The sequence below is a fragment of the Acartia tonsa genome, chromosome 6 (genome assembly GCF_053477335.1).
Source record: "Acartia tonsa isolate MP-2025a chromosome 6, ASM5347733v1, whole genome shotgun sequence".
NCBI lineage: Eukaryota > Metazoa > Arthropoda > Copepoda > Calanoida > Acartiidae > Acartia > Acartia tonsa.
In genome coordinates, this window is record NC_137265.1 from 42,115,951 (window position 1) to 42,369,316 (window position 253,366).

The window sequence follows — 253,366 nt, forward strand, 5'->3', positions numbered from 1 at the left end:
ATTAGGCAGGAGGTTGATGATTATAATGATCTGAAAAATAGGAGAGACATTTTCTGCTCTTGTAATAAAATGTTGTTCTGATGATTCTATGTGTGAAATTGAAGACACCTTACAAATTGTAAAAAAGAATTGCTGAGCATTTTGAAATGATTGATATGTATGTTGCAGGGTCGAGGAGTGCGAGCACTGCTGCACCAATCCAGCCTGTGATCTCCACAATAACCTCTGCCTACAACTACCCACAACCTGCCACTGCCACTCATACATCCACAACAAACCAACAGCAACAACAACATTCATCGCTTGCCACAACAACTATGACAACATCAGCCGCCGCCGCGGCTGCCAGCAGTAGTAATAGCAACAAAAGTAGCAGTTTCAGCAGCCAGACCAGTGTAGCTTCCACAGCTTTGACAACTAAAAAGAGTATCTTGAAGAAAGTTGAAGGAGTGCGTCTTCCACGGGATCCAGAATCAGAATTCCTTCTGGAGCCAGAGGATCTTATGCAACAAACATCTCCCCGCGTCCTCTCACCCCAGTCAGAGCCAGAATACGGCTATGCAGCCACAGCTTCAGCCGCTGCTGTGCTGGTCAGAACTCGGTCGTGTTCACCAGCCGGTGAGTGTTTAGCCCTTGCGGCGGCAGCTACGGATAGTCAGCTGTTGTTGGCTGCCGGCGGCGGACCAGGAGCGGATCCTAGCAAGGTTAAGAGACATCCCACGAAAGTTTACAGAAGTTTGATGTCAACACCGATTGTTTCTAAAAAGTTACTCAAGATTGTCCGTACAAGCAGCCAAGGTAACAAAGTTATTTATAACACACAAACAATGTTTGTCTGTCAGACCGACCTTTCTTTGTCCTTTCCTTTGTTTATTTTTATTTTCATTCTTCAAAAGGACAAAAACGAAAAGCCGTAAGGAAATACGAATATCCTTAAATTACAGGATCTTAACTGTTTATGATTAAATTCTGTGTAATTTGCAATGTAAAATAGCAAGGGTTTCTTAATTTTGAATCATTCTTGTTGTTTTGATAGAAATAAACTTTTGTGCACTTTATTATGAAGGTTTCTTACACCTAGCAAATCCACTTGAGGTTAGGGACGCATCCAGCAGTATGTTAATATTTATTTTATCCCCAGGTCCACTAATAACACCAGCAGTTGACTATGGCAAAGAATCTTCCAGAGAATCATTAAGAACGGACAAAATCCAGATGTCCCGCAAGTTCTCAATTCAATTTGACAAAGTCGCTGCACCCCATCCCCCAGTGGGACCCGGCCACCTGCGGCTGACAGAGCTGAAACCTGTTGGTATGTTGGTTGGTCGGGCAAGGCTGGCGGAGACTGAAGATATTAGCACACCAGATACACCAGATGACTCGGGACTGGGATGCGATCAGGACTGTCAAATTATTTCAGGTATTAATCTAAGATTTAAACATATGCTGGTGCTTTGTCCCAAAGTGCCTATAGAGCCTCGGGGGGTGAGTGGGTAGTTTTTTCTTCTCTACCTAACCACAGCGGGACCTGTATCCGCGGTACCCTGACACTGCTTGGCCAATTTAACCTAACTTAATCTGACATAAAGTAATAAACAAACAAACAGAAAACTATTCATCAACTTCTTATTCTAATTTTTAATACTGGGTTTCTGTGCTCGACTAAGTACTTTAAGGGACACTTTTTATAGTAACAATTAGACAACTTATCTTTATTGATTTGATTTTAAATGAAAGATTAATATTTCAGGTTCTGGGCAAAACCTAAATTCTCTGGTTGAGAGTGTCCAACAAACAACAGAACTGGATACAGACATGAGTACTGCCAGTATCAACACATCAAACACATTAGCTTCTGAAAAATATCATGCTGATTCACCTGCTAATAAAGATACTACAAAATAGAAGCGTTTGGTCAACTTATATTTCCAATGTTTTATGTCAACCATGTCTAACTCATAACACTAATCGAATAAAAATCGAAGTTGATATAATACCAGCGCAAAGTTTAACACTTTTATTGTTACTGCTACTAACCAAATAACAAGATCAAGTCTATGCAAGAGTGGTGTCGTTGTTGTGCAACTATTATGTGGAGTTGGAATGGGGGATAGATAATTTTAGCCATCTTTTACTTTTTTCAGGTAAAATATCTTTAAATTTTAATATCTTCATGATAAAATAACAAGGATCATAACATTCATAAGTAGCGAAGCACAAAAAATTATGTCCTGGTAGCCAATTATAACAGAGAATATTCACAAAAAAATCAGCTCTCTATCTTTAATTGTTACAGATAAAATCACATTTTCCTCAAATCGTTACTGACGGACGGACACGATGGTAAATTATAGAGTAGCTTCGAAGAAGCAAAGCATGCCCTCGTCCCAAATCTCTATTTTTAGGAAGCTTTTTTTGGTGGTTTGACTTTGTAATAACATTTGACACCATTAAAAAAAAAACATGCATATATTTCTAACCACCCCTTATAATAAGATATATTTTAGTTTTTTAAACAAATGTAAATGTTGGAGGCCAAATTTCTACTGAGCTAATCCTAAACAATGCTCTGTTTATTACACTAGTCCCCAAAGTTTTATAATAAAGTTTTCATATTATGGGACACATTAACTTTTGGGACTTTTAATACGTTTTGATTGGTTGGGTGTCCAAACGTTTCAGCCAATAATTGTAATTTACAGAAGGGGTAATTTTGAATATCATCATCGGTAATGTATCAATAAATAAATTATGTTTCAGATTTCTGCTCTATCGCTGCTGCTTTGATCTTTTTCAACACAAGTTATTTCAAAAATTTGATACGGATTCAATAAAAATAATTGTTAACAAAGTTCTTGTTCTTAATAACAATTGAAAGAAAAATAATCACGCTACCTCTTATTACAAGAGGAATAATTCTTTTTTGGTGTAGAAAAAATTATACATGTGAAAAGTGACAATCTAGTTTAAAAAGTGACAGATTATAAGTGATTTTTATTAAAATACAATGATAGCTTCAGTCTTAAGCACTTGTATTCGTATGAAACAATCTATTTAAGTGATTTTCTCTAGGGGAATAGATACATCAATTCTGAAACACATTTTTAGAAAAATTTGTCTCTGTTCAAATATGAATTTTTGATTTATACTAAATTATAAATGATTGTGTATTAATGTGATTCATCCCGGTGGTTATAAAGTGTACTAAAAGTACATTACAGACAGCCGCCAGGCCAAGACATTCCTCCTTTACCCTACAATTCCACCATACACCCTTGCCCCAACACTATTATTTTGCTCTGGCGACTAAAAAATGAACTATTATAACATGAGCTTACCAAGAAAAGGCTCTTAGATAAATTTTCTATGCTTTATTTAGAATCTTCAATGGACCAAAATAAATTTAATCATCTCCTAATTTTATTTTCCCTTGCAAAGGATATATTTTTAATCTATAAAATAAATGTTCCCATATTGATTCTATTTTGATGTTATGTACAAAAAATTTTATCATTAGTTATTCATTCATAGGTTATCATTACAGATATTTTAATATAATTTAATTATTCTCATTTATTTATTATGAAAAATGTGATTTGAAAAAATTGGTTTATTGTACCTACTACTTTAGAGAAACAGAATTATTTCAATAGTTTTTATTTTGTATAACTTTGTGTGTAAATCGAATCACATTTAATAATTTCACTGTGTACTTCTGGATAAATAAAGTTGAACGAGGTGCCTACACACAAAATAAATCACAGTACTATTGTATTTTTGATCTGTTCAAACAAAAAAAGTCTGCTTCCTTTGCAAGTAATTTGTAGTAGATATGAAAAGTTTTTCAATTCTAATCAAAACAAAGTTGTTGATGGAAATACAATAAAAAATTCTAAACATTTAGGGCAGGAGTCTAAAATCAAAGACAATAGGATCGTGGTATATTTTTCATATTTACATCAGCCTTGAACTTTATATGTTTAGGAGCACATTGTGTTTTTTGAAACCTTGTGCTCAATATCAATTTCTAAAAACAAATCATAACTTTTGCGTTATGATAAATGCATTGATATATTTAAGTTAAAATAATTTTTAAAATTTAAAAAGTTTATTTTTGCTGTAATGATGGTTTTAAATTTATATCAAAACTCGTCAATTGAAACAGCAATATTCAAAAATTTAGATTGTTTAATAAAAAATGTAATAGGTAAAATCTTGGATGCATAAGAAACCATAATTTCAGCAAAAAAGCCTAAAATTTTGTAAGGTTCTGAAAGGATAGGATTAATAATTGTAGCATTTTTAAAAGAAAGAAAAAAACTCTGATAGAAATTTTCTATATTATCACATATTTTTGAAAACCATACTGTCTTAAAATTCATTATTTTAAGTATCTTTTTAATACTAATTGAACTTAGAAAAAAAATTTATTTATTCTTGATTTATAATTGACTTTAGAATAATGAATTTTACGGATGTATCGCAAGCTTTAGACTGTTTAATACAAAGTTTATGCCACTGTTGCACAGAATATACACAAGTACACATACACATACACACACACACACACATACATACACACACAATTACATTTTATAGTTATTAGGTACTGAACAGCTAGTTTTTATATGACAGATAAAATAATTTATATTTAGCTTTACACTATTTTGTGTTTTTAAATTATTCATAAAGTTAGATTTTTAAATTTTAGGAAAGTAAAAAAGAATCTAGCCATTTATATGGTATATAATTTCATTTTGAAGAAGACAATTTGATCTAACAGAAATGTCTTTAATTCAATTTATAAAAATATTTCCTTTATTTTTATAAAGTAAGCAATGAAAAAAGAAATGTAACATGGCAAAAATTAATTTTTGATCAAGAAAGAATTGTTCGCCAAAATTATTCTCCTTAAAATATTTTGTTAAATTTATTGTTATAAAAAGATTACCTAGTGGTTTTTAGTAGAAATACTGTTAAACATATTGTTTATATTAAATCATAAATGTAAATGAAAAATATTGTTTAAACCCAAATAATTTATTTATTACAATCTAATGAGCTCAAAAAAGTATATTAAATGGTTGTAATTACTCAAAATATTTTGTAAAAACAAATCCCAAAAATGCTGTAGATAAAAAAAGCTTCATTTTGTAAAAAAATTGTTATTTTACCTCTGATATTATTTGCCTTAAAATGCACCTAAAGACAGTTGTTAAAAAAAACTATTTTGCCTCAACAGAAGTTTTAAAATGTTCATATCATTGAGTTTTGTGTGACCTCAGTTCTAAAAACCTGTATAGCAATATTGTTGTGGCAAATATCAATCAATGATTCCCCCAGATTTATAGAAGGAATGTTTAAACAAATTGGCACAATTTTTAAAATTACTAACTATTAAAATATTTTCTTGGTTGAGATTTTTAAAAAAAATTAAACCTAATATTAGAGTCATGTTACATATAGGTATACCTATTTCAACACAGGTTAACCTACCTACACTTAGGTTACCCTATCTTAGTGAATAGTTATACCTACCTTACATGTGTTTCTTTTTAATTTCTCTAGCAATCCTGTGTCGGCCATTTTGTTTAAGCAACCATATAGATAGATTTTATTATTATTTTTATAAAATTATCTCTTGTAAATTTTAATGTTGTTTTAGTACTGGTGTTTGGCCCCCACTACCTGGACCTTGTCACTGGTTACCTCGGTCAGTGGGCAAGAATGCAGATAGACAATCAATCGATCAATTAGTACAGATGCTTGATTTTTATATTTTATGTTGCACTGCAATAGTATTCAAGGAAATTAGTTCTATTTTTTGGTAACAAATTTAAAATTTTTTCATTTTTAAGAACATTTTAAAGGGGATTGGCACAAAAAAAATATATCAGAGCCTACAACAAAAATTTGTATGAGAGAAAAAGTCAATAAAAGAAATATTCCAATATATATTCCATTCTATTTTGGTGCACATTCCCTTTAACCAAATAATATTATATTTGTATTGAATATTATTGCAGTGGTTTTTAACTGTACATAGTTATCATTAAGTTTATCAACCTTGTAGATAACTATTATTTATATTTTTCTAATTATCATTAATATAAAAATACATAATTTGATTATTACAGTGAAGCAAAGCTCCAAAAGTCCATCATATTGAAGGGCTTTTTGCTTATAAACAAACTAAAGAAAATATTTTCATAATCCAACTTTTTTTCTTGAAAAAAACTAAACATGAACCTGGTTCGATGAGCGATCATGATTAAGCAAAATTATGAAAATACTTTCCTTATTTAGTCATAGTAGAAAAGTGGAATAATTTTGGCGAATTTTTAAATAATATTAGTTAAAAGTAAAAAGGAGAAGCTAAATATAAGAAAAACTTACACTGACTATAAAAAAAAAAATTTTATTTATGATTATAATAGTACATATGTTGATTTCTTAATATTTGGGTGATATTTAATTGATTTATCTGTATTATTACTATATTATTATTATTATTATTATTACCATTATCATTGTCAAAAAAAATCATAATGAAATTGTTTTTATGGACTGCTCAAAGTTTATAATCCAAGGATTAACGTCATGGAGATGGTAGCTATAGAGTAGTTGCGCTACTAATTATGATGACTTTCTTTTAGTTTAGTTTTATTCTAGCACAATGTAAAGTAAAAAAAAACATATTTTTTTGGATAAACTTTTATGTTGATATTTTTGAGAAAATTTTTCGTGTTGATTCCCTTGGATTTAAAACTGTGTTGCTACGCCATAGAAGAAGAAGTGCTCAACGCGATGTTTAAATATGTAATTCAATAAAGTCTTCGAAAAGACAATGCTTTATGTATTTAAAAGTTGTAAGGAACAGGGACAAAAAATTCTATTAGTAGCGAAGTGTTCTTAAGGAATATTTGTAGAAGGTTTCCCAGTCGATCACAGAATCCATCCCCCCTATATATCCTATAATTTGAAGATAAAAATGAAATAAAAGGGGGTTAGTTTTTCGAGTGTTTGTTTTATACTTTAAATCAAATTCGGCTAGGTTAAATTTGATTCCGAGTAGCCAGGTAGGGTTAGGGCACGGTAGGTATTGGTCCCGCAAGGTTAGAAAATCCCCGCAGAAGTTAGGCATATTATATCCAAAATGGTCATAGAATGTTTTTAGGCTATTTTTCTCTCTCCTTTCTCCCTTTTCGAAAGTAGATCCCCTAGATGATCTGTATTATTAATCAAAAATCAACCAAAGTCTCCCCTCCCCCCTTTGGCACTTTGTTATCATAGAAAATTAGCCTGGAAAACATGGTAGAAAATAGAAAAATACCAAATGGCCCTTACGTATTAAGGTATATTCCCTGAAAAGAACAACCTAATCGGTTCAACGGTTACCGAGATTTTTGTATTATAGAAAAAGTCAATAATTATATCAGTTTTGACGTGCACTGCACAATCACATGACACCCAAAATTATTCAATTATACATATATTTTAACAAGGATGCCAATATCCATAAGTAGCGAAGACCCATAGACTGGCAGACAAAGTAAGTTGTGTGCTGGATACTCATTGAAAAATGGAGGTGGGGGGAATCAGGAACCTATCTTCCAGTTGCAGAAAATATGTGAAAATCAAAAAACCTATTTGTTTGTTTGTCAAATATTCTTATTATTTTAGATCTTCGATTTTATGGATGTTGTAATCCTTGTTATTTCGTGTAATTAGGGTCAGTCCGTCTGTCTTGTTTTACAAATATACTTATATGGGTAAGGTCATCATTGTTTTTTTATGAATGCTTTATACTTATATGAACTTTGAGCTCTTGTAAATAAGTCTTCCAAAATCAAGTTCTTATATAATTCCCAACTTTTGTTCAGTCATTGTTAAAAGATGGCAACATTCATTAAAGCGAAGATATAAAATTACACGGCAAGACAAACGAACGTAAATAATTGTATATTGTCAGAACTTAAGAAGCTGAATATTTTTTTTAAAGTCTAGACAAAATTGTAAAAACTACGAAAATAAAAGATACTGTTTAAGAACATACTTGCATTTTAGGACTTTATTCATAGACGTCCAAGCTTTTTTTTTTTTTGGGGGGGGGGTAATCGCCCCATTACCCCTCTCCCCCCCCCTTGGACGTCTATGACTTTATTACAGAGATGTTTCTCTCAAAGTATGAGACAAAAAGTAACATGCTACAACTTTTTTATATACTACAGTGGGAGGAGGGGGTTCTGTGCTTTCTAAGACTTTGAGGAGAAAAACTAGATGAGTGTACAAAATTACAGTTGATTTATATTCGTGTATTTTTTCTTATCATGTGATTTAGTATTAAATATAAACTTTTAATAGTTATAAATCTATCTCAACTATAACAATTAAATTAGTAATTGCTGCTGCTTCATAATGAAATATATTTCATAGATAAAAATCTTCGTTGTCAATAGCATCTCTTTTAGAAGTGACAGGTTATAATAATAGTTCATTTTACATATAATTTTTTAAAAGTACTTACGTACTAATTAAAGGTCAAATGATGTTGTTACGTACCAGTACATTTGAAGAAGTGTGATTGCTGATATCAATTGCAATCGGTGCAGTAAGAAAAAATATTTTTAAATAACGTTCTTTCTTTTCTACTTAAAAATAAGAATATTGATTAAAAAATTACTTAACAGATACAATTAATTCATTATTTTTTAGATTTTAATAAAAAACACATTTTTTTTATTTTTTACTTTTAATATTATCACTAACATAAAGATAAATCTTACAATTAAATTGAGACACATCGGGGGTTAGATTTGCACTACATAATTTAAACATTTAATAATAATATGCTAAATAATCTCTCAAGCTTGACAGATTGCAATAATTTTGTCTGATCAATCATTTGCAAAAAAAAATATTTTATATGTAAAACGACATTTAATTTTTGCTTTCATTTTCCTTGTATAGATGTAGATTCCTTCTTTTTTTAAACCAAATCATATAAAATGTTCTAGGCTAACCTTATAGTTAGACCTTCCTTAGGATAAAATAATTTTAATTGTATTCTATATATTGTTTTTTTTTATTTTATGACTATGATTAATTTTTAAGCCCAAATAAATATGTTTATATATCGAAATATGGCCAAGTATGAAAAATTCTACACTTGAAGTATCAGGATATCTATTTGTATGTAACGAAGGATCTCGTTAACCACCAAACTAATATTGTTATCATTTACTGGTTGGCTTATCATTGGTCCTGGGAAGGATTATAGATGTTTCGGGGAAGGACATCACCAACCTTCCAAGAGAAATCTCCCCTAAAAAAATAAACTCCCCCCACCCGCCCAAAAACTAGAATCAAAAATTTTTCTTTTTAAAACTAAAATTCAAAACCTCAAGTGCACCTAGAGGCCTCTAGGGGCATAGCCGCTAGAAATACGTCTCATCTGTCTGTCTTTATAATAATATACCCTATTGTTATAGTAAACAGCTGTTCCAATTTCAGAGAATTTATAGATTCCAGAGGTGGATTCTTAAAAAGAATTTGTCCTACTAATCGCTTAGTGGAGCAAAATTGTTTTCTTGAAAAATCCAACAAAAGCACATTAAAAATCTACAAAAATTAAACAAAATCATAGAAGGGTTAAGAACATAAGATTTTACTTAATTTTTGTAGATTTTTTATGTGATTTTGGAGGATTTTTCACGAAAACAATTTTGTCCCACTAAGCGATTAGTGGGGCAAATTTTTTAAAGAATCCACCTCAGATCTTAGAATGGGGGAATAATCTATATATAAAAATGACAGTATCTGTGTAGGTCTGTTTGTTTGTCTTTGTGTGTACCGAAAGATCTCAAAACCGCTAAACCGATTAGGGTCTCCTTAACAGTGAAGCTTATCATAGGTCCTTGAAGGTTTATATCTATTTTGGGGGAAGGTATCACCACCCTCCCCAAAAAATCATCCCTAGAAATATAATGACCTCCTAACTAAATTTTTCCTTTTTCTTTTGAAAACTAAAATTGAAAATAGAGAGGAGGGATCCACCACAACCAACCTTAAGTTCCCCTAATGGCCTCTAGGGGCGTAGCCGCTATTTACTAAGAAAAACTAATATAATATAGACATCGAACATAGCTTCATGTGTAGTATTTCAAATCCATTTCAACTTGAGCAGTATAATAATACCTCAAAAAAAAAGAAGTTCTTATAGAAAATGGAGCTGATATCAATGCAATTGAACATAGAAGGTATTTTTATTATTTGTATTTTATCATAAAATATCTTTCTCTGAAAATCAATACATATAAAAATTTTCTTAAGATACACAAGTAAAATCTTTTTTAAAATGTTTTTTTTTTAAACACTTATAGTCTCTTGTTTTTCATGCAAAGGACATAAGACTTGAAATTAATCATTCAACTGAGACACCTCGCGGTAAAAATCTGCACTACATACAATAAAACATTAGGGAAAAATCGGTCATATATATATGCAAATGTTCTCAAATAAATAATCTCCAAAGATACTTTTTTTATTTATAGGCAAAGAAAATAATTAAGGTGAATAATCAGTTAGTTGATTTTTACGGGCTTTACAAATTGCAATATTTCATTTATGCAATTCTAAGGTAGGGAGTTTAGAAAGCATTCCCTTGAAGACGACATTTAAGCAAATATTCCTTTTCTATGTAAGAAACAGTAGTTTCATTCTAATATCCTATTTATTAAAGTAACAGGATGTCTCTCTGTACATTATAAATAGCTGCACCGAGATCATATTAACACTTTTAGTTAAGTTTTAGATTGGAGGTTAACTCCTACGCAGAATATATTGGTCACGAAAACACCTCCCCCCCCCCCACCCCTCCTAATAAAAATAAAGTGGAGGGTGAGATAATTTCAAGGTGAAAGCAGCAAATATTTATTTCCCCTTTCTGACCACCGCCCCCTCCCCTCACATGAATTAAAGGTTTTTATTATCACAACACAATAAACCTTAGGAGGGGGGGGGGGGGGGGTGCGGTAATAACACCCTTTCTTTGGTGAATTCACCCCCCACTTGCCTTAGGCAAAGCCACTGGATGTATATATCAAATCTACATGAAGTTGTATGCGTCTAATAACATCTCGTATACTGCTCGACACATTACTCCTCAAATTTAACTTTTTAAGAATAGCTTATTTTGGCTAACCTAGCTTTCCCATCTAATTTCTTACAAAAAATGCTTTTTCTATTACTAAGTGACGTAAGAACAAACTCTAATTATAAAGCATCTGCGCCACTATAACAACAGTCCTATGAATTTAATTATTTTATTTTAGTTTTAAAAACGCGACCTCGTCACTTTAGAGGTTTGATAGTAAACATTTCTTCACATAATTGTCTTAATAAATGCAAATATTTGTTGTATTATAATTTTAAATTCAAATAGAATTTGAAAAATTTAAGATAATAAAAATTATCTCTTTAAATAATCCTTTTTTACTCTGAAATAATCTTTTTAATCAATCTTATTTTAATGATTTTACCAAAGAGCGTGTCTACAAACCTACAAAGGCCTGCCTTCTTCTTTTTTCACACTTCAAGGATGACACCCCCCTTTGGTAAATCATAACCATAACATAATTATAAAAATTCATAAATGAATTTACTAATAAATGCTGAATATTTTTTACAACACGGTTCCAATTCTAATTTGTTTTTAAATCGGTTTTGGTCCATGCTGAAAACACATTTATCGTATGGTATTATAGATAATTTCTGCTGTAAAGAGAAAAGTATTATAGCATTTTAGTCACTAATTTAGTCCCTTAGGGCCAACAAAAAAAAGAATTTTTTCGATCAATTTTCGGTCTATAATACCCTACGATAAACATGCATTATAATCATAAGTTACATTATACACATAAAAATATCTGGAAGTTATCAAAAGTTGAATCAGATAAGTTCATTGTGATCATACTTATAGCTTTAATTTCAGTTCGTCATTGTTTCACTTTTAATATAATGTTGTATTGAACAGAAAAAATATTTTGATTTTTAATTAAAACTTTACTTTTTTTGGAAAGAAGTAGGGTAGAGACGTTTTGTGTATTTTTTTAGTTCAAAAGTTGCTCCATTATTTTTTTTAATTCACTTTAAATTACAGCATGAATTTCATTTTTAAAAATAAAATGAAATCTCAATAAAATGTTTTATTTTTAAGAAGGGGTAATTTTATATTTATGTAAGCTTTTGAATTTTGTTTTATATATTTAAATATCAACTTTAATTTTAACATGATATGAAACGTTGAACAGTGTGTATAGTTTTTTTTATGTTAGGTATAATATCTTTATTTTGATTATTAATTTTATGTTAGAATATCTTTATTACCAAGAAAGAACTTTGTTTTTAGTTTTACTTTTCTGAATAGAAATGTTAGATTTTAGATTTAAAATTATACCTAACTCAAATTGATGAAATATTAGTAGGCCAAATCTTATAAAATTTATTAGGCTAACCTAGGAGTTAGGGTATCCTAAACCTTTTATAGTCTTTTGGAATTATATGTAAGACTTAGGAAAACCTATAACTTCTATGCTAGCTACAGAAGTTTCATAGGATTTGCCCTTATGTCTCACCTCACAGCCTTAAAAACTGTTTAAGCTGTGAGATAAAAATAATTACCAAATTGTTTTATGCTGATTTAGCTGCAAACTGAATTCTTAATGGGTCTGTCCGCAGCTAAATTACCAAAAACGTAACAAAATGTCTGCATTAAAATTAAATTTTAATTATTAGATTTCATAAGCTGCATGTAGCCGTTGACAAATTCTGTGATGGTGATGTCTCCATCTCCGTCCGTATCTAGTGACCCCAGAAGGTCTTGAGCCCTGAAAATTAATATTGCAATGTTAAATTTTTCATGCTGTTCTTATATTAACATAAAACTAATTTCATAGTATCAATTTAAAATAGTTTAGCATTGGTAATAGTACACTCAACTTTGAATTTTAGTTTTGAATTAAAAAAGTTTTTAAAAAATTAGCGGCATGGAACCTTTAATGTAAAGGAGGGAGAACTATATCGGTTCAGGGTTTAGCGAAATTCTTCGCATCAGACACACAAACAGACATCCTGTTACTTTGTTATAATGCGAGGACTTTTAGTATTGGTAATAATGTCGAGGTATAAATCAGTAAAACTATCACAGTCAGAAATAAATAAATTACTGATAAGAGACACATTACAAACTTTCCCGATTTTGTATTACTTTTGAGGAACATGATTCCAGTTACGTCATATTTTTCTTTCCCGAAAAAGGGAAGAGGGGAAGAAAATCTCTTCAAAAGAGATGGGGAAAACCCCCTTTTCTCCCATCTCTTTTTTCTTCCCCCCTTCCCTTTTTTTTCTTTCCCCCTTCCCTTTTTCGGGAAAGAAAAATATGACGTAACTGGAATCATGTTCCTCAAAAGTAATACAAAATCGGGAAAGTTTGTAATGTGTCCTGATAAGATTCATATTTAAAAATCCCAAATCGTATGTAAAAAGCATTGCTACAATTAAAATTCTAAGATGATGTAAAAAAATGCAAATTTCTTGCAAATAACAGTGTTTGCAATAATTTTATTATCCATCAAAATATCTTATTCTTTGCAGAAAACTTTCTTGATTTTCATCAGTTTTAAAAGTTGCTTATTATTGTTATTCTTAGATGTTTTATTAGCGAAACCTTTCTATAATTATGGCATGTTCATCTGTCCGTACGTCCGAAGCAATTAGCCCTTTTCGATAATTTAGAAATGTCACAATTGTCCTATCCATTTCAAACTTTGCATGAAGATTCCTATACCAGTTAGGTACAATTTAGAAAGCGTAGCAACTCTATAATCGTTAACAGTAAGTCTATGCGTCCATAAAACATGTATATTTTAACCTTTGTATTTTAACATCGAATCGAATGGACTATAAACGGATAGTAGCCAAATGCCGTTGCTTTTTTTGTCAGTTATTATTTGGAATTAATTAAAAGCATGTTCTTGACATATGTCAGCATGACTATAAAAAACCTTTTTATCGTTAAATCAAATTTAGAAATAATTAATATTTCTTGTTAAAATTAATGTGAAATTGCGCAAAATACATTAATTTTGCAGGATTACTTGTAACTTGTAATTGTATGCATTTATTCTAATTTTAGATTTTAATTGTTTTTTTTGGTACTTTGCATGTATTAAAAATACTCAAAATAATTATAATTTTTGTCAGAAATATCAATTAACTTTTTATGGTTTACAAAAAAACATAACTTTTTGTAAAAAAAAAAATTATGCTCTTTTTAGGTTAAGTTATTTATGGTAAGGAAACGTTTAATTTTGATAGAACTATTTCCAAATTGCATATGATTTTTATACAGATAAATATACATCCTACTAGTACTTTGACAGATATACATACAATTTTTTCACAGAATTATTTTTTGATAAACAGAAAAACATACTGTAACCGTGAAAACATTAGAAATTCTGTAAATCCTTTATTAAACAACAGAAACACTAATTATCAATTAGTGTTATATGGTAGTTATTGGTATCCAGTAGTAATATATTTTTACCTTGTTTCAGCAGATTCTGATCCTGTTTTGACATCTCCCTCCAGTTCATCCATAGTCATGATAATATTCTTCATTTCTTCTAAACTTATACTTCCACTCCCGTCCACATCATACATTCTAAATTATTCACAGTTAGACTTTGATCAGAGAGAGAGGGGACAATGGGTGGGCTGTTAATTACTATTGTCCCCAAAGTTATATAATAAGGGTTTTTTCATTCATCTACAATTTTGGGGACTATAGTGAATTTTAATTTGTTGTTTCATTGAGCTTAGTATTCAAACGTTTCAATCACTGATTTTAATCTACGTAAGGAGTAATTTTGTGTATCATCATTAGGGATGTAAATCAATTATCGGCCATTGTCTTATACCTTTAGATCCCTGAACTTTGAACCTGTTTTTATATCAACACATAAAGGAAGATTTTATTTTAGACATTCATGTCGACTATATGTTAATCAAAAACTCAAATTTTATATATAAAAGCTAATTTTCATGATATTTTAACAAAAATTTTGTTTAGCTATCCCTTCAAAACTGTTGGAATTTTATCGATATGCAATTTCAAGTGTTTATATCGACTTAATGGCTTTGATAAACATGACCATGGCTGACATAATATTGACATACTATGATACTTCTGGTATATTAAATTTAATACATACATATGTTAACAGAATACCCACTTAATAATAGAACTATTTATGTATACCCAATAATAGAGTAAAACACTACAGGGGAAAGGGGTTAAATAACTATATCTCCTCATCGCAACGTCCTTGTGCCGACTCTCAATTAGGTCATTGAAAATCAACCAATGGCGTGGAGAATATTAACACAGTCAAGTAGCAGAAAACAATTTGCTAGCAAACGAAAAAGGTCATTGAAAAAGGAAGGAAGGGAGGGAGTATGAACATCTATACTATAGATCTGTTTACCCAATGATAATCTTACTCCTAAATTCTTATTTTGATAATAACTTATCAAAGAACTTCATACAAGCTTTTGATAGTATGTCAACTTTTGCCACTTGATTGCCATCATCGAAGATATGATCTGCCTTGAATGAAGAAATATGAAGTCATTTAAATAAAAATTCGACGTATTTGTTTGCAATAAAAACCTAAAACGAACAAAAAATGATGCAATGTTGGTATCGGAAATTAAAATCCTATTGACAAATTGCAGTCAATCGATTTAAAATACAAATTTTTTAGTTTTGTTCTACGTCAGATTCAATTTTTTTTGCATATTGTAGACTTATTGCATATAAAGTATAAAATATTAGATCATTCTTCTAAAACATATTAAATTTTATTTTGACTTTATTTCCAAAACTTTAATATTATAAATATATCTAGCATTTAACTAAGATATTAATAAAAAAAGATAGGTATGAACTAATCTTTTTTGAAGCTAAGGCATTGTACCATCCAGCTCATGATATCAAAATTTACCTAAATGCCCATTCTAATTTTTCTCGTTGATCTGTGCATTGTGAGATATCAATAGCCATTAAAAACTCCTAAAATAGAAACTAGTTTTATAATCAAAAACATTTAAAAGCGTCTTTATAAATGTCAAAATAACCAAATATTGAAAATGGATCTTGCTTTAGATTAGAAAGTATTAGAATAAACCTTTAACAAAATTTTCTGCCAGTCGAAAAGTTCATAAGAATGTATTTAACTAAAGAAAATATTACACTAATATGAAGGAACTGTTAGTTTGAGTGGCGGAAAAGTTGTAGGCAAAATTATTTTATTCTGATATGTTGGCAAGGCATTAAAATTCTATTTTTTATAGGCTGCAATTGTATATAATTGTCTGTATGCTGCCAGTTTACTATGAAACGAGAAAATGACAATTTTTTTTTTTTTATAAAATCCTACCTTAAAATCCAGATAACTGTTGCCATCTGCATCGAAAATTCTAAAGATATGTGTACAGAAAGTTCCGGCGTTGCCTCCAGGAAATTTTTTCCTGAACAGCTGGAACAGGTGCGCCTTAGACAGCTTACCGTTCGGACATTCCTGGTACGACAATCATAAACTCAACTTTCGATTTAAAATGAACATGCATAAAATTTATATATTATCCTAGATAGGTTGTCTTTCACAATAATCAATCCATCTTAAAAAGGAATTTCGGGTACAGTCAACGTTTCATCGTATTTTTACGGTAGCTTTTGATATATTATTTTAGGTTAGGTTAGGTGATTGATCTAGCAGAGTTAGGGCCTCCCGCATGGGCTAGAAATAAGAGAAAAGCTACTATGAAAATATGACGAAACGCCCCTTAAGAGGCGATGTCACGGAAGGGGCTATACTCTGAATTTCTAGCAGACCAACAAATTCTTTTATGCTTAGTCACAAATGATACATTGCTATGATACGAAAGACAAAATTCCTGGAAGATAAAATTTCTCAAAAGCTAGGTTTATCCTTAGAATCTCCTGTAATAGAGGTTTTTTATTAGGTATAGAAATGACCTAATACAAAGGATAATAATGCAACCAGAACTATGTAAAAACCAATATTTACAAAATGCACAATAATAACTGCCACCCGTTTTTTGTTTATTTTGATGATCAAATATCTGATTTTCTAGGTCATATGTTTAGGCTTTTTTTCAATTTCCTGATACATATTTATTGGTGTTGCATTTCTACTAAACAGTTATATTTTTTCCTTGTTCACTTGCATTTTAGGTCCATAAGTAGCTCGGTTATTCAATACAATACATTTCCAATGATGGTACACAAAATAATCCCAATCAAAAGCTTAACATATTTGTTGAAATGGTGTTTTATCCTACCAATGAAAATTAAATTACCCAAAGTTTTTAAGCGAATGTTTTTTTTTAAACCAAGCTTTTGACGTTTTAGACAAAAAGAACAGTAAAGTTTAATATCATAAAATATTATTTTTATATGTTTTTATCATTAAATTTTAATTCTTTTTTCATTTTAAACGTTTTTAAATTTTTTTAAAATCACCAATAATAACTTTTTATGTTATTTGCTAAATATGATACACGGATGGCCTTACATCACTTACTTATAGAGTAGCTTTGTTACTTTAAACCAATACAGGAAGTATAAGTGAAGCCAATATTTTAAAACTAATTATAATTGGAACTTGTTAATGATGACAATGATAAATAAAAGTTGAGTTTTTATAATTTCCTTTCTAAACGCTTTGAACCACCATTCTATAGTCTAAACAACAAAATTATACATGAAAATTATCCTGCAATCATTTTAAATTTAAAAGAAAATGCGAAATGTTATTCAAAATTATGACCTAATATTTGTGAACAAATTGTTTCAAAAATAAAATCCTGTTAAAACTAGAATTTACAATTGTATTTTTTTTCTCACTTCTAAAAATAAAATTAATCAAATTTTGATTTTTATACGTTTTATTATAATTGTATGTATAATTTCCTGGTCGTCAAATCTTGTGTGTTTTCTACAAAATTCCATGTCAGCCTTCTTTAAAACTTTGCCTGTTGGGTCTGCGTTGGTTATTGCATCTGGAAGCTAAAAACGAAAAAAGGTGTGTAAAAAAATATCTTAGCTTTTGTAACCATTTGTTTAAAATCATTCTATTTTACTAAAGATCTCGAAAATTGCTCTTCCGAATGGAATCTATTTTTCAAGGAAAATAGATAAAGGTTTTGTGGTGGTTTTAGGCTATTATCTTGATCTCCCCAGCCCTCCCCTAGGTGCTAGGGACTAAGCAATTAGTATATTAAAAAATATAATATAGAATATGTTTCTTAGATTTTTGTACCCATATTCTTTTATGGTGTTAAACCCCCAATAGGCTGCTTAATATGATAACCAAAAAGCCTCAATTACAACAAAATAACAATAAAACTTTCAAAACTGAATATTAAATTTAAAAATCTTAATTGGATTACCTTATGCTTTTTTGGAACAGGTTTAGGCGTTCTCATCTTACCACCCTGAAGTTTCACTGAAATATTCGAATTTTCCGTCATCACTTTTAATAACAAAAATCCTCCAAAGTTTTTAAAAATAAAATTTGCCCTATTGTCAACATTACTTCACTGCTTGGTGACTTTTTTATACTGCAACGATTCAATTAAAATATGAGCTTAGCTTTTCTTCTTTCGTGATTGCCTTTTTTATTAGTATTGTCAGAATTGGGGATAGGAATGGATATTATGAAAAATTAATCTAACAAAAAAAACAGGTTTTTATATCCAGGCTGTAATGCTTAACCGAAATGGGAGATTCCGAAAGTGTCATGTGCGACGTCATAAAAATACGGCTAAAAAGGAAGGATGAGAGGAGAAGTGGGAAAGGAAAGCCCTAATAAAAAAGATGGATTTAGACGCATTTTTATTACGTCACACTTGACACTTTGTCCACCTAAATGTTTTCTACAAGATAAAAAATCAGTTTCTTTCAAATAAATTTCTGGGAGATTTTTAAAACAAATTCAGTATTTATAAGAAAATTTCTTCCATAAATAAACATGGTCATTTTTCTTTTAACTTTAATGCCATTCAAAAATTCATTATCGAGACAACCTAATCATTTTTTACTTATATTGTTGGCGTAAAATAATAGGCTATTTTTATTATCAACTTAAAATATTGCTGGCTTTACTTAAAATCAAATATTCCGTTCTACTTTGTGCCTCAGTCAATTTTTTCTTGAGAATAAATTTCCCTGACTGGTCAAAATTTGAAGTGAGGACAGAAGTAGTTTAAAATAGAAAGGGGAAATAAATATAGTTTGGTGCATGTTAGGAAATAAACTTAAAATCTAGGGATTCAGGGATAGAACAATAACACATGAATTAATCTTCTTCCCATTGATTGGATTTTACTTCTACTTCTCTGACATTAAATGAGGCATTGATGATTAATTTATCTGGTATTGTCCTATCCCGAATCTTCCAAAAGATCAAAACAAGATTGGTTCCAGCAAGAATTTTCAGTCTGAATTAACGATTTAATCGATTTTTTTAAGGGGTTTAGATGGTTTACCTCAAAGTGCCTCTTTGAGCACAAAATTCCACCTGATTTTGAAATAAAATTAAAGTAATGGAGGGGAGAGGGTAGTTTTTTCCGTGTGGCCGGTTGTATTTTACTTTTAGCTGGGTTAGCAGGTTTTATTGGGTACTTCGTAGCCATGCTGCATAGTTAAGATTAAGATTAAATTGATGCTGCGCAAAATGGTACAAAAAAATTGACGTCATATGATAAAATAACCAATGAGAGGCGAGTATATATTTTACCATTGGTCAATTACAATGTATACTGGCCTCTCATTGGACAACTTTATAGTATGACGTCATTTTTTGTACCATTTTGCGCAGCATCATTAAATCTTTCTTGCATCTACAAATTTCTTTCACTTTTAACTTAAAATGGTTAAAAACGATTAAATAATGAAAGATAAATAAATCTTTCTCCAAATGAACAATAATTGCCTTTACTCAAAAAAAAACGCCTTTCCCAGAAAGCTCCTATCTCAAAAACCTACGAAGTCGGCATTTTCTTTAGTTAGTTGTTATTTAGGATAAGCGCTTTTTGAGATGAACCAAATGATAATGATTACCTGGTGTGTTACTGCTTGAAATGGTGGTTTGACTTTCTGTTGAAAAATATCATAAATAGTTCATTCAAAAATTATAACTTTGTTATACTTCACATTTTTTCTTCAAATAAATATTAGTTTTTTTTTGCTGTGTTACTTATTAATATGATAAATAAACATAATGGACCGGTATTAAAATTAACGTTTTGTCAAATAAATAATAGAAAAGACAAAAGCTAAAAAACCTTCTGTTAAGAGAATTGAAATATTGAATGGCTTATTGGTCTTTCATGGAAATAATTGCACTTTTTATGAATACAAAACAAGACAGTCAGATCAATTTCAAGGAGTATTTACAAAAAGTTTAATCATCAAATGACTCTAGAATAATACTGCTGAGCTATAAGCAGGGTTCCTAATCGATAAGACAATGGACGAAAAATTGATATAATTCCCCATGATGATAAACGAAACCACTCTTACTGTACACTGAAATTATTGGTTAAAAAGTTTGAGCCAAATAACCAATCAGAATTCAATAAAAGTACCCAAAGTTTTGAGCCCTCGAATAAGATGACGTTTTTGATTTACAGTCAAGTATCCAATCCCTCCTTAACTACTTGTATATAAACATATAATCATTTGTTAAAAGGATATTGTTGTGCGAATTTTCGGCCGTTATGAAAGTTATCCTTGGCTAAAAGGTGATTTTCAACAAAATTTTGCGTTTTTCTTATTTTTGAGGAAAATTTGTTTGATTGCAATAAAAATTAGGATTTTATTTTTGGAACAAAAATCATTGAATATTATTTCTCGTATTCATTCGAATCCAGTGGATAGGAACCGGTTCTCATCCATACGAAAAAACTATGTCTAGCATCGTATTATATCCAGCTTTCTACGAATATAAAAATGTACAATCATAAGATTAAAACCAGTTTTTTTAGCCCGTGCCTATGGCACCCAGGGGCTAAAAAACTGGTTTTAATCTTATAATTGTACATTCTATATCCGCGGAAAGCTGTTTATAATACGATGCGAGAAATAACTATTACGTGTTTTTGTATTTTATCTTTTATATGATTAAAAACATTTTATTTTAAATGCGGCATATTTTTTATGATCTTAGGGAAATGATTTGATTTGGTTGAAATTGAACCATCAAAATAATCTATGTGATAAGGATAATAAAAACTTAAGAAACAAAGTTTTTTTTTGCTGAATTATGCAACGAAATGTTATCGTTGTAATAAGCCCTGATTCAGCTCACAGGTATTCTTGTTTAAGTTTTCCTAATAAATGGCAACCTTAAGGACTAAAGAGCAAGTATGATTACAGTTCCTTGATATGTAGAGTTCTAATTTTCTAAAAATCTCCCCCTGCCCTTAAAAGAGAAGGTTGCGTGATAGTATTTTGGCAAATTGCAAATTAGTTTTTTAAACAAGTTTAATGTTCAAGAGAGAATTTAAATGCAATATTCTCAAAATAGCTTATTTCATTAACAACTACGTCATGGAAACTGTCCTCTAAATATTTATTACTGTCTCTCAATTTTCTTCAGGTTAAAAATCATCGTAATTGAATATAAGTGTACAATATTACTTTGTAGATCAAACCAACAAAAAAATAATAATTATAATAATTTAATAACAAATACTGATCTAGGATTTTATTTCTGTAAAACATTATTTTAATGTAATTGTTTGAAAATTTTTCTTTGGGTTTCATTCCGATTCCAAATTATTGGTTGTATTCCATGACTCATTGTTACAATATTGACAAGTATCCTATATAAGAATTTTGGATTAAACATTTTTTTCTTTTTTCTTCAAGAAATGATCTAATTTTTGACACAGTATAATTTGCCCTGTCGAAAATGGAAGCATTATATTGACATACAAATATGATAGCTTTAGTATATTGAATAGGTCATTTAGTTTTATCATAACACTGCGTGATAAGTTGTGCAGCTTGATATTTGCATCAAACTTGAGATTTACACTATTTTTAAAGTAATATTGTTTAATGATAATATGATTTAAGTTTAAAAATGATTATCTTATTTGTAATATAATTTAAAATTTATCTTGTATATGAATGAAACCTCTAGTTTTATGAATAATTCGTCAGTTATTTTCACCAGACGTTATTTTGACTTTTGACAAGTTGAAATCCAACATCAACCATTCAGTGCAAAAACAAAGTAAAGAAAAAATGAATGGCAATATCCCATTCCCTTGTTTAACAACTGGACCCCTTGAGATAACATACACCTTAATCTAAATCTTTAAAAATTTAGTTAGGTAAGATTAAAATATCAAAGTTAAACTTTTAATTGTTTCTGTTGATGCTGCATTCTAATTTTAATGACTATATTCTTATGTTGATATGATAAATGCGCAAAACTTTAATAAGGCGGCTTAAAACAAAGGATTATTTTGGTTATTTGGCATTTGTGAAAAATAGGATTTTACCAAATGAATGGATGAATGAAATATTGTTTATTTTAAAATATAAATTAGAGTCTGATATCGAATTAAAAGTACAGCTTATAAAAACAACACCGGAAGAGATAAACTTGCAATTCTGTCATGCATTGATTATTTGTATGCCTAACAATAAGATAACTATATTTAAAACTGTTTGAAATATGCACTATTCATATATACTATTTTGTTAAAAAATTAGTGCAGTGTATGATGACAAAACTCACAATTTTGTGAGATCTAAGATTTAAAAAAATAATTGAAAACCGTGACTTGAAAGTAAGTCTGGGTTTTTCCAGTATGGCTTCAAAACAAATTAATATCCGCTGGATTAGAACCGGTTCTCGGCCATACTGTAAAGTTATGTATAGTATTATATTTCAGACAACTTTCCACGAATATTAAAACAAAAATCCTAAATTTAATACCAGTCTTGCTAGCCCAGGCCTTTAGCCCTTTGGAGCTAATAAAACTGGTTTTAATCTTATAATTTTTCCTTTTAATATCCGCGGAAAGCTGTCTATGTGCTAAATAACTCTTATGATATATTCCTTGTTCTGACTGAATTTTGTTGAAGTCTGGTTCATCCTCGTCGCTACCTGGCACTGGGATGCCTAAAATATTTATTTATCAACATAATTTTGGGAGGGTGGTAGTCTATTATATATAAATATATATCACCCGGAATAGGATTATATGTAAATTTTATTCCGTTCAAATTTATTAGGAAATTTTATCAAGTAAGTAATGATACAATTACATACTATTGTAAAATAATTACCTACACTACATATGTGAAATTTATGCAACATATCAAATGTGTTATACTAATACATAATATTATTTCTATCTACTTTATTCTATAATTAAGTTTTACAAAAAAGGATAGTTAAAAAAAGAAAATATCACAAAGTTGCTTAAACCAACAAATTCGATTCTTTTTTTTTTCTATGGAGCTACCCTTTTGAGTTGCTATTATTATATATATCTAAATATAAAAATAAAACTAATCTTAAACTTTTCTTTCATATACCTACTTCTTTTATTATTGGAGGTTAACTGACAAACAAAATATAACTTCAGATGTCAATGTAAAACTAAAGTTAAAATCAAAATTAAATTTTAAGGATTTTTTACAAATATTTTGGAAGATTTTTTTATATATCTCACCTATGCCGGGAGTAATTTTGAGTTTGGAAAACTTAAAGTGTCCCATTATGATTATCAGTTATAATTTCAGAAAGATCAAGAAAATTCCAGAACAATGAAGTGCAGAAGGAAAGCCTTTGGGTTATATTAATTATTCAATTTCACTTTTGTTTTGTTTTGTTGGTTGTCTGTTGTTTGTTATTGTTAGCTCATGTTTTGTTGAGAATGTGTGAGCAACTGTGAAATTTTCTGGGTATTCAAACCATTTTTATAATGCAGCCCCAAGCTGAATAGAAAAAAAAAACTGCAAAACTTGATGTCATTTTTTGTATAAGTAATTGCATTTCCTCACTTTAGTTCAGGGAAATAAAGGAAATGGCATCTGATGATAATTAAGTATTTTGCTGAACAAAAAAAAGGATTTTTATGAGCATGCAACATGTGTTATGTCGACATTTGTGACACCAACATGCTTATTTGTTAAATATTTACATCAATATTCTACCCAATACTAACTAAACGTATGTTTGTTATATGTAACAATATTCTAATAATGTCCAACATTGAACCATCAATAGCTAATCCGTTTTACCATATTGTACAATGAATCCCTTCAGATATCATTAATAGCAAAAATATTGCATAAAAATTTACATATGCAAATTTCAAACTTAAGTTAAATTTTTGAATGGCATATCCTTTATATTTGTGAAATAAAACCCTTTATAAACATGGAAAACATACCCTTTAATAATATAAAACTTACAAAAGGGGGAGGGGTTGAAAAAAAAGTAATAGGAGGGCAGAGGGTAAAGGTGCATAAACTAAATAAAAAAAATCTGCATTTACTTGTTTGTTGAAAAGCAAGAGATGGTGGCGGAACTTGAAGTGTACAAAAAGTAATTTGTTTATTATTAGGCCTCTTTTATATTATGTAATACTTGGAGTGTTATTCAGGGATCTTAAGGGATAAGACAATAATGATAAGAAACAAAATTATACCTTCTCTATATTTAAATTATTAGTTGAAATTTTTTGGCACCATAGTTTGTAACCAACAAATCATAAAAGTACCCAAAGTTTTAGAGTCAACCTAATAATATGGCTTGGGGAGGGGGACCAGTTTTATATACAGTCAAATCTTCGATCCCTCTAAAAGTGTTATTTCATACTGAACGGATTTGTCTATTACAAATGCGCCAGTCAAAAATAATCGTTGTTGGAATAATATGTTTTAATGTAGGTGTTTACTATTAAATTAAATATTGTGTCGTAGATGTGAACAAATAGAATAAGTTTGAAGAATTTTTTAACTTGTGTTAAACGTTGGGTTCAGCAGTCTGTATTAGTTTTTGAAATCTTAAGTTTTATTTAAAAAAGAATCGGGAATAGTCCCTACTAATCTATAATACAAAGTAGAACGAAGTCTGTCTGTTTGTTTGTCTGTCTGTCTGTTTGTTTGTAGCGAAGGATCTCGCTAACTGCTGAAATGGTCGGGTTCTCCTTTACAGGGTTAGCTTCTCATAGGTCCCGGGAAGGTTTATAACTATTTTCTAAAAAATGAAAAATACCCCCCCACAAAAAAAAAAAAATTCTTTTTAAAACTAAAATTAAAATAGTGGGTTTGACTACCCCCCCCCCCCCCACAAAAAAAAAAATTCCCCCCACCAAAGAAATTTTTTTTACATTCTTATTTTCAATCTAAAATACGAAAATTTGGTTTTATCAAACCTCTTGGGCCCAAGCCCCTAGAGGCTAGGGGCGAAGCTGCTAGTTTATAGAATAGGACTATTTCCTTTGTAGGGCGTAGAAAGAAAATAATTAATACATTACAATTATTCCCTAATATGATGTCTATATGGAGATATGCGATATATAAAAAATATTAAATATTTGATTTTAAAATGACTAAAAGATATGTTATAATCTGGATAGAAAATGGCAGCAAGGAAGTTTTGTTTTATATCTTGGCTGGGAATCACAACTTATGTATTAGTATTTGAAGAATCTACAAATGATGGCGGAAGTTTTTTTTTAGGTATCCTTTCGTAACATCGCACCTTATGGGGCGATTCTTCGTGTTTTTAACAATAGCTTTCCTCCTATTTCTAGCCCCTGCGGGGGGCTCTAACCCTGTGGGGAAATCACCTAACCCAATATAACCTAACCTAACCTATAAAAAGCCATTTTAAAAATACGACGAATCGCCACTTATGGGGCGATGTTACGAAAGGGACTATTCCCGAAGTTTTTTTTAAGGTATCCTTTCGCTGTTATTCGGAAATTGGGTAAATGCAGCCGTATTTTGACAATTTATAGTAACGTAGGTTAGGTTTGCCGATATTTTCTTTCAGTGATTGACAATATCGCAGATTGTCCCAAAAAATTATAGTTATTGCCGCAGTAACAAGACACAGCTGCGGCTGCTGACACTTAAATCCATTGTAAAAAAATAACCACTTACTAAGAAGACTATCATATCTTTGGAAGACTTAGTATTTGAAAAAGATTATGAAATTTAGCACCTTTAAAGCAACTAAGCTGTTACTATAACCGAGGGAGAGATTAGACATTGGGTTGTTTATTACACTAGTCCCCAAAGTTTGAAAATAACAACAGTATCTTATTCGTTGTCTTAACAGCTTTTGGAACTTTTATTAAATTTTGATTTGTTTGTTCATTAAGTTAAGTATCCAAACGTTTCAACCACTAATTTTAATATACAGAATGGGAAATTTTGTGAATTATCATTTGGAATGTACATCAATTTATTGGCTATTGTCTTATTCCTTTATATCCCTTACTAAAGACACCTTTTCCACCTTGTAAGAAGCAACACATTCTTTATATCGATGTTAGGCTGGAGCCGAAGTGGTCATCTTTTATTTGTAATAGCTGGAGCCGAAAGCGTAGCCGTTCTTGAAAAAACGGCGGCTCCACATCGCCATGAAAGTACATTATAATGTCTAACGTACAGCAGACTATGAATAGCATTTCAATTAATTAATTTACCACAGATTGTCTGTAAAATAAATTATATAGCTCTGCAATATAAAAATTTGTATTTGGCTATTTGTCTGTTCGTCTGAAGCATAAGGCCAAAAAAGTTATGATTTTAAAAGGTACTTTTTCTCGTGTGGTTTTAAGCTATTTTGAGAAAAGGTCCAACTCTTTAGTAAGATACCTTATCAAATAATGTAAATCATTAAATTGGATGAAAGTTATTTTTTATGAAGCAAAACTTTTTCATCATGCTTTTCATTTCCTTAAATTTAGTAAAGCAGAAACATGAAGTAAACAAACATTGCAAAAACGTTTTACCAGAAAATTCAATTATAGCAAAATCTTTAAATGCAAGGCAAGTTTAAAATTTCAATTTATTTTCTTTTTACCCGGAATCTAAATGACTCAACCCTGCAAGGACCATGTGACTTCCTTCTAACCCTCTTTAATCGACCTCAATCAAAAAATAAAACTTATCCCAGGTATTTTTTTCGAATAATTCTTAAAAGTTAAAAAAGTTAAAAATAGCATAAAACCAGACTTAGATATAAACTAATGAATAGCCTAAAACCATCCAGAGACCTATAAGAAGACTTCATAAAATGGAGAGCTCATTCGGTCATTCAGAACGATGTCTATCTGTCTGTCTGTCTGTCCGTCTGAAGATTAAGACTTGGTAACCAGTGAACCGATTGGGCTCTACTCTTCAGGGAATATACCTACTGGTCCTGTGATGGTTTAAAGCTATTTTCAAATTTTCCAAATGGAAAAAAATATTTCTAAGAGAATAATACCGGGCAAAGCCCCTAGAGGCTAGGGGCGAAACCGCTAGTTACTACTTTATATAGTAGGATATTATAAGGTTATTAGTTAGGCTAAAGTAAACTTTTTCTATGTATAATCTACTTTATAATCTAGTTTTTAGAGAGAAAGGTACACTTTTTAAAACTTTTTATACATAGTCTCCCTTTAAGACGTCATAATAGAAAAAAGTTTTAAAGGATAACTTGTTTATTGTTCAGTAATAATTCTTTTCTTCCTTTCTTAGCCTTCAAAATTGTGGTAGGCAAAGTAATTAAATACCGAGTGTACTAGTCAGGGAGGGAGGAGACAATGGCCTGTTTATTACACTTGTCCCCAAAGTTTTCTCATAATGGTTTTTTTGTTCGTTAAGTATTAACAACTCTAGGGCCTTTTATTGAATATTGATTGGTTTGTTTATTAAGTTTAGTGTCCAAACGTTTTAACCACTAATTTTAATTTACAGAAGTGGAAATTTTCTGAAGGATTTACATCAATTTATTGATCATTGTCTCATCTCTTTAGATCCATTGGTTGAAGTATCGTAGCTTCTGTACAACCTTTTAACTAGATTTTGATGACTCCATTGGCCACAAATATAAATAGATTCTTAACAATTATATTTCCATATAATTTGCATATTTATGCTATTTAAAATTAAGAACAATTTTAAATCAAAGATGCATTACAACTCAGAATCCTAGTCTTATACTACTACACAATATGGCAAAAATTATAATTACAAATTAGTTTTAGATATATTTTGTATTTTTTTTGGCCAAGAAGGCTCTTTTCAAAGAAGGTGTCTTAACTTTTATTTTTATAGCTAGTCGGTGTTTTTAGTAAGTAGTATATGTAAAATTTTCCATAGAATTTAGATATGCAATCGGTTTTTTTTGTAGACTTCTTATTTTCAAAGTAATTTAAGTTTTTTTTAATTAAGTCGGTTTTAAGGTACTAAAACGCAACAAAAAAAAAAGAAAAAAAATTGCTATTGTGAACAAAAATAGTAAGATCTTTAATTTGACACCTTACTTTTTAAATTCTGTTGAGTAATTATTGAAAAAATAAATTTTTTTGAACCCATGAGAATAAAAACTTTGAACTAAAATATATCATTACACAGGCATAAGAAATAGGTGTTTATATAGACTTTTAGAATGAGAAAAATATTACAAATCGATTCTAAGCAAAATTGAAATAAAAAGTTTACAAAATAGTAAATAAACTACAATAAAAGAAATTATATGAAAATATTATATTAAATTATACAGGCAACCATCTTAAATATCGTTTTGTGAGTAAAAATGGGAAGGGGGTAAAGAGGAGGTTAAATAAGTGTTGCTTGTACATTATAATAAGTTATGCCATTTTTATTTTTTTACTTTTTTCAATTTTGGTTACAATGGATTCGTAATATTTTTCTGATTCTAAAAGTATATATGAACCCATATTTTTTATGCCTGTGTTAGAATATATCTATGTTCTGATGTTTAAAAAATCGATTTTTTCAATAATTACCTGACAGAATTCAAAAAGTAAGGTGTCAAATTAAAGATCTTACTATTTTTGTTCATAATGGCAATTTTCTTCTTTTTTTTGTTGCGTTTTAGTACCTTAAAACCGACTTAATTTTTTAAAAAAACTTAACCCATTAGTGACGAACTGGCTTTTATCAACCGGTTACAAAAAATCCCCAAAAAAACTGGTTCCCAGTTTCTTAATTGCATCATTCTCAGTATGAATCCCCCCTCTACTACCCTGGTTTTCATTTCCCCCTGGAGCAGGCAGTTTTGCTTACTTCCGTTTGGCGGTATAGCTCAACAAAATTTGAAAACCAAGAAAAACGAGGTGATTTCAAAATACCCCTCCTAACTTTTTTGTTTATGTAGTAAAGTTGCTGATTTTTTTCGTGAAATTTAAAGTTTATTGGCAACTACATCCATTTGTGAATTGTTTTTATTCAAATTATTATTTTTTATTGTTTTTTTACGTGCTATATAGGTCCGCCTCGGCGCGAGTAAAGACACCCGCCAGTTTTATCGCCCGGCTCGGCGCGAGTAAAGATACCCATCAACATATAGATATCAAAGTTTTAAAACTCCTAGAAACAGGCTTTTTTACACAAAAATATAGCTAAAACACTAAATGTGATATAAATCATTTCGTATCTTACTTGTAGCTCTATAAATTACATGAGGTTATGTAGTTTTCAAATATGTATCACATCGTAGTATTAGTTACTCTACAACTCACTTTGGACGTTCAAAAATTACATTTTTAATTTTTTGGGCCAAATAACCGGGTATTTAAAAAAACCGGGTTGTAATACCGGGGGAAACCGCCAAAAACGGTTACCTATGCCTGGCGGATTTCTTTACTCGCACCGAACTGGGCCTATTTGCAACTTTCCTGTGGACGCCACTAGAGCAAAAAAAAATTGGAATTCCGTTTTTACCATGATAAAGCTTCCCTGAAATTTTCAGCTTGATACGTCCATAAAAGTGGCGCTCGGCACGAATGGGTTAAATTACTTTAAAAATAAGAGGTCTACAAAAAAAAACGATTGCATATCTAAATTCTATGGATAACTTTACATCTACTACTTACTAAAAACATCAACTAGCTATAAAAATAAAAGTTAAAACACCTTCTTTCAAAAACTTTAAAATTTTTTTTTCTTTAAATTGAAAAGTGATGTTTTAGTAAATTTAGCCTTAAAAATTCATTTCAAATTGGCATCATTAAATAATTATAAAGGGCTTAACTCATTTTATGTTGAAAAAAAAAAAATTGATAGTTTATTTTACCTCCACCTTCTCCCTCATCGAAAAAAGCCACTTTCCAGTCTTCAATAGGAACTTTCAGCATTGTGAAGAAATATATATTTCTAGTATAACTATTATTATCTGTATAGACTGGAATTCCAGGTGGACCCGTGTGTTGGCTGTACCTGTCCAGTCAGACTTGGGTGATTGGTGGTTGCAAGTACAATAACAACTATTCCACAAGAGACTGTCATCAAAAATTCTTTAAAGCACCGAAGTTTACACAAAATAACAAATTCTAGATATTATTATAGCGAAACATAATATAGAGGCAAAGAATAGGGTATTTATAAAAAGAAAATCGCCTTAGAAGAGGTCCTTAACAATATTTTAAAAAATACATTATGCCGAAAAATGAAAAATTATGAGATTAAAATGTTTTTCTAAGGTGAAATATACATTCCCTGCATTTAGAAAATTCTTATCATATTAAAGGAAAATTTTGTTATTAAAAATAAAATATTACATCTTTTTTACTTCTCATATTATGTTTTATATCTGAATATGCTTATAATTATCTTAATTCTGCTTTAGATATAAAAAAATAATTTAAAATTAATGCAAAAACACCAAAATATATAAAAATTCCCCCACTCAATTGTGTTTCTCCACAGACTAGAATATAATAATTTACTCTTCTTCTCAAGCTAAAGTCTCTTAGACCTACAATAATTTTCTTAACCATTTGTACATTCAGATTCTTATATCAAAGTAACAGGATAACTTTCTGTGTGTCTGTCTGTATGTAGCGTAGGATCTTAATGAATGGAGCTTCTTATAGGTCCAGTTTCATGTATATTTTAAAGGGGAGTAATTACACTTCCAAAAGAAATCATCTCTAGAAAAAAATATCTCCCCTGAAAATAGTTATCTTGAAAGTGGAGGGTCGAAGGGGTAAATTTGTTCATCATAATTGAAATCAAATTATTCCCCTTGTTGTTTTCCTATCAGAAAGCAAACATTACTGATATTTTGGTACAAAACACAAAATGTACAAACCGTAAATAAGACCTTGTTTGTCTCTTTGTGTTGAAATAGAGGTGGGATAAAAACATTTGTAATTCCAAATAGACTGACCAATACCAAGAGGCCAAGGATTTTTAGTGGAATCGCTTATTTTACCAGAAAAAATACCTAACATTTAAAATAGATTCAAATCGCCTCATGGAAGCCAAAACAAATTGGAGCCCTTTATCAAATAAAATGTTGTTGGTTGGGGGGAAGGGGTTGTTTTTCTAGGGGTGGCGAAGTTTCATTTTCATTAATAAAGGATTTTGCCGATACATTTTATGAATGAAATCAGAAGCGGAGACAAGCCTAACATTTGATTTTCTGCACTTTGATCCAGTTGAAAATGAAGTCATTTCTAATAATGAATAAAAGAATTTTAAAACAAACAGCAGAACATTGAATTTAAAGATTAATTTAAGTATTCTTTTGAGTAAAAGTTTCTAAACATCTAAATTGCTGATCTTTTTAAATATCTTAAAAATTCTTGCTCCTGAGCAAAATTCTAAAAAAAACAAAGGAAAATTCAAATAATGGTCAACAATACTAATCCTTCTGTAAATTAAGATAATTTGTTACCAATCAATCAAAATTTTGTTAAAATGCCCTCTCTGCTACACCCCCCTACCACACGCCCCTGAGATGGGTTTTTGAAAGATGAATGCCGCGTTTTTTCGACATTTTTTAGACATTGATTGATTGAACGAAGACGATAGGATTTCAATAGAGTTTACAACTTAGGAATTCAAAATTTTAAAATTATTATTTTAGCAATTTGTAGGTGTATTATGTCTAATAAAGCTCTAAAAAGATGCATTAATCTCATAATTGTACATTCTATATCCGCGGAAAGCCGTTTATAATACGATGCGAGAAATAACTATTATCGATATTCTTATGTTAACTTTACCCTTTCTTATATTTAGATGATTTTATGTACAAGGACGCTTACGTCCAAAAGCAAAAAAGATACTTGAAAAAATTAGCTAAAACAATTGTCACTGAATCTGTTATGGTTAACAAAATCACCAGAAAATAAATCTTCCAAAATCACATTAAAAATCGTCAAACTATTGGAAATATCCTCTGCTAAAGACTCTTCTATTATTTTAATACATTTTTAAAAATGTATCATAAATTTGTATACAATAAATAAATTAATGAGTAGAAGAAAAATATGAGATTACAGAGAAAAAAGGTGAAATTAAAGCAAAATAGCGAGAAAGAATAGAAAATAGCGAGACACGCCGATAGCGAAAGAGTATGATGGCGAAAGAAAATTTTCAATCATAGCACAAGTCGCATTGCCACTAAAAATAAACATCGAAAACCAAGTAGATATCTTACGGGAAAGGTCAATAGAACATGACTACATGTAGATAAATTAAAACATCATCCCCAGTTCTGAAGGTTAAAATAATTGGTATAAAAGTTCCCTTAAGTTAAGTTTCTTTTATTTGTGACAGATTGACTACAATAAAACATTTGATAGAAAATTTAACTTAATTTTTTTTATCAAATTAATATTCGACCAATACTTGTATTTCTGTTTATTATTTTATAGAACTGATAAGAATGGAAAACTTTTATTGGTTTTAAAAATCTTAAAACAAGTTATATTATATAAATGTATACAATAAAAGCATTATGCCACACTAAAAACTAAAAGTTTATCCTTAATGACCCTATAAATCATATTATATTAACTTTTATCATTGGCTTGTCAAGTACTGTATAAAGGCAAAACAATTTAGTCGCATTGATAGTTTTTTTTTTTGTTGCATAGTTGTTTGCAGCGAAGGTTCTCTATTAGTTTTGTTGTCTGTGCATTAAAGGCAAACTTATAAGATATTAGTTGTAATTTAGTTGGAAGTTATACAAGTAATTTGCTTTTCTAATGTTCAAAAAATAATTGAAAAGTAATTTTGATGTTTTCTAAAGAAATTTTTCCTTAAAATAAAAAAACTTCGCAACATGTAAAAAATTATTCTTGTTTATAAAGAAAAACAATTAAGCAGAATATTTCTTTATTGGTTGTCTTTTTATTATTAGAAACTTTATTCATATTATCGCTTCTTTTAATTATTTTGAGCCGCCTTAAACTACACTGAATAATGATAAAATTCAAAGTGGAATGTTTTTGTCTTTCTGCCAAGAACTCGCTAACGGTTGAATCGATTGAGATCTTCATTTAATGGAACTATAAATAGGTCCTGGTGAGGTCTTTTGTTATTTTTGCGAAATACTTAGAAGGTCCCTAGAGGCTAGAGTCGTAGCCGCTTGTTAAAAATAACATTTTTCATATTTTTTTAAAAATACATTATGATTTAAGCTTTATTTCTTCTGTTAATAATTTATTTTGCAATATGTAAAAAATAATTTATGAAAAAATGTTTTTCTTGTTTGTATGTTTAAGCATTAAATGTAGTTTTCAAAAATAAATATATGTACAACCAAAAGGAAAATAACTATGTATACAGAGCTGGATCTTTAAATCATTTTAGTGGTGAGCCAGATCGGGATGAGCCAACTTTCCACCAATGAGAGCACAGCATTTTATGAAATGCCGCGCTGTGATTGGCTGAAATTCGGCTCACCCCGATCTTGCTCACCACTAAAATAATTTAAAGATCCAGCTCAGAAGTAAAAATGTTTTAATACTATTAATTTAATTATATATACTACTATCAGTGTCGTGCACAGCGCTTCACCATGGGGTTAAAAATCATTAGAGGTGGAAAAAAAGAGCGGGCAGGACTTTTAATTCTAAGGGGGGTATTTATTAGGGTGGGTCGATTTACAAGCTTTTTGGGATTTTCACATTACTACACATTGGCAAGGGTTACTGGGCCAATATAAAACCCTGAGAAACTTGAATGGGGTTTTGTAATCTAGAAACAACGGGCGCGCGGGGGGTATAAAATGTGCCCTCCCCCTTATAAAACCAAAGATTGAAATTCCTTTAAACACAGGCATGTTGCATATCAAAATGACCGCGTTTTTAAAAATATTGATTCAGTCTGAACTGATCTTCAAATAACATACCAAAATAAACAGTTTTGACTAAATCAGCTGTTTTAGGTACTTAATTCGATCTTATTTGAACTAGGATCAATATTTTTAGATTCGTAATCCGCATTTCAATGCGATCATTTTGATAAGCAACATGCCTGTGTTTGAAGGAATTATAATTTTTGGTTTTATAAGGGGGCGGGCAAATTTTATACCCCCCGCGCGCCCGTTGTTATTAGATTACAAAACCCCTTTAAAGTTTCACAGGGCTTTATATTGGCCCAGTAACCCTTGCCAATGTGTAGTAATATGAAATTCCAAAATCGACCCACCCTAGTATTTACATCAATCTACACCCCTGGCCCTACTGCAAGTAACTTACTACTATTTAAAAAAACATTATTTTTATTGTACAGTAGGAAATTTATTTTATCTAAGGTATATCCAAAAAATTGGCAAAATATTTTTGAGGGGAGAGGCTTATTAACTATTACTTGAGTATAGCTAAAATACTATAAAATACAATATACAATAGTTTATTGTATAAATACCTAACATCAAATCGTTTTCGTCTAAAATAAGGAAAAATTTAACTTTAAATTTACGTTCACAAAAAACATTTTGTTTTGATACCTACTTTAGTTGATTTACAGATAAAATTTGTTTTTGATAATTTGAAATTTTAGTAGCGAAGCTACTTTACTGCAAGTTAGAAAATAAAAGTACCCAAAGTTTTAAAGCCAATAAATGAGAGAGCAAATTGATAAAACTTTGGGTACCAGTATAATTTACATTCCAACGTCCCCTGGAGTCTGGAAATATTTCAGAATATCTCTAATGTAAGGCTTGCGTGGCTGTCTATAGTGCCCTAGAAAAATGTGGATAGATTTTGGCCTAGCTATTCTTTGACTTCAGGAAATACCATACACCCTATCTTTTTTCTAAGGGGTTTCTGTCGCCCTTCAATTTCTCTTTCTTTCTACTATAACGTCAATAGAATAGATAGGCCAAAAGCGGTGACATCTATCCCCATTTTTCTAAGGCACTAAACACAGCTACAAGGTTTGCTTACCCCAAATTTCTCTGGCCGCATCCCCCTTGCTAAGCATGGTGCCCAGCTTGACAACTCTTTCCTGCTCCACCACCACACTGTCCATCCTCTTGGAACCTTCCTGCAACAATGATTCAATATTTAAAACAAGGACAACATCCATAAAGCTCTGATCAATAAAAAGTCTAGATTGATAAATATTAATTAACAATTCATTTAATACTAATAAAAATCAAAACAAAGATATTATTAAATTTTTATAAATAAATTGAAAGTAAAGTGGTGAAATAGTTTTTCGTTTGTTTGTTTTGTTACTTCAGGTCAGGTTAGGTTAGGTTATATAAAGTAACGGATAGTCCCAAAGGGTTAGGTATTGCAGGTATAGGCCACGAAGAACCCCACAGGAAAACAACGACCCCTTCCCAATTTTAAGTTATGAGAAATAGGTGTTGAGGGGGGTGGGGGTTCATAATTGTATTACCTTTTTATTAAACGAATCCATACGAGTAAAATGACTTCTCCTATTGGAAATAGTAGTTTTCTTAGTAGTCTCACTCTTGCTACTCTGCCGTCCGGCTTCGCTAGATACGTCGGGGAAGGATGAGCTTGCGCTGAAATCAGCCTAAAACAATAATATAGAACTTTATATAGAACTATAAAACTATAAATAGAAATCTAAAAAGAATTGGATTCAATACAATAAAATAAAACCAAATATGTATTTTTTTACTTTCTTCCATAGATATAAGTTGAATTATATTTTGCATATTCTTAAAGCCCATTATACCAAATTTTATAAATTCAATTAGTCAATAAAAGCCATTCAAATAACGTGTAAACAAAATGCTTTTAGATTTAATCGAAAATAATACTTAAGTCTTTTTCAAGGATGCGTTTTTGTAAAAATAATGTTCATAATCAGCCTAAAGTATATTTAAGGAAATCAGGAATTTATAAAGTAGGGATGTATATGATAAACATAATTATAAACTTTGGCATTATCTCTCCAACTTTTTTTGGAGCCACACGATTTACCATTCCTAAGTTTATATTTATTTTCTTAGGTTTGGTTAGGTAAATTATGATGAAGCTGAAATATTAAAAAATGATGCAAAATGTAAAATCAATTAAGGAGCGGTCTGGATTCCAATGCTTTTTAGTGATTAAGAATGTCCTATAGAGGAATCTGTATATGAAAAATCAGACATCTGTCTTTCATAACCTCTGAGTAAATTAAATTTTTTGTAAACTTATTATGTCAGACGTACGGACGGATCAGCCCTCATTGTAGGGTAGCTTGCTGCAGTAAAAAGTTGAAGATGCAATGAGGTTTTGAGGGGTCCAATAATTGATCAGAAGGTTTTAACAAAAAAAACTTTCTAAAAAGTAAAAAGTACAGTTCAACTAACTGTATCATTTTGACAAGTTTAATAGTTTTAAATCATAAAAATGCAACTTAATATATGCAAGTACAAATTTTACGGCAAAGTTACTCAACAAGTAACGGAATTGGTCAGGCTATTCGTACTGCAAATGTAAAGTGATTGTAATATGATTTTATATTGTTGATTAAAAGATGAGAATATTTTCATATTTAATATTTTGTGGAAAAACTCAGAGAAGAAAGACAAACATAATATCATACTTGTACCCAAAGTTTTATAAACACAATCTCACATTCGTTGGTTTAAAAACTTTGGATTCTTTAAATCAATTCTTGTGGGTTTGTAGACATTTTTAGTGTCTTAACTTTTCAGTCTGCAACTTTTACCTACAGAAGGGATTTTGTTTTTCATCATCGGTGTTGAACATGAATTTATAATCCATTGTCTTATCCCTTAAGGTCCCTGAGTTAAATACAATCAAAGAGTTGGTTGTCTGCAGGACATATTGCATAATAATACCTGAGATGGAACTCGTGCCAAAGAGTCCTGGGATTTCCAGTCTCGACCACTAAATAATTAGTTTTAATGAATTTTTATGTAACTTAGTTTATTTATTAGAGTAAAACAATAGATGTAAAATAACTGTATGTCGCCCTCTGTGCTGGCTCTCAGTTGGATCTTTGAAAAACAACCAATAGTGCGGTGAATATTAACACAACCAAGTCGCTACAAAAGAGCAGGAAGCAAATTGCTAGCAGAAAAATAAGAGAAGAGGGAATCTAATCCACCAAAATTTTAAAATTTATTTAAAACCCTAGGGTTGGTTACCATCATTATTTTGGAATGATAGAAAATATCTTTAGATAATATAATATGATGTTGATTTAATGACAATACCTGTTATCTGTCTCTGCATCACTGTTGGACAAAGTGCTCATCATTTCATGCGACTTGGACCTACACCAAATAAACGAACATGCAGTAAGAAACAGGCAGAAAATTTTAATAGGCATAACAACTTATAATTCAAATTAGAAGCTGTTTCAAGTGCCTATGAAAAATGACGTCATACAAATGACCAATGACAGGCCAATAAACAGACTAAATTACCAATGGAAGCCAGTATAAATTTTAGTTGACTAATGGTAGGTCATTATGCCGTCATTTTTATAGGCACCATAAAAAGCTTCTTAAAATTGGTCATAAACATGTTAAACAAATTCAAAATCTAATATGTAATAAATTGTAGAAAAATATTATTTATAATTATCAATCAAGTCTCATTTGATAATAATTAATTAAGATTGGAGATGCCACATCCAAATTTCAAAATTCTTTGAACGTACAGACAAGATTCTTATAGAAATGCTTCGCATCTAGTTCACTTTATTTATACCCTCTATAAATTTAACACAACATAAGACTTTGATCTAAATATTAATTGACATTTCATAGTAATTATCGCGCACACTTCAGGCATAAGACACAGATACTCTGGTCAGCCCTCAGGCAGTTTTAATATATTTTTATGCATTTTCAAGTCTATTATTACATTGTCAGGAAAGGTAGGCAAAGAGGCTGGATAGGAGAGGACGAAGCAAAGTGGCTAGTCCCCGACCATTTCAGCCCAGGGAGGCTATATGGACTTGTAAAAGACCACGTGGACCCAGCTAAATGGCCAGCTGGAGGAAAAATCCCCCCCCTACGCCCTGTTGAATCAGCATCAGGTACAACCTTTGAAAATTCAAGTCATTTTGTTGATTATCATAGTAACCATTTAGTTAAGGATATACCCAGCTTCATTGAAGACACACCAGATCTTCTCAGATTCATAGAATCTGAAAACCAGAAAGGTCCACAACCTGCAGGTTGTGTGCCAGTCACTCTGGATGTTACAGCTCTATACACAAACATACCCATAGATGAGGGAATGCATTATTTTCAGGAGTTTTTAGATAAGAGAGAAGATAAAACAGTTCCAACTGCATTTTTAATAACTCTCTTAGGTATGGTGCTCAGTTGTAATATCCTAACTTTTGACAACAAATTTTATTGGCAGGAAGTAGGAGTGGCAATGGGAACCAGGGTTGCCCCCACATTTGCTAATATTTTTATGTCTGTTATAGAAGGTAGAATGCTTAGAACTTGGAGAGGCCAAGCCCCAGCATGGTACAGACGGTTCATAGATGACTGCATTATGCTGTGGACTGGATCTGAAGTAGAACTTTTAAATTTTTTAGAACATATAAACAACATACATCCCCTGATTAAATTTAAAGCCTCTTATGATTTTCAGAGTAAAAAAGTTGAATTTTTGGATACTGTAATTTCCATAACTGAACAAGGATTTATTAGGACATCCCTTTTTACAAAACCTGGCAAGAAATGTACATATCTCTTGCCATCAAGCTGTCACCCTGGTCACATCACCCAAAACATTCCCTACTCTTTAGCTCTAAGACTCAAACGAATCTGCTCTGACAATTTAGACTTTTTAGCACACCTGGACATATTACAAGAAAAACTGTTAGGAAGAGGTTACAAACAAAACTTCATAGTTAAAGCTTTTGAAAAGGTCAGTAATCTACCCAGAGCAACAGCATTGATAAAAACCGAAAAAAATCCGGTAAAGAGAGTTGTACTCTCACTTCAATTTGATCCCAGACTACCCAATATTTCTAATATCTTGTTTAGGTTTTGGAAAGTCATGATACAGAATCCACACCTCAAAAGAACCTTTCCAGATCCTCCAATGATTTGCTGGTCCAGACCAAAAAATCTACGGGATTTTTTAATTAAGGCACAACTCCCACCAGTAATTACAGAGAGAAGGTCAAGCAGGGTTAAAAATGGATTTTCCCACTGTGGTAGAAATTGTAAAATGTGTCACAATTCCCCCCGGTTTTGTAAAAGTGTCATAAACACTAAAACCAATGAAATCTTCCCTATTTTAAGCACTCTAGACTGTACTAGTAAAAACGTTATATATCTTATTACTTGTAGGAAAAACAGTGGATCCTGTGCAGTTAGGAGACCTCAGTATGTGGGCCAAACAAGTAGAATGATCTCCAGCCGTTTTAACGAGCACAGCCACTCAATCAGCACTGGATCAACTACAGTTGGAAGTCATTTCAAGGCCCAAGGACACAATCTACAGGACTTGGAAATTGTCCCAATAGAGAAAATACGAAGCACAGACCCCTGGATACGCCTAGCTAGGGAAAAACTTTTGATTAGGTCTTTTGATTCTGCTCTCAATAAAATTGTGTAATTTGCTTCACCCAACAAACATTTAATCATCAATCAAACAAAAAAATCCTTTCTCAAACAAGACCCATCTTTCCAACAAATTTCTTTTTCAACACATAACATTTGTTTGCATTTTCAGAGATCTACTAAAAAACCCTCATCATTTAGTTTGTAAAAATATTTTATTTCTGAACATTTCTTTAAACTCAAATTAACTGTGTGCATTTGCAAAATTTTTATATAAAAAAAACTTTTAAAACACAGTTAACATTTCAAAGGATTAAGCTTCTTTGATATTCAGGTTATCTTTTAACTCAAATCAATTGTTTGCATCATCAAATTATACTTCCAAAATTCTCAAATAAGTCAACATTTTATACCATGTAGTTTTCATTTCATGTTTCATCAAAAAAATGTACACATTTTTTCACTTTTTTGGTTAATTCAAAAGAACACCAATTCTTCCTCTATCCTAAAACCTAAACAAAGCAGGATATCATAAAGATTAAAAATTTTTCCCATCTCAGGAACAACTCCACCCATTTTTTTAACAGATTTCAAAATCCAAATCTCCGCCCATAAACAACCAAGGACAAAGATAAATTCACAACCTTTTCATAACCCCCCCACTCCTCCCACTTTTTTGTCTCCTCCCAGTTTTTTTTTTTCTGTCTCCGCCTTCAACCAAACTCACCATCCAAAACTCCGCCTATTTCCTAACCATCAAAAAAATTCCTTTAATTAAAACTATGCCCCGCCCCATAACTCAAACAAGGCCAAGAATTATTCCCTACTCCTCCTTTTTAAAAAACTAATGTTTTAATCCTGTATTTCAAACTTTTTCAGTAGTCATCTGTATTCTATGGTGATACCTAAGATTCAAAATAATTTGTGACATTGTTCTATATAAATGTATGTTTAATATCTTTGATCATATTTGCTGTTATCTAATGTCTCATGCCTATATTTTTTTAGACAAAATGAATTGAAAATGATTGCTAAAATCGAAATATATCTTCATGTCTTAGAATAGTGTATTTTTTTTAAAATAGGTTGAAAAACATACTAACTTTAAAAAATACCAATATAATACCATATATGGGTAATACTAGCCTAATCATGGTAATCTATATGTGATTGAATATTGTTATATGCTTATATAAAACATTATACCTATTGTTGAAGTAATCATGTAACCATTATGTAAAACTAAGTATACCTATAGCCATAGCTACATTTACGTCACAAGTTTAACATACAAACACCTTATTAAACAGACAAGGACTAGATCCTGGTAAATAGTTGTTGTTATAACTTGCACTTCTTAAAATCACTCAGTTATTCATTGACTCTTGAACTATTAAGTTCTTCTCCTGGCTTAAAGGTAATGATCTTAGTTAATTTAGCATGCATTGTAGTTTAAATTTAGGTTCCTTAGTACTTAGCATGAATTGTGCCTAGGTCTTATGTTAGAGGTCTAACACTATGCACAATTAGATGCTTTGGACTTAAGGCACTTTCCTGTCCTACACTACTTATGTTTATTATCTCCTATCCTGTATATTTCATACTTAACTGATTCACTTGTAATATAAATACACTTTATAAAACCATCTTCCTTCTTAAGTGCTTAATATACTTATATGATATAGATCGAACATCATAACCAGCCATTTATTCTTGATTTAAAGCAATATAATACCGTGCATGGGTATTTGTTGAACTGCCACGGGTTCAACCAAATTCGTATTATACTTGTGGGAATAAAAGGAAAAAGTATTGCAGTAAAAGTAGGATTTAAGTAGTACTCATAGAAGAGCGATCTCCATACCGTAAATTTTGGACAAACGCCCCATTCGCACTACCAAGATCATACATTCATTTTTTAAAATAGGTTTAGATTCATGTCTTGCAAATATAAGAAAAATTTTAGACATTAATATCTTAAATGGTTTCGATATCAGCATAATTCTTCCAACCAAGACATCAAAAAAGCATCAAAAATACACCTTTTTCTCGTAAAAGAATAGTTTGATGTCTGCTTTTAGTTTAAGTACAATGGGAAAAATGTTTGATTTTCAAAATCATTTGGTTTTTCTTTTACATGCTTTGTCATGTCAATTTAAATTTGATAATTAAAGATAAAAATATGTTGACAGATAATCAGTAGTCCGAAATTGTACACAAGTTCAAAAAGTACAAGGGAAATTATATCCAGTAAGTTATAGTTTCTATTAAATGTTTTAGATTTTAAAACTTTTCCAAATACTTATTAAAATCAAGGTAAATACAATTGTACGGATTAAGTACAGTACAAAATCGGATCCTAAATTCATCTGACATCATAGACACTTAATTAAACAATTTGAATCTTTTAATACAAACTTTTTTAACAACAAAAATATTTTCCTTTCGTGCAAAAAAATGACTGTCTTGTATTTTCTTTTAAAGGGTGATACATATAAGTGTTTGTGTTTTTTACCTTACAACTCCTTCTGCAGTTTCATGGTTTATTTTCTTGCTCTTTCCAGAATGTCGTCGTTTTACACCTGTCAAATACATTTTCATTCAAATATAATCAAGAAAAAGATGCAATGAACTTGATTATACATTTTTCGCACCAATCTGCTTAAACATCGTAGTCACAAGCACGCTGAAAGGGTGTGATAACACCCCTCTTGCTCTTGGAAACCCTCAAGCATAGACGTCCAAGGGGGGGGGCGTGTGGTGTGATTACCCCCCCCCCCAAAAAAAAATAAAAAGCTTGGACGCCCCTGCCCTCAAGGTTTTAGTTCTTATACAGGTTTTTGTTGTTGTTAAGTTAAGAGCTCCCATTTTAAGACGTTGACACTTAATCAAAAAATCTTAATCTATAATTGGGATTTATAATCATATCTGTCCTGAATACTTTTAAAAAGGAGAAATACAATTAGAAAACATCTTTTAGATAATCTTAATTCTTCGCATCATATTTTGTTGTATGTTTGCAATTTAAACATAAATTCACTTTACATGCTTTTTGCTTTGAAAAGTATAACACACCTAAAACGATGTATGTAAAAACATGCATTTTTTATATTTTTAATGAACGAAGGCAGCAAATTGCTCACTTTATATTCTTGTCCTAATTTTTGCCTTTTATAGTATTTTATTGTTTTCTGGTGCTAAAGATCTTGGAAACTGCTGATCCGAATTGTACTTTTCAGGGTATCTTTGGGTGGTTTTGGGCTATTTTCATGACCTCATACGCCCTCCCCTTTTTGGGCAGGCAACAGGTATATTGTTAAAATAATCATTACACACTACACAGAAAGGAAAAATTTTCTATCAAGAGGCATTGGTTAAATTATCAAATGTTTTGATACAGTCAAAAAGACACAAATTTGAAAAATTATACAATAGGAAAATTACAATAAATATTAAATATATATTTGTTACCATGCGTTAAAATATTTGAAACTTAAAAAGTATAAGAAAATGATTTGTAATTATGTCAATTTAAATTAAAGTTCATGCAAAAGTGTATAAGATTTGTATATATCCCCCCCCCCCTCTCTCCCGATTACTCATACTCAAGTGCCCTTAGAGTAGCCACTAGTAGACATACAATTAAAAGAATTTAAATTGACATTCGTTTGTAATTAGAGTTCCAAATAGTGTAAAATTAAAATAAATAAAAAATATTAGTATCAAATAATTGTGTTATAAAAATGTGTTCAAAAAAATAATATTTTTCCGTTGAATGAATTTCCTGGACTGTCTAAACGTGTCGGAGATTCAGACGGACTGTTGCTATAGCTACCTCCGCGGGAGTCAGTACCCTTGGCAGCTGTCGAGCCCCGCCGCCGTGGCCTTGGTGAATCTGAAGATTTTCCACCGGTGCTGTTAGTTTGTCCACGTCTTTTTGTGGATGGCGATTCTGGGCCACGGCTTGGCCCGCTATTGCCGCCGCCACGTTTTGATGGCGAATCTATTGTTCTGCGGGCGGCAGATGGACTACCACTAGAGCGTTGTTGTCGGGAAGGAGATTCGGTGGATTTGCAGCTGGGACTGCTGGCTCGGCGCCCTGGCGAATCTGAACCAGAACCACCGCGGCTTATACGGCGGGATGGGGAATCGGATGAGCGGCGATTGGCGGAAGGATCGTTTGATCTTGTGGCGCGGCGAGACGGAGAGTCAGATGCTCGCCGGGTTGAGCTGGAATCGGCGGCAGCTTTCTTGTTCTTGCGCTTGAGAGTGTCGGATTGACTATCCTCGCTTCTGAAAGAAATAAAATTAATTTATACAGCCAACAGGGTTAATAATATCCAAAAATGGTGTAAAAACTCCCTCTGGTAAAAAAAATGAAGTACTTTGTTATTGAAAACCTTTCTTCCCCCCTTATACAAAAAGGCTTTTAGGCTCTTGACATGCCTTTAATTTAAAAATCACAAAATTTTTAATTAACAAAAATAAAATCTACACCCTGTATGTTAAATGTAAAGTATAATTTGTGAAATGGCTCTGCTGCAAGCGTATTTAAACATTTTATTTATGGTTTACAGAAATGAAACGTAAAAGGGTTTCTGAAATTTACATGGGACACAGAGAAACACTGTAGACTGCATAGTTAGCCTTCAGACGTTCAGATCTTAGAATTTATATAAAAGAACATCCGGCGTTCTCCTCTTTTTTTTCAATTTTAAAAATTTGAGTAATAACACCCCCCCCCCCCCCCGCCAGACAACGAACAACTATTTTAGGTTAGGTTAGGTTATAGGCTAGGGAGCCGAGCGCTGCGGCTAGGCAGGCTAGGGAGCCGAGCGCTGCGGCCAGAGTTGTTCGTTGTCGGGGGGGAGAGGGGGGGGGGGGGTGTTAGTACTCAAATTTTCAAAATTGAAAAAAAAATTCTAAGAGGATATTACCGAACATCCTAAATGAATGTAAGTAGATTCGAAAATACGTGGATATTAAGACAGTGAAAATGTCATATATTGGTCAGTTCTTCCGTCCAGTAGGAGGAGAGGAAAAGGGATGGGATGAGGGAGCTCGTTAGAAAACATGAAAATCTAGTGTAAGATCCAAGTAATAATAAATCTATTGCTAAATGTAAGAAAAGCAAAGCCTTAACAAAAATAATTTAATAGATCACAAAATAACACAATAATAATACAAATTGAATATTAACCTCTTGTCAAAGGTAGAAAATAACTCGTAAACCAACAAGTAACTTTTTGTATTTATTACTCTATAGTCTTTTTGAAGACGAATAATCAGGAATGAAAGATGGATTCTTGATTTTTGGAAGAAAAATTATGTCAATTAACCTCCAACAAATAAGCTTGTTTTATCAATCTCTTGATTGCTCGTTTTTTCTTTAATATCTCACAAACGTCGGGTAGTTTTTCGTTTGTTTTGTTTAAAGTAGGATAATAAGAAAAACTACTCCTCGTTAACTTTTTATTTAAATTTAGATTAGACTAAGTTAGGGATTTCAGGGTTTTTTGAGGGAAAGTACTAAATATTTTGAACCTTAAAATAATTTAAGCCTTACTCCCTTCTATTTGTGTTAAAAATATAGACCACAAAGTTATAATCTGGTTATTTCTACGTCTACAAAGACACACACATTTATTCAAAAAAAAAGTGGCACTTTCCTCCAATGTGCCCAACGAGTACTAAGATCACCTTATAAAAATTAAGAGTGTGGGTTAGTTTTTACCCCAACTATATTAACCCCTACCCAGAGTCCTAAAATTGTGCATTGAAAAAAGAAAAAAGTCCCCACACCCCCAAAAAATTCAATTTATTTATTTCCAAAATATAAAATGGTTTCTGTGTTCGACTAAAGCACCTATAATTTAGTGTTATTTTATTTAGCTTAATGTTCCTAATCTATGCCCTACCTGAAGACGTTAAAAAAATGCATTTTAAACGTAGTTGGGTTAGCTTTTTTATCTTAGAAGAAGACCTTGGCCAATAAAGAATAATAGTTAAAAAGTCCTGATTTCCTGTAAAGGATTGGTTGTCTGTTAGCTGAATTTTTGAATATATATTCCTATCCATACCAAAAAGTTGTTGTTATAGTTTGTGAAACAATGATTAACCTTCGTTGATATACGTCAGTGGAAAAACACACAGGAATCGAAAAACAAATATAGAAAAACAAGGATGACAACATCCATAAAAGCGAACATACTTACATATTTAGGACTTGATTATAGAGTTGCTTCGCGTATAACATTATACTTTAATGTCCCAGGAATCAATATACCAAAACTAAGATCAATCGGATGATTAGATCTTATAAAAATTTGTTGTTAAAAAAGTAAAAAAATCAACATGTTTAAAATGGACGTACTGACATTTTGGTAATGATTATAGAGTTGCTACGCTTTCTAAATCGTACCTAATTACTAAAGGAATCACCATGCAAAATTTGAAATAGATAGTACAATTCTAACATGCATAAATTAACGAAAAAAGCTATCCGGTACGGACGGACCGACCCTAATTATGGAAAAGCTTCGCTTTTAAAAATCAGGGTTTAAAAAGTATATTTGGGCAGGATCCCTCAAAGTGTCAAGTACCAAAAGCCCACCTTATATTGAGATGACTTAAAAATAAGGGGTTGGGGGCAGTAAGACTAGTTACGCTTACATCTATAATACAAAGTAGAATGATGTCTATCAATCTGTCCGTCCGTCTGTCTGAAGCTTAGTATCTCGGTAACCACTGAACCGATTGGATTCTACTCTTCAGGGTATATACCTATTGGTTCTGTGGTGGTTTTAAGCTTTTTTCTTGGGGGGGTGGGACACCACCAATCACTTTTTTATATTTTCAATTCTTTTTTTTCTTTTTAAATTTCTTTTCTTCTTTTGAACTTTGTTTTATCAAATTTAAAAAGATTGTAAAACCTTCCTTCTCCTGTAGGGGCGAAGCCCCAAAAAGGCTAATGGCAAAGAAATGGCAAAGAGTTATAAAATGTTATAAAATACAGAAAATATAAAAAATGTAAACAAAATTTTTAAAATTCTTCCCTAAACCTTCAGGGATAAAAAAAGCCCCTAGAGGCTAGGGGTGCAGCCGCTAGTACACTAAAAATGGACAGACAAGAACTTTCGTTTATTATGTATTACTAGCGGTAACATCCCTAGATGCCAATAAGGGCACTTGAGGTCGGATGTAGTTGGAAGTCAACCATCTCCTTATCCCTTTATTTTAAATTTTTTTTCTTTCTAGGAGTGATTTATCTTTGGAGGGTGGTGGTACCTACCCTCAAAATAGTTATAAATCTTCTCAAGGCTTGTGAAAAGATACATTGAAAAGGAGAACAATATCGGTTCTGTGGTTAGCGAGATCCTTCGATAGAGACAGATATTAATTCTTCATTAACATTGTTCTATAGATAATGCTCAGTTTCACAATTCTTTTTAAATACAATTTAAAATATATCTTTGACCTAAGGACGTACAGACTGTAATTATAGAAAAGTTTTGCTTTAAATAAGCAGGCAATAATTATAGAACTAAAATCTAGGTAAAACAAGTAATTAATACAAATGTATCTTTGGAGTTTTTTATTCCAGAGAAAAAAATATAAAAAAATAAGTTGCGGAGCACTTCCCACAATAATGAAGACCCATGCATCTATTTCAAAAATATTTTAATACCTTCGATTTTACATATTACTTATTATAAACGTTTAATAGTTACTCTTGTTTATGACACCTAAAAAAGTTTTGAAAACTTTTGAACAAAATCAATTAACTTTATTTCTATACAAGGCATAACAAAAACAACGCACATTTCTAAAAACAAAATGCGTCTTTTTGTTAATGGCAAAAATAAAGACTGAAGACGTATTTTTATCAAACTGGCAGAGTATAATTTTAATCTACGATGGGGGTAATTTTATTTATCATGATTGGATGTCCATCTTTGTATCGTTAATTGTCTTATTCATTAAGAAACCTGATATTAACAAACTTTTTTAGAACAATCCTAGGATCCGCCACTATAATAATATAAGCAAGGTTTCTGAAAGAATTTGGGAACAAAAAAGACGACATCCTAAATTAGAACTAAAATTAAAAAAACTTCTACAGAGAGATTCTGCTGAAACGACCAAACATTTTTTTTTGCATATTTTCTATCATTTAATCTATATCTATATGTTATAAAAATTGAAACCATACCTAAATAATAAATTCTTAAATAATTGTCTAAGACACCAATGCAATGTCTAAATTATATTTTACTTTGTAAATGAAGATAATTCAAAGGTCGTCTTAATATAAATTGTTTTTCCAAATCTATTTATATTATTGTTACTCAAGTTTTGCACTTTTATCAAAGTTTGACACGAAATAAGCTCATTTCTTCTATTTTTAGAATTCAAGGTTTGCAAATTTGGGGTTTAGTATTAGAAACAATAAAACAAACTTAACCATGAAAGCATTTTAAGGGTGGAAAAATACCATTTATTGTTTTGATTTTTGTTATTTTTGAGCAAGCAGTATTTGCTGTAGGGTTGACAATTAGATAATCCCATTTACGGCAAAATATCCGGCTAGGAATATTTCTTTGAACGTTGTATAAAATGTTGCCAGTTTTAAATAAGGGACTTGGCCATTAATGCACCATTAGTTTGAAGTTTTTTTTTTTTTCTTCTCGTGTTTGCTTTAAGATATAAAAGACAGCATTATTTTATCTCAACCCAATAAAGGTTTATGTATTCCAGGACGGACATTTGACTGTAAAAGATTCTGGTACCAGAAGTTTAATAAACTTATTATATGGCTCAAAAACTTTAGGTTCTTCAATTTTTATCGGTTGTTTTAAATAAAAATATTCCCAGAAAAATAAATTTAATTGAGTTCCTTAAGTTTAACTTACAAAAACTTGAATTCAAACGTATTGCTATTCTCTACTAGCATTGTTAAAATAAGAAATTACAATAAAGCGTCGATAAAATAAAGAAAGTGTTGCGAACAGACTTTTATTTGAACCTTGATTCTATCAACCTTGACTAAACTGTCCAAATAACAGCATTAGATAATTTGGTGGTTATTTAGATCAGGACACTTTAGTAATTCAATTCCATTTGAATAATTATTATTTTTATATAGAAAATGTACCCTTTCTGCACATTTATAAAAAGCTCTTAAAGCGATTGAATTCTTTATTAACATTAGGCATGAAAATAAAAGTTAGATTTTTTAATTTTTTTTACTTTAGGGTAGGAATTTGTCAACTGGAGAATCAACTATTTTATAGTAAAAAAGAATTCCCATTTTGAGTGTTATTTATTACGTATAATAATCATAATACACCTTGATGTAAAATAAAGTGCAATTTGACCTCTACAAGTTTTGAGAAAAAATCAATATAATTCTTACTTTTAAATTAATGTTTTCCATGAGCATAAAAGTCAAGTCAGTTTAACATCTATGAGGGGTGGGACATTTGAAAGTAAAATTGGTACCCAAAGTTTTATAAACAGGCTTTCTCATTGGTTTGTCTAAAACTTTGGTTAAGTTTATAGAATCTTGATTGTTTAATCCAAACTAAAAGTGTCCAGACTTTTCAACCAATAATTTTAATTCACAATTTTGTTATTTTTTCAATTGGGGATCTCTATCAACTCGTCAAGATCCCATGGTTGACTTAGACAAACTTACCGATATGACTTGGAAGCTACTATACAAACAAGATGTACCTGTTGCTCGTCTTTTCTGTATTTCTCGACGTTTCATTCCTCTCGGAGGATTGAGCATTGGAAGAACTTTTCTTATTAGCATCACTTTTCTTCTAGAAAGAGAATATTAGATATATTAATATCATTAGAGCATTTTTTCGAATCTTTAATTTTTTCACGAGTTGCTCGGTCCGAAGAATAAATTGGGATGACTTTCCCTTTTAATATTTTTAAAGGCGAAGCTTTTCTATAATTAGGGTCGGTCCGTCCGTACGTCCGTAACGGATAGCTTTTTCCGTTAATTTAGGCATGTTAGAATTGTCCTATCGATTTCAAATTTTGCATGGTGATTCCTTTAGTAGTTAGGTACGATTTAGAAAGCGTAGCAACTCTATAATCATTACCAAAATGTCCGTACGTCCATTTTAAACATGTTGATTTTTTTACTTTTTTAACAACAAATTTTTATGTGATCAAATCATCGGATTGATCTGATTTTTGGTATATTGATTCCTGGGACAACAAAGTATAATGTAATAAGCGAAGCAACTCTATAATCAAGCCCTAAAAATGTAAGTATGTCCATAAAAATTATCCTGTATCAAGCAGTTTTACAACAAATTTACTTACAATTTTGCTTTGACTCTTATAAATTTATATTATGATAATTAAGTTCTAACACTATACAAGTGCTAATGTCCGTTTGTCCTCCCGTTTCAGTGCTTCGCTTTTATGGATGTTGTCATCCTTGTTTTATTGCAATTTAAAAAAATCAAAAGAATAATCGGCCACAAATGGAAAGGGACAGTCGGACGGACGGATAACATAATGGGTGTATTGTAACCTTTATTAAAAAAGGGACAGTCGGACGGACGGATAGCATAATGGGTGTATTGTAACCTTTATTAAAAAAGGGACAGTCGGACGAACGGATAGCATAATGGGTGTATTGTAACCTTTATTAAAAAAGGGACAGTCGGACGGACGGATAGCATAATGGGTGTATTGTAACCTTTATTAAAAAAGGGACAGTCGGACGGACGGATAGCATAATGGGTGTATTGTAACCTTTATTAAAAAAGGGACAGTCGGACGGACGGATAGCATAATGGGTGTATTGTAACCTTTATTAAAAAAGGGACAGTCGGACGAACGGATAGCATAATGGGTGTATTGTAACCTTTATTAAAAAAGGGACAGTCGGACGGACGGATAGCATAATGGGTGTATTGTAACCTTTATTAAAAAAGGGACAGTCGGACGGACGGATAGCATAATGGGTGTATTGTAACCTTTATTAAAAAAGGGACAGTCGGACGGACGGATAGCATAATGGGTGTATTGTAACCTTTATTAAAAAAGGGACAGTCGGACGGACGGATAGCATAATGGGTGTATTGTAACCTTTATTAAAAAAGGGACAGTCGGACGGACGGATAGCATAATGGGTGTATTGTAACCTTTATTAAAAAAGGGACAGTCGGACGGTCGGATAGTATAATGGGTGTATTGTAAATTTTATTAAAATACACACAAAAAAATTAGCTTATGTTAAAACCGTTCATTGTTTTTAGTAGCGAAGCTACTCTATAATTCACTTTGTCTGTCCGTCAGTCCGTCCGTCCGTAACGATATGGGGGAAATGGGATTTACTCAGCTCCTATAAAAGATAGAATGCTAAAAAAAATTGACAACATTCCCATCACAATTAATTATAAAAAATCAATGCCGGTCGGACGGCTTTTTAGCAGGTTTTAGGCTAATTTTTTTATTTTCCACATTTTTCCTCATATCTTTGGTGTTAATGGTCCGATTTTCAAATTTTTTTCAGTTAAAGATATCAAAATTAAATTTTCCGACGTTTGAAGAAAACAACAATGACGGTCAGACGGCCTTTTGCAGGTTTTTGGCTATTTTTATATTTTTCACATTTTCCCCCATATCTTTGGTGTTTATGGTCCGATTTAGATATCAAAATTAAATTTCCTGTAGTTTGAAGAAAACAACTATGAAGTTTAGACTGCCTTTTTGCAGCTTTTTGGCTATTTTATTTGTTTTACATTTCCACCCATATCTTTGGTGTTTTTAGTCCGATTTTCAAAAATTTTTCAGTTAAAGATATCAAAATAAATTTTCCCGTCGTTTGAAGAAAACAACAATGACAATCCACGAATTTTTGTGCTTCGCTACTTATGGATGTTGTCGTCCTTGTTTCTTTTATGAATTTGTTTTTTGGTAATTTTTATTTTGAGTATTATTGTTATATTCCTAATTACTATCATTAATATAATTAAGTAATCAATAATATTATTGTCCTAATAAAGAAATTAATTTTTATTCTAAAAAAAAACAATGTCCCAATAAAAGTTTAGCATTAATTATCTTTGTTATTTATTGCTACTACTTTGTTTTTAGTTAAAAATAGGTAGGAAAATAAAAGGCTTTAGGTTAATGTATTTAAGATTGAATACTATTTAGAGGGTATTCTTCAAAACGGAATAAATTTATTGGTTATGATATGGGGGTAGTAGTTATTTCCCCTCAACAATAGCTTAAAACCAGCATTTGACTCACAAGTAGCATTACAAAAACAAAAATGGCCCAGCGATTGTTATGAACTTTGGCAATTGTACTCTAAAACAAACCTTTAAAAAAGATGTTTTTGATGCTTATTTTAGTTTATGTTTGAAATTATGGTTAAGTTAGGAAAGAGAATAGGGGGGGGGGGATTCTACGGTCTACTTGTTGTTTCAGGGAATTATTAATCTTTTTTATAACTTTGCTTACAGACATTGTCCTTGTTTTTTCAAAACAATTTATCTATGGAAAGTTACTAATTGGTTTATAACTTGTTATTTTTGTAAATATTTTTATTATCAAATATACTCTATAGCTCACTTTGACTGTCTATCTGTCCATCTGTCAATCTGTAACACTTATTGGTAAATTTGATTTTTCTGTTGATATTAAAGATAGACTACTGATTTTGTGAAAATACAAAAAAATTACAATATACAACTCAATTTTGCCGTAATGAAACCCCTTCTCTTTTTACGACAACTGAATATATGCTCTACAACTTATTTTGTCTATTTATAATTTTTTTGTGATTTGCTGCTAATAGAATGAATCTTTTTTTCAACGATATATTGGTTGGTCAATAGTCAGAATTGCATTACTTGGTTAGGTAATTCAATTGCTTTCCTGAAAAGAACAAACATAAACTGTGCTATTTAAAAAATACACAAAACTTTGTTTTGTACATAAAAGACTGTTAATTTTAGCAGCTAAACTTGGGATAAAAATCAGAGCTCGGCAGTGACGAAGCCCAATCTGTACCACTTTTCTGTGACGACATAAAACAAGGAAGATGAGAGGAGAATTGGGAAAGAAAACCTATAAAAAAGAGAAGGTGACTTTAATTATTGCATCACCTAGTGTCCAATTTTAGTAGTTATTTTTTTTAGCTAATGTTATTGCTCTTTTAGTTATACCTGTATAAGGCTGTTTAAATCATAAAAAAAAACTTCTTTTAATATTTTTAACTTAATACAAGGGCCTGTACGTCCAATTGTATAGAGTAGCTTCGCTACTAATAAAGCTTTAAAAAACCATGATTTCGTAATAAATTTATATAAAGAAAAGTATTGCACATTTTTTAATGCACAACATCAGCATCTGCGGGTTAGGGAATTAGTAATTAGCTCCTATGAAAAAATCTAAAGTAAAGCCGTTTAAAGGCCCTTTAATTTTTTTTATTCAAAAGTCTTACAATCACATATTAATTAAGATTATGTATGTATACTTAAAACTTACAAGTTTCTCAGAATTATCAAAACCACACACTCCTCCCTGACCAATTAAAAAAAGTTTATTTACATTGTCTGTGTTGAAATATTTTAAATCACTTAAACTTTTTAAAAAAACTTGGACGTCCTTAATTGACACCTCGAGAATGAATGCAAGTTCTATTACTTATCCTTTAATTCCTTGAGGAATAACAAAGTTTTGAAATTGATGCATCTAACAACAATTCTAAGTTGTAATTCGCACATTTTTATATAACATATTTATAATAGATTAGAATTCTAAATAATAATAATTTTTCATTAATATTTTGTTATACTTTTAAAACATGTACAATTGTTCATAAGTAGCGGAGCATAAGACAGCATTAATATTCTAGGAAACTCTAAAGATACTGTAGATATATAAAAAATTGGAGACAGCATAATTATGTAGATTTAAAATACAGTAGCTGGGCTACTAAACTATTAAAAATTATTTATTTTTAAAACAACCTTTTCAAGAACTAACCATTATATTTCAAATTGGCGCAATATAAAATATGCAAATTTAGAAATTAGTATGTGTTTTTTTGTAAGATCTTACAAACGGCCAAACCAATAATTTCACAATTCTATTGGAAGTTCATTATTTGTCCATGTAAAGTATTAGGCTATTTTTTAGTGGGGGGGGATGGGTACGAGATATTAGAAAAGAAAGAAAATTAGATTAAGTTGCGCTATCATAAACCATCTTTTGAAATCTAAAATTATCTTAAAACATTTTTAAATTCTCCCTAAATAATATTAACTAATAAATCAAGTTGTTTTCTACCCCAAAAAAAGTTTTGTTTATTAATGAAGATAATTCATGTCAGAATAATTCCAACTCACTGCATATAATTACAAGTTACAAGTATCATTTTTTAGTTATATAACTAACAAATTTTCAAACGAGAAAAAGAAAGCAAAGTTCATAAATTAACAAATTAGTAATTAGAATAGGTGTGCAGACATTTTGCACAGAACACAAATTTTAGAAAGGCTACATTTATTAATGATCGAATTATTGTTAATTAATATAACTTTACAAACACAAATACAATAAAAATCTATGTTTTTATTTTGGTACTTTTATGCAGTTTGAATTTAACAGGGCGTTTAACAGAGAAACTAACATTTTTATTAGGTATATTTAAACTGAAGAACTATCCTTATAAAAAAGTAACAGGATGTTTGTCTGTGTGTCTGTGTGTTTGTCTGTTTGTGTGTACCGAAGGATCTCGCTAACCACTGAACCAATCGGGTTCTCCTTTTCAGGGTAGCTTCTCATAGGTCCCGGGAAGGTTTTTAACTATTTTCTTGGAGGTGGGACACCCCCAACCCCCCAAAAAATAAAAAATCCCACGCCCCCCCCCCAAAAAAAAAAAATTTCATTTTTTTTAACTAAAATTAAAAATGAGGGGGGTGCGGCGTGCCCCCCCAAAATATTTTTTACTTTTTCTTTTAAAATCTAAAATAAGAAATTGGGTTATTAAATTCGACTCTCTCCTCCTCAAGTGCCCCTAGAGGCCTCTAGGGGTGTAGCCGCTAGTACCTAATAATGGACAATGTTGTCTTCAACTTTAAGCAAATCAAATCTATACCTTACACAAATTGTAATTTTTATGTTATTTCTGATTTACTATATTTAAAAGCGAAGCACTGAAAAGGTAGGACAAACGGATATTAGCACTTGTATAGTGTCAGAACTGAGTGATCAGAATAGAAAAGTATAAGAGTCGAAGCAAAATTGTAAGTAAATTTGTTGGAAAAATGCTTGATAGAGGAAAATGTTTATGTACGCACTTACATTTTTAGGACTTGATTATAGAGTTGCTTCGCTTTGTTGTCCTAGGAATCAAATACCAAAAACCAGATCAATCGGATAATTAGATCCCATAAAAATTTGTTGTTCAAAAAGTAGAAAAATCAACATGTTTAAAATGGAAGTGCGGACATTCTGGTAATGATTATAGAGTTGCTACGCTTTCCAAATCGTACCATACTACTAAAGGAATCACTACGCAAAGTTTGAAATCGATAGGACAATTAACGAAAAAAGCTATCTGTCTCGGACGGACGGACGGACGGACGGACGAACCGACCATAATTATAGAAAAGCTTCGCTTTAAAAAAATAAATGGTCGTGTAACCTATTCAACAATCATAATTTTAACAATGACAGACATTGTCTAATATGCACTGTCAGACAACATTGTCTTAGAGACATGATAACTTATAGAGTAACTCTGCTGCTCAACCTACTAGCATACCTGATATTTACTAATCTTATCCTCTGGTTCAAACTGGCTGGTCACTTGGAAGAAAGAGGAGAAATCTTCTATGGAGTCGAGTTTTGTCCTGGCTAGCCTCTTCTTCCGCTCTGTCTCTGGGTCTGGTGGCTTGTACAGAGTTATCTGGGTTCTAAAACAAGGAGAGTAAACTGTAATACAGTAAAAACTAAAAAATCTACATTCAAAAAGACAATAAGATAATAATGTCATAGGCGGTTTCCCTCAAAATGCCGAGTCGAGCACAGAAACACGGAACATCCTCTTCCTTCATTTAAAATAGATTTAAAATGAGAGGAGATTTTCTTGTGTTTTTGCGATAGTTTAGGATAAAGAAAAAACTACTAACCCTTTTTAATTTGTTTTTAATAAGCGGATGGGTTTTATATTCGCTGGGAAAGTACCAAGACAACTGAAAACTATTTGAAAAATTGAAGTCCATAGGACGATTCTTAAAAAAACTATCAAAGCTATCCTTTACAGACGGACCGACCCTAAATGTAGAAAGGTTCAACTAATATAAAAATAAAAATATAAAATGATCCCTGAAATACGTTTGAGTAACCGTCTTGCGAAATTTGTTGTTTTGGTGAAATTTGCAAATTTTTACTTGCAGCCCTTTCCGATTTAGTGGCGTAACAAGGAAAGACAAAACAAGAATTTTTTAGTTCTTAAGCTGTGCAGCTTTTCTGTTACAGTAATTCAACATATACCAGTGGCTAGAGGCTTCGTATTAAAACAAAAAATAATTTATTGAGGTTTTTTGAAGTCGCTATATTTATTTTTATATAAGTAATATAAACTATTGAACAAACAGTTGTATATAGAGAGATATTTATCAAATTAAGATGATGTTTTTCTGTCTGTTAAGGGTTTTACCTATTTTGGGGAAGGGTAGCTACACTAGAAACCCCCCCCCCCCCCCCCTAAAACTCCTAGTTTGTTATAGTAAGAGAGAATATAGACAATAAAGTTTAAATTTCTGAGTACGCCCTACATAAATCTTATTATTTACTTTTGACCATGACGTCAAATACTAGTCACATTAACCAATAACAAGGACGAAATTCTCCAGATATAAAGACAGATGGTCTCCAGATATATCATTTCTATTAAGTTATGGGTGTTTTAAAAGTATTACTTCCTTTTTATGTAGCTCAGCTACTCCATAACTTGGGCTTGTTCGGATAACAATTTAAGGGGCTATATATATAGCACTTACACATCTAGCAAATTTACAGTAAACTCCAATAAGACAAGGAAGCAATGTTTTTTTTCAGATGTAATATCTCTCATTGGTTAGTGATTATTTATTTGATATTAGCGATCAAACGCTTTGTTAAAGTCAAAGTACATTAAACTACCAAATTTTAATTATCATTGCGAAGCAAAGCTCTCAAATCATAGGTTAAGAATTATGAATTGAGTGTCAGAAATAAATAAGCAGAATATCAATCTATAGGTCTACTCTGAAGTTTCTTCGCTTAAAATAGTGTACCTTGTTGTCTTAGGAATTACAAAAATCAAATAATTATATATTTAACATAAAAAACATAAAACATAAAAAACATTTATTCAGTGACAGATTACGCCCCGTCTTACGAAGCAGTACATACAATAGTACACCAAGCTACTGCTTAGTACCAGGTGTACTTTACAATTTTTCATAATATTTATAAATTTAAATTGCATGACTAACACTAGATGTTATGTGTGGCACTGATTAGGCTTCCCTAAAAGTAGGAATATGCGTATCCGAGATGTTTGCATTGCCTTTTTTAGGTTGGCATTAAAATAATAAGAAAAATAAGAAATAATAATGTCAAAATAAATGTAGGTAAAATTAAATGGACAGGGGAAAGAGAGAAGGAAAGAAGGGTTACAACAAATTTTAAGGCTAGTTTTTCTTAAATTTTAAAACCATTTCTGTAATTAATAATGTAAGGTTTTTAATAAATCCAGGCAAATCAATATATTTTAAGTACATTCATTACATTCTTCAATATTACATATAGATTTAAAAAGTTCATCTTGAAGATTTAATGCAAATGTTTTTTTAGGAATATTCTCATTTAAAAGATCTTTTTCATGACAAAAATTATTCCATAGTCTTTGAAATGAAAATAATGGAAACCTTTCAATTTTTTTAAATTTGGCTATTGGAATATAAAACTCACTAGAATTTCTTAGTTGTCTCTGATTTCTTAGATTATTTCTAATCCATACACCATCAAAAGAATTTGGTAGCCTCCAGCGAATAAAATCATAAAAAAATAGTAGTTTTGTATAAATAGATAGCTCCTTAATAGGCAAAACATTAATTTTCCTAAACAAAGGTGGCGTATGGCTGTTATAAGCGGATTTGTGTATAATTCTAATAGCTTTTTTTTGTAGAACTACTAAAGGCTTAATAGATGATTCTAAGCCACAGCTCCATGCTGGCAAGCAATACAATAAATGGCTATTTATAAAAGAGTGGAATAGTGTTACTAAGGATTTTTCACATAATATATGCTTAACTCTATTGATTAAAAACAAACTTCTAGATATTTTTTTCCTTAAATATTCAATATGGTATTTAAAGTTAAGTTGAGAATCAATAAAATATTATCAATCAATGTACATGAAGCATGTGTAACTCTAGTTGGTTTAGTAATTAAAGGCAAAAACCCGTTAGATAAAGTGTTCTCTATAAAATCATTTGTTTTTAAATGAGATTCAAATTTAAGGAGATCTAAATTCAAGTCAGACATGATGTAAGAGTCACCTTTATAAGATGACATTGCTGCTTGTAAATTTGATATTTTATCAATAAAATATTCCATCTGATCATTAGAACTCATGCCTTGTATTGGAGAATTAGGACGATAGACACAACTAATTATATTGCTTTTTTTCTGTTCAGTAATAACTTTCAATGTTAAAGATTCAAAAAGATTTTCTTCAAAATATGATAAATCATCAATTACAGTAAATCTATGTTTTTTATGAATATAGATTCCAACTCCCCCTCCCTTCCCCTTTTTTCTAGATGAAAATACAAAATTATAATTTTCAAGTTTATATAGATCTTGATCAATAATTGAAAATATTTCTTTAATACAAATTATGTCAAAATAAATGTTGTTTTGTAGAAGAAAATTGATATATTCTTTAAATTCATCAAATTTCGAGGGTAAGGAACCAAGATTCCATCACTTGCTTGTGGTCGGAAATATTTAAAATAATTGTTGTTAAAAAGGTTAAATCAACTTTTTTTAGTTATGGACTTACTCTAGAGGCGTAGCCGCTAGTTTTAAGTAAAGAATTAAATTTAGATGTGTTCAACTAAACATTACTGTTTAATTTTAGAAACTGAACTTTTGTGTTACAAAATTAGAACAGGTATACTAATTGGTAAAATTAGATAATTGAATAGAACCATAGTTTTCTATATTTTTATATTCCGAGGAAATTAAGGGTGATTAACCCTATCATAAAATAGATAAAACTAAACCTTTTCAGGACCCATAGGGAGCTTGTCTATTAAGAATATATAATTTGATCCTACGGTAAGCTAAATATAAAGCTACATACAAACAAACAGACATTTACATAGACCTTTGTACAAGGGGTTAAATAGTATTGTGATGCAGGGAACTAAATGGAGGGGACGTCCAAGGGGAAGCTGGTAAAGGGGTGATTAACCCCCAAATTTTTTTTTACCCCCAGCCCCACAAAAAAAATTAGAAAAAAACTTGGATGTCATTGCCTCTATGATATAAAGATTACCCCCCCCCCCCCTCAAAAAAATTTAATTTTCGATTACCCCCCCCCCCCTTCTAAATAAAAAAGCTTGGAAGTCCATGGATATTAATACACAAATTACTGTTTTGTATAATACATTTAATGGTTAGTTAGGTCAACTCAACTGAATGAACCAACCAATCAAAATTAATTTAAAGTTCCCAAAGTTTTTAAGCCGACGAAAAAAAAACGTAGTTCTAAAAATCTGAGAACTAGTGTGATAAACAGTCCAATGTCCCCTCCCTCCCTTTTATGTTAGAATATTTATCACTTTTCCGTGAAGAAAACTGTTTACTTTTAAAAGATCAATATTCTATTTATAGCATTTCAATCAGCTGCTATAGGTCATTCATTATTTTCATTCACTATCTTTTTATCTAGTCCGTTTCTCTGTCAGTCTGTAAAGTATGAAAATATTTGTTAGACAGTTTTGATTCAGAATTAATGATTGACATGTCGAGAAATTGTTATGGACAGTCTATTCTACATGTCTGTCTTTTAAGTAATCATGTTTTGAGCTAATTCATGAAAAACTTTTCTGAGGCATTACCCTGACAGGGGGTGGGTTTTTTTGGCTTTGAAAACAGAGATTTTCTTTCTATTGGACAATACAATTATTTCCTTAAAGACTATTAATGCAGCCGTTTGCTAGTTTTAAGCGAACACACACATATAACTTAATACTATATTATATTCTCAATTTAATATAAAATGTTTTCTTTCTAAAATCATTAACAAATAAATTGAAAACATTATAAATATAATTGTATGAAGTATTTTAGGAAATTAAAAGAATAAAACATGATAATAAAATAAAAGTATAAAAATGAAACATTGAGAAAAATACCAAATTAGATAGTTGAACTAAACAGAAGTCAATTACCTCCAAAACTTTATAAAAATAAAAGTTAAATCATAAAGATATCCTACTTATAATAAAGTAACAGAATGTCTCTCTGTATGTTTGTCTGTACCGAAAGATCTTGCTAACATATATAAGCTTTGAGATAGTTTAAGCTGTAATGCAAAATACTAAGTAGCATATAATTTTGTTTCATTATTAAGATCTCGTTAACTATTGAACTGGTTGAGTTCAAAATTTTTAAGAAGCTACACATAGGTCCCGTTATGGTTTTATGCTATTTTTTTGGAGAAAATATTACCGTAACAAAACATTAAGCATTAATACATTAAACCAAACACCTATGACAAGTTGTAGAGTAGCTCCACTACTATGAAAGTGTTTTCATTAAATATAAAAAGTGTAGTGAGTATTTTTAGAACGCAATAAAAATTCCAATGCAACTAAAAGTGGATATTTATTTCTGACTTTATAAGCATGATAGAATAAACGTGGAGAAATGGAGAAAAAAAGGCACTTTGTCAACTTTTAACGGCTAGATTTTTTTTTCATTGCAAAAGAGAAGCCTCTATATTTAAAGTAAGTCCGTTCGTCGAAACGGTAAGCTCTTTAATTTAGGCATGTTATAATTGATTTATCGAAATCGAACTTAACATGGGGATTCCTGTAAAAGATATGGAAAAATATGGAAAGTGTAGTTACTCTACAGTCTCTAACAAACGTCCTTTTGTCTTATTCAATCAGATTTTTTTGTTTATGTGCTGTACAGTTTTTTGTTGTCCTATCAATGTAATTTACACTGATTTATCATTTAGAGGATAGGACTTCTAGATAAAGGACGTGTTATCAAGTAATTTATGTTTTTTAATATATAATTCTTTTTTTCTCGTATTCATTCGAATCCGGTGGATAGGAACCGGAAGTCATCCATACGAAAAAACTATGTCTAGCATCGTATTATATCCATCCTTCGGCACTTTGGGGCTAAAAAAACTAGTTTTAATCTTATAATTGTACATTCTATAACCGCAGAAAGCCGTTTATAATACGATGAAAGAAATAACTATTACTTAATCTGTATCAATAAAGTCTATGATATTTCAGAGATATCAAATTGTTTATTTTCAGTGTCTTATCCCTGTATTAAGAATGAATAGGATTGGTTGTCTGCAATTATTTTTGTTACCTAATCTGGGCTTCTGGAGGATGATCGTATTTCAATACTATATCTTTTATTGTCCTATCACTAAAATTTACCTTATTTGAAGGATAAGGCTTCTGAACAAAGGTCGTTTTTATCAAGTAATAGGTTGTATGGATGCTATAAAGTTTTCTTGTTACCTAATCTGGCCTTATAGATGACTATATAAGTAAAAAAACTTAAAGAGACAGCAAATTTGTTTTCAGTTTACTGTACCTGTACCTAATCTGGTCTTTTGGTTGTTTATCTGAATCTATAAAATTTAAAAGATAGAAACATCTTTATTTCCATGGTCCTATTAAGGATAAAAAGGATTGGTTGTTTGTAGTTAATATTTGTTACCTAATCTGGTCTTCTGGTGGTTTATCTGAGTCTACAACAATAATTGATGGAATAGCAAACACGGTACACATTTTTATACATTTACATATATCTGAAACTATATTAGAGACTATTACTTTTTAAGTTTGAAAGCCTTTAAATACGACTAAATGAACCAACGATTTTTTATGAAATGATTGCCCCCAATTAAACAATATACTATCAATTATTTTGGTTTGGAATTAGGGTTTCCTTAGCCTTACAGACTAAAGGAATATGTAGACTTAGGATATATTAACTTATAGGCTATCCTTAATAATTTCATAGGATTTGGCCAATTATCTCTTATAAATGGATGTAGAATATACATGGATTTTATGACAGGGGAAAATTGTCTTCAATCTAGCTTGCTAATATGGAACTCGTTCATTGAGTATGATGGGATGGGGTAAAGGGGCGGATGGGGATATCGTTTTTTTAACCCGCTGAGAGTTTAACTTTATTAGAGAACATAAAAATATGGTGTAAGATTTAAATGAAATAATTATCCGGTCTCTTTTGTATCCAAAACTCTTGATCAAAAATAAAACTAATTAATTCATGGAAAAGTTAAAAGTTATTACCTATACTGTTAACTTTTATTTTCTGTAATAACATTATTTGAAAAAGTTTTGTTGTCTGTTTGAAGTACAAACTATAATATGTAGAAGTCAACCGCAATAATTTTTATTTTAAGTTTTAGAAAAAAGTTTTAAAATATCTTATTTTGGAGGGGGTAATTTTTTTGGAGGGTGGTGGTCCCACCCCCCCCCCCCCTCCCCTACCGTTATAAACCTTCCGAAGACCTATGACAAGTTACATTGTACAGGAAAACCCAGTCAGTTCTGTGCTTAGAAAGATCCTTTGGTACTGACAGAAACACACACACACACATCCTGTTATATAAGGATGGAACAGATACATTGTACATCATTCCCTCAGAGAAACATCCTATCTTGTTGATGAGAAATGCAAAGATCTTAGGATATAAGACAATGGACCATAAATTGTTATACATCCTCAATGATGATAAAATATTATCCTTCCTTTAGATTAAAATCATTGGTTGTAATTACTGGACACTGCGAGTTTTAACCACCCAAAGATGAAATAAAAGTTCATAAAGCAGTCGATCCAACAAAGGAGATAATGTGATTGTAAAACTCTAGAAACCAGCATAATTTACAGTCAACTGTCCTCTCCATCCCTGAGAAAATAAAATTCTCCCTGACTTTAGCTCAGGGGCGTCCAAGCTTTTTTTTTGGGGGGGGGTAAAAAATTTTAGGGGGGGGGGGTAATTCGTGTTTGGGGGGGGTAAAATGGCGCGCGAAGCGCGCCGAAATTTTTTTTTACCCCCCCCAAAATTTTTACCCCGGGGGTAAAATTTAATTGGGGGGGGTAATTACCCCCCCTAAAGTCTGTTGGGGGGGGTAAATACTCCCCCCAAATCTGTTGGGGGGGGTAATTACCCCCCCCCAAACTAATTTACCCCGGGGGTAAAATTTTTGGGGGGGGTAATTTAATTATGTAAAAAAAGCACCTACCTAATCTATTAAGTTAATAAGTACTATCCTATAACATAAAGTAGTAAGTAAGGTTTATTTGACTATAGCTTCAGATTTCATTACTTTTAATACTGAGTTCTCCTTTTTAGGAAAGCTTCACATAGATCCCATGATGGTTCCACACTATTATAGGTCAATCCTTTGAGTGGTTTTAGGCTATTTTTCTCCTCCCTTTTTACCCTTTAGAAAACACGAGTTCTTAGATGCTAAGGGCGCCACTACTATTCAAATATATAGTAGTATCTCATTCTTTAGAACATAAAAATACAATAATTAACTCACTAACCAATGAACCAATTTGATTATACTTTAAAGTGAAGCGTCTTATAGGTCCTGGTAAGTTTTATAACTAGTTTTGAGACACCCTGACATCCTCCCAAAAGAAATCGCCTATAGAAATTCTTTTTCATTATTTAATGAAATATTTAATTTAGTTAGGTATCTATTTTATGGAATCTTCAGTGCTTTACAATTACATCATAGATCCCCGGGATGGTTTTAGCCCTTATAAAGGCCCAAGCAAATAAAACATGATCAAACTATTAAATTTTTTGTTATCATGGTCTTCAAGATCTGATTTAATTGAAACATTAGGATATACTTTTCATTAACTATTAGGAGACCAAACGAGGAACATAAAATATATTACACCTCAAGGCTCGAGTCACACTATGACTTTTTTTAGGGGGGGGGGGGCGGGGATTACTCCCTCCCCCCCCAAAAAAAAAATTTTCAGTAAAATTTTTTTTAAGAACATTCAATTTGGGGGGGGGGGTAAATACCCCCCCTAAAAAAAATTTTTTAAAGAACATTTATTTTGGGGGGGGGATAATTACCCCCCCCAAAATCGTTGGGGGTGCCTACGGCACCCCCAAGGTAGGGGTAATTTTTTTTTGGAGGGGGTATTGTTCAAAAAATTTTGGGGGTGCCAAATGGCCCATTACCCCCCCCCCCTTAGACTCCTATGCTTAGCTTCACACGTCTGACTTAGTAGTAATTCAGCAGTTAGATATAATCGATTAAGATATCTACTCAGTAACAGCTAATTTTGATACACTTTACTCTAAAGCTGCTTTCTTTCAACTTAAACTAAAATTTATTTTCATTTATTTTGATAAATACTATAAAAAAAAAACTGAAAAGCCTTGGTGTGTATTTTTCCAGAGATCTAAAGGGATAAGACTATGGCCGATAAATTAATGTACATCCTCAATGATTATACACAAAATTACACTTTCTGTAGAATACAATTGGTGGTTTTAACGTTTGAATACTCGTTCTAATAAACTGCGCCACCCAATCAAAATTCATCAAAAGTTCCCAAAGTTCGTAAGCCAATGAATAAGAAAACGTTATCATAAAACATTGAGGACCAGTGTAATGAACAGTCAAATGTCCCCTCCCTCCCTGGTATTTTTCCCTTCAGTTTAATATTTCGGGGTCAAACAGAGAGACAAGAATAAAATTTTGCAATGTAAGTCTGCGAGGGGTGGTGGACATTTAACTAAAAATTATATTCTTAATCAAAGTTTTATAAACTCGTCTTTTGATTCGTTTCATTAGAAACTTTTAGTAATTTTTGATTGGTTGGTCCAAACTACACTGTAATTTTTTTCTACTGAAGGTTATTTTGTTTTTAATTATCAGGGTAAAGTACTAGAAAAGTATGAACTGTTCACTTTTACACTGTCTGGTTTTAGGCTATTAATCTCAAATGAAAATGAACCCAACTTTCAATTTTTTTATATTTTTTTTTTATTTTCTTGTGTACGATTTCTCTTGGTAGGATGGTGGTACCCTCCCCCAAAATAGTACCTACGAGGACCTATGAGAATCTACATTGTAAAGAAGAAAATATCGTTTCAGTGGTTAGCGAGATCCTTCGGTACAAACAAACATCAGACCAAGATCCTTTTACTTTATAATAAGGATGCATGTTACTAAGGCCAATCTGCTACTTCTTATTAAAATTATGAAACACCAAATACATTTGTATATACAAAAAAGTGTATATTATAAAGAAGCTACGCTGAAAACAAAGCTGAATTACGTCACCAGGGAGAGAATAATTGTATAACTTGTATTTTGACTTCTATTTCTCCAAGAAAGTGGTCACTTTATAGTTGAATAACAACACAATTTCAGTCTAGCCAAGGTAAACTTTATACTGTGATATAATACCATTATGTAACTAGAGAGCCTAAATAATAGAGGGGAAGTTTAAGCCTATTATTTGTTTTTAGTTTATTTATATAAATGAAACTATTTAAAGGTATATTTAACTCTCATTATTACGAGTGGATACGCCCCTGGAGACATCTAGGGACACTTTACATTTGATTATTAGTAGCGAAGCTACTCTATAATTTGAAATGTCAGTCTGTATGTATGTATGTCTGAAACGTTTTGGGGGAAACGTGATTTTCTCAGCTCCTACAAAAGATAGAAGGCTGAAATTTTTTGTCAACATTCCCATCAATAAGGAGCATAATTAAGTATGAAACATTGTCAGCGGTTGGACTGCTTTTAAGCAGCTTTTTAGCCGCTTTTAATTTTCAAAACTGATTTTCTTGGCTCCTGTAAATGAGAAAAGGCTGAAACTTCTTGTCAACATTTCCATCAACATGGAGCATAATTATGTATAAAACATCAATAGCGGTTGGACTGCTTTTAAGCAGCTTTTTGGCCGCTTTTATTTTTCAAAACTGATTTGGTCGGCATTTGTAAAAGAGAGAAGGCTGAAACTTCTTGTAAACAATCTTATTGATATGAAGCATTATTAAGTATAAAACATCAATAGCGGTCAGACTGCTTTTCAGCAGCTTTTTAGCCGCTTTTATTTTTCATAACTGATTTGCTCGGCTCCTGTAAAAGATAAAATGCTGAAACTTTTTGTCAACATTCCTATTAATATGGAGCATAATTAAGTATGAAACATCAATAGCGGTCGGACTGCTTTTAAGCAGCTTAGAGCCGCTTTTATTTTTAAAAACTGATTTTCTCGGCTTCTGTAAAGATAGAAGGCTGAAACTTCTTGTCAACATTCCCAACAATATGAACCATAATTAAGTATTCCTCATCAATAGCGGCCAGACTGCTTCTAAACAGCTCTTTAACTGCTTTTACTTTTTGCAACAGATTTTCTCGGCTCCTATCTTTGGTAGTCTGATTGCTTTTAAGCTGCTTTTTGTTTTTAAAACTTTCAGATATAAACCCTAAGTTTCATGATTTTAAGTTTTTGCATATTTATCTCCTTCTTTTCTTTGTTATGATAACAGTTAATCAGCTCTATAAATTACTTTGTCTGTTTGTCTATTTTATTATAGATTTTGTGCTTCGCTACTTATGGATGTTGTCATCCTTGTTTTATTATATAAAGTAGTAAGCTTTTTTGAAGGATTTCAAACGATATAGTTCTTCTTTACAGTGAAGCTTATAGGTCCAAAGAAGGTTTATAACTATTTTTTTGGGAGGGTATCTCCACTCTCCCTAGAAAAAAATCCACCTAAATATTATTTACTTTTTCTTTTTAAAACTTAAATTGAAAATTGGCGGATGGGGTCACCTTCCCATTCCACCTAGAGGCTTCTAGGGGCGTAGCTGATTGCTGATACTCTATATTTTACCAAGTTCGTTCTCCTACTGTTTGATTTGTTAAGCTGCGATATTGTGGATGCTGTCATCTATTTCCAAATATTAAAGTCAAGACATTAATTAAGCGGATTTTAATTACTAAAAAAATGAATTTCAATAAATGGTTCGGATACTATTTAATTTCGATTTGTCTGAGAAAAAATGCAAATTTTCAGACTTTTTTTTTAGATATCTATAGAATAGTATTGTACAAGCAAAAAATATTATGCAGGGCTCGGCACGAGTAGCCACAGGGAAATCGACGTTATACATAGGGTACCCCACGTAAACTGTTTAAACTGTATAAACCTTTCCTAATACATAAACCTATTCTTGCTCTTCAGCTAAATAACTACTGGTCTTGGATGGTTTTAAGCTATTTTTATTGAACCCCAACTCCCCTCCTCAAAAATTTCTTTTCTAGTGCACTCATTTTGCAATAACATAAATGAAATAGATGTTTTTTGCAATAGCAAATTAAAAAAAAACTTTGGCGTTTTCCTCTTCAATTATAGGACAGGCAGGCAAGGGGGCCGAGCGCTGCGGCTAGGCAGGCAAGGGTGTCGAGTGCCGCGGCCAGAGTTCATACTTCTGTCAGGGGGGGGGGGGGGGGTTATACAAATTTTCAATATTGAAAAAAATATTACCAAAACTTTTTACCCCTTATTTTTGCTACTAGTTTAAAAGGAATCATAATTTTTGAGAATATATGGTTATATGTTCCATCTACGTATCATCAAAAAGAAACAAAAACAATCTTAAGATTGCAGAAAAGTTGGAACTAAAACCATTTTTCTCGAGGCACTAAATCCCTAGTAACTAAATTGAATTAAAAATATGCAATGTTGATAAAAATAGTTACTTTTCAAACGTCAAACAAATTAATTTTACACTAACATTTTTTGTTGCAACTTTATAAAGTACAGAATACAGTAAAGAATTTGAATTAGTTATCACTTTGTAAGGCAGTAATTCTTTTTCTTCTTTGGCTGAAGTTCAGATGGATATTCATAGGCGGGGTGGGTGATCTTGGCATTAGTGGCGCAATAGACAACCCTAATCTTGAATGACTCCCCTCCCTAAAAAAAATTTCGTAGGTACAAAAAACCTGTGGTTAAATTCTACTATAATTAGGCCAAAATTAAAGGGGGTGGATCATCCCCCATCCACTAAAAGTACCATAAAAAGGAGATGTAAATCTAGGGGGATTAACCGCCCCCTCCCCCCACAAAAAAAATAACATCCCTCTTGTTGTCTGTATTACACTTTACTCACAACCCCTCTAGATTTTTCTTTAAGTTAGGTGTCAAACTTTTCAGATGCACTTCGCGCACTCCTCTTGCAAACCCCTGTTCACGCCAATGAGATGATAATAATTTAATGTAAACGTATACACTGATCCACTGAAACTCCCCACTGCACTTGCATAGATGTTGTAATGGTTTTATTAGCACAGCAACACAGATGGCGATTTAATAATGGATTTATTATTACTTGGATCTTATACCAGATTATTATGTAGTCTAATAAAGTGAATCTTGTAGCTGGATAAAATAACTATCCTCCCTGTAACCCAACCCTTCGCCTCCTACTGGATGAACGAACTGTCCAATAAGTGATGTCAATGTTAGCAACCAAAATTTACTACTATTTTTCCTCAGTCATAATATCCACGCATATTCTACATCCATTGATTAAACACTTACATAAGCTAAACAAACAGTAATACAAATCGGTTTTCTTTTCCATTTAATTACTTGTCTAATATTTATTTCACTTTCAATAAAGTCCTATTAAATTCTTTAGATATTTTAACTTCAGTTATTGATGGGCAATTTTGGACATGTCTAGTTTGTAGTACCATCCAATCAAGATTTAATAGAAATATAAAAAAAAAGTAACAGGCCGTTTTCACTCCACTGCACAGGGAGAGCATAGGCCGCTGACAATTTGTCAGTGTTTATGTAACAATGTGGCTCTATTTATGGATATGGGATAGGGTTGTCAGCCCTAAGCCTTATGATTGGGGTGTAAAGCGTCCATTTGCCCACCAGACAACCGACCCTTTAATTGCACGACCTTTTTCTGAGAAGTCCTTACTGTGCATGGTAGTGAGTTGCGCCTGTTTTTGGGCCAATTAATTCCCCCTACTTTAACTATTTATGTCGCGAACCTGACATAGCAGCAGAAGGAACCATTTCTAACGTCTTTAGTTATGACGCGGTGTCGGACCGAGATTCGAACCTATCACCTTCCCGACGACAAGCAGATGCGCCACGTGTTGAGCCACGGTCGCAGGTATTAATAGAAGTATACTGAACAAATGAGAGAATGGCACTGCTGTTTGAATCAACATAAGAAAATTTGAAAGCCCAAAGTTTTTGAGGTAACCAATGAGAAAACATGTTAATTGAACTTTAGGTACTAATATAATTTCCAGTCCAATATCCCCTCCCTTCCCACAGCTCACCCAGAAAAATTGGGCGTCACTGTCAATTTGTAAACGCAAATGATGATAATAATGCACACCCCAGCTTGTCTTATTAATAAACTTAAATTGTCACAGAGCTAAGAACTTAAATTTGTTCACAACTTTTACTATGCTGTCCCCAAAGTTTTGTTGTCATTTTCTCTCATTCAATATGAAATTGATCTCAGGTATAATGTATAACCAACAAGCGAAATAAATACAAAATAATATTTGAGGGGCAATTTTACGATGTGTTGCCCCCCAACGCCAGCTGAAAACACGTATAGGTTTCGTGATTTTTTTCCGAATTAATTTCATTGTTGGTATAAGCTGGTTTGATCTATCTCTTTGCATTGTTTGTGTTTGAATTTCAAAAGTCCGATAATTGGTTGTTATTTTTTTTATAAATATTATCCAGGATTTTGGAGTGGAAAAAATATAAGAGTTTATTTTGTCATTTATAAAATAAACAAGGATGACAACATCCATAAGTAGCGAGGCTCAAAAATTCTGAATGTAAATCGGAAAAAAATTACTTTAGAGCAATGTCATACAATGAACATTAATCAAACACGAAAACTTAAAAATTTAAGAATCGATCTAGCACCGCAATTAATAGACAAATCTTAATGTAACTGGATTGAAATAAGTAGAACAAGATCATATTCAATCCCTGATAATTTCAGCCTTCAATAATAGAAAAAAATCACGAAAACCTAAAACTCGATCCAGCACCCCAATAAATAGACAAATCTTAATAAAAATTCGTGGAATTATGTAAAATGTAAAATTAAATATTCTTTTATCTTGAAAAGGAGTTGAGAAAATCGCGAAAACATGAAAATCTAAGAATCGATGTAGCACCCTAAATAACAGACAGACGGACGATCAGACTGACGGAATTATAGAGTAGCTTCGGTACTAAAAAAATATTAACATACCCTTTATTTTATTTACATCATTAGGGACAATTTAAATAAGTTTAAAACACATTTAGCTTGTAATTAAGAGCTTCGGCGGATTCTTGACATTTTTCTCCTTGTTTCACTATTTTTTAACTAAAAATTTCATTGAAAATACGTGAATTTGTTATCACAAAGAAAAAACAATAATACACATCTTTAATCTTTGACCTTGTAAAAGTTGAAGAACTTGAAGTTGAGAATAAAAAAGGTATAATAACAATTGTACACAAACTGAAGAACAAAGTTTTCAATGATAAAATATTGTTCTCTGTGCAGAGCGCTGCCCGAGTTCTCAACTGAAAAGTTGGCGCTTATAGGCTTCTCTGTTTTTATAATTGTCAGGGAGAAAGTGATAACAAGAAAATTAATTACAATTTTTTAATAGGACGGACAATAACGTCCATAATGTGTAGCTAGTAGCTCAGTGGTAACATTAATTTACCAGGGGGTGTAAACTATTCGGGGTTTGTAAACTATTAGGGGGTAAAAAGGAAAAGGCAGGCCTTTAAAATTTTAATTTTTAAGATGGGGCTGGAGGGGAGTGGTGGCTGACTCCCCGAGTACAGCATGCCACTGGTGGCAACATATTGAATTTTAGTGGTGAGAGTTTATAACCCACGAAATTCTCAGTTGCAATACTTCACAATTTATCCTCCTGGTTATGTAAGAAGGGAAATTATTGAAAAGTTTGGAATTATGTTCAAAAAAATCAGAACAACCCTTATCTAACTCCTTTTCAGAAGATAGCTTCATTCATTACAGTTACTGTCTTTAGGACACATACCATGTTAAGCAAGTGTGAGAAATAAAGACCTGGACATATTGACTTTTCAAATCTGTCTCTTCCTAATTCTTTTGAATCGTTAACCTACCCATATTAAGTCTATAAAAATGATGGAGCTAAAAGGCATTCAAGCATTTTATTTATGGGTTGAAAGTTCAAATCTCAAAATGTCAAAAATTTACATGATTTGTAAAAGTCAGGGTCCTTTAACCAAGTATAGAGCATAGCGCAAAAAAGAATAATCAAGGGATTTCAAATGTTTCAGGTGTGGCTGATTATGTTCTTGTTTTCTTCTCAAAAAAACTTTGAATTTTGTCTAAGTGAAAATGCATCAATTTTCTTAAGTTTTTTTGTTTTGTATGTGTGAATTTGGAAAGTAGAGAAGAAAAAAATGATAAATAGGAGGATAAAGGGCTGTTTGGATATGGATGTTACAAATTAGCAAATGAAACATTATAAAAACTATTTATTTTATGCAATCCAATCGTAAACTTAACTATCCTATATTTCTGGTAGCAATTGATTTTCTATTCTCTAGTCTACCTACACTCTGTAGTACAAAGTATAAAACCCAGAGAATAGAATCCAACTTTAACATGGATAAAGAGGTTGCAATGGAGATTCATAACTGAAAAAAGTTCCATTCTTCAAAACTTTTATTGACTTTTTTCCACAATTAATAGGCAGGATTTGTATCTTATTGTTAAACATTATCAAAAAAGAAACTTTTCTAAACAAACGTCTTTAAATCTTTATGTCAGTACTTTAAAGTTTAACAGATATTATTGCTTTTAATTTTACTAGGTTTAAAAATAACTATATCATATTTTACATCCAGACTAAAAGATTTGTATAACAATAGGGTTATATATTTAGAAATATCTCCATAATCATTATCATTATTAGTTTATTCATTTAAAAACCTATTGTTTAATCTAACACGTCATCCTATAGCCAAAATAATTGCATCATGTAGAATTTCATGTAAAATATAAAAAATATCTGCTTTTTAATTATCATTTGTTTCTTTTTTCTGTTTTCATAAGCTTTTCTTAACATCCATGTTTGAAAGAAATTACCAAGATTCCTTGTAAAACCTCTAGTCTAATTTATTAGGTTAGGTTGTATTGGGTACCCATGGAGGGTTAAGGCACCACTTGTATAGGCTCTGTATTTCAATCTTTCCTTTCAGTGCTTGACATGCACTTTTTGGGAAAGCACTACCATAACTTTTAGATTATACCTGTTCCCTGAAAAATCATTAATCAAACCATCTATTTTCCTTATATCTTTATAGCCCTGCAGACTTCTGACTTAAGTTTTCCTCCATATCAACATATGTATCTGTTTATCCCTGAAGTTTTATTTTAACTATAGAAGTAAGGCAAATTCCCCCCCTTTTATTTGTCCACTTATCATTCTTTCTATACAATTTTGTACAAGATACCTCTTTTCCCACCAGAGTGGAATAAAATCAAACTTTTGGAAATTTAATTCTCAAAGTAACTTGTATTTAATAATTTAGCAGTCGGGCGAGAATATAAAGCTTTGAATCATCAATTAACCATGTCAAGTATTTCTAGTTTCTATGAACATTCTATATCAATTGTAATTTTAAATTTCCACTTTTAGGGTGTATTATTCCACTGTTCGTACTCAGATGTTAAAGGACTTCTTACCAAGTCTGTTTATTTGGTGATACGTAACTTCTCTATAAATAAAACTCTTGGCTTTGTCCCTAGCCTGCTTGCACATCCATAAGAAGGAGAATTTCTTCAAACTAAATTTTAAAGAAGCTATGGGCGTTCGAAATAAATTTTCTTCCTTGAAGCATTATGCCTCATTATTTGCAATCTAAATTATTAGACACCACAAGACTTTTAAGTAAAAAAGACATGTGACGAAAGTGCTTAAGTTTCTAATTGCTCAAATAAATTCATGTAAAGCTATACAATATATCATAACTATTTGTTTTTATATTAGTTGGGTAGTTTATGTGCCAATTTTGCTTGATATAATTAAAACTGTCCTGGTTCTCTGGAAATACCGTCTTAAGAATGGATGTAGAATATACGTGGATATTATGAAACTTGAAAATTGTCTTCAATTTACCGTGTTAACGCGGAACTCATTTATTGGTCAGTTGGTTCATCCAGTAGGAGGGTGGGGAAGAGGTGAAGGGGGTAATTATTATTTCAGCTTTTTGCATGTTTCACTTTATCAGAAAACATGAAAATCTGGTGTTAGATCCAAGTAATAATATATCCATTGTCTTAAGTTGCAATTTTGCAAATATTTCTTCTGTTGTTTAGAAATAAGTTTTTAGGAAAATAAGTACGAAATTTCACGTATTTTTAATCCTTGTTTTGGCAAGTTTGTAGAGGTAAAAAGTATCCTAAATCTTTTTTATTTGGTGCGAAATTTAAGTAAAATTAAAACCATAATAGTTATTTCTCGTATCGTATTATAAACGGCTTTCCGCGGATATAGAATGTACAATTATAAGATTAAAACTAGTTTTTTTAGCCCCGTGGTGCCGAAGGCACCGGCTAAAAAAACTAGTTTTAATCTTATGATTGTACATTTCTATATTCGTAGAAAACTGGATATAATACGATGCTAGACATAGTTTTTTCGTATGGATGAGAACCGGTTCCTATCCACCGGATTCGAATGAATACGAGAAAAGTTCTTAAAAGATTAGTTGTTTTGTCTAATTCATCGAAATAGTTCAAATATTTTAAAACTGATTACTCCTTTCATTCAATTTGCTTATCCTTATACTAGATGATGCGTCCCTAGCATCTAGGTGCTCTGTGTTAAAGATTGAAAAAAAGCATAAGGCTATCCCAAGACTTAACAAAAAATAGTCAAAAACCATCCCAGGTCCTATGTGAAGTTTCCCTATAATAGAGAACTCAAGCGGTTTAGTAGTTATCGAAATCATAAGTTTCAGACAAAAGTCGTTACAACTTTATAAAACAGAATTTCTAAAAATAATCTTCAAATATAAATGAGGTCCTTATTCCTAGTGCATGGTAAAAGTACAACTGGTGTACTAATGTTATTTTGGATTTTAAGGCTGTCTTTGTAATTTTAAGATTCATAAATGTAAAAAGGTGGATGTCATATATGTAAGGTTTATATATACAGATTATTTATATTTCTTTACATTACGTATATTTTGATGCATCGAATGCCACCTGGCAAAGCTCTTTATAGTGCCAATAAAAAAGTGGATAGTTTTTAAAACTTTTGGCCGATGTATCACGAATGACGTCATATTAGGATTCCCATCTGGCTTCAGCTCTACATCACTGCCCTTTATCCCTGTAATTGATAATATAGTGAATTATACATAAATTACAGACATTATTTTCTGAATAAAAAATGTAAATTGAAAAAACCAACAATTTACTGTAAATTTTTTGGTTAAGGGGAATTTTTACTATTAAATATAATTTTTGAGGTAGCCACTTAAATATTATACAATGTCCATGCTAAATTTTTATAAAATTTAAATATAAGTAGCATTTACAAGCTTTTGAAAAGAGAGTTTACATTGGCTGTGCTTTTAAATTAATACCTGGGCTTAGCAGCCGCGCGTCATCCGCGACTAAGCCTTAAATTTGAACCTGTTTGTATGCTTTATAATTTTTTTTGTTTAAAAGAGGTATTATAATATTTGGGTCAGGTTTAGATAACCAGATTATTTTAAAACTGTAAAAGGTCGATTTCGATCTTTGAGGCTTACAGGTAGCTGACGCGGTAGCTAACAATATTTGAATAAATCTGCTGTGGTTGCAGATTGTTGATATCTGTTGAAAAGGATCAAGCTGCAACATTTCCTTCAATTGAATTATATTTATTAACACTATAGAGTTTATTTACTTTTTTAATATAATTTTCCTTGAAAATAAAATATTTTTGCATAATTTGTTTTGCAATTTTACATATTTTGTTTTTATTTTTAAACCAATGTTGTTGGTGTTTCAAAAATAAATATATAAATGAATAAATTTGTTGCATTATACATTTTCTTATTCTCTTGTTTTAATCAAAGAATCTAATACTTTTTGTTAAACTAGCAGATTTGCCCCAAGAGGTAATGCACTGGATTAGATAAACCAATTTTTTTGTATTTTATAATTTTTTAAAAAAATAAATTAGTGGTGGGGGGGAGGGTTGGGGGTGTCTCAACCCCAAGAAAATAGCACAAACCATCACAGGACCAGTAGGTATTATTCCTGAAGAGTAGAGCCCAAAAGCGAGAGTGGTTACTGAGATCTTAAGCTTCAGACAGACGTACAGACAGACATTATATAACTTTTATACTGTACATATAGAAAGGAAGAAGTTCTAGGTGATTTTATAATAAAAAAGTGTTTTAAAAAGAGCAGCTTGTAATTTCTATTGGCAAATTAGGTAATATTTTTTTAAACGACACCTTTTTTTTATTTTATAGTTATCATATCTGTGCGTCAAATAACATGCAGTATGACTTTATGCATATTTTTCCAAGGAAAAATTTGTGCATTTCTTGCCGAATTAAAATTAAATACTTGTTATTTTTCCTCCAAGAAATACAATTTTTCAAATTTTAAATCATTTTAAGCTGCTCTATAACTGGAGCATGTCTAAGTTTTTTTTTTCAAATCAATGATTTATTTATGATATAAAGTATAATAATTTTTGTCCATTTAAATTTTTTCTCGTAGTTTAAAATTGGTAGGAAAATTATGATTTACATAATTAACTGACGAACACACCCCATATAAAAGCTTCACTTGTAAATTATGATAATATTTCAAAAATAATCTTTATCTTTTTAGTACGCACAAATAAGAAATAAAAGAAATAAAAATTCCCTGGACCTATGAGAAGCTTCACTATAAAGGAGAACCATATCTGTTTAGCAGTTAGAGAGATCCTTCAGTACCAGGAATAAGTCTGACAACAGATTGAACAGGATATTTTGTTGTATTTCTAGTTTTCTAATTATAATTTCATTATTAAGAAATTATAAAATTTTAAATAAAATCTATTATTTCAAAAGGTTATTATTATGTAAATAAAACATTAACAAAGAATATTAACATATAAAATATAACAAATTTATAAAACAAAGAAATAATAAAATAGAACTAAAGGACATCACAAAAAAAAATTAAATATGAATTAATTTGATACTTAAACACAGTTTATAATACACTGTAAAAAGTAATCCATTAATCAAAACTTTAATTGCAAAAAATAACAATCTAAAATCATCTATTAGAGGATTCCAGAACTATTTATGCAAAAACCATAATTCTCTTAAAAGTTATTTTAAGAGGACTTAGTTCTTAACTCCTCTATAAAACAAATATTATTAAAAATAGAATTGACACTAATAACAAAGTCCAGCATAGTTGAGAGAACATCTGGAGTAGAATGGACACCTGGAACAGGAGTTGCCAATGTTGTACATGGAGGATCCAGGTATGTTTCCAGCAGGACCATAGTTACACACATATAACCTTAAATTAAAAAAAGCCAAAGCCATTAGTGGTCTATAAACAGTTAAAATGTAGTAAGAGGTATGTAAAATAAATAAAACTTGTGTTAACAAAGTTCTCAAAAAGTGGATAAAAATATCTCATATGTACTTTCCTAGGCTAGTCTAGGAGCTAGAAGTTATTGTTTTCCCAGCCTTACATGTACATAACGGAATATGTAAGACTTAGGAAACCCTAATTCTTAGGCTAGCAAAAGAAATTTTATAGGATTTGGCCTAATGTCAATTAACAAAGTTGAGTTTTTTCAACAACATTATATGTTCCAAAAATTTATGTTTTGAAGATTTTAGCTGTTTTAATAAATTTTTGTTAATATTTCGAATTGCCTATTTTATGTTATCAGATAGGTATTTCTTTTATAGAATAAACATATATCAAAAGTAAAAACATATGGTATATGATTGCATCGCATTAGAATTCATTAAAAGAAAAAAAAATGTGTAAAACATTGTTTTAGATTTGAATTTTAAATATGTAATTATATGAATTTTAATTTATATTTCAGTCTATCCATTTCTCCCACCATTATATACAAGTCCCTAACCTAGATTATATTATCAGGATTCAAATGGGATAAGACAATGGTCGATAAATTGATGTGTATCCCCATTGATACACAAAATTACCCTTTCTAAAGATTACAATTAGTCGTTGAAATATATGAATACTAAACTTAATAATCCAACCCATCAAAATTTAATAATAGTCCCCAAAGTTGTTGACCCAACGAATCATAAAACGATATCATAAAACTTTATGGTCGGGTATAGTCCTTTCCACGACATCCCTCCATAAGGAGCGATTCTTCGTATTTTTCACAGTAGCTTTTCTCCTATTTCTAGCCCCTGCGGGGGGCTTTAACCCTGCGGGGCCAATTACCTAACCCTGTGGGGCAATCACCTAACACAATATAACCTAACCTAACCTAAAATAACCTATAAAAAGCCATTTTAAAAATACGAAGAATCGCTCCCTGGAAGGATGTCGTGGAAAGGACTACACCCGTTTTTTCTTATAAAGCATTTATATTGGGTCAAAAATATGTTTGAAGTACTTTTCTTCTTGGGGTTAACAAAACTCCATTTAAAATAAAATTTTAGATATCTTAAACTGACACACACACACCACACCATAGATATCCTATTATATAAAGTAGTAAGGGTTTTTTGTCTGTCCCGAAGGATCTCGCTAACCGCTGAACTGATATTGTTCTCCTTTACAGTGAAGCTTCTTATAAGTCCTGGGAAGGTTCTAAACTATTTTTCGAGAGGGTGTCTTAACCCCCCTCTCCCCCAAAAAAATAATTTTTATAACTCTTTGGAAACTCAAATTTAAAATAGGATGAGGTCGACTTTTCCTTCTCCTACCAGTGCAGTGCCCCTATAGGCTTCTAGGGGCGTAGCCGCTAGTATTAAAAAAAAGTGTGTTCGCATTTCTTAAGATCTTTTTTATTGTAGAATCCTGACCAAGGAGCTAATCTTGGCAGCAGCTGTTACCTGCCAATTCTTCCTTGATGATTGTAGGTAGTTACTCCACATCCAATTTTGTTTGTATCTGCCCAAACCATTTGAGAATAGTGACCGGTCTTTTGCCTTGATAAAAAAGTTATGAATAATTTTGCTAATGGAAAGAAGTAAATTATATCTAAAGAAATACTATAAAATTCTATGTTTACATCATTTTTATTTGAATTACATCAATATTCATACAACTTTTTAAAAAGTACCTGTAAACAAAAGGGCTGACATTATTGTAAGGAAATATTCCAATTTCATCATGAAACCAGGCTTGGATGGCTCGATCCCATTTGGTAGAGTCAAATCTAAATAATTAAAGATTAAAAAAAGATATTATATTCATGAATAGGATAGCATTGACAAAATGACAGACTTGAAAGCAGCCATTAAAAGGGCCAAAATGTACTAAACCCGGATTCTGTAGTGATAATCATAGTTTATGGCACGTCTTGTACCAGGTACCCAATAAAAAATATTTACCTGGATTTTATTGTGGAAAAAACTTTCTTTCCCACCTGGATACCCAATTGTTCTAAGAAATGTTTACCTGGATTTAATGGTGAGGAAAACATTTTTGTCCAACCTGGAACCTGGATACCTGACAGCACTAAGAAATTTTACCTGGATTCTATTAAGGAAAACACATCTGTCCCACGTATAACTGGATACCTAAAGGTTCTAAGAAATGTTTACCTGGATTCAATGGTAAGGAAAACATTCTGACCAACCTGGAACCTGGAAACCTTGCGGCACTGACCACAATCATGTCCATACTAAAGTAAAATGATCTTGAGATTATGTAAAAGACAAAATAATAAAGAAGAAAAAAAATAAATACATTTGTGAGTTGTTGTTTTTTAAAAACAAAAACAGCAATTACAAGTCCCTGAATAGCAGAGCTCGTAAGATTGTGGATGTACCAACGGCCATAGTGGGTTATAGACAGATATTCAGTGTCTTTTGTAGCATGACCAACAGACCAAGTAATTAATTACTGGATGCTTATTGGTATAGGGAATCTTCATCAAAAGTTTCAGACGTCTATCTTAAAGAGCAACAAAGAAATTTATTTCCCCCCATACGATTTCATACTTAGAATTTAAATTATAGAGTAGCTTCTCTACAAAAAATAAAGGGGAAAGTGAGCTTACATTTAAGATATTAAGATAGAGGACGAAAAATAATTTCTTACAAAAAAGAAAGTCCATGTGAAGGGTGAAACAAACCAAAAGAATATTATGGATGAATTTTTGTGTTTCACGGACAGATAACCAACACATTTACATTGTAGCTAAGCTTATATCCAATTGACCAGGATAACCTCTAGAGGACAAAAAAGATTATTAGGTCTTTTTTGGTGTATCTCTTGACCAAATTTTCCCAGATAACTAACTCTTTGATTGAACGACCTATTAATGGAAATCCTAACTGTGTATAATAATGAGTGTGTCTGTTTTTGGAACAAGGAATTTTCCACACTCTAAATATGCGAGGCCACCTGGCACACAGTCATGGGTTTTATGTACAATTAGTCTGCCTGTACTTAATCCTGACCTGACACTGATCAGCCCATCTTTGTGCAATCATGGCAAGTTCGTCGTCCCATTGCATTTGTCTCATATTGGACGCCGGCAACTGTTGGGTCCGCCCAGTGGCTACTTGACTACGCAACCTTGAAAAAACATACTGTGATGAATAACTGGTGGTAATAGAAATGATATCATCCTCACCCCTTTGCAAATACATAATCAACCTCCCCACCCAAATTTTACAATCCATCATTTAAGTCCTTTGTATTTTTATGAGATTAAAGTTTATTTGAAATATACAAGTTAAGTGTTTTTAAAATAATTAAATACCTATTCAAGAAAAGCTCTTCAAATTAAAAAGTTTCAAACCCTTCACTTTTTATAAACAAAAGTTTATTTATACTTAAGATAAAGATATCTTTAGTAATGATGCTAAATAAAAAAAAACATAAATCTAGTTAAGCAAAGAAAGGGAAAACTAGCGTTATAGAACATATTCTACGTGCTTAAATAAAAAACGGAATTACCTGTTATGTGTATCTACAATGTAGTTCTTATCCTAAAATAAGAAATTAATAATAGTTATTTTTTTCATCGTATTTTAAACCGCTTTCCGCGGATATAATAGGATGCTAGACATAGTTTTTTCATATTGAAGAGAACCGGCTCCTGTCCACCGGATTCGAATGAATACGAGAATAGTTATTTCTCGTATCGTATTATAAACGGCTTTCCGCGGATATAGAATGTACAATTATAAGATTAAAACTAGTTTTTTTTAGCCCCGAGGTGCCGGATGCTAGACATAGTTTTTTCGTATTCATGAGAACCGGTTCCTATCCACCGGATTCAAATGAATACGAGAAAAGAAATTATTTATCTCCCAAATATGTAAATCCACATATAAAAGTAACAGGGTGTCTATGAGTCTGACTGTCTGTTTACACCGAAGGATCTTGCTAACTGCTGGACCAATATACGTTTTTTTGGGAAGGTGTCTCCACCCTTCCAAGAGATATCACTCCTGTAAAAAATAACCCCCCTCCCCCAAAAAAGTGCCTGACGAGTTTATAGCACTTTATTTGTTAATAAATTGGAAATATTTTTGATTGATTTCAATATCCAAAAATTCAATGTTGAATTAGCTTACCTGCGTTGTTATACCATTATAATAAACTGTACCACACCTTGAGGAAGGTCCAGAATACCTGAAGTTAAAACAAGGATGACACCATCAACAAGTAACAAATCATAAAAAACTGTAGATGGACCAACGGAAACAATGAGTTATAGAGAAAAATATAACTAGAAAACAAAATATCACGAAATTACGTTTCAGAGCTTCGCTTTTATGGATGTTGTTATCCTTGTTTTACGGTTAGATTAGGTTTAGTATTTCGATTTGTAACTTTTGCTTATGATTACTTACCTACACATAGTGTGATAGTTAGAGATACCACAGTAGTAGTTAGCCCTCACACTTTCTGTCAGTAACACACCAAGTAATCCATAGAGTAGCTGCGCTCCCATCTTCATTTTTGTTTATGGATAATTCAGTTTCTTTTTTGATTTAATCTAGAAAATTAAAAGTAAAATAATATTGAGCCTCTTTACCCGCAACCCCCCCTTCTAAAAATATTTCTCGTATCAAGGGTTGGAGGTCATTGACCTAAAGCTTTCTCCAAATTTATTAGGGTGGAGGGGATTCACCCGAATCTTAAAACCTGCAATATATCTAGGAATTTTTTTATCACCGTTACATGTATAAGGATCAAACAAAGCTTCCCTAAAGAGCATAAATTAATCAATACAAGCATTCTAGATATCATTTTTGACAACATATTGTGCTTTCCCTCAAAGTGCCTTTCGAACACCAACTGCCCCCCCCCCCCCGTTTTAAATGAAAATGAAAATAAAGGAAGGTTTTGGTATTTTTTATCATGGGGTGGGCACTAACCCTGCAGGTTTACCCTGTATGATATTAAATGATTTATTTTAAAATTAATTGGAAGTAAAGAGAGTTTAACTTCAAAATAAATTTAAACCTTTTCAGGATCAATATAAGGCTTCCCAAAAAGAAGAACCCAATAATTCCAGCTAAGTTTAGTAGGTCAAAAAATCATATATACCACTTTATATTTGTACTTTTACATATAAAGACAAGGATGATAAGATACAAAGGTAAAAGTAAGCAATATACACAATTGATATAGATCCTTATAACAAAAAAATTTCTTCTGTAAATTAAAATTATTGGTGGAAAAGTGTGGACACTGCAATTATTTTTTATAAACCAATGAATATTTTGAAAATGTTCCTACTGTGATTTTGTAAAATATAAAAATAAAATCATGGGTTGCTTTTTTTAATGTTTTATAAAACCTGAAAATATTGTGAAACAATTTTAATGGTTTATTCTGTCTATATTTCAATTAATAAGAAGTGGTTATGACTGACATATCATCGACGTTTATATTCATAATAAAAATCAACAAAATAAATTAAACCGTAGAATAAAACTCGGTAGGTGCATATGCGGGTTAAAAGTGACAGCTTATTCGCAGCCGACTGATGCACATACATACCAACAGAATGGCTTGTAGGGTATCTTTGCATGTAAAACAATGAAACAATATAAATACCAACATGAACAATGCACGCACAGTCATATATCAAAACAACAATCATCATACGAAGTCGTACTTTCAATAGTACTTGTGCCTCAGCCCCTAGCATCTAGGGTCTTTATAATCTATTAGTGGCTACGCCTCCTTGAGGCATCTAGGGGCACTATAGAAAGGGAGAGGGGAAGTTGACCCTATACTTTAAGAATGTATGTCTGTGGCTTAGGATCTCGCAAACCGATAATCCTATATAACTCTCCTTTACAGTGATGCTTCTTATAGGTAAATATTTTTGAGGGATGGTGTCTCCTAGTCAAACTTACTTCCCCCCAACCCCCTTCTCTCAAGTGGCTCTGGAGGCCGCTATCATAGATGATATAAGACCTTAGCTGCTAGAGGTTACTGGGAGCGTAGATGCTAGTGGATATAAAAGGAGGAATATATGTATAATCACTACATTCTGCTACTTTAAGGCCATTTCAAATGATAGTGATAAAAATTTTTACATTAACTTAAAAGCGCAACCTAACTAACTTTGAATAAATATCGAAACCATTCAACTAATAATAAATAGAAATTAGATAATGGAAAACAAAATATCATTTCCTTAATTTTATTGTTATTATAAATTCTTCAAAGCAGACATAAACACGTGTAGAGTAGCTTCTCTACGTATAAAGTATGTAATCTATAATACAAAGTAGAACGATGTCTGTCTGTCTGTTTGTTTGTAGCGAAGGATCTCGCTTACTGCTGAACCGATCGGGTTCTCCTTAACAGGGTAGCTTCTCATAAGTCCCGGGAAGGTTTATAACTATTTTGGGGGAGGGTACCACCACCCTATCAGGAGAAATCGCCCCTGGAAAAAAAATTACCCCTCCCGAAAAAGAGACTCCAACGAAACATAAACCAATTATTTCTTTAATTAGATATTTTAAATAAAAAAAAACATTCAAAGTGCCACTAGAGGCCTCTAGGGGCGTAGCCGCTAGTAACTAGATAAACTAGATGTACTTTCAGTTTAAAAGTACAACCTATAAATTTGATAAAATCATTCCAAAACACTTAACAATCATTTCCTATATAGATTATTTTCATTATTAATATTTTGGATATATTAACCTAAATATTAGCCACCGCTATTAAGCCGTTGTGTCTTTGCAGCTTTGTAAATAGAGTTAGGTTCAAAGCTATTAGACAATTAATTATCTAACAAAAAGTTATAAGTAATCTTTACAAGTGCATTGACATGTGGCCAGCATTGAGCAACATCCTTCAGACAACCAACTTTATTACTGCACTGCCTTTGTTTCGAATTATCCCATTTATTATCTTTGTCAGGCATCTGACATAACAGCAGTAGGGACAATTTTTAACGTCTTTATTATATACTTATGACACCGATTGAGTTAAGACTCGAACTCATAGTTTATTGACAACGAGCGTAAACGCTACAATATAAACTTATAAAAAGCCATTAAAGAAAATAAGATATTAGTGTTAATGGTAAGTGGGTTAAATAAAGCGATACTTTTGTTCCTTTAGATAAAAACACACTGTTTATACACTTGATGGTGTTACTCACAGAAGAAATACTTTCCAACTATCCTTTGTGGTACCCTTAAAAAAACTAAATGGTGTAGTTTTACCCTTAGAAACTAAAAGGTTTTTACAACTCCTTATTTTATTCTAGTACTGTCCCTAGCATGGCAACAGACAAATTAGAATTAGAAATACCATAATATTTTGGCAATACAGAATGTATAGGTCTAAGTTAAGTCTAATGGTAATGATTACTCACACTTTTACATCTTATGTGATATAGGTTGTAATAGATCAGATTGTGTTGGTTTAAGTCTAATAGTTTAACTTATTCTCCCTGTTATATTTAATTGTATAGGCTTAATTTAATTTAGTTGCTCGGTTTTTAGTTGTTTAAACTCTTATATCTAATGTGATACTGACTGCAAAAGATTACATTGTATAGGTCTAAGTTAACTCAATTGGTTTTACTCACTCACCCTGTTACATTTAATGTTATACCGGCTGTGACAAATCAGATTGTCCCAGTAAAATTAATCTGAAATCAAGTTTCTTCTTAGAAGATTTATTTTGGCCTGCACTTACTTAAAATTGGTAATTTTACCTTTTATTCGTCATTACATCTTCAATGTCAGGACAAGAACCTAGTAAAAGTGTCTGACTCTGATTATGACGGAAAAAATAACCATTGAGAGAGGCCACTATAAATTTTACCATTGGTCAATTACAGTGTATACTGGCCTCTCATTGGCTATTTTTTTTACGTCATAATCAGAGTCAGACACTTTTACTAGGTTCCAGGGCAACAACCAAGAACTAAAGGCAGCCATCATCTCCTTTACTGTACAAACCACCGAGTAGTAGGTCAAGTAACACCCAATAGACAAACAACTCTATGATGGCACAACCTTAGTCTGGAAGTTATAACTATATGCATGGTGATGAGTTGCGCTTGTTTTGGACAAATTATTGACATCGTGAATCTGGCATAGCAGCAGTAGGAACCATTTTTAATGTTATGATGCAGTGTTGAGCTGAGATTCGAACTCATCGCCTCCCAATGAAGGCGGGTTTATAAATATTTGAATAATTTTTGTTTGTGGATGACCAATCTTATCCATGACACTGGGGTTACCACGGCCCAAGATTTATGGTTACTTGTCAAAAATAGATGAACTGAAATTAGTTTCCGAATGTGAACACATTTTCCTAGGTGTTTCCCAATCCTATCTCAATATTTGCTACTAGCTAAAAAACCTTCAAACTTCAAAAAAAATCAAAATTTGAATGTATTAACGATTTATACATTATACATTCAAAGTTTTAATTTTTCAAATTTAGATTTTTTTTTGAAGTTTGAAGGTTTTTTAGCTAGTAGCAAATATTGAGATAGGATTGGGAAACACCTAGGAAAATGTGTTCACATTCGGAAACTAATTTCAGTTCACCCAAAAATAGGTAAAACTAAAGGTTGCCAGACAAAACAGCACAATTATATGTTGGCGAAACTACTCTAAACGTCTTTTATTGAGTGATATCTGCTTGTCTGTTGTTGATGGAGTAGTAACAATCTACATTGTTTTCTTTTAAAGGAACAGATATTTTAAATACACCATAAATTTTTTTACGCTTAAAATATTTTAATTATTTTTGTATGTACAAACAAAAAACCGCTTATGTCAAAATTAGAAATAATTGATATTATATTATATATGATATTTTATTATTGTATTCCTATATTTTTGTAAGCTTAACCAGGTTGAAAGTAAACTTTATTCTATAAGTGTGCACACCATTAAGCAAAAAAGTTACAAGCTTAATTATACAATGAAAAATATTTGAAGTTAAATGTTAATTGTTTAAATTAACATTGTTTGATCAAAATATAAAAAGAAATAAATCAATGCTACCTGAAAGTTTAAAGTCTGTGATTATTTTTTATCTGTTGCTATTTTATAATATTGGCTAATTTGTGGTCACGCTTATGTATATGTCACCAAGAGTAAAGGGAAAGCCATTGAGTATTTTTAGTAGCGAAGATACTCTGCGGCTTCCTGTTCGTCTTGTTTACTCTTGTCACAGATCATACAACCGACGAAATTTGAGGACGATACAATTTCCCAAGCAACGCATTATCCTACACCCCCCAACCAATAATGTGGTCGGATTGTGTCCTCCAATCCAGTGATTGAGTATATTTTTTTCCCCAACTTATTAGTGCCAATACCTATCCCTGTGTGCCTGTAATGTTCTGTCTCAGATGAAATCTCAAGTTTATCAAGATCGTAACCTGGGATAAACAAGATTAATTTTACCACAGTTAACCTAGGAATGCTTCAGGGTTTCAACAAATTCATACGATTCCACCAAATTATCGGAAATAGCGATTGTTATTCCAGTGTCTGCTATTGGAAGAATTATTAAGAGACAAGACAATGAACGATAAATTGATAATCACTCCTCTTGATGAATTACCTCATTTTTAGATTTTAATCATTGGTTTAATAGTTTGGACCAACTTTGAGCACAAATGTAATTTACAGTCCAATGTCCCCGCCCCCCTCCCTGGATATTATCCATAGCTTAAAAACAGTGTCAATGATATAGACATTTTTAAAAAGCCATAATAATGCATTACAAAATGTTAGGTCTACAAGTATATTATAGTATATTATATATAACTAGCGGCTTCGCCCCTAGCCTCTAGGGGCTGTGCCCCAAGAGGTTTGATCAACCTAATTTTTCGTATTTTAGATTTTAAAAGAAAAAGTAAAAAAAAATTTTTTTGGGGGGGTCGTTTTTCATTTTTTGAGGGGGTTGGGGGTGTCCCACTCCCCAAGAAAATAGCTTAAAACCATCACAGGACCAGTAGGTATATTCCCTGAAGAGTAGAGCCCAATCGGTTCAGTGGTTACTGAGATCTTAAGCTTCAGACGAACAGACAGACGGACAGACGGACAGACGGACAGACAGACAGACAGACAGACAGACATCGTTCTACTTTGTATTATAGATTATAGTTGGATTTAGAAAAAAGTTGCAGTCTTTCTCACCTATCTAATAGTATCCCAAAGTAATCGAATAAGATTTTCTAAATCTTACTTTATTACTAATTTTGTTTTTTAGTTTTATATATAATTAAATGAACACCTTTGAATTTACTTCCTAGAGACAAAAAGGAAAATCTGTACAAAATTCAAAGAAACTTTATATGACTCTCTGGTAGAATGAGAGGTTCGAATCCCTACTTGGCGGCATAAATTCTGATAGATCCCGCTGGCGGAAAAGTTGGCGGCCGGAATGAAACTGCAACTATTGCTTGTACCACAACTCCCTATGACTAATTAATTCAACTTATTACTGAACTAGTAACTTTGTCCCTAGCCTCAAGGGGACTTTAATACAGAACAGCAAAAAACGAATAAAAATTTTCCTATAATGCTTTTTGAGGAAAAATTCTAATCTGATAAGAAATGGCCATCGATATACAAGATAGACACTTAAGTAATATATAGGATGAGTGGAAATTATTTGGGTATAGTCCCTTTCGTAACATCGCACCTTATGGGGCGATTCTTCGTATTTTTCACAGTAGCTTTTCTCCTATTTCTAGCCCCTGTGGGGGGCTCCAACCCTGCGGGGCCAATTACCTAACCCTGTTGGGCAATCACCTAAACCAATATAACCTAACCTAACCTAAAATAACCTATAAAAAGCCATTTTTAAAATACGACGAATCGCCCCATATGGGGCGATGTTACGAAAGGGACTATTCCTAATTATTTTAAAATATAGCTTTACAACCGATTAATATCTAGTGAACTAGAACCGGTTCTCAGCCGTACTGAAATATCATGTAGAGCATCGAATTACAGAAATTTTCGGTCCTACCCCAAACGTAAGAGTCCCAAACGTCAGAGTGGACAAACGCAAGAGTCCCAAACGCAAGAGTCCCAAACGCAAGAGTCCCAAACGTCAGAGTGGGACAAACGTCAGAGTGGGACAAACGTCAGAGTGGACATTGCTTAAGTAAAACATCAGAGTCTATGCTATTTTAATTATATGACAAAAAATAGACAGTTAGGCCCCCTAGCCTGCCTAGCCGCGGGCGCTCGGCCCCCTAGCCTATAACCTAACCTAACCTAATCATAAAGAAAATGACTCTGGCTGCAGCACTCAGCACCCTGGCCTACCTAGCCGCAGCGCTCGGCCCCCTAGCCTGCCTAGCCGCGGGCGCTCGGCCCCCTAGCCTATAACCTAACCTAACCTAATCATAAAGAAAATGACTCTGGCTGCAGCACTCAGCACCCTGGCCTACCTAGCCGCAGCGCTTTAATGATTATAAAATCGAGACTCATACGTTTTACTTATAAAATGTCCACTCTGACGTTTGTCCCAAAAATCCTGCGTTTGTCCACTCTGACGTTTGTCCCACTCTGACGTTTGTCCCACTCTGACGTTTGGGACTCTTGCGTTTGTCCACTCTGATGTTTTTCCACTCTGACGTTTGGGACTCTTACGTTTGTCGTGGAACCAATTTTTCCACCAATATTAAATAAAAATCATAAAATGTATACCAGTTTTGCTAGCCCGAGCCTTCGGGGTTTTAAATCTAAAACTCTTCATTTTTAATATCCGCGAAAAGTTGTCTATAGTACGATGCGATAAATAACTATTCTAATGCTTTAAGAAATATTTTTATAATCCAAGATATGCCATACTGCTATATAAAAGGCAGCTTATACCTATAACGAAATCAATTCATAAAAAATTCACGAAACCTATACGTGTTTTTCAGCTGTTGTTGGGGGGCAACACATCGTAAAATTTACGACCTCTCCATTTGCCCCCCAAATATTATTTTAGATTTATTTTGCTTGTTGGTTATACCTTATTCCTGTATAGAAGGCATGGAAACAATTTTTCTCGTATTCATTCGAATCCGGTGGATAGGAACCGGTTCTCATCCATACGAAAAAACTATGTCTAGCATCGTATTATATCCAGCTTTCTATGAATATAAAAATGTACAATCATAAGATTAAAACAAGTTTTTTTAGCCCGTGCCTTCGGCACCTCGGGGCAAAAAAAAAACTGGGTTTTAATCTTATAATTGTACATTCTATATCCGCGGAAAGCCGTTTATAATACGATGAAAGAAATAACTAATCTAATATCGATAATAGGGACCAAAGTTTTTAAGCCAACGAACAAGATAACTCGGTTATGAATCTCTCACAGTTATATTTGTATTTTTTTATTAGATGTGTTTTATCAAAGCCACTTCTTTTCGTCATTTGTAATTCACATGAGGGATAGGAAAACCCGAGGAATTTGGGTTAATGCTATAAACGTCAGTATAAATCTTGAAGTCACTTTCAGTAAGCAGCAACGCTATCATATAACCTACGATTGTTTGTCATATTCGCATAACTGTTAGTCATATATATATTATACAAGAATTCCTGTTCTTTTTTTGGGGTCTAATCGCGTACGGAATGGGGTTGTCAACATCCCTCTAAAACATATTAGAAAGAACTTTTTACTCTTTCATTTCACCCCATGAAGGCATTACATCTATTGGATAAATCGCTGTGCCGCCTAAGCATGAGTTTGTAATTCTTCTGGTCAAGGACAGTTTTTGCATGTATATCGAGAATTTCTAGTCCTGAATAGCAAATAAAGCATGTATATTGTATACGATCAATTCCTTAAAATAAAATTTTAAGGCTACGGCTTACTAAGCTGCGGCTGTCCTAAGCTCAGTAAGGCTTAGCTTTATGTAAATTATCTCATTTCAATTGAGAAATTACAATTATTTGTTTAAAACATTGGATCATGGAAAGAAAACAAAGTCATTCCTAATTAGGACAGAAGTCACTGGAAATTGGTATAAGGAAGGCTACTTATATCCTTCATCTAACAAAATCTAACTTAAGGGAGGTGACTTATGTCCTTTGTCTGACAAATTCTTACATTAGGAAGGCTGCTTATGTCCTTCAAGTTGCAAAACTTAGCTTTTCTGTCCTTCACATAGCAAAACCTCACAAAACATAGCATTTCTGTCATTCACATAGCAAATTCTTGCAAAACATAGCAAATTCTTGCAAAACATAGCATTTATGTCCTTCACATAGCAAATTCTTGCAAAACATAGCAAATTCTTGCAAAACATAGCATTTATGTCCTTCACATAGCAAATTCTTGCAAAACATAGCAAATTCTTGCAAAACATAGCATTTATGTCCTTCACATAGCAAATTCTTGCAAAACATTGCAAATTCTTGCAAAACATAGCAAATTCTTGCAAAACATAGCATTTCTGTCCTTCACATAGCAAATTCTTGCAAAACATAGCAAATTCTTGCAAAACATAGCATTTATGTCCTTCACATAGCAAATTCTTGCAAAACATAGCAAATTCTTGCAAAACATAGCATTTATGTCCTTCACATAGCAAATTCTTGCAAAACACAGCAAATTCTTGCAAAACATAGCATTTATGTCCTTCACATAGCAAATTCTTGCAAAACATAGCATTTATGTCCTTCACATAGCAAATTCTTGCAAAACATAGCAAATTCTTGGAAAACTTAGCATTTCTGTCCCTAACATAGCATTTTGGTCCTTCACATAGCAAAATCTCACATAACATAGGTTTTTCTGACCTTTTTCTACCAGGAGATCAGAACTAAATCAGAACACACATAACAAGAGTTTTTACATAATACATTAAGATTATCAATTATGCATTAAACTCTGCATAAATTATGATAATTCATTATTATTACCCCTCCCCCCCCCCTATTTAAATTTACCCCTGCATAAATTATGATAATTTATGCTGAGTTAAATGTACTGTTTGAACTTCTATCTAACAGGATATGAGAACTTAATCAGAACACACATAACAAAAGAGGCCAGCTATGGTGCCATGTAGGAAAAGTGGTATTGCATTCTAGGGCCTAAAAGGCGTCATAGCTGGCCCCTTTTCAGTCCATCATATGACATGGGAAGGAGGTTGAGGATCATTTTATGCAGTCTAAATTCCCAAGAATGCAATGCCACTTTTCCTACATGGCACCACCTCCCATGTCATATGATGGACACAAAAGAGGCCAGCTATGACGCCTTTTAGGAAAAGTGGCATAGCATAGTGGAATTTAGGCTGCATAAAATGCTCCTCAACCTACTTCCCAAGTCATATGATGAACTGAAAAGGGGCCAATTGAAAAATTGTTAATCTGAATGTACTATGTAAACACTCTTGTTATGTGTGTTCTGATTAAGTTCTCATATCCTGTTAGATAGAAGTTCAAACAGTACATTCAACTCAGCATAAATTATCATAATTTATGCAGGGGTAAATTTTAAATAGGGGGGGGGGGGAGGGGTAATAATAATGAATTATCATAATTTATGCAGAGTTAAATGCATAATTGATAATCTTAATGTTTTATGTAAAAACTCTTGTTATGTGTGATTTAGTTCTGATCTCCTGGTAGAAAAAGGTCAGAAAAACCTATGTTTTGTGAGATTTTGCTATGTGAAGGACCAAAATGCTATGTTAAGGACAGAAATGCTAAGTTTTCTAAGAATTTGCTATGCTTTGCAAGAATTTGCTATGTGAAGGACAGAAATGCTATGTTTTGCAAGAATTTGCTATGTTTTGCAAGAATTTGCTATGTGAAGGACATAAATGCTATGTTTTGCAAGAATTTGCTATGTTTTGCAAGAATTTGCTATGTTTTGCAAGAATTTGCTATGTTTTGCAAGAATTTGCTATGTTTTGCAAGAATTTGCTATGTGAAGGACATAAATGCTATGTTTTGCAAGAATTTGCTATGTGAAGGACATAAATGCTATGTTTTGCAAGAATTTGCTATGTTTTGCAAGAATTTGCTATGTTTTGCAAGAATTTGCTATGTGAAGGACATAAATGCTATGTTTTGCAAGAATTTGCTAAGTGAAGGACATAAATGCTATGTTTTGCAAGAATTTGCTATGTTTTGCAAGAATTTGCTATGTTTTGCAAGAATTTGCTATGTGAAGGACATAAATGCTATGTTTTGCAAGAATTTGCTATGTGAAGGACATAAATGCTATGTTTTGCAAGAATTTGCTATGTGAAGGACATAAATGCTATGTTTTGCAAGAATTTGCTATGTGAAGGACAGATAAACTATTTTATGCAAGATTTTGCTATGTGAAGGACCAAAAAGCTAGTTATTGTGTGGTGAAGAGAGGCTACTTATGTCCTTCATCTTACAAAATCTTTGTTAAGGGAGACAAGTTATGCCCTTCATCTAACAAATTCTCACATAAGGGAAGCTACTTATGTCCTTCCTAGGAAGGTGACTTCTGTCCTAATTAAGGAATGACTTTGTTTTCTTTCCATGATCCAAAACATTTGTAATATTTAAGGATACGTTGAAGAAAAGCCGCATACGGTTACAACATGTTGCAACACTAACATAAAGGGTGTTAAAAAAACCGATCGCTTCACTCTTTTCAATACAAACCCTACAGTTTTGGTCAAAAACTAACAAAAAACGACCCAAATCATGTCCAAGCAATGACAATTAGAAAACGCTACTGAATTTTGATTTCTACTTACCTCTCCTGAGCACTACAGCTCGATTCCTAGCCCTTGTGGAGAATTTTTCCTTACATGGAGAGTGCATATTTTATTACAAATTTTTAGTTTTGTCTTTCATAAAAATGAATTAATTGTCTAAAGAACCTGAAATCTTGTAGATAAACCCCATAATGTTCAGAGTTTTTGATGGGGCATATAAAAACCTTTTTATAGACGCCTTAACCAGATTTCTAACTCAATCCTTGCCAATTTGGCATCAATAAGACAGACCCATCAAACATTGAGACATGACGGCTCTGTCATTAAAAAAAAAGAACAAATTGTCTTTAGTACTTATAACCTTGTAGATAGACCCCATAATGTTTAAAATTTTGATGGGGCATGTCAAGATCGTTCTATAGACACCTTAACCAGGTTTCTAACACAATTTTAGCCATTTTGGCATCAAAAAGAAAAATCTGTCAAACATCAAGGACTAGAGAGACCTTTCATGTCTCAATGTTTGATGGGTCTGTCTTTTTTATGCCAAATTGGCTAGGATTGAGTTAGAAACCTGGTTAAGGTGTCTATAGAAAGGTCTTTACATGCCCCATCTAAAACGTATAGGGTCTATCTACACGATTTATAGCATTGAAGACGATTTGTTGATTTTTAATCTCCATGTAAGTAAAAATTCTCCACAAGGGATAGGATTCGAGCTGTAGTGCTCAGGAGAGGTAAGTAGAAATCAAAATCAATAATGTTTTCTAATTGTCATTGCTTGAACATGATTTTGGTCATTTTTTGTTAGTTTTTGACCAAAACTGTAGGGTTTATATTGAAAAGAGTGAAGCGATCGGTTATTTTTTAGTTTCATTCATACTTACAGAGTGAAAGAGGCGAAGCTTTCTAGAACACACATTGCGTGTTGAAAAAAATAGAAAGATTTACTTCAAATACTTTTTATTCCATTCATAATTTATAATAAAAGCTAAAATAATAAAATTTAACATCCATAAAATTCAAAAATCAAAATAAAACATTGAATAATCAACAATCTAGAATTTATAATCAGAATAAAGTTAGAAAAGGAAAGCATTTTTCAAACATTTTAAAGGCTGACAGCGATCCAAAAGCCACTAGCAGTCTGTAAGATGGTGGAAAAAGACATTCTTATTTCTGACTAAATCCTATAATAATAATATTAACATACAATATATATTTTTTGTGATGAAATTTATTTGGAATGTGTTTGCTGTGATAAGCCTAAGAACATCTGAGCTTTTTGGGGGTTGGGGGGGGGGGGGGGGGGGTCGATTAGTCTTTAACCCCTCCGCTAAGCTTTTCAGTGGAAGCTTTATTCCTTCTCTTAAACTTGGAATAAAAAGACTCTGATTTAAAGGAAAGAATATGTTTTAAAAAGTGGTACATGTTTTTTAAAGTTTTAGAACACATCCCATAAAGATTAAAAAAAAATATAATTAAATATTTTACAATTTTAACCAAACATTTCCACGTGCATATAAATACAAATATTTAATATAAATATTATAATATAATAAAATTAAAATCAAACATAATACATATCATATAATTAAGTACAAAAAAAACTTTTGAATAAATCAGACTAAAATATCTATCACATAAATCACATTACCAAAGAAATATAGAAAATAAAATTAAAATGAGAGCTTTATTATTAAATTTCAGTGTGAAGATAATTTTCCTAATCTTTGATCTTCTAAAGGGATATTCCCATGAAAGATATTTATTACTATGGTTTGGTTATTAAACAAGGATGAAAACATCTATTAGTAGCGAAGCAGACGATAATTTCACGTTCCGTCCTAACGGTTTCTAAAGGAAAACCATAGTTTATAAAATGGTGTAAAATGAAGAAGTCTCCTCCTATACTTTTAAAACAAACTCACACACGTTCTTAAGAAAATTATACTTTAAGATTTTTATTCATTGAACTATCCCTTCGTTTTACAATTTAATATTCATGTTAGAAAAGTTTAGGATCTAATTTTATCTAATTTAGGTTAGATAAATTCGGTTCTAGGTAGCCCCGCTGGGTTACGGCACACTGCACACTCCTTATATATAACTTAACTCAAAATGAGATAGTGTTTTTTTGCTCGACTATGCAGTTAGAGGGAAACCACCCAATAAAACTTATAAAGCTCTCAATAACACAATAAACACACTAATTTACATAAATATGATTTCTAAAATCAAAAAATTCCGAGATTTGACAATGAGATTACATCAAAATTTTAAAATACTAATTTTTTTGGATCAATTTGGAAAAAACGCAGATGGGTCTTATTAAAACCAAACTTTAAAGGCTTTTTTCAGTATTGCTTCGAAAGCTATTTGTATCCGCTGGATTAGAACCGGTACTTAGCCATACTAAAAAATCATGCATAGCATCGTATTAAAGACAATATCTCAAGAATTTTAAACAAAATCAATAAAATGGTTAAACCAGGCCTTCGGCCATTTAACAAACTGGTTTAAATCTATAATTTTTCATTTTAATATCCACGGAAAGTTGTCTATTATACGATGCGATAAATAACTATTAAGGTGGTTAAAAAGACCATAATTAATATTTCCAACTTGTTTTAATTTTATATAAGATAAATAAAGGTACATTTTACATATATTAGGTCATGATCAATATTAGGCAAAATCTCTTATTTTGCCAGTATGAGACCCCTATCCAGAGGGGGATAAACAATGGACGATAGATTTATATAAATGCCCAATAATAAAAAACTAAATTACCCTTTTTTTGTATATCAGGAATCTTATTACCAGTTAAAAAGTTTAAACACAACAAGTTTGTAACCAACTAATAAAAATGAAAGTTTAAGAGCCAACAAAATAATTTGACTATTTAAACTTTAAATACCTACCTATCAATATAATTTACAGTTCAACAGCCTTTCCCTTCTAGAAAGTAAGAGATTTTGCCTAATTTTATTTTCTACTTCAAACACTAGGTAATAATATTTTTAAAAATTTTCGTTCATACTTTAAATGATATAAGTATTCTAATGCACATCTTTTTAAAGCTCTAAAATAATCATAAAAGCATACTTTTAATTTCTTTAATTTTAATTTTAACACAACAAATATTCTATTATACCAGTAACAAAATGGATTGTTCACTTTTTTCTACCCAAAGTAAAAAGATATGTATTAATTTAAAAATACTGTCTTTTTATTAATGTCTTTTTTGGTATCTAATTGCTAATCTGAATTTTATAAATCATCTTAAAATACCTAAAACTGTAATCTGCTTTAGAAATTAACTTTTTGTAGATTTTCTTGGATTTCTATTTTAATTAAATAGTAGGTACCTTACTAAAAATGGCACTAGTTTATAATGCATTTAGAAAACCTTTCACAAAATTTAGTTCCCCCAGGGGTTTTTTAAATTTATGTAGCTGCCAAAGATCCTCAAAGATCAGTGTTGAAAAAACGCCATAATGTGAATTATTATTTTTTCAGCCATCCAGTGCCTGATAGGGTTTGTATTGATTTGTGTTTGTGTGTCAGTCCCCGTGGGAGAGTGTGTTCTCATCATCTGTTGTGTTGTTAGTAGTCGTGGTCGTGGGTAATCCTTTTCTTTCTGCCCGGGCAAATTGCTCATATTCCCTAAAATTAAGATAGGTTTAATGATTTCAGGAGTCTTGGGGGATAAGACAATTGGCAATAAAAAATTAAAACAAAATTTTCTCCCTGAAGATTAAAATAATTGGTGGAAAATTATTGACACTGCAAGTAAGATTTAACAAAAGTACCCAAAGTTTGTAAGCCATCGATTAAGAGAACATTTGAAAAATTTACAGTTCAATGCATCCCTCCAACCCCCCCAGAGTTGAATATTTCCCCAAAAACTTTATAACCTTGTTATGCAAAGGGAAGGATGTTAGAACAAAAAAATGAAAGCAGGGATCTAAAGGACAATGGCCAATAAATTGATGTACTTTAACAATAATGATACACAAAATCATCCCCTTCTGGGGATACAATTTGAGGATGAAACGTTTAAACACTCAACTTAATGAACCAACCAATGAAAATGCAATACAATTCCCAAAGTTGTTGAGCTAACGAATAAAAAAACTTTATTATAAAACTTTGGGGACTAGTGTATTAAACTGCCGAAAGTCCCCTCCCTCCCTGAAATAGTAGTCTCAAAAAACAGTTCATTTTTTTTTTGTCTAGGTACTTACTAATTTAAATTTCAAACTTTTTGAAGATGCGTATATGTAATATGTATTATGTAACAAAGATAAAAAAATTCAATAATTTGGACTCAAAACTTTGTCAAAGCATTAGGTAGATATATAGAAAAAATGAATTAAAGCTAGAAATAAGCATATGCATAATTGAAATAAAATATTTGAACTACATTACCTATACAACTTAATCGCAAGTAACTAAAATGAGCCATTTTCCCCCTGATTTGGCTCTGACTCATTTTCACTATAATTTTAACAAGATTCATTTTATGATTTTACTAATAAGTATTATACAAGCGAACTTTTATTTTCCCCTTAAAATGTTTTCAATTAAAAACTTACGCCGTGTGTGTGAGTGGTTCGATTGATTAAATGCGGTTACAATTATTTTAAAGGATTAAGTATGACACCCTGGTATTTTCAGGCTAAATTCTAGTCACCGAAAAAAAAGCTACAGTTAGCAATCAGAGATGGCATAAAAAACCACTTGGTTTAAACCAAAAAAAACAAGGTGGGGATGTTTTTTTTAAAAAATATTTATACAAATGCCTATCTTTCCGGTTATATCTTTTCATAACGTAAATAATACAGTAAATAACTGTCAAAAACCTAAATTACCGTATCAGCCAGAGTTATCAAATCGGGCGGGCGGTTTTGGGCTGCCCTTTTTCGGGTCCATTTGGGCAGATTTGGGCACCCCCCGTTTGGGGAGTGAGAAAAAGAGGGAGGGGGTAAAAAAAGGGGGGGGGCAGGCCTATAATTTAGATATTATTAAAAAAACTAGTTTAAACCAAGAAACCAAACTGGTTTGTTCTTTTATTTTTAAAAACCTGGTTTTTTACCATCTCTGTTAACAATACAAGAATAAGCTGACGTTCTTATAGAGTAGGGACGTAAAACTTATTAAAAAAAATGCCCTGTCTTCCTATAGCTCATCTGACTTATTTCTTTTATACAAAAGAACACTCAGGTATATCAAGGAATAAGACAGTGAACGATAAATTGATATACATTCCCCAATGATGATTGGACACTGCAATTTTGAAATCAACCAATCGAAATTACATAAAAGTTGTTGAACCATCGAATAAATAACATAGGTAGTTATAAAACCTTGGTTACTATTTTAATTTACAGTCCAATGTCCCCTCCATACCTGAAAATTTACTACACAGACACATATAAAGGAACTCACCTGAGTGAAGAATCTCCAGTCATCTGTTCTTCAGTGGTCAACCATCTGGCTACGGGTCCCATCCATTGCATTGTATCCTTAATATAATATCCATTATTATTGCATTGTATCCTTAATATAATATCCAGTATTATTCCATTGTAGTCATATATCTTGGTCCCATCCATTGCATTGTATCCTTAATAAAATATCCATTATTATTGCATCGTATCCTTAATATAATATCCAGTATTATTGCATCGTATCCTTAATATCATATCCAGTATTATTCCATTGTAGTCAGATATCTTTGTCCCATCCATTGCATTGTATCCTTAATAAAATATCCATTATTATTGCATTGTATCCTTAATATCATATCCAGTTTTATTCCATTGTAGTCAGCAGGGTTTCGGATCCGGATCCTTGGACTAAAAAAAATGCGGAAAAAATGGAAAAATCTACCTAAATTTATATAAAATCTCAGACTTTCTCTTGATGAGAGCCAATCATTAAGGTTTAGGTTCAGACTTGAAAATTAAAAGTATTTTTGACTTCGAATTAAAGAATAAATTTTTTTTTGAAAAATTTGGTGATTTTATTTTTATCGTCAAGGATCCGGAACCGGATCCGCACTGACCAAATTTTGAGGATCCGGATCCGTATACAATCAATGCGGATCCGAAACCCTGGTAGTCAGATATCTTGCTACTGGTCCCATCCATTGCATTGTATCCTTAATATAATATCCATTATTATTGCATCGTATCCTTAATATAATATCCAGTATTATTCCATTGTTGTCAGATATCTTGCTACTGGTCCCATCCATTGCATTGTATCCTTAATATAATATCCATTATTATTGCATTGTATCCTTAATATAATATCCAGTATTATTCCACTGAAGTCAGATATCTTGCTACTAGTCTCATCCAATATATAATATAGTATCCTAAAATTATATAATATCAAGTTTGTCTTTAAAGTGTCTTAAAAATGTCTTAAGTTTGCATCTAATTAAATTGTAATAATGATAGTTTACAATACTACATCCAAAATTCTTTGATTTAGAATTTAAATTTTTTTCATATGGTTTCTTTTGGGTGACTAAAATTTAAAAATGCAATTTTTTCGATTTTTTATTACAAAGAAAGACTTACTAAGGGGGAAGGCGGGTGTGATACTTTTTGAAACCAAAACTAAAAGTGAAAGGAACTCAACTAAAAAAAAGAGTTACATCACTGAAATTTAGCATGGCAGTTGCTTTCAAGAGGTATAATGTGGAACTGTGATAAAACGGCTGCAGAACCAACGCTTTCGCCGAAAAAAGTAGGTATCAAAAAAATGTTGTTTGTATTTTGAGCAAAAGGTAATAGGAAGCTCCAAACGGACAACACCTTTCAAATAAATCAAATGCTTTGGTAATGTCATGAATTAAGAAAACAGACATATGGATAAAAGTACCTACACATTATCATCTTTTTTTTACATTTTGCTTTGCTAAATGGTTATTATAAAAAAATGGGAGGTAAAATAATTTAAATTAGAGTGGTGTATGCCCGTTGGGATGAAACTATTTATATTAGGGTTGGCAATCCGAATCCGTCCAACTTTTGGATAATTTTGGAATCCAGAATCCGAATCCGTTCTTTTAATAGTGAATTCGGATTGTTAATTGTTAGGCTAAAATTAGCGTTTTGAGTTGAGTCTGAATATATATTTTAATTTTTAACAAAGTCATTTTGGCCGCAGTAGGATCTAGAAATAAGAGAAAAGCTACTATAAAAATATGATAAAACGCAGCTTTAGATTCTCCCAGTACCCGGTAAAATTTGATCCCTTAATTATTTAAAAGGGCCTTTTAAAATTTTGCTAGAATCCTGAATCCGTCAAAAAAAATAAGAATCTGGAATCCACGGAATAATCCGTTTCATTTTTGGGCGTTTTTTTTGTCAAAATCCGAATCCGGTCCAAAAATTGGACGGATTACCAACCCTAATTTATATCTACAATTACAGAAATTGATTAAAACAAAACATTTATGTTTAGGAACTAACAAAACTTAATGACACATTTTAACATTTTTCATAATTTCTATCTGAAAATAACTAGAATTGAATTAATGTAAATATACATAAAGTTTAATACTTTGTTTCTTTTCTTTACAGTTTTCAAGTCAATCCTTCTTTACGATTTTTATTTAAGATTTTATGATAAAAAAAGACTAAAGTTAAATATCACATAAATATCAATATATTAAAATGGTTAATCAAACGCAATTTTGTTATTATCCATTGAAAAAAAATATCACAGCGTCTAAACTTAATACTTTTAAAATAAATGCCTATAAAAGCAAAGTTTTAAAAAGCAAACTTTTCAAAGCGAAGCTTTCCTATAATTAGGATAGGTCTGTCAGTATGTAGGTTTGTAACGGATAGCATTAAGCCATGTTAGAATTGTCTTATAAATCTTAAACTATGTATTATTTTCGAAAAACTTAGTAAAATATGTAAAAAGAATTTCTATAATCCTTATCAGATGTAAAATTGTGAGTCCTAGAACAATAAGGATCCAACAACTATTTTTCTTTAATATTAAAAGTGCAGTCACTCTATATTTTGTAATGTTTGTTAGTCAGTTTGATTTGATGAGCAAGCATAACTTTAATGGATGTTGACATACTTGTTTTATAAAGGTTTAATAGAGAGGAATAATTTTTTTAGGAGATCTCGTAATCAAGGCATAAAAGTCCTTTTTCCATAAGGATATAGATTTATGTTGTTTCTTAAGTGTCCTTTGTACATTGATTTACGAGAGCTCTAAAAAGAATGTCCCTCCCATTCTTCTGAAGGTATATAGTCAATAACATTTATTAAAGAAAAAAGATAAACTAAAAAATTCGCGGATTTTTCTCTTTTATTCCCATTCTTCATAGGTATCCTTCCAAGAACCCTGAGTTAAAAAATAAATTATTACATTGACAAAAGATTATATTCTCCAACCTCCTCTTACAAACAAAAAAACATAATCCTAAAAAAATAAATGAATGGAGAGGTTATCTGTAAAATGTTCAGTAAAATCTAAAACACCTGAAATCGTTTATACCTAAAATGTTCTAAATTCTTTAGATGATTGTTATTTAGTCTGGTTAGATCTCACAAAGGTATAGATTCTTAAATTTCTCGAATGGGATGGATGTGACATATGTTCTTCGTGCAAATTTGGACATACTACTGCTATATCAGGTTCGTGACATCAAAAATTAGAGTAGGATCTTGGCTAAAAACAGGCGCAACTTATTGCCATAAACATTTAGGACATCCAGACAAAAGGTCGTGCAATCAATAACGTTTGGCAGCGTAATCATGCACTTTATTGGCAAAGTATTGTTTATCCAACAAAAAAAAGGTATATCTCGTCCTCTAGAGGTTATCTGCGAATATGAAATCTCACCATGAGTGTAGGCCTGCTGTGAGTGAGAAGAGGTTTCAGTACAGCAGAATCTACAGACTTCCAGCTTCGTGCCAGCACACTTCGTCGTACCTAACAATTGTAAATTTTAAGAAGACTATTCGTGAACATAGACAAAGAATTTCGATACTTAGCATCCGAAGCTTCTTTTGATTTAATTTAGTTATGAATTATGGTATATAAGATCTCTGAAATTGCAATTACTAAACACATATACTTAAGAATGTTCAGGTACTTTTGGATATTACAATAAGGAGTTATAATTAAAGAGGTGTTTACTGTTCATGATTGGTACCTTTTCAACCTACTAAAAATCTAGACAAAAGACTTGTAGGGTACCTCTGCTACAAGAGACTTTGTTCACCTGTGTCGGAGTTCTCTGTGATTCAGACTCCGGTTCCTCATATCCATCTCTGTCAGGTAGGGTGTCTCCGTTAGAATCTTCTTGTATTACTCCAATAGGAATTTTTAAGAATTTGAGAAGAGGGCTTGTGAGACCACCGCAAAATATGACTGTGAATATGGCAATAAGTGATGTTGTAGTCAGGAATATCTAAATAAAATATAAAATAAGTTTAATCATTATTAGAATAGTGTCTTATTAGAGATAAAGATTCTAAATAATGTGGTTTAATATACTAAAGAGGTTTTCGCAACTTGCCCAGGACCAATGAAAAGCTACACTGTATCAGTTCAGCGGTTAGCGAGATCCTTCGGTACACAAAGCCGGACAGAGAGAGTTCCTGTTACTTTATTTTAAGGAATGTCAACACAAGATACAAAGTTACAGAAGGTTATTCCTACCTGTCTAGGTTCAGTGACCGTATTTTTGATGGCAAGTGCAAATGACAGGGCTCCACGCAGCCCAGAGAACCACATCATATGCTGGAAATTACACGGTATCTTGTTCTTTCTAAAATAATTGTAAATATCAAATTGACATGTCTCAGAAAATACAATCATAAAAACGCCACATAACTTTGGAAGAAATCTAATAAGAAATATGACAATTTTGAAATACACTTTTAAAAGCTAAATCTAAATAAGGGCTCTTTAGCTTAATAGATCTGAATAGTACTATGCATTGATTCAATGATTAACAAACAGTAGGTATATCTTTCACTTAATATTAACAATTTGTCACAACCCTAAGTCTGTTCCCTTAAGAAGAATCTATAAAACTTTTGTAAGTGCAATGGGCATATTCCTAGAAAAAGCAAAATAGAACTTCAAAAGCCAAGAAGTTAACGAGATTTTAAGCTTAAGATAGTAGTCGGACGTATCAAATATAGATGTATTTAAAAAGCTTACCTTCCAATGTTGAGTAGCAATGAGAGTGGATAGATATTGAGTGCCCTGGCAACTCCGATTGCGAAAAGGGCTCCCACGATAAACAAAAACTCAAACCGATGCCGACTAGAAAATTTTTTTTGTCAATGGTTGCTTCAAACAAAACTCTGCGGGGATATCAGTAATCCAATCAATATAACCTAACCTCAAGTAATAATAAAACAATAATTCCAACCCCCCTCCCCCCTTCCTTTGTAATTTTGTTTCAAAATAAGTGAAGGGCCTTTGCTTCAAAGCCCCACTTCGCCTGAAAAAATCACATCTTTTGGTTTTAGTTTATTTATACTAAGATATTCCTAATCATTTACATATTTTGGGTTGATAATATTACTTTTTTAAAGCGAAAAATAAGATATTAAATTTTAAAAAATCATTTTATGGTTGTGAATTTGTGAAATAATAGAAAACGAACCTGAAAGTAAACATGCTGACACCAATGTAGGAAAAGATAAAATTCTCCATTAAAAAGTTCAGAAGTTCAAACAGTTGTCGGGTTCGAACCTTTGATTCCTAGAGAAAAAAATCATATTGAAAAATAATTGCATAATAAGTTTGTTTGTCCGTCTGTAAAAATTATCTCGATAACTGCTGGACTGTTAAAGCTTTCCTTTACAGTCTAAAATTATCCTCCCCCCCTTAATCTTTTTAAAAACACGTGAAAGAAGGGGGGAGGGATCAATCTACATCCCCTCTAACCCATCTTTTAAACACTAGTTATAACATAAAAATATAATTTTAGCTGCAACTTTTCTACCAATCAAAAAGAGAAAATACCTGTGAAAGATTTGAGAATGTATAGTGGGCCTGACAAATTCCACAGAACAGAACAGATACAATTCCAGACATCTGGGCAACCTCTGCAATAAAAATGGAGGTTAGATTTTTAGTATTGATTGGAGTTCAGTAGATAAGTGGTATGGAGCTTCTTTGGAAATATGTGCGGTTTCCCACAAAGTGCATAGTCGAGCACAAAGACGTCTAACGTTAAAGGGACGTATACTCCACTCAAAATTAAGAAAATATATTGGATTATCCCTCTCAAAACCCTCATTTCACCCCCTCAAAATGAAAAGCTTGGACGTCCCTGCCAATGCCTACCCTTATTTAAAATAAATTGAAAATTATTAGGAGTGGTTTTTCACTTTGAGTAAGGTTAGGTTATGTTGGGCAATGCAAAGGGAAATCACGTAGCGGTAATCCCCCCTGAACTATTTTACTACACTTTCTGATAAATGCCCTTTCTCCCCTGAAATGAAAAATATTTGCTTACCTGCAAGTAGATAGCTAGAGTAGGATAACACGAAGAACAAGCTTGTCTCCAAAATTGGAAATTCTCGAATATGGGTGTACTAAAATAATCACAATAATATTTAAAGTTGGTTTAAATGATTTATCAAATATAGAAATAAAAATATAATAAATCAGCTTTATTCCAATAAAAATATGATAACCGAAATACCTTCTTTGGTAGATTAATGAAATTTTGAAGAATATAGGAGGATATTTTCATTTTGTTATTATATAAATTGGTAAATACTTCATTTAATTGAATATTCAATAATATACCTATATCAAAATGGAGTAAAATATTAATCATAGATGTTAAGTGTAAATGAAATACAAGAATAAATATTATCATACATAAACGACAAATGGTGATTAATAGAGTAGCGTCGCTATTAAAAACTACAAACCTTGGTAAGAATAGCTGTGATGACGCCTAGCAAAGCTCCGAGACCAACAGATCCAAAGAAAATTGAGAAGAAATGAAGAATTGCTTTGAATATGGCCGCCACTTGTGTCGCATCAGATTCTAGTTGAATGATTAAAATTATTAATTTATTATTCAATAGAACACTAATTTCCCCCCCTATTATCAGTTGTCAAATAAATGTTTTGGAATGCTCTATTATATTGTTCACAAAACTAACTATCAAAGGCGTTTAAAAAGGCATTGTTTATAGTAGTTAGATTTCTTTGTTTGTCCGTTAAAATCTGGGTAACCACTGAATCGATTAAGTTTTCCATTTGAAGAAAACTTCACATAGTTCCCCGGGCAGCTTTAGGCTATTTTATTATTTAATTTACTTGTTTACCTGAAGTGTTGAAAAGTTTTCCATAATCCTCTAGAGAACCAACAAGGACAAGAGCAACAGCATCGTTCAACAAACTTTCACCTTGAAATAATATGTTGTAAGTGAAAGAAAAGTTGAAATCCTTTCCGCCTGACTAAAGCTAATAATCAAGTATCAAATGCTTTCTGGAAGTCATAAAACACTTCAGGCATACTTTAACAACTATAATACCGTGTATATTCAGCCAGTCGCCAATATGGAGCAAATTTACAATTTACATAATAAATTTCTATGTTACTAAACCCAATTTTGGTCAAATTAACATAATAATAGTAATCTTATATCTTGTCTTACCTAGGACTAAACCATTTAGTGTGGGGTCCACATTAAGATCTGTAAATATAGCCAGGGTTGTTACTGGATCTATATAAGGATTTATTTTCAGAATTATGGCTTAGTTGCTTCAGTTTTCCTGTCTTATTAACTTTTTTTATTGGTTAATAACAAAGATGGATAAAGAAATATTAACAAAGGATAATAAATCCTCCAAAAATCCTTTGCGTGAAATTCTAGTTTTGGTAAATAATGGTAAAAAACACAGCACAATAATCTTTTTATAAAGGATAGTAACCGTAAAAATAGAGTTTTTTAATCAAAATAATATGTAGCTTTAGATATAAGGAAGATTACGTCAAGCATTGAAAATCTAATTAATATTGCATCTAACATTACTGTTTTCATTCTTTTTTTTTCTTAAAAGAAATCCTTCCTGTGGCAGAGATGATGCAGCCAAAGTGTAGGGTCTCAAGAAAGGTCATCTTAATTTTCATGGTCTGCGTGACCCCCCACATTATCAAGGCTATCACAAAGGTTGATATCACGGTTCCTAAAATTGTACATTTTAATTTAAAAAAAAATGAATTTAAATTAAAACAATAGGTATTAGTTTTCAAGAAAAAATTACTTTCAGGTTAACTTACAGTCATACAAGACCCAATAGATAATTTATCTGATACATAAAGCTAAGAAAGTTCAAAATTCCATGTAGACCACAAATATCCTACTACTTTGGCACATAACGACTGTAAAAGTTTGTTTACCTAGCAAAGCAAATGTAAGAATTGACCCAATGTTGTGGAAAAAATGTTTCTTGCGCATAGAATATCCAGCATTGAAGATTATGGGTGGTAGAATAAGATAGAAAAATATCTCGGGATCAAACGTTGCCTTCTCCTAAAAAGTTGTAATTAATAGTTTTATTATTATAAACACTATAGCTATATAGTCTATTGCTACTGATCAAGTATGTCATTCTTAAGTTTATCAATATTTCTTTGGAATTTATACCTAATTTCTTATTTCTCAGTGCACCACTCGAAAAAAAAGTTGTTCTTACACTTAAATATACCTAGTACTTTATACTACACTAACAGCTACGCCCCTAGGGCCTAGGGTCAAGTGAGGAAGGGAGGAGCGATTTCGAACTTTCACTTTCAATTTTAGTGTTAGTAAGAAGTAAAAAAATGATTTTTTCCGGGGTCGATGGGGTATTATGCTCTTAGAATTTTTTTTCAATTTTGAAAATTTGAGTATTCCCCCCCCCCCCGACAACGAACAACTCTGGCCGCAGCGCTCGGCTCCCTAGCCTGCCTAACCGCAGCGCTCGGCCCCTTTGCCTGCCTAACCGCAGCGCTCGGCCCCCCTGTCTGCCTAGCCGCAGAGCTCGGCCCCCTTGCCCGCCTAGCCGCAGCGCTCGGCTCCCTAGCCTATAACCTTACCTAACCTAAACTAAAATAGTTGTTCGTTGTCGAGGGGGGGGGGGGGGGGGATGGTACTCAAATTTTCAAGAGGAAAACGCCGTCGATGGTTTTCAACATTCCCTAAAACTATCAGATGCTTCACTGAAAAGAAGAACCACATCGGTTCAGTTGTTGGAGAGGTCTAATGGTAAAAAAAAAGAGATAATTAGACAAACATCCTATTACTTTTATATTAGGATACTTATTATTACCTGTATGTCTGTTAGATCTTCTGGTTTCATGTTGCTCTCCGGACTTGAATATGTGTAGGTGTACGTCAGATTACTAATGGTAAATATCAAAATTATTAACATAAAATTGCTGTGTCATTCTATACCTAATTGATGGTTTTAAATGAGTTATTTATTCAAACAAAATTTAGCATAAATAAATATTTAAATCTTAATAATAATAGCCCATCATATAATTTTTTCACGGTATCATTTAAATCAGAATGTTTGAAAAAAGCTAAATAAATGATTATTTACTTAAACCAAATATCGCGTTTTTGCAATGGAATGTAAATTGAGTTTTTTTGCCATCATTTTTAATTAATAGGTAAGTTCTTTACCCCTAAGTGCCTAGCGAGCATAGGGCCCCCAACCGTTATTTAAAAATGTACCCAATACAAATAAAACTTGACCTGAAGTATAGCACCAACAACTCTTTAATTTCAATTTGATTATAAAAAATAGGAAAAGGAAAATAGGTTTATGTGCTTAACTAAGCACTTTTAGGGAAACCGTCAATGAAAGCAAAATGTAAATGTAAAATGATAAGTATCTTTTAACCCCTACGTCATTAAAACTTTTTGTTATCTACTAACATTAGTGAACCTAGAGAATAGGAATAGAAAATGTAAAGTTTTAAATTTCTGTGCAATTCATTTCGTGGACGGAAAAGGGTTTAGATTTTAATTTCTTAAATGTAATGCTAGTGTAGAATAACTTTTTACCTAATTAGCGAGAAATTATTGGTAAGTTGTGATTAAAAAAAAACTTTGGATCATGGAAAGAAAACGAAGTGGCGGGTTTCGTCGTGTTTTCACAGTAGCTTTTGATAGGTTATTTAAATGCTAATGATTGCCATAGAAATAGGGGAAAATTTATATTTGCCTGATGTTCATTTTGAGCATATTTGGAGGAATTCCAGGATTAGCTTTAGGTCCTGTGGGCACCACGTTCCAACTTATGATCCTGAATCAATAATTACAAGTTAAAGCTAAAAATCTGAATAAATATTAACAATCCAAAAATAAAAAAGAAATTGGCATTACTTACCAAATATATTTGTCTATTTTACACATAAAATTGTAATAAGTGTAAATTAATCACACGTGTAATAAAAACAAAGGTAGCAAGAAATGCCCGTCCCCCTTCATCGTGTCAAACAAAACGAAAAAATCTTGTTTTTCCAGTAGACAACTCATAACCATTTCTCCAATTTGTTTATATTTCTCAAATAAATTTAAACTTATTACATTGGTGATGCTATATTTTTCATTTAGGCTAGGTTACATATTTTTCAAATGTCTCGTAGAGATAGGTTATGAATGGTTCACTGGTTGATATAGGGAATTGATCAAGCTTTGATTATTCCATTTTGATACTCTCCATGCATATACAAGATGAATGTTTGAAACTATTTTGGAAGAAAAATTTGTAATATCTTTGCCCCTTTTGCTAGGGAGGAGTTTCTCCCCCCCCCCCCCCTCCAACAAAAAATAGCTAAAAATGGCACAAGTTGGTATACAAACCCTGAAAAGCATAACCTAATTCAGCTGGTGACAAGATCTTAAGGGACGAACGGACGGACAGACATCACTCTCCTTTGTATTATAGATATTAAAACACTTGTTGTGCAGCAGCAAATCAAACTCAAATTCAAGAACAGTAAAGGTTTGGTGCATGGAAGAAAAAAAATATTTAAAAACTACCAAACCTTTCTGCACTTAAATAAATTAAACTTCCAACAATTGTGCGAAAAATATAAAATTTTCAATATTAACAAGATGAAATATAGTTTCTTAGAAACAATCAAAGCAAAATTATTTTTCAGATTCTATATTTCTTCTTCTAGCTAGAACTTAAATCAACAACAAAAAGTTGAAAAAGATAAACAAAAACTTAAGAAACAACTCACCAAGGGCTATCATATAGGCTTTAGGGGATTTAAATAAAATTAAAATCGTATTTACATAAAACTTCTAAGTAACAAAAAAGTTATCACGAAAAGAAAAGCTATTTATAAACACTACTTATAATCGGCTGCGGTTAGGTAAAATACTTATATATCCTAGATATTATTGAAATTTGGTAAATAAAAGTTAGGCGTCGTAAGATAGTACTTAGTTATACCCTTTACCAAGAGTTGAGTAAAAATCCACCATTCAAATATTAAGGTAAAAAATGCAGTGCCAAAAAATCCCCTTAAAAATCCATAATCTAACTCCTACCCCGTTGAATTTGGGTCATATATTGTACCGTCTGCCATTAATGAACTAGGAACAAATTGGAAATATTTTGATTACTTCAGAGGTACTTATAATCAAGTTAATATAAGCATATAGCCTACATAACGCAATGAGATACATACATATTCCAAGGGTTCAACTCCAAAATAAAAAAAACAAGGATGACAACATCCATAAAAGTGAAGCTCTGAAACGATATGACAGACGATATAACTTTTGTTGAGTGTCAGAACTGAATATACAAAATATGAAAATAAAAGGTTTGACAAAATTACACGTAAATTTGTTGCAAACCTTGTTAAATACAGAATTCTGTTTAAGGACATACTGACATTTTTAATACTTGATTATAGAGATGCTTCGCTCATAATATTGTACCTTATTGTAATAGGAATCAGTAATCAAAAAATCAGATCGATCGGATGATTTTATCACATAAAAAATTGTTATTAAAAAAGTACAAAAATCAACATGTTTAAAATGGACGTACGGACATTCTGGTAACGATTATAGAGTTGCTACGCTTTCTAAGTCGTACCTAGCTACTACAGGAATCACCATGCAAAGTTTGAAATCGATAGGACAATTTTAACATGCCTAAATTAACCAATAAAAGCTAACTATCTCGGACGGACGTACGGACCGACCCTAATTATAGAAAAGCTTTGCTTTTAAAAACAGATTTACTTTTTACTTACGATGACAGTTATCCGAACAATTACACAATTATGTTCATTAAAGCTTTTATATAGGTACATCATTATAATGTTGAATTGCCCCTTTTTAAAGTTCAATTTTTCAAGAAATAACATGTATTTTTTGATGACCCTTTTCTAAATGATTCGAAGCTAAAAAAATTAGGAGGGAGTGGGGAGAATAATAGTTAGTCCATTAGCGAAAAAAGCGCAACTTACCGATGAGCAGGGCCAGTATATCTGAGAATAGCCCCAATGATGAGACCCAGGATAACGGAGACGCCAGACTCGTGGATGTACGCCAACCTTTTCTTCTTAAACACCCAGGTAGTCAAAATGGCTGTGTATAAAAAATATTAGTTAGGAAAATATAGTTCATAATAAAGATGGTCGGTAACTTTTTATTCCTTAAAAAATCTAAAATCCATTTTTATGAAGGAAAATCTTAATTGCTAATAAAAATGGGTTTCATATAAAGTTAGGTTCTATTGGGCCCCGCTGGGGTTATGCATAGGAGAAAACTACGCCACCTTATTTCATACCTAATGTTTCAAATTAATTCAATGGGGTGCGCGCAGTGCTCACTCAGAGCGCTTCTGGGAAAATCACCTAATATAAGCAATTAACATTAAACAAACTAATAAATTGCCTATGGTTAGAAGAATAAGGTAGATTAGTAAATCTAAGCTGTCGTCCACATGCTCAATCTGGGTACAATAAAAACAACATTTTTATGAAATTTAAACCACATTTATTATATCTATGAAACACTATAATTTAGACTTTATCCGATGGAAAACGCGTAACGGGATATTCTTTAATTCAAATTAACCAGGTTTATAAACTATCTTATTTAAAATATTTGCTTTTGAAGATTTTGTCAGCACGAGAAACTACAAAGAACAGGATATAGAAAATAATAAGAGTGTTTTGTCGCATGTTATTATAGACAGCTTTCCGCGGAAAGTAAAATCTTAAGATTAATTCAACGGGGGTAAAAAAACTAGTATTCGTAGAAAATTGTCTATAATACAATACGATATATGATTTTTCAGGATGCTTAGTACCGGTTCTGATACAGAGGATTGGTTGGGAGGCCATACTGGAAAAGATATAAAGAATTGCAGTTAAAAATACAGATTACAGAGGTTGTAAGGGATATAATTTTCTTATCAAACAAATCTTACGTGTTAAAAAATATCAAATCATTGATTTCTATACCTAGAGAAAAAGTTAATCCTAAACTTATTTAACTTATTTCGCAAAGAAGAGAAAAGTTAATCTTTAATTTCATTGTAATAGAAAGGAGTAAAAAAAAAAGGTAAAGACATCCATAAGTAGCAAATTGAAAAAAAAGTGTAACAATTTATAATATTAGTAATGGGAACCTTTATGAGAAAATTTAGACTTCTTACATAGAATTGTCATTATATTGTACCGTAATGGAAGAAATAGTAGGTTGTAAAATTAGTTGCGCATTGGCCATAGAAATCTTCACAAAAGATCAGCAGTCTATCTAATCACATTTACCCAAAATAGTTTATTAAAGACTAGCAGCTTCGCCCCTAGCCTCTAGGGGCTTTGCCCCAAGTTAAGGGGTCTTATCAACTAAATTTTTCGCATTTTAGATATAAAATAAAATAATATACCTAGGTATTTTTTTTTTTTGGGGGGGGGGAATTATTTTTGGGTGGAAGGGTAGTTGTTGTTGTTGTTGTTTTAGCCACAGGCCCAGCGCTCATCCATTTTCATCTTCATCTTGATTTTCATCAAGTAGGCCGAGAAATCTGGCTGCTTCTACCGGTTTCAGCCATAAGTCTCTGGTGGTCAGGTTGGTTGGGTTCTGTGCACAGTTAAAGAGGTGGTTAGTATCATGATTGGGTTGGTTGCACTTTGGACATATATCTAGTGTTGGATCCTCACGAATTCTGGCGATGAAGCTGTTTAGATCATTGCTGAAACCAGATCTATAGCGAGTTAACATAGTTCTTGCTCTTTTTGGGAGCTGTTTCTCAGATTTGTTAACAGGAGGTGCTGGCTCGTTCAGAACTCTGTTGTTTTTCAGATTAGTAATTGTGGTGGCGACGGAATTTGTGTGGATTTGTTTAACAAGACTTTTGTAAACAGTGTTTTCAAGACCTTCAGGGGGAATCATGTTTTTAACTTCTTCCCCAAATGCTGTGTCTAAGGTATGTCTCATAAGCCGAGGGGGCTTTGTTACCAGAGGTTTGTTGTTGGGATGGTGATCCTGTCTGGTTGCCAGATGAAATTGTTTTGACAGCATTTGGCAGTGATTCTTGATTGGCATCATTTTACATTCAGCATGTAAATGATCATCTCCTGTAATCCTGAGACAACCTGTAACAGTTTTCAGGGCTGTATTTTGGGAAGCTTGGAGTTTATCCCACATGTCGTCTGCCAAGTTTAGACTCCAGATTGGGCAGCAATAATTAAAGATGGACTGTCCAATTGCTTTATAGGTGGTAAGAAGAACTTCCTTTTCCTTGCCCCAATCTGTCCCAGATAGCGATTTAATGATGTTGTTTCTGGAACTGACCTTTGTTTTGATGTCTGCAGCATGTTTTCTGAACTTAAACATGTTGTCAAAGGTGACTCCTAAAATCTTCGGATTTTTAACAGTAGGTACCTTTTCATTCTTGATGTATACTGGAAGGTCAATGCTGGCGTCGTTGGAGAAAGTAGAGAAAATGGTGGCCGTCGATTTAGATGGTGAGATCATTAGGTTGCGGGTTTTAAACCAGTCATCTAGGATGTTCAGATATTGATTAATCTCGGCACAAAGGGGTTGATATAGTGGTCCAGAGTTCAGGATTGTATTGTCATCTGCATAGCCAGACAGTTTAATGTTGCCAGGTGGTTGTGGCATTTTGGCCATGTATAGGTTGAAGAGCAGGGGGGAGAGGACTCCCCCTTGTGGGACCCCTTGTCTCATCTTTCTAAATGTTGATTTAGAGCCGCGAAATTCCACATATGTTTGACGTCCTCTGATGTAAGAACAGAGAAAACGTTTAATGTGACCATTTAGCTCAAGATTGTAGATGTCTTCCATCAAAAGATCATGGTCAACCGTGTCGAAGGCCTTGGACAAATCAATAGCAACAGCTACTGTTCTGTTGACGGGCCTTTTCATGTTGAGTCCGGTGGTGATGTGTTGGCTAATGTCATTGAGGGCGGTTGTTGTTGAGCGGCCCTTGCGGAATCCATGTTGGTGGTCAGGTAGGTCAATGGCAGCTGTAATTTCAGGTAATAGTATGCTCTCTAGTATTTTAGCAGGTGGTGAAAGTAGTGAAATAGGTCTATGGCTAGACCCTTGGTCCACTGGTTTCCCTGGTTTTAGTAGGGCGATGATTCTGCTTTGTTTCCAAATGGCAGGTATTGTAGCAGTATTAACGACATTGTTGTAGATCTTGGTTAGGTATTTTATGCCATTTGGGCCTAGATGTTTAAGCATTATAGGAGAAATCCCGTCTGGTCCTTGAGCTTTAGAATTTTTGGCAGCCTTGATTGCTTTGGCTGTCTGTGTTTCTGTGATGTTAACGTCAGGATCAGAGGGTTTCTTCTTGAGGTTCCTAAGAATGTTTCTGGATCGTTGTGTAGGTTTTTTGTTTGTTGTTGGTGTAAACTGGCGATTGAATTTGTTGGCTAACTTCTTTGGATTGTTGTAAACCTTGTTATTGAAGCTAATGCCTTGGTTGTTGAGTTGGCTTGGTTTTTTGGTAAGATTTTTTATTGTTGTCCATAATTTCTTTGTATTAGCTTCACATTTGTTTAAGTGCTCCTTCCATTTGTCTCTTTTATGTTCATTTATTTTATTTTTGATGGGTGTTATTTAATTCAGGGATTCTTGGGTCTGATGGATCATTTCTCCTGATTTGGTCTCGTTCTTCCATCATATTTAGAGCATCTGTTGGAATTTCGTTGACAACTCTCATAATTCTGCCTGCTGGGATGTATTTTTTAGCAGCTGTTTGAATAGTTTTTCTGAAGAATCTTTCATCTTTATGTACATTATTTGTATGGTAGGCGTCGGCAAAGATCTCTTCTGTGGAGGCGGTAAATTTTTCCCAGTCAGCTTTCTCAAAGTTAATGTACTGTCTGTCTTGTGATTTGATCTTTTTGATTGAAGCTTTTATCCCAATTAAGATTGGGAGGTGGTCAGATGAAAGTTTTACCTCTGCACTCCATTCACTTGTTGCCATTAAGCTGTTAGATACAAGACTAATATCTGGAGATGATCTTGAATTAGATGTAATTCTTGTTGGAGTGTCTTCATTTATAATTCCGTAAGGTTTATCGTCGACTCCACTATTTAATTTTAGTTTTAAAAAGAAAATAGTTATAAACCTCCCGGAACCTATGAAAAGCTACCCTGTAAAGGAGAACCCGATCGGTTCAGCGGTTAGCGAGATCCTTCGGTACAAACAGACAGACGGACATCGTTCTACTTTATATAATAGATGGACAGGCGAACATTTAATATCATAGAGTAACAGGCTGTTATAAAAGAAAATAATTGGGATAAAAATGTTCATTTTCCTCTTTGTAATTATCTGTTTTCTCGTCAACTTGCTCCAACGTAGCATCCTAAAAATACATTTTAATACATGAATAATACAATTTTAAGTAACTAGCGGCTACGCCCCCTAGAAGCCTCTAGGGGCACTTAAGGTAGGATGGGGAAAAGTCGACATAATCCCATTTTAAATTTGAGTTTTAAGAGTAAAAAAAATTTTTTGGGGGGAGGGGGTGAAGTCACTCTTCCCAAAAATAGTTTAAAACCTTCCCAGGACCTGTAATAAGCTTCACTGTAAAGGAGAACAATATCGGTTAAGCGGTTAGCGAGATCCTTCGGGACAGACAAAAAATGCTTACTACTTTATATATTTCGATGATGATGGTTTTATAACAGTATATTGTGTAGCTTTTAATTGATTTAATAATAATGACCGTCTAAACAAAATAAATCTATCTTTAAAATTCATCTCAACTTTTAGCAACTGAAAACAAAATTGTATACCTATAAAATTAATTCTGTTAAAAACCCAGACAGACTGACATACAAACAAAAGGATAGACCTATGGAGCAGCTTTACGTCTATAAATTTTATTCCAAAAATGCCTTACGTAGTGAGATTGTATTACCGTTAGACATAAGGTTCATAAGGAGTTTGATTAAATACATCATGAAAGAAAAGTTATCACGAAAGAAACAAGGATGACACTTTCCAAAAATAGCGAAAATCAAACAAAATTACTCAGAAACAGCCATAGAGTAAATCCAAATTGGCCACGCAAATCTTAACAAGACATTTCAGCCGTCTACTTCAAATAAAAACCAAGCAAATAAATTTTTCTTCAAAAAAAACTTCATTCTCCAAGAGCATTTCTATTGCAATGTACTTAAGGAAAAAGCGAGTTATATACATTTTACAGAGATTCTCAATGGTAAAGGGAATATTCACAAGAAAATTTGTATGTCTTTCTTAAAAGCAACGAAGTAGGTAAAATTCCAAATCCCCCAAGGTTTTCATGAAATGTAGAACTAACAGACTTACAGTGAGCTACAAAGTAGCTTTGCATCTAAAAACTTCACAAAAATATGTAAAAAGTACTATTTTAATTTTTTTTAGTCAGAAATCTAGGTATTTAAAACGTGCTGACAACAGCAAAAAAATTAAGCTTTCCTGTAAAGAAAAATCACAAAAAAAAAAATATTTTTGATTTTAAATTTAAATCATTAGTCACTAATGTACAAAATCTTATCTAACGTTTTTATGTATTTTTATGTACAATTTTTATTAATTGCTAGGATTTATTGAATACGTTAGAATTTGATTTAAAAATACTAATTATCAAATACAAAATACTGATTCAAAATTTTCATGCTTAATTATCATACATTTCTAAAAAATGAAATTTTGAAGAAATTTTAAAATACTTTTTAAAATAATTTCTGTGCATTAAATCGAACAAACTTTCCAATAAAAAAAATAAACTTATGTCAAATATATAATTAAGGAAATTTTATCAAAATGAAAAACAAATAATAATCAATAGTCAATAATATATTAAATATATTAAATATTAATATTTTAAAGACTGCCAATGATTTTAAACAATTAATATATGGGAAGGGGAATCATCAGTTAAAATTTAAAGTATATAGGTATCTTTAATAGTAGCTGAGTAAATCTCATTATAGCTAAAGTACTACGACAAACGGACGTGTCATAGATCTAGAAATGCATTGCTTAAAAATAAGTATAACATATGGAATCCGTGTATTATAGAACTCAAGGAAAAAGAGTATACAAATAAAAATCCCTACCTGAACGCTGGCCATTTCACTGCTTGCAAGTGTGGCAGTTGCGTAAAATACAACAGCCGCCGCCGGTAAAAACATTTCTATTTTTTATATTGATTAATTTCTTGTAAAATTAGTCTTGCTGTTGTGTATAATTCACTCTTTACTGGAGCCCAGATATTTTTCTACTCTTCTCATTTTTTCATTTTATATTCTGCAAGTACATATTACTCTCTATATTCATTCCAGTATTTAAACAATTTTTTCCATTTTTTTACAAAAAAAAGGGCATACGTTTTTATAGATAAGATTTCGTAAATCAAGATATAAAGGACATTAGAAACATAGCAAAAAGACAAAATTTCAAAAAATAACTTACCAAAAATAAGTAGGTATTACGAGGCACAATTAAAAAATTATCAAAATGAAAACTTCAAATTGTAGATTTTTACGGTCAAAAATTGATAATTTCAATTGGACCTCGTTAAATATCTTCATAGGGCGTCTGTATTTGTAATTTTAGCTAGACAGAAAGATTTTAAGTAAATATTATATCTTGATTATGAAATCTCCAAAATGATCACCCTTACCATTTCTAATTTTATAAACATACAAAATTGAAAATAATAAAAACAAAAATTAGGGTAAGTATAAAAAATTTGATAAAAATGTTTTTAAAAACCTATCACATAATTTTAGAATGTATACTAAAATATAGGCAAGATATTGAAGTTACTGTAGATTTGTATGTCTTCAATTAAGTCGCCTGCTTAATCTTTTAGGGGTGGAACCATAGTCATGATGTTTTGATACAAAATTTTTCATCTGTCAAATAAGCTATTTTTCTACTGATAACAAATGCATGTATTAATAACACATTTGCTTTAAAAATGTATCTCAAAAACAGACTAAATTGTTTTTCCTTACCTAAAATATCCCTATCATAGAATCTCTGACAAAAAATGCAAATATAAGTTAAAAAATCAAATATTTACTTGAATTGAGTATTATATCTTTGTCCTTGTGTAAAAACCTTAAGAAAATTTGTTTACATTTCTTAATTAGTTAATATCAATGTCATTTCAAGATGTTATATAAACGAATATTCATTTTTAATAGACGCATTTTAAGTACTATAAGGCTATTAAAAAAAACTATGAAAAAAATTGATTTTAGATTTATTTATAAACTAAGAATTTCTAGAAAGGTATTGTATCATTTAATTCTTGAAAATGCTTTGTTCACAGCTTTAGATTTTTATCTTTCTAACAATTCAAATATTTGAGGTTTTTAAATGTTTCTCTGATCATCTCGAGTTATATCAGCAACCGCCATGCCAATTGTTTTTTTATACTAGTCATATGTTAGTTAAAAGTTAAAAAGAAAAATCCGCGAAAAAATGACCAATAATTCATCTATCCCAAAAATAGCAAACTTGGACTATACTGTAATTCGTCTCTATAAAGGACTCTGTAAATAAAGAATGGGTATTCACACAATTCCGCATATTTTTTGTGTCCCAAAGTGATTTATATTCGCAATAATATATGATAACAAATGAAGAGGTATGGGTGTTACGGTTTAATGATGGAAATGATTCAAAGGGGAAGAGACGTTATTTGCAATTGTAATAATAAGCGGTTCTGATGATTTGCTAATGTGAAACATTTGCGGAAGTAAACGCACACCACCTCTAAGTGCAATAATCTGTGAAATGTATATTACATCTTAAAGCCTTTAAATGTAAATACTTTTTCAGGGAAAAAGGAAAATGTTAACTGCTATGGAATTTAATAATCCTTTAATATGTAAATCAAAATTGTATCCAAACTTTTATAACCACATTATCCTATTAGTTTGCTAAAACTTTGGGTATTTTTATTGGATCTTAATTCATGGTTCGAGCTAGCAGTGCCCAAACATTTCATCCCATAATCCATGAATTAGCTGTATTAATCTTGACATACATTAGTAATTTTTGTTTATGTTTCAATTCCATATTTTGACAGATAGGTAAATTATATAAGTATTTAATAACTCATTTTAAAGTATTTGCAATAAATATGTTTTTGATTTGATGAGAGGGGGGGGGGGGGGTGAATATAGTAGAGATCTCGTGATCAATGTAGTATGGGCACTTGATAATATCTTGGAACAACCAATCAGAATGTAATAATGGTATCCAAAGTTTAATATAATGTTTTAGCAATATATGATGCATCAAAAAGCACCTTATAACTACCTTGTTACCTATAGAAGACACTATATTTTATTATTCACTCTGTATCTTAAAATAACGCCTTTATCTTAAAACCAATAAACTAGGTAATAATAAAAACGTTTAATACTAATTCAACGTAATTACTAACTAGCGAAAAAAAATATAATACTCATAAATAAGAGATAAGCATTGTATTATTTGAATCTACAGATGTGTCATGCTTTCCGCCTTCAAAACAACATTTAATACCAATTGCCAAAATCAGAAGAAAAAAACATTCTCAATGTTAAAATATTATTTAATAGATATACAATCAAAATAGCAAAATTTAAGATTCCTCATAACAAATGATAGTAATCTCTTGGCGTTTATATCTTGACGGAATCTTTTTATATCTGGCGCTTTTAATAAACATTGACATTCCTTGCTAATCCTACTGATTTTGGCTTTAATACTTTACTGGTTTTTTTTTGCGGCAGTGATGGCACACAAACATAAAACATGTAGATAAGGATACAACAAATACAAAAGAGAAAAGTAATAGTAAACAAACAGAAAATTATATTTTCTTCAATAAATAATCACAGAAATTATTCAGAGACTTTTTTCCAGCATTTTATTATGTGTTAGGACGATGGAAGAAAATAACTTGCTCCTTACTTTTTTTGCAAACAATACATGATTACTTTAACTTGTTGAAAAGTTAGGAAAAAAATGTTTTTTTTTCTTTCTATAGATTCCATTTCCCTCATATTTTTTTTAACTGGTGATGTTTAAAATACAAAAATGCATAAAGTTATCACCTATGCATTTTACTTAATAAATAAGTTTTGTTTAGGAATAAAACTAGTACAAAAGATAAGGATAAATCTAAAAGTAAGGAGATAAATAATTTGAAAGGTACGTTGAACTTAATGTCATAAAAAAATGTGTAATGTTATGGAATATTTCAATCGATTTAGGTTAGGTAAATAAGATGAAAATAAATAAATACATATTAAGATGTCTCCATTTTTTCACCGCCTTCGGCGGCGGCAGCTGGCGTGGTCGAGGCGGTTGATTCGTCGCCGCCACGGTTCTTGGGCAACCTTCTTGGAGCGTAGAGAAGGATATAGGCGGTATGCCAGTCCCCGCCTCCGGAGAGCTTCAATACGTCCTCCTCGTGCACAGGACTTACCTGACATTAAAAATAATTTTATAGCAGCTTCGCAACTTATTCTTTAAGTAGATAAAAAGTTAATGGATTATGTTGTATCTACAGGGATCTTAAGTGATAGGGCAATAGAAAATGTTAAATTAATCTCCATCCCCAATAATACAAAATCATCTCTTCTGTAGATTAAAGTTTTAATACCAACGCGGTCATAAAAATTTTAGGACCAGTGTAATTTCGAGTCCAATATCCTCCCCCCCCCCCTGGGATTTCTATGGGAAGAATTCCTAAAACGAAACCCATATTTTAAAGATTCTTTTCTAAAAACAAACATACACCCTCTCTACATTATAGTAAGAATAAAGTGAAATTTTTTTTATGAATAATAGGTAAACAGCTGTTTTACATAATGAAAAGAATTATTTGACAAGAAATAACAATATTAATCAATTACAACAATTATAAATTGTTAATAATATTTTTCTTTGTTGCACGTAATAAATTATATAAAAGTAACAGAAAGCCTAAATAGCTGTCTGTTTGTTTGTACTGAAGGATAACGCTAACCGCTGAACCGATTTGGTTCTTCTACAAATTTTTCTTATATTTAAAAGATGAGTTTTTTTAAGATGAGTCAAAATTAACAAAAGCACCCCCCCCCCCTCTCCCTTAAGTGCCACTATATGCCACTAGGGGCGTAGCCAATTCTTTCCTGATAAATTTTGTGTCTTAGATTAGATTTTGGCTTTTTTCCTGACCTCCCTTGCCTTCCCCAAGAGGCTAGGTGCGAAGCAACCATAATTAAAGAAAACAATACCTCATCGTCATCACACTTGAGCCAGGTATCCGCCTTGTTCCTGACCCAGCCAACATAATGGCCAGAGTTGGAGCTTCTGCCCTTGTGGGTCAGCACAGCCTGCAGACAGTAGTAGCCAGAGTTATTAGATCCTGATTATGGTCACATAATAGTTTTGGGTCGTCTAACTTTCATTAAAATGACTTTGTATAAAACAATGGTTGAAACGTTAATTTATACCTAATCTATCTATCTTTCTATCTAATATTTATTATCATTTTGGAGCTTTCCCCCAAAGTGACTAATGAGTGTTTATATACCCAGCAAATAAAATGAAGAAACTATTTCATATAAACAAAGAAAGCAATTATGACTGAATCGTTTCATAACAAAAATATGATCTATTTGATTTCACATTCACAGTTATATTTAACAGTAAATCAATAGGTACAAAGTTAGTTTTCATTCTTTTATTCACCTATTATTTGTTCAAAATATTTCTTACATAATAGCTACAATAGTGCATTGAAGACTAAATAGAATTTAATAAAGTGAAGGATTGGAAACACTTGTTTGTCCTATATTAAATATAGATTTAAAATATCTACATTTTTGATAATTGCAACATATTCTATAATTGTTTTTTTTAGTAATAAAACGCATGTGACAGTTAGATATCCTTATACTAAAGTAACCGGATGTCTGTTTGTCTGTGTGTTTGTGTGTCTGTACCTAAGGATCTCGCTAACCGCTGAACCGATCGGGTTCTCCTTAACAGGGTAGCTTCTCATAGGTCCCGGGTAGGTTTATAACTATTTTGGGGGAGGGTACCACCACCCTCCCAAGAGAAATCACAATAAAATCGAAAAAAAATTTAAATATTCCCGCTGCATAGTGTCGCTAGCGTATTGGCGCTGCGTAGAGACATGAATTTAACAGCGGATTGTAACATACAAATTATTTCTCATATTAGATATTTAAAATAAAAAAAAAACATTTAAATGCCACTAGGGGGCGTAGCTGCTAGTTTAAGACATAAAAGAATCGTCTGATTGTTAAAAAACATTGCTCAACTCTTGAAATTTGCCAGTATTTTTGTGGTTAAGCTTATCAACAATTCTCACTGATTTTATGGAGTAAAAATTCGTTAGGGAACTTTGAGGATAAGACAATGTATACCTATATTATATATTTATTTATACAATGTCCATTTGCAAAAGATGATAAATAAAATAACCACTATGTAGATTAAAATGTTGGTTAAAAGTTTAAATTCTACTAGCTTGGAACCAACTGATAAAAGTTCAATTAAAGTAACTAGGTAAAGTTTTTATGCAAAAGATTAACCTGACCTAACTTGAAATAAAACGCACGAAAAAAGAAATGGGATGGGGGGTTTCTGTACTCGACTAGGCACTTTAAGGGACAATGCTAATAAAACTATTATGTGTCCTGCCTTTGTCTCCGGGGAAAGACCAATCTTCACACTCCTCCAGTGGTAGGTCCTGAGTTAGTTTCTCCTGTTTGGTGGACTCGCCCTTACCCTTGGCCTTACCAACTGTCTCTACCAACCAATCCTCGTAATCTGTTGACAACAATTTATTCTTTATTTTTTTAATTTAAATTATAGTTAATTTTAAAGTTTTTATCTTATGTAAATAACTAGCAACTGTAATCCTTCATCTAGGAACTATATATTCGAGGGAGTAGGGAATATAGCATAATAGGCTAAAAGCAAACTTAGATATAAGAATAAAATAGCCCAAAACCTTCCAGGGACCTATACGAAGCTTCCATAAAATGTAGAACTCTATCTGATAAGTAGTTATCGAAATCTTAAGCTACAGACAAATACATATATAATAGGTTTTTTAATGCAACCATCTCGTAATCAATGTATAAATGGCACTTAGAATTCGAATTTCGATCTGAAATTTTGCATAAGTAATCCTTGGTAGGTCTATTTTCCCTAAATCGAACAAAAAGTTGGAAAAGTAACGGATAACGGCTGCCGTCTCAGCCGTTTAGCCGTTTTGGGGCTTTTTTTAGGGCAAAATTATCGATATTAACACCAATAAACTTTTAAAAATTTCTAGTACCAGCTGTTTAACAGCTAGAATCGACTTAAAAAGACTGGTAGAAGCTATAAAATGCCAAGAGTATCATTTTTAGACCGAATAATGTAAAACTATCATTCAAAAAGTTGATTCCTCCGTAATTAATGATAGATTTGCCCTGAAAATAGCCAAAAACCGGCTTAATGGCTGAGCTGCCAGCCGTTACTTTTTCCAACTTTTTATTCGATTTAGGGAAAATAGACCTACCAAGGATTACTCATGCAAAATTTCAGATCAAAATTCGAATTCTAAGTGCCATTTATACATTGATTACGAGATGGTTGCATTAAAAAAAACCCATTTATTCTTAAATTGTAAAACTAAATGATAACTATCCAAAAATAATATCAACATAGAATAAATTTCCTTTGAACTTGGTTCTCATGGGTTTAAGTTTTTCTTGTAGGTCAGGAGCGCACATGTCAAACATGTCCAACATCACTGGGAATTTAATGTCCTAAAATATATATAAGTGAGGTCCATGGATAAAGAAAATAATTCACAATTAAGAGGTTGGCTGAAAAATCTCTTTTGTTGCCATAGCTATTATCTACAATATTTAAAAAGTAAAGTTGGACCGGGTATCTTAAGGGATAAGACAATGGACGATTAACTGATATACATCCTAGAGGATGAAAAAAACGTCCTGTTGATTGATTTTGTTGGTTGATAAGTTTGAACACTGCTAGTTTAAACCAAACAATCAAGATTTAATAAAATTACTCAAAGTTTTAATGCCAACCAATAATAAAATGTATTTATAAACTTTGGGTACAAGTATAACTTACAGTCTTAAGTCCTCTCCCTCTCTGAGTAGGACAGGCGAAGATTAGAAAAAGACAATCGAGGAACTTGGACGTACCTTGAGAATTTTGGCGTTGACAGCTTCCTTGGCCTTAAACTGGAACCTCATCATGGTAATTGTCAGGTAACCTGGAAGTCTGGTAATGGTGAGTGTCTTATTGTACTGAGCAGTGCGACCCAAAACATCAGAGTGTTTCTCCAGGCCAGTTTCAAGTAACCTGACAAAAGATAAAATGTATTGTTTTGTTTAGATTATTATACTGCAAGTACTGTGATAGTTAGCAACATATTGGAACATTTTCTGTATACATTAACTGAATTTAATTATACAAAATCAGTATTGGACCTACTTAATTCCTAAGTTCGGTAGATTACTGGTTTTAGCATCCTTTGACAGTTCTGGTGGTATTTAGTTTGATTCTACATGCAACATAAGAAAATAGAATTCAGGTCTGACATAAGACTTTGAATTATAAATCAGAGTGTAGAGATCAAGCAATAAAAATAATTTCTTTATTACATCAGTTTGTTGTATCTCATTCCTAGAACACTACTTAACCAAGTCAAAAACAAGTTACCTATTTTTAAGGCCAGTGTGAAGGTATTTAACATCTTTGTCGATATAACAGTTAAAGAGTAGAAACTTTTCAACATCTTTCTTGGCGGGCTCGTCATCTGTCTCTGCACACTTCATCTCAGTTTCACATTCAATTCCCATAAACTGTTCTATAGCGTTGCCCTTGCTGGATTCCTAGAAAATAAAGATTGGCATTATCCATAAGTAGTGCAGCACAAAGTAAATGATGGATTGACAAACGGACAAAGTAAGATAAAGTAACTGTCCCTGAATTTACCCAACACCAGACAACATAAAATGATTTACATAGCTAATAAAGCTTTCAAAATTAGTTCAGTGGGGAGGGGGGAGAGGAAGAAAAATATATGGGGGGTTGGAAAATGATCAGCAGATGTTATTACTGAGCCATATGTAAATTGTATGCACTATACCTAATGTATATAATCAAAATTAAGAAAACTTAAATTAACTAAATGCATTTAGGGGGATGGGAGGGGGGGGGGGGGTCTAAAGTATATCCGTGAGCCCATTGTAGTAGGTATTTCTTATTTCTTACCGATAAAGCTTCAGTTTTCTGCTGGAGCATCCTGAGCATCTGGTACCAGCATTCATTGGCATCCTGTTGTTTGTATCCGCCCTGCTCACCTCGCTCAGCAAACAGTGGGAAGGCATTGTGTAAAACCTAAAAAACAATTCTTAAAAATCTACATTTCAGAATAATTACATAAAAAAACATTGCTATTGATAAATGAAAGGAAACTAGATTTAATTTAGACCTACACTTATAAAAATGAATAATACCCATTGTTGGGGACTATATTTTTAGTTCTTGTCAGTACTAATACCTAATATATCTTTAAAACTCTATAGGTATTCACTAAATAGGTATTTTTTTTTATAAAACAAAGCTTACTTGAAGCATAATAATGGGTGGTATAGTAGATCCGGTGTCCATTGTTTTGTACAGATCTCTCAAAGCAGCTGTTATGCTCTCGGCGTCAGATCCCTGGGCCAAATTGACCCTTCCAGAATAATTGGACAGTGAGGTTCTGAGTTCAGGCACAGTTTTCAGACACTGAATAACTGCATTCATGTAGCAAGTATTTCCAAGATTTTGTAATCCTGTGATATTTAGTCTTATTAAGCTATCATAGATTTCAAATCTAATAAAATATTGTAGGTACTAATATACTTTAAATATAAATACTCTAATTAAACTTTAAAGTTCACTCAATAGTCATTACTTATTTCCACACAACATTTGCTTGGTATAATATTACCTAAAGATTTTCTTTACAAATGGCGAAATTTCAGTTTAATGTTATTTTTTCTTAAAAACATTTCTTTCTAATAGGTATCTATAAACTTATAAAGTATGTAAGCTTAATAAATTCCTGCTGGCATCTCAAGTGCTTTGTTTAATTCATGTTCGTCCATATCTTCGACAAACTTTGTTTTTTCAACTGGCATACTTGGCATATCCTCGTCCTTGGTTCCCATCATCAGCACCATGGCGTTGTCACGAAGTTTTACCTTAATTAGAATAAAAATATGAAATAGATTTTATATAGGTAGGTGCACAACAATACTTAAAGAAATTTTAAAATAGTTACATTTTCGGAATATTTCATAAGATTTACACAATCATCTCTTTGTATCATTTTTTATCGAAAAAAAATTATGTTTCTTGTTAAAAAAAAAAGAGTTAGGTAGGTATATAAATTGTAAATTTTGTTTTTAATTTTGGGTGAAAATCGAACAATATTCATTATTTTTAAACTATAGATCGTTTCACTTAAAAGTTATGTTTAACAAATTAATTACCTTATCCCAGGAGGCATCGCCTAGAATGGCACCCTTAAGCATAATCTTCTGTCTCTCTGGCTGTACACCTGTCAGGGCAAACAGCTGGGCCTTAAATACCATCGGCTCCTCGTCTGTGTTTACCTTAATTAAAGTAATACATGCAACATGAAGTTAGTTGGAAGAGTGATTAGGGTGTTGGAGAATGAGTGCCGTGTCGAACAAAGAAACGTTCTCTCACATTATATGAAAATAAATTAAAAATGGAATAGTGTTTTGTTTTATTACTTTGGGTCAGGTTAGATTAAATGGAGAACTGGGTAGAGCCCGACACAATTGGGTTAAAAAAGTAATTTATGTGGCGAAAATAATTCACTAGCTGGGTCTCGAGTGGAAAAAATGGAGGTTTGTAGATTTTATAATGATAAACTATTCCTCTCTGGCACAGGCCAGATCTATAAAAAATTTAATTTGCTGTACCTCGACATCTTGGAAGAGTTCCTTGCCCCATTTCACCTTGATTTTGAAGCTTGGCATTGTTTATTTGTAATGGATTAATTTCTGAAAATAATTTTACTTTGACACAAGTTTCTAATGCAAAGCTTTTCTACATCTAATTAGTGCTAGTCTGTCTAGTTATTAATTTAGTCATGTTAGAATTTGTCCTTAAATATATATATATATATATACGTTTAATATAAAGTTAGACAAACTTATTTATTATCTATTTTTGTTATAGTTTCATTTGTAATCGAATGAAAGTCGGTTTGAATTACATCGAATATCGAGTATTTAAAGAAAAGTAACTATTAATTGTATTTTTTTTTTCATTAAAAACACGAGAAACGTTTCAAAATATCTAAAATTTGCCGGTGTAGGCCAAATGCTAATTTAGTAATTTAATTCAATTTTCTATAATTTCATTCTTTTTGAAAATATTTAACATGAAATAATAGGGAATCATTAAATCTTATTTACGTGCCAAATAAACTACGATCATGATATGAAAATTTTATTTAAAATTCAAAAATTAAAACTTTAGGGGTGATTCAGCATTTGTGTTCAAAATACAGAGCTAAACAGCTGTTTTGGAACCATATACTAAAAAGAGTATATTGGACATTATATTTTAGATGTTTTTTTTTATCTATTTTAAAATTCTGAAATGACTCAAAGTAAAACTAAGATAAAAAATTTAAGTATTTATTTAAAATCACATATAAAACATGTTTTTTTGATGTGATAAGAATGGAAATAAACCAAATTTAAGCTTGATTGCCCTGCTATGTCAATTTAATGTATTTAGTCTATGAAACAATGTTTCGCGGCATTCTAGAGCTCGAACTGCGCACTGACATACCCACTTCCCTTTTCCAGTTTACCCACTTCCCTTTTGCAGTATACCCACTTCTCTTTTCTTGGAAGGAAAATAAGAGAAGTATGATTTTGTCAGCCAGTCAGTCAAGAGCAATTAAAAGTTGCTTGGAAGACTGAAATTACGTTAATTTTGTTATAAAACTATTTAATTTTGTGACATTTAATGATTTTAAGTGTAAAAGTGAAAGATTATTTTAGTGACAATTATGATTTATGGAAGTTTTGTATTTAATTTCTAGTTTTGAAAGTTATTTTATTTTTGTAGTATTGGTCTTAGTTGCTAGAAGTACATTTTTTGTAGCGAAGCTAATTTATAATTCAGTTTGCCCTCCGCAACTGTTATTTTCTCGTCTGCTATTTAAGATATATTGCATTTATTGGTGTGAATGTATATATCCCTTATCCAGTTTATAAATTATATACTTTGTCGGCCATGCCACCTGCATTTTATCGTTAATATATTTCTCGATCTTCTTAATTATCACTGATTATCTGCTGCCAATTTTGATTGTTTATTTGTTTTATGTTTTTTTTACTTCGCTACCTTTGGATATGTTGCCATCCTTATTGTTCTATACCTATTTTGCTTAGATTAAAGGGAGAGGTCATTTTCTAGTAAATCCCGTAAAGGTGTGTGTTATAAGGCCTAAAAATAGTAGTAGAACGATAAGGTGCTCTATATATTTGTATTTCCTATTGAAGAGAACAATAGGGAAGAAATTTTTTTTTTTTTTTTTGATAACCGTACCTGGAATATCTGAAATTTCTATCAAACGCTTTGTTTGGCTCAAACTGACACAAATAAAAAAAAATATAATTATAATAAATCAACCTGTAAAGAATGACTTCTTCCTTTGTTTAATGGTATAGATTGTTCTTAACCTTTACCTTGTACCTATAGAAAACATTATTATTATAATTATATTTTTTTTTTAATTTTTGTCAGTTTGAGCCAAACAAAGCGTTTGATAGAAATTTCGTATTTTTTTAGATAATCCAGGTACGGTTATCAAAAAAAAAAAAAAAAATTTCTTCCCTATTGTTCTCTTCAATAGGAAATACAAATATATAGAGCACCTTATCGTTCTACTACTATTTTTAGGCCTTATAACACACACCTTTACGGGATTTACTAGAAAATGACCTCTCCCTTTAATCTAAGCAAAATTCTATTCAATAGGGAATACATATATCTAGAGCACCTTATCGTTCTACTACTATTTTTAGGCCTTATAACACACACCTTTACGGGATTTACTAGAAAATGACCTCTCCCTTTCTACAAAGACAAAGTATATCAAATTTATTTACTAGCCAAACTGACGACAATATCAATAATATAACTAATTTTGTGTTAGCAAACAATTCTTGATAAAAATACCATTAAAGTTAATTGTCTTAATATTTTTAGAAAATGAACTAAAATTTTTGAAAATGTTGGGACTGGATTATACATATTCGTCTATGGACCATCTGGTTGATCTCTCTATCCTCTCAGGAAAACAAACCATGTATAGTCGATCTACTCTTAATTTTTATGTACATAGTAACAGAAACATATGAAATCAAATATTATCTAATCCTTAATTGGTTTGGTTTGATTGTGCAGGTATGAAAATGGAGTTTCCCGACACGGATGTGGGTCTTCTCAACTTTGTCAAGTTCTTGTCCATGGCCAGGGATGAGGCTAACTCTTCTTCTGTTGTCCTAGAGCCAATTGTACAGGTAGAAGATTGTAATATACCAGTTGCGTCATCCCTATCATTTGGGGAATGGCGTGGGAGGTCAGGAATATAGCCTTAAACCAACCCTAGACGTTCATAAAGATTTCGTGAAAATTGATATCAATTCGGACCAGCATTTTGCAAGATATTTACCTTCAAACAAAACCCCCAAATTATTAAACTAAATAAGCTTTAAAGTATCTACCTACATAATTTTGCAATTTTAATTTTAAGAATATTTAAACTAAATTACAAGAAAAGTTCATTATATTTCTCTGATGATTTCGTTTGATGACGTAGAAAAAGGTAAAAAAAATACAAGTACTACTGATGATATATTTATTTCTAGTTTTGATTGATTCTAGTTGACAATATATTATTAGGTGCCAATTCTACCATCAGAATATCAAACTGAAGACATAGTCATCCTGTCCATCCTGGCAACAGCTATGATGATCCTGGTCATTGTTGGCAATATGTTGGTCATTATTGCCATTGCCACGGAGAGCAACCTGACCAACATTCAAAACTGGTTCATTGCCTCTCTGGCTTTTGCTGACCTGAGTCTTGGCCTGGTCATCATGCCGTTTTCCCTGGCCCAAGAGCTGCTTGGTTACTGGACGTTTGGCAGCTTCTGGTGCTCAATGCATGCGGCGCTAGATGTGCTTTTATGCACAGCAAGCATTATGAACCTTTGCTTGATAAGTCTGGATCGTTACTGGAGCATTACCTGCGCTATTGACTACTTGAACACACGTACAAAGCCGCGCGTTTTTATGATGATCGTGGTTGTTTGGGGCATCAGTGCATTTATCTCTATACCGCCGCTGTTGGGTTGGAAGCAGTCGCCGGATCTAAGCTGGTTCCATACCATACACAGCCAGAAGGAAGCCATGAATGCGTCAACTACTGAATTTGGAATGTATCTTGCCAATGAAATGTCGCTGGAAGAATTTGATAACTTCACTAAGGTTCTTGAAGATGTTGTGTTTCCTAAGTGTCAAGTCAGCGACGAAGTTGGATATGTTATGTACTCGGCTTTGGGATCTTTTTATATTCCCTCTTGCATCATGGTTTTTGTCTACATAAAAATCTATTGGGCCGCCCGCGACAGAGTTCGCAAGAACTGCAAGGTTGGCAAAGAGGATGAACAGCTGAAAGGAAAACCCAAGCGTGTTCTAATCGGTGGTTCATCTGCTACTGGAGCTCGTAAGCTGAACAGGATGCACTGTAAGGAAAATAATGTGGACAACATGAATTGTAATGGTTGGCAGGGCAGCAGTGCGTCCAACAGCAAGGACAACCTAGTCGACACGAATGATGATAATTCTATATCCACTTCATCCGGTTATCAACAAACCTGCGGCGCTGACATCATAAAGCCAAGAAATATTTTTAACAAACTTCGACTGGGACGGCGTTTGAGTAAGGATGCTAGGGAGATTATTGATACTGGACGGCCGAAAATAATTTGGGAACCTGCTGCTGTTACAGATGACAATGGAGTTGCTAGCATTGAAAAGGAAAAGAAAAGAATTGCAAGACAGAAGGAACGACGTGCGACCCTTATTCTCGGCCTAATCATGGGATCTTTTATTGCCTGCTGGTTGCCATTTTTCATTCTCTACCTGGTTGGACCACTGTGCCCTATCTGTGCGCCTGGCTTCGAAGGCTCCTGCTGTGTGGATGGATGGGTGTTCTCTGTAGCATTCTGGTTGGGATACAGCAACAGTGCCCTGAATCCTGTCATCTACACTGTTTTCAACAAGGATTTCAGACAAGCATTCAAGAAAATATTAATTAAATGATATTAGATGAAACTAACCCCTTGTAACTAAACCAAAGATTATATTTATGTTATGAAACATATTTTTTTTTGTTTATATTACCCAATGTTACCTGCTTGAAAGCTACAAATCTAGTCTTGCCCGATTACCTTATTAAAATGTGCCATGGAATATTTGAACCAAAGAAAGTATCAGTAGAAAAATTAGCATTTAGCAAAAGTATTATCTTCTTTCTATATTAGAAATTAAAAATGCCCAGTTTTGATTTATTTTGATTACAGTATTCAATAATACCCATGAGCTTTTAAGTTTAATATGTTTGAATATTTCCGGGCATGGATATTGCACTTGTTTTCAAAGTTATTTTCCATCAATATGAAAATATTAAGTATGTACTTTTCTTGATGAAAAGTTGTTGACAATATCCCTGTTCTGATGAATATATGTTTATTATATGCACTATTTAATGTTCAATGTTTGTATTTGTTTGAACATAGTAACAGTGTTTAGTCTATATAGGGAGCCCAAAGATTTTTAAATACCCTAAGAAAACTCTTTTAGGAATTCAGTTTTTTCCCCTCCAAACTTGATATTTTTTTCACGGATTGATGATCTAACATGATTAGTAAAAATTTTTATAGTGGGTTATTTAGTATTTACACATCCCCCTTTCCCTGCTAAATACTGTCAATTCACAATTGTCTCATCTTCCAATTTATAATGTAAACAGTGCAAAATCGAATGCACAAATTTTAAACATATTTAAATTTCCATTATTTCGTCAGTGGACGCTATCAACCCCCCTACTCATACGCTTTAATATTGTTTAAGAAACGTTAAGCGTTCTGTAATGTTAAAGCCCTTCACAAGGCCTACATACAAGTTTTAGGAAGCTGGGGGTGATTGGTGGTGTACTTCTGAAATAAGTTATTCTACCAAATATTATTTTTATAGATTATATTCAGCTGAAACTAAATATTTGTGAGAAAATACATTTAAGTCTTGAGCTCTAATTAGATACAAAAATTCAAGTTTCTGATGTTTTGATTATTGACAGATAATTTGAAGAACTAGTCTAGCTATCAAAACAAAATTAGGAACACGAAATTTTCATTCATTTTACGTAGATACAAATGCGTAAATAATTGAAATTCAAATATTATGTAGTTGTGTTAAGTTTTAAATTGTTCTTAAAACTAAAAAAAGAATGATATATTTTATATGTAAACATAAGAAAAAATCTAATATTAAATGTATTATTTTATGTATTAAAATTAAATAAAAACTACAGAAATAAGTTTCAGTGACATCTAGTATGGTTTCACTAAAATCAACCACGGAAACGATAATAAATATCATTGGATTACTCCCTATTATGTTAGCCCGGGCCTTCTATCGTTATTTTCGTATCCGTGGTCGACTATCTATAAAAACCGAACTAGATTAAAAGCCAACATATTAATGTATTTTATTAAATAAAAGTATTAACAAAGAAATGCACCAAAATATATCTAGTCCTAAATGTACAAAATAATGTATCGATGTTAAATGTCAAATATTTATCTTTATATTTAACCATAAATGTAAGTTTGGTCTCCACGGATTGAACCATATTGGAGTAAAGAAACCAGAGCATGAATATGAATTATTTGTTATGGTCCGGTTTCTTTTTCCTAACATGATGCAATCTGATGGTAACCATCCATATGTTAGCTTATCATAGTTGTCTATTTATCTAATCAAATATTATAGTCAGATATTTACTTGCTAAGATACTCTATAATTTACTTTGTTCGTCCGTCCGTTCGTCAGTCCATAGCACTTTAAAGAATTCTCGGATGCTACTGAAGATAATTGCAGATTTTTTTAAAATCCCCTGTTTCAAAGAGCTTCCAATATGTAACTCACTTGGTTTGTCGGTCAGTCGACCTTTCTACAAGAACATAAAATAATTTTTTTCCTTCTAAAGTTTAGCTGGTTTTCTGTATCATATCTTTGATTCTCTCTTTTTTATGATCACTTAACAAATGCGCTATAACACAATTATTCCGTTTCATTTAGGGTTGGGCCGGATATCCGGTCATTTTCAATATCCGACCGGATATTAAAACCATCCGGTTACATGATATTCGGCTGATTTTTGACGCCGGATATCCGGTTATCCGGCCGGATACCCGGTAATTTGCCGGATATCGAACGTTGGCCAGATATACGGCTGGAACCGAATATCCGGCATTATAAATGAGCCGGAACCGAATATCCGGCATTATAAATGAGCCGGATATCCGGTATCCGGCCAAAAAAGTATCTGGCCCAACCCTAGTTTCAGTGCCAATCCATGATTGTGTGCTTCGCTACTTATGGATATTGTCAGCCTTGTTTTCTTATGTACTATTTTATTATTTGTTTTCCGTTTTTAATTAACTAATTCTATTATTAACTTTGCTTTTTTGAACTTACAATATTATATTTCTTTGGCCTTTGATACTTTTAACATTTATTTTTATTAACACCATTTAGTAGCGTTGCTACTCTATAAAAGTATCAAATCGCTAACTTTATTGTTTTATCTTGGTTGAATTTGGTTGATATGTGTGACTAATACTTTGACTAGAGCATTTTTTTTTAGTTATTCAATTTTGACTTGAATAACTAAAGCTTTTTTAAGCACAAAACCTTTTGAACAAGGAAATTAAGACTTTAATTTGATGCTTAAATTAATTTTATTGAAATCAAGAGTTAAAGACCCATAGTTCTTTCAGTAACTTTTTCTAAAAAAATTTACCTCAAAAATATGACATTTTGGTATGTTCTGAATTTAAGATTTTTAAATACATTTGTTCAGCAATTGAGACAAGATTGCTTTCACTGGTTTGGGCAGGGATAGGACACTGGATAATAAACTAATCTGTTCTTTGATAACAGTCATTAGTATTTCATTTGGAGAATATCATTTTTGCCTTTAACTTATCGGCCAGTCAAAAATATCACTAATGCAAGATTTTATTGAATTTTCTTTGTTAATATCAAATGCAACAGAGTATTTTAACTTATCGGCCAGAAAAGAGCTATTCTCTACCCTTATTCCTTTTATCCTTGACTAATACACACTTTTCTTTTTAAAGTTTGTACTTCCTTCTGCACTTTTTAGTTTGACCTCGCTATCTTTTTAGTTTTCTTGGTAGTACTATCCACCATCCATGTATTAAATGTTTGTGAATATATTTGCTGTTGTAAAAATAATCCACTTACTTTTTATTGAAAGATTATAAAACAGTTCACATTCAAATCTAATATGTAATATCAAAAAAAATTGAAAAATCAAAGATATGACATTTAAATCTCAATCTAAACTTAAATTAAATTGATTTTATTTGTATAGGTATAATCTTATGAAAAAGAATTTTATTTTTTATTTTTGTTGAAATATTCTAGATTTTGCGGTTTTGCATATAAGAAGTAAGTACAAACTTTAAAAAATAACTTCACTAAGTATTAAGTAAGTATAATACCTACTAACAAAAAATTTACACACATAACTTTGTAAATATAATCATGGAATTCTCAAAATTTTAAAGACCAGACAAGATTTATTCATTAATTTTCTACCAAAAATTTCAGTTCTGTACAATATTTTTCAAATGTTGATCACTGTTTCATTTAAAAACACACTATATTACTTTAGACACACATAAAAAAAACTTATTATTTGCAGATATAAATATACAAAGCTATTGTTTTGCTGGCTTGAATAAAGAGGCCTGAGCAAAGTGAAGCAGCCAGTACCTGAACCAGAATCGAATCAATCAATTGCTTGCCATATGTGAATCTCGCACACCTAAGGTTCAACCCCCCACCCACACCTTACTTTTGACTCAATTGTTTGTTGGTAGGGTTTCTTTTAATATTTACTATTCTTTGCGCCCCTAAAATCTAGGGACTTTGTAATCGAAGGGGTATAGAGAGGGGACAGAACTACAGCCTTAAATAATTCTATGTTACGCTTCTCTAAAATGGATAACGTAAACGGTTCATTAGTTATTGAAATCTTAAATAATACAAACTTTACTTACTATAGTAGGATTAAAAAAGGCAATACAATATACATGAATATCAAAGAAACTAAATTGCAAACCTAAGTTAATCAATCTAAAAGGGACATATTTACATAAATGGTGATACGATATTATTAATACATGTACGAGTGGCAGCGTTCCTAGTATCAAGGTTGTTTCTGCATTCAAAGGGTGAGGGAGGTGTTTGAAAATAGCCTAGCACCATCCCAACACTTAATTTCATAAATAAAATAGCCTAAAACCATGCCACTTTTATATTAGGATAAAACCAAGAAACCCTATCAACAAAAGCAAATATTTAGTCTAAAGTACCCACTAAAATATAGAACCACCACGTTACATACCACTACAGAAAAAAGTTAAAAAGTATTAGTCCACAGCTCAATCAAGTCAATTTTGCCAAAGTTTTTATCCGAAAGGAACCATTCACGATTTGGGTTTATGGAGGGCTCAATTTATCAAGTAATGTCATTGGGGATTTTTTTTTACACAGGGAAAGAAGATTAATTCTATAATGCCCTTGCTTTTTAGATATTATATTTTATAGGCCTTACTTTACTGCAATAAAAATGTCAAGAAGTAGGATGTCCTCCCCTAACTGCATGACTTATAAATAAAAGCTTCTCTAGGATAAAAAAATCAAATAAAAGTACAAAAAATACCTAGGTAGTTTATCTATATTAATATTTTAATGAACCTAAATCGTGAATGTTCCTTTTTATAGTTGTTGCCTTAAAAAAAATAAAGAAAAAAATCAATATGAAGAGTTTCAGACAAGTTTCAAGTTTGTTGTCCAGATCTTCTAACAACAAGAGAAAAATGTCCCAAAGCGCTGCACAGGAATGATCCTTAGATTTATTATATCAATCCATAATAATAATCATTAGGACACAGCCTAATTTACTCTTTTTACTCATTATTGGCAGATGTTTTTTTATAGAAAATTTAGTTTTAAATATCTCAATGAACAGATTTGCATGCTTTCATTATAACTATGGAGGCATGTTCGATAGAGGGATGTCGACCATCAACTTTTTATTTGAGTCGGGAAAAAATAGATCAAGAGTTCATTTTTTTGGGTTACTTCTCTTAGGTGTGTGTAGGTACTCAGCCGGAAAATAATCCTAAACCATCGCTGTACCTATAGGAAACATCACTGTAAAGTATAGCAATATTGGTTATGCGTTACACGCACATACAAAGAGAGACAGACATCCTGTCACTTTTATGTAGATGTTGAATAAAAAGGATGATATTGTGGCAGGCCAACCTCGTGTTGGATAACATGAACCCGTGTATCAAGAAGATGGAGTATGCTGTCAGAGGGCCTCTGGTCATCAGAGCTACTGCCATTGAGAAGGTTGGTTTTTAGAAGCTATGCTACTCTATAATATGGGGTCTGCCAGTCCGTCAATCAGTCTGCAACGCTAAGGGAAAAAATTAAGGGGGGGGGAAGTTCTGACACTTTCGCGTAAACGGTGAGTATAGGCTTTATCTTTGGACTGAGAGGATAGGTTATTAGGGATAAAATCATTCTTATATGATGAATTTCCCCCAGATTTAAGATTTTTTGGATAGGCCTCCAGGTTCCGGAGCTCCAGGCCTCCAGGTGGTCTCTGGACAGGTAAAAAAATAAAAAATTTCTTATTTGAACAGTTAGAGGTAAGTTTATTAAACAACATAAGCTTCTTTTTATATATTATTCATATATTTGAAGAAAAATTACAATCGGCCTCCAGGTTCAGGTGCTGCAGGCCTCCAGGTGGCCTCTGGACAGGTAAAAAATCTAAATTTCTTATTTGAACAGTTAGAGGTAAGTTTATAAAACAACATAAGCTTCTTTTTATATATTTTTCATATATTTGAAGAAAAAATTACAATCGGCCTCCAGGTTCAGGTGCTGCAGGCCTCCAGGTGGCCTCTGAACAGGTAAAAAATCTAAATTTCTTATTTGAACAGTTAGAGGTAAGTTTATAAAACAACATAAGCTTCTTTTTATATATTATTCATATATTTGAAGAAAAAATTACAATCAGCCTCCAGGTTCAGGTGCTGCAGGCCTCCAGGTGGCCTCTGGACAGGTAAAAATCAAAATTTCTTATTTGAACAGTTAGAGGTAAGTTTATAAAACAACATAAGCTTCTTTATGTATATTATTCATATATTTAAAGAAAAAATTACAATCGGCCTCCAGGTTCAGGTGCTGCAGGCCTCCAGGTGGCCTCTGGACAGGTAAAAAATCAAAATTTCTTATTTGAACAGTTAGAGGTAAGTTTAGAAAACAACACAAGCTTCTTTTTATATATTATTCATATATTTGAAGAAAAAATTACAATCGGCCTCCAGGTTCAGGTGCTGCAGGCCTCCAGGTGGCCTCTGGACAGGTAAAAAATCTAAATTTCTTATTTGAACAGTTAGAGGTAAGTTTATAAAACAACATAAGCTTCTTTTTATATATTATTCATATATTTGAAGAAAAAATTACAATCGGCCTCCAGGTTCAGGTGCTGCAGGCCTCCAGGTGGCCTCTGGACAGGTAAAAAATCAAAATTTCTTATTTGAACAGTTAGAGGTAAGTTTATAAAACAACATAAGCTTCTTTTTATATATTATTCATATATTTGAAGAAAAAATTACAATCGGCCTATAATCTAACCAAACCTAATTGTAAAAAAGTGCCGCTGCCAGGTTTTATAGTTTAGTTGGGGATAGCAAAATTTTCAAAATTGAAAAAAAAATTTAAGAGGATAACGCCAACATATAATATTATTAGGTCCTACACATTGAGACTTCAAAGGTTTAAATTGTAGGAGTTAATGATATTCTCTTTCTTTATTTTTACCTGTTCAAAGCCCGAAGCTCCTGAGCCTGGAGGCCAATTGTAATTTTAAATTGTACTTATTATAATATTATTTTAAAGGCTATTTGTAATATTGTCTCCAAATATATAAATAACATAAAAGCTAATTTTTTTATAAGTTTACCGCCATCTGTTGAAATAAGAAATATTGATATTTTACCTGTCCAGAGTACACCTGGAGGCCTGCATCACCTAAACCTGGAGGCTAATTGTAAATTATTCTTCAAATATCTTTAAAGCATCTAAAAATAAGCTCATTTTGTTTTTTAAGTAAACTTGACCTCTAACTGTTCAAATAAGATTTTTAAAAATTTTTTTTAGCTGTCCAGAGGCCACCTGGAGGCCTGCAGCACCTGAACCTGGAGGCCAATTGTAATTTTTTCTTTAGATATGTAAAAATATATAAAAAGAAGCTTATGTTGTTTTATAAACTTACCTCTAACTGTTCAAATAAGAAATTTTGATTTTTTACCTGTCCAGAGGCCACCTGGAGGCCTGCAGCACCTGAACCTGGAGGCCGATTGTAATTTTTTCTTCAAATATATGAATAATATATATAAAGAAGCTTATGTTGTTTTATAAACTTACCTCTAACTGTTCAAATAAGAAATTTTGATTTTTTACCTGTCCAGAGGCCACCTGGAGGCCTGCAGCACCTGAACCTGGAGGCCGATTGTAATTTTTTCTTCAAATATATGAATAATATATAAAAAGAAGCTTATGTTGTTTAATAAACTTACCTCTAACTGTTCAAATAAGAAATTTTTAATTTTTTTACCTGTCCAGAGACCACCTGGAGGCCTGGAGCTCCGGAACCTGGAGGCCTATCCAAAAAATCTTAAATCTGGGGGAAATTCATCATATAAGAATGATTTTATCCCTAATAACCTATCCTCTCAGTCCAAAGATAAAGCCTATACTCACCGTTTACGCGAAAGTGTCAGAACTTCCCCCCCCCTTATTCTCGGTTGCTGATATTTTGTTAATATACCTCCAGTCATCAAGTATACAACTTACTTTCTCGGTCGGCCGGTCCGTCGATATTGCATTAAAATTCATAAATATTTTTCTTGTATTTATTCGAATCCGGTGGATAGGAACCGGTTCTCATCCATACGAAAAAACCAAGTCTAGCATCGAATATACGAATATAAAAATGTACAATCATAAGATTAAAACTGTTTTTTTTAGCCCGTGCCTTCGGCATCTCGGGGTTAAAAAACTGGATCTACTGCAGTTCATGGTAAAATATTGCTGGTAACGAATATTGCCAAAAATCTATGAATTTTATAGGCTGCTAGCTGCCAAACGGCTGAACGTACAGATCATGCCTGCACACTGTTTTAAGCGGCATAAGAAGGCCTATAAATAATCTGGAATAGCCATAAATCAAAAATGCATAATTATCTCGCAGTGCAGAGAAATGCGCGAAAAAGGCCTATTTAACGCGATTTTTCTTCGGTGAAGCTTTCCCTGTACATCATTGGATCTTGGCTATTCCAGATTATTTGTAGGCCTTCTTATACCGCTTAAAATGGTGTGCGGGTATGATCTGTACGTTCAGCCGTTTGGCAGCTAGCAGCCTTTAAAATTCATAGATTTTTTGCAATATTCGTTACCAGCAATATTTTACTGTGAACTGCAGTAGATCCAAAAAACTAGTTTTAATCTTATAATTGTACATTCTATATCCGCGGAAAGCTGTTTATAACACGATGCGAGAAATAACTATTATGAAGGTTTCATTCAAATATCTCCTATTTGTCCTTCTGTAAATGAAAATAACAAAAGGCAAATACTACAATATCAATAAATCAAAAATAAACCAGTAAGAGAAAAATCGCAGGCAAATAATGTAAAATCTGCACACAAAAATATGAGCAAAGCCAAAAATGTAGAAAATTTATTTAAAGCAAGATGATCTACAGAAAAATTAATATGGTTTATTTTCATTGGGGATGGGTATTAATTTAACAAACAATGTCTTATCCCTTAAAAATTTTAGGAAATTGAGGCTGGCGTGCAGAAACCATTCCCAAATGTTATCAAGGCTAATATTGGAGACGCTCACGCCATGGGAAACAAGCCCATCACTTTCATTCGTCAGGTAATTAAATAAACGGCTACAAATCAGACTAGTTTCCGCTGATAAATACCTATAAAAAGATAGTTGTTAACATGACATCAGACTGGACTGTAAATTATACTGCTGCCCAAAGTTTATAACTACGTTTTCTTACTCGATAATTTAAAAACTTTTATTGAACTTTTTGAAAAAATGTGTGTTGATAGATATTAATCAAATAATAAATACCTGCTCCTCATGTTTCACCGCCCTCATTTTTTTTCAGGTATTGGCCTTGATCACCCACCCTCCTCTTCTGGAGACCAATGAATTTCCTGAGGACGCTAAAGACAGAGCCAGAGCTATTCTCAAGGGTTGCAGAGGTACTTTATTATACCAATTAGGGATGGCAATCCCAAGAATTTTTGGGTCATATTTGGATTCTTACTAAAATCCTCCATAAAAAAGCAAATTAATCTGCGGATTGCGGATTATAGGAGTAGTTTTAAGGAAAACAAGGATGACAACATCCATAAAAGCGAAGCACTGAAACGGTAGGACAAATGGACATGAACACTTATATAGTGTCAGAACTTAATAATCAGAATATAAATGTATAAGAGTCGAAGCAAAATTGTAAGTAAATTTGTTGAAAAACTGCTTTATACAGGATAATGTTTATGAACATACTTACATATTTAGGACTTGATTATAGAGTTGCTTCGCTTATAACATTATACTTAGTTGTCCCAGGAATCAATATACTAAAAATCAGATCAATCGGATGATTAGATCACATAAAAATTAGTTGTTAAAAAAGTAAAAAAATTAAATATGTTTAAAATGGACGTACGGAAATTTTAGTAATGATTTTAGAGTTGCTACGCTTTCTAAATCGTACTTAACTACAAAAGGAATCACCATGCAAAATTTGAAATCGATAGGATAATTTTAACATGCCTAAATTAACGAAAAAAGTTATCCGTTACGGACGGACGGACCGACCCTAATTATAGAATAGCTTCGCTTTTAATAATCGAGTCCCTACAGTGGCCATTTTCTAACCCTTACTTAACCTAACCTAACCTAAAATAAGCATGAAAAACTAATGTGAAAATAAAATTAATACAAAAAAACTTTGGATGCTACACACCATTTTACCTGTAGTTAAGAAACAATAAAATCAGTGTTTCGGAGTCGGGAGCCGTGGAGCCGCCATATTTTGCTGGAGCCGGAGCCGTAATTTTCGTTAAAAAACGGCTCCGGCTTCGGACTAGATAAATAAAGAGATTTTTTATGAATTATAATTTGGTAAATCTGTTTTGTCATGTGCAAATGCCCTTTTTAAGTTTTTCAAGTCCGTTTTTATCAAAAATTGAACTTTTAAAACCTTTAAAAGTCAGAAATAAAAAAAAAAATTATTTGGGGAAAAATAGGTATGTCGAGTTTTTCTTGATTTTATGTCGAAGCCGGAGCTGGAGCCGGAGCCGCAACAAAGTCAAACGGCTCCGAAACGCTGAAAATTAACATTCTGAATCCGCAATTTGAATCGCGGATCCGTTATTTTGGCAGGGGTGTATATTCTGCACAAAATTCATTTTTTCCCCTGCTCTGCTGCAAAATTTTTGATTTTCTTTCCCCTCCTAGTTTTTTCCAGCAAGGAAGAAAAATATTTTCAAAACTCTTTATTTTATTCATATTATCCCCCCTCCCACATATTCTTTTAGTTTTTTTTCACCAAAAAGGTGAGAAAAATGGAAAAAAATGCTTTCATTTATCTTAATTTTTACATTTTTTCCCTCAAACCACATATTTTTTTTTTTTTTTACCCCTTAGCAGGGTCAAATTTGAAAATATACACCCCTCTATTTTGGGTCCAAAAATTATTGCAATAAAATAATGTACGGATTGCGGATTATGTTTATCACACTGTTCTCATGTTTAGAAATCATAAACATTATGATTCAAGTCAGAACTTTTCCATACGGTTCTTGATGTTTATTTTGACAGTTCAGTTAATTTTTCTGTATAATGTTTTGGTCTGTTCAAATAATCTTAACTTAAAAAGAATTATTAATAGAAAATTACATAAGTTGAAAACCTCTGAAAAATTAATCTTTAGGTATTGTTAATATATTAATAAATATTTAAAACCAACGTAAATACTTCAATTAAAAAATTAGCACCTTGGTTTATTCCGTATTAACGGAAAATTCCACGTATTTTCTCTTTATTTGTTTTAGGGTTAGCAAGTATAAGATTTATAAGTATTAGAAAAAATACATAATAACATACACAAAAAATGAAAATTACATAAAAAGTGCTAATTTTTGCTTATCTCAATATTTTGTATTATATAAAACAAAACAAAAATTTAAGCACATTTCTGTTTTGTATAATACGCCGTTTAAAGAGGAAATATACGTTTTTATGCATTGTCTATAAGCTAATTGTACACACACAAAAAAGAGACACAGGCAAAAAAAACGAAGTATCTAAATTTGGGACGTGTTTAAACATTCCATTACAAAGAGGTTTTGAGGAGGCATTCTTTTCCCCTTTACTTATTTGGCATACATCCCCCTAAAAAATCTGTGCACGATCCTGTACAGTATACTGTTTATACTTTCTACACCTTTTTTAATACTTTCAAAATATGGAAATTTACAACGTGCTAATGTCTAGTTTCTAAACTTGTAGTACATTCACGCACACACATATACACACACACAAACACACACACATACAAACAAAACACACCCACACACACATAGTATACTTTTCCAGACCTATTTATAATACATTTCTTAAATTCTTTTCATTGTAGCAAATAGAGAAATAAAGATTTAGGTAAACGGATGTAAAATGTAAATCTAAAAAAGAATGATTTCTGCGTTAGAAACATATTTTTTGGAGGGAGGTGATGGGGTGGGTCTGTGGTCCACTGTTAGGTTCGAGAGAATGTACCTTTTATTTAACAAGGATGACAACATCCATAAAAGCGAAGCACTGAAACGGTAGGACAAACGGACATTGACACTTGTATAGTGTCAGAACTGAATAATCATAATATAAATGTATAAGAGTCAAACTGCTTGATTCAGGATAATGTTTATGGGCATACTTACATTTTTAGGACTTGATTATAGAGTTGCTTCGCTTATTACATTATACTTTGTTGTCCCAGGAATCAATATACCAAAAATCAGATCCATCGGATGATTAGATCATATAAAAATTTGTTGTTAAAATAGTAAAAAATCAACATGTTTAAAATGGACGTACGGATATTTTGGTGATGATTATAGAGTTGCTATGCTTTCTAAATCGTACCTAACTACTAAAGGAATCACCATGCAAAATTTAAAATCAATAGGACAATTCTAACATGCCTAAATTAACGATAAAAGCTATCCGTTACGGACGGGCGTACGGACGAACCGACCCTAATTATAGAAAAGCTTCGCTTTTACAAAATAGTTAGTATCCTTAAATCTCTGAAGGGAATCAAAATGTATTCGAGACAATTGACTATTTCTGAAAGCTTGCCAATAAATTATAATTTCAATAGATGGGTAAGAGAGTTAATTAGACAAATAAATTTAGTATGAACTACTATGATTGCGCCCCTAGCCTCTTAGGGTTCTGTCTCATCGAAATAGAAGGGCTTACTTTCTATAAAGAAAATTGTATAGGTATATAAAGACAATAAAGTTATATTTTTTAGAGTGGGGGAACTACCTAATGAATTGAAGGCTAGAATAAAGGTTTTCTTGAAAATAACGTTCACATTCATATTGATATCTTACCTCTTTTGTACAATTTTGTTTAATATTGACAATGAGAATGTCCAGTAAAAATATTATAAAATCCGTCAAATGTCTTTTCTTGAAAATAAGATAAGATTGTATAGGATTTCCTGTTTAAGCGAATCCTTATTTTAGAATTTCTCACTACTTTATGTAAACTGAAATATATTATATGCTACTAAAATAGAGGTATACGAGGATATTATGACAGGGAAAAAATTGTCGTTAATTTAGCTTGCTAATTTGAAACTCGTTTATTGGTCAGATCGTTCATCCAGTAGGAGGGGGGTAGGTAGGGGAAAGGGGGAATCGTTATTTTAACCCGCAGCAAGTTTCACATTATTATCTGGTGTAAGAACCAAGTAATAATATATCCATTGCTACTAATTTAATGAAATAAGCTTAATTAAATTGTGGGATAATTTGACTGTGCGTTCATTTCCGCACAGTGAACAACACATCAAGCAAAGACTATTGCAAGTAAATAGAAGAGATGATTTAAGACGTGAGTAATGCAAAGAAAAAGAAAAGTTTGTGCTGTTGTAATAATTTGCAGTTCTGACTACCTGAAAATATGTTACTTTTGCGTAAGGGGATGCACCCAGTGAGGGAGCGGACATTGGCTTGTAAATTACACGGATACCCAAAGTTTTATAACTACGTGATCTCATATACTTCCTGTATTAAGATCCCTGCGTGATATGCACTTTGTTAATTGAATTGAAGTCCTATGAAGTTACATTACATTTTATCTATCTACGGATGTTGTTAATTGAGATTTGATAAGATTTCCCTCATAGAGATACATTTTTGAAAGAAATTAGTATTATGTACATTGTACAGGGGTCTTAAGAGATAAGACAATTGACAATACATTAATGTACAACCCTTAATGATAATAAACAAAATTACTTCATCTTTGGTTCGAAAGCTTGAATACTTCCAGTGCTAATGATGATTTGTTAAAAGTACCCAAAATAGATTTTTAAAAGAAATTAGTCTTTTGTACGGGGATCTTAAGGGATAAGACAATGCACGATATATTGATTTACATTTCCAGTTATGATTAACAAAATTACTCTATTAGATTAAACTGGTTGAAAAGTTTAGATACTTCAAGTAAGAACCAACTAAAGATTTGTTTAAAGTACCCAAAGTTATAAAGTCAACAAATGGTAATATAATTTTGGTTACCAGTTTAATTTATAGCCCTACAGGCAGTGTTGCGGATCTGGATCCGCAAGGATCCGCATTGTTTTTGAGTCCAGGGATCCGGATTCTGGGGTATAAATTTATGGAAAAATCTACCTAAATTTATAAAAAATAGTCACTTACAAATTTTGAAATATCTGGTAACCGTGTTAAGATCAGCTGATTCACTCCCACACTCTTCTCTCTCACATTGTATATAATCTCCCCTTCCCTTTTCGTATACCCCTGGTATTTTTATTGTCCGGATCCGCACTGACCAAATTTGGAGGATCCGGATCCGGATCTGCATACAATCAATGCGGATCCGCAACACTGCCTACAGTTCTTCTCCCTCCCTGATTATTTATCTTTATAACAGACAAACGGACAAAGTGAGTTATAGAGCACAGCTGTTCACAAATTTTCTTGCCGTGTTATGAACTGACTAGTGGACAGACAGACAAAGTGAAACATAGAGTATCTTCCCTTCTAAAACGGAGATGCAGATAAAAGCAAATCCGTGTACGTTAAAATCTACAGTAATTCTTTACTACTACCAAGTGTATAGTCTATATATCTAATTTGATTATCAATCAGTACAAGCTATTCAAGTTGATAAGTCCAAGTCTAGACTAGCACATTCCAGGGAGGAAGCGGACATTAGGCTGTTTATTACACTAGTCCCCAAAGTTTTCTTATTCATTGGCTTAACAACCCTGGGGACTTTCATTGAATTATGATTGGTTGGTTCATTGAGTTGAGTGTCCAAACGTTTCAAATTCTAAACTACAGATTGGGTAATTTTTTGGATCATCATTGTACATCAATTTATTGGCCATTGTCTTATCCATTTAGATCCTTGAGCACATTTACAACACTTCTTAATTATTTTAGAAGTAAAGTTACTCTATAAGTGATTGCTTCTGTCTGTTTTTCTGTCTATAATACTGGCCTTTTTTTGGTTCTTGCTTCCATATAATTAAAGTTTTAATGATTTAAGAATGTTAATTGAGGTAACGTTGTAAAATTCCTTGAAATGTTTCTTGTTATGAACGTAATTGCATTATATAGGTATAAGAAATTACTCTTACAACATTTTACCTTATTGTTCTAAGAATCTTAACTCTTTTAATTTTAGGTGCCAGTGTTGGTTCCTACAGTGACAGCCCTGGAATTGAAATTATCAGAAGACATGTTGCTGACTATATTGCTGAAAGGTTGGTTGTTTACTTCGTTTAAAAAGTAAACTTGTTTACTGTTTGTCCTAGCAGGATTTAGGCTATTTAATTAGATGGTGGTTTCCTCAGTAGCTCTTAGAGATAAAGCACACAAAGAAAAATTTACCCCTTCCCCCCTTAAAAAATGTCATTAAAAAAATTTTGTGGTCCCCACAACTTCCCGCTGGGGGCATATGCCAGAGTCTACAGGCTTTATTATTTATCTTATGTAAAATCAAATGCATTATTTATCAGGGGGGGGGGGGAGGTTAATGCAACCATCTCGTAATCAGTGAGCAAATGGCTCTTAGAATTCGAATTTTGATCTGAAATTTTGCATGAGTTATCCTTGGTAGGTCTATTTTCCCTAAATCGAACAAAAAGTTGGAAAAGTAACGGCTAACGGCTGGCGGCTCAGCCGTTTTGCCATTTTTGGGCTATCTTCAAAGATAAATAGTCACGAAACCTATCTACACATAAAACTCTTTGCCACTCCAAAACGTTATCAAACTGTTTTAGCCGGTAGCTGTTGGTACTAGAAATTAAAAAATGGTTATTGCTATCATTTAACATAAATTAAACCAAAATTATGCTTTAAAAAGTTGGTTCCTGCGTAATTAATGATGAATTTGCCCTGAAAATAGGTAAAAAACGGCTAAACGGCTGAGCCGCCAGCCGTTACTTTTCAACTTTTTGTTCGATTTAGGGAAAATAGATCTACCAAGGATTACTCATGCAAAATTTAAGATCAAAATTCGAATTTTAAGTGCCATTTGCTCACAGATTACGAGATGGTTGCATTAAACCCCCCCCCCCCCCCCCCTCCCCTTTAAAAAAATCAACTTAAACTTTAAAAAAACATCTTACATAACAAAATGTACTACCTATGTAACCTTATTTTTTATCTTTCATGAAAGTCTTAGCACCTTGTCAATTAATATATATTTGAACGTTTTTGCGTCACGGATTAATATGTTTATTTTCTATGTAATAGTCCTAGCTTTTAGTCTTTAAATGCCTTGTTAGATTTTTTAAAAATGAAAGTAGTATTGAGCAGGAGCTATGCCCCTAGAGGCCCCTAAGGACACTTGATGTAAAGAGGCGAAGTCAAACCTCCAATTTCTCTTAAGAGGGTGGAGTTACCCTTCATTAACACAGTTAAAACCCTTTCCTGGACCTATTAAAGCATCACTGAAAAGGAGAATCTTATTGGTTCAGTGTGGTTAGTGCCTTCGCTACACACACAGATATCCTGTTATTTTTATATTTATGGCTGGCAAAAAGAAAAAAGTTGGTAATGAAATAATTTTTTTCAGGGACGGTTTCCCCGCCGAATGGACCAATATTATGTTGTGTGCTGGTGCCAGTGAAGGAATCAGAGCTTGTCTCAAGCTCATGACTAATCCAGGTAATTAAGAAATCTTAGGGGATAAGACAACGGAAGAAAAATTTACATTCATCCCCAATGATGTTACACAAAATTAACCCTGTGTAAATTAAAATTACCTATTGTTAAAATGGTCAGGACATTGCTATATTAGAACCAACCAGTCAAAATTGACTACAAGTAATTTACAGTCAAATGTCCCCTTAATATCTGAGGTTAATATTGTTTAAACAGGGACGATTTTTGCTTAAGAAGCGCAGCATTAACATACGTTGTAACTTTATTGTAATATATTTAGGAGAAGGAAAGAGACCTGGAGTTATGATTCCTATTCCTCAGTATCCTCTCTATTCTGCTTCTTTAGCTGAATATAATATGGATCAGGTAAGCATACATAATCCAAACGTAGACTATTCACATAGATATAGGGATGGGACAACGGATGGTAAATTCCTACTTTGGGTCGTCTTTGACTTTGGGTACTGTAACTTACGCAACTGTGCTTATTTTGGCTAAATATAAAAACTTTGGATAGAAGCGCAGAATGCCGCAAAATTTGCTTTGCTCCTAGCAGATCAAGATCATAGAAAATAATGAACAAAAACTTAAACATTTTTTCTAGTGATTTTTAACTTTTATCATCAAGGTTCCAAGACGAAACTTTTTTTTGCATTCAGATCGACATACCATATGTGCCTTATTATAGAATCTTCAGTTAGAAATAAAAATTAAAAATCTAACAAAATTAACAGAAGAAACCGTTCTTTATGTTAATTCCTATTTTAGGTTGGATATTACCTGGATGAGGACAGAAACTGGGCCCTGGATCCTGCTGAGCTAGAGAGATCCATCAGCGAGGCCAGGGAGAAGTGTGACGTCAGAGCTATTGTCATTATTAACCCTGGAAACCCTACTGGCCAGGTAAAACTATGACGTCAGAGCTATTGTCATTATTAACCCTGGAAACCCTACTGGCCAGGTAAAACTATGACGTCAGAGCTATTGTCATTATTAACCTTGGAAACCCTACTGGACAGGTAAAACTGTGAAGTCATAGCTATTGTATTAACCCTAATAACCCTACTGGACAGGTAAAACTGTAAGGGTCTGATAGTTTTATAATATATTAGCTATCATGACAGTTTTTCAGATGACTTTCAAATTATTGTAGCTAATACTCTTATATTAGATTTTATTTTCCTATCTAGCTATTGTTATTTTTTGTTTCTAAACATTTATCGTCAGTTTAAGTCAGCCTAATTCATTATAAAAAGACAGTAGTGTTTATGAAAACTAATCTTGTTAATGCATAAAGATAAATAAATATTAAACAGAAACCAACTAGATACCTTAGGTGGATTCTTACAAAAATAGGGTCACTTAGTGAGGCAAAATTATTTTTTGTGAAAAATCCTCCAAAATCGCATACAAAATCTACAAAAATTAAATAAAATCATATAAGGGTTATTAATATTAACAAATGATTTTGTTTAATTTTTGTAGATTTTTATGTGATTTTGGAGGATTTTTTACCAAAACAATTTTGCCTCATTAAGTGACCCTAATTTTTTTTAAAGAATCCACATCTGTTCTTTATTCAATGATGAAGTTATAATATGTTTTTAGGTGTTGACAAGAGAGAACATTGTTGATATTATCAAGTTTGCCTACAAAGAGAAGTTGTTCATCTTTGCTGATGAGGTCTACCAGCATAATGTTTATGCAGAGGGTTCTCAGTTCCATAGCTTCAAGAAGGTAAAGAACAGAAAAGAAGAATAATAACATTCTGAATTACCAAAGGACAAACAATCAAAGATGGACTATCAGAGTCAAAGAGCAGGTTTTAAATTGTTAAGTGATAATAAATAAGAGACCCAAAGAAAGAGAATGAAAGATAAGATGCATACAATCACAAAACCTTCTTAAAAATAATGTCTTCTTTTATCATGACCGACGGACCAAGTGTATATAGTTATACTGAAATCCCTTGAAAAAGAGGATCTTCAACATCAAATAAAATCTGTTGTGGAGTGCAGTGGGGAAATCATAGTTTCCGCATAGCGTTCGGACAGACAAAATACATTTTAGAGTAGCTAAAAAGTTAAAAGATGAAACTATTTTTTTAATTTATGTATTAGACTTTTTCACATGGGGGTAGGCAAAAGCGCCATAAGATCAAAAATATTTTTCATTTAGGTTTGTTTTATGGTATTTTTGCACCTTGAAAAAGATTTTGATTTTGTCTTACTATGATATTATTAGGTTATGAATGAGTTGGGAGCACCTTACAACCAGATGGAGATGGCCAGCTTTATGACCTGCAGCAAGGGTTATATGGGTAAGTGCCATTTATTCTCTGTTCATTTACACATCATTTAAAACAAGAATTTTAGTAAAAGAAAAAACTAAATTAAGATATTATGATGAATAACTTATTTTAATATTCATTATTCGATTTTTCAGATGATGGGGGGGGGGGGGGGAAAGGGGCATTTCTGACTTAATTTGACCATTTTGGATTACTTACAAAAATGTCAGTGATGCAATTTGAAGTTATCTTCCATTATCCTATTCCTGCTTTAGGGATGATTTTTTTTATTAATATGGGATGAAAGCAGTATTCATAAAGGAATTTTAACTACTTAGCTAGAATAATCTCATCTTAAATCCGTTGTCTGGTTATTGGCTGATAATGTTTTTGTTGATTATTTTCAGTTAGCTCCGTCTTTTAGAAGAATAACTTTTCACGGCATTCTGTGCTAGTACGTATAGTCCTAAAAATCAGCCAAAATATTAATAGTTCCATGTCAAAGTGAACCACAATAATGAAATTTAGATCTATTGTCCTATCCTTAAATTCCTGTTATTAGGTGAATGTGGTATTCGTGGCGGATACGCTGAGGTGATCAACATGGACGAGGGTGTCATGGCCATGCTACAGAAATCTATCTCAGCAAAACTTTGCCCAACAGTCATTGGTAATTATTTATTATATTTTATGAATACAAATGGCTAACATTTTAAATGCTAGGTAGTGAGTGTTATATTCTGCCGCTATTATAAAGAAAGCCCCAATAGCGTGCCTATTTTTTAATTTCATTTCAAAATGAGGGTGGGGATTCTGCTCGATTATACAATCGCCCAACAAATTTATATTATTACTCCCTCAAATATTATTACAATGGATGTTTGACTATCCATATATCTAGGACAAGCCTGCATGGATGCTGTAGTTAACCCACCCCGCCCTGGAGAAGCCAGCTATGAGTCCTGGGATGCTGAAGTACAGGGTGTTCTGGCGAGCCTCAAGGAAAGTGTCCTTCAAATATTTAAACTGAAAATTGTACCAGAGAGAGAGAGAGTGGACATTGAATTGTAGATTACTCTTGTACTCGAAAGTTTTATAACAACGTTATTTTATTCACTGGCTATAAAAACTTTGGGTTCTTTTTGTATTTGAACTTAATTAACAGGAATTTAATTTTTGCTTCAAAATATTTATGGATGTTTTTGTAACAGAGGAGAGCCCAGTTGGTAGCTGACACTTTGAACTCTATTCCTGGTTTCAAGTGCAATACTGTCCAGGGAGCTATGTACGCTTTCCCACAGGTATTATATACCTAGTTGTTTTTACTGATGAAATTTCAACATATGCAGACAACAACCCCTTTGATTGCAGGACAATTAATTGGATGTTTTAACTGTGCGTAGTAATGAGTTGAGCATGTCTTTAAGCCATATTATTGTCGAATAAGAGAAATCAAGATACACACAGAGTTTATATATTTATATTCTTTGTCGAATGACAGACAGTCTAAGTAAGTTGTATACTAGATGCTGTTTGACAAGGGGAATGTTCAAACAATAATCACCAGCAATCTATATTAAATATCAGCCGAGATCACATTACTAATAACTTTACAGACTTACTGACGGACATACAGACCTAATGGATTATAATAGAGTACTTTCGCTATTAATAACACACTATTAATCTAGACATAAAACAAAATATTTATGTTTAGATAATGTTGCCAGAGAAGGCCATCGCAGCTGCCAAAGAGGCCGGTCAGGCTCCTGATGTTTTCTATGCCTTTAATCTGCTGGAAGCCACTGGTATCTGCATCATTCCTGGATCAGGATTTGGTCAGAGACCTGGCACTTATCATTTTAGGTATGATAGTTTCTTGTATAACTAATTAACATTATGAGCAGTGGCGTAGGGTGGGGGGTCAACACCCTCCTTAAAATTAAACTTGGGAAGGCCTGCTTTCCCCTTTTTCAACCCCTGTTAGTTTCATACTCCCCTTGCTGTGCTGCACGCTACTGATCATTAGATTTTTGAAATTTCATGCATAGTATTCCTTTAACAAGTTTTTCACAATTGAATCCTGTGAAGGAAAAACGAGTGTATTTTTATTTTCTAATGAAGGAAATATTACATATATTTATTTTTCAGAACAACCATTCTGCCTCAAGAGGATGTGACCAAAGAAATGTTGGGAAGATTGAAGGACTTCCATTTAGAATTCATGAACAAATACTCTTAAATTTAATCCTAAATAAACAAGACTAATCCTTAAATATAATCTTATAGATTGTCAACAAGCTAACATGATTATATTATAAAACAAGGCTTTCCTAGAAACCTAATAAATTTTAAAATATTTGATTTTGTAATTTAAATTTTTGGCGCCATTTTCATTGATTGGCGCCATATTTAGTTACAAAATTAAAACTAGAAGAATATTTAACCTAACTACCGTTATTGTCATGCATTTGTATAGAGATAGATTAGGCACAGGTTACCTAGTTTATAGATATATACATATCATGTTATTTTTTTCTCCTTTTTTTTGAAATTTGATACCTTCCTTATTCAACAACAAACTTCCAAAAATGTATTGTTTTTTAAATGTAAATGTTCAGTAATTTCTCTACCTAATATTTAAAGTTTATTTGAATTTTATTTTTGTTATTGTTAGACTTTAGGCTGTTAGAATCTGTGAAAATATAACAATTTTTAGTGAAGAATTTTTTAATACACTTTTTTTTTCAAGTTACGGGGTGAGTGGTTATTGGATATAACTCGTAGTATCTAGGTCACTTAGGAATATCTTAGAAAGCAAAATATTTATTTATAGGTTCTTAGAAGAAGTAAAACCTAATATTTTATGTTCTTTATTGTAGAAACTAAATAGGAATTTAGCTTTCAATGATGTTTTTGAATGCACTTCGGATATATACAATAATCGTGCACCATGTTAATATGAGCTTAATATTGTACAATATGTTACTATTTACCTACATAAAATTCTTATTCACTTAAAATTGTTATTTAAGTTTAGCTGGAGATATTGATCAAAAGAAATATATATATTTTTATGTGATTTTATTAGATCTGTGGGATTATTTAAAACTGTAATGTCAACATTTTCCCTTTAGAAAACGAATTATTATTCATAGTATCTATCTAAATATGTTAATATATTAACCTTATTATAAAGATTGTAGTCAACTATTAGAATTAATTTCAGATATATTAGGTACAATGGTTTGAGGTTAGAATAATAAATTAAAATGGACGACTCCTCTTTAGGTAACCTTTATTTAGTTTCATGAATTTAAGGCATTGAAAATCTTCCTCTTGCCTGGCATAAGAAAGCCTAGACAAAATTCGGGAGTAGTCGATACTCAATAATGCACAGTTATCTCGCAGCGTAAGGAAGATTGATTTTACGCTTGTTTTCTCTACTTCAGAATATTTGTAGGTCTTCTTATACCGGTTACAACATTACATGAGAATTCGACCAGATATTTTTATATGAAGTTTGTAATATTTGCAGCAAACAATTCGTCAAATCTATATATTTTATAAATCTACATTTTCAATTTTAATTCATGTTCACGTGTTAATAACGTTTACGGCCTTGTTAATTGTATAATATGATTTATTACACTAGATGGTTAATCAGACTTTCTAATCCGTCTAACTAAAATATAATTTCTCACAGATTTTTGTTAATATTTTGTCACATGTGATTCAATCCTGTAAAGGCAATGAAATTTTTTACTTGATTTTTCCTAACCAAAAATTTATCATAAGAAATTCAACTATTATAGCCGATTAAACATACCTACGGATAATTAAATGAAAAGGAAACCGTCCTTTCGTACCAAGAAAATAGCTTGACCATTAGGTATATTCCCTGAAGAGTAAAGCCCAATCGGTTCAGCGGTACCTAGATCTTAAACTTTAGACAAACAGACGGACGAACAGATTGACATCAATTTACTTTGAATGATAGATATTGTAATCTTGTTTCTAGGGGACATTTGTCGTGTGTGTCGGTGCGAGGGTACTGTGGACAGGCCATTGTTCCATCCCTGCATATGCACTGGCAGTATCAAGTTTATACATCAAGAATGTCTTGTCCAGTGGCTCAGGTACATCATTATTCACTAGTGTAGTAGTGACACATCCCTGCATATGTACTGGCAGTATCAAGTTTATACATCAAGAATGTCTTGTCCAGTGGCTCAGGTACAATATTATTCACTAGTGACACATCCCTGCATATGTACTGGCAGTATCAAGTTTATACATCAAGAATGTCTTGTTCAGTGGCTCAGGTACAATATTATTCCACTAGTGACACATCCCTGCATATGTACTGGCAGTATCAAGTTTATACATCAAGAATGTCTTGTCCAGTGGCTCAGGTACAATATTATTCACTAGTGACACATCCCTGCATATGTACTGGCAGTATCAAGTTTATACATCAAGAATGTCTTGTTCAGGTATATCATTAATCCACTAGCGACAACGCCTCTGGAGGTTATTTTTTCTACGGGTATTTTTCTTGGGGGGTTAAGTTGGTGGTACCCACCAACATATAGTTATTAACCCTCCCTGGACCTATGAAAAGCTAAATTTTATAGGAGAACCGGGTAATGGTTAATCGTTTACTGAGATGGTTGAAGATTTTTTAACCTTCATTGCACTCTCCCTTCCTAGTTTAAAATAACAACATACAATATTATATACGATTTCTTTTTTTTCAAATTTTTTATTTTTAGATATTCAAAGAAAGAATTTTGCGAACTATGCAACTACAGATTTTCATTTACACCAAGTAAGTTTCATATTTACTAAATATATTTTAATAAGTAAGAGTATTAGAATTCTGAAAATACAAAATAAAGGTCTTAATTAGGTAGGAATTCAACTGAGAAACAAAATTGTCTATAGTTACAATTTTAAAGAGTGAAGAAGATTCCTAAAGGATTAAAGTGTACTTGAAAAACGAAGGGGGTGGGTTGTATTTTTTTAGGGGCGATTTCTCTCGGAATGGTGGAGGTACTTTCCCCCAAAATAGTTATAAACCTTTCTTGGACATAAAAAATGGCTACACTGTAAAGGAGAACCATTTCGATAAGATATTAACGAAATCCTTCGCAATAGAAATACACATCGACATCCTGCTACTTAAATATTTATTTAGTATATTCACCGGACATGCCGAAGCGCATCCCACTGCGGCTGGTTCTGTCTGGCGTGCTGGGTACAGTTCTTAAGGCAGTCAAATTCTGGTTCCACTACACACTCGTAGCCATTGCATGGATTGGAGTGGTAAGTTAGTTTTTGCTCTCTTTTAACCGTGTCCCAATCCATATTTGAACTACTATGTAAGTCCTCTGTTAATAAATAAAGATGTATATACATTTTGTACTGGCAACCAAATACAGGGGGGTATAGGTGGGCCAGTATTGTGTTAAAAATAGTCCAAGGTGGATGATAGCAAGATCGGACAGCACCCATTTTGTGATATCACTCTGCAATATTTACTCGTTTCATGGTGAAAAGGTAAAAAGATTTACCTAAAAAAGATAAATCTAATTAATAAAGATTAAATAACTATTTAGCCTTATTTACAACAACATAACTAAACTTATTTAAAGAACATTATGATTGAATTATAAGTTACAATTGACTAGATAATTTAAAGTAAACTATTACAAAAATTTAAGTTAAAATAGACCAAGCTACATTCACTAAGTTCAATAGTTCAAATTTGGTTGATATTAAATCTTACTTCAGATATCAGGGTTTGTAAGCTTTCTTCTAATTGCATAACTAGGCTTGTAGAGGGATGACCAGCATCAGAAGGACAAAGAGAGGGGAGCTTCATGCAGACAAGTGGATGACTAAGACTGTCAAAGAATTAAAATGTCTGCAGTCAGGGGTCTCTCAACGGATCATCAGAAAATCTTCAGCCTGGTAAAATGTTGATTTAAGAATCAGGTTCATAGGATGATGGTGATTTAAAAGAAAAGCTTTTAGAACAATTGGAAGCAATAAATGTACCTAATCTATCTCTTGACTTTAAAAAGAATCCTAGGTAATAATTAAAAGTATTACCTTGAGTTATCACATTATAACAAATATAGAGTAGCATTTGGTCTGGAAAATTATCACTTATAACATGGATAGGAAAATAAAAATATCTAAAAATTTAAAATAAAATTTAAAAAAAACTTTTAAAAAAACTTTTAAAAAAAACTAAAAGATTTCATTAAATTTAATTTGCTTAATTGAAAGAAGCAAAAAGGTTAAATTTAAACTTGAAACTAAATTCAATAGAATTATTTTAATCTAAATTAAAAGAAGAACTGAATTATTTTAACAATATTTCACAATTAGAACCTTTCAGCTCTAAGAACTAATTGATACTAAATTATAATAAGAAATTGAATGAATTACAATTAGTAAACAATGTACTGTCATTACACATGTATGACTAGCACATGGGAATGGTTTGGTGCGGCAAAAGTATAAAATGTTATGTGGCATTTAGTCCCATCTGGGATAAGGAATGGACTTAATTTCCCAGACATTTTTTCCGCGGAAATTTTGGGGAAATTTTGTCCGAAAATGAAAATGTTTTGATAAAATTTCTGAAAAGAATGGACAAGTTTTAAGTACAAAAAGTCCCTTTTTAGGGAAAAAAGATACAAAAACAATTTTTGAAATTTTAGAGAATTAACAATTAACATAATACAATAGAGAGCATGAATTACACTAATTTTCTCAGGATCTAATATCCAATAGAGTCAAATGAGTAAACAGTGCAGCAAGATAACACATTCTGCTTAAATGGTCATAAAAAAGGGGATTGATACTTTCAGCGTCATTACGACTACAACACTCCCGACAAACAAAAAAGTATCAATACACTTTTTGTAGGTTAGAATTAATAGATGTTAAAGAGTCTAAATTAGTTCACTTTGCAAGAGATAGATCTAGGGAGATACATATATTAACAGTACCACTGTGTAGTTGCTTCAGTAGCCTTACTGGTAATAAAAGTCCTAAATCTGTATTGCAACACTCTGTCATCAGAACAGGAACAAGAATTTATCCATATAATGACAGTATTTAGCTCGGATCAATCCTGGAGAATTTGGATTGAAAGGAATAAAAGCAAAGATTGACACACTGTACATGACAAGGATTACAATTATCCCAACAAGATAATAAAGAAGAATAATCTTGATGAGTAGAATAACAAACCAAAGCTGTGACAACCTGATTTACTTCAAGAGGGTGGTGATAAAATGCTTCTTGATGGTTGGTATTGAACAGAAGGTGGTTTAAGCTTACACTTCTTGGGGTTATTAAATCTTTTTACTGTACTGGCAACCAAATACAGGGGGGTATAGGTGGGCCAGTATTGTGTTAAAAATAGTCCAAGGTGGATGATAGCAAGATCGGACAGCACCCATTTTGTGATATCACTCTGCAATATTTACTCGTTTCATGGTGAAAAGGTAAAAAGATTTACCTAAAAAAGATAAATCTAATTAATAAAGATTAAATAACTATTTAGCCTTATTTACAACAACATAACTAAACTTATTTAAAGAACATTATGATTGAATTATAAGTTACAATTGACTAGATAATTTAAAGTAAACTATTACAAAAATTTAAGTTAAAATAGACCAAGCTACATTCACTAAGTTCAATAGTTCAAATTTGGTTGATATTAAATCTTACTTCAGATATCAGGGTTTGTAAGCTTTCTTCTAATTGCATAACTAGGCTTGTAGAGGGATGACCAGCATCAGAAGGACAAAGAGAGGGGAGCTTCATGCAGACAAGTGGATGACTAAGACTGTCAAAGAATTAAAATGTCTGCAGTCAGGGGTCTCTCAACGGATCATCAGAAAATCTTCAGCCTGGTAAAATGTTGATTTAAGAATCAGGTTCATAGGATGATGGTGATTTAAAAGAAAAGCTTTTAGAACAATTGGAAGCAATAAATGTACCTAATCTATCTCTTGACTTTAAAAAGAATCCTAGGTAATAATTAAAAGTATTACCTTGAGTTATCACATTATAACAAATATAGAGTAGCATTTGGTCTGGAAAATTATCACTTATAACATGGATAGGAAAATAAAAATATCTAAAAATTTAAAATAAAATTTAAAAAAAACTTTAAAAAAAACTTTTAAAAAAAAACTAAAAGATTTCATTAAATTTAATTTGCTTAATTGAAAGAAGCAAAAAGGTTAAATTTAAACTTGAAACTAAATTCAATAGAATTATTTTAATCTAAATTAAAAGAAGAACTGAATTATTTTAACAATATTTCACAATTAGAACCTTTCAGCTCTAAGAACTAATTGATACTAAATTATAATAAGAAATTGAATGAATTACAATTAGTAAACAATGTACTGTCATTACACATGTATGACTAGCACATGGGAATGGTTTGGTGCGGCAAAAGTATAAAATGTTATGTGGCATTTAGTCCCATCTGGGATAAGGAATGGACTTAATTTCCCAGACATTTTTTCCGCGGAAATTTTGGGGAAATTTTGTCCGAAAATGAAAATGTTTTGATAAAATTTCTGAAAAGAATGGACAAGTTTTAAGTACAAAAAGTCCCTTTTTAGGGAAAAAAGATACAAAAACAATTTTTGAAATTTTAGAGAATTAACAATTAACATAATACAATAGAGAGCATGAATTACACTAATTTTCTCAGGATCTAATATCCAATAGAGTCAAATGAGTAAACAGTGCAGCAAGATAACACATTCTGCTTAAATGGTCATAAAAAAGGGGATTGATACTTTCAGCGTCATTACGACTACAACACATTTCTTTCATTGATAACGAAGGTTGTTAAACATCCTTACTAACTTCGTCTGTCCGTCAGTCCTTCGTAGATTGAAGAATATGATTTGTATATCTGCTATTTCTTGTCGGTCGGATTGCATAATCTATCTCAACCATATATGATAACATTTAAAATTATTAACTACTGCTGCTTCATAACGAAATTTTAAAGAAAAGTCATCAATATTAATCGCATCTCTTGTAGAATTGATTCAAGCATTATTAGCTTGGTCGTTTTAGCCAGTTTTTTTAGTCGCTTGGGTTCTTTACGATGAATTGTCCCGTTATAGTTTTTCTGTTTTATAGGTACCTAGGTTTTTTATTATATGTAATTAGTAGTTTCAATTTAATCAAATTACACCATAAATATAAGTATTACAAAAAGATAAAAATTTACATTTATTAAATGAAAATATTAAATTGAACAGATATAGATTAAAAAAAGAAATAAATTAATTGCAAATAAAACTTTTTTAGCAGACAAAGGTTAGGTACCAAAGTTTTTATATTTTTTTGTAAAGACTTCTTGCGTTAATGCAGGGATGAAAAAGACATTTGACTGTAAATTAGACTATTATTGTCCATACTTTTCAACCAATAATTTAAATCTATAGGAGGGGTTATCAACATAAACCAAGATCCCTGCATTAAAGGGCGAATATAGGTTCGATATGATATGAGCTTATATCAAAGGTGCCATTACATACTTTTAGAATATCTATTAAGAGATATAAGTTTTCCGGAATTGTAATGTAGGGAGTAGATTTGAAATCTGCATCAAATTTTAAGGACTTTTTATAAAATTCGTTTTTTGTATAATTCTTTATCTAAAAGCGGAAATACAAATTAAGTTAATTAATTTTGGCATCCGTGATTGGTGGATTTAAAAAATCTGCGCTCTGATTGGATGTCATACATCATTCAACCAATTAGCGCGCAGGTAGTTTAAAATCCACCTATCCTATTGGTCAAAATTAATTAACTTAAAATGTATTTCCGCTTTTAGATAAAGAATTTTACAAAAAACGAATTTTATAAAAAATCCTTAAAATTTGATGCAGATTTCAAATCTACTCCCTACATTAAAATTCCGGAAAACTTATATCTCTTAATATCTATGCCAAATTTAAAAATTCAAAAAAATCCTTAAGTAGATTTTGCAATTTTCTGTTTCAATTGAACATATAATAAATGAGATTGCCGACAAAATCGTTTATTTTAGCCCTTTACAAGACTTTTTTTTTACTATTTTGCTTAAGTTTGATTGACTATTACATTGGCACGCACCTTTAAAGATAATTTAAATGTTTATTATTTTAGATTATATACTAGTTTATTTAATTTTTTAAAAAGCATAAAAATAATTTGCGTAGAAGGGCGTCAGGAGTATTGACAGGGTAAATAATACGTCTTAAAGTTTATTTTCTGTACAGAGATAATTGATTAATTCATGATGATATAAACAACCCTTGTGTACGCATTTTCAACACACACACACACGGCCACAAAAAAACAGGGATTTGAAATCATTCTTCCTCCAAGAAAATTTTATCGATTATTTTTTTTTACTTTTTACATTATTTGATGTTTTTTTTTAACTTTTAAATAATTTACTTTATGAGAGTAGAAGGAGGGTATATTTACCCCTGATTAATTGGTTTCCACGTTATTACGACTATCATTTAACGAAAGCTTTTTAATTCAACCTTGCCACGAAGCCTTGTGTGATGCTAGGGTGTTTGAGTTCTTAGGGAACCACACTAATTACAAAATATTTTCTTCGAGATTGACGGGTTTTAAGCTATAAACAGACTTATACAATTGAATATGTCAATATTTTTAAGTTATTTATAATCTATGGAATTGCACCTTTGATATAAGCTCATATCATATCGAACCTATATTCGCCCTTTAAGTGAAGCTCTGAATGATTTTAATGAAACTTTTTGTTAACAAAGTTGAGTGCATTGATAAGATAATCCACAATAGTAAGAGCTGATAGTCCAAGCCAGAGGCCAAGTGCACTACCTATGTGGAAAACACAACAAAATTAGAATCGGTGGTTTCCTTCAAGTGTCTAATCAAGCTGAAATCCCCCTCAACCCTCATTTGGAACTAAATTAAAAGAGGATGAAGTTTTTTCTTTTTGTCATATTTTGATAAGTAGGTTATAAGGGCAAATGGTTGCCCTTGCAGGGTTAGTGTTTTGAAAATATATGCCACACAGGTTTAGGGCCAACCTATGCCTAAGAATTGCTAAAAATTATAATAGTTCTTTAACTATTTGTGTATTCTGACGCAATAGAAACTGTGATTTTTTCACCTTTTATGAATATCATCAAACCTGTTTAAGATATATTATATAAATATCCATCAATCCTTAATACTATTTGATTTGTTTTTACCTAAATCTACCACAAGACTGAATTCATCATATGCATAGACCTCAGTATACACATTTACACTTTCCTTCGTTACAAAGTTCACTCTTCCTGAGCCAACCATTTTTGCCCTGAAAAATAGTAATTTTAGTTCCCTGCCATTTCTTTCCAGTTACTCTTTTTACCTCATACTGCCTTGCTGTGATTTAGTATTCTAAACTCTTTTCTTTGTGAAAAAAAAGCATTATCAATCCATCCATTTAATGTTTAGTTTATTACATTATATCATAGCTTAATAACTGATAGAACAAAAACCTGTCTCAAATTATGTTATCAATATACGTACTTGTAAGATGTTGTGGTCATTCTGATGTCAGTCTTTATACAAGGAGAAAGGCAAGACTGAAACATATCCAGTTCCCTTCCTCTAATCATTTCATTTATGTCTGCAGTCATACTCTTTGACATAGCATCATTCACTTTGATTTCAAGATCCTCCTCGCAGATGAGTCCTGTTCCTCTTGGAAACCAGGGAGGCAAGCATCCATAGAATTCCAATAGCTTTGATTTCATATTTTCCCAGATGCAATCTCCATAGCTGGAATTCAGCCTGCTGTAATCAACACAGTTAATTCCATCGTTTATAGTTTCATCGTACAAAGTGTATTCGATGATGTAAGAAGCAGAGTCAAAATAATCTTCAAAAGTTGGGCCAAAAGAAACTCTGGTTTCATGAACTTCATCTGTTCTTAGTTCACTTACTCTTGAAGGATCTGTCATAAGGAATAGAGATTTCTTTGTATCGGAAATTGAAAACTTCTTAGTGATAGTTTTGTCCATTTTCATACAAAACCCATGGGGGGTCAAGAAAACACTTTCAAACTTAGAATCCTTAGAAGTCAAATCAGTGTAGTTGTAGATGAAAAGTTCAGTTTGTAGTTTTTTGAAGGTAATGTAAACAAATCTATTACATGAAATCAAATAATTTTTTTTTGTCATATTTTTTTCCCAACCCCTAGAAATGTCAGAAAACAAGGTTATAGGTAGCAATGACAATTAAATGTTCATAAATAAGCAGGCCAAATGAAATAAAGAGCCTTATTTGACTATTTGATTGTGAGTGTCTGGTATAGCGAGAATACCCTTGTTTTGGAGTAGCTAATCTGCCCAAATTTCTAGGATCTTAATTGACAAGACAATAAACAATAAATTGATTTATATCCTCTAAGATAATAAATAAAATTACTCCTTCTGTTGTTTAAAATTATTTGTTTGAACATTACTAATAAAGAGGACTATCCACGAACATGAGCAAAAGATTCATTGACCCATAGTATTTTTTTAGTGAATATACTAGGTTTATGTTTAATATTTGCTTTATCGACTAAAAAGTAAGGTTTCACCATGGTTTTATATAAAAAAAACTGAAATGTTAAGCATTGTTTGGTGCAATATCATCGAATGTTTTGATGAGTTCAAACTGTTGTTTAAAAGCTTTGACACAAAAGTATATTATTGTGATTAAAAATGCATATTTAGAAAAAGGGTTGGTAACTTGTAAACAGTTTGATTAATGTACATTTGCAATTTACAACATTTGATGCTTTTCTGCAGCGTTATTTTATTTTGTCCTTTGAACTCAACAAAGCATTTGATGATATTGCTTTAGAAATTGCTTTACATTTCAAAGTTTTTTTTGTATATTAAACCATGGTGAAACCTAACTTTTTAGCCAATAAAACAAATAGGTTTTGAACCAAACTAAAAAAATACTATGGGTCAATGCTGGAAGATGCTTAGAATCACTTGCTCTGGTTCGTGGATAGTCCTCTTTGGAACCAACAATCAAATTAAAATAAGTCAAGGTTTTTTAGCCAACGAATAAGGTATTACAAAAGTTTGGGTACCAGTGTAATTTACAGTGCATGGTACAATAAGATCTCTTTATAGATCCCCCTTTATTTATTGTTTATCTAAAAGTTATACCTGACAAATATAAACAACTGGCAGTGTAATATCTTGAACAGGAACTGATGATTTCATTTGAACAACTGGACGTGCCAGGTATTTCCTTATAGAATTCTGCATTTGGAAAATAAAAATGCCAACTGCAAACAACAATATTAAAGTCTTTATTATTCCTTGTCTTTCCATTATAGAAGTTCCAACAATAACTGGTTGCTCAGAATTATTACTTTATAAAAACAAGGATGTCAACATCCATGCACCAAATCTCAGAAAATTGGACAAATAAGAATCACTAATTAAGAGTAAAAGCGTCTGTTATCTTGAATGAAATTGAAGATTAATTAAAATTAAAATATTTCTCGTAAAATTATATATGTTTTATTATTTGTAAGTTAACCAAATCTTATGTAGTTTGAAATCACTAGGACGATTCTATCACGCCTAACTTAACTATGTATAGTTGACCATAGATGTTGAAAAGCTATGCCAAAAAGCCTTTATTTATAATTAAACGGGTTACGTATTTTGTTTTAAACATTATTATTTATTTTTTTATTGTTTTATTGACACAAAAAGAACTGTTTTTATTACTGATTACTTTACCAATATTTTAATGTAATTTATAATTGTAATAGCAATTTTTAATTTGTCATTATGTTGTTACTAGGTACTACTTTTTATGGATGGAAAAGGTGGGGAGGGGGGGGGGGGGGAGGTGACCTCGCTAATTTCTTGGTATGGACTCTATTATTATTACTGTTCTATTTCAAATTAGGTATCATTAATCTATAGCGGCACTGTTGATCCGCATGGTTAGGGCCTCCATAGGCACAAAGGCTCTAGCTACTTATAAAAGCGGGAAGTTTGTAAATATTTTACTCAACACACTAAATCGTTACAATTTTTATGAGAAATACGCATTTTATAAGGCATACAAAACGCTCTAATTTTCGTTCTATTTAACGTAACTTTGTAATTTTTTTGCTGGTAATTTCATTTTACATATACTTTTATCATTTTATCAAAAAAAAAATTATCTTTTTTCATCATTTTTTGGAGAAATTAATGCTTAAACTAAGGGTATCTTTAAACGCAAAATTGACGCACTTAGAATTAAAAATGCGTATTGAGTACAAAGGGGGGATAATTTCAAGACATGCATGTTCCAAAGATATCTTTTTTTCCATAAAATTTTAATGTTAAGTCCACCGGAGATTACCCTGAAAATCATATATCAATTTAGGAAGATAATTTTTGTAGAATATTTACTGAATTTACAACTTTATGTTCTCTAAAAGTATAGTTAAGATCAAAGGCGTGCAAAAGGTTGGTACAGGGGTTACCCTTGTAAAATTAAGGGGGATGGATACACCTCCCTAGGTGTCCACCCATGTCCACCCTCTTGACAAGAGCCTACACCCTCAGATACACCCCTCTATAAATTCCAAGGGGGTATAAAGGAAATAAATTTACACCCCTTAAAATAAAGTGGGGTTGGGGGTGTTTAAGGAGGGTGTATTTAAGCAAGTCACAGATTCAGATAATTCTATGCTATCTATTTTTAGGTAAGTTAATTACCAGACTTTAATAAAAAAATCTTGCAATATTCTGTACAACTGTACTGTACAACTTTTAATTAGTAAATTGAGACATGAGGAAACTCTCATACATATGTAGGGGGGGGGGGGGGGAAGTTAATGCAACCATCCCATATTCAATTAATCCAAATTTTGTTATGAAAATTGGCATGTGTAATCCTTAGTAGGTCTGTTTTTCAAAATTTAACAAAAAGTTAAGCTTAAGGGGGGGGGGGGGGGTTAAGACAACCATCATGTAATCAATGCACAAATGGCACCTAGAATTCGAATTTCATTACAAAACTTGGCATGAGTAATCCTTGGTAGATCTTTTTTCCCAAAATGGAACAAAAATTTGGAAAAGTAATGGCTAAGGGCTGTTTGCTCAGCTGTTTAGCCATTTTTGGGCTATTTTCAGGGCAAATCCAGCAATAATTACGTAGGAATCATCCATTAGGGATAGGTTTTAAGGGGTGTTGAGCTAAAAAATACTACAAAAAATAGTGGCAGCTGGGTAATGGCTTATAAGGATATAAAAAATTGAATATTTCCATTGAATTAAACTTTTCTTAATTAACATTATAACTTTATGTCATGGACAAGGACATATTACTAAAAACACTTTTTCAATTTCTAGATTTCGCATAACAGCTGAAAACTGCCAAAAATGGCTGAGAACAGCTGTCAACAGCCAAAAGTATATATTGTAGATTAAATCATCCCACCATGAAAAAATTTTGGAAAAAATTTTGCCCCCAGTAAAAATGTGGTTGATTTAAGCAAAAAAATGCTAAATATTTTTTTCTGTGATGCAATAATTGTGGACTCACAAGCACTTCAAAGTTTTTGAAATCTGCAAAAAGAATGTTTTTTTAGTTCTTTTGTGTGATCTCAATTTTAAAGATTTTTACAAAATTTCAATTCTAGTATGTCAATATAAACCTAAAATTTACCAAAAAAACATAATAACATATGAAGGTGTAGCAAGAAATCTGCAAAGTCAAATTCCATTTTTGCAGTTTTTCTTACCTAACTTAAAAAAAATTTTAATTTTGTTTTTCTTTTAGATGCAGTAACTACTGGACCAGGTAGTTAAAAAATTTTAGCTCAATATATATCAATTTTGCCCACCTTCCAGCACCAAACCCCCCTTTATTGATAAGAAGACCATTAATTTTATTTTATTGATTTTTAAAATACCACAAAAAAATTCATTTGGCAGCTTGCTAATGGCCGCAGCTCAGCTGGGAGCGGCCAAGAGTAGAATGAGTAGATAGGGCTTGTGACGTGTCTCTAGGTAGGTTTTTAACAGTCTGTGTAACAGCCCCAGCTGCCAAATGGATGGACCCCCACTATTTATAGTAGTATTTTTGAGCTCAGTACCAATAAAAACCTACCCCTAGACATGTCACAAGCCCTATATACTCTTCATACTCTTAGCCGCTCCCAGCCATTTTCAGCCAGTTCTAGCAGCTGGTACAAGAAATTTTAAAAATGGATATTTAAAGCAAAAATATGTTTCAAAAAGTTGATTCCTATGCAATTAATGATAGTTTCGCCCTGAATATAGCCCAAAAACGGCTAAATGACTGAGCCGCCAGCTGTTAGCCGTCACTTTTGCAACTTTTTGTTCCATTTTGGGAAAATATATGTACCAAGGATTACTCATGCCAAGTTTTGTAACAAAATTCAATTCTAATTGCAATTTGTGCATTGATTACGAGATGGTTGCATTAAGCCCCCCCCCCCCCCTCAAACTTGAGTTAATTCCTTTAATGATCTTGATAGATATATGTTTATAACTTTTAATATATTTTACAATAGTTTTTAAAGTTAATGTTGGGAGGGAGATATATCCCAATCCTCTTTTTATAAAAAAAAATTTAAAATGTAATAAATTTCTTATGTAAAGTAGGTTTGGTAAAATCTTAATAAAATCACCCTTGATTTTAGTTAAAGGGGGCTGTTAAAAGTCATAAGTGGGGTGTCAAAAAATTTAGTTGTTAATAAATTAATGGAATATAACCTGATATTATAAAGGGAGGGGGCGAAAGTGACACTTTTTGAAACCAAAACTAAAAGTTAAAGGAACTCAACTAAAAAAAGAGTTACAGTTCTGAGATTTTGCATGGCAGTTGCTCTATAGGGTTACAATATGTAACAGTGAAGAAACGGCGGCGCATCCGCCGAAAACCGCCGAGAAATTGCCAAAAAAAATTCGGCGGGAAACGGCGGTTTTCGGCGGTTGCGCCGCCGTTTCTTCACAGTTCCATATTGTACCTCTATAAAGCAACTGCCATGCAAAATCTCAGACCTGTAACTCTTTTTTTAGTTGAGTTCCTTTGTTGACTTTTAGTTTTGGTTTCAAAAAGTGGCACATCCGCCTCCCCCCTTTGAAACATATTTTTGATGTACAAAAAGAATAAAGGAACATGTATTACACTTTTTCTTCATAGAAGAAATTGAATCATTTTTTATTTGTTTTTTTTTCAACACAAGGTTATTTGTGTATCTCTTGGTACAAGATACCACCATATTATTAGTTAAATCTAATTTTTTATAAATTAAGTGAATAAGTCTGTTAGACCAAGGGTAGAAACTCAGTAGATAGACAGACAGACGGGCAAGAAGAATTATCAAAGTTTTACTAAAATAGACAATTAATTAGATAAAATCCAATAGAGAACCTGTGAATGATCAGACAGACAGAGGGACAGGTAAATAGTAACAGAGAGTCTTTGAGGCATTAACAAATTACAATTAGGCTATGCTAGATGATTCATTGAAATCCAAAAGAGAGGCAGTTAGACAGATAGACAGACAAGTGGTGGGACAGACAGACAAAAGGACAGACAGACAGAGGGACAGACAGACAAATGGGTATTGCCTAAAACAGTTTGGCTGCTATATGAATCATTAAAACCCACCGTAGAAAAGAAATTTACATTAGTTTCTTATTTCGATACTCAACGCCCCCCCCCCCCCTCCCCCACTCAAAGGGGTTTATTATTTCTTAATATCAATAAGTGACTTTTCAGCTTAATAAAATTGAATGTACTTTTTATTTCATCAATTTATCTTAAATAGAACGAAAGTTATAATCATTTTATTGTCTACAAGATATATGCTTTGAGTAAAAATCAACATAATTGTAAGTAAAAACGTCATATTTATGCATATTTACACAGTAAATAAATTTTAAAATTGTATTTTACTGTAATGAATAACTTAAGGGGGTTGTATGAAATATCAAAAACCTAAAAAAAACCTAATTTGGTTAAATTAGTCCAAGTAATGATTGATTTAGTACAGCACATATGAATATGTTGTCAATTTCCTACCAGAGTCCTTGTGTAGGGGCTAGGCATAGGGAAAAAATATTCATCCTTATAATTAATTTATTACAAAAACAAGGATGACAACATCCATAAGTAGCGAAGCACAAAAATAAAATCATGAATGGTAATATGTACAAGTAGATTTAAAGTGTATTTATTAATTGATTTATTGAAGAAAATAAACACGAAACCCTGTTTTATTTTGTATAATGATGACGGTCAAAGTAAATTACATAAAAGATGCTCATAACAATGGGAAAAATTATTTTGATACTGATATCCCAAAAAATTTTTTTTTTTAATTTAAAAATAGCCAAAAACCTGCAAAAAGGAAGTCTGACCGTCATGGTTGTTTTCTTTAAACAACAGGAAATTTAATTTTTATATGTATAACTAAAAAAATTTTGGAAATCTTACCATAAACACCAAAGATATGGAGAAAAATGTGGAAAAATACAAAAAATAGCCTAAAACCTGCTGAAAGGCAGTCTGGCCGTCATAGTTGATTTCTTTCAAGGAGAGGAAATTTAATTTTGATATCTATTACTAAAACATTTTTGGAAATCGGACTACAAACACCAAAGATATGGAGAAAAATGTGAAAAATACATACAAAAATGGCCTAAAACCTGCTTAAAACCAGCCTGACCGTCATAGTCGTTTTCTTTAAACGACTGGAAATTTAATTTAGATATCTATAACTGAAAAAATTTTGAAAATCGCAAGATAACAACACTGAAGATATGGAGAAAAATGTGAAAAATACAAAAATAGCCTTAAACCTGCTAAAAAGCGGTCCTAACGCCATTGATGTTTTATAATTAATTGTGCTCCTTAATAATGGGAATGTTGTCAAAAAATTTCAGCATTCTATCTTTTATAGGAGCTGAGTAAATCTCATTTCCCCCATAGCGTTACGGACTGACGGACGGACCAAGTGAAAATCTCTCCAAAAAAATCTTTTTAACGTATGTGACCAATGAGCGGCTCAAATTTGGGGTAATGGGTCTACTTGTGGCAGTCTTTCAGCAGTTACAGCGCTAAATTTCCTACAGGATTCCTTTAAGTATTAATCTCTCTATCTTAATGTATATATTTTAGGTACCTTTAACAGCGTGTAGAACGTATAGAACCTTATTTACTGGATCCGTATCCTCAATATTTTCTCTACCTGTAACAGTCTTCTCTTCGTAAGTAGTTTTGTATCACCTCTACTGGTGCTTTTCCTAAAAGTGCCTTTAAAATACATAACCCACCCTAATTTTAAAAAAATGAATTTAATAAAATGAGTGTGGATGGGAGGGATAGTAGTCTTATTTTATTTTTGCTTAACCCAATATGATAAACGGAATTATAATACCCCCTCCATTATTTGCAATTCGACTAGGCACTTTGATAGAAACTATTTACTCCGACTTTGAGCCCAAATCGATTCCTAACTTCAGTGTGACAATTCTGACATTTAACAGTAAGATTAAAAGGCATGCCTTGATCCAAAAACAGGTGCATCCCCATACACGTTTAATCGTACAATGACGTAAATTGTTTTTCCTCCGGGACTGACAGGACATTCCATAAATGATTTATTTAAATTTTATATTTTTTAGTGAGAACATAGTTTCTGATATAGTAGTTGGAACTGCTGTAGTTTCGCTAACCTTACTCACATTCATAGGTAATGACACATCTTTGTTAGTTAGGCCTTATAAACCTTTACACTCAAGAGGAAAGAATATTTTAAGACTGTCAAAACTAAACATGAAGGGTGTGTCATTAGACTTAGTATTAATTAAACTAGTACTCAAAGTTTTATTGCTTCTATTTAACATAAAACTTTGGGTACTTTTATTTAAAACTTATTGTGTCCTAAGTTCTCAACCAATAATTCTGATCTACAGAATGGGCAACTAGGTCATTAAAACAAAATTGATATTTTCCTGATCTCAGTGCCCAATATCTTTTTTGTTAGGCCTTGTATGGCTACGAGAACAGATCCTGCACGGAGGAGGTCCCGCCTGGCTGGAACCAGAACTAAGGGTTATAGATCCTGGTCCGCAGCCCCAGCCTGCTGCTAATCCAGCTGGTGGACAGGCAGCTGCAGGTATACATATTTTAAATTTTTTATAACATTATTTTAGATGAAAAGTACAAAAGCATATACCCCTTTTAAAAAGTATTGTTTGCTCTACGTAATGGGGCATTTTAATTCAACTTGTAAGTTTTCGAAAAGTTGTATGTACCGTCGTTTTTAAGTCGTTGCAGGGTAAAGTTAAACAAAGATAAAATAGACAGAAACAAAAGGTAATGGGTTTTTAAGAAACGCTTCAATCAATTTAAAAGGCTAAAATTTTGCCACTTGTCACGTATTAATTTTAGTCTTGGATGTTTTGTGGAATATTGCTAAACTTTTTATTACCGTTTATACAATTTCAGGTTTGAGAGTGAACCCAGTTGGAGGTGGACTAGGCCTTGGTGTGGCCGCAGCTGCTGATAATGTTGACGGAGGCGTGGCTGCTTTGAATCCTCTTGTGGAGGGCGGAGATGGTCAGGAGGAGGAAAATGATTCTGGTCTAGATAATATGGGCGCTGATGAACCACAGGTAAAAAGGAATTTTGAAAAGAAAGAAAACTATGTGTTTCTAATTTGAGTAGCGCGGCTTCTTTATACTTGTCGGCAAATGTCTGTGTTTTGTTTAGTATTTACTGCTAAGTTATCTCAGCCTTTCTCTAAATGTACTTGTACATAAGTCAAAAGATAAGTTACTGAAACTTTTTCCTATGCCTAAATTGTTTCTCTTTATATCTCAATGTATTGCCTTTTGTTTGGTTTACCATTTCAAACAGTATCCCTTTATTTCACGGAATTGGCCTTGTTTATATTGTCGTCAATCAGGTGATTCTACCACGAAGTTTGCTTGATAATTAATATTTGTAGGAACTGCCTGTTGAGCCGGCAGCGCCAGAAATTCTGGAGGGTGGAGTCGGAGGTGCGGCCCCAGGAGGCGGAGCCGAGGGTGAGGACCAACAGTGGAATGGGATGGAGTGGGACAGGGCGGCGGATGAGCTTACCTGGGAGAGATTACTCGGTTAGTATTTCCATGGTTGCCATTTTTACCTTTAAATCTGTATTGTCTGCATGACATCAACACTTAAATTGAATTTGATGAGTGTAAAATAATGACAATGATTTATAATAATTGTCAATTATTTATCTTCTACTAATTGAAGCTGAAAAAAACACTATTAGTCACTATTGAAACTTTTGCTGATTTATTTAAAAATAACTGCTTTCCAAAGAGTACCTATCTGTCGGTCATGAAACAAAAGACAAAAGGTTTCATGATTTTCTTTCATTTCTTCTATCTTTTTTCATGGTCACTGAACATTTGCTCTGTATTTTACATTGCCCATTTGTCAATCCATAATTTTTTTTTGCTACTTATGAATGTTGTCACCCTTATTGTAACTGTTAATTCAAAGTCATCAACAAAAGTCTTGTTTTTGTAAGATTTATATAAATATATTTTTTTCAGGCCTGGACGGATCCCTAGTTTTTCTGGAGCACGTGTTCTGGGCAGTTTCTCTAAATGCATTATTCATTCTGGTATTTGGTTTCTGTCCTTATCATATTGGACACTTCACACTCTCAGGAAATTAACAACAAATAAAAAAATTTGTAAAATCCAATCACAAAAAAAATGTACAGCACACAAAAACGCGCGCAAAAAAAAAAATTTCCGCTGTTTTGTTAACTGTGCCATTCCTGTGATTTGAAAAAAGGTATCTAATGTTCACTTCTTCCGCTAATTCAAAAATATTATTCATTGCTTTCTCGTCCTTTCTATGGCTTTGAGAACTTTTTAGGTAGTTATTTAAACAGAATACCTAAAGACCTTGTAATTTTTTAATGTTTTTCTTATACAATATGCCCCATGCCAATGAAAAAATAAGATATTGTTATACATTAACTTTTGTCAATGGTTAAGTGGATCAAATTAAGCATTACTTTTATTCCTTTGAAAAAAAACTATGTATAAATTAAATATATTTATTGTTAATTTAACGAACAGGATTTAAAGTTGCCCAGATGATAAAGGGGCTGAATTTTGAGGGTCTGTTGATCACCATGGTTGGATATTGCATGATAGGGGTCAGCCTCATACTCTTTCACACCATTACCAGTTTCCTTGGCTTCAGGTAACATTTTAAAAAGTTTTCTCTCAAATTGCCTAGTCGATCAAAGAACACCCTGCCACCTTATTCTAAAATATATTGAAGAAAAAAAACGGAGATTTTTATTATTTACTTAAAGTCAGGTTAGATAAAGTAATAATAATAGGTATATAAGATACAGAGTAGCTTGTCTTGTCTGTCCATATCAGGGGTTAGGCTAAAAAAGCCAGCTAGCTACTTTGAGGGAAAGCACCAAACATGCCCATTTGGAATAGGTATTACAGATGATTTTCAGAAAACCATAGATTATTATTTAATTTGTGTTAAAATTTAAATAAGCAATTTAAAACTAATATTTGCTTTTTTAATCGTTATAGAGAATTTTTAAATCACAGAGAAGCATTATTATAATCATCATATTAAACTCTTAGCTTATCATAAAATTTTCATTCAAACTTCAGGAAGATATCTCGAGCCCTGGGTTTATGTTACCTGGTGGTGAAGGTTGCTCTGCTGCTGGTGGCGGAGATTCTGGTGTTTCCGGTCATCTGCGGCTGCTGGCTTGATATCTGCAGCCTCTCACTATTTGATGCAACTCTTAAAGACAGGAAAGTTTTTTTTACATGAATATTAATAGGTATCAACTTACGTCAAATTTTAAAATTCTTTTATTTTAAGGATTTAGATTGTAATTACTCTTTTATAAAAGTAACATGATGTCTGTTGGTTTTTCTGTAAAAAATGATCTCTCTAGTAGCTGAGATATTGTTCTTCTATACAATGAAACTCCCAAGAGAAATAGCCCCTGGCACCCCCACCCCCCACAAAAAATTCTTATTAATACTAAATTTGAAAGTGTAGGGTCGACTTCCCCCTTTCCATGAAGATCCCTGAAGACCTAAAGAAAAGAATTACCTAATAAATTAATCTATTTTAGATTGAACTCCTTCCAGAACACCCCTGTGGCCAGCGTGTTCATCCACTGGTTGAACGGGATGATCTACGTCTTCTACTTTGCTTCCTTTGTCATTCTGCTCAGAGAAATACTTCGGCCCGGCGTTCTTTGGTTCCTCAGAAATCTTAATGATCCAGATTTCAACCCAATTCAGGTAAAAGAAAACACAGAAAAATAATGCTTTGTTTAGAATAGGTAAATCCTTTTGCAAAAAATCCAGAAAGGGATGATAAATTTTACTTTAAATTATACTAGTACCCAAAGTTTTATAATCACGTTTTCTGACGTTTGGCTCTAGAACTTTAAGAACTTCTATTGAATCTTGATTGTTTGGTTCAAACTAGCAGTGACCGAACTTTTCAAATAATAGTTTTGTTGTACAGAAAGAGTAAGGGTATATACAATTCTGTTTATCGTCTGTCGGTATATCCGTAAATATTCCGACATAAATATATCCTAGGACTAATTTTCCAGGATTTTCTCTTGCACACACAAACATCCGATTAGTTAATTCTTTGTTATTTTAGGAAATGATACACTTGCCCTTGTTTCGGCACATAAGAAGGTTTTGTGCCAGTCTAATCATGTTTGGAACAATCATATTTGTCATGCTGTACTGTCCTTCAAGGTAATTATAAATATTTTGTGCTAGTCTAATCATGTTTGGAACAATCATATTTGTCATACTGTCCTTCAAGGTAAGTATAAATATTATGTGCCAGTCTAATCATGTTTGGAACAATCGTATTTGTCATGCTGTACTGTCCTTCAAGGTAATTATAAATATTTTGTGCCAGTCTAATCATGTTTGGAACAATCGTATTTGTCATGCTGTACTGTCCTTCAAGGTAATTATAAATATTTTGTGCCAGTCTGATCATGCTTGGAACAATCATAATTCTCATGCTGTACTGTCCTTCAAGGTAAATATATTAATACATATTTTGTGCCAGTCTAATCATGTTTGGAACAATCATATTTGTCATGCTGTACTGTCCTTCTAGGTAATTATAAAACATACATTTTGTGCCAGTCTAACAATAATATTTGTCATACTATACAGAGACTTTCAAAATAATGTGCTCCAAAAAGTTTTTTGTGTGTCTTTCTGCTGGTTTTAAAAAATGCGTTTATTTCATTAGATTTTAATTCATTTTATAGTTTATTGACGTTTTTTGGAGTTTGTTTGTCTGTAAATGAAAGTTCTTTTCTTCATATTGAAAAGGCATTAGTTTTCATGAAAACTAATCTTGTTAATAATTTAGGATTATCAAGACTGTGCTACCAAGTTTCTTGCCATACACTACACAATGGCATGATGGAGTTGTGGATGAAATATCTATGGAGCTTCTACTTCTCCTGGTTTTCCTACCAGCGCTACAGGTTAGGTTATTATGTATATGTATGTATGTATGTATATTTCAAATTCAATTATTATACATATGACAACGTTTATGTAAGTTTATAGAAGAAAAAACAATTACATTTAATCATAATGCAAAATAGAACATAAAGTCAGTCATAAGTAAATAATTGCGACTTGACACCTCATTTATGACCATTAGTCAAGTTAGAGGATTTACCCAAGCCGCTGTTTGTGTTATCTGATAAGGGAGTAAAAAAAAAACCCTTGGAGATATGATTGCAGTTATTTACACTGCATTAAATTAAATGTGACTTAACTGGTGTTTATTATGTGTTTCTATTGGAATTTGTTTGTATATATAGAAATGTAGTTATAAATGTAGTTACCTTGTAGTTATATATGTAGTTACCTTGTAGTTATATATGTAGTTATTATTGTAGTTATAATGAAATTTTGTAAGTAATACAATTGTAGAAATAATGAATGTCAATTTAAGAGTTCTAAAATGTAAAAAATATGCTGATTTGTGTGTTTAGAAGAAAATTATGCTGATTGTATCATAAATAAAAATTTTTTATTGTGATATTTAGAAGGAAGCTACTCTATATTTAGGTGTCTGAATTGTTTGAAGCTGTGATTTATTAGAATGGATTTGTTGGCCGTTTAGGATTTGGTAGTTTGGTTTGGAGAAGTTTACATTGCTGACATTTTTGTTAAATCATAATGACATTCCTGAAAGTATAGGTTAGTATATGTAGTCATAAAAAGATAAATGCCCTTGCCCATCATTCAATAAGCATAATCTAAAGACTTTTTTTGGTAGACCTTTATAATTGAAAATGCTAACCCCACAACTTAGCTAGCAAAATTCTGATACTAGGCCATTGTTGTCACGTTGTTACAGAAATGAATAATGTAATTATAATTTATAACTAATGTCTAGCAGATTAAGAATTGAACGTGGTGGCCGATTAGGATACATTATTTTAGGTTTGCAGTTGATATTGGTGACATTTGCTGTTAAATCTACTTAATAAAAAAACACCTATGAAGTTTAAATTATTATATGTAGTCAATATAGATTCATGCCCCATCTCATTAAGCGTAAATCTAAGGACTAATTTTTTTGGAGACCTACATAAAACCTAGAAAAATGCTAACCCCACCCTTAGCTAGCAGAATTCTGATGCTAGGCCAATTTTGTTATGAATGTTTCAGAAGTGAGTGATGTAAGTATAATTTTACAACTAATGTCTGGCAGATTAAGTTATATTGGAAGATTTGATGGAAGATTATTTTTTGAAGGCTAAGTTGACTATGAAATATTGTTTATTTTCTTGGGAATAAGTGGCCGATTTAGGTAAAATATTTTAAATTTGAAGAATTTTATTTTTATAAATGAAGGCGGAGATGACATAGTAGCGATTTTAATTTATGAGGATTATGAAATTTTGAAGATGAAGTGTTGATATTGTCTAGGAAATGTGGTTGACATTGAATTGGGTTTGTAGATATTATCACTTAGATCCATTTTGAGTTGTAGTTTTTTTAGAAGATATGTCTTGGAAAAAATATTTTTATAACTAAAGTTGATATTTATAATTTTTTTTGTGTGAAGTTACTCACTTAAGTCACAAGTGAGTTTACTGCAGCTTTCACATTGTGCATGCGACTGTATGCTCTGAGAGCCTACACTAAACTGATGTATATAGATGTGTAACAGCCTTATATGCTGTCACTTTTATCTGATTTGGATAACACTAAGGGTTACCTACCATTAAAATTATTAGGCTTTATTTAGTTCTATAATACTTAGCTTTCCTTAGGGGAAAACATCTGTCTAAACCATTAGAAAATATTTCTGTAAACAACAGCCTGAAAAGTTTTTTAATCAAAATAGCGTTTGATGGCCTTTTGTAACCATAATAAAAGGGTTAATTTTTACTATATCTTTACATCTATATGAATTTGGATATTCAAAACTTTAGTGTCGCAAATCTTGTACAAATACCCTTGAAGAACCGTGAGGCTAGCAGTTTTATATTATTGATATTCCCAGGATCAAGACCATACACGTGAATGGTTAAGGTGGACGGTGAAGCAATGGTGCTGCCTGATGGCATGGATATTAGATCTCAGGTACGGATATTTAGATTATGATACTTTCAATTAAAGCTAGCGGTTACGTCTCTAACGGCCTCTAGGGGCACTTAAGGAAGTGGGATGGGTGTCTATTTGACGCATTTATTTTATGGGGTCAATTTCCTAGGCGCAATTTTTTTCGTAAGGGTTGTCATATCCTCCTAAAAAAAGTATAAACCTTCCCTAAATCTATTTGGAGCTTCACTGTAAAGGAGAACCATATCGGCAACATAGAGATGGAACATTATATCTTTATAAATAAGTTATATCATATGGACACCTATGAACATGATTTTTTCGTTCTTTATTATTAATGAATCTATTTTATAGGTCATATCTTCTCGGAGATGTACCCCTAGGAGATCAGGACGATGACAATGTATCTGGGGGTGGTGAAGGTGCTGCTCCCCAACCCATCCAGGCCAGACCTCCAATACCTGATATTGTGGATAATGATGGGGGTCTCGGAGCTGTTCATCAGGTAATATCATTGCCCACGCACAGAATTTTATCGGCAGTATCCCTAAAAACCACAAAACTTTTCTTATTTTGTATTAAATTGAAAATTAAATATAATGAAGGGGGTAGTTTTTCGTGTTATAAAAAGGGAGGGGGCGGATGTGCCACTTTTTTAAACCAAAAGTAAAACACGCATGATCTCAGCCCATAAAAGAGTTGCAGCTCTAAAATTCGGCACAGCAGTTGTTTTTGTAGAGAACAATATGAAACTGTGAAGAAACGGCGGCGGAACCGCCGCTCCCGACGTTTCCTGCCGATAGTTCTTAATTATCTGAGATGAACTTTTTTTCTCATAAAAATTTCCCTTATATTTTCACGTGACACATGTAAGATTTTACACTTGCAATTTTTTTTAATATTGACATGATAAAAAAAAGTTAATCTCAGGTTATTGAAAATTGTCTATTAAGGCGAGAAAAGGTAAAAAAATCTCAGCGGGAAACGGAGGTTTTCGGCGCGAGCGGAAGTTCCACCTCCGTTTCTTCACAGTTCCATATTGTTTTCCATAAAAACAACTGCTGTGCCAAATTTTAGAGCTGTAACTCTTTTATGGGCTGAGATCATGCACGTTTTACTTTTGGTTTCAAAAAGTGGCACATCCGCCTCCCCCCTTTTCTTTTTCTGTCTGTTTGTCTGTCAGCCTTACTTTTTTATGACCACTTAAGATCTTTTTCCTTTTGTCTATCCATGTTTTTTTTTTGTATGTATGGTATATGGTTATGAACACAACAACATGTGTAGGGTAAAGCGGGGCGAACTCGGTCTTTTTTTCGATTTTTTGAACCTGCAAATCGTAAAAATTATTTTTTTTAAATGGGACCAAGACCAGTAGAAAGATCTCGGAAAAGTTGATCAGGTCCTAAAGGGACGTAAACCTAGGACATTGGTAAGTTTGTCAAAATTGATCTCTAAAACGGCACCGACTTCGCCCCGCCTTGAGGCGAAGTCGGTAGGGCATTTTCAAGCTTCAAAAAATCGATGACGTAGTGATTTTATTACAGCATGCCCAAAAGGTAAAAGTTGCTAAATGTAATAAAGAGTATGCACAAAAAATTTTATTAAGATGGGTCAATTTTTTCTACCAAAAAAAAATAATTTTTCCGAAGTACGCGAAATTTGACTTTTTTTTCGAAATATTTTTTGATAAAAAACATAAAAATACTACTAGAAAAAAATAACTTTTTATGACTTTAAAGGCCTGATCCTTAAAATTCAGGCAATTTTGAATAGATTTGGCTAAAAAAAAATTAGTTCTATTAGCAAAATTTCCTAAAAAAATCAAGTTGAAAAAAAGAGAAAAGTTTGGCAAAATCTGTGGTCGATTTTCCAGCTTCAAAAAACCTAGGGTAAGGGGGGGGGAAATTTCGGTTTTTTTTCGTTTTTTTTTGAAAAAAAATGGGGTAAATATTAATATTTTCAAATGAAACCAAGACCAGTAGAAAGCTTACGGAAAGGACTATCAGGTCCTAAAAGGACATTATCCTAGGACTTTTAGAAGTTGGCCGAAATTGACCGCAAAAAGTTACCGATATTTCCCCACCACCGGGGGAAATATCGGTAATTTTTTTCAACCTAAAAAAAATCGATGAAAAACGGCCAAACGGCCAGTCGAACATAAATAATCATAATTAGTATAGGTTATAGGGATTATCCACAAAAAGTTTCATAATGATCGGACTATTCCTTCTATGTTAAAAATGAATTTTTTTGAAAGACGCGAATTTTCGATTTTTTTTTTCGAAATTTTTTTTTTTTTAAACTTAAAATTAATATAAGAAAAAAAATAATCTTATTACTTTTTAGGCCTGATCCTAAAAAAGCTCACATTGAACTATAGATTTAGCCCAAAAAACATGAAAATTGATTAAATATTGACCTCAAAAATTGAATTTGAAGCAAAAGTGTCATCTTTGCAAAAAATCTTGACTACATTTTAACCTTAAAAAAATCGATGAAAAAAGGCCAAACGACCAAACAAGCATAAAAAATCATAATTAGTATAGGTGATTGGGATTAACCACAAAAAAATTCATAAAGATCGGACTATTCCTCCTATGTCAAAAATATTTTTTTTTCAAAGGACCAGAAATTTTGATTTTTTCCTCGCAAAATTTTGAATCAAAAAATAAAATTAATTTTTTTTTGTTTTTTATCTGTTCTATTCATTTTTAGGCCTAATTCTTAAAAAGTCCATATGGAATAATAGATTTGACAAAAGAAAACATGAAAACATGACCTTAAAAGTTGAATTTTAATTTCTTTTGAAATTACCAATTTTTCCCCCGGCGCCAACTTTGGTCATTTTTGAAAAAAATATTAACCCGATTTTAAAGCTCTCAACGGATTTGGAAAAAGCGGGCAATTTCTAGTTCAAAAAGTTTTTCAGATCAGCTCTAGGTCTTACCAATTTTTGTGTAGGTCGATCTTTACACACCTACTAAAAAATTTTTGGAAAAAAAAAATTTTTCGTCCGACTTTGAGACACAATAAGTACCCTTAATATTCATCTCACAAAAAATTCATTTTATGCTTTTTTGTAGGCAATTTAATAAGGAACAAATTTGCTCTCATGTTTTTTTCTGTCATTTGAAAGGAACATGGAGAAAAAGGTCATTTAATGAAGGTAGGTCGAAATTACCGAGAATAGCCCCTTACCGAAACTTCCCCCCCCTTACCCTATGACATAGTGATTTAATTACAGCATTCCCTAAAGGTAAAAGTTGCTAAATGTAATAAAGAGCATTCACAAAAAAAATTATGAAGATCGGACAATTTTTTCTACAAAAAAAAAAAAAAATTTTCTAAGTACGAGAAATTTGACTTTTTTTCTCGAAAATTTCACTTTTTTATATAAAATTGAAAAAGTTAGTATAAAAAGTGAAAAAACCGAATTCGCCCCGCTTCACTTTTAGTCGATTTAAGAAAAAACTATACAAGCTTTTTTTAAAGATTTAAACGGAAATGGATAGCCTATTAGATTCTTAATAAGTCCCCTGAAGACGTCTAAGCTCTAGCTCTTACCAGTTTTTGTCCAACTTACCGTTTTTCCGACCTAAGCAAAAAAATCGAAAAAAAAAATTTTTGTCGTCCGGCTTTAAGACCCAATAAGTACCCTAAAAATTCATCTCACAAAAATTTTATTTTATACTTTTTTGTAGGCAATTTAATAAGGAACAAATTTGATTTTATGTTTTTTTTCTGTCAGTCGATTAGAACATGGAGAAAAATGTCATTTAATGAAGGTGGTCAAAAAAATACCGACTTCACCTCAAAACCGAGATCGCCCCGCTTTACCCTAGGATTTTTCTTAGAGAGAAAAAACTTAGAATTTTAAATTGATTAAAATTTTTTAAGTATTTTTTTGTGCTTTGCTACTTTTTGATGTTGTTATACAATTATAAAAATGAATATCAATGATTTTCTAGGCATTGTTGATTCGTGATGGACCGACCGGCCACCAGCCATATATCAAACCAAAGTAAGTAATTTGATGTTTTAGCGGCAGAGTTTTTATTTTGGTTATACCACGTTGTCTTATTAGTTGGGCCATAAACTGTGAATAGGTACTATTATTGAATTCTAATAAGTTGGTTTTAAACTAGAAAGTCCAAACATTAATACCAATAATTTAGTTTTTTGTCATTCGGGAATAGGATTTATATTTAAATATATCGTCTGACTTATCCCTGAATACTATTTTATTTTAGTTATTTTGCATTGCGTATAATTGGTCTTCTCTGCTTGATGTTGGCATCCTGGCTCTTCATTTCTTTGGTTCTTATTGTTGTTCCCATCTGGGTGGGCAGACAGGTAGGATTAGTGTGCATTTCTTTGGTTCTCATTGTTGTTCCCATCTGGGTGGGGAGACAGGTAGGATTACTGTTCATTTCTTTGGTTCTCATTGTTGTTCCCATCTCTGTGGGCAGACAGGTAGGATTATTGTTCATTTCTTTGGTTCTCATTGTTGTTCCCATCTGTGATGGCAGACAGGTAGGATTATTGTTCATTTCTTTGGTTCTCATTGCTGTTTCCATCTGTGTAGGTAGGATTATTGTTCATTTCTTTGGTTCTCATTGTTGTTCCCATCTGTGATGGCAGACAGGTAGGATTATTGTTCATTTCTTTGGTTCTCATTGCTGTTTCCATCTGTGTAGGTAGGATTATTGTTCATTTCTTTGGTTCTCATTGTTGTTCCCATCTGGGTGGGCAGACAGGTAAGATTATTTTTCATTTCTTTGGTTCTCATTGCTGTTCCCATCTGTGTGGGCAGACAGGTAGGATTATTGTTCATTTTTTTGGTTTTTATTGTTGTTCCCATCTGGGTGGGCAAACAGGTAGGATTATTGTTAATTTTTTTTGGTTCTTATTGTTGTTCCTATCTGAGTGGGCAGACAGGTAGGAATATAATTATTGTTCATTTTCTAGGTTTTCATTGTTGTTCCCATCTGTATGTTAAATCAGCAATACATTAGTCTGAAGAAAAAAGTTTTTCTTAGGATAATAGTTACGTTCCATTGCTTATCTTTTTGGTAGCAAAGAATCCTATTTAAAATTTTTATATTCAATTCTTAGTAAAGTCTCTCCTTTGATAGTTTGAAAGAGTGAGTGGTTGATAAAGAAATTCAATGTTATTTCTTTTTACTATCAATACCACCTACCCTCCCCCAACAAAAATTATCATTGTTTGATAAAGTACCTATGAAAAATTTGAAATGAAATTATAGTACATAAAACTTTATTTTATATTTTAGATATTCAGTGTATGGGTTGAGGATGGGCACAAAGTGTACGAACTGTACACAAGCGCAGCTGGCTTTTATATTTGTCTTCTTCTCATTCGTGGACTTTCATTCTGTACCAATGTCATTCGACAGGTAGATATTTCAATTTTATAAGTATCTGTATGTTTGTCTGTCTGTGTGTAAGGAAGGCTAAACCGATATAGGTCTTCTTTATATTTAGGTCCAGGGAAGGTCTAAATCTATTTTGTGTGAGGGTACCCTAACCCTCCAAAGAAAAATTCATGTCTCTAGAAAAAAATATTTGACCACCAAAATTTAAAAAAACTAAAATAGTCTTAAATCTAAATCAACATTTATACGTTTAAATGCAGGTTTTTTAAAAAGACTTACCTTCATCGTTTAATGGGCTTAAGTTCATCAATGTTCAGTCAATAAGTTTCAGTATTAGCTTAGAAAAATTTGGACTTTTTTAAATCGCCCAAATTGTAAAAATACATAAATGTATGATATTATTAATTCCAGGGCTGGAGTACATTCGGAGCAAGGCTGAAGGAGTACGCTGTGATGGCCGCCAAAGCTATAATTGCATTCAGTTTGCTCCTTGGATTAATCCCGTTCTTGTTTGGATTACTGCTTGACCTGGTTATCCTGACGCCTATACAAGTTCCCCTGCACCAGTCTCCGCTTTACTTTCTATGGCAGGTAAGAAAAATTGGGGGGACTAGAGTAGTTTAGGCATGCGGAAAGATAGTTACCAGTAGATAGAGCTTTTGGGAGCTATAAAGAATTCTCAGTTTTTATGAAATGCCCGATTCCAGCACTCCTGGTGCCCAACGTTTATAAGCACATTCTCTCGTAGGTTGGATTAAAAACTTTGGGTACTTATAATAAATCTTGATTAGTTGGTTAAAAACGTTCGTAATCAGCAGATGGGGTAACTTTGTTAATCATCTTGGTAGTGTACATCAATTTATCGTTCATAGCCATATTCCATTCATAATCCTGGATTTCAGCAATATTTACTTTGAACTATGGTAGAGCAGCTGTTTTTTGCACCACCTTTACATCTTCAAGTAAAAATTAAATAAACTTCATTTCAGGACTGGTTTCTTGGACTAATGTACACCAAAATCACAGCGGCCATAACTTTCATGGGACCTGACTGGTGGCTGAAGGCTGGCATTGAACAACTGTACCAGGACGGAGTCAGAAACCTCAACCTTTCCAGAGTTCTACAGGTATGAAACAATTTCAAAATACCAGGGGAATGAGATTAGATAGACCTATTTAACAGACTTGAAGTATTCCCTTAAGTATTACTTTCCCCAAAAAGTATTTAACCTGGATCTACAGGAAGCTTTACTGTAATTTCACCGTTTTGTAACATTCGCCTTTTTGTTATTTCGCCGTTTTCTAACATTCGCCTTTTTTGTAATTTCGTCGTTTTGTAACATTCGTCTTTTTGTAATTTCGCCGTTTTGTATCCACTCCTATCTTAAGAGTATAATTATCCCTTGTGTGACAAGACTTGGTTTATCCCTTTGTATTCCTTATGTATTCTCTCATATTATTATATTTTCAGAGTATAATTATCCCTTGTGTGACAAGACTTGGTTTATCCTTGATGAGTATCCCCTATGTATTCTCTCATATTATTATATTTTCTGAGTATAATTATCCCTTGTGTGACAAGACTTGGCTTATCCCTGAGTATTCCCTATGTATTCTCTAATATTATTATATTTTCAGAGTATAATTATCCCTTGTGTGACAAGACTTGGTTTATCTTTGAGTATTCCCTATGTATTCTCTTATATTATTATATTTTCAGAGTATAATTATCCCTTGTGTGACAAGACTTGGCTTATCCCTGAGTATTCCCTTTGTATTTTCTCATATTATTATATTTTCAGAGTATAATTATCCCTTGTGTGACAAGACTTGGTTTATCCATGAGTATCCCCTATGTATTCTCTAATATTATTATATTTTCAGAGTATAATTATCCCTTGTGTGACAAGACTTGGTTTATCTTTGAGTATTCCCTATGTATTCTCTTATATTATTATATTTTCAGAGTATAATTATCCCTTGTGTGACAAGACTTGGTTTATCCCTGAGTATTCCCTATGTATTCTCAGATATTATTATATTTTCAGAGTATAATTATCCCTTGTGTGACAAGACTTGGCTTATCCTTGAGTATTCCCTATGTATTCTCTTATATTATTATATTTTCAGAGTATAATTATCCCTTGTGTGACAAGACTTGGTTTATCCATGAGTATTCCCTATGTATTTTCTCATATTATTATATTTTCAGAGTATGATATCCCTTGTGTGACAAGACTTGGTTTATCCCTGAGCATTCCCTATGTATTCTCTGATATTATTATATTTTCAGAGTATAATTATCCCTTGTGTGACAAGACTTGGTTTATCCTTGAGTATTCCCTATGTATTCTCTTATATTATTATATTTTCAGAGTATAATTATCCCTTGTGTGACAAGACTTGGTTTATCCATGAGTATCCCCTATGTATTCTCTAATATTATTATATTTTCAGAGTATAATTATCCCTTGTGTGACAAGACTTGGTTTATCCTTGAGTATTCCCTATGTATTCTCTGATATTATTATATTTTCAGAGTATAATTATCCCTTGTGTGACAAGACTTGGTTTATCCTTGAGTATTCTCAGATATTATTATATTTTCAGAGTATAATTATCCCTTGTGTGACAAGACTTGGCTTATCCTTGAGTATTCCCTATGTATTTTCTCATATTATTATATTTTCAGAGTATGATATCCCTTGTGTGACAAGACTTGGTTTATCCCTGAGCATTCCCTATGTATTCTCTGATATTATTATATTTTCAGAGTATAATTATCCCTTGTGTGACAAGACTTGGTTTATCCTTGAGTATTCCCTATGTATTCTCTGATATTATTATATTTTCAGAGTATAATTATCCCTTGTGTGACAAGACTTGGTTTATCCCTGAGTATTCCCTATGTATTTTCTCATATTATTATATTTTCAGAGTATGATTATCCCTTGTGTGACAAGACTTGGTTTATCCCTGAGTATTCCCTATGTATTCTCTCATATTATTATATTTTCAGAGTATAATTATCCCTTGTGTGACAAGACTTGGCTTATCCCTGAGTATTCCCTATGTATTCTCTGATATTATTATATTTTCAGAGTATAATTATCCCTTGTGTGACAAGACTTGGTTTATCCTTGAGTATTCCCTATGTATTCTCTCATATTATTATATTTTCAGAGTATAATTATCCCTTGTGTGACAAGACTTGGTTTATCCTTGACTATTCCCTATGTATTCTCTCATATTATTATATTTTCAGAGTATAATTATCCCTTGTGTGACAAGACTTGGTTTATCTTTGAGTATTCCCTATGTATTTTCTCATATTATATTTTCAGAGTATAATTATCCCTTGTGTGACAAGACTTGGTTTATTCCTGAGTATTCCCTATGTATTCTCTTATATTATTATATTTTCAGAGTATAATTATCCCTTGTGTGACAAGACTTGGTTTATCCTTGAGTATTCCCTATGTATTTTCTCATATTATTATATTTTTAGAGTATAATTATCCCTTGTGTGACAAGACTTGGCTTATCCCTGAGTATTCCCTATGTATATTCTCATATTATTATATTTTCAGAGTATAATTATCCCTTGTGTGACAAGACTTGGTTTATCCCTGAGTATCCCCTATGTATTCTCTCATATTATTATATTTTCAGAGTATAATTATCCCTTGTGTGACAAGACTTGGTTTATCCTTGAGTATTCCCTATGTATTCTCTTATATTATTATATTTTCAGAGTATAATTATCCCTTGTGTGACAAGACTTGGTTTATCCATGAGTATCCCCTATGTATTCTCTAATATTATTATATTTTCAGAGTATAATTATCCCTTGTGTGACAAGACTTGGTTTATCCCTGAGTATCTCCTATGTATTCTCTGATATTATTATATTTTCTGAGTATAATTATCCCTTGTGTGACAAGACTTGGTTTATCCATGAGTATCCCCTATCACTGTGGGCTAGAATTGAATCAAGACAAAAGTAAGTGCCGAGCCCTGGGACCTATGTATGGTGAAAATAGACATAAAACCATGATGATTCCAGGTAAAACCAAAATATTTCAGCGGGGTCTTTTTGTTTTATTTCAATTTTAAGTTCTGAAAAAAAATTGAAAAAAATATGAAAATCTTTAATAAAAAACAAACAAAAACTGTTTTTCAAAATTTTTTTTCACTAAAAGATACAAACAACTTATATACATACTATAAGCTTTAAAAAAATCAAAATTTTCAAATTTAGGACTGCCTTTCCAAGGTTAGAAGAAAAATCCTAACAACGAATTCTAACATATTTCTGATCAACATAGCAATAAAACGTCTTTTGCTAAATCTTTAACATCAAAATTAAATAGCACTTACTAAAGACTTTTTTTCATTTAAACTTATACTTTTTACATTATTTAACTTTTAAGATTGTGTTTTTTTAAAAGAAAGGTTGCGTGATTTTTTTCCTCATAATTAATTTATCTTAATATGCTGCATTATAAGTGACTGACATTGTAGGCTGTGATGGCTTAGAAAACTCAATATCAGTTTTGTTAGCCCAGGCCATCGGCCCCAGGGGCGTCCAAGCTTTTTATTTTGGGGGGGGTAAAATTTTTTTAAGGGGGGGGTAATTTGGTTTTGGGGGGGGTAAAATGGCGCGCGAAGCGCGCCGCAAATTTTTTTTACCCCCCCCAAAATTTTTACCCCGGGGGTAAAATTTGCTTGGGGGGGGTAATTACCCCCCCTGAAATCTGTTGGCAGGGGTAAAATTTGTTTACCCCCCCCAAAATTTACCCCCGGGGTAAAATTTTTGGGGGGGGTAATTTAAATTTTATAAAAAATTTAGTATTAAAAATGCGCGCGAAGCGCGCAAAAATTTTTTTTGTTAGAGATTTTCTATTTTGGGGGGAGTATTTACCCCCCCAAAATGGTTTGGGGGGGGTAAATACCCCCCCCAAAATCGTTGGGGGTGCCTACGGCACCCCCAAGGTAGGGGTAATTTTTTTTTGGGGGGGGTATTGTTCACAAAATTTTGGGGGTGCCTACGGCACCCCCAAAATCGTTTGGGGGTGCCAAATGGCCCATTACCCCCCCCCTTGGACGCCTATGATCGGCCCCTCGGGGCCTACAAAACTAGTTTTAATCTTTTTATTTTTATTTTACTATCTGCTAAAAGCTGTCTATAATCCCATACAATAAATAACTATTAAACATACCAATTAAAGTGAAACAGGGATCTTAAGGGATAAGACAAAGGATGATAAATTGATTACTTCTTCTGTAGATTAATATTATTGGTTAAAAAGTTTGGACTTTGCATGTTTGAACCATCAAATCATTAATCAATTAATAAATTATCAATAAAACATACCAAGACTAATAGTATAAACCAAACAATCAAGATGAAAAATAAAGTTCCCAAAGTTTTTGAACCAATGAATGAGAAAATATTTATAAAGAACTTTGGGTACCAGCAAATTTTACATTCCAATGTCCCCTTGATCCATATTAAATCTACCAATTCATAAATTGAAGGATTTATTTATCAGTATAATTTAATTGTAAACAACAAAACAACAGGGAAGAAGGGGACATAAGAACTGTAAAGATTCTTAGAAATAGGAAAAGTTTTCTTTTGTGTGGACACTGCTAGTTTGAACCATCCAATTAAGATTTAATAAAAGACCAGTTAACTAATTAGATAACGTGTCTATAAAAACTTTTGGTACCAGTATAATTTATAGTCACATGCCATACTCGGCGAGGGTGATGTAATAAAGAGTAGCTCACTTGTGACAGCGGGTCAAGGTATAATATACTTGAGCGTGGAGCTTAATAGCCCTAGTGGCTAAACAAAAATGTTTCATCCTTCTTCATTACTACTTAGGTCCAAACACTAAGAAACAATGGCTACACAAACAAATAAACAGTCACATTTTTCCTCCCTTCTTGCCGATTTGCATGTATTTATCATGTATAAAATCAATTATTTATCATACATTGGGAGGTAGGGGGCTTTGGACTGTTTATAACACTAGTCTAAAAAGTTCTATAATAATAATTTATTATTCGTTGGCTTATATTTTAGTAAAAATATTTTGTTTTGTTTATTCTAGGTTTTTTTAAAATGAAACTTATATGGAATGTGTCCCAGAAATAGAGAGGACAATTGACTGTTTAATACACTAGTCTCCAAACTTTATAAAGACATTTCTTATTCTTTGACTTAACAACTTTGGGTACTTTTGAATAGTTTTGTTTTTGTCTGTTTTCAGGGGAAATTTAATTTGTATAGCAGCTATTCAAGACAGACGGCTGCATCTTTTGTAAAGATTCCCTAAACAATTTACTTTGTTTATCAGTCAAGGTCTATAAATATTAAAATTATAAAATACGCAAGAAAGGTTTCAGGATTTAAAGAAATTCTTTTTAAAACTGCTTGTCTATATTCCCATCTCATCCATGTTATTGATGTTGTCATCCTTGTTTCTTTCTTTCAGGGATCTTAAGGGATAAGACAAAGGACAATAAAGTGATACATGTAGATTTCCACAAATTATGACAAGGAAACTAACCATTTCTTATGTAAAATTATTGTTTGATTATATGTTTGTAAAATATTAGTTTGAAACCATTCCATTAATTTTAGTAAAAGTACACAATTTTTTTTGAGCTAACGTGGGTACTGGTGTGATTTACATCCCAATGTCCCCTCCCTCTTATAATTAGCAAAATAAATTTTAAAACGGCATTCTGCTTTTCAAAACAGGATATTTAAATAATTTGTATGATAGAACAAAAGATCCTAAAACTCTAGACAAAAAGTAACAGGATGTCTTTCTGTCTATATATAAGTGTATGTTTAACGAAGGAGGGAGGGAGTGAACTGGACATAGAATTGTAAATCATATCCAAAGTTTTATAAACACATTTTCTCATCCTTTTGATAATTTATGAATTGATTAATGATTTGATGGTTCAAACATGCAAAGTCCAAACTTTTTAACCAATAATATTAATCTACAGAAGGAGTAATCAATTTATCATCCTTTGTCTTATCCCTTAAGATCCCTGTTTCACTTTAATTGGTATGTTTAATAGTTATTTATTGTATGGGATTATAGACAGCTTTTAGCAGATAGTAAAATAAAAATAAAAAGATTAAAACTAGTTTTGTAGGCCCCGAGGGGCCGATGGCCTGGGCTAACAAAACTGATATTGAGTTTTCTAAGCCATCACAGCCTACAATGTCAGTCACTTATAATGCAGCATATTAAGATAAATTAATTATGAGAAAAAAAATCACGCAACCTTTCTTTTAAAAAAACACAATCTTAAAAGTTAAATAATGTAAAAAGTATAAGTTTAAATGAAAAAAAGTCTTTAGTAAGTGCTATTTAATTTTGATGTTAAAGATTTAGCAAAAGACGTTTTATTGCTATGTTGATCAGAAATATGTTAGAATTCGTTGTTAGGATTTTTCTTCTAACCTTGGAAAGGCAGTCCTAAATTTGAAAATTTTGATTTTTTTAAAGCTTATAGTATGTATATAAGTTGTTTGTATCTTCTAGTGAAAAAAAATTTTGAAAAACAGTTTTTGTTTGTTTTTTATTAAAGATTTTCATATTTTTTTCAATTTTTTTTCAGAACTTAAAATTGAAATAAAACAAAAAGACCCTGCTGAAATATTTTGGTTTTACCTGGAATCATCATGGTTTTATGTCTATTTTCACCATACATAGGTCCCAGGGCTCGGCACTTACTTTTGTCTTGATTCAATTCTAGCCCACAGTGCTATGTATTCTCTAATATTATTATATTTTCTGAGTATAATTATCCCTTGTGTGACAAGACTTGGTTTATCCTTGAGTATTCCCTATGTATTCTCTGATATTATTATATTTTCAGAGTATAATTATCCCTTGTGTGACAAGACTTGGTTTATCCTTGAGTATTCCCTATGTATTCTCTTATATTATTATATTTTCAGAGTATAATTATCCCTTGTGTGACAAGACTTGGCTTATCCCTGAGTATTCCCTTTGTATTTTCTCATATTATTATATTTTCAGAGTATAATTATCCCTTGTGTGACAAGACTTGGTTTATCTTTGAGTATTCCCTATGTATTCTCTTATATTATTATATTTTCAGAGTATAATTATCCCTTGTGTGACAAGACTTGGTTTATCCCTGAGTATTCCCTATGTATTCTCAGATATTATTATATTTTCAGAGTATAATTATCCCTTGTGTGACAAGACTTGGCTTATCCTTGAGTATTCCCTATGTATTTTCTCATATTATTATATTTTCAGAGTATGATTATCCCTTGTGTGACAAGACTTGGTTTATCCCTGAGCATTCCCTATGTATTCTCTGATATTATTATATTTTCAGAGTATAATTATCCCTTGTGTGACAAGACTTGGTTTATCCCTGAGTATTCCCTATGTATTCTCTCATATTATTATATTTTCAGAGTATAATTATCCCTTGTGTGACAAGACTTGGTTTATCCCTGAGTATTCCCTATGTATTCTCTAATATTATTATATTTTCTGAGTATAATTATCCCTTGTGTGACAAGACTTGGTTTATCCTTGAGTATTCCCTATGTATTCTCTGATATTATTATATTTTCAGAGTATAATTATCCCTTGTGTGACAAGACTTGGTTTATCCTTGAGTATTCCCTATGTATTCTCTGATATTATTATATTTTCAGAGTATAATTATCCCTTGTGTGACAAGACTTGGTTTATCCTTGAGTATTCCCTATGTATTCTCTTATATTATTATATTTTCAGAGTATAATTATCCCTTGTGTGACAAGACTTGGTTTATCCTTGAGTATTCCCTATGTATTTTCTCATATTATTATATTTTCAGAGTATAATTATCCCTTGTGTGACAAGACTTGGTTTATCCTTGAGTATTCCCTATGTATTTTCTCATATTATTATATTTTCAGAGTATAATTATCCCTTGTGTGACAAGACTTGGTTTATCCTTGAGTATTCCCTATGTATTCTCTGATATTATTATATTTTCAGAGTATAATTATCCCTTGTGTGACAAGACTTGGTTTATCCTTGAGTATTCCCTATGTATTCTCTTATATTATTATATTTTCAGAGTATAATTATCCCTTGTGTGACAAGACTTGGTTTATCCTTGAGTATTGAGTATACCCTATGTATTCTCTGATATTATTATATTTTCAGAGTATAATTATCCCTTGTGTGACAAGACTTGGTTTATCCCTGAGTATTCCCTATGTATTTTCTCATATTATTATATTTTCAGAGTATGATTATCCCTTGTGTGACAAGACTTGGTTTATCCCTGAGTATTCCCTATGTATTCTCTCATATTATTATATTTTCAGAGTATAATTATCCCTTGTGTGACAAGACTTGGCTTATCCCTGAGTATTCCCTATGTATTCTCTGATATTATTATATTTTCAGAGTATAATTATCCCTTGTGTGACAAGACTTGGTTTATCCTTGAGTATTCCCTATGTATTCTCTCATATTATTATATTTTCAGAGTATAATTATCCCTTGTGTGACAAGACTTGGTTTATCCTTAAGTATTCCCTATGTATTCTCTCATATTATTATATTTTCAGAGTATAATTTTCCCTTGTGTGACAAGACTTGGCTTATCCTTGAGTATTCGCTATGTATTCTCTGATATTATTATATTTTCAGAGTATAATTATCCCTTGTGTGACAAGACTTGGTTTATCTTTGAGTATTCCCTATGTATTTTCTCATATTATATTTTCAGAGTATAATTATCCCTTGTGTGACAAGACTTGGTTTATCCTTGAGTATTCCCTATGTATTCTCTCATATTATTATATTTTCAGAGTATAATTATCCCTTGTGTGACAAGACTTGGTTTATCCTTGAGTATTCCCTATGTATTCTCTCATATTATTATATTTTCAGAGTATAATTATCCCTTGTGTGACAAGACTTGGTTTATCTTTGAGTATTCCCTATGTATTTTCTCATATTATATTTTCAGAGTATAATTATCCCTTGTGTGACAAGACTTGGTTTATTCCTGAGTATTCCCTATGTATTCTCTTATATTATTATATTTTCAGAGTATAATTATCCCTTGTGTGACAAGACTTGGTTTATCCTTGAGTATTCCCTATGTATTTTCTCATATTATTATATTTTTAGAGTATAATTATCCCTTGTGTGACAAGACTTGGCTTATCCCTGAGTATTCCCTATGTATATTCTCATATTATTATATTTTCAGAGTATAATTATCCCTTGTGTGACAAGACTTGGTTTATCCCTGAGTATCCCCTATGTATTCTCTCATATTATTATATTTTCAGAGTATAATTATCCCTTGTGTGACAAGACTTGGTTTATCCTTGAGTATTCCCTATGTATTCTCTTATATTATTATATTTTCAGAGTATAATTATCCCTTGTGTGACAAGACTTGGTTTATCCATGAGTATCCCCTATGTATTCTCTAATATTATTATATTTTCAGAGTATAATTATCCCTTGTGTGACAAGACTTGGTTTATCCCTGAGTATCTCCTATGTATTCTCTGATATTATTATATTTTCTGAGTATAATTATCCCTTGTGTGACAAGACTTGGTTTATCCATGAGTATCCCCTATGTATTCTCTAATATTATTATATTTTCTGAGTATAATTATCCCTTGTGTGACAAGACTTGGTTTATCCTTGAGTATTCCCTATGTATTCTCTGATATTATTATATTTTCAGAGTATAATTATCCCTTGTGTGACAAGACTTGGTTTATCCTTGAGTATTCCCTATGTATTCTCTTATATTATTATATTTTCAGAGTATAATTATCCCTTGTGTGACAAGACTTGGCTTATCCCTGAGTATTCCCTTTGTATTTTCTCATATTATTATATTTTCAGAGTATAATTATCCCTTGTGTGACAAGACTTGGTTTATCTTTGAGTATTCCCTATGTATTCTCTTATATTATTATATTTTCAGAGTATAATTATCCCTTGTGTGACAAGACTTGGTTTATCCCTGAGTATTCCCTATGTATTCTCAGATATTATTATATTTTCAGAGTATAATTATCCCTTGTGTGACAAGACTTGGCTTATCCTTGAGTATTCCCTATGTATTTTCTCATATTATTATATTTTCAGAGTATGATTATCCCTTGTGTGACAAGACTTGGTTTATCCCTGAGCATTCCCTATGTATTCTCTGATATTATTATATTTTCAGAGTATAATTATCCCTTGTGTGACAAGACTTGGTTTATCCCTGAGTATTCCCTATGTATTCTCTCATATTATTATATTTTCAGAGTATAATTATCCCTTGTGTGACAAGACTTGGTTTATCCCTGAGTATTCCCTATGTATTCTCTAATATTATTATATTTTCTGAGTATAATTATCCCTTGTGTGACAAGACTTGGTTTATCCTTGAGTATTCCCTATGTATTCTCTGATATTATTATATTTTCAGAGTATAATTATCCCTTGTGTGACAAGACTTGGTTTATCCTTGAGTATTCCCTATGTATTCTCTTATATTATTATATTTTCAGAGTATAATTATCCCTTGTGTGACAAGACTTGGTTTATCCTTGAGTATTCCCTATGTATTCTCTTATATTATTATATTTTCAGAGTATAATTATCCCTTGTGTGACAAGACTTGGTTTATCCTTGAGTATTCCCTATGTATTCTCTCATATTATTATATTTTCAGAGTATAATTATCCCTTGTGTGACAAGACTTGGTTTATCCTTGAGTATTGAGTATACCCTATGTATTCTCTGATATTATTATATTTTCAGAGTATAATTATCCCTTGTGTGACAAGACTTGGTTTATCCCTGAGTATTCCCTATGTATTTTCTCATATTTTTATATTTTCAGAGTATGATTATCCCTTGTGTGACAAGACTTGGTTTATCCCTGAGTATTCCCTATGTATTCTCTCATATTATTATATTTTCAGAGTATAATTATCCCTTGTGTGACAAGACTTGGCTTATCCCTGAGTATTCCCTATGTATTCTCTGATATTATTATATTTTCAGAGTATAATTATCCCTTGTGTGACAAGACTTGGTTTATCCTTGAGTATTCCCTATGTATTCTCTCATATTATTATATTTTCAGAGTATAATTATCCCTTGTGTGACAAGACTTGGTTTATCCTTAAGTATTCCCTATGTATTCTCTCATATTATTATATTTTTAGAGTATAATTATCCCTTGTGTGACAAGACTTGGTTTATCCTTGAGTATTCTCTATGTATTCTCTTATATTATTATATTTTCAGAGTATAATTTTCCCTTGTGTGACAAGACTTGGCTTATCCTTGAGTATTCCCTATGTATTCTCTGATATTATTATATTTTCAGAGTATAATTATCCCTTGTGTGACAAGACTTGGTTTATCTTTGAGTATTCCCTATGTATTTTCTCATATTATATTTTCAGAGTATAATTATCCCTTGTGTGACAAGACTTGGTTTATTCCTGAGTATTCCCTATGTATTCTCTTATATTATTATATTTTCAGAGTATAATTATCCCTTGTGTGACAAGACTTGGTTTATCCTTGAGTATTCCCTATGTATTTTCTCATATTATTATATTTTCAGAGTATAATTATCCCTTGTGTGACAAGACTTGGTTTATCCCTGAGTATCTCCTATGTATTCTCTGATATTATTATATTTTCTGAGTATAATTATCCCTTGTGTGACAAGACTTGGTTTATCCTTGAGGTTTCCCTATGTATTCTCTTATATTATTATATTTTCAGAGTATAATTATCCCTTGTGTGACAAGACTTGGTTTATCCATGAGTATCCCCTATGTATTCTCTAATATTATTATATTTTCAGAGTATAATTATCCCTTGTGTGACAAGACTTGGTTTATCTTTGAGTATTCCCTATGTATTCTCTTATATTATTATATTTTCAGAGTATAATTATCCCTTGTGTGACAAGACTTGGTTTATCCCTGAGTATTCCCTATGTATTCTCAGATATTATTATATTTTCAGAGTATAATTATCCCTTGTGTGACAAGACTTGGCTTATCCTTGAGTATTCCCTATGTATTTTCTCATATTATTATATTTTCAGAGTATGATTATCCCTTGTGTGACAAGACTTGGTTTATCCCTGAGCATTCCCTATGTATTCTCTGATATTATTATATTTTCAGAGTATAATTATCCCTTGTGTGACAAGACTTGGTTTATCCCTGAGTATTCCCTATGTATTCTCTCATATTATTATATTTTCAGAGTATAATTATCCCTTGTGTGACAAGACTTGGTTTATCCCTGAGTATTCCCTATGTATTCTCTAATATTATTATATTTTCTGAGTATAATTATCCCTTGTGTGACAAGACTTGGTTTATCCTTGAGTATTCCCTATGTATTCTCTGATATTATTATATTTTCAGAGTATAATTATCCCTTGTGTGACAAGACTTGGTTTATCCTTGAGTATTCCCTATGTATTCTCTTATATTATTATATTTTCAGAGTATAATTATCCCTTGTGTGACAAGACTTGGTTTATCCTTGAGTATTCCCTATGTATTCTCTTATATTATTATATTTTCAGAGTATAATTATCCCTTGTGTGACAAGACTTGGTTTATCCTTGAGTATTCCCTATGTATTTTCTCATATTATTATATTTTCAGAGTATAATTATCCCTTGTGTGACAAGACTTGGTTTATCCTTGAGTATTCCCTATGTATTTTCTCATATTATTATATTTTCAGAGTATAATTATCCCTTGTGTGACAAGACTTGGTTTATCCTTGAGTATTCCCTATGTATTCTCTGATATTATTATATTTTCAGAGTATAATTATCCCTTGTGTGACAAGACTTGGTTTATCCTTGAGTATTCTCTATGTATTCTCTTATATTATTATATTTTCAGAGTATAATTATCCCTTGTGTGACAAGACTTGGTTTATCCTTGAGTATTGAGTATACCCTATGTATTCTCTGATATTATTATATTTTCAGAGTATAATTATCCCTTGTGTGACAAGACTTGGTTTATCCCTGAGTATTCCCTATGTATTTTCTCATATTATTATATTTTCAGAGTATGATTATCCCTTGTGTGACAAGACTTGGTTTATCCCTGAGTATTCCCTATGTATTCTCTCATATTATTATATTTTCAGAGTATAATTATCCCTTGTGTGACAAGACTTGGCTTATCCCTGAGTATTCCCTATGTATTCTCTGATATTATTATATTTTCAGAGTATAATTATCCCTTGTGTGACAAGACTTGGTTTATCCTTGAGTATTCCCTATGTATTCTCTCATATTATTATATTTTCAGAGTATAATTATCCCTTGTGTGACAAGACTTGGTTTATCCTTAAGTATTCCCTATGTATTCTCTCATATTATTATATTTTCAGAGTATAATTTTCCCTTGTGTGACAAGACTTGGCTTATCCTTGAGTATTCCCTATGTATTCTCTGATATTATTATATTTTCAGAGTATAATTATCCCTTGTGTGACAAGACTTGGTTTATCTTTGAGTATTCCCTATGTATTTTCTCATATTATATTTTCAGAGTATAATTATCCCTTGTGTGACAAGACTTGGTTTATTCCTGAGTATTCCCTATGTATTCTCTTATATTATTATATTTTCAGAGTATAATTATCCCTTGTGTGACAAGACTTGGTTTATCCTTGAGTATTCCCTATGTATTTTCTCATATTATTATATTTTCAGAGTATAATTATCCCTTGTGTGACAAGACTTGGTTTATCCCTGAGTATCTCCTATGTATTCTCTGATATTATTATATTTTCTGAGTATAATTATCCCTTGTGTGACAAGACTTGGTTTATCCTTGAGTATTCCCTATGTATTCTCTTATATTATTATATTTTCAGAGTATAATTATCCCTTGTGTGACAAGACTTGGTTTATCCATGAGTATCCCCTATGTATTCTCTAATATTATTATATTTTCAGAGTATAATTATCCCTTGTGTGACAAGACTTGGTTTATCCCTGAGTATTCCCTATGTATTCTCTCATATTATTATATTTTCAGAGTATAATTATCCCTTGTGTGACAAGACTTGGTTTATCCATGAGTATCCCCTATGTATTCTCTAATATTATTATATTTTCTGAGTATAATTATCCCTTGTGTGACAAGACTTGGTTTATCCTTGAGTATTCCCTATGTATTCTCTGATATTATTATATTTTCAGAGTATAATTATCCCTTGTGTGACAAGACTTGGTTTATCCTTGAGTATTCCCTATGTATTCTCTTATATTATTATATTTTCAGAGTATAATTATCCCTTGTGTGACAAGACTTGGTTTATCCCTGAGTATCTCCTATGTATTCTCTCATATTATTATATTTTCAGAGTATAATTATTCCTTGTGTGACAAGACTTGGTTTATCCATGAGTATTCCCTATGTATTCTCTAATATTATTATATTTTCAGAGTATAATTATCCCTTGTGTGACAAGACTTGGTTTATCCATGAGTATTCCCTATGTATTCTCTAATATTATTATATTTTCAGAGTATAATTATCCCTTGTGTGACAAGACTTGGTTTATCCTTGAGTATTCCCTATGTATTCTCTCATGGTATCCTACCCATGATACTTCATGACACACATCTAGTCATCAATGTTCAAAGAAGGTAAACGTTTTTTTCCACCGCGCCTTCGAATTCGATTTATTTTCGCTGGAAATTTGCAATATACCTATAGTTCTACAGAAACGTCTAAAAAAATCAAAAAATTTGTTTTTTGTAAATGGCTTAGTATTTTCACTTCATACTCCAATGAAAGATACATACTGGTCAAGACTGTTTTTATCAGAATGTAAATCTTTTTTTTGGTCAAGCTATTGCAATTTAATCCTTCTTTGTGTTTTCAAAATATACCTTGACGGGTTAGCAGTTAGCTTGTTAATGAAATTGTTTTGTTTCATTAAAAAAAAACTGATTAAACCTGTTTTTATTATAGGATTTACCCGTTTACTTTGTTGACAGTGGTCCTTGTATTTCTTCTTATTCTTCAGTTCAGACAATTCAACAAACTATTGGAACATATCAAGAACGATAGGTAATTTTTAAGGCTTCTAATTCTAGGGGCGATTACTTTAGGAGGGTTTTGTTAGCCTCCCAAAAATAGTTGTAAACCTTCCCGGGAACTATGAGAAGATACTTTGTAAAGGAGAACCATATCGGTTCGGCAGCTTTAGACATTCTAAGCCTCAAATTTAAACCCTTTTGGATAATCTCATTTTTTTTAAAGAGGGATTGTCATATTTTAGTCAGGTATAGATTACCAGCTGTTTTTTTTCAACTGTAAAAGTCTGTTAACCCTCAGGTTGACAGGGGCTGACGCGCGGCTGCCGATCCCTTTTTATTTTAGAATTCGGAGGAAGATTATTTATCATTCTTAGGCTTATCCTTTCAAAATTACTGGATTCACACAGCAATGTTCCATTTCAGATATCTTGTTGGAAAACGTCTGGTCAACTACAATCACAAACCAGCAGAAACCAGTTCCTAACCAAAACCTTCTACTTCTACCTGTAACATTTATTGTGTATCTGCTGGTTTTAACCAATATTGAACTTGTCTGTTTTTATTTTTTTCTGGTCAACTAAATCTACCAATCATCTGTAACAAATAATTATCCTGAATTTTCAGAAAATGATTCATTTTTTTTATGGTATAACTTAAATTTTAAATTAAAAAGTCCTAGGTGTGATTTAAATATCAATCCATACAAAAAATCAAGTGATTTTTAAGTATTTATTTTAGATTTTAGTGTCAAAATTTCAATATCTTATTAATTCGCCTTATTTAATTAAATTGGACCAAATTGGTTTTTAGAAATAGATTTTCCCTTTTTCCTAGGTATACTAGATCTTACACTTTAAATACATTCGACCTTTAATTAATCTACTATGTTGCATTATTATTATTATTATTATTATCATATTATTTTTATATAATAGATATTATTATACTTATTAAAAATAAAATACACCCAGTGCTACTTAGCAAAGAAAGTTTAAGATTATTGCTAGAAAAAAATAAACTATCCTATTGCTTTATGGGCGCAGACAGTAATCATAAATTCCTAATGAACCATAAGAACACAGTGTTGGAACAATCCGTCTATATTATTTGTTTGAAAGTTTTTACTTTTTGGAACGAAATGACCGTTATTTCTTAATTTTGTACTTATATGTTAAAAGAAAATATTATATCACTTCTTTTTTTATCCTGAAAAACTCGACTGTTTAATAGTTGAGATATCATAGGTAAGGAATAATTGATAAAAACTTACCAAAATGTGTACTCGATCGTAACCAATGATATGGTTGGATTCGTATCTGTGATCCTATTGGACCATTTAATGGATTGTTAATCCACAATTTCTATATTCAATGTTAGAGAGAAATAAAATACCTATAGGTTTTAAAAAGGGAAAAGCACCAATGAATTTAAAAATAAGATATTCCACGAAGGAGCAGTTAGAATTTTTGTTAACAGGTTATTATTCTATATCCAAATACAAAAATACTAAAGGCGTATGGAGGGGGCGTGTCTATCTATTCTATATCCCCAAAAATCAAGATTTTTGGAGAACAGCTTCCTCTTTCACCCCCTAAAGTTTCACATCCCCTTGTTGAAAGGCTGTGCTCGCCACTGAATAGGATTTCTTAGTGGGAAGCAAATACCTTAAACTTTATTTTGTATAAGAGCTGTGTGTCAATATTATTTGAATGGTTGTCACTGTGTATGTGTAACTGTAAATATTTATTGTATTTGTAAGGAATAAACAAAATATATATTATTATAAACATTTGTTAAACATCAATATTAAAATTCGTGTTTTAATTTGGTTTGGGGGGGGGGGGAGAATTTTTTTATGGGAGTTTAAATAATTTTAGGGGGGGATTTTTTTCTAGGGGCGATTTCTCTTGGGAGGGTGGTGGTATCTTCCCCCAAAATAGTTATAAACCTTCCCAAAATAGTTATAAACCTTCCCGGGATTTATGAGAAGCTATCCTGTTAAGGAGAACCCGATCGGTTCAGCTGTTAGGGAGATCCTTCTGTACAGACACAGACAAACATACTTTTACTTTATTATAAGGATTATTCAGATGAGTTAAACCCTTTTTTAAATTTTCAAATAATTTAACTGTTTATTATGTATTAGCGGCTTCGCCCCTAGCCTCTAAGGGCTTTTTCCCTAAAGGTTCAGGGGAAAATTAAAAAAAAAATTCATTTTTTTTAGATATTTTATGTATTTTATAACTTTTATAACATTTTATAACTCAAGTTTATAACTTGTTATAACTTTTTATATTTATTCATATTAATATATATTTTTTAAGATCTTCGAATTTTTTCTTTTTTTTAATGTTTTTAAAAATTTCTTTGCCATAAGCCTTTTTGGGGCTTCGCCCCTACAGGAGAGGGATGGTTTTACAATCTTTTTAAATTTGAAAAAGTTTAGAAGAAGGAAAAAATTTAAAAATATAAAAAAGTATAAAAAGATGTAAAAAATTATAAAGATTTATAAAATTATATAAAAACCTAAAAAAACATTAAAATTAGAAAAAATAGGAAATTTTTTTTTGGGGGGGGGAAATTTTCAATTTAGGGGGTTTTCACCCCCCTAGAAAATACCTTAAAACCACCACAGGATCAATAGGTTTATACCCTGAAAAGTAGAATCCAATCAGTCCAGTGGTTACCGAGATCTTAACCTTCAGACGGACAGACATCAATCTACTTTGTATTATGATATAAAGATACAAGCTGCTTAGATCCAGAGATCTAAAAGGATAAGACAATGACCGATAAATTGATGTACATCCTAAATGAGGATTCACAAAATTACCCCTTATGTAGATTAAACTTAGTGGTTGAAACGTTTGAACACTGAACTTAATGAATTAACCAATCAAAATTCATTCAAGTCCCAAAATTTGTAAAGCCAATAAATAAGAAAAGTTATTATAAGACTTTGGTGACTAGTGTAATAAACAGCCCATAATCCCTTCTCTATCTGGCTTAGATCATCTAGTCTCCAAATTTGAATAATTTGATCCAAATGACATACACGCGGCTGCCGAGCCCTTTTCACAGTCATTAGGGACGCTCAACTAGCTTTTCTATAATATATTTCGTGACCTTTTGTTCGTACATTCATGACAATCTAAAAGACCTATTTTCTACTTTTCTATTCCTCTATTACATTATTCGTGGGCGGTGAATTTATTTAATATTTTAATAATCTTATATATTTAGTGGAATTTTCATTTAAAATACCTTGTAGAGCACTGTACCCCCTCCCCCCTTATTTATTAAATTGCAAAGGTTGGGTTGAATTGGGTACCGAGTATTCCCGTAGGGTGATGGCCATTTAAGTCAGGCACAAGAAAACAACTAACCCATTCCCACTTATTTTCAAAATAATAAAAATCAAGGGGGGGGGGGGTTAGTGTCTGTTGGACAAAAGCATAATTTTAGTTATAATCTTTTCATAAGTCACAATTCATTATAAAAGGATTAATTTAAGATTTTACCAAATTGTTAGAAAAATGTGCATTAAAGTATTAAGTCACTCTTTGTACAGTTAATTATAAACCGTGTCCGTATCTCATCTGGTTGTTATTGGGGAGTTGATAGGTTCAAAACCCGGCCAAAATCGCGTTATAAGATGAGACGTTAATAGTACTAAACTACTAGACTGTTGCTCTGTCAGATGCCCGAGATTAATAGCGAGAGTAGGGGGAATTCCTTGGCCCAAAACGTTTGCAACACATTATTTACCAAGAGGTAGGTCTAAAATACAACGTTATTGCAGAGTAGAACTACTATAGGGTAAATTTTTTTCTCATCATTGGGGATGAACATCAAATTAATGTCAATTGTCTTATCCCCTACGATCCATGGTATCTATTACACATTAAATAAATTACTATAATCTTTAAATATATACATCACTTCTTTTTACTAAAGAGGTACTTACTCCATGCTTTACACGCCTCATAGAGATAATCTAGAGCCATACTCTCTAAATCATCCAATAGGAAAACAGGTAAGAATATATCATTGGTTACAATTGTGTACATATGTTGAGAAAAGGGCATTATTTTTCGTTCGCATAATGAGTTAGTTATAAATAGTCGCATTTCATAAGGTAAAGCTTTTCTTGGGTAAATTTATACCGTGTAAAAATTTGTTTCCTGTAGTTGAATTCCTTAGGATAACGTTAGCTTTCTTGAAATTTTAACCTCTAAAATTATTGTCGTTTGTATAATTTGAATGCAAAAATAAACAAAGGTGTATGTCTGCTATGGAATCATTATAATTTTTACGAATTTTCTGGTCAGGTGGACTATCTAGATACATTATTTCTATTCGCCTTATACAACTCTCAAAAACTCTCTCTGTCCATCAGTTCAGAAGAATTGATTATTGTGTCCACTTGAATTCTCTAACACCATCAAAAAAAATATTGTATGAAAAAAGTGAAATATGTTATTAAAAAAATCAATTTAGATCAGTTAAAAATGGTAACCAATAAAACATGAATGCAAATTATTTATGTCAACACTAAATAACATTGGTTATATCTGACATAACATCGACGTAAAGTTCTATGACATACTCGTAGAATTAGACACTAAAATATATGTTGATACAATAATAGTAAAATAATAAAAATGAACTTCACAGAAAGCTTTTTTCGTAATGACACTGTTTCCGATATCTTAAACATGGAGGTTCATAATCATTCTGGTGAAAATAAAAATAAAACTGTGAATAATGGAACTGTAGAAATATTTGATGTTGAAGATGTTACTTGGGCGTACCTAGCCATTCCTTTGATTTTAGCTTCAATAACTGCTGGCATCATTATTAGGTATCTTCTAGAATAAAAAGCAGAACGATGTCTGTCTGGCTGCCTGTTCGTCTAATATGGCTTTCACCTCTTGGGGCGAAGCTATAAGCATAATAAGAAGTAGTAATATTTTTTTTTCTGTCTGAAACTTAAAATTTTGATGAACTGATTAAGTTTCAAGGACGGCTTGACATATATGATTCTAGGCTATTTCATTTTGCTTCTTTGTAACACTTCTTTGAAGTTAGGATTCAGATGCACACGGACATTTAAATTTTAGAATTAAGTAATCAGACGGTTTTAGGATGTTTTTATCCCTGTTCTTGAAAACAAAGTCTCCAAATGTTTGGAGCGTAGCAAGGATACTCTTTAAAAATCTATGTCCGTGATCAAATGAATGTGTAGTACCTAAAATCTAACTGTTTTAATTTCTGAATTTTTTCATTGTCAAATCTAATCTATAATATACTTTGTCTGTTAGTCAGTCAGTCAGCCCCTAACACTTTCGGGAAAATGTGATATTCTCGGCTGCTATTAAAGATAGACAGCTGAAATGTTTAGTGAAAATTCTTACAACAAATGCGCATCTAATCTATACTTTGTTTTGTCCGTCTGTCAGGCGGTCTTGCTTCAAAATACATAAACCTTATTTTCTCGGTAAAGGTTTCGTGATTTTTCTTTGTTATGAGAACTGAACCTCTCCTCTATAACTCACTATGTCCGTTTGACCATTCCATGATTTTTTTGTGCTTCGCTACTTATGTATGTTGTCATCCTTGTTTTTATTGTTTTTTGCAGGTTGTATTTTAAAAGTTTAACAGAGGCAGAGAAGACTGTTGTTGTTCTACTTGATATTGATATCACCAATTATCTTCAGGTTTTAAACAATCTTTATACTAAACTAGGCCAGGATAGTAAGGTCATGCGTAGAATTTACATACAAGTAGATTTTTGTAAAATGTAGGAGTTGAGAAAATTATGAAAACCTAAAAATCTAAGAAACTATCTAGCACCCCAACCAATAGACATATATTGATGAAACTCGGTGAAAATATGAAGAATATAAACTTCTTTAATCCCTGAAAACTTCAGTCGTGTATCTTGAATAGGAACCGAGAAAATCACGTTTTCCCCAAAACGTTATAGACGGACGTACATTTCAAATTATAGAGTAGTTTCGCTACTAAAAATATGTTATGCTAGCTGATCAAAATATTTAGAAATTATCATTGCAGCAAACGTAACTTTTTACTCACTTGAAAAAAAATGTATTTTTATAATATTTCAAGTGTTTATTTTAAATAAATTTTTTAGTAGCGAAGCTACTCTATAATTCACAATGTCCGTCCGTCTGTCCGTCTGTAATTAATGAATTGGGGGAAACGTAATTTTCTCGGCTCCTATAAAAGATAGAGAGCTGAAATTTTTTGACAACATTCCCATCAATAAGGAGCACAATTAACTATAAAACATCAATGGCGGTCGGACTGCTTTTTAGCAGGTTTTAGGCTATTTTTTATATTTTCCAAATTTTCCCCATATCTTTGGTGTTTATGGTCCGATTTTCGAAATTTTTTCAGTTAAAGATATCAAAATTAAATTTCCCGTCATTTGAAGAAAACAACAATGACGGTCATACTGCCTTTTTGCAGGTTTTTGGCTATTTTTATATTTTTCACATTTTTCCCCATATCTTCGAAATTTTTTCAGTTAAAGATATCAAAATTAAATTTCTGGCGTTTTAAGAAAAGAAACAATGGCGGCCAAACTGCCTTTTAGTAGGTTTTTGGCTATCTTTATCTTTGGCATTTTTGGTACAATTTTAAAACTTTTTTGCATTAACAGTTTCAAAATATTTTTCCCATTGTTATGTGCATCTAGTATGTAATTTACTTTAACCATCTTCATCATACAAAATAAAACAAGGTTTCATGTTTATTTTCTCCAATAAATCTATTATTGATTTAAATAAATACACTTTAAATCTACTTCTACGTATTCCCATCCACAATTTTTGTGCTTGGCTACTTATGGATGTTGTCATCCTTGTTTTAAATACACGTTGGACCGAAAAAACTGCGTTTTCCAGTTTTGAGAAACTACCATAAGGAATAAAAAAATAATTATAGGTCTATATTCTCTGTTGAATTATACATAAAAGTTACAAAAGGTGTTTTATGCTTACTCTAAAAACAATCTCGCATTTTAGAGTTAACTAATTTACAATCGGTATCAAGCATTTTTCTCCAACACGTACAGGTCAGAACAGCCGCATTTTTAGAGTGAGCAAAAAACACCTGTAGTAACTTTGATGTATATTTCTACATAGAATATTGATCTATAATCATTTTTTCATATTCCTTCACACAGTGCGTTCGAAGGTGCTTTGACTTTTGTGTCAGAACCTAAATTGGAACATAGTGCATTTCATTACCCTAGGTAAGGTAACCTTATTTCACTTTTCAATGAAATCTAATATGCAGCGTTTTTGAGAAAATTAGATTTGAAAATTTCAAGTTCAATTTTCATCCACTAGGAGTTACCGCATAATCATGACAAGAAAAGCAAAGATTATTTATTTAAAATTTTGAACAAGTATGTTTTTATAAAGTTCTTCATAAAACCACTCCTGAAGTGAGTTGATTCATGGCCATTTTTATCAGTTGCTTTGCTAAGGTCACGGAAATTCAGCCTTAAATAAATCATATATAGAGAGGTTTTATGACAGACTTTATAAAAGCAAAGTTGTTCAAACTTTTAAATAACTAATCTTTGATTTTCTTGTCATGATTATGCGGTAACTCCTAGTGGATGAAAATTGAACTTGAAATTTTCAAATCTAATTTTTTCAAAAACGGCTGCATTTTAGATTTTATTGAAAAGTGAAATGAAGTTACCTAACCTAGGGTAATGAAATGCACTATGTCCCAATTTAGGTTCTGACACCAAAGTCAAAGCACCTTCATACGCACTGTGTTCAGGTTGTTTCTCATAACCAGAATTTTTTTTGGTCCACCGTGTATATATATATTTTTTTTTTTTATGAAGGTTGATGGTGCTGTAAACAAATATATTTCAACAAGTAATAATATAAGCAACCTTTACTGTACAATAAAACTCTGTTTGCAAAGATTTAAATTAGTTTAGTGGAAATAATTTATTTACTAAGGAAATGGTACAGTCGAAAACCAAGTGACCAAAACCAAAAATTCCATTATTTGGGAGGCGGCCTGCGGAAGGGTCAATTTTGCGCATTTTAATCCACTTGACAACTTACTGCTATCATCTTATAACTTTGTTTGCTAGTATTTTTTATAATCAAATAGCCCCATTTTTTTGTTGAAAATTTTGATTATTCCCCTGTCACAGATATCCTTAATTTATTTTATACATTTATGTTCCATTCGCAAAATCTAGTAAATCGTTATTGAACTATTGAATGCTTGTTCTTAGGGGTCATAAAAAGTCTTAATTACAATGAGGATAGATAACCTTAGGACTTAATTCTGTTTAATATACTAGTGTCAGCGCCCCTAGATCTAAAGGGCTCTAAAGTAATGAAACTCAGACCACACTGTGAAATGCTTAGTAAGCAGTATTTATTGTAAACACAGATCCCGTGGAACTTAACTCTTGTCAGCTTTGGTTTATTAATAACACTAAATAATAAAGATTGCTTTAAAAAAAGATTTGCATAATTGTAAAAACACTGCCTGTCATCTGGAAGCTGTTCATATCCGACATACCTTTGGAAATAGCCGCAGCCATCGCAGTTATTGGTAATGGCTGCTTTCTAAATATTTTGGGCATTTTTGGCGTTCTATCCGTGATAAGAGTTCTGACCTACAAACAATATGCTTGGTTTCTTAATATTGATAAAAGAATTATTTCAAGAACTGTATTTTGGACAATTTTGTTGCTTTGGTTGGTCTTCAGTGCTCCTTTGAAAGTTTACAAGCTATTACATGAACAAGATCTCTCTGAATACATATGTTATCTTACATCAAGATTGTGTAAAAGAAAATCTAAAATAACTCGTCATATTCCAACAATAGTGGCCATACTCTTGTTTTCTGCTCTGTCATTTGTCAATGAAATTTATATTGGTATTAAGGCAGGAATAGATGGTTGGTAAATGATTAAATGTTCAAAATCACCAGTATCCTTGTCTATGTTCTTCATTCAAACCTCATTTTAACAAAGGAAGAATATTGAATTTTTTTGTGTAAAAAATAATACTGCATAAAGAATAATTTGAAAATTTAATTTCTCTCACCCCCCGCCAATATAATAATTATTTTTTTTCCAGGGGCGATTCCTGTTGGGAGGGTGGTTGTACCCTCCACCAAAACAGTTATAAACCTCCCCTTATTATGTAAATAACATGCAAATTTTCATTTTTTTGCATTGAATACTAAAAATTTTTCAAGTTTTCTCTGTAAAACCATATAATGAATATTTTTGCATCATAACCAACCCTATTATCCATTAAAGGTTAAAAAGTTGCCCTGGAGACAGATGAAATCAGTGACTATAGGCCACATCATAATTATCTGTACTTATTTGTCATTTATCAGGTCAGGGGATATTTATATAGGGAAGATAAATCATTAGTCATTAAGATCATGCAGGTATAAGGTATAACCAAAAAGCAATATATGGAAATCAAAAAGAAAATTTGGGGTGAGAAATTCAAATGTGTTAGAATTTTTGTTTTAAGGTAGTTCTGTTTGGAGAATATTTTATATTTACTTTTTAAGTTTTAAGATTTTTTCTCTTATGAAAACCTCCATAAAAACTAATCTAAACCTTCAATTTATTTTGACCTTCAACTTAAAAAAGATTAAATTGCTTGTTCAATCTAGGTACTATTTTAGGCCTCTAAAATGCTTTGTTTGACAGTTCTCTTCTCTAGGGTAGGTTTTAGATTATTAATCAGTCTTGTAGATCAAGCTCTTTCCAAGAAAATTGGTTTCAAAAATCCCCGCCGTCCCTCCCTAAACAGATTTAAATAATACTAGAATATTCCCTTTATAAATATGTTCTGTATAAAGGCATATTATGACCTATCAAAATCTTGCATTCTTCAGTGTTCGCATGTCATTACTTTGTCTACTAATTCAATTCTTATATTTAATTAGGGATCAAATTGGAAGTATTATTATAATTACCTAGTGCATTGTTCATTAGAACTCAACAAAATGCCCTATCAAGGATGTCTGGTTATAATAAGTTATATCCAACAGACAACCAACACTTTGATTTCAAGCCAATTGTCTGGAACTTTGAATTGTAATGAGTTGCACCTGTTTGAGAGCTAAGGAATTTCTCATAATATAGAGAAGCTCCCTGACTCCATGACTACTTTTGCACAAGCTTTAAGAAATTATTGCTACACATATTGAGATGCTTCTTGTCTATTAGTATGTCAGGGTGTTAAAGCCTTAGAAGGTAAACATTATATTCCATTATATTTCCAACTTGAATCATAATCAGATACAGATATTTCATCATTTACTGTGTAAAACAATTTAGAAACAGGGATGGAAATTTCAATCCAAAAATTGTGAATTTAAAATATTTTTTTAAAAGCGAAGCTTCTCTATAATTAGGGTCGGTCCGTCTGAGATAGATAGCTTTCATTCGTTAATTTAGGCATGTTAGAATTGTCCTATCGAATTCAAACTTTGCATGATGATTCCTGTAGTAGTTGGGTACGATTTAGAAAGCGTAGCAACTCTATAATCATTACCAGAAAGTCCGTACGTCCATTTTAAACATGTTGGTTTTTCTACTTTTTTAACAACTAATTTTTTGTGATCTAATTATCTGTTTGATCTGATTGTTGGTATATTGATTTCTGGGACAACAAAGAACAATAGTAGAAGCGAATTTTGCTCCGACTCTTTCGATACTTTTATATTCTGATTATTCAGTTCAGACACTATACAAGTATACCGTTTCAGTGCTTCGCTTTTATGGATGTTGTCATCCTTGTTTTGTAGTTAATTATCATGGTTGTAAAAGCGGTCATGTTAGATTTCCTTTAGATTTCAAACTTTACTATGAGTCCTGTAACAATAATATATAAGTGTTGCAACTCTACAATTATACCGTAGAGTTTTTTTTGTCTTGGACTAAAGATCTCGGAAAGTGATAGTCTGAAAGGGTTGTATTTTCTAGAAAGCCCCATAAATGTCCTTTGGTAATTTTAGACTATTTTCTACTCCTACTCGACCGCCCCAAAAGGCAAGGTGCGAAGCAACTAGTTAGTTTATAGGGTAGTATAGTATTGCGATTCCTAGGAGGACAAATAACAAAGTTATACTCATAAAATTATTGGATTTACATGCCTGTTTATAAATGAACAACAGAAATAATGTGGATCCAAGTGAAAATGATCAGAATTTGGATTTAAATGATTTTGGAATTTTTGTTGGAACTTCAGCTCAAAATCAGGAAAATGTTAAAAGATTATAAAAGCAAAACTAAAATAAAAACATTAAAAAAGTAGCTATCTTAAAAATAGTCAACTTCCATAAAAGCAAAGCCCAAACAGTTAATATAATGCCAAAGCTCTCTAGAAGAAATACAAAAGTCCAATGTTAAACTGAAGTAACATTTTTTTTTCTCGACTTAATCATGGAGATACTACGATAATAAATTATAAGGGTTAAAGTTCATGTTAATAGGACAATATTTAAATCTAAAAATATGTTAAAAATCCACGAATTAAAATAAAATCCTATTTGGCATTGCGTTGTTCTGTTTTCAAAATTATGTTCGCTCGTCCGAATGAATGATGTTTAGACTTCGTTTTTATGTATTCTATAATTCTTCTGTTTGTATAAGATCTTTTCCATTTGTAAGGATACTGCCAATAATGCAAACTCTGCTGGAGAAGACATAAAAGTAGATGATTGTGGTTATGGCGGTGTATATGTTGGCAACAATGACACAATCAATCATTGAAACACTGAAGATGAAATTAAGATCCTTGTAATAAAGTAACAGGATGTCTGTTTGTCTGTCTGTGTGTTTATATGTTTGTATTAAAGGATCTCGGTAACCGCTGAACCAATCGGGTTCTCCTTTGCAGGGTAGCTTTTCATAGGTCTCGGAAAGGTTTATAACTATGTTAGGGGAGGGTACCACCAACCTCCCAAGAGAAATCGCCCCTAGAAAAATTACCCCCTCCCCCCCAAATAATTTTTTAAAAATATAAAGTAAAAAAATCAAATTCAACACCCCCCTCCTCTAGGCGCGTAGCCGCTAGTCATAGATAAGACAATAGAAAATAAATTAATCAAGTCTATTCCCCCCACCCCTATAAACAAAACTTCGTTGGGGATTCAAATTATTGGAGGTAAAGTGTGGAGAATATTATACTCTGTTCTATTTTTATGATCAATGTTTCTCATAATTAAAATATATGCTTTGTTGGATTAATAAATAGAAAACTTAGATGTTTTTACAAAATAATATGTAACTTTGACTTTTAAAAAGCATTTAATGACTGTATCTTTACTTTTAACTTGACTCACAAATTTTTATGACTTAGCTTCTTTACATTTAGGGATGGTCCGTCCGTATGTAATAGATAGCTCTTGTCAATTTTGGCATGCTAGAATTGTCCTTTTAATTTCAAACTTAGCATGATGGTTCCTCTTTCTGACATTACTAAGATTATATTTTTTTTTATAAACAAAAGGTCGTCTTATAAAAATAAAAATCGAAATAAAAAAATTGAAAATTGATTAAAATTCACTATTGACACTTATAAATCTATTTCAAACATAACATTTAAATTAGTAACTACTGCTGCTTCAAAGAAAAAAATCTTCATTATAAATCGCTTCTCTTGTAGAAGTGAATCAAGCAATATTTGCTTGGTCGTTTTAAAATTAAGTAGTGAGATTTTATTGTCTGAACCTTAAGAAAATAACAACCACTAAAGATTGTGATCTAAATATTTCCCCGGGAAGCAAAGTATAAGTCCAAGGTTATTATATGCTAAGAAATAGGAATGGGATTAACTTAAAATTAGAGTAAAACACTAGAGGGAGAAAGGGTTAAATAACTGTATCTCCCTATTGCAACCGTCTTGTGCATCCTTCCTATTGGGTCATTGAAAATCTACCAATGATGTCGCTTATATTAACACAGCCAAGTAGCAGATAATAATTTAGAAGCAGACGAAAGAGGTTTTTGAAAAATGAAGGGAGGTAGTTGTCTGTATAGTGTATATACATCTATACTATAAACCTGTAAACTTAAATGTATTGTTATTGGCTTACATGTTTCTTAATTGATTTTCCTATTCGCATCTTATTGTAAATCTAAGAATCAATTTTGAAGATGAAGCATTTTAAATATTTTCTAAAATTTCAAATTGTACTCAATGTCCTTGTTCTATTTTCACAGTGAATATATAAAATCATTGGTGTTTTCCTCTTAAATTGTCCTGTTGAGAATTCTGCCCCCCCCCCCCTTACTTTGAAACAAAATTGTTTTTGAAGTGGGTAGTTTACAGTTAATTTGTTTATTACGGTAAGGTTAGGTTGAATGAAAATATAAAATTTTCTTTAAGAAATCTCCTTTAGCATACCTTTATGCGTCTAAATAAGTGTTTCCATAAAGTAAATCAATATTAATAGATGGAACATTAGTTTTAATTTATTAAAAAGGTTACCTTTTTGAGAATGGATATTTAAGAAAACCGATTAATGCAACGAACTTCTTTAATGAAATATAAAATGGCTTCTCAACAATTGTAGGAGACGTATAAATAGTTTAAAAGCATGAATTTTTTTATTTCAAAACAGCAATTTTAAGAATTGGTAACTCTTAAACGCTTAAACGTTATTATTTACTTACAATCAAGTCATCAAATCCAAAAATGATCAACTGAGAGTGGCTATGGCTTGTATTAAAATTGTCTGATGAACAAGTATGATTATGTTAAAATAATATAATCAGTCATTGTATGAACACATTATAGTCAACCTGTCATATGGTATGACAGCTACCGGTTACTGACAGCTTAAGCCTACACAACAGCCAGGCTATTAAAATTACTTACTATAATACAAATAATGCTTGTACGTTAGGTGGACGGATTTAAGCTATTTACAGTCTGACTGCTGAAAAAAAAACCACGGAAATGTAAAATCTTGAGGGGCGAAAAATAGGAATGTATCTATTCCAAAGAAGGTGTATCAACTTTTTTTTTATAGCTAGCCGGTTCTTTTAGTAAGTAGTAGATGTAAAATTTTTCATAGAATTCAGATATGCAATTGGTTTTTTTGTAGACCTCTTATTTTTAAAGAAATTTAAGTTTTTAAAACAAAGATTAAGTCGATTTTAAGGTACTAAAACGCAACAAAAAAAAGGAAGAAAATGTCTATTATGTACAAAAATAGTAAGATCTTTAATTTGACACCTTACTTTTTGAATTTTGTCAGGTAATTATTGAAAAAATTGATTTTTTTAAACCCACGAGAATAAAAACTTTGAACTTAATTTTATCATTTCACAGGTAAAAATATGGGTTCATATATACCTTTAGAATCAGAAAAATATTACGAATCCATTGTAAGCAAAATTGAAAAAAAATAAAAAAATAAACAAATGGCCAATTATATTTTTTGTTCAGGCAAAACTTTCGTCTTCCCTTTTTTACCCCCTCTTTACCCCCTTCCCATTTTTATACTCAATTCAAGAATTAAGACGTTGCCTGTATAATATAACATGATATTTTCATATAATTCCTTTTATTGTAGTTTATATACTATATTGTAAACTTTTTTTTTCAATTTTGCTTACAATGGATTTTTAATATTTTTCTGATTCTAAAGGTATATATGAACCCATATTTTTTTACCTGTGAAATGATAAAATTAAGTTCAAAGTTTTTATTCTCGTGGGTTTAAAAAAATCGATTTTTTCAATAATTACCTGACAGAATTGAAAAAGTAAGGTGTCAAATTAAAGATCTTACTATTTTTGTTCATAATGGCCATTTTCTTTCTTTTTTTGTTGCATTTTAGTACCTTAAAAACGACTTAATTTTTTAAAACTTAAATTACTTAAAAAATAAGAGGTCTACAAAAAAACCGATTGCATATCTGAATTCTATGAAAAATTTTACATCTACTACTTACTAAAAGAACCGGCTAGCTATAAAAAAAAAGTTGATACACCTTCTTTAAGATTTGAATGCCACTAAGGACAATTATCTAATATTTTGCATCAAAGTTATAAGGCAAAATCCTAAGATTTTTCTAGGATAGCTTACGAGTTATGGTTTTCTTAGATATAGACTTAGGAAACCCTTAGGCTGGCTACGATATTTAATAGTATGTGGCCCATTATGTTTTAATTGAACATACTGAATTTATTATGGAAAAGATATGCTTCCAGATTTTACCCAGTTGTGACAGTAATCTTTATACAAAATTAGGTGTTTCTAAATGTTCGGAGGGAGAGATCCTTTAGAAATAGTTGATCCACATAAATGCACCAGAATTAGTTCAAGGCTCTCACTGCAAAATTTGCCAGCAAATACAATTTTACAATTGAAATTCCTAAAAATAAAATAAAAGAAAAAGTATATCCTGTAATATTCATAAGTGTTGTGCCACTTTTAGTCACAATAATATTTTAGACAATGTATGATGTAGGTACTTTTTATCCCCAGCTTTTTTTTGTTTGTCCTATTTAAACAATGATAAATTATTCCATTAAAAGGAAGCTTAGATCGCTATTTCTTAGGTATCATGACATTAATGTACATATATTTTAAAATCTGTTTTAAATGATAAAGAATACATATCCTATGATACAAGACTAGCGGTTGCGTCCCTAGTATATAGGGTCTCTTTAGGAGATCTAAAATTTCTAAAGAATAGTTAATTCAACAGAATCAAACTTTAAAAATGAGAGAAAAGTATAAATAAGTATTTTTATTGATTTTATGGTATCTGTGCATAAAAAGGTAACACCCAAATTTGCTTTTTTTTTGTAAATTTTCCTTAAAACATGGAGATATCTCAAAACTGACTGATTGGGCTTGTAAAGGATCTATTTGAGTATCTTAGGTCGAAAAAGGTCTATTTTAAAAGCATTTTTGACTGAATTGTGGCCAAATAATGATGAAACGGGATAAATCAAAATAAATGTACAGAAATATTGTTAATATCCATGTAAAAATATTTTAAATTTATTTTGGTTTATGTAATGCACTGCACATACATAAAAAATGTATGAATGCACATAAATGCCAGCTTAATGATTTTTTTGCATAATACAAAATACAGCTTCTGTACTTTGCCGAAAGTACACATAGATCTGTACACATCATTGAGTCAATAAGGGAGATAAGAAGGATAACTATATAGAGATGCTATGAATCTAAAAACCCAAATTTTTTGTATTTTGTATTTTTTTTGTATAAATAGATAATTTTAATTTCCCTAGAGACCTCACACTTTTATTCTAGTCCACTCTGGCCAGGGATAAGGATTCTGTAGATAATTTTAATTTCTCTAGAGACCTCACACTTTTATTCTAGTCCACTCTGGTCAGGGATAAGGATTCTGTAGATAATTTTAATTTCTCTAGAGACCTCACACTTTTATTCTAGTCCACTCTGGCCAGGGATAAGGATACTGTAGATAATTTTAATTTCTCTAGAGACCTCACATTTTTATTCTAGTCCACTCTGGCCAGGGATAAGGATACTGCAGTTAATTTTAATTTCTCTAGAGACCTCACACTTTTATTCTAGTCCACTCTGGTCAGAGAGAGGAATAAGGATACTGCAGTTAACTATAATTTCTCTAGAGACCTCACACTTTTATTCTAGCCCACTCTAGACAAGGATAAGGATACTGTAGATAATTTTAATTTCTCTAGAGACCTCACACTTTTATTCTAGTCCACTCTGGTCAGAGAGAGGGATAAGGATACTGTAGATAATTTGATTTCCCTAGAGACCTCACACTTTTATTCTAGTCCACTCTTGCCAGAGAGAGATAAGGATACTGTAGATAATTTTAATTTCTCTAGAGACCTCACACTTTTATTCTAGTCCACTCTTGCCAGGGATAAGGATACTGTAGATAATATTAATTTCTCTAGAGACCTCACACTTTTATTCTAGTCCACTCTTGCCAGAGAGAGGGATAAGGATACTGTAGATAATTTTAATTTCCCTAGAGACCTCACACTTTTATTCTAGTCCACTCTGGTCAGGGATAAGGATACTGTAGATAATTTTAATTTCCCTAGAGACCTCACACTTTTATTCTAGTCCACTCTGGTCAGGGATAAGGATACTGTAGATAATTTTAATTTCCCTAGAGACCTCTCACTTTTATTTTAGTCCACTCTGGTCAGGGATAAGGATACTGTAGATAATTTTAATTTCCCTAGAGACCTTACACTTTTATTCTAGTCCACTCTGGTCAGGGATAAGGATACTGCAGTTAATTTTAATTTCTCTAGAGACCTCACACTTTTATTCTAGTCCACTCTGGCCAGGGATAAGGATACTGTAGATAATTTTAATTTCTCTAAAGACCTCACATTTTTATTCTAGTCCACTCTGGTCAGGGATAAGGATACTGCAGTTAATTTTAATTTCTCTAGATACTTCACACTTTTATTCTAGTCCACTCTGGTCAGAGAGAGGAATAAGGATACTGCAGTTAACTATAATTTCTCTAGAGACCTCACACTTTTATTCTAGCCCACTCTAGACAAGGATAAGGATACTGTAGATAATTTTAATTTCTCTAGAGACCTCACACTTTTATTCTAGTCCACTCTGGTCAGAGAGAGGGATAAGGATACTGTAGATAATTTGATTTCCCTAGAGACCTCACACTTTTATTCTAGTCCACTCTTGCCAGAGAGAGATAAGGATACTGTAGATAATTTTAATTTCTCTAGAGACCTCACACTTTTATTCTAGTCCACTCTTGCCAGGGATAAGGATACTGTAGATAATATTAATTTCTCTAGAGACCTCACACTTTTTTTCTAGTCCACTCTAGCAAGGGATAAGGATACTGTAGATTAGGGTTGGCCGGATATCCGGAGTGGCCGGATATCCGGCCGGATACCGGATACTGAAACTATCCGGCCGGATATCCGGCCACACCGGATATCCGGATACCGAATATTAAAACTATCCGGCCGGATATCCGGCCACACCGGATATCCGGCCCAACCCTACTGTAGATAATTTTAATTTCTCTAGAGACCTCACACTTTTTTTCTAGTCCACTCAAGCAAGGGATAAGGATACTGTAGATTAGGGTTGGGCCGGATATCCGGAGTGGCCGGATATCCGTCCGGATACCGGATACTGAAACTATCCGGCCGGATATCCGACCACACCGGATATCCGGATACCGGATATTGAAACTATCCGGCCGGATCTCCGGCCACACCGGATATCCGGATACCGAATATTGAAACTATCCGGCCGGATATCCGGCCACACCGGATATCCGGCCCAACCCTACTGTAGATAATTTTAATTTCTCTAAAGACCTCACACTTTTATTCTAGTCCACTCTGGTCAGGGAGAGGGATAAGGAAACTGTAGATAATTTCAATTTCATTAGAGACCTAACACTTTTATTTTAGTCCACGCAGGTCAGGGATAAGGATACTGTAGATAATTTTAATTTTTCTAGAGACCTCACACTTTTATTCTAGTCCACTCTGGTCAGGGATAAGGATACTGTAGATAATTTTAATTTTTCTAGAGACCTTACACTTTTATTCTAGTCCACTCTGGCCAGGGATAAGGATACTGTAAATAATTTTAATTTCTCTAGAGACCTCACACTTTTATTCTAGTCCACTCTGGTCAGAGAGAGGGATAAGCATACTGTAGATAATTTCAATTTCATTAGAGACCTCACACTTTTATTCTAGTCCACTCTGGCCAGGGATAAGGATACTGTAGATAATTTTAATTTCCCTAGAGACTTCACACTTTTATTCTAGTCCACTCTGGTCAGAGAGAGGGATAAGGATACTGTAGATAATTTCAATTTCATTAGAGACCTCACACTTTTATTCTAGTCCACTCTGGCCAGGGATAAGGATACTGTAGATAATTTTAATTTCCCTAGAGACCTCTCACTTTTATTCTAGTCCACTCTGGCCAGGGATAAGGATACTGTAGATAATTTCAATTTCATTAGAGACCTCACACTTTTATTCTAGTCCACTCTGGCCAGGGATAAGGATACTGTAGATAATTTTAATTTCCCTAGAGACTTCACACTTTTATTCTAGTCCACTCTGGTCAGAGAGAGGGATAAGGATACTGTAGATAATTTCAATTTCATTAGAGACCTCACACTTTTATTCTAGTCCACTCTGGCCAGGGATAAGGATACTGTAGATAATTTTAATTTCCCTAGAGACCTCTCACTTTTATTCTAGTCCACTCTAGTCAGAGATAAGGATACTGTAGATAATTTTTATTTTATTAGACACCTCACAATGAACTAATTTCGAAATGCCGAAACCTAGTACAATTAGAAACAATAGTTTTATTCAATTTTTGAATTTCAGGAAGAAATAGGTAAATGCTGCTTAAATATATACTACAAGCGGCTACGCCCCTAGAGGCCTCTAGTGGCACTTTAAATTTTTTTTTTATACAGCATGACCCTCAAAAAAGTATTTTTAAGCATCTGCAGCCCTTATTTCTCAATGAATTATTAAAAAATGCATATGTCCTTGTTCTCTATAGTATTCCACGTATGTAGATATAAAAATATTTTTTTTTACCTCCATTAACACCGGAGATTTTTAGTGCTAAAGTTTGAAAAAGTGACTGAGGAAAAAGTAACTTTTAACATGAAACGACTTTTTTAGCAAAATTAAGCTAGAAATCCTTTTATTTTTGTTACTAGCAGAAACTTTATACAAAAATGAAATAAAAAATTTAGTTTTTGAGTAAAAAGCATTTTTTACACATATTTTTTGAGTCTTTTTAGTTTAATGATATTTTGAAAAACTTACTTATTAGGCAAAATTGTTTAAGATTAAAAAACCAAATAAATCTCTATGAATATAGCAGGAAAATTGTTTTTGTTTCACAATCCTAACTTTAATAACAAAAAAGTTATAAAGAAAATAAAAATAAACATAATGATTTTTTAGTCTAAAAAGCTTAGTTTACCCCCTATTAAATAATTGAGATGTCAGAAAAGTAGGCGGAGCAACTGTCATAATTAATCCTTTTCTATAAATAAGGGTTAATAAATAACCTAAAATTTGCAAATAATCAATTCATTCAGTAGTATTTTTTGCCATTAAAAATTCATATTTTTTGGTGGAATAAAAAAGAAATAATTAGTTAACTTGTTTTTCTTTGTGTCTCATTATTCAGTTGCCAGAAAAAAATAATATAACCATCCAAAAAATAAGAGAAACAAAAAAAAATTCTTTTTCTCAGTCACTTTTTCAAAACTTTAGCTCTAAAAATCTCTGGTGTTAATGGAGGTAAAAAAAATATTTTTATATCTACTTACTTGGAATACTATGGAGAACAAGGACATATGCATTTTATAATAATTCATTGAGAAATAAGGGCTGCAGATGCTTAAAAATACTTTTTTGAGGGTCATGCTGTATTTAAAATATGTCTATGTTGCATTTGACGTTTACGTTCGCGGTAAACTCTCTTTCTAAAATCGAGAACGTAAAAAAAATTTCGATTTTTTGTGATTTCTCTTGGGAGGGTGTTGGTACCCTCCCCTAAAATAGTTAAAAACCTTCCCAGGACATATGAGAATCTACCCTGTTAAGGAGAACCGGATCGGTTTAGCGGTTAGCGAGATCCTTCGGTTCAGACACACAGACAAACATCCTGTTACTTTAGTATACGGATTATACATGTATTTAGAGTAATTATAGACTTGTGCCTGTCTGTTAAGATCTTACTGACCACAAAGATTATTTTGAAGATAGATCAAAAATTTTTTTAGTAAATGTTGATTTTTCAAAAAATATGTTAGATAAGCCTAAGTTTGTAATTTGAAGTATTTTAGCTAAGAATCATGATTTTCTTTTTTAAAATCCATATTTGTATAAAAAGCGTACTGTTGGTTTAAATAAAATGTGTAAAGGAAATAAGAGACAAAAAAATAAATATAGAAGTAAGTGTTTATTCATTTCCGCATATGATCACATCTGCATTAAGTTTAATATTTACAAAATGACACAATAGCAAATACTTTTGATATTTTGTAAACTTTACTAGAGGCTGTGACTCTATCTAGCATCTAGGAGCTCTATATATTCGATAGGGATATAAAAGGGCCAAAAATAGCCTAAAACCATACCTAGACTTATCCATAAAAATTAAAAAGCCTAAAAAAATCCAAGGACAAGAAGCTTCACTGTAAAGGAGAACCATAGCGGTTCAGCGGTTAGCAATATCCTTCGCGACTACTTTATAGGGTTAGTTTGTGCTGTTGTAAAAAGTGCTATTCTGATTATTTGTAATGTCATAAATGTACGGAAGTAAAAGTACACCAAAGAAAAAGTATGTGATCCTTTGCAGTATTAAATCCGGCCGAACCACAATGACAACTAATAATTCGAACATTCTATGAACTTTATAGACTAAATTCTAGTTGTTTAGAGCTTAGCTGCTCTCTATCTAGATATTTATTTCACAATTACGTAAAAGGATTGAAATATTGAAATCTAATGAACTAACTAGCATAAATGTTATATTCAATCATTTATTTGTGTAGAATAGCCGCTAAAAATGTACAAATAATGTGAGCAATTTAAGTTCATCTAAATATAAGGCAGATGTGGTAACTGAATGACCAATAGATAGTTTTAGAATAATCACTAATCAAACAATGAACAATTGACAAAAATAATCTAGGGATAATTAATTAGTTAAAATGAATTGGGGGGTCGGTCAGCAAAGCAAAATTGATAATGATAAATTTATTCTACTGTAAACAACAAGTCCCTAATACTTGTAAAAAAGATTATTCTCTATAATTTATTATTGTTCTTTAATATTTCAAATTATTAAAAAATCTATGAATTTGGTAGGAGAATAAGGTAAGGGTTCACTTATATGAGACAAAATGTCTAATTTTATACTTATGGTTATGTATAAATAAGGCAAAGGTTCACTTATATGAGACAAAATGTCTAATTTCATATTTATGGTTATGTATAAATAAATTTGAAACTGATGAAAGTACCTAAAAACTGACGTCATACAGTATAAATAACCAATAATAGGCAATATACATTTAAATTGACCATTGGTAGGCCAATATGACGTCTTTTTTCAGACACTATCATAAGTTTCCCTAAAGGGGGAGGTAGGTTGTGTAAAAAATCCATAAAAGTGCGAGTAAGCTTCCAATCAAAAGCGATTATTTAGTCTAACTGTTATTAAATTTGCGTTTAATTATACTATGAGATTTGCCAATATTAGAAACAGTTAGACTTATTAATCACTTTTGACTGGAAGCTTACTCACACTTTTACGGATTTTTAACACAACCTACCTCCCATTTTGTATATTTTGAATTGTTATAAAACTATTATCAACTTTTTAAAATAAAAAAAATTGTATTATAAAAAATATATAAAAAGTGAAAGCTGTTTCTCTACTAACACAAATTTGTATATATATTTAGCTCTAATGGTTTTGTCCAGTCAATCTCAAGGGAATTTGTTCAGTGTGATCAATTTAACCATTCCAGATACATAGTGGTGGCTTACCTGCCAGGGATCTAAAGGGATAAGACATTAGCCAAAATATTGATGTAAATGCCAAATGATTATACATAAATCAATTCCGTTTGTAAGTCCCAAAATTTATTGAGCCAATGATTGAAAATTTTTTGATAACATATGAATAGTGTAATAAACAGCCCATTGTCTCCTCCCTGCCTGCTTACCTACACATCTGCTTACCAAATTACTTTTTTACTTTTTAAATTTACAAGTGGCTGCATCCATAGCATCAAGGGGCTTTGTATACTAAGGGGTAGGGGTAGTCTAGAAAAATAACCGATAACCATCCCGAGACCTAGGTAAAGCTTCCCAAAATTGATATCTTAATCGGTTCACTTGATATTGAAATTTTAAGCTTCAGAGAGAAAACCTTTCTACTTTATACAATTAAAAAGAGCAAGTCTCTTACTTTTAAATAATTAGTGGTTTGGATTTTCTTCTCTTTTTCTTCCAAGCATCTACTAATTTTTTACACTTCTCTCAAATCTAAGGGAGTTGTGAGTTTTTTTTGCCTGACACCCCAATATTGACTGTAATAGAAGGGTGTATCATGAAGTTAAATACTAAGGGGGATGTTTCGACCCTCTTTAGCACGCCACTAAGATTATTGAAATCTCTGTTAATTATTTACATAACAAGGATGACAACATCCATAAAAGCGAAGCACTAAAACGGTAGGACAAACGGACATGAACACTTATATAGTGTCAGAACTGAATAATCAGAATATAGACGTATTGTAAGTAAATTTGTTGAAAAATTGCTTTATACAGGATAATGTTTATAGACATACTTACATATTTAGGACTTGATTATAGAATTGCTTCGCTTATAACATTATACTTTGTTGTCCCACGATCAATCGGATGATTAGATCACATAAAAAATTGTTGTTAAAAAAGTAAAAAATCAACATGTTTAAAATAGACGTACGGACATTTTGGTAATGATTATAGAGTTGCTACGCTTTCTAAATCGTACCTAACTACTAAAGGAATCACCATGCAAAATTTGAAATCGATAGGACAATTCTAACATGCCTAAATTAACGAAAAAAGCTATCCGTTACGGACGGACGGACGTACGGACGGACCGACACTAATTATAGAAAAGCTTCTATTTTAAAAATTTACATTTGAAGTTATAGTATATTAAGTTAAAACTTAAATATTCAAGTTTGATAAAAATTGTTTATGTACAGACATATATATTTTATTATTTCAAAATTATAGTTGTTAAAATCCGATTTGCACATCCTGTGACATTCCCTTCGTTCAGTCATCTTTAAAGCCTCCAACAAAATAGTGTATCACATTTATTATGAATAAGATGGGAGGGGCAATGACATGTATTTTGACAGCAGACAGCTCTGACCCTGTTAGGTATAAGGAGTCAGGACCGCCAGAGGAATGAGGGTAATTATCGACTGGTTCCTTACCAAGGTATTTACCCTGTAAATCATAATAGAGCTGGCTGACAGAGATTATAATTCCAGAAATATGAATTTCACTTTCTATTTATTTAGTAATTTCTTTTCAGGTTTAAAATTGAATATATACACATATATAACAAGAACCTACATCACAAGTTCAAATCAAGACATCCATCAAGTTCAAATTAATTCCTGGAATCTAGAAATGAGTGTATTGATATGATTATCTAATTTCAAAGAATTCATGAATTTAGGTTTTTGTTTTATAAATGAACAGTAAATTTATATACACCCCAATTTTTGGGTATAGTCCCATTAGTAACATCGCACCTTATGGGGCGATTCTTCGTATTTTTCACAGTAGATTTTCTCTTATTTTTAGCCCCTGTGCGGGGCTCTAACCCTGCGGGGCCAATTATCTAACCCTGTGGAGCAATCACCTAACCCAATATAACCTAACCAAACCTAAAATAACTTATAAAAAGCCATTTTAAAAATATGATGAATCACCCCTTATGGGGTGATGTTACGAAAGGGACTATTCCCCAATTCTTTTATAAATAAAGTTTCTGTAGTTGAAAATTGTTGTTGTTGTAGTCCTGATTCTCTAAAGTTAGAATTCAGATGCACATGGAGACTGGAAGTGAGAATCCTTTGGCCAATCTTAGATTGGTAAGCTTCGCGCACAGCTGATTGTATTCTATGGTACATTTCAAGCTGAGCCGCAATTCTCGTGGAAGCTACTTAATTATTACATCACATTGGCCTAGAGTTTTGGCAGGTGTTCCATATTAAGCCACCCTAATTAATGGCACTCTCATATGAGGAGCATGGACGAGGGAAAGCATGGTTAAAGCTGCTTGATTGGTAGAATCCTAACTTCCTCCAAATCTCCCTCCTAACAACCTCAGGGCATCTCAGGGAAGGTTGCTTGATCATAATCTGACAAATTGCGACAGCATTTGTCAACCAAGTGCAAAGTCTATGTGGGGACTTGAACTCGGTTTCTCCCAACCACAGCGTAGTGCGCTAACCACTACACTATGTGACATCCTTATCCTCAAAGTTGAAAATTAGAATCATGTAAAGAAAACGAAGTAGTGGGTTTTCCCATTTCTAGCCCCTGCGGGGCAATCATGAACATTAACCTAACCTATCCTAAAATTGACTATCAAAAGCTACTGTGTAAATACGACGATTTGATAAAAATCCCAAAAATCTTTAAGCCAATAAAACGTTTTTTTTTACGAAAAAAAAACTTATGAACACTCAGTCTAAAGGACATTATAGGCTTGTTATTAATATTAGTCTATTAATATAAATCTATTGTCAAGTGCATTTCAAGATGTTTCACTCGTTACTAGGAAATGACTCTTGTCAACTTGGAACTTAGTTAACAAAATTCGGCAGTTTACCTTAAAAAGTGCCTTACGAGCACACACACCCCACTCCTTTATTTTAAAATAAACTGAATATAAGTGGAGGATGAGATTATTTTTTTGTATTTTATTTTAGGTCAGGTTAGGTTAAGTTATACTTGTACAGGGTAGCCCCAGAGGGGTTAGTGAGATTTGGGGTTTATAGCAGTCAAATAAATTGATCTTCCTCCCCAATTATGATGAACAAAACTACCCTTCTTTAGATTAAATTTATTGGCTGAAAAATTACCAACCATTCATAATATAAAAAGTACCAAATGATCTTTTGTAGTATGTTACATTACCTTACCTAAGACTAATAAGAAAATTAATGAGATCATTTGAAGGGGGTTGGGGTAGAGGTTATTCATCCAGGAAATAGTGATTTTACAGTTAGTTTGGACTAATTTGGGTTTACAGAGAAAGTTCTACACATCAAATTTAAATTTACTTTTATGTTTCTTTTTTCACACTAAACAGAATATATACATTTCGTATATATCTTTGTTCAGTTGCGAAGCTAGTAGCCCTATAATCACCTGGTTATTACCTCATTGAGACGGGATCCTCCTTCAATTTTAAGTGAACATCTAGATAACCCAAGGGCATCATTCGCATGTAATGATTTGTGATTCTCTGACGCACATTATAGGATATTAAGTTAAAGTAACATCCAACAGACAACAAACCCTTTTTCTGACAAGAATTTACCCAAACGTTGTCTTGGTTGTACCTGGTACGTTCCATACATAGCAGCCGTAGGTACCATTTTTAACGTTTTTTATTATAACGCTTCCATTTACGCTAACGCCACGGGTATCTCCATAGTAATAGCCCGTTGGTCTGTCGACAATTCACAAAAATGCTTAATCTGCTTATTTTATTCCACGGCCGAGTCTTCAAGCTATTTAACAGGCACATAAATGAGATACAGATGAGCTCTAAAATCATAAGGGATAAGACAATGTCTAAAAAATTTATAAATATCCATTTTGTAATATATGTAACCAATGAACATTGCTAGTTTAAGATTTAATAAAAGTACCCAAAGTTTTTGTGAATGATTAAGCTTGTAATTAAAACTTTGGGAACCTGTATAATTTACAGCTCAATGTTCTTCCCTTTCTGCCTGGAATACAATTGCATTTTAACTATAGTTACATATGTAATTCTTTTAATGAAATCAAAAATAAAACCTTTAATTCCAATCCCAAAGTCAATGTTTTAGAAAACATATAAAATTGGTAAATTGACTCAAAGTAACACATTTGCTCAATTTAGAGGGAAAATGTATTCTTTATTGATATTCTGGCTTAAACATTAATCTTTTCCTACCTACCCTGTTGAACTTGGCATTACAGTATTGACATACAATTCCAATGGCATAAATATAATTCATGAGACATGCTTTGAAGAAAGTATATTTATGTGTGTAAGAATGACCAAAAACAATTTAATTAAAAATCAATAATAAAATCGATTCTAATAATATCACGATTAATATTTTGTTGTTGTTGATAAAACAACAGCACCAATATGCTTAACAGGGCTAAATTTTCCCCACTCCCACCCTAGTCTACATTCTATTAATGTCTTTCTAATTCTATCATTCTAAATTTGAAAACATTATCTGGTCTGTAAAAAGAATATATAGTTCGCCAGGTATTGAGATAGTCTGGCAGGATCAGGGATACTTGGACAGGTATTGAGATAGTCTGGTAGGATCCGGGATACTTGGACAGAAATTCAGATAGTCTGACAGGATCAGAGATACTTGGACATGTATTGAGATAGTCTGGCAGGATCAAAGATACTTGGACAGGTATTAAGATAGTCTGGTAGGATCAGGGATACTTGAACAGGTATTGAGATAGTCTGGAAGGATCAGGGATAATTGGACAGGTATTGAGATAGTCTGGTAGGATCAGGAATACTTGGAAAATTATTGAGATAGTCTGGTAGGATCAGGGATACTTGGAAAAGTATTGAAATAGTCTGGTAGGATCAGGGAAAAACGGACAGGTATTGAGATAGTCTGGCAGGATCAGGGATACTTGGACAGGTATTCAGATAGTCTTGTAGGATCAGAGATACTTGGACGGGTATTGAGATAGTCTGGTAGGATCAGGAATACTTGAAAAATTATTGAGATAGTCAAGTAGGATCAGGGATACTTGGACAGGTATTGAGATAGTCTGGTAGGTTCAGGGATACTTGGACAGGTTTTGAGATAGTCTGGCTGGATCCGGGATACTTGGAAAACTATTGAGATAGTCTGGTAGGATCAGGTATCGAGATAGTCTGGCAGGATCAGGGATACTTGGACAGGTATTGAGATAGTCTGGCTGGACCAATGATACTTGGAAAATTATTGAGATAGTCTGGTAGGATCAGGGATACTCGGAAAATTATTGAGATAGTCTTGTAGGATCAGGGATACTTGGAAAAGTATTGAAATAGTCTGGTAGGATCAGGGAAAAACGGACAGGTATTGAGAATAGTCTGGATCAGGGATACTTGGAAAATTATTGAGATAGTCTGGTAGGATCAGGTATCAAGATAGCCTGGCAGGATCAGGGATACTTGGACAGGTATTGAGATAGTCTGGTAGGATCAGGGATACTTGGAAAGGTATTGAGATAGTCTGGCAGAATCAGGGATACTTGGACAGGTATTTATATAGTCTGGTAGGATCAGGGATACTTGGACAGGTATTGAGATAGTCTGGTAGGGTCAGGGATACTTGGACAGGCATTGAGATAGTCTGGTAATATCAGGGATACTTAGACAGGTATTGAGATAGTCTGGTATGATCAGGGATACTTGGACAGGTATAGAGTTAGTTTGATAGGATCAGGGATACGTGGACAGGTATTGAGATAGTCTGGTAGGATCAGGGATACTTGCACACGTATTGAGATAGTCTGGTAGGATCAGGGAAACTAGGATATTATTATTTTAATCTTTTAAAAAATATTATTTAAAACTGTTGAAATTTTGCATGATTTCGAACCTTTAACGAAAAGGTACAAAATTATGCTAACAAATAAATGAATTCGATCATGAAGCTGTCTTTAATTAGGATGTAACTATTCTATATGTTTTAAAATATTATACAGAAAGTTTTTAGAATATGAAACGTGCTTTACTGACATGAAGACAGTCAAATAAAGGAAAATAAGAACATTATTTAATAAATAATAATTTCTAATTTGCTTATTAAATATATATCCCTATATTCCGTGGTATGAGTTAACATGTATAGAAAAAGATAATTAAGAATTTATACTTATTCAGCATTTATACTAAGTATACTTTTTAACTTTAATGTTATTTAGGAGGAATTGTTAGATTGGTCCTATAATTTTCAAATTTTACAAGATCATTCAATTCTTGTAACAATAAAGTGCAAAGTAGAAGTCCGCAACTCAATTTTGAAATGATGTATTTACATAATATGATTGTCCCATTTTGTCATAAAAGAGTAATGAGAAGTTAATTTTAGGCACCTTGACTTTCGAGTAGTGTTTAATATATTTTTATTTTTTTATTTTTTTAGCAGCACTCTCTCTCGCGTTTCTCTCACTCTGACTTGCTCTCATTTGATTCTTTAATATTTATCTATCTATAATACAAAGTAGAATGATGTCTGTCCGTCCGTCTGTCTGTCTGTCCCTTAAGATTTCGATAACTATTTAACTGATCGGATTCTACTCTTCAGGGAATATACCTACTGGTCTTGTGGTGGGTTTAGGCTATTTTCTGAGGGGGTGGGACACCCCTAACCCCCTAAAAACAAAAAATCCCCCCACCAATTTTTTATTTTAATTATTTAAAATAGTGGTGGAGTGGGGGCTCTCCAGGTAATAAAAAATGTAATTATACCTCTTGGGGCAAAGCCCCTAGAGGCTAGGGGTTAGCCGCTAGTAATCTATAATACAAGGTAGCTTGATGTCTGTCCATCTCTCTGTCTGTCTGAAGCTTAAGATCTCGGTAACCGCTGAACCGGATGGATTCTACTTCTACTGTGGTGGTTTTAAGCTATTTTCTTGGGGGTTGGGACCAGGGGCGTCCAAGCTTTTTTTTTTGGGGGGGGGGGTAAAATGCCGCAAATTATTTTTACCCCCCCCAAAATTTTTACTTTGGGGGTAAAATTTGCTTGGGGGGGGTAATTACCCCCCCTGAAATCTGTTGGCAGGGGTAAATTTAGTTTACCCCCCCCAAAATTTACCCCCGGGGTAAAATTTTTTGGGGGGGGTAATTTAAATTTTATTAAATATATAGTATAAAAATGCGCGCGAAGCGCGCAAAATCTTTTTTTATTAGAGATCTTTTATTTTGGGGGGGGGTATTTACCCCCCAAAAATTGTTTAAGGGGGTAAATACCCCCTCCTAAATGGTTGGGGGTGCCTACAACACCCCCAGGGTAGGGGTAAATTTTAAATGGGGGGGGGGGGGGCGGGGTAGAATGAAAAAAAAAATAGCTTCACGAGGGAAAAAACCCAATCCTACTTTAAATTCTATTTTATTATGCAAAAATCTTAAAGAAACATCTAGAAATAAATTATCAAGAAAAATCTGGCTATGTTTAAAAATCAATGAACTATAGTCCTTGACACATAACTTTTCCACAATTCAACATATGAAAGACTTTTTCCTTCCCCTTTTTCTTTGTATTAGTACTTGAATTAAAACTTTACCCTTTTTATGAACAAAAATAATCAAGAAAAATCCTGCTAAAATCAATGAACTAAAGTTTATTGACATGTATCTTTTCCACAGCTCAACACATGAACAATATTTTCCTTCCTCTTTATATCTTGAAACAGTACCTGATCAAAATGTTACCCCTTTTATATGCAAATATCCAGAAAAATCTGGTTAAGTTTGATTTCAATAGGCTATAGGCCCCAATAAGAAGTTTTCCACGAGTCAACATATGAAAAAAGTTATGCCCTCCCCTGTGTCTTGAGGAGGTGATCAACTATAATTTTACCCATTTATATGAACAAATTAACATAACACCCTTCCCTTTTTGTCTTTATGCATTTAGTCTTTGAATTAAAACTTAACTCTTTTTATGGTAATTCTCACAAAACAACAAAAATTATCAATATAATAGTCAAGCAATTAAAATGGTTTCTAGTTCATAGAATAACAATAATATAATTGTAGGATTCCTGGTTTCAAATAATCTCAGTTTAAGATCTTATAAAGTTAATGGTTCTTAAAAACAGATAATAAGAACAAATATTGGCTATATTTCTTAAGCAAAGAAATCTTTGAAATCACTAATCCTATGTCTTCTCTTTACTGTGTAATTATAAAATGTGATCACTTTATTATTTTTAATTTGTTGTTTAGTTACATTGGGATAACACCCGATCACTTTAGTTCAAATATCTCAAAGGAAGGGGAAGTAAATTCTTTCTGGTAGCCTTCTGCCTAGATAGCAGAATCTGCCTGGCTAGTAGGAAGTCAGGCCTATAAAAGGCAGCCCAATTGGGCTCAGCACTCAGTTGTGATACTACACGAATCTATCACCGTCGAAAGTCTTAAGGGTTAGATCGGGTTATAAATTTTTGACAGAATTTAACTTGGCAAAACTTTTCTTTGAGATCTTTGACCAAAACATACCTAAAACAAAATAGATTTTGTTAAATAATTAGAATTTTTTCCGTTTCCTTAAAAATAAAAATCTGAAATATTAAAAACTTTGTTTATGTATTAGGTATAGGGGGGAAGTAATAGGGTTCGAGCCCTTATGGGCCTATATTTTTAAATAGTCATTAAAATTAGTTTACAGGGAATAAAATTCGCTCAAACCAAAGATAACACAATAAGACTCATTCTAAGGGGTCGCATGATGGTCAGCGGGTGCCCACTCTAGTGGAGTATTCTTCGGAATATAGTCACGGCTTACTCTGAGGTTATGACGATTTTATCTCTCTAGTAGTATAATTCCTTAACCAGAAGATAACACAATAAGACTCATTCTAAGGGGTCGCATGATGGTTAGCGGGTGCCCACTCTAGTGGATTATTCTCCGGAATATAGTCACGGCTTATTCTGAGGTTGCAAGGAATTTATTTTTCTATTATTTTATGCTAGACTTTAAGATAACACAATAAGACTCATTCTAAGGGGTCGCATGATGGTTAGCGGGTGCCCACTCTAGTGGATTATTCTTCGGAATATAGTCACGGCTTATTCTATAGATCTTAGCATAAAATATTAGGGATTTTCATTTATTTTACTCCAAGACTTTAAGATAACACAATAAGACTCATTCTAAGGGGTCGCATGATGGTTAGCGGGTGCCCACTCTAGTGGATTATTCTTCGGAATATAGTCACGACTTACTCTATAGATCTTGGCCTAAAATATTTGATTGAGTTTTTATGGTTAATATTAACTTAATAATTTGGTTACTAATAAACGTATGATCGTTGATGTACAAGCCTAAAATTACCTATAGCACATTATTTTCGGAATAGGGTTTTAGGTAAGTTATATATCTACTGCTTAGTGATCTATTGTCTAGTGATTTGGTTTAAATATAGTTAGTCATTTCATTGGATAGTACGTCTAATCAGCTAGGTATTAGTGTTTCACTGAATCAGACTTGGACTGGAACAGGAGGTGAGAGCACTGTGCCTTAGTCATAGTTGTGTGATTAGAGGGTGCGGCTGTTTCGAGGACCAGGTTGTGAAGCATTCTGGACGTCTATGGTTGGGACAAAAAATAGAGTTCACAAAAAAATTCTTTAAAATGCAAGTTTCATGCAAATAAACTGATCATCCCAGTGCATTAATTACCTATTGGGGCGAACCCGCTAGTCTAATTATAAAAATATGCCTTTTTCTACCTAGAATTTCCAAATTGTTTGTCTCTCTCTCCTATAACGCTTAATAAAAAAATTTAAACAAACAATTAGATTCGAACAGTGATTTACCAGAGTGATGTGAAAAAAGGGGAAGCAGGCCAACCAAATTTTGATTTTAAGGGTTGTGTTGACACCCCCTACCCTACGCCACTGCGGTCAAATATAATAAGAAAGAATTAAGTTTTGTTTAATATTTGAATAGTTATTTCTCGCATCGTATTATAAACGGCTTTCCTTCGGCACTTTGGGGCTAAAAAACTGGTTTTAATCTTATGATTGTACATTTTTATATTCGTAGAAAGCTGGATATAATACGATGCTATACATAGTTTTTTTTGTATGGATGAGAACCGGTTCCTATCCACCGGATTCGAATGAATACGAGAAAGATTATTGTAAATCTTTATATTCCTGAGATTTAATGATTTTTAATGTATGTATTAATTGTTTATTGCTTTACTTTTACGTTTACACCTATTCATTATAAATATTAATTATAATTTTTTAAACGTTTATTCTAAAACTATGAAGAAGTTTATTTTTGCATTGAAAGTATAAATTATGAATAATACACTTAAATATATTTATTTAGAATTTAAAATTTCAATATTTTAGACATAAAATAGGAGAGAAAAGCATTTAAGAAAATTGGTATTTTATGTAGCGCAGGTATTCTATGATTAGAGTATGTCCATCCGTCACTCCGTCTGTTCGCAATATATTTCACGATGTCTTATACAATTACCTTATACACACATTCTAACGTCAAGTCCATCAACCAAGGATAACTAATGGGAGCCAAATATCTCCTTTTCTGTTTAAATACCCGGGGCTTTAGAACCCAACAGACAATCAACTCTTTGATTGCACGATCTTTGTCTTGAAGTTCCAATGTGTATTAGTGCATGATAATAAGTTGGGCCTGTTTTGAGCCAAGGTATTCCCCCAACTCAAACTACTAAATGTTTAATTGTTCGCACTTGAAATAGCAGCAGCAAGAACCATTTATGTTTTAGTTATGACTCGTTGTTAATCCGAGATTCAAAACTAGCACGTGTTGAGGCACGTTCGCTGGTTATGTAGCATACAAGGTGCACCATTTAAAAGACAAAGAGTCTACGCAACGAGATGTGTGCTGCGCCATTTAAACGACATAGCATCTAGCCTGCAAGAAATATTATAATCATGTATCTTAAGGCAATGGATGATGATTTAAAGTACACCCTTAATTATGATAAACAAAATTAACCCCACTTTAGATTGTTGATTGTAAAGTTTGACATTGCTAGTTTAAACCAACGAATTAGAATTTAATAAAAAGGACTTCTAACTTTTCATTCAATGAGAGCACGTGTTTAATACCCCTAAATTACAAACGAATATTCCTCTATAAAACTTTTTTATTGGTTATATAACAGTTTTTGTGCCCTGGCAGAATTTTGAAGCTACGCAACTATGGACAAACTATCCTTGTTGTCATATATCTAAGTACTTTGTTTAGACAACAGAGTGGGCCGGTGTTCAAACTTGTCAGCAAAATAACATAATTAGTAGCGAGGCTTATCTGTGATTGACTTTGTATATCTGTCCTCCTTTCTGTTCTTGTTTGTTGCTTTCATATCTTTCTCTATCATTTACTTTTTCTCTTTCTCCTTCAGTTTCTCTATCTCTCTCTCTCTCTCTCTCTCTCTCTCTCTCTCTCTCTCTCTCTCTCTCTCTCTCTCTCTCTCTCTCTCTCTCTCTCTCTCTCTCTCTCTCTCTCTCTCTCTCTCTCTCTCTCTCTCTCTAAATTTTCTAAAGTATGCTATTATTATAATTAACTCTGATAATTAGATGGGCTATTATCCCTTTTTAAGGATTTATGACACTTTTACGATAAATGCGAAAACAAATATTAGACGGTTTGACATTTTTACGTAAGTGATGAAACACCGAAAGAAAGTGAGAAAAAGGCTCCAGAAAGAAAGAGAGTATTTTTTTGTGGAAAAAATGGGTTGTAATATTTTAAAAGGATTCCAAGACAAAACTACTTTATATAATAGGATAATTTATCCCTTCATATTCACAAAGCATTATTTCATTTCTGTTACTAATACCTAATTTGAAAAGGGTAATATTTCTCCATTCCTTTATCCCTGTCTATAGATTTTGGGCGTTAAAATATAAGTAGATTGGTAGATAGACGTATGTACTTTTATACTTTTTGTAGTATGACCGAAACCGATTATTATCCGCGGGATTATAACCGGTCCTCAGTAATACTGGAAAATATACAGTAATAGTACAGTATTACAAATAGTTTTTCACGAATAATCATAAAAAAAGAATCATAAAATTAATTCGAGTTTTGTTAGCCAGGACTTTCGGCCACTCGGGGCTAACAAAACTGGTTTTAACCTAAAATTTTTTTTCAATATCCACGGAAAGCTGTCTGTAATGCGATTAAACAAATAACTATTTCAAGCATTCAAAATTATGTTAAATACAGCAACCTCTTAGCAGGAATAAATTAACGGAAGAGTTTATTTGAAAGTGTGTCTTCTCTAGACTTTGATGCCAAATTATCTTTAATTATTTCTCATACGTTTTAAAAGAGCAAAAAGAATAAGAAAACTTTATCAATATCGAAATGAGAGGGAGGGTACTTTAAACACTTTAAAGTTCAGGAGTTAATTATCAACTCTATTTCTATATATTCATTAAATAAACACCAAAGAAAGCATTTGACTAAAATGGATATAGGATATATGTTCAATGTATTGACAGTGGAAAATTTGTCGTAAATTTAGCTTTCAATATGGACCATGTATTTGTCAGTTTGTTCATCCAGCAGGAGAGGAGAGGATGTGGTAAAGGGGGCTATTGTTATTTTAACCAGCTACGAGTATCAATTTATTAGAGTAGATGAAAATCTGGTTCATCATACATCGATTTTGTACAGTTACACATTTAGCAATAATATAAAAATCTACCAAAAATTTTTGGAAACCTGTTTTGGTCCTATTTGAGAATCACCAATCCTAAAAAAGACATTAAACATCTAGCTTATCTTCTTGTTAAGTTACAATAATGACAGTTACAATTTAATTTTGCTAAAATAAATTCAAGTAGTATAAATGGATCACCTTGGTATAAAAAGTTGACAGATTTGTCAGCTTAGCGGATGCGTACTTAAAATGATAGGGTGCGAAGATTTCACAGATAAACTATTTAAAACAGCAAAGTTAAGACACAGGTATATCAAATGGCATTTTTTAGTAGAGCAGCTACTCTAGAACTATTATATATCTGTCTGTCCGTCCATCTTAGAAAGTTAATTAGTTTAAATTGGATTTATCTCAGCTGCTAAGTAAGACACAGCAATTTAAAAACATAATTTAGCAAACTTAGATAATGACAATTTTTTTTTTTTACAAATTGTGGATCTTCTGCGGTTATGATTGTTGCCTAACAATTAATGGAGGGAGGGGACATTGAGCCTCCAAAGTTTTATAATAACGTTTTCTTATTCGTTGGCCCAACAAAATACGGGTACTTTTATTAAATTTTGATAAGTTGGTTCATTAAGTTGAGTGTCCAAACGATTTAAAACCACAGAATGTGTAATTTGTGTATGATCATTGGAGATGTACATTAATTTATCGGCCATTGTCTTATCCCTTTAGTTTTATGGTTACAAATAGCTGCTAGGATAACTGCGGATGAAGCTTCTTATTGACATGCGAACAAAAATGAAAATTATATAATTACTTCATGTTATAAAAGGGTTCTGTCCTTAATCGCAGTTATTTAAGTATAAAATATGATATGATTAATTTTAACTATTAATATTCTTTAAATAGCAGAAAATTAATAATTCTTACCTAAAAAGAAAATAACAAGGATAAATATTTACAAACCTTATAATAAAGTTAAAGTATCTATGTCTCTGTGTGTGTACCAAGGTATCTCGCTAACCGCTGAACCGATATGATACTCCTTTTCAATGTAGCTCCTTATACGTCCTAGGTACCACCACCCTCCCATGAGAAATAGTCCCAAGTAAAAATTACTTCCCCCTAATTTATTTACTTTTTCTTTTTTAAACTAAAATAAAAATTGGGTTGTCAAATTACCCCCCTCCCCCTCCTTAAGTGCCCCTAGAGCTAACCATTAGTGTAAGATAAAGCAACACTGTATTTGTCTATAAAACAACTCTTTGAACTTTTAAATTAGATTGATGCAAAATAGTTCACAGAATGAATGACTTCTTTGTGCTAATAATCATACATTGTTACTTTTTGTGGAGTAATTTTGCATCTACAAAACGGCTAATCAGGTATTTAAGTCGTATACCTTGCACTGAAATGTATGAATGAATGTATATTTGTGTTAAAAGCCATACAATGATATATTTGCACAATTAAGTTAAACACATAATTCGCAGAGCGAGAGAGGGGACAATGGGGGCTGTTTATTACACTAGTCCCCAATGTTTATTATAACGTTTTCTTATTCGTTGGCTTAACAACTTTGTAGACAAAAGTGAATTTTGATTGGTTTGTTTATTAAGTTGAGTGTTCAAACTTTTTAACCACTAATTTCAATCTACAGAAGGGGCAATTTTGTTCATCATCAAATTAGGGATGTACATTAATTTATCGGCCATTGTCTTATCCCTTTAGATCCCTGCATTATTCGTGCTATAAATTATTAAAAATTCACACAGACCATTATTTTGCAAAACAAGAATGACGACATTCTTAAAAATGCAGCCCAACAAATCACAATTCTTCATCTTCATATAACATTAAAAAAAAATATGTGATTATGAGTATAGCTATCCTATAATTAGGACTGGTCTGTTCGTCACGGGCAATTCATCAGATTTTTAGAGTTCTGATTCTTATTACCACAATGTTGTAAGCGAAGCAAATGTAAGTATGTCCTCAAATAGTATCCTTGTATTTAAAAAGTTTTGCAACAAGTTTTAATGTTCGTTTATTATACCATTTGGTTTGGTTATTACTTTTTATAACATCTTCTTAACTTTTATTTCAATTAAGATTAGTTCTAACAGATTTAAATTAATATAAATTCTTCAATATCAGACGGTTTGTAAAATGTAGATTTACATACACGGAATTTATACATAATGTATAATGTACATTACAAGGTATACCAAAATTAGGGTTAAGTTTTTGTTCATTTCATATTCAGATTTGTTTTTATTCTTTTTATACTGAGTAAAGTACATGTAAAAGTAAAACACAGGCTAAGTTTAGAAATGTTCTACTGCTTGTCCAATTCCATGGTAAATTTATTCTCTCTTAATCAGGATTTCTTATTCAAAGACTCCAAACTTCTCAACAAAATTAAATAATTTTTGATGCTCTTAGATCTTATATTTCATGTCTATGTTTAGTTTAAATAACAAAACATTACCGGAATTACCTGATTTGATACGTCTGAATATATGTTTTGAAAGTCTAAATATTTCACCCTGTCAAATTTAAATTGCCTTCAGGATAATTTCATTGAGAAGGTGAAGTAAATTTGTATCATATAAACATAAAGGAGGGTGAAGCTGTATACTTTTTGGATAAACAGTTAGGGACGGGTAATTAAATCAGTTTTCCTGACTACAGCGAAAATTAAATTTGGTGATATTTAATTTGTTTTTTTTTCATGAAGTGGGTAACACTAAAGTAGGCCAAATTTTTATTTCCTGTGTGTAAGTTATATTGGCATCAACCCATACCAAAATTTTATATTAAGCTGATTCTTATTATTTAGATAAAAAAAATATTTTATAGGAGATTTTTTCCTTTTTCAATAGAAAAAAAAATACCAAGAAGTTGGACAACGGGCACTAGGAAACCATCACCTTTAGTGGAGAAAACTGAATTTTAACTTTTATTACTTTAAACAGTGGTTTTATTTAATATGCACCTTTGATAGTTGTAAAACACCCCTGGAAATATCTATTACACCTTCATATTGCCTCCTCTCTTAAAACTAATTTGAAAGTTCAAATAGAAAGTATCTAAAAAAAATAGGTTTGGCTCAATTTCATAAAGTCTGAGATTAAGTCAATAATTTTTATTTTATTTCTACTGGACATTGTTATTCTTGTTCATGTACTTATATTCTCTATTGAAATCCCTATCTAGATGACAAGATTGCAAAAGTAAATGGAAGGGTCGGGATTATAGACTTGAGTGCAAAGTAAACTAAGATTATGTTTGCCAAGGAACATTGGAATTATGGAAAATGTTTTCAAGATGTTTAAAGTTATTCTACAGTTTTTTTTTTATATATATTTACATATGAATTGTTGGTTTTCCTGAGAGGGACTATAGTTTAGCACATAAAAACCATAACGTAATTACTTTGAGATAACAAAAAAGGGGGTAATCCCAGGAATGTTATTCAGGTTAGGTTAGATTATAATGGGGGTAGGTGTGGGCACCATGGGTATTTAAAATGCATGGATAACACATAAAGAAAAAATACCCCTGTCATTTTTTCAATTTACATGATGAGGAGGGTTTTGTGCTTACTAGGTACCTTTAGGAAAAGTAAACATGAATTTGTAATTTTAAAAAATAAACTATTTTGGCATCTAAATCAGAAAACTATAATTATTTATAAGTAAGACAACATAGTAATATATAAGATTTTCTATTTTTTTAAATAAGACAGTTTTTTAAAACAATAGCTTTAACATATATTAACAAACAATATCAATAAGGTATTCTGCCAAATAACAATAAAATAAAAAACTTTTCTAAAAAATTTTACTGCAAAAACCACATACACAATTAAAAAAAATATAAATTATTTAGCTTTAGTCAGCTTTAAAAGAGCAAGAGACATTCTAACTTTACATGTAAAGATTCTATGTATCCCATGATATTAAGTTATAAGTTTGTCAATTAGGATCTCGCCTATAGAGTTGTCAATTTTAAGAAAGCTCCAAGTAGATCCAATTATGGCTTTAGGCTTTTTTAACGCCCCCCCCTCACTTGTTAGGGATGCATCCGTTAGCGTATTATAATACAGTCTTACATGTTACAGGTAAAATCAAATCATTCTAATAAGCATCAAGCCTTTGGTAAATGTATGTAAAGTAATATATGTATTATGTATATACTAATAAATGCCTATATATCCTTCGCAACCTTATTCAAGTCCCCAACCGGCCTCTGAGAGCCCAAGAGTCGGAGGATTATGGGCGCGGAGTTTCCGTTGGGTTCTCCGAGCCCCTCTTACACTTGGATAGAAAAAAACTCAATTTAGTTTTATCATGAATTGTGAACAGAAAGTGCTTTGGTTGTTGCTACTGGATTTTTTATTTTTGTTTTAAGGTTTTTATTACTTTTTTTCCTTTCTGTATTATGTGTAGTAAGTTGTGTCTACTGTATGACTTTAAAACCTGGATTAGAACGGTTCTCAGCCATAGCATTGTATTATAGACAATATCCCATTTATATTATAATAAAAATATGAAATAATACCGGGTTTCAATCCTATAATTTTTCGATTTGATATCCGCGGAAAGCTGTATATAATACGATAAATAACTAATCTTATCTGATACTTGATATAAAAAACGACTCGACTTTTTAGGGTTTTAAAATGCAGTAAAAAAGTTTTGATATAGATATTACACATCTCCAATCCTTTAAATTATGTATTTGTTGATTTGAAATAAGTTTTAAAAGATTTTTGAAAACAACTAAAATTTTCGTAATTTCTTTTTATTATTATACTTAATCTTTCTTGTTATAAATAGTATAATATACATTTATCATTATAAAACATTTTTGTTGTTCGTTTAAATTTTAAATATCAGTTTCAGAAAATTTATTAACATTACTTATCAAGCGTAGAAACACAATGATTACTACCCAAAAACTTTTTATCGCCCAATTCAAAAGAAATATTTTTAGATGATTTAATATCGTCAAAATTATACAAGTGCATCTACTTTATGATTAAATCACTTTAATCAATATAATTGTTTTGACGATTTGTGGTTTTTTTCTCAACATTTTATATATCGATTATTAAAAGGAAAAAGACAAAAAAATAGAAATCATATTTTCGTGGTTCTACTATATTGTTTTGATGTTTTATAATTACTATAAAACCTATGTTTTGCCTATCTGAACAGGAATAAGGCAATGGACGATCAATTAATATACATCCCAAAGATACTAAACATAATAACCCCTTCTGAAGATTAAATTATTTGTTCAAATGTTTGGATCCTACCAATATGGAACTAACCAATAAAAATTCAATAAAAGTTTTTATATGAATAAGATAATCTGGTTATATAACTTTGGTTACCAGTGTAAATTACAGTCCAATGTCCCTTCCCTTACTCGCATACAAATATTAGTTGTGCGACTAATATTAATTATATTCTTGAGAAATCAGTTTTTGTCAATGTAAAACTAATTGGAGCTGATATAAATGTACATTACAAGAATGACAATATCCATAAGAGTAAAGTTCAATAATTAAGACAGTAGGACATACGAACAATATAAAGCATGGCGGTGTTACGCTTATAACTTTAATCCAAATTGTTCAAGGAGCCGTCATTTAAAATTTAAATTTAATGTATCAATTACTTTATATTAAAATCCTTACTAAAACAATACAAAAATTTAATATTTTTGTTTTTGTTTTTCCCCCACATTTTCTTGTACGGTTTTAAGTTAATAAAATGATTTTGACATGCCTATTTAACAAAAAAAATCTGCATCTTAGGCGGATGGACCGACTAATAATGTAGAAAAGCTACGCTTAAAAAACATACATACAACATCCAGTAGTACATTATAATATGTATTCTTTAGTAATTAGTTCCTTCTTTCCTAAACATATGGGAACCTTTCTTTTTTTTCTTGACACATTGACTAAAAATAACAAACAAAAATTACAAGACAACAACTAATTTTCTATCTATATCATGTACTAGCGGCTCCTCCCCTAAAAGTTTCACCTCCCATTTTTTAATTTAAGTTTTAACAAGAAAATGTTTTAAAAACCTTAGGAGGCTATTTTTTCTAAGGGTAAGGGAGGATTTACTTTTAAATTCTAGTTTTAAACGAAAAAAGTCGTCAAAAAATTTCTATGAGCGATTTATCTTGGGAAGTTGAAAACCTTATCTGGATGTTTAAGAAGCTTCACTGTAAAGGAGCATCATATCTGTTGTTAGTGAGATTTTAAGCTGCAAACAGATAGATATCTTGTTACTTTTAAATAAGGATTTGGACTTTAACAAGGACATTTACGTCCAATTGAAGCTTCCATATTCAACTCAAATTGTTGAACTATATTTTTTCGCTACATACTAAAACTTACCATCCTTGTTCATAACTAAAATTCGATTTTCCCATAAACATAATATAGGACAAAAAAGTTGCTTGAAAGGGAAATAGTTTTGAAATTATTCTACATATTATTGTTTATACTTTGTTTAGAAATAGTTTGGTCTTATGAGGGATATAACAATGGAAGATATTTATTCTTCCCCCAAAATTATAATATTTTAAGGTTGGGTAACAACACTCATTCTTTGTTTTTGTTTTGGATAAAAAGTAAAGTTTTGCAGCTTATTTTCTTGGTTTATCATACGAACAATTTTCCGTAAATGTTCTTACTTTTTGGTATGACAGCAGAGCTGGATCTTTAAATCATTTTAGTGGTGAGCCAGATCGGGGTGAGCCGAATTTCAGCCAATCACAGCGCGGCATTTCATAAAATGCTGTGCTCTCATTAGTGGAAAGTTGGCTCACCCCTCTCTGGCTCACCACTAAAATGATTTAAAGATCCAGCTCTGGATAACGCCCCAAGAGTCGTTTAGGTGCAATTTAGAGGATGGTGGGGGTTGAGGGGGGGGGGGTAGACCTTACACTTTCAAATTTTTCTGTTGGCGGATTTTTCAGGGACGATATCTTTAGGTGGGTTGGAGTTACACTCCCCCCCCCCCCCCTTCTAATTAATTATTTACCTTCCTTGCATCTGATTTACTGCAAAGGAAAACCGTATCGGTCCAGCGGTTAGCGAGATCTTTAACTACATTCAAATTTTAATTTTATTTTTATAAAAATGGGACTATTTTGTCATTCAAACGGAAAGTACTCAGTTTTTATGAATTATGATACAAATCATGATTAATTGAATTTCCTGTTAACTGTTTTTACTAGAAAATAAATTATTGCAAAAATTAACCTCTTAAATATATCATTAGAGTGTGTACAAAGCAATTAAATAAAAGTAAAACAAGAAAGATGTCATCAACATTTAATAAATGGTTCAGCATTGATGATGATGATATAGAGTGACAGCACATTTAATTTTGAAGAAAGAGATAACTATTTAGAAATCTTAACAAATTCTATCTTAATCTGTCTTTAAATTGCATGATTATTAATTTAGGAAGCTTTTTATAGTGCCCATTAAAAATGACGCCATACTGGCCTACCATTGGTCAAATAAAATGTATACTGGCCTGCCATTGGTCATTTATATTGTATGACGTCATATTTTTAATGGTCACTATAAAGAGATTCCGAATGTAGACGTACATACATTTTGAGATATGATAAAATAGATAATTCCTAATTGTCCCAGGATTTACCATTTTCAAAATCATTATCAAAGTTGCGCTTTATTAGATGTACCTACCTGTAACAGGAATCATCATGCCAAGAGCTATCCGTTACGGACCAGATTGGACAGATTGGCTGTTAAAAAAATCTGCAATATTGTTTAAACATATGAAAATTTCATTAGACCATAATTAAATGGGGGGTGGGGGAGTTAATTGATTATAACGATGTACGAAAATGCGTTTACATGGTCGTTAAATGTACAAATGCATTATGAATTACAAGTTGTTTCACCCCTAGCCTCTAGAGATTCCGGGGAAAACGTTTTTTTGGGTATAGTCCCTTTTGTGGTAACGCCTCTTAAGGGGCGTTTCGTTGTATTTTCACAGTAGCTTTTCCCCTATTTATAGCCCTTGGGGGGGGGAGGGCTCTAACCCGGCGGGGTAAATTACCGCACCCTGCGGGGCAATCACCTAACCCAACGTAACCTAACCTAGCCTAAAATAACTTATCAAAAGCTACATGGAAAATACGAGGAAACGCCCCTTAAGAAGCGTTGCCACAAAATGGACTATACCCTTTTTTTTAAAAAAAAGAAAAAACACCACAGGACCTTCTCTGAGAAGCACAACCTAACCTGTTCATCAGTTACCAAGATACTAAGCTTCAGACAAAAAACAGATGGATAGACAAACTGACAGACAAGCAAACATGCAGACGGACAGATAGAGAAAGAGACAGACAGACGTAATTGTGATTGATAGGATAATGTCAGATAATCACCCTAAGCAACAGACGACTTGATTTATAGAGTAGCTTTGACTTTGAAATGAACAAACACTCTGTATTTATATAAACACGTATGTGTTGTATATTAATCAGATTTTTAATTTATTAAAATGTAAATGTATGAATTATAACATAAGACTTATTTCATGTGATCAACTATCTAAAAGTTTACGAACTCCCCTTAAGAGGTAGACCAGAGTTCGTATGACGCCCTTGCGGTGTTAGAACTCGCAAGGCCTGAGATAGGTTTTTAATAAATGCCGCGTTTTTTCGACAATTTTTTAGACATTGATTGATTGAACGAAGACGATGTTAGAGTATACAACATAAGAATTTAAAATTTTAAAATTGTTATTTTAGCCATACAACTTAAATCCATTTTCGCTGCATATTTATCAATGCATCTTTTTAGATCTGTATTAGACATTATACAAATGGCCAAAATAATAATTTTAAAATTTTGAATACTTTAGTTGTATACTCTGCTAAAAACCTTATTCCATCTTGAAGATCAATGCCCCGTACGATTTTAACAGAGTATACAAAACTTGAAAATTCAAAATTTTAAATTATTATCTTAGCCATTTGTATAATGTCTAACACAGCTCTAAAAAGACGCATTAATAAATATGCAGCGAAAATGGATTTAAGTTGTATTAGATATAATACAAATGGCTAAAATAATAATTTTAAAATTTTGAATTCTTATGTTGTATACTCTCCCATCGTCTTCGTTCAATCAATCAATGTCTAAAAAATTGTCGAAAAAACGCGGCATTTATTAAAAACCGATCTCTGGTAAGATCCAAATAAGTTTGGACCTAAAATCGAACTGCTCCTATTTCTTTTGCCTTCTAAAATGTCAACTTTTATGATAGCTTTTCACGTGATACAATTATCATTATAAACATGTTAACATATTAATCAAAAGTCATATTAACACATAGCGAGTCAACTCTACAATTCATTTATACGACAATAATGGTTGATAAAATGATCACTAGTTTTTTGGTATCAACTATTTCTATTTATTTTCAATTTTTTAGTTTTCTTAAATTTATTTAAATGAACTAAACACTTAGCTTTCAGGGATAGATTGTGTCCCCCTTTATAAACAAGGATGACAACATCCATAAAAGCGAAGCACTGAAACGGTAGTACAAACGGACTTTAACATTTGTATAGTGTCTGAACTGAATAATCAGAATATAAAAGTATAAGAGTCTAATTAAAATTGTAAGTAAATTTGTTAAAAAACTGCTTGATACAGGATAATGTTTATGAACATACTTACATTTTTAGGACTTGATTATAGAGTTACTTCGCTTATAATATTGGTGTTTGTTAATATTTAACGGATAATTAGATCACATTAAAATTTGTTGTTAAAAAAGTAGAAAAATCAACATGTTTAAAATGGACGTACGGACATTCTGGTAATGATTATAGAGTTGCTACGCTTTCTAAATCGTACCTAACTACTACAGGAATCACCATGCAAAGTTTGAAATCGATGGGACAATTCTAACATGCCTAAATTAACGAATAAAAGCTATCAATCTCGGACGGACGTACGGACGGACCGACCCTAATTTTAGGAAATCTTCGCTTTTAAAAAGTAATAATATTGGGGCGAAGCCCCAAGAAGCTAGTTAAAGCTAAGTTGAAATGACCCAAATGTATCCAAATTTAATGGCTAAGATAATAACCAGATAAATTTGATCGTGACAGCTTTAATAATACATATTTTAAATTAATCTGAGCATACAAAAATTATTTTATGAATGTTGTTAAAATAATATAAATGCTGGAGTGTGGGTTTTCAATTGAATACTGTTTACTTATTCCTATAATATACTTCCTGTAATACATAAATAGTAACATAGTGTCTTTGTATTAATCTTGATATTCGCTGAACTGTGATGCTTCCATTTTTTGCTTTTTATTAGTTTTTTTTACCTTTTTTTATTGGGGGAGGTTAACTCGACCCTCCAAAGAAAAATCGACTATAGGAAAAAGCACCACCCCCTTTAATTTTTTAAAACTTTTGATTTTAAACTGCTCCCCCCCCCCCTCCCTTATTATATCAAGTCACCCTATATGCTCCTAAGGGCGATGCCTCGAGTATATCTATAATACAAAGTAGAACGATGTTTGTTTGTCTGTCTGTCTGTTTGTAGCGAAGGATCTCGCGCTAACCGCTGAACCGATCGGCTTCTCATAGGTCCAGGGAAGGTTTATAACTATTTTCCTGGGGGGTGGGACACCCTCAACCCCCCCCCCAAAAAAATGAAAAAAATTCTTCTTAAAACTAAAATTAAAATAGTAGGGTTGACTACCCCCCCCCCAAATTTTTAAAAAGAAATTTTCTTTTAAATCTAAAATACGAAAACCTCTTTGGGCAAAGCCCCTAGAGGCCAGGGGTGAAGCCGCTAGTATACTAAGAAAATAGTAAATTAGATCAGGGATCTAAAGGGATCAGCCAATGGCCACTAAAGTCCCCAAAGTGGCAAAGCCAAGGAATAAGAAAACGTTATTATAAAACTGTGAGGACTAGTGTAAATAAACAGTCCAATGTCCCCTCCCTCCTTGAAATTAGATGCTAAAGCACACGTTCTTTCATTCGAAGTCTCCCCTGCAGTTGTGTTAAATCCTTTGTAGGTGTGCATTCACAATAGCATATTTCATTTTTCACAATAGCATAAGTTATTTATTATTCCAAAAAAGAGACACAATAGCGTATAGCTTAAAAAAAGATAAAGATAGAAAAATTTGTTCTATTGAAATAATTTGTATTTAATAATGCGGTGAATTTATTGCACACCCGTTCTGCAACATAAATTTAATATGATAAAGCTGCACACAAAATAAAGTGCATGTCATATACAAATGTAAATACCTTTCCAGAGCTATGGGTCTGTATCCTGTGCATGTCATTATAGACAGCTGTAATTCGTTCGATGCTATACTTAAGTTTTCAGTATGGCTGAGAACCGGTTCTAATCCAGCGGATATTAATCGGTTTCGAAGCCAAACGGGAAAAACTAATGTATATCTAAAAAATTGGGTGGTGGGGGGTAATTGGTGGGATGTAAAAATATACACCTACTGGATATTGAAAATGGCAAGACCTACCTTCCCCTTCTTTTCATCAACTTTTTCATCCCTGGCAAAACCCTATGCACGCCTCGCTAGGGATCCACATCCCCTAATTCCTGTGTGTGTGTGTCCATATTTGGGTGCAGAAACTCTTTAAAGTTTATGTTAGTCAGTATTTGGATTCAAACATATGTCATTTTCTTGTTGACATAAAATTTAGTAGTCTTTGCTAGTCATGAGCAAAGAAGAGGTAATTTACCTGGTATTTCATTATGTAAGACTAGCTGCTACGCCCCTAGAGGGTTCTAGTGGCATTTAAATGTTTTTATTTTATTTTAAATATCTAATTTGAGAAATAATTTGTCTATGGTCAATCAACTGTTAAATTCAGGCTCTACGCAGCGCCACTACGCTACGTAGAGACATTCATACGCTAGCGACACTATGCGGCAAGAATATTTCAATTTTTTTCGATTTTATTGTGATTTCTCTTAGGAGGGTGGTGGTACCCTCCCCCAAAATAGTTATAAACCTTCCCAGGACCTATGAGAATCTACCCTGTTAAAGAGAACCCGATGGGTTGAGCGGTTAGCGAGATCCTTCGGTACAGACACACAGAAACACAGATACACAGACACACAGACAAACATCCTGTTACTTTAGTATAAGGATAATAAGGTGAACCTTTTCCAATGCTCTTTTAATAATGAACAAATATCTATGTACATACAGAATTAAGAGAAATAAGACTTTAAGCTTTCAATAATTCAATTAGTTTCTTAGAAATATAAACACGATGGAAATAAAAGAAAACGATATTACAGGAATGTCCAGGGGCCAAAAACATTTTGGTGTTTTTTTTTGTATAATTTTTATTAGAGGGAAATGGGTATAATCTATTTTTTATTAATAATTCGACGCCCAATAAATAAATTTAAATAATTTTTGTTCTTCGCTACTTATGGATTTTGTTATCCTTGTATTATAAATGTCTTCATTGCATTAAGAGACAGCATTACGTTTATTATAAATGCGTGAATGATCATTATTATTGGTAAATTGAGGTCTCTATGTTTACAACATAGAAGGCGTAGATAGTAATTTTAAGAAGGTAACCAAAGCTGGTTGAAATTTGTAGATTTTATTAAACAAAAGCCCCACTGCTTACAGAAATTTAAAACTGACAAATGTAAATTTAGCTACAGCTACAAAGACAGAAGCGCAATTTATCCTTTTTTGCCTCAGTCGATTTACTAGTATAGAATCAACCAATCAAAATTCAATAAACCATCCAAAGTTTTTGAACCAACAAATGAGATAACATGGTCATAAAACTTTGTGTACCATTTACATTCCACTGTCCTCTCCCTCCCTATAAAGTTTAACACTATACAAAGTATCACGTTTCCCCACCCTACCGTTATTTACGCCTACGTAGACAACAATGCAATAAATTATGAGGTACAATAGTTATATCATCAAAAAATAGTTATGTATTTATGGAAAATATTTGTTGTCAACCAATACCATTAATGTGTAATCCTTATAATAAAGTAACAGGATGCGTGTTTGTCTGTGTGTCTGTCTGAACCTAGTAAAAGTGTCTGACTCTGAATATGACGTAAAAATAAATTAGCCAATGAGATGCCACTATAAATTTTACCATTGCAATTGGTCAACTATAGTGTATACTGGCCTCTCATTGGCTAATTTTTTTACGTCATAATCAGAGTCAGACACTTTTACTAGGTTCGTCTGTCTGTCTGTTTGTATGTACCGAAGGATCTCGCTAACCGCTGAACTGATCGGGTTCTCCTTAACAGGGTAGCTTCTCATAAGTCCCGGGAAGGTTTATAACTATTTTGGGGGATGGTACCACCACCCTCCCAAGAGAAATGACAAAAAATCGAAATTTTTATAAATTTAGGGGAGACTTCAACGTCAAATAAGGTGGTATCGTACATAAAAAATTAACTTTAACAAACAAAAACATTGAAAGTGCCACTAGAGGCCTCTAGGGGCGTAGCCGCTAGTAAAGTATAATTCTATAAGAAGTATAACGTTTAACCCACCAGTTATTTACGCCTACGTAGACAACAATACAATAAATTATGAAGTACAAAAGTACAATATCATCAAAAAATAGTTATGTATTTATGGAAAATATTTGTTGTCAACTAATACCATTATTATGTAATCCTTATAATAAAGTAACAGGATGTGTGTTTGTCTGTGTGTATGTCTGAACCTAGTAAAAGTGTCTGACTCTGATTATGACGTAAAAATAAATTAGCCAATGAGATGCCACTATAAATTTTACCATTGCAATTTAATTGGTCAATTACAGTGTATACTGGCCTCTCATTGGCTAATTTTTTTTACGTCATAATCAGAGTCAGACACTTTTACTAGGTTCGTCTGTCTGTCTGTTTGTATGTACTGAAGGATCTCGCTAACCGCTTAACAGATCGGGTTCTTCATAACAGGGTAGCTTTTCATAGGTCCCGGGAAGATTTATAACTATTTTGGGGAAAGGTACCACCACCCTCCCTAGAGAAATCACAAAAAAATCTAAATTTTTTTTACGTAGAGACTTGAACGCAACATAGAAATGTTACTTATTATTAAATAAAACATTTAAAGTGCAACGAGAGGGCAGAGGCCTCTAGGGGCGTAGCCGCTAGTATATTAATAAATAAGCGGACACTTGATCTCCCCTTTAATCTCCGCTTAAATAGTTAAAAACTTTCCTTGAACCTATAAGAAGCTTCACTGTAAAGGAAAACCAAATCGGTTCAGTGGTTAGAAAGAACCTCCGCTAAAAACGGACTGATAGTCAGACATTCTGTTTCTTTTATGTAAGGATTAAATATTCTAATGTATTGGCTGCTATTATCCTCTAAAGGAAATTATGTTTGCTACCCTCCCCACATCCTTAAATATAATTAGAAGAGGTGGTTTATAGCGGGTTTTCATGAGAAGGATGCCACTATATCTCTAAAATTTTACCTTAAAAACAGAAAAAAAACAATTGGTTTAGTGATAAGTGGGATCGTTATAAAATTGAAACTTTTAAGTTTCTGTTTTTAAAAAGATGTCTAGACTAAGCTTTAATTTTACTAATGTTTGAAGTATCATATATACTTATTCTTATAATAAAGTAACAGGATGTCTGTATGTTTGTCTGGCTGTTTGTACCAAACGATCTCGCTAACCGCTGAACCGATTGGGTTCTCCTTAACAGGGTAGCTTCACATAGGTCCCGTGAAGGTTTATAACTATTTTAGAGGAGGGTACCACTACCATCCCAAAAAATCCCCCCCCAAAAAATTTTTAAAAAATCTAAAATCTAAAATTGGTTTCGGGATTAAACTTCCCCCTCTTCAAGTCTTCAAGAGGCCTCTAGGGGCGTAACCGCTTGGTTTAAATAAAGGACAGGAGTTATATGGGTGATTCATAAGCAATGAAAGTTGCATGTATTGTTCAACCTTGCAAAGTCAGAATTGCTTAATGCAATGTTTGCCATTTAAATGTCATAATAATACAGTAAACATATGTATACCAGGAAAGCAGGGAGGGTGAAACATGAAAATCTTGTAGTGTTAGTGGGGGTTAGATCTACAAAATTATCTGATTTGTCATAATTATTGAATTAAAATGACTAAAACACAGGTGACACATTATTTAAAAGGGACTGTTATTTTGATATACAGATAAGTTGGATAAAATTTATAGAACACAGTAATAGTGTCTGACTGATTATGACGAAACAAAAAAAAATTAGCCAATGAGAGGCCATTATTGACTTATGGTAAAATTTATAGTGGCCTCTCATTGGCTAATTTTTTTTGTTACGTCATAATCAGTCAGATACTATTACTATGTTCAAATTTATAACCAATTATATGTGAAGGAATAATATTTCTTGGCTTTTTAGTTTTTTTAGTAGCAAAACTACTCCAAATTTTATTTTTTAATTCCATCAGACCGTCCTCTTTAACTATATTTGTCCGTTTGTCCATTCCACGATATTTTTGTGCTTTGCTACTCATGGTTGTTGTCATCCTTGTTTTTATTGAAACATAAAACTAGATTTTTAAATTTTTACAATGAAAATATTCCCTTTAGACCTGTGTAAATGACATATCTATTTCTGCCTTTATATTATCAATTAATGCATATAAATGCACAACATATATAATATATGTGTACAATAATACTTACAATATAAGAGAATTCTTAAATTCCTTTAAATAGATCTACGCTTTCTGTAGGATGTTTGTACCTGGTCTGCTTGTAATATAAATTATATAATTTATAAATTTCTAAAAAATTGTAATCATATTTCATGCAGATTCGAAATACATATTCATTCATTAATTCATTTACACATAACTTTTTTTTCTAAAATAATTTGAATCCATTTTATTTGTCAAACAAATAAAAAATGAATTAAAAAGGACTCTCTGTTTTTAAATTTATATTTAAATGAAAGACCTAACTCTTATGTATGACGCTTTTTATTGTACTGGCGTCATACTGGCTTACAATTGGTCAATAAAAATGTACACTGACCCGCCATTGATAATTTAGTCTGTGTATTGGCCTATTATTTAAATGAAAGACCTAACTCTTATGTATGAAGCTTTTTATTGTACTGGCGTCATACTGGCTTACAATTGGTCAATAAAAATGTACACTGACCCGCCATTGATAATTTAGTCTGTGTATTGGCCTATTATTGGTCATTTTTATTGTATGGCGTCATTTTTTATAGGCACTATAAAGAGCTTCTATAGAATGTTGACCCCAAAAAATAGTTATACTTATCATAACAAAAATGATTTTATTCTGAGACCAATTTTAATCCTTTCATTGGCCTTATTAAAAGTAAAATATTTAGCGATGCATTTTGAGCATTTTAGTCGCTTGATAAACTTAGTTTTTTAGTTTCTATAAGTGCTTAATGTTTCACTTTATTTATAATAATTTTGATTAAAGCATGAATATTCATGATTTTGTGATGCATTATCAATACTGATATAATAACAGTAATTGATTGAATCAATATAATTAAATCAAATATTACATTTCCTTAATATGTCATTTAGAATTAATGTCCTTCATACCAAAGCAGTAGAATTTTTTGTGTGTCTATTAGAGTCTATATGGAAAACTTTCAAACATTTAATACGTTTTTTAAGGTTCTAAATTCTAATCTTATGGATGTTTTTATATAACGCTAAATATTGGTATAACATCGCCTATAATTACTTTTAGATAATGTGCTATCTTATGTTTATTCAGTTTGAAATATTACGAACACAGTAATAGTGTCTGACTGATTATGACGTAACAAAAAAAATAGCCAATGAGAGGCCGTTATTGACCAATGGTAAAATCTATAGTGGCCTCTCATTGGCTAATTTTTTTTGTTACGTCATAATCAGTCAGACACTTTTACTGTGTTCAATATTACAAATAATAAATTTCGATTTTTTGCACGTACAATTTAAGATATTTAATAATTGTTTTGAGTTAGTCTTCAACTTACTTCGCCTGGAAACACATTATGCTAGACCACTTGATGTATGTTTAAATTTGTTGGAGGTCGAACTTAAACTTTCCTCCGATAGAAACGCATAGTACAGTTCAAGCTATTTAGTAATTTATTAGGGGTTGTAGCCTTAGTAAACATTCTTCGTCTGCTACAAACAGACAGTGCTAGGCCACTTGAAATATGTTTTATTTTGTTGTTTGTGCGACCTTAAACTTTCTTCTGCTGGAAACACATAGTGCTAGGCCACTTGAAATATGTTTTATTTTGTTGTTTGTGCGACCTTAAACTTTCTTCTGCTGGAAACACATAGTGCTAGGCCACTTGAAATATGTTTTATTTTGTTGTTTGTGCGACCTTAAACTTTCTTCTGCTGGAAACACATAGTGCTAGGCCACTTGAAATATGTTTTATTTTGTTGTTTGTGCGACCTTAAACTTTCTTCTGCTGGAAACACATAGTGCTAGGCCACTTGAAATATGTTTTATTTTGTTGTTTGTGCGACCTTAAACTTTCTTCTGCTGGAAACACATAGTGCTAGGCCACTTGAAATATGTTTTATTTTGTTGTTTGTGCGACCTTAAACTTTCTTCTGCTGGAAACACATAGTGCTAGGCCACTTGAAATATGTTTTATTTTGTTGTTTGTGCGACCTTAAACTTTCTTCTGCTGGAAACACATAGTGCTAGGCCACTTGAAATATGTTTTATTTTGTTGTTTGTGCGACCTTAAACTTTATTTGTCTTTAAACACATTGTGCAATGTTTTATTTTGTTGTTGTTGCGACCTTAAACTATCTTCGACAGCGAACACATAGTGCTAGGCCATTTGATGTATGTTTTATTTTATTTTAGTCGACCTTAAAGTTTTTTCGTCTGCAAACACATTGTGCTATATTTTACTTTCCTGATGATGCGACCTTTAACTTTCTTCCGCTGAAAACACATAGTGCTAGGCCATTTAATGTATGTTTCATTTTGTTTTAGGTCGACCTTAAAGTTTTTTCGTCTGCAAACACATTGTGCTATATTTTATTTTCCTGTTGATGCGACCTTTAACGTTCTTCCGCTGAAAACACATAGTGATATGCCACTTGATGTATGTTTTGTTAGCATTTATCAGCATGCCTCAACTACTATAGCAACATAACATCTTTATACTAAAGTAACAGGATGTTTGTGTGTCTGTGTGTTTGTGTGTTTGTTTGTACCGAAGAATCTCATTAACCACTGAACCGATCGGGTTCTCCTTAACAGGGTAGCTTCTCATAGGTCCCGGGAAGGTTTATAACTATTTCTTGGGGGGTGGGACACCCCAACCCCCCCCCCAAAAAATGAAAAATCCCACCCCAAAAATAAATTTTTTTTTAACTAAATTTAAAAATTAAAAATAAGAAATTGGGTTATCAAATTCGACTCTCCTCTACTCAAGTGCCCCTAGAGGCCTCTAGGGGCGTAGCCGCTAGTTCTTAATAAACAAACAAGGACAATTATGTCCACAAATAGTGCAGCAATAACAAGAATGCCTACTAGAAACATAACATTTCTAATAAACAACAAGCCACAATAATGTCCTAAGATCCTCAGCAATAACTATCCTTATACTAAAGTAACAGGATGTTTGTGTGTCTGTGTGTTTGTTTGTACCGAAGGATCTCGCTAACCGCCTAATCGATCGTGTTCTCCTTAACAGAGTAGCTTCTCATAGGTCCCGGGGAGGTTTATAACTATTTTTTTGGGGGTGGGACACCCCTAACAACCCCCCCCCCAAAAAAAAATTGTAAATTCCCCTCCCCCCCAAAAAAATTTTAAAATTTTTTTAACTAAAATTAAAAATGAGGGGGGGGGGGAGAGGGCACCCACCTCAAAACAAAATTTTTCGCCCCCCCCCCTAAATCATTTTTTCTTTCTTTTTCTTTTAAAATCTAAAATAAGAAATTGGGTTATTAAATTCGACTCTCCCCTCCTCAATTGCCCCTAGAGGCCTCTAGGGGGCGTAGCCGCTAGTAATGCATAAACTACTAGGGCAGCATAACTTTCTTAATAAACAACTGGGACAATTGGGTATTGTCCCTTTCGTGGCAACGCCTCTTAAGGGGTGTTTCTTCGTATTTTTACAGTAGCTTTTCTCATATTTCTAGCCCCTGCGGAAGGTTAAAACGCTGCGGTTCCAATTGCCTAGCCCTGCGGGGAAATTACCTAACCTAATATAATCTAACCTAACCTAAAATAACATGTCTAAAGTCATTTTGAAAATACGACGAAACGCCCCTTAAGAGTTTTTGCCAGGAAAGGGATTATAATCGGACAATTTTTTTCCATAAGAATGCAGCAATAAGTGTTGGTACCCTCCACAAAGATCGTTATAAACCTTCCCTGGACCTATCAGAAACTCCTCTGTAAAAAAGGACCATATCTTTGCTGCGGTAAGCTAGATCTTAAGCTATAGACAGACAGATTGACAATCACCCTGTTACTTTACAACAAATACAAAATTACTCAGGGTATTGTAAAATTATTAATATCAAAGAAGTCAAACCAGTAAGTAGGTGTTTAAAAAAATAGTAGGTACATACATTAAGTAATGGGTACGAAGCATTAACTAATTTTGGTGCACCTTCTCTTCCCCAAAATTGTTTCATATTCAATTGGCAAAAAAACATAAAATAATAAGATTAGCGTGACTGTTTAATGACGTAAGTATTATAAGGTGAGGTTTTGGATTGATCTGTTGAAATGGTTTGCAATTTTGATTTCAGGATGAAGAACTTTTTTTGCGGAATAAA

The 253,366-nt window shown here is 32.1% G+C and overlaps 8 protein-coding genes and 1 long non-coding RNA gene across 24 annotated transcripts in view; 5 read left to right on the forward strand and 4 right to left on the reverse strand.

The window, feature by feature from the left end:
• LOC145322705 (uncharacterized) overlaps window positions 1-6,848 on the forward strand; it is a 98,399-nt gene extending 91,551 nt beyond the window's left edge. For all 5 annotated transcript variants that reach the window (XM_080164920.1, XM_080164923.1, XM_080164924.1 and 2 more), the window contains 4 exons: window positions 169-798; window positions 1,142-1,420; window positions 1,751-2,144; window positions 2,761-6,848. In XM_080164920.1, coding sequence (XP_080021046.1) covers window positions 169-798; window positions 1,142-1,420; window positions 1,751-1,905 — 1,064 coding nt within the window. In that variant the 3' untranslated portion in view covers window positions 1,906-2,144; window positions 2,761-6,848. The remainder of the gene's footprint in view (window positions 1-168; window positions 799-1,141; window positions 1,421-1,750; window positions 2,145-2,760) is intronic.
• Window positions 6,849-11,864: 5,016 nt separating this feature from the next.
• Window positions 11,865-62,251, reverse strand: LOC145322706 (uncharacterized). The gene is made up of 19 exons (XM_080164927.1): window positions 62,151-62,251; window positions 55,942-56,092; window positions 49,863-49,954; window positions 43,963-44,420; window positions 42,643-42,709; window positions 37,809-37,868; window positions 37,431-37,479; window positions 36,008-36,148; window positions 35,548-35,647; window positions 35,027-35,047; window positions 23,226-23,288; window positions 20,210-20,245; window positions 18,538-18,593; window positions 18,059-18,154; window positions 17,795-17,830; window positions 16,503-16,640; window positions 16,068-16,135; window positions 14,609-14,725; window positions 11,865-12,887 (listed from the first exon to the last, which is right to left on the reverse strand). The coding sequence occupies exons 1-19, from the start codon at window positions 62,219-62,221 to the stop codon at window positions 12,785-12,787; spliced, it is 1,923 nt and encodes a 640-aa protein (XP_080021053.1). The 5' UTR covers window positions 62,222-62,251; the 3' UTR covers window positions 11,865-12,784.
• A 14,378-nt stretch (window positions 62,252-76,629) lies between these two features.
• Window positions 76,630-81,777, reverse strand: LOC145323388 (cysteine-rich venom protein-like). The gene is made up of 8 exons (XM_080165811.1): window positions 81,619-81,777; window positions 81,340-81,397; window positions 80,717-80,748; window positions 80,215-80,332; window positions 79,354-79,433; window positions 78,870-78,965; window positions 78,640-78,735; window positions 76,630-77,104 (listed from the first exon to the last, which is right to left on the reverse strand). The coding sequence occupies exons 1-8, from the start codon at window positions 81,723-81,725 to the stop codon at window positions 76,975-76,977; spliced, it is 717 nt and encodes a 238-aa protein (XP_080021937.1). The 5' UTR covers window positions 81,726-81,777; the 3' UTR covers window positions 76,630-76,974.
• A 12,102-nt stretch (window positions 81,778-93,879) lies between these two features.
• Nhe3 (Na[+]/H[+] hydrogen exchanger 3) lies at window positions 93,880-119,053 on the reverse strand. 7 transcript variants are annotated; one of them, XM_080164932.1, is made up of 22 exons: window positions 118,948-119,053; window positions 116,582-117,551; window positions 114,790-114,837; window positions 110,882-110,939; window positions 110,452-110,572; window positions 109,520-109,564; window positions 108,180-108,260; window positions 107,277-107,349; window positions 106,366-106,498; window positions 106,035-106,151; window positions 105,620-105,688; window positions 105,287-105,367; window positions 104,885-105,003; window positions 104,461-104,539; window positions 103,965-104,047; window positions 103,603-103,700; window positions 103,152-103,256; window positions 102,645-102,753; window positions 102,205-102,393; window positions 101,823-101,912; window positions 98,388-98,464; window positions 93,880-96,602 (listed from the first exon to the last, which is right to left on the reverse strand). In XM_080164932.1, exons 2-22 carry the CDS (start codon window positions 116,654-116,656, stop codon window positions 96,500-96,502), a joined length of 1,953 nt encoding a protein of 650 aa, XP_080021058.1. In that variant the 5' UTR covers window positions 116,657-117,551; window positions 118,948-119,053; the 3' UTR covers window positions 93,880-96,499. The 7 variants fall into 7 exon arrangements, with proteins under 7 accessions (XP_080021058.1, XP_080021057.1, XP_080021056.1 ...); XM_080164931.1 differs by having other exon boundaries at window positions 118,927-119,051; XM_080164930.1 differs by having other exon boundaries at window positions 116,582-117,577; window positions 118,927-119,026.
• A 269-nt stretch (window positions 119,054-119,322) lies between these two features.
• Window positions 119,323-210,872, reverse strand: Usp14 (ubiquitin specific protease 14). The gene is made up of 12 exons (XM_080164939.1): window positions 210,839-210,872; window positions 126,509-126,587; window positions 126,050-126,172; window positions 125,618-125,758; window positions 125,139-125,345; window positions 124,782-124,907; window positions 124,227-124,399; window positions 123,707-123,866; window positions 123,211-123,301; window positions 122,184-122,312; window positions 120,749-120,879; window positions 119,323-119,955 (listed from the first exon to the last, which is right to left on the reverse strand). The coding sequence occupies exons 2-12, from the start codon at window positions 126,563-126,565 to the stop codon at window positions 119,776-119,778; spliced, it is 1,518 nt and encodes a 505-aa protein (XP_080021065.1). The 5' UTR covers window positions 126,566-126,587; window positions 210,839-210,872; the 3' UTR covers window positions 119,323-119,775.
• On the forward strand, window positions 128,811-134,632 carry LOC145322710 (putative G-protein coupled receptor No18). Of its 5 annotated transcripts, XR_013880793.1 has the most exons (5): window positions 128,811-128,900; window positions 129,012-129,130; window positions 129,513-132,499; window positions 132,630-132,667; window positions 133,291-134,632. XR_013880793.1 is itself a non-coding variant. In XM_080164938.1 (3 exons), exons 1-3 carry the CDS (start codon window positions 128,840-128,842, stop codon window positions 130,935-130,937), a joined length of 1,605 nt encoding a protein of 534 aa, XP_080021064.1. In that variant the 5' UTR covers window positions 128,811-128,839; the 3' UTR covers window positions 130,938-134,632. The 5 variants fall into 5 exon arrangements, 1 of the variants encoding a protein (XP_080021064.1); XR_013880791.1 differs by having other exon boundaries at window positions 129,513-132,667; XR_013880792.1 differs by having other exon boundaries at window positions 132,630-134,632.
• On the forward strand, window positions 134,627-153,059 carry LOC145322712 (alanine aminotransferase 2-like). The gene is made up of 17 exons (XM_080164940.1): window positions 134,627-134,759; window positions 135,319-135,409; window positions 135,715-135,829; window positions 136,254-136,352; window positions 139,858-139,959; window positions 140,204-140,300; window positions 146,056-146,134; window positions 147,451-147,542; window positions 147,820-147,905; window positions 148,308-148,442; window positions 149,148-149,276; window positions 149,784-149,859; window positions 150,392-150,499; window positions 150,731-150,829; window positions 151,039-151,130; window positions 151,547-151,695; window positions 151,981-153,059. Exons 3-17 carry the CDS (start codon window positions 135,752-135,754, stop codon window positions 152,069-152,071), a joined length of 1,512 nt encoding a protein of 503 aa, XP_080021066.1. The 5' UTR covers window positions 134,627-134,759; window positions 135,319-135,409; window positions 135,715-135,751; the 3' UTR covers window positions 152,072-153,059.
• On the forward strand, window positions 153,037-199,926 carry LOC145322707 (E3 ubiquitin-protein ligase MARCHF6). 2 transcript variants are annotated; one of them, XM_080164929.1, is made up of 25 exons: window positions 153,037-153,120; window positions 153,851-153,968; window positions 154,605-154,660; window positions 155,030-155,157; window positions 169,084-169,172; window positions 169,590-169,657; window positions 169,952-170,083; window positions 170,416-170,582; window positions 170,918-171,068; window positions 171,516-171,629; window positions 172,050-172,179; window positions 172,617-172,761; window positions 173,091-173,264; window positions 173,638-173,738; window positions 174,376-174,493; window positions 176,536-176,615; window positions 176,949-177,099; window positions 180,563-180,615; window positions 180,845-180,947; window positions 181,889-182,011; window positions 182,402-182,581; window positions 182,980-183,117; window positions 197,622-197,743; window positions 198,072-198,170; window positions 198,563-199,926. In XM_080164929.1, exons 1-25 carry the CDS (start codon window positions 153,102-153,104, stop codon window positions 198,621-198,623), a joined length of 2,820 nt encoding a protein of 939 aa, XP_080021055.1. In that variant the 5' UTR covers window positions 153,037-153,101; the 3' UTR covers window positions 198,624-199,926. The 2 variants fall into 2 exon arrangements, with proteins under 2 accessions (XP_080021055.1, XP_080021054.1); XM_080164928.1 differs by lacking the exons at window positions 153,037-153,120; window positions 153,851-153,968 and adding an exon at window positions 154,030-154,154.
• On the forward strand, window positions 202,879-207,106 carry LOC145323389 (uncharacterized). The gene is made up of 3 exons (XR_013880944.1): window positions 202,879-203,003; window positions 203,781-203,859; window positions 206,671-207,106. It is a non-coding gene; the product is annotated as an uncharacterized LOC145323389 (long non-coding RNA).
• Window positions 210,873-253,366: the final 42,494 nt, after the last annotated feature.

Coding starts and splice junctions, on each gene's coding strand:
- LOC145322706 (XM_080164927.1), bottom strand. CDS start 62,221: ATGTGTACCGTGTTTGCTATTCCATCAATTATTGTTGTAGACTCAGAT. Junction 20,246..23,225: donor CAAAATTCAGTCAGAACAAG/GAATATATCATA, acceptor ATTTTTCAACAG/AAAGTCAAACCACCATTTCA. Junction 14,726..16,067: donor AAATTAGAATGGGCATTTAG/GTAAATTTTGAT, acceptor TGAATAATTTAG/AATGTATGATGTGGACGGGA.
- LOC145323388 (XM_080165811.1), bottom strand. CDS start 81,725: ATGAAGATGGGAGCGCAGCTACTCTATGGATTACTTGGTGTGTTACTG. Junction 80,333..80,716: donor ATTGTAGATACACATAACAG/GTAATTCCGTTT, acceptor TGTTTTTTCAAG/GTTGCGTAGTCAAGTAGCCA. Junction 79,434..80,214: donor GATGGGCTGATCAGTGTCAG/GTCAGGATTAAG, acceptor ATTTTACTTTAG/TATGGACATGATTGTGGTCA.
- Nhe3 (XM_080164932.1), bottom strand. CDS start 116,656: ATGTTTTTACCGGCGGCGGCTGTTGTATTTTACGCAACTGCCACACTT. Junction 105,689..106,034: donor CTGCATCATCTCTGCCACAG/GAAGGATTTCTT, acceptor ATCCTTATATAG/ATCCAGTAACAACCCTGGCT. Junction 102,394..102,644: donor CGGTCACTGAACCTAGACAG/GTAGGAATAACC, acceptor TATTTTATTTAG/ATATTCCTGACTACAACATC.
- Usp14 (XM_080164939.1), bottom strand. CDS start 126,565: ATGCCAAGCTTCAAAATCAAGGTGAAATGGGGCAAGGAACTCTTCCAA. Junction 124,908..125,138: donor CACCCATTATTATGCTTCAA/GTAAGCTTTGTT, acceptor ATTGTTTTTTAG/GTTTTACACAATGCCTTCCC. Junction 123,867..124,226: donor CACACTGGCCTTAAAAATAG/GTAACTTGTTTT, acceptor ATCTTTTGTCAG/GTTACTTGAAACTGGCCTGG.
- LOC145322710 (XM_080164938.1), top strand. CDS start 128,840: ATGTTGGGACTGGATTATACATATTCGTCTATGGACCATCTGGTTGAT. Junction 128,901..129,011: donor GGTTGATCTCTCTATCCTCT/CAGGAAAACAAA, acceptor GGTTTGATTGTG/CAGGTATGAAAATGGAGTTT. Junction 129,131..129,512: donor TCCTAGAGCCAATTGTACAG/GTAGAAGATTGT, acceptor ATATATTATTAG/GTGCCAATTCTACCATCAGA.
- LOC145322712 (XM_080164940.1), top strand. CDS start 135,752: ATGAAGAGTTTCAGACAAGTTTCAAGTTTGTTGTCCAGATCTTCTAAC. Junction 148,443..149,147: donor CTGGAAACCCTACTGGCCAG/GTAAAACTATGA, acceptor ATATGTTTTTAG/GTGTTGACAAGAGAGAACAT. Junction 150,500..150,730: donor ACTTTGCCCAACAGTCATTG/GTAATTATTTAT, acceptor CCATATATCTAG/GACAAGCCTGCATGGATGCT.
- LOC145322707 (XM_080164929.1), top strand. Junction 155,158..169,083: donor CCATTGCATGGATTGGAGTG/GTAAGTTAGTTT, acceptor TATATATTTTAG/GTACCTTTAACAGCGTGTAG. Junction 197,744..198,071: donor GTCATCAATGTTCAAAGAAG/GTAAACGTTTTT, acceptor TTTTTATTATAG/GATTTACCCGTTTACTTTGT.